Genomic DNA, 207,234 nt, shown 5'->3' with positions numbered 1-207,234 from the left:
CCAAGACTGCTTTCATCTGTGACAAAGTTTACAATCCTTCCCTCTCCCTCCCCCACACACATATTCAGGTATTCAGGTTGATTTCAGCCTGACAAAGTTAGGGGACAATGTGCTCACTGTTAAAATGCGTTCGTCAGGTCTTTAAAAGCCTTGGTTCAGGTGGCAATGTTTGCTTTCTCCTTGTCTAATTAGGCAAGGTTTCTTTTGTCCTCTGTGTGTGTGTGTGGGGGGGTTGTTTTGTTTTTTTGAGGGTTTTGCTGCCTTGTTTCTTTTGTGTGAGTGGTTTGGGGTTTTTTTTTTGGAGGGGGCTTTTGTTGTTTTTGGTTTTGGTTTTTCAAGACAGGGTGTCTCTGTGCATCCTTGGCTATCCTGGAACTCACTCTGTAAACCACAATGGCCTCTAATTCAGAGATCCACCTGCCTCTGACGCCTGAGTGCTGGGGTTAAAGGTCGTGCGCCACCACCGCTGGCATGTGCTCTGTGTTTTGAGAGCAATTATGTGTCCTTAATAAATTTTCAGCTCTAAGGTCCAAAAACATCTCAGAAAAAAAAAATTTTTCACTGCATCTTGGCTTTCTAGTTAGGAGTAACACAGCTAACACCCAGTGCTTAATAATTTAGTCTTTTGGGTGAAGTTCTCGTTAGAATAGGTCGAAAGCATGAATTATGCACAGGTTTGGGAATTGTGCTGCCCAGCTGTGCAAACACTGGTCAAAAAAGTACCTTCTGCACTGACAAACAGGTTCAAGGTGTCTAGATCAAGTGACTGGGTCACGGTGAAACCAAACCTGGTTGATGGGAGTCCCAAGTCGTGGGTGATGGTATCAAACAACAGCACTGCCTGTTACCTTTTACAGGTCTCCTCAGGCTGAACTAAGCCATCCCAAATTCCCTCGAATTTGGAGAAGTCAGAACGTAAGCGCTGGGGCTTTTCTCCCACAGGCTCACCAGGTGACCAAGTCATTCCTGCCCTATCCGTGTTCTAGCACTTTACTCTTGGTGAGATAAAGGCTATTTTAAAATTTGCTTCCTTTTATGAGTTTGTGTTGTGCATGTGTGTGAGTGTGTGCATGTGTGTGTGCATGTGTGTGTGCATGAGTGTGTGTGTGTGTGTGTGTGAGTGTGTCAGGAGTGTGCCTTGTGGCCTCGGAGGTCAGAAGAGGACATCAGACCACCTGCAACTGGGTTATGGATGGTTGTGAGCCACCATGTGGGTGCTGGGAACTGAACCCCAGGCCCTTTGCAAGAACAGTAAGTGTCCTTAAGTGCTGAGCTATCTCTCAACACTGGGGATAGTTTATCTTGGTTATGCCTGAGGGATTTTTCCAAAGACAATTAGATCATCTCAACCGTAAGAGCCCTGACCTAATAGATTTAATCCACAGGTGGATTCTAATTTTTCTTTTTTCTTAAAATTTATATATTTATTATTATGTATACGGTGCTCTGCCTCCATGTACACTTACAAGCCAGAAGAAGGCATCAGATCTCATTATAGATGGTTGTGAGCCACCATGTGGTTGCTGGGTATTGAACTCAGGACCTCTGGAAGAACAGTCAGTGCTCTTAACCTCTGAGCCAGCTTTCCAGCCCCAGGATTCTAATTTTTCAATGCTGGGAAGCAAACCGAGAGTCTCATGCCTACAAGTCAAGCGCTGCCCAACTAGCTGTGTCCCCTAGCCTTGGGTTCCAAGGCTGCTGGGAGGCAGTGGACCTGTCCTGTGTGGTTAGACGAAGTAAGCCCTGGAGGAGTTTCACTCGATGGACAGCTTGCTCTAGCTGCCTCCTGTTTCTCTCTGGATCTTGGCAGCCGTGATGAGAATATGATGGATTGACTCCTATGAAACTGTGAGCTAAAAGAAAACATTTCTTCTTCTTCTTCTTTTTTTTTTTGTTGTTTTTTGTTTTTTGTTTTTCCGAGACAGGGTTTCTCTGTGTAGCCTTGGCTGTCCTGGACTCGCTTTGTAGACCAGGCTAGCCTCGAACTCACAGCGATCCGCCTGCCTCTGCCTCCCGAGTGCTGAGATTAAAGGCATGCACCACCAAGGCCCGGCTCACATTTCTTCTTTTTAAATTGCTTATTGTCAGGCATGAGATAGCAATGAGAAAGTTAACTAAAATGAAGATCTTACTTCCTCATAGAATCAACTTTTTCTTTCTTTCTATTTTTTTGTTTTGTTTTGTTTTGGGTTTTGTATTGGTTTGTTTCGGGGTTTTTTGTTTGTTTGTTTGTTTTGTTGGTGGTAGTGGTAATGGTTTTGGTTTTTGGAGACAGGGTTCCTCTGTGTAGCCTTGGCTGTCCTGGACTTGCTTTGTAGACCAGGCTAGCCTCGAACTCACAGCGATCCACCTGCCTCTGCCTCCTGAGTGCTGGGATTAAAGGTGTATAACCACACCCAATAGAAACAACTTTTGTTGTTGGTTTTTTTTTTTTGCTTGTTTGTTTGTTTTTCAAGACAGGGTTTCTCTGTGTAGCCTTGGCTATCCTGGACTTGCTTTGTAGATCAGGCTGGCCTCGAACTCACAGCAATCCACCTGCCTCTGCCTCCCGAGTGCTGGGATTAAAGGTGTGTGCCACGACGCCCGGCTTGTGCGCCACCACACGCGGCTAAAGCAACCTTTTTTTATTTGGTTGGTTTGGTTTAGTTTTTTTGAGACAGGGTTTCTCTTGTAGCCTTGGCTCTCCTGGACTCACTTTGTAGACCAGGCTGGCCTTGAATTAACAGAGATCTGCCTGCCTCTGCCTCCCGAGTGCTGGGATTAAAGGTGTGCGCCACCACACCCAGCTCAGAAACAACTGTTTTTATTCTATCTAAAGCCAGCTCTTCCATGTCTACTGCTTTCTTGCTCACCCAAGAACAGTCTCTCCATTTTCTTTCCCCTCTTTTTCCTACATCATAATTTTATGCTGCCTAATAGATCATACTTTAGCCTCATACAAGTTAGGCAGGGGCTCTACCACGAGCCACACCCCAGCCCCTCACTGGGAGATTCTAGGCAGGTGCTCTACCACTGTGCCACACCCCAGCCCCTCACAGGGGGATTCTAGGCAGGTGCTCTACCACTGAGCCACACCCCAGCTCCTCACTGGGGGATTCTAGGCAGGGGCTCTCCCACTGAGCCACAGCCCAGCCCCTCACTGGGGGATTCTAGGCAGGTGCTCTACCACTGAGCCACACCCCAGCCCCTCACAGGGGGATTCTAGGCAGGTGCTCTACCACTGAGCCACACCCCAGCTCCTCACTGGGGGATTCTAGGCAGGGGCTCTACCCCTGAGCCACACCCCAGCCTCTCACTGGGGGGGATTCTAGGCAGGTGCTCTACCACTGAGCCCACACCCCAGCCCCTCACTGGGGGATTCTAGGCAGGGGCTCTACCACTGAGCCACACCCCAGCCCCTCACTAGGGGATTCTAGGCAGGGGCTCTACCACTGAGCCACACCCCAGCCCCTCACTGGGGGATTCTAGGCAGGGGCTCTACCACTGAGCCACACCCCAGCCCCTCACTGGGGGATTCTAGGCAGGGGCTCTACCCCTGAGACACACCCCAGCCCCTCACTGGGGGGGATTCTAGGCAGGAGCTCTACCACTGAGCCACACCCCAGCTCCTCACTGGGGGATTCTAGGCAGGGGCTCTACCCCTGAGACACACCCCAGCCCCTCACTGGGGGGGAATTCTAGGCAGGTGCTCTACCACTGAGCCACACCCCAGCCCCTCACTGGGGGATTCTAGGCAGGGGCTCTACCACTGAGCCATACCCTAGCCCATCACTTGGGGATTCTAGGCAGGTGCTCTACCACTGAGCCACACCCCAGCCCCTCACTGGGGGATTCTAGGCAGGGGTTCTACCACTGAGCCACACCCTAGTCCCTCACTGGGGGATTCTAGGCAGGTGCTCTACCACTGAGCCACACACCAGCCCCTCACTGGGGGATTCTAGGCAGGGGCTCTACCACTGAGACACACCCCAACCCCTCACTGGGGGATTCTAGGCAGGGGATCTACCACTGAGCCACACCCCCCAGCCTTTTCACTTTTGATTTTGAGGCAGGGTCTTGATGCCTTGAACTCGTGATCCTTCTGTCTCACCTCTCCAAGTGCTGGAGCTACAGGCCTGCACTACCCAGGTCCATCCTAGCACATTTTACTTCTCGAAATTAAATTTTTTTTTTTTTTTTTTTTTTGGTTTTTTGAGACAGGGTTTCTCTATGTAGCCTTGGCCATCCTGGACTCACTTTGTAGACCAGGCTGGCCTCGAACTCACAGCGATCCGCCTGCCTCTGCCTCCCGAGTGCTGGGATTAAAGGCATGCGCCACCACGCCCGGCGAAATTAAATTTTCTCTAGAAAACAAATTGGCAGTTTCTTGAAATGTTAAAGACACAACTGTCACATGATCCAGCTGTACCCTTCTGGTGTCTTCCTTAAGGGCTGAGATTCCCACAGCCTGCCTTCCTCCCAACCTGTTAAAGATCCTGTTGATGATAATATCCCGTTTGCTCTCGGTGATGACATTTGCCGGCTTCTTGCTAAGAATTCCTAAGCAGCTTCAACTAAAACTTTAGCCTTAGAGCTTGTTTGTCTCACCAAATCAGCTGTGGTGGGAGGTTGGGGGTGGGGGGTGAGGGTGGGGTCTTTATTCAGGGTTTCTGACCAAGGGCAAACATTTTCAGAAGAGCACGAAGCTGCTTAGATGAAGGAGCGGGAGATGCTATCAGACAAAAGAAACCAGATGCTGTGGAAGGCTGATTCTTTCATGAACAAGAAACGTGAGCATCCACATCTCAGTTTCCAGATGGGCAGGAGGCCGTATTTGACAGAGACTCATTCGAGCTAATTAGGGAGAAAGTACCACTAATGTCATAAGATAGGCTGCGTCTATGGCTCCCAGGTGCCCTTTTATTATCTGCTCTTCTCTTGACACAGGTGCCCAGGGGTCCCCTGGTAGAGGACAGGATCAGACCCCGGAGATATGACATTTTTCAAGCTAACAGGGTCGACATAAAAAAAATTCCAAAGAGGGGCCAGCAAGATGGCCGAATGGATAAAGGTCCTTGCTGTCAACTCTGCTGACGTGAGTTCAATTCCTGGATCCCCACATGGTAGAAAGAAGCACCCGGTGGTGGTGCACGCCTTTTGTCCTAGCACTCAGGAGACAGAGGCAGGTGGATCTCTGTGAGTTCAAGGCGAGCCTGGTCTACAATGCAAGTCCAGGACAGCCAAGGCTACACAGAGAAACCCTGTCTCAAAAAAACAAAACAAAAGGGGAAGCAAGAACCACTCCCAAGGAGTGTCTTCTGACCCCCACAGGAGCACCATGGCATATATACATCATAAAGTAAATATATTAACTTTTAAAAAAGTTTTTTGGGTTTTGGGGATCACAGGCACGAGCCACCACTCCCAGCCCTAAATTTAATTGTTTTAAATTCCAAAGATGGGAGTATGAAGCTAGCCCAGTGGGTAGGGGTGCTTGTGCTGCAAGCCCCAGAAGAAGCGGGCATGAGTTTGGGTCCCCACACCGACATAAATGTTGAGCATGGCTGAGTGTGCCTGTAATCTCAGCGTTGGGAGGCAAACACAGTGAATCTTGATTTCCAGGATTCCTACCTGAAATGGTGAGCTTCCGGATCAATGAGAGATGCTGTTTCAAAGCACTAAGATGGAGCATAATAGAGGAAAACACCTGAGAACTTGCTCTGGCTTCCCTGTGTAGGCACGTTTGTGTGTGCACATATATATACACGCACACATGCAGAGAGAGAGAGAGAAGAGAGAAGAGAGAAGAGAGAAGAGAGAAAGAAGGGCCTGGAGAGGTGGCTCAGAGGTTAAGAGCACTGACTGCTCCTCCAGAGGTCCTGAGTTCAATTCCCAACAACCACATGGTGGCTCACAGCCATCTATAATGTGATCTAGTGCCCTCTTCTGGCCTGCAGGTGTACATGCAGGCAGCACTGTATACATAATAATAAATAAAAACATCGGTAAAAAGAAAAAGAAAGAAAGAAAGAAACAGAGAGAGAGAGAGAGAGAGAGAGAGAGAGAGAGAGAGAGAGAGAGAGAGAGAGACCTGGGATAGACATCAGAGCCTAACTCAGGAGATGGTTGTAAAGGTTCAGTAACCCTTTACATTTCAATCTCAACATGGCCTTGAGGAGATAAAGGCAGCCTGGCATACTGTACTGTAGCTTTTCCAGCTGTCTGACCTTAGGATGTCATGGCCTTTTTGTCTTGTTGTTATTGTTTTGAGACACTGCCTTGTGAGTCCTCAAACTCTTTCTGCAGCCAAGGATGACCTTGAACTCCTAACCTTCCTGCATCCCCGGCATAAATGCTGGTTTACAGGTGTGAACCGCCACATCCAACTACTAACATGCATTTCTTTCAGCCTGGCCTGGGGTGGTTTCTGAAAACAAGGCCTTAAGTTTAGGGTGCAAGGGGGACACTGAGGTGGATTGTCCTTTTTTGTAAGTTTATTGGAACAGCTGTTGATGCCACGTGGATGAACAGATGGGGCTCTGAGGAAAATTCAGGTTTCAGTGTCACACATAGGCAAGCAGTATGGTGGGGTCTCTGAGGAGACTTTGGAGCTCTTTTTTTTCTAAGCCCCAGCGACGGGGAGAGGTTATGCAGCAGGGCTCAGCACCCATGGTCTGATTTCCAGGCAGCAGTGGGAGAGCGAGAGTATCAGGGGAAGCAAGCAATGTGTGATCCCCAAAGGTATGGCGCACTTAGGAGGGGCATCTTTATTTGGAGTGTACCCATTATGGGGGCAGGGGCATGCTATTCTAGGCCACCTTCTGATGTCTGAGGAGTCTGTCCCAGGCTCTCAGAGGCAGCAAGGATCCCAGAACCAGCCATGAGGATACACACCAGCCTTCCCACCTATACATTAACGAGAGGCAATAGGGACCCCGAGCAAGGCTCACAGCAGCTTCCTGCACATGTTGCTCTGGGACTCTGCCCTGCAAATTCTAGCTGCATGGACCTGCCCAGACTCATCGTGACTCAGGAGGACACGGGCTCTGCCTGGGCTCCCACAATCGAAAAGCAGGAAAGGTGAGCAAGCTGCACATCTGCTACAGATGTGGAGGGGGTCTAGGTCCAGCCCGCGCATGCTCTTTGGTTAGTGGTTCAGTCTCTGTGAGCCCCCATAGGCCTAGGTTAGTTTACTCTGTAGGTCTTCTTGTGGTGTCCTTGATCCCTCTAGATGCCTCAACCCTCCCCTCACCCCCTGCTCTTCCACAAACCTCACTGAGCTCCTCCTAATGTCTGGCTGTGGGTCTCTGCATCTGTTCCCATCAGCTACTGCGTGAAGCCTCTCAGAAGACAGTTGTGCCAGGTTCCTGACTGCAAGCACAGCAGAGTATCATTAACAGTGCCAGGGCTTGGCTCTCTCCCATAGGGATGGCTCTCAAGTTGGGCCAGTCATTGGTTTCTTCCCGGTCCTTCGATCTCTGCTCCATCTTTATCCTTACATTTCTTGTATGCTAGACAAATTTTGGTCATCATGTGGGTCCCCTAACGATGGGAGTAGGAGCTGTCTCTGACTCTGTTGCCTGCCTCGGGATCTCTTTCCTCTAGCTGGGCTGCCCTGTCTGGCCTCCGTGGCACAAGGTGCGTTTAGTCCTGCTGCCACTTGAGGTGCCTGGGGGTGGGGGTGGTACCTCTTGGTGGGGGTGTCTCCCCTTCTCTGAGAAGAAGAGAGGAAATGGGAGGAGAGAGAGCGTGGGGTTGGGACTGGGGGAGTCTGGGATCAGCTGGAAAGCAATTTAATTAAATAACACGGGGGGGGAAAAGTGGCTGGGCCGCAGCTCACTCGGTAGAGTGCTTGCCCAGCACGTCTGCGGCCCTAGGGTCCATCCCAGAATCACTTACACCTGTGGCAGTGCGGGGCTAGTCCTCACTAAGTAGAGGCAGAACAGAAATTCAAGAAATTCAAGGTTATCCTTGGCTCTCTAGGGCACCCGAAGCCATCCCGGTTTACACAAGACCCTATGTCTAAACACAAATCAAACCAAAACAAAGGATAATGTCAACTTTCCTTTTTGAAAATGGTGTGTGTGTGTGTGTGTGTGTGTGTGTGTGTGTGTGTGTGTGTGTGTGTGTGTGTGTGTGTGTGTGCAGACTATGGATTGCCTCAGGAATCCTGACCGCTCCAGTCTCCTCCCTCCTTGTTTGCGGGATAAATCTCACACCTGCCTGTAGAGGGCACCAGAGGAAGGCAAGTTAGAGAAGGACAGAGACCACAGCGAGCGCCCTGCAAGGCGCCCCAGCAGAGGAATCGGAGGAGAGCGGTGTGTGGAACGTAAGACGTTCCTTTCACAGAACCAAAATTAGAAATAAAGAGAGAGTGAAGCCGTTATCAGCACAAATGTCATCACAAGCATCCACATTAGAGATTGTCCGGCGACGAGCAAAGGTGAAAAGACTCGGTTACGTTCTGGTATCTGAAACAGTCTAGTTGAAGTCGGAATTATTAAATTCTCCTTTTCCACATTCCAAGTTATTGAATTCTTATTTTCCTTGAGCTCATGTTTCTCATAAGAAGTCTTTTGCACTATGGTGGGTGCAATTGTGTGATGTGTGTGTGCGCACACGTGCATGTTTGTTTGTGTGTGTGTTTTTTAATAGTGTTTTTATTTTTATTTTTAAGCAATTACAGGGATGCAGCTCAAAATCTCCCCGTTATAGCCTGGTACTCTACCACTGAGCCACACCCCAGCCCCTCACTGGGGGATTCTAGGCAGGGGCTCTACCACTGAGCCACACCCCAGCCCCTCACTGGGGGATTCTGGGCAGGGGCTCCACCACTGAGCCACACCCCAGCCCCTCACTGGGGGATTCTAGGCAGGGGCTCTACCACTGAGCCACACCCCAGCCCCTCACTGGGGGATTCTAGGCAGGGGCTCCACCACTGAGCCACACCCCAGCCCCTCACTGGGGGATTCTAGGCAGGGGCTCTACCACTGAGCCACACCCCAGCCCCTCACTGGGGGATTCTAGGCAGGTGCTCTACCACTGAGCCACACCCCAGCCCCTCACTGGGGGATCCTGGGCAGGTGCTCTACCACTGAGCCATACCCCAGCCCCTCACTGGGGGATCCTGGGCAGGTGCTCTACCACTGAGCCACACCCCAGCCCCTCACTGGGGGATTCTGGGCAGGGGCTCTACCACTGAGCCACACCCCAGCCCCTCACTGGGGGATTCTGGGCAGGGGCTCTACCACTGAGCCACACTCCAGACCCTCACTGGGGGATTCTGGGCAGGTGCTCTACCACTGAGCCTCACCCCAGCCCCTCACTGGGGGATTCTGGGCAGGTGCTCTACCACTGAGCCACACCCCAGCCCCTCACTGGGGGATTCTGGGCAGGGGCTCTACCACTGAGCCACACTCCAGCCCCTCACTGGGGGATTCTGGGCAGGTGCTCTACCACTGAGCCACACCCCAGCCCCTCACTGGGGGATTCTAGGCAGGGGCTCTACCACTGAGCCACACCCCAGCCCCTCACTGGGGGATTCTAGGCAGGGGCTCTACCACTGAGCCACACCCCAGCCCCTCACTGAGGGATTCTAGGCAGGTGCTCTACCACTGAGCCACACCCCAGCCCCTCACTGGGGGATTCTAGGCAGGGGCTCTACCACTGAGCCACACCCCAGCCCCTCACTGGGGGATTCTAGGCAGGTGCTCTACCACTGAGCCACACCCCAGCCCCTCACTGGGGGATTCTGGGCAGGGGCTCTACCACTGAGCCACACCCCAGCCCCTCACTGGGGGATTCTGGGCAGGGGCTCTACCACTGAGCCACACTCCAGCCCCTCACTGGGGGATTCTGGGCAGGTGCTCTACCACTGAGCCACACCCCAGCCCCTCACTGGGGGATTCTGGGCAGGGGCTCTACCACTGAGCCACACCCCAGCCCCTCACTGGGGGATTCTGGGCAGGGGCTCTACCACTGAGCCACACTCCAGCCCCTCACTGGGGGATTCTGGGCAGGTGCTCTACCACTGAGCCACACCCCAGCCCCTCACTGGGGGATTCTAGGCAGGGGCTCTACCACTGAGCCACACCCCAGCCCCTCACTGGGGGATTCTAGGCAGGGGCTCTACCACTGAGCCATACCCCAGCCCCTCACTGAGGGATTCTAGGCAGGTGCTCTACCACTGAGCCACACCCCAGCCCCTCACTGGGGGATTCTAGGCAGGGGCTCTACCACTGAGCCACACCCCAGCCCCTCACTGGGGGATTCTAGGCAGGTGCTCTACCACTGAGCCACACCCCAGCCCCTCACTGGGGGATTCTAGGCAGGGGCTCTACCACTGAGCCACACCCCAGCCCCTCACTGGGGGATTCTAGGCAGGTGCTCTACCACTGAGCCACACCCCAGCCCCTCACTGGGGGATTCTAGGCAGGTGCTCTACCACTGAGCCACACCCCAGCCCCTCACTGGGGGATTCTAGGCAGGTGCTCTACCACTGAGCCACACCCCAGCCCCTCACTGGGGGATTCTAGGCAGGGGCTCTACCACTGAGCCACACCCCAGCCCCTCACTGGGGGATTCTAGGCAGGGGCTCTACCACTGAGACATGTTCCCCACCTATTAAAACATTTTGAAGGCCACCCAGAGTGGTGGCACACACCTTTAATCATAACACTTGGGAGGCAGATCACTGTGAGTTCAAGACCAGTCTAGTCTACAAAGGGAGTTCAGGACAACCAAGGTAACACAGAAAACCCTATCTTAAAGAACAAAACAAACAAACAAACAAAACCAAAAGGAATCCCAAAACATTTTGATGGGGCTGGAGAGATGATGGCTCAGAGTTTAAGAGCACTGACTGCTCTTCTAGAGGTCTTGAGTTCAATTCCCAGCAAACACATGGTGGCTCACAACCATCACCTATAATGTGATATGATGCCCTCGTCTGGCCTGCAGATGTACATGCAAGCAGAATATTGTATACATAATAAATAAATAAATAAATAAATAAATCTTTTAAAAACATTTTGAGTTTATATGTAATAATTGTTCACATTGTGATATTTTGCTACTGTGCTAATTAAATTATATTAAGTAGCATAACTCTCATTTCAAACATTATTATTATTGAGGAATATCATTAATCTAATGATTTTTGTGTGTGTGTGTGTGGAAGAAATTGAGTGCACTCCGCTGATCTGAAAATATGATTCCCAGAGTGGTAAAGCTATCCCAGCAATGGAGAAGACTGTGACGTACACAGGAAGACACACACCGACGGAAGACAAGAACTAACTCGGCTGCAGTGGCACACAGCTGTAATCCCAGCACTCAGGAGGCAGAGGCAGGAGTATCAGGTGTTCAAGGCTACCCCAGCTACACAGCAACTTCAAGGCCAGCCTTTATTAAATGACCTCCTATTTCAAAATTAAAAATAGGAAAGACAGAGGGGCACTGTGGCTCACGCTTGTAATCCCAGCACTCAGGGAGGCAGAGGCAGGTGGATCGCTGTGAGTTCGAGGCCAGCCTGGTCTACAAAGTGAGTCCAGGACAGCCAAGGCTACACAGAGAAACCCTGTCTCGAAAAACTATTTAAAAAAAAAAAAAGAGCACGGGCTGGAGAGATGGCTCAGCGATTAAGAGCACTGTCTGCTCTTCTAGAGGCCCTGAGTTCAATTATTAGCAACCACATGCTTGCTCACACATATCTACACTGGTATCTAATGCTCTCTTCTGGCATGCAGGTGTACATGGAGATAGAGCACTCATATACATAAATAAAATAAAATAAAAAGTTTTTAAAAAAGAGCAGGGGCTGTTCTTCCAAAGGTCCTGAGTTCAATTCCCAGCAACAGCTGGGTGTAGTGGCACATGCCTTTAATCCTAGCACTTGGGAGGCAGAGGCAGGCAGATTGCTGTGAGTTCAAGGCCAGCCTGGTCTACAAAGTGAGTCTAGGACAGCCAAGGCTACACAGAGAAACCTTGCCTCAAAACAAAAACAAAAAAACAAAAGCAAAAACAAATCAATTCCCAGCAACTACGTGGTGGTTCACAGCCATCTGTCATGAGATTGGTGCCCTCTTCTGTCCTACTGACACACATGAAGGAAGAGTACTGTATAAATCATAAATAAATCTTAAAAGAAAAGAAAAGAAAGAAACCAGGAGGCTGGAGGGTGGCTTAGTCTAAGAGCACAAGCCGGGTGTGGTAGTGCACACCTTTAGTCCCAGTGCTTGGGACTCAGAGGCAAGTGGATCTCTGTGAGTTCAAGCCCAGCCAGGTCTAGGACAGCCAGACATGTTACACAGAGAAACCCTGCCTGGAAAAAGAAGAAGAAGAAGAGGAGGAGGAGGAGGAGGAGGAAGAGGAGGAGGAGGAAGAGGAAGAGGAAGAGGAAGAAGAAGAAGAAGAAAAAGAAGAAGAAGAAGAAGAAGAAGAAGAAGAAGAAGAAGAAGAAGAAGAAGAAGAAGAAGAAGAAGCACTACTTGTGGAGCAGCCAGGAAGACCAGAGTTTGGATCTGAGCACCTATGCAGTAAGCTGAGTTTCTAGGACATGCCTGTAGCCCAGCCCCAAAGAGGTGGAGATATTAACCCAGCTAAGAAAGCACAGTTGTGGCCCCCAGATTCAGGGAGAGGCCCTGCCTCAAAACAAATAGGTGGAGAACGGTAAGAGGACACATGATGTCCCACGCATATGTGTGTGCACTTTCTCACACACACAGCAAATAAATCACGCAAGGGGATGGCAAGTGGGGTTGGAGAAATGGTTCACTGGTTAAGAGCACTTGCTGTTCTTACAGAAGACCCCGCTTTGATTCCCAGCACCCACAGTGGGTATCTCACAACCGTCTGTAATTCCAGTTCCCAGAAAGGGTTGGGAAGAGAACCAATGACATAAAATGATATTTTAAAATTAATTAATTAATTAATTAATTTTTTGAGATAGTATCTCAGTCTGTATGTAGGCCTGGCTGGCCCAGAACTTGCTATGTACAACAGGCTCACCTCAAACTTAAGAGAACTTCCTGCCTTGCCATCCTGGTGCACTATCACTCCTGGCTCAACATATTTTTGTTTTGTTTTGTTTTTAATAAATCAAAGAAGAAACCAGATTTTATGGTTCACACGTGCAATCTCAGCACTTAAGAGGCAGAGGCAGGATGATTCCTTGAGGCTGAGTTCAGCCTCAGCAACTGGATTCGTAAAGCCAGTGTATAAAAAAATAAAATAAAATAAAAAGGCAAAAACACTGCCAGGCATGATTGCTTTCCCTACACCTTTGATTTTGCCTTCAAATCCCAAAGGAAAGAGCACCGCTCACCAGGTCCACCAGGGGACGCTATTGTCACGGCTCTAAGTCCTCACTAACTAATGGACCGCTCGCCTTTCCTTAGCAGTATCATTTGCCCCTTTTGTCAGGAGGCTCCAGCCCGCTCCTCTCACCCAATTTTTACTCAGTTTTCCTACCCCCTTCCTGCCACTCCTTTCACCCAGGGACAAGAAGCTCCTATCCGGGCCGGATAGCCTTGTGGAATTATTTGTACCTGACCCTCCAAGAGTTAATTAAGTTCCCTTTGCTGGTGTTTCGGCCCATCAGGTTGACATAATTGCGTGACCTAAATGATTTCCTGCTGTATCTAAAGACCGCGTCCTATTTCCCTCTGGAGAGATCTTATGAGGGGCAGGGCGGGTATTTGGGGGAGGGGTGGGGGTCGGTGGGGGGATGGGGGCTTGGGAGGTAGGGGGGTTGGGGGTGGGTGGGGGAAATCCTCTTAGGTAGAAGGTATCCTATCGCCAAGCTGGTACTGGAGCCATCAGTGGCTGCCCTTGCGGAGGACCGAGTTTGATTCCCCTATCTGGGGGCTCCAGTGGATCCAACATCCTTTAACACCCATATTAACGTGCACATACTCACACAGACGCACAAGAAAATATGCAAGCTCAAATTCGCTACTCTGAAGCCTTAAAGCGTCCTTCGGGACTGGGGAGATGGTTTAGCATGTCAGGTGCTTGGCACAAAAATGTGAGCACCAGCCGGGCTTGGTGGCACATGCCTTTAATCCCAGCACTCGGGAGGCAGAGACAGGTGGATCGCTGTGAGTTCGAGGCTAGCCTGGTCTACAAAGTGAGTCGAGGACAGCCAAGGCTACGTGGCGAAACTCTGTCTCGAACAACTAAAAAATAAAATAAAATAAAATAAAATAAAATAAAATAAAAGGTGTGAGCAGCAGAGCTCATATTAGCTTCCTGTAATTCCAGCACTCTGGAGGTGGAGACGGGCTCCCCAGAGCTGGCTGCAAAGCTAGACAAGGCAACTCAGCAAGCTCTGGGGTCTCATGTCTCCGTACATAATAAGATGGAGAGAGGCTGAGAGATGGCTCAGTAGTCAAGAGCACTGTCTGCTCTTCCAGAGGTCTTGAGTTCAATTCCCGGCAACCACATAGTGGCTCACAACCATCTATAATGTGATCTGATGCCCTCTTCTGATGTGCAGGCACATAGGCTCTGTACAGGCATACATTAAAAAAAAAAAAAAAAGATGAAGAGTAACCCAGAAAGACCCCTGATGTCAGCCTCTGGCCTCCATGCAGGGGCACAACTGCATACACACACACACGCATGCACACACGCACGCACGCACGCACACACGCAGCCATAAACACACCATACTCTCCGACGTGTGCCCTTTTTAGTCATATGCACACTTCGTGAATCACAGATTTCCAGCAGAAATAACGCACGTGAGAGCGTGTGGGGCCTGAGCTGATGAGCCTCCTGGGCAGAAGGGCCTGAAGGCACTGTGGCTGCTAGCAATTGAGGTAGGCACTCAAGAAAGTCAGTCTGCGGGTGCCCTCCCAGCCTGAGAGTGGGCCCTGCGCCACCCGCCATTCTAATTTCGCTAGAAAAATAAGGAAATGTGGAGTTGTTTTTTTTTTTTCATAGACATCTCTGACCGCTTCAGGATTGGTGGCTTGTTATAGATTTTTCTGGCTCTTTCACACTCCCAAACCAGTCTACACTCGACACACCGATGTCCCGCTGAGACTTGCCACCTCCAGCTTCCAGTGCAGTCCCAAAGACTAAATACCACAGGAAATCTGTCATGAGAACGACCTCTTTTGGTGTGTGTGTGTGTGCGCGCGCGTGTGCGTGTGCGTGTGCGTGTGTGTGTGTGTGCGCGTGTGCGTGTGCGTGTGCGTGTGCGTGTGTGTGTGTGTGTGTGCCGGTGCAGGGGTTGTCTTTTTCAATCACCCAATCGCTCAAAACTCTTGTGTTTTGCCACAGGATCTCTCACTGAACTGGAATCTCACTAATTCAGGTCAGGAGGACTGTTTAATTCACAATAAACAGAAAGAGAAAGGGGGGGTGGGTAAGGGGGTTGAGGGTTGGGCGGGGAAGGGGTAAAAAAGAAAAGAAGGAAGAGAGGAGAGGGAGGGAGGGAGGGAGGGAGGGAGGGAGGGAGGGAGGGAGGGAGGGAGGGAGGGGGCGAAGACATTTCCTCCAGCTAAGTCCTACCTTCTAGTCTTTTTTGGGTTTGGTTTTGTTTTGTTTTAGAGACAAGGTTTCTCTGTATATGATTGTCCTGGAACTGGATCTGTAGACCAGGCTGGCCTCGAACTCACAGCGATCTGCCTGCCTCTGATTCCCAAGTGCTGGGATTAAAGGCATGTGCCCCCACTGCCCAGTCCTACCTTCTAGTTTTAAGAACATGCCCAAGCTGGGCGGTGTTTAATCCCACGCCAGCCTGGTCTACAAAGTGAGTCCAGGACAGTCAAGGCTACACAGAGAAACCCTTGTCTCGAAAAACAAAAAACAAACAACAAACAACAACAACAACAAAAGAACATGCCCAAATAGTGCCATCAGCTGGGAACCTAGCATTCGGTACACGAGCTTATGGGAAACATTTTATTTTCAAATTATAACAATATCCTAATTCCCAGAATTGTCCAGATTCTGTTCTTCTGGAAGTCTGTGTGTGCATGTACATGTGTACATGTGTATATGTGTGCATGTAGAGGCCAGCGGTAAATGTTCAATGTATTCCTTTATCATATCCCATTTTATTTTGTGGATAGAGTGAGTCTCTTGCTGAATCTGGGGCTCCCCAATTAGGCTATACTGGCTGTCCTACGGAATCCACAGATGCCCAGGTCATCACCTCCCCAGCACTGTGTTTGCTGCCAGGCTCAGTCAGTTCTCTGCTACCACGTGGGTTCTGGGGCTTGAACTCAGATTGTCAAGCTTGGTGGCAAGCTCCTTTACCCACTTCGCCATATCATCTGCCCATAGCAGTCTTTGACCTAAGCAGCAGAGGCATCAGTAACTTCCATGAAAGCCTCCACAGCAGGCTCACACACAGGAGCATCATATTCCGCGCCCCACCACCACCCGGCCACCCCCCTCTCCATCCTGGTCCTCATAAAGCAGACAGACAGAGTCTTCAGGAGATGCCAACCCATTGCACCTCACCCATACAGACATGCTGAAAGGTTGACCCCACTGTCCCTTGGCTGGTTTCCTGGTCCTTTGGTATGGGGGGTGGGGGGGTGGGGGGGTGGGGGTGGGGCTCATCCTCACATTTCAGTCGACAACAAGAGCCCTGGATGCTGGCGCTAGCTAGGTGGGATTTGAAAGTCCTGGATGCTCTGAGCTCTTCACACCCACCCAGTGAGTGTGATCGCGGCTGCAGGATCTAAAATAGATGTGCTTGGCAGGGACCCGCCTGAGGTGGGACTTCACACGCCCAGCTGAGGTGTTATGTGGAAAAGGCAGCTAGACGTTACACGCCCCCCTCACGTGTATCCAGCAAGAAGGACTTGCCTTGTTATTATTTACATTTTATTGATTGCTTGTCGTGTGTGTCTAGGTCAAAGGACAACTTGCAGGAGCTGCTTTTCTCTTTCTGCCCTGTGGGTCCCTGAGATCAAACCGGGATTCTCAGGTTTGGCACCTCAGGTTCGGCTTTTACCGAATGAGACATCTTGACAGATCTGGTTTTGCGTCGTGTGGCTTGGTCTCAGAATGCAGAAGGAGCCAAGATGACAAATGGCCATCACTAGGGGAAGGAGAGAGCCACTTCCAAGTGTTAATGTGTCCCTGCTGTGTGCAGACAGCACTTGGGGAGGAGGCTTGTCTGGCCAGCTTTGTAGGAAATGAATCCTGGAATAGGGCCGCTTATGTGTCTCAGGGGATAAATGTACAAGAACAGTGAATTGTCAGTGTGTGTGTGTGTGTGTGTGTGTGTGTGTGTGTGCTGTGCATGTGTGTTTCAGGACGTCACAACTCCCATCCCAGGCCATCTCTCAGGCTGTCAGTCCTCCGGTTTGTGACTAATCCAAACCACAGTCCTCCCTGGTTATCCAGCTTCGGACAGCACACGTAACCGACCTTTCTCAGCCTCCGTCATCTTGAGTCAAGTTTCCTAAGAAATTTGGGGCCGGGGGAGATGGCTACGTTGGTAAAAGTGCTCACTGTACAGCAGGAGGGCCTGGGTTCAAAAATAATCCCCTGAGTGGGTCCCGTACCCAGCACCCACGTAAGAGGTGGGTGGGGCGGCGCTGAGGAGGTGGAACCAGAGAGAACCCTGGGGCTCACCAGTTAACCCGTGTAGACAGTATATGAGCTCGAGCTGGGTTCATGACTGGCTGAAAGGCAGTCTGAAGGCTTTGCAGATCACTGCTAGCATCCACCAGCCTGGTCTTCTGAGAGGGATGACAGGCACGCGCCATCATGGCAGGCTTCTTACATAGGAGCCGGGGATCTGAACTCAGGTCCTCATGCTCTCGTGGCAGAGGCACTTTCCTGACTGAGCCTTGTCTCCTGCGAACAATTTAAATGTATTCTATTTTATTTATTAGTGTTGTGTGTGTGTGTGCATGTGTGGGCACATGGGCTCTCTCACCCCATCCACGTATGGGTCCCAGGAATCAATCTCAGGTTGTCCGTCTGGGCAGCAGGTTGTCTGCCTGTCAGGCGCACTTACCCTCTGAACCATCTCACTGGGGCCCTACTTGAAGGTAATTTCAAAACAAAACAAAACAAAACAATACACAGAAAAACCCTGCTTCCTTAGGGACCACTACAGCTTTTTGGCTTTTTCTCCCACAATCCTTAGCTATGCAGGACATCTAATTCTTCTGCCAAATTGCTGCATTGGTTTATGCTGGGAGGTGGGTTTTTAGGAAAGTTAAGTCCAAATTCTCTATGAAAAGTAACAATCCAATAGCACCCTGCCTGGCAGTGCCCTCATGGATTCTGAAATCCTCTTCACCACTGGGTCTGAGTGTTCCCCAGGAATACTGGGGAAACGCCTCGTTTGGGCCTTTTTTCCCCCTCATTCTGGCACCATGTCAGTTTTTGGCTGTAGACGGAATCTATTTTGAGTTGCCACTGCGTGTGTGTGTGTGTGTGTGTGTGTGTGTGTGTGTGTGTGTGTGTGTGTGTGTTGCTTCCTATGAGTGGTCTCCTGTGGGCTTTGCATCTGAGGTGTTTCTCTCCCTCTCAGACTCACAGAAATGCAGACAGCCAAACAGGGAGAGCTTTTCTTAGGCACAGATGGCCGCTCTGGGGGAGGAGAGGCGGCTGTGGCTCTCTTCCACCTGTGCCTGCAGAAGGACGTCAACTTCTTGGTCAGCCTTTAATATCAGAACACACCAGTCACAGGGACGTGATGGCATATAACTCTAATCCCTGCACCCTAGAGGCTGATATAGGAGGATAGAAAATTTGAAGCTAACCTGGGCTACTTAGTGAGTTCCAGGACAGCCTGGGCTTTGTAGCAAGAGAGCCCTGTTTGTTAGGGTTTTCAAGACAGGGTTTCTCTGTGTATCAGCCCTGGCTGTCCTGGACTCACTTTGTAGACCAGGCTGGCCTTGAACTCACAGACATCTGCCTGACTCTGCCTCCCAAGTGCTGGGATTAAAAGCATGCACCACCACACCCAGCCGAGTGTCGAAGTTAAAAAAAAAAATCAAGGTCTAGCTGGCATGGTGGCGCACGCCTTTAATCCCAGCACTCAGGAGGCAGAGGCAGGTGGATCGCTGGGAGTTCGAGGCAAGCCTGGTCTAGAAAGTGAGTCCAGGACAGCCATGGCTACACAGAGAAACTCTGTCTCAAAAAAAACAAAAAAACAAAAAAACAAAAAACAAAATTCAAGGTCGTCCTTACATACAGAGCTAGTTGTAGGCCAGCCTAGGAGCTACATGAGACCCTGTCTCAAATAAGTAAATACTGCTGGTTTGTTTGTGCTGATCACAACTGTATGCAACAGCTCTTTCACTCATGCCCCAAAGAAGCTTATCTAATGTGTATTTTAATTTAATTTTTGGTAGTCTGGATACATGGTTTTCCCCTGAGCCTACTCAGTTGCAGTTTTACTTTCTTGGGTTTCAGCTACATGTGGTCAAGCACCATCCAAAGCTGTGAAATGAAAGTGTCTAGGGCCAGAGAGATAGCGTCCTGGGTAAAGGCACCAGCTGCCAAGCCCAAGGGTCAGAAGTCATTCCCCAGGATCCCTGTGATAGAAGGGAGAAATGCCGCCCCGCGGTATCTGCTGACCTCCACACGAGCACGGTAGCACATGCAACCCCACACACATACACATGCATATAAAAAGAGTAAAGAGCACTGGCTGCTCATCCAAAGGACCAGGGTTCAATTCTCAGCACCCACATGGCAGCTCACAGCGGTCTGCAACTCCAGTTCCACGTTCTCTGGCACCCTCGCACAGATACACATGAAGGCAAAACATCAATGCACATAAAAATAAATAAGTATTAAAAAATAAAAAAAGTAATACATTTTTAAAAGTTGACTTGGTAGTTTACAGAGTTTTGTTTGGGAAGCTGCTTTTTCTTTCTTTTTTTCTTTTCTTTTTTTTTCTTCTTTTTCTTGGAAGGGGGTGTTTGAGACAAGGTTTCTCTGTGTAAATTCACTCTGTAGACCAGACTGACCCTGAACTCAGAGATGTACCTTTTCCTGCTATATAAAAATACTTGCTTATTTTTATGTGCATTGATGTTTTGCCTCCATTTATATCTGTGTGAAGGTGCCAGATAATCTGCAACTGGAGTTACAGACCGCTGTGAGCTGCCATGTGGATGCTGAGAACTGAACCCTGGTCCTTTGGCAGAACAGCCAGTGCTCTTTACTCATGTCATGTGTATTAGTGTAGGATTGCATATAGGATAACTTGGGGATTAAAGGCGTCTGCCACTACTACTCGGCTGAACTGCTCAGTGGTAGGTAGAGCCCCTGCCTAGAATCCCCCAGTGAGGGGCTGGGGCGTGGCTCAGTGGTAGAGCACCTGCCTGGAGTCCCCCAGTGAGGGGCTGGGGTGTGGCTCAGTGGTAGAGCCCCTGCCTAGAATCCCCTAATGAGGGGCTGGGGCGTGGCTCAGTGGAAGAGCACCTGCCTAGAATCCCCCAGTGAGAGGCTGGGGTGTGGCTCAGTGGTAGAGCCCCTGCCTAGAATCCCCCAGTGAGGGGCTGGGGTGTAGCTCAATGGTAGAGCCCCTGCCTAGAATCCCCCAGTGAGGGGCTGGGGTGTGGCTCAGTGGTAGAGCCCCTGCCTAGAATCCCCCAGTGAGGGGCTGGGGTGTGGTTCAGTGGTAAAGCACCTGCCTAGAATCCCCCAGTGAGGGGCTGGGGTGTGGTTCAGTGGTAGAGCCCCTGCCTAGAATCCCCCAGTGAGGGGCTGGGGTGTGGCTCAGTGGTAGAGCCCCTGCCTAGAATCCCCCAATGAAGGATGTGGATGTAACTGAGTGGCAGAACATTTTTGTACAGGAAAGGAAGGAAGGAAGAAAAGAAAAGAGGCCACAAAGTAGGAGAGTGGCAAAATACCTCATGGTAGATAACCCAGCTGGAATGGTACCCAGCTCTTAAAAATAACAGCTACCAAGGCTGCAGTGGTATATATGTCCACGACATAATTGTAAGTAAAGCAAACTCAACCCACGTTGGTCTCTGCCTAGAACTGGGTAAAAATACACCTTCAGATAAACAGAGGCCGGAAGGGACACCGAAAAGCACAGATTGGCATGGATTTTTTTTTTCTTCTTCTTTGCTGTGATGGTGCTGTGAACACAAGTTGAGAGGGATCTGTGGTGAGGAAGAAGGGAGCCTCGTGCCTCTGGGTTGAAAGGCGGTCATTGGGAACACGTGTGCTTTAACCGCAGCTCTGGGCACAGAGTGTTGGGCTTTTGGGGTTAGTCAGTGCCAACATGCTCTCAAGGCCTCAACTTCTCAAGGACTTTACATTTCCCAGTGTGAAATGCGACCTCCCTGATTTCCAGAGAAATGGTGTGGGTGGGTGTCTGTGCGCTCGCCCGCGCTCGCAACCTCAGACACCTTCTACCTTTTTTTTTTCTTTTTCTTTTTCTTTTTTTTTTTTCCAGACAGGGTTTCTCTGGGTAGCCTTCGCTGTCCTGGACTCACTTTGTAGACCAGGCTAGCCTCGAGCTCACAGAGCTGCCTCTGCCTCCCCAAGTGCTGGGAGTGCACCACCATGCCCGGCTCCTTCTATCTTTTCTTACTTTACCTTTGTGTGGGGGGCCTGACTGTGTGTGGCAGGGGTGGGGCAGGGGGGGCACGCCATGTCCATGCAGGTGCCCACAGAGGACAGAAGAGGGCATCGGGTGCTCTGGAGCTGGGATTATGGTTACAGTCCCAAATGTGTGCTGGAAACTGAACCCAAGTCCTCTGTAAGAGCAGCAAGTACGAGCCGTTGCTGAGCCATCTCTTCAGCTCCTTCCTCCCCCTTTTTATTTTTTTATTTTTATTTTATTTTATTTTATTTTATTTTTTGGTTTTTCGAGACAGAGTCTCTCTGTGTAGCCTTGGCTGTCCTAGACTCACTTTGTAGACCAGGCTGGCCTCGAACTCACAGCGATCCACCTGCCTCTGCCTCCCGAGTGCTGGGATTAAAGGCGTGCGCCACCACGCCCGGCCTTCTCCCCCTTTTTAAACGCTATTGATTTAATTTGTTTTTTATTTATTTTTATTTTGTGTGCATTGGTGTTTTTGCCTATATGCCTGTGTCTGTGTGGAGGGGTGTTGGATCTTGGAGTTACAGACAGTTGTGAGCTGCCATGTGGGTGCTGGGAATTGGACCCGGTTCTCCGGAAGAGCAGTCAGTGCTCTTAACCACTGACTGAGCCATCTCTCAGCCCCTTCTCCCTTTTTCTTTCCTTTTCTTCTTCTTTTTTATTTTTTATTTGTTGTTGTTGTTGTTTTGTTTTGTTTTTCGAGACAGGGTTTCTCTGTGTAGCCTTGGCTGTCCTGGACTCGCTTTTTAGACCAGGCTGGCCTCAAACTCACAGCAATCCGCCTGCCTCTGCCTCCCAAGTGCTGAGATTAAAGGTGTGCGCCACCACCACCAGGCTCGCTCTTTCCTTCTTTTCTTCTTCTTTTCTTCTTCTTCTCTTCTTCTTCTCTTCTTCTTTTCTTCTTCTTCTTTTCTTCTTCTTCTTCTTTTCTCCTTCTTCTTCTCCTTCTTCTTCTTCTTTTTTTTTAAAGATTTATTTATTTATTATGTACACATTGTTCTGCCTGCTTGTATACCTGCAGGCCAGAAGAGGGCGTTAGATCATACTATAGATGGTTGTGAGCCACTATGTGGTTGCTGGGAATTGAACTCAGGACCTCTGGAAGAGCAGTCAGTGCTCTTAACCACTGAGCCATCTCTCCAGCCCCTTCTTCTTCTTCTTCTTCTTCTTCTTCTTCTTCTTCTTCTTCTTCTTCTTCTTCTTCTTCTTCTTCTTCTTCTTCTTCTTCTTCTTCTTCTTCTTCTTCTTCTTCTAATAGTTTTTCAAGACAGGGTAGCCATGGCTGCCCTGGACTCTGGATGGTCTTGAACTGACAACCAGAGACTGCCTGACCCTCTTCAGTGCTGGGATTAAAGGAGTATAGCACCATGCCTGGCTCCTCCCCTTATCTTTTCTTTTTCTTTTTCTTTTTCTTTTCTTATTATTTTTGTTTTGTTTTGTTTTTTGAGACAGGGTCTCTCTGTGTAGCCTTGTCTGTCCTGGACCCGCTTTGTAGACCAGGCTGGCCTCGAACTCACAGCGATCCACCTGCCTCTGCCTCCTGAGTGCTGGGATTAAAGGTGTGTGCCACCACGCCTGGCAACCTCCCCCTTTTTTTTTTTTTTTTTTTTTTTTTTTTTTTTGGTTTTTGAGACAGGGTTTTTCTGTGTAGCTCTGGCTGTCCTGGACTCCCTTTGTAGACCAGGCTGGCCTCAAACTCACAGCGATCCGCCTGCCTCTGCCTCCTGAGTGCTGGGATTAAAGGCGTGCGCCACCACGCCCGGCTCATCCTCCCCCTTTTTAAAGATGGTCTTCCAAAGGCGTGAGACTTGCTAAACAAGCCAGATCCTCCTGCCTGGCCCACTAGCATTCTACCTCACCCAGCTCTTTTTGTTTTTTCCAATGTGGATTCTAGCGATGGAATTCAGATCCATCCATGTCTGTTAAATAATTAATATAAAGTCTCAAGTATCCCAGGCTGGCCTTGAACTCACTCTGCAGCTAAGGATGATTTTGGATACCTGATCCCTATGTCTCTATCTCTGACGTCTCGGGGTTACAGGTGTGCACCACTACACATGGTTTACATGCAGCCAGGGATGGACCTTAGGGCCTCAGGCATGATAGGCAAGTGCTCTGTCAACTGGGCCACACCTCTGGTCCACATGTCTGTTATTTTAAGCCACTCTACCTGTATCGTGTGTATAGTGCTGTCATCCTATGGGCTACATGGTGCCTTCCCTATCCATGTTGAAGCTCTATCATCCAGAAGTTCAGAATTCGACTATATTTAGAGATAAGGCCTTTAAAAAGATAATGGAGGGCTGGAGAGATGGCTCAGAGGTTAGGAGCACTGCTGCTCTTCCAGAGGTCCTGAGTTCAATTCCCAGCAACCACATGGTGGCTCATAACTATCTGTAATGTGATCTGATGCCCTCTTCAGGCCTGCAGGTGTATGTGCAGCCAGAGCACTTATACATATACATAATAAATAAATAAATAAATTAATTAATTAATCTTAAAAAAATAATGTAGTTAAAATGAGGTTGTAGATTCAACGTGATGGCTTGGCAGGTAAAGGTGCTCGCCGCCAAGCCTGCTGGTCTGCACTCATCCTCAGAACCCACAGGGTGGATGAAGAGAAATGGACCCTTACAATTTGCCCTCTGAACCTCCACACGTACACCAAAGCACTTCTACCGCCGTGCACGCAACCCCAGCCCGCCTCCCCCCACCACAAAAGTAAATGCAAAAACCCATGAGATTGTTTTGACCAATTTGGTGGGTGACCTCATAGGAAGAGAGACTAGGGAGCTAAAGTGATGCTCAGTGGTTCAGAGCACTAGCTGCTCTTCCAGAGGGCCCAGCCACCCGTGATTCCCGACACCCGCGTGGCAGCTCACAACCTCTGCAACTCCAGTTCCAGGGGATCAGACTCTGTCTTCTGGATTTCCGTGCGTACCATGCACACACATGATGCGCACACATACGTGTGTGTGGCCAGAGGAAAGGCCCTGTGAACAGAGTGATAACAGATTTGTGCACAAGCCAAAGGAGAAACCAGCCCTCTCAATGCCTAGCCATGGCTTCCTAGTTGATGAATGTACTTAGCCTCAGCTGGGTGTGGTGGCGCACTTGGGAGTCAGAGGCAGGAGGATCGCTGTGAGTTCGAGGCCAGTGTGGCCTCCAAAGTGAGTGCAGGACATCCAAGGCTACACAGAGAAACCCTGTCTTGAAAAAAACAAACAAAGAACATACTTAGTGTGTGTGTGTGTGTGTGTGTGTGTGTGTGTGTGTCTGTGTCTGTGTTACTGAAGATTGAACCTAGGGTTTTGTGCATGCTAGGCGAATGCTCTACCCCTGCACTATGCTTTCAATCCTTTACAGATCCCCTTTGGATCCCCACCAAGCCCTCTAATATTGAGCTACACCCCCCAACTCCCAGGGAGATCCTAGGCAGGTGCTTTACCACTAAGCTATGCCCCCTGCCCTTTGGTTGACTTCTCATTCTGAAATGGGGGGGGGGGGTCTCCATAAATTACCCATACTGCCCTTGAGCTCACTCTGCCTCCCAGGCTGGCACTAGTCTTTCAGTCTCTCCCCTGGTGTTTTCCCCACCGTGTTCACGCTCCTGAATTATTTCTTTTTATGTATATGGGTGTTTTTTGCTTGCTTATATGTCTGTCGTGACCTCCCAACCCCGAGCCAGAGTTACAGATGTACACCAGGCGTTGTGGATGCCGGGGATCCGAACATAGGTCGTCGCGCTTACACGGCAGGCACTTTACCAGCTGAGCCACTACCTTGTTTCTGCAAATGGGGATTTCTTAAGAAATGGCAAGCATAGCCGGGCGTGGTGGCGCACGCCTTTAATCCCAGCACTCGGGAGGCAGAGGCAGGCGAATCACTGTGAGTTCGAGGTCAGCCTGGTCTACAAAGTGAGTCCAGGATGGCCAAGGCTACACAGAGAAACCCTGTCTCGAAAAACCAAAAAAAGAAAAAAAAAGAAATGGCAAGTATATAAAGCAAAAAAATATTCAAATATAGCCATTGCAGGGATATCTGAGTATTTACCATACTCTCTCTGGCTTTTTATGTTTGAGTCGTTTCATAATGATGATAATAATAATCAGTGCTGAAACACTATTTATAGTTTTCAACCCACTCCTTCTCAGTCATCACATTTTAAAGACAGGAAACCTGAAGCCTGTATGGGCGGGGGTGAGGAAGCAGGGTTAGAGCCAATTAGGCGAGGCTAAGACCAGGAAAGGTGGCAGGGAATTGAGACCAGCTCCTGACTTCCGGGATTCGCTTTGGCTCCGCCTCCGCCCAGTTGTAACCATGGAAACCAGGTCAGCTTGCTTGGCTGGACCAGCAGCCAAACCTAGCTTCTGCTGGAAGGCTCCCTTGGCTAGGGATGCCCAGGTGTGAAATCTAGAAGCCAGTTTCCTTGGAGATAATGAACATCGGTCCTTGTCGCACCAGGTCCCAGCTGCGTCATGCTTAGAATGTTAACAAGTTTGGTTTTATTAACATTCTGCTGCAGACCAGTCGTGGTGGCCCACGCCTGTTAATCCCAGCACTTGTGGAGGCGGAGGCAGGTGGAACTTTGTGAGTTCGAGGCCAGCCTGGTCTACAAAGTGAGTCCAGGACAGCCAGGGCTATTACATAGAGAAACCTTGTCTCGAAAAACAAAAAAAAGAAATTAAAAAAAAAAAAAAAAACTAAAAAGGAAAGGTTGTGTGTGTGCTGTGAACTGAACCCTGGTCTGCTGCAAGAGCTCCAAAAGTCCTTAAACACTGACTCATCTCTCTAGTATGCCCTCTGAGACATTTTGCTAATTAGCCCAGGCTGGCTTTGAACTTGTGATGCTTCTACCTCTTCCCCCCCCCCACCCCCACCCCTTGTGCTGTACCACCATGCCTGGATAGTGCCTGCTCTACTGTAAAATTTTACACATCCATGCCCAAGCAGAGCTAGCATTGAGGTCTTTCTCTCACCAGCAGTTCCCTCCAGCTTGCATGTTGGAGCTGGTTTCTTGCAAAATCAGAAATCGACAGCCTCAGAGTGACTTTCAGCCATAGCACTGGAGACCACTGGCCATTGTCACGACCCACCTCCTTCACTTAATGGACATTTTGTGTAGCTGGGCTTTTGTTGGTTTTGGGGTTGGGTTAATTTTTTTTTTTTTTTTGAGACAGGGTTTCTCTGTGTATTCTTGGCAGTTCTAGAACTCGCTCTGTAAACCAGCCTGGCCTTGAACTCACAGAGATCCACCTGCCTCTGTCTCCTGAGTGATGCTGGGATTAAAGATGTGCGCCACCATGCCCAGACTGACTTTTAACTTGCTATATAAATGAGGATGACCTTGAACTCCAACCTTCCTTCCTCTACTTCTCAAGGCCTAGGATTACAAGTTAATGCTAACACTCCTGATTTTTCTCAGTGCTGGGGCTCGAACCTAGGACTTTGTATACCCTAAACAAGCACTGTACCAACTGCTGGTCTCATGATGTGATTTGAGTGTTCTGTAATTCATGTTTTCCCACCTAATGTATTTTCCTTATATCTAGATATGTGTGTATCTTGTTTGTTTGTTTTTTGAGATAGGGTTTCTCTGTGTAGCCTTGGCTATCTTGGACTTGCTTTATAGACCAGGCTGGCCTCGAACTTACAGAAACCCACCTGCCTCTGCCTCCCTGAGCCCCGGGATTATAGGTGTGTGCCACAGCACCCAGCTGTATGTGTGTATCTTTAACAGCTACTGTGTTGTTGGCTTGGTTTTTTAATTCCAAACATGTGTTTACTGGGATGGTCCCTACTCATCCTGAATCGGGGCTTTCAGGGCTGCCTCCTTCTGCAGGAGCATCCTTCTGTCAGACTTGTTTTTCCTCCTGTAGACTGACGGGACAGGTGGAGCAGCCACACATAAGACAACCCTGTGTACCTGGCTCAGAGCACTTCACGTCCACACAGTAGCAATCAGGGCTCTGCACCAGGTGTTTTTTCTTGTGTTTCCTCTTCTCCTCTTTTGGAGAGGGATGAAGGAGATCCTCTTCGAAATGCATGTTCTAGTGGGGAGGACATCTCTTTGTTTGTTTGTTTGTTTGTTTGTTTTGAGACAGGGTTTCTCTGTGTAGCCCTGGATGTCTCTCTATAGACCAGGCTGGCCTCGAACTCACAGATTTGCCCCTCCCAAGTGTTAGGATTAAAAGTGTGCACCACCACACACCAGATAACCACTATTTTAAAACCTATACTTATTTGTTTATTGTGTGGACACACACACACACACACACACACACACACACACACACACGAATGTGTTCCAATGTGTGCACACGTGATGATGGACGTGTGGAGGCCATAGGACAATCTGCTGGAATTGCTTCTCTCTATCTACCGTTTGGGCCGTCGGGGCTGAACAAAAGTTGTCAGGTTTGGTGGCAAGCACTTTCTCACCTGCTGAGCCATCTCTCTAGCCCCATATATATTGTTAAAGCACAATTTTGGTGTTTTTTTTTTTTTGACACAAGGTTTCACTGTGTACCCTGGTTCTGACCTTGCCCTCTTATTCTCTTGACTTGGCCTCCAGAGTGCTGTGATTGCAGGTGTTCACAATTATTTCCAGCTCTCATTAAAAGTTTTTTTTATTACATTTGTTTATTTATATGTGTGTGTGTGTGTGTGTGTGAGAGAGAGAGAGAGAGAGAGAGAGAGAGAGAGAGAGAGAGGGAGGGAGAGAGAGAGAGAGAAAACCCTGTAGTATTATGTACCCTGGTGACTGAACTTAAGTAGTCAGACTTGGCAACAAGCACCTTGACCCACTGAGCCATTGGTCCCCAGCCATCATGGCCCCCATGTAACAGAATTTCTTCTTTTCCTTCTTTCTTCTTTTTTTCCTCTTCCTTTTTTTTGTTTTTGTTTTTTGTTTGTTTGTTTGTTTGTTTGTTTTTTGAGACAGGCTTTTTCTGTGTAGGCTTGGCTGTCCTGGACTCACTTTGTAGACCAGACTGGTCTCGAACTCACAGCAATTTGCCTGCTTCTGCCTTCCAAGTGCTGGGATTAAAGGCGTGTGCTACCACGCCCGGCCATAATTTCTTCTTTAATAACCATGTCTCATCGAGTGTGGTGGCACATGCCTTTAATCCTAGCACTGGGGCAGAGGAGGGTGGAGCCAGAGGCAGATGGATCTCTGTGAGTTCGAGGCCAGCCTGGTCTACAAAGCGAGTTCTAGGACAGCCAGGGCCTTTACAAGAGAAAACCTGTCTCAGAAAAATGAAAAAAGAAAGAAAGAAAAGAAAAGGAAGAAACAACCATGTCTCTAAATACAAACATGCCCTAAGGTGCAGATTAGCACTTCAGTACATGAATTTGGGATGGGACATGACCAGCCCATTACAACCTTCTTCTGTTATTTTGAGGCCCTGAGGTAAGAGGAAGTGTGGATCTGTCAGACCTATCCTGGCTTCAGGGATGCATCAGGACCCCTACAAGTCTCACCAGCTGATGACAGTGGCCTAGGTGCCAGAGTCTGCACAGCTTGTTGCCCACAAAACCATACCAGCTTCATGCCCATAGCCATCCTCACAGCACTGGAGATTAGACAGTAAGCAGGGCAGCGGAGCTTGTTCAGACCAGTCCCAGCCTGCAGCTCTCGCCTCCACATGAGGACCCAGGAGGCGCGGGTAAATATCTGTTGGCTAAATGGAAAGGAACAAACCTTCAGTTAATGAGTCCCCGAGGGTTGCGTGTGGGGGGGGGGGTGGTGGTGAGGATTGACAAGAGATGGCTAGACAGTAAAAACTTTCCATCTGCTATGGCTGTGAAAATCCACTGGGATATCCCAGCAAGGATGGGGGAAGAAACTGGGTGTGGTGGCGCACACCTTTAATCCCAGCGCTCGGGAGGCAGAGGCAGGCGGATCGCTGTGAGTTCGAGGCCAGCCTGGTCTACAAAGGGAGTCCAGGACAGTCAAGGCTACACAGAGAGACCGTGACTCGAAAAACCAAAAAAAAAAAAAAAAGGATGGGGGAAGAAATAGATGGTAACAAGTGAAGATAAATAAAGCAAGATGGTTTCGGCTGATGGGAGGGACCTGGAGAAAGTGAAATCACGTAAACTTGAGAATAAAAGGTCACTTTAGAAAGGAGGCTGGATGAACTACGTGGCTTAGAGGTTAAGAGTGTGAGCCATGAGCCAGGCGTGGTGGCGCGCGCCTTTAATCCCAGCACTCGGGAGGCAGAGGCAGGCGCTGTGAGTTCTAGGCCAGCCTGGTCTACAAAGTGAGTCCATCACAGCTAAGATAACATAGAGAAACCCTGTCTCAAAAAAAAAAAAAAAAACCAAACCCAAAAAACAAAAAACAAAAACAAACAAACCCAGCAATGGTCTACAAAGCAAGTCCAGGACAGCCAAGGCTACACAGAGAAACCCTGTCTCAAAACAAAACAAAACCCAACAACAACAATGAAGGAAGAACCTAGAACTTGGCCTTCCAACCTCAGTCACTCCTAGGAACACTTTGGACAAGGATTGTCCTTTATGGTACGGTGACCTTCCTGTCCATCACAGGACAGCGACCTGCAATCCTAGGTAGGCTGGAACCCTTCCATCTTTCTCCTGAAGATTGCCTCAACTTCTGAGTCTCCGGATATTGCCTTATGTCCCCGGGAGACAAAAATCATCTGCAGGTCCAGAAGAATTGACACCCAGTCTGAAGGGACAATGGCCGTAAGGGTGCCAGGGTAAGGATAAACTTTGTAGCTTTTCTTGGAACAGAGGTTTCCAGAAATAGAAGCTGGAAGATAGCGGCTGGTGGAGGAGACGCTGGTGGAGAAGGGAGGAGGGGGAGGAGGAGGAGGAGGAGGAGGAGGAGGAGGAGGAAGAGGAGGAGAGGAATTGGGAGAAAAGGGGGCCTCAACCGGTGGCTGTGGAAGGTGGTAGATTCTATTTCACAGGTAAGACCCCAGGAGGAAGGAAGTGGGACGTGAGCTGAGAGATCATTCTAGCTGTGAGGGGTGGAAGTTGGGGGCACAGATTACAGAGGACAAGAAACTGGGGTTCCTGGGTAGGGAAAGCGCTTGCCGTGAAAACATAATATCCTGAGTTCATATCTCCGGCGCCAGGTGTGACAGGGCACGCCAATACCTCCCGCCCTGGGCTTGGAGAGACAGAAGAATCCCTATGGCCTGTCGGCCAGACAGTCCAGCCCAATCAGTAGGTTCCAGGTCCAGTGAGAGAGCCAGTCTCAAACAATAAAGATGGACGGTGACCGAGGAAAACACGTGACGTTATCCTCTGGCCTCAAACAAACGAAAGCACACCACATATACACACAGAGGATAGAGTCTTCCTGTGGCCATGCTAGCAAAGGACATTAAAGGGAAAGTGTGTGCCTTAAAATGGAAATGTTCCCAGCTGGGCGTGGTGGTGCACATCTTTAATCCCAGCACTCGGGAGGCAGAGGCAGGGGGATCGCTGTGAGTTAGAGGCCAGCCAGGTCTACAAAGGGGGTCTAGGACAGCCAAAAAAAAAAAAAAAAAAGAAAAGAAAAGAAAAGGAAATGTTCCCCTAGGTAGTGTGTCAGTAGCGTGGCAGAAGCAGTGGCACAGGGACCTCAACACATTAAAAAAAAATCCTGGACTGGAGAGATGGCTCAGAGGTTAGGAGCACTGCCTGCTCTTCTGAAGGCCATGAGTTCAATTCCCAGCAACCACATGATGGCTCACAGCCATCTATAATGGGATCTTGTGCCCTCTTCTGGTCTGCAGGTGTACATGCAGGCAGAGTACTGTACACATAATGAATAAATAAGTAAAAAAAAAATCTTTATGGATTTGGTGGCATACACCTTTAATCTCAGCACTCAGGAAGTAGAGGCAGGCAGATTGATGTGAGTTTGAGGCTAGCCTGGTGTACATAGAGAGTTCCAGGACAGTCGGGGCTATTACACAAAGAAACTGTCTCGAAAACCAAAACCAAAACCAAAAATAAAACAAAATCCTTAGTTTTGGTATAGAAAATAATTTTAACATGAGCCAGTGTGAAACAGAGTTGAAGTTTTTGTTTGTTTGTTTATGTATTTATTTAGTTGTTTATTTTTAAAGAAAGAGGTCTGGGAGCCAGCTCAGCAGGAGTTAAGAACACTTGCTGCTCTTGCAGAGGACTTGGGTTCAGTTCCCAGCACTCATATGGTGGCTCACAGCTCTCTGTAACTTTACTTTCAAGAAATCTGATGCCCACTTCTGATCTCTACAGGGACCAACCACACACATAGTGCACATACATGCATGCAGACATTCACACATATAAAATAATAATAAACAAGCCATAAAATAATAGAGAAGAAAGAAAGAAAGGCACGTAGGAAAACTAATATAGGCACATCAGAGCTCATGGAGTGAGTCTCCCAAAGAAGAGATGAATACATGGTTTGGGGTTTTTTGTTTGTTTCATTTTGTTTTGTTTTTGATTTTTGTTTGTTTGTTTTGGTTTTAGTTTTTCGAGACAGGGTTTCTCTGTGTAGCCTTGGCTGTCCTAGATTCATTTTGTAGACCAGGCTGGCCTTGAACTCACAGTGATCCACCTGCCTCTGCCTCCCGAGTGCTGGGATTAAAGGCGTGCGCCACTACCACCCGGCTGATTTTGTTTTGTTTTGGTTTTTTAATAAAATTTTTTCTTTTCTTTTTTTTTATTTTTACTTTTTTTTTTTTTCGAGACAGGATTTCTCTGTGTAGCTTTGGCTGTCCTAGACTTGCTTTTGTAGTCCAGGCTGGCCTCGAACTCACAGAGATCCGCCTGCCTTTGCCTCCCGAGTGCTGGTTATTTTTACTTTTATTTATTTATTTATTTATTTATTTATTTATTTATTTATTTATTTTTGAGACAAGATTTTTCTATGTAGCCCTGGCTGTTCTGGACTTTCTTTGTAGACCAGGCTGACCTCAAGCTCACAGAAACCTGCCTGCCTCTGCCTCCCGAGTGCTGGGATTACAGCTGTGCACCACACACAGTTGATGGTATCGAAGCCTGGACTCGGGGCTTCGTGATGGTGGTAGCCAAATACATCCTCTAGTTTTTGCTAAGTGAGTTGACAGGGTGGCTGCGGAGGTACCGTGCATGGAGCTATGACCTGATAAGGTGAGACCGGGAAGCGCTGGGGTTGCTCAAGGCGTTCAGGGCATATCTTTTACTGTAGTGGGGTTTCTGATGAGATTCTTAGAAAATTGCAGGTTACAGCTGGGAAGGGAGGAAGGCCTTAAGGAAATGCAGCGAATTGTGCTGGAATTTCCACTTCTCAGCCAGAGAGAGGCTGCAAGCAGCTGCCTGGATGAGGGATTTTTCCATTCACGCGGCCCCCATAATATCCCCATCTTGCTATCGTGTCTCATGGAGACCAGACGTTAAAAATCCACGTGTGGGTCCGGCCTCATTCCCTTCAAAGGTTCCTGTCATTTCTAGAACTTAGTGACTCCAGATTCCTGGCACACAGCAGTTGAAATGTCTTTGCCCTCTTCTCTTGCCTCCCTAGGTCCCGCCTCCTAAAAGGACACCAGTCAGTGTTTGCATTCAGGGCTCACGCTTGGTATAGAGTGACACTGTCGTTTCCATGCACACAGGCCCAAGCCTCGGCCCTCCCAGGGCGCACTCTCCTGTAGCAGCAGGGATCCCGCTGCCCTGCGCCACTGCCATGGCTGGAGCCAAGCAAGATATTCTAAAGAGAGACACGTGCGTCCTCCCTTCGGCTACTACGTTATAGAAACAGTGGTCTCCAAGGAACTCTCCCCTACCCAGAAGTCTCAAAATGGGAGGAGGGAAAGACTAAAAACCCCAGGGGCCAGGCAGAGGGCAACATTATCTCCTAGGAAGAGATTTCACTTGAATCTGACCAGTAGTCAGAGCACCTTGCAGAAGAAACCGGAGCTGAGACAAATGATGGGTCAATGATGGGTAGGACCACGCCCGGACCACACGTAGCTATAACCTTTGCCTGTTATTTAAAGCTAAACCTCGAGGGCATGGTGGATATTCCTGGATTCCTTCATTCCTCCTCCCAATGGGTCCACACTGAATACGTCTCCGTTCTCTGTTCCCAGCTACCACCTTTTTAATGAGCTTGCTGAGAACAGGTGGCTGGATCTATTCTGAGTCTCGTTAGAATAGTGTTAGGGTTACCAGGCTCCAGGCTTTGACTCTATAAAACTCTGGCAGTTATTGTGCCTGGATTATGCCTTTCCCTGCAATCGACTTGTTTGCTGGGTGTGGGGCTTCCTGCCTCTCCCTTCCAATGTGATGTCAAGTTTCCTGGGCAATCACAACCTGGTTAGGTTTTTTTTGTTTTGTTGTTGTTGTTGTTACTTGGGTTTTTTGTTTTGTTTTTTGTTTTTGTTTTTTGGCTTTTCGAGACAGGCTTTCCTGGAGCTCACTCTGTAAACCAGAGATCCAGCCGGGCGTGGTAGCTCATGCCTTTAATCCCAGCATTCAGGAGGCAGAGGCAGGTAGATCGCTGTGAGTTCGTGGCTAGCCTGGTCTACAAGTGAGTCTAGGACAGCCAAGGCTACACAGAGAGACCCTGTCTCAACAAAACACAAACAAACAAACAAAACCCAGAGATCCGCCTGCCTCTGCCGCCTGAGTGTTGGGATTAAAGGTGTGCATCACTACGCCCAATTTGTATTTTTTTAAAAAATAATTTATTTTTATTTTATGTGCATTGGTGTTTTGCCTGCATGTACATCTGTGTGAGGGTGTCCCATCTTGGAGTTGCAGACAGTTTTGAGCTGTAATGTGGGTTCTGGGAACTGAACATGGGTCCTTTGAAGAGCAGTCAGTACTCTTTTTTCCAAGACAGGGTTTCTCTGTGTAGCCCCAGGTTTCCTAGGCTTACTTTGTAGACCGGGATGGCTTTTAACTCACAGAGATCCACCTGCCTCCGCCTCACAGGTGCTGGGATTAAAGGCGTGCGCCACCACGATGGGCACTTTTCTTTCTTTCCTTCCTTTAAATATTTGATATTTGGCCTGGAGAGATAGCTCAGAGATTAAGAGCACAAGTTGCTCTTCCAGAATACCGGGGTTCAATTTCCAGCACCCACATGGCTGCTTACAAGTGTTTGTAACTCCTGTTCCAGGGGATCTGACTCTCTCACACATGCAGGTAAAAACACTAGTGTACAAAGCTGGGTGTGGTGGTGCATGTGTGACTGAATTGTTTTCACACTTAGGTATAGTATGGTATGTGTGTATGTATGTGTGTGTGTACGTATGTATGTATGTATGTATATGTATGTATGTATGTATGTATGTATGTGGGTGTCTGTTAGGGTCTGAAAATCACTGAAGAAGACCCCAGACTGAAATAGTATGAAAAAACAAAGAGCATTTATTCTGCAGAAACAGCCTGCATGCAGGCGTCAAATCATCCACACAAAATGGTGGGGACCTCAAGGGGGAGCTCGAAGGCTCTTTTAAAGGCTCCTAGGGGAATCCTATCTGTGGCTACATGACTAAGTGGGATTGGGCAGTGCCTGAGGAGGCAGGCTCGTGCTCATGGAAGCTACATGAGTCTAGCCATGGACCTTTTAGCAATATCTGGTCCTTTCTTTCCCCTTGAGTAATGTTCCATCTCAAATCCTTGTCTGGGGCTTAAGAGCTGATATTGGGATTTAAACACAATGAGTTGTTTTTTTAAAAAGAAGAATCTAGCTAGGCACGGTGGTGAATGCCTATAATCCCTGAACTCACAAAGGCAGAGGCAGGTGGAGGTCTGTGAGTTTGAGCCCTTTGTGCTCTACAAAGCAAGACCAGGACAGCCAAGAATACACAGAGAAACCCTGTCTCCAAAATCATCATCCTCATCCTCATCCTCCTCATCATCATCATCATCATCTAGGTTGTGAGTTGGTGAGATGCCTCATCAGATATAGGTACTTGCTGCCAATCAGGAGTTTGATCTCTGGGACCCACGTGGTGACAAAAGAAAAATGAACTATCCTCTGGTCTTCACACATGTGTGAATGCACCCACACCCACACAGTCAAATGTAATGAAAAAATTTTTTTAAAGAATCCAGGGTCCAGGCTGGAGAGATGGCTCAGAGGTTAAGAGCACTGTCTGCTCTTCCAGAGGGCCTGAGTTCAATTCCCAGCAACCACATGGTGGCTCACAACCATCTGTAATGAGATCTGGTGCCCTCTTCTGGTGTACTTGCAGGCAGAACACTGTGTATATATGATAAATAAATAAATCTTAAAAAAAAAAAAATCCAGGGTCCATGCCAGAGGTAGCCCTTCTCTCAGTGTTGACACCCTCCTCCACCTTCCACATGAAGAGGAACAGGGAAGTCCTGCACAAAGCCTGGACCAGCTCCACCACTCAGCGTGGTCCAGCCCCTATACCAGCCCTCATGTGCTGACTCAGCCTCCTATCCCAGGGTTTTCTCGCTCTCTCTCTTGATCCTTCCTTCCAGCTGGAACACAGTAAAAGAAGGACTCATCTTAGTTTTGTTTTCCATTGCTATAATAAGATAAAATACCCTGACAAAAACAATTTAAGGGCCGGGCGTGGTTGCACATACCTTTAATCCCAGCACTCGGGAGGCAGAGGCAGATGGATCGCTGTGAGTTCAAGGCCAGCCTGGTCTACAAAGTGAATCTGGGACAGCCAGAGCTATTACACAGAGAAACTCTGTCTCAAAAACAAACAAACAAACAAACAAACAAACAAAACAAAACAAAAAAACCCAACAATTTAAGGGAATAGTTTAGTTCACTATTCTGGATTTAGTCACTATGAGAAAGTCAAGGTGGCAGGTCTTCCCACATCAACATAATTAAGATAATAAGTACACACACACACACACCAAAAACAAAACAAAAAAAAAGAAAACTTCAAGTCAACCTAATCTCTAGGTAGTCCATCATTTATAATCTCTTCTCAGGTGATTTTAGATTGTGACAAGTTACAATTAAAACTAATTATCATAAAGAGTTATTAGTGTAGCATCATAGCCATAGGCAGCCATGATGATGAGGCCCTGAAGAGGGAGTGCAAGCCTTCAGGTCCAAGGAGGAGCTTCATTACAAGAGACAACCAGGGCTGGAGAGATGGCTCAGCGGTTAAGAGCACTGACTGCTCTTCTAGAGGTCCTGAGTTCAATTCTCAGCAACCACACGGTGGCTCACAATCATCTATAAGGAGATCTGTTGCCCTCTTCTGGCCTGCAGGCACACATGCAGGCAGAGCACTGTATATGTAATAAATAAATCAAAGAAGAGGAGGAGGAGGAAGAGGAGGGGGAACCAAACCAGGCAGTGGTGGTGCATGCCTGTAATCCCAGCACTTGGGAGGCAGAGGCAGGCAGACCACTGTGAGTTCGAGGCCAGCCTGGTCTACAAAGCGACTCCAGGACAGCCAAGGCTATACAGAGAAACCCTGTCTCAAAAAAAAAAAAATCTGAGAAAGCAAACAGGCCTGGTTTCTTTGAGAAAGGGAGGCAGCTACGGCCTAATAGGACCAGCACCTGAATTCAATCCTCAGCACCGCCTAAACCAGGAGCAGTCAGTTCATATCTATTATCCCACACTTAGAGGCAGAGCCAGGAGCATCAAAAGTTCAAGGTTATCCTTGGCTATATAATACATTTGAGGCTATCCTGGCATATATGAGACCCAGTCTTAAGAAAAGAAAGACAGACAGATGGGAGGATCTTTCAAAGGCATTTTTATCCAATGATTTATTTCTTCCAATGAGTTTCCACCTTTGGTTGCCCATTCAGCTTTGAGCTCATGAATGAATTAATCTATCCATTCACAGCAGCATATAAGAAACTAAGCCAGGCATGGTGGCGCACGCCTTTAATCCCAGCACTCGGGAGGCAGAGGCAGGCAGATTGCTGGGAGTTCAAGGCCAGCCTGGTCTACAAAGCGAGTCGTCTAGGACAGCCAAGGCTACACGGAGAAACCGTGTAATTTTAATTTTTAAAAAGACAGCAGCCTTTAAGCTGTCCATTAGTAATGTTTTCAGCTTGGGTTTCATAAGTGTCTATGGTTGTATACTCCAGCCGTGGTCCAGGATATCAAATTATTAAACAATGTATTTATTGCTGTGATGAAATACCTGACAAGGGCAATTTAAGAAGTAAAGCATTTGGCTGGGTGTAGCAGCACACACTTTTAATCAGTCCCAGCACTGCAGAGGCAGAGGCAGGCAGATTTCTGAGTTCAAGGCCCGTCTGGTCTACAAAGCAAATTCCAGCACAGTGGGGTGGGGGTGGGGGGCTACACAGGGAAACCCTGTCTTAAAACAAAGAACAAAAGACAAGAAAGAAAGGATTTATTCTGGCTGAGAGTTTGAGGATACAGTTCGTCATGGTGGGTGTCTTAGTCATTGCTCTGTTGCTGTGACAGACCATGACCAAGTCAACTATTATAAGAAAAAGCATTTAATTGGGGGCTTGTTTCCAGTTTCAGAGGGTGAGTCCGTTATCATCACGGTGGGGAGCATGGTGGCAGGCGGCCAGGCACTGGGGTAATAACTGAGAGCTATATCCTGATCCATAGGCAGAGAGACCGGGAAAGGGAGAAAGACCCTCGGCTTGGCACGCGCTTTTGAAACCTCAAAGCCCACTCCCAGCGACACATTTCCTCAAACAAGGTCATGCCCCCCCCCCAAAATCCTTCTAATCCTTTCGAATATATAAACATAGGAGCACTATTTTTTATTTGAATCTCTCCAGTGGCAAGGCACGACATCTAGACCATGGGCCATTTGGTCACACCCCAAGCATCGCTGGTGCTCAGCTTATTTTTTTGCTTTGCATTCGGTCCGGAACCCCGGTCCGTGGGAGAGAGCTATGCACATTCAGCTGGACCGTCCTGTCTCAGTTAGCCTCCATCTAGAAACTTCTTCACAGGCATGCCCAGGGACTTGTTCTCATTGCCAGGCTAGATCCTGCCCATGTGACAGTTATTTACCAGCATAGAGGGGCATGATCATCAGACACTAGGAAGATGTCCCTTTGTGAAAATGAAGGTACCCATGCTGGGCTGTGGCTGCCCATGAAGGTACCCATGCTGGGCTGTGGCTGCCCCACAGTAGAGCTGACGGACAAGCTATTAAGCTGCAAGTATCTGAGCACATTCGGCCTTGCTTTGGCTTCATCCTCTTTGCCAGAGAAAGCTAGCTGTCCTCCATTGCTGCCATTACTTTATTCTCTAGTGGATAAAACTCCCAAAATTTAGCTAGCCACACAGCCAGCCTTCAGATAAAGACTACAGTTCCCAGCCTCCCTTGCAACTTGGTATGCTTATGCACACATACTCTTTGCAGTGAGATTTTTGTTTTGCTTTGATTGCTTGTGGGGTTTTATTTTTGTTTTTTGTTTTTTTGTTTTTTTTTTCCCTGAGATTGAGTCTGATGTAACTCAGGCTGTCCTTGAATTCTTTTTGTAGCCAAAGCTGGCTGGGAATTACTGATCTTCCTGCTTTTACCTTTCAAGTATCAGGCATGAACCACCATGCCCAGGACAATGTGGATTTAAATTTTGAGGTATAATGCACATATCACCAAAGTCATCCTTTCAAATTATTCAACTCAAAGGTTTCAAGACAATTCACAAAGTTATGAAACTGAATTTTAAGCATTCTAGGACTTTTCTTTTCTTTTCTTTTCTTTTTCTTGTTTTTTTGAGACAGGGTTTCTCTGTGTTACAGCTTTGGCTGTCCTGGAACTCGCTCTGTAGTCCAGGCTGGCCTCGAACTCATGGAGATCCATGTGCCTCTGCCTCCCAAGTGCTGGGATTAAAGGCGTGCGCCACCACTGCCCTCCTAAAACCTTTGTTAAAAGATGGCTGTCAGCTGGGCTCGGTGGCACACGCCTTTAATCCCAGAACTCTGGGAGGCAGAGTCAGGTGGATCTCTGTGAGTTTGAGACCAGCCTGGTCTTCATAGTGAATTCCAGGCCAGCTAGTCCTACGTAGTGAGACCCCATCTCAAAAGACCAAACCAACCAACCAAACAACAAGATGGACTGGAGAAATAATTCAGAAGAGCACTGGCTACTCATCCAAAGGTCCTGAGTTCAATTCCCAGCAACTACATGGTGGCTCACAACCATCAATAATGAGATCTGGTGCCCTCTTCCAGCAGGCAGTCACACATGAAGAATACTGTATAAATAACAAATAAATTGCCGGGCATGTTGGCGCACTCCTTTAATCCCAGCAGTCGGAGGCAGGGGCAGGTGAATCCCTGTGAGTTGGAGGCCAGCCTGGTCTACAAACTGAGTCCAGGACAGCCAAGGCTACACAGAGAAACCCTGTCTCGGAGGAAAAAACAAAAACAAAAACAAACAAACAAAAAAAGAAGTGCATATTGCTCTTGAAGAGGATCTAAGTTTAATGCCCAGAACCCACACTGAATGGCTCACAACTACCACTTACACTTACGCGCACATACCCACACATAGAAATACATATGTAATTAAAATAAAAATACAATAAGGCTTGCCTTTAAATTTTTAGTTTTAGGGGCTGGAGAGATGGCTCAGAGGTTAAGAGCACTGACTATTCTTCCAAAGGTCCTGAGTTCAATTCCCAGCAACCGCATGGTGGCTCACAACCATCTATAATGAGATCTGGTGCCCTCTTCTGGCCTGCAAGTGTACACTTAGGCAAATCACCATATACCTAAATAAATAAATCTTTTAAAAAAAATTTTTTTTTAAATTTTATTATTTTACGTGACTGGGTGTTTTGCCTGTGTACCACATGTGTGCGGTGCTCTTGGAGGCCACATCCCCTGGCCATGAGATCCCTTGGGCCTGGACTTATGGATGATTGTAAGCCACCACGGGGATCCTGGGGATCGAACCCGGGTCCTCTGGAAAAATCAGACGGTGCTCTTAGCTGAGTGCCGAGCCATCTCTTCAACCTTTTGAAATAAATCTCTAAAGTAAAAATAAGGTGGAAAGCAATTAAGGCAGACACCTGACGTTGACCTTTGGTTTCCACATGTTCAAGCATAGGCACGCTTAGGAACACACAGCCTAGGCACACACAGGAACATACATACAGAAAGAAGGCCATCAGCTGGCTATCAATGGCACATGTCTATAAATCCCAGTACTTGGGAAATTGAAGCCGAAGGGTCTTCAAGGCTTAGCCAGGCGTCTGCAATTCCAGCATTTAGGAGGCTGAGGCAGGAGGACTGCTACCAATTTTATGTCCATCCAGGCTAGAGTGAATCTTTGTCTCAAAAGAAAAAAAAAGTTGATAATTTTTACTGTCTGGCTATGTACAGGCTTGGCCTCCAGCTTTCAGTCCTTCTGCCTTAGCCTCCAAAGTGCTGGCACTGTCAGTGTGCACCACCAAAGCCTGATTCATTTATAGCAGAACAACCCTTGGCATGGAAACGTAATGGCTGGGGTTCTTCTTCTTCTTCTTCTTCTTTTTTTTTTTTTTGAGACAGGGTCTCTCTGTGTAGCCTTGCCTGTCCTGGACTTTGTAGACCAGGCTGGCCTCGAACTCACAGCGATCCGCCCACCTCTGCCTCCCGAGTGCTGGGATTAAAGGCGTGCGCCACCACGCCCGGCTGATGGCTGGGGTTCTAATGGTCATCCTGTACCAAGAGGACGGCAACTGAGGGATGGCAGAACAGGCATCCGGAAGATTCAGGACACCTGAGGTCTGGGTGCTGCCAGCCTAACTGCTCACACCAGGCTTTTAAGTGAGGAAAAGATAGGCTTTCTTATTTAAGGCAGTCTTTTTTGGCAGGGGTGGGGGTGGAGGGTGTTCCTAATCTTCACAGCTGAACTTAAAGCTAACCAACACCGAGCAGTCTGGTGAATCAGTCTAAATTCTTAGTTGTAACCACAGAACTAATTTTAACTGGTTTGAGAAGGAAGGGGATGTGTTAAAGGATACTGGGTAATTTTAATCTCTAAACGGGCTGGAGCCTCTGGCTTGGAAGTCTTCTCAGAAAGAAATAGATCTTGAAGCACGTAAAAAAAAAAAAAATTAGTTCAACAGAGCCACTGCTGCTGAAGCAAATGGCAGACTGGCTAATTCTTTCTCTCTAGGATGCAGTCATAGCCAACCTCTTCCACTATGGAAGTGCCTGGCACCCACTTTTCTTTCTCTCAGCCTCGGGTTGCCAAATGGCCAAGATTCAAGCCGCGAGGGAGATGGGAAAGATCATCCCTAGCTGCAAGGGAGGCAGAGAAATGATCGCTAGCTGCGAGGAAGGCAAGGGAAAATGGTTCTTAGCTGCAAGGGTGGGGGCAGGAGAAAATGATCATCGGGCTTCTGTGATGTTATTGGGTAGCCGGAAATAGTAAGCAGTGACCGCTGTATGGACTCCAGCCTTCCTAACAGTTTTCCAAGCCAGAATCCCAGCTGGCTGCTGGTCGGATGGAGCTTCTGCTTTCTCCCTGTATGGAGACTTTCCCTGACAGGTCGTGGCTGAATTGATGGCGTAATCGACTACACTCTGGATGCTTTGTATTGCCCGCCACTTGGGAGTTAATGTATCTGTATACCGCCTCTTACCATTCTCCAATCCATTCCAGTTCCTGACCCAGCAGAAAATGTCCCCTGGAACTCTCTCCCTTTGAATTTGTTTTCTTCCTTTCTTTTTCTTTTCTCTTCTTTTCTTTTCCTCCTCCTCCTTCTTCTCTTTCTTATTCTTTTTTTTCTTCTTCTCTTTCTTCTTTCTTCTTCTTCTTCTCTTTCTCCTTTTTCTTCTTCTTCTTCTTCTTCTTCTTCTTCTTCTTCTTCTTCTTCTTCTTCTTCTTCTTCTTTTTCTTCTTCTTTCTGAGACAGGGATTCTCTGTGTAGCCTTGGCTGTCCTGGACTCCCTTTTGTAGACCAGGCTGGCCTCAAACTCACAATGATCCACCTGCCTCTGCCTCCCGAGTGCTGGGATTAAAGGCATGCACCACCACACCTGGGTTTATTTTATTTTTTTAAAGATTTTTTTAAAATTTATGATTTATACAGTATTCTGTCCTCATGTGTGCCAGAAGAGGGCACCAGATCTATAGATGGTTGTGAGGCACCATATGGTTCCTGGGAATTGAACTCAGGACCTCTGGAAGAGCAGCCAGTGCTCTTAACCTCTGAGCCATCTCTCCAGCCCTCACTCTTTTTCTCTTTCATGATGTTGGCGGTCAAAGGAAAAGCTTCATGCATGCTAGGCTGGTGCTTTTTGGTGTATTTGTTTGTTTTGGTTCCATTTTTTGAGATGGGAGCTGACTGTATAGCCCAAGCTGGCTTGCTCTTCTTGAATGTGCAATCCTCCTGCCTCAGCCTCCAAACTTCTGGGCTATCAAGTGTGTTCCACCAGGCTCAACTAGACTCCTTATCTCCAAAGAAGCCATCTCTGTGGTAGCTACTGATTCCTTGTGCAGACAGACTCACATGTACCCACAGGGACTTGAATAAAATAGGACAAGTAGAACTTCTCCTCTGGGCTTCTATACCGTGTTCTGAAACAACATTGACATAATGAAATTGAGATGCTGTAAATGATCAGCTGGTGCTAAGAACCCTTCAAGTGAGACTGAGAGGTGCAGTGGTCTATAGCTAACCATCCCCACCAAAAATAAAACAGTCCTGCTTCCCTCAGCCGATTCAATTAGCTCTCTAAAAAAGGGACGGTTTCTTTTCTTTTCTTTTCTTCTTCTTCTTCTTCTTTTTTTTTTTTTTTAACACTTCTCAACAGGCAGCAGATCTAGCAAGTGAGTTCTTGTGAACAGCAGTGAATAATCAGGCGACTGGGGCCAAGATGTGAAAGAAAACATGGCCTGGCTTGGCCATGAATAGAGATGGTAAAAATGAATAATATTGTTTTGGTGCCATCTGGATTGGGTTTTGCGATTAAAAGCATACTTTTGCTTTTCTAGTCATGAGAGTATGCTGATGACAAAGCCTTTGTTGTTGGGGAGGAATTGAGATATTTTTTCTTTTTGCCCCTTCCCTGGTGGTCTGGAGAGATGGTTCAGTGGTTAAGAGCACTGTCTGCTCTTCTAAAGGACCCGGGTTCAATTCCAAGCAACCACATGGCAGCTTACAAGTGTCTGTAACTTCAGTTCCAGGTGATCTGACACTCTCACACTAATGCACATAAAAATAAATAAATTATTTAAAAAGTCAGGCGTGGTGGTGCATGCCTTTAGTCCCAGCACTCAAGAGGCAGAGGCAGGTGGAATGCTGTGAGTTCTAGGCCAGCCTGGTCTACAAAGTGAGACCAGGACAGCCAAGGCTACCCAGAGAAACCCTGCCTCGAAAAAACAAAAACAAAAACAAAAGCAGAAAGAAAGAAAGAAAGAAAGAAAAGTCCTCCTCCTCCCAGTAGCCATGGTGGTGCACGCCTTTAATCCCAGCACTCAAGAGGCAGAGGCAGGTAGATCTCTGTGAGTTCGAGGCCAGCCTGGTCTACAAAGTAAGTCCAGGACAGGCAGGGATACATACAGAAAAGCCCTGTCCCAAAAAAAAAACAAAAAGAAGTGGGGTGGTAGTGATGCACGCCTTTAATCCCAGCACTCAGGAGGCAGAAGCAGGTGGATCACTGTGAGTTCGAGGCCAGCCTGGTCTACAAGGCAAGTCCAGGACAGCCAAGGCTACACAGAGAAACCCTGTCTCAAACAAACAAAATTGGTTGTAAAACACACTTTCACGCATGTACACATACATGCACAGAAACCCTCCTTTAGGCCTATAAAATAATCCAGGTTCATTAATAGAAAGGAAAAATAAGAAAACTCAGCAAAGAAACACCATAGTCCTACTATTTAGAACAAAAATCCTTCACTGTTTTGATGACTTCTTTCCAGTCCTCATGAATACACATGACACGGACATGAATATGCATACGCGTATGGGCTCATGCTGTATTTTACTTAGCATGGTGAGGCATTTTCTCTTGTTGACGGAGTCATTCCTCGTCTGGTCGTATGTCATATTTGCATGATTCTTCTTTTCTGTGTTGTGAGGTTTTTCTTTTTATTTGAGACAGGCCCCTATGTAGACTATGCCAGCCTTGAATTTGCTATGTGTCTGAGGCTGTCCTTCAACTTAGAATCCTCTTGTTCCCACGTCCTGACTGACGGGATGACAGCTGTGGGAAAGAGAGGTGTATGCTGGGGTTTGGGAAGGGGGAGAAGGGCATGGGGGAACCAAAATGTCTCAGGGAGAGGGGAAGCCCCGCCCCTAGGTAGGGGGCAGGGCGTGCCAGCCGCACCTTGCAGCAGGACATAACTTTTTGGTATTTTTAAAAAAGATTTATTATTTATTATTATGTATACAGTGCTCTGCCTGCATGTACACCTGAAGGCCACAAGAGGGCATCAGATCACATTACAGATGGCTATGAACCACCATGTGGTTGCTGGGAATTGAACTAAGGACCGCTGGAGGAACAGTCAGTGCCCTTAACCTCTGAGCCATCTCCCCAGCTCAGGACCTAACATTTCTAAATTTAGAAATGTATTTTAAACATTTACAAAATAAAGGCCGGGAGTGGTGGTGCATGCTTGTAATCTCAGCACTTGGGAGGCAGAGGCAGAGGCAGAGGCAGAGGCAGAGGCAGAGGCAGAGGCAGAGGCAGAGGCAGAGGCCGACTGATCTCTGTGGGTTCCAGGCCAGCCTGGTCTACAAGGTAAGTCCAGGACAGCCAGGCCTACACAGAGAAACCCTGTCTCAAAGAGGCAAAAAAAAAAATTTTTTTTTAAAATGTGTATTTATGCTGGGTGGTGGTGCACACCTTTAATCCCAGCACTTGGGATGTAGAAGCAGGCAGATCACTGTGAGTTCCAGGACAGCAGCCAGGGCTACACAGAGAAACCGTGTCTTGAAACCTCCCCACGTGTATTTACATTTTAAACATATTTTTAAACGTTTAAAAACCCGCATGCATATACGTGTATCCCATGTATGCCTGATGCCCTTCGAACCCAGAAGAGTGTGTCAGATCCCCTGGGTGTGACTTTTTCTGTGGGTGTTGGGAGCCAAACTTTTGTGCTTAACAAAAGCACAAAAAGCTCTTAGCTGCTGAGACACCTCTCAAGCCCTCCCCCCCATCCTTAGGTTTTGTGACAGGGTCTCTCAGTGGGACCCGGGCTTACTGACTAGTTTAGACTGGCTGGCCAGCAAGCTCCAGGGATTTTCTTGTCTCTGCCTCCTAGTGCTGAGTTTATAGATGGCCATACCTGCTTTTAACATGGGTGCCGGGGATCTGAACTCAGGCCTGAATGCCTATACATCGAGCGCTTTTCCCACTGACCTATCCTCCCAACCCGTGCATGGTCATTCTTTTTGTTTGTTTGTTTGTTTGTTTGTTTTGTTTTGTTTTGAAGACAGGGTTTCTCTGTGTAGCGTTGACTGTCCTGGACTCTCTTTGAAGGCCAGGCTGGCCTTGAACTCCCAGCCATCCACCTGCCTCTGCCTCCCTAGTGCTGGGATTACAGGTGTGCACCGCCATGCTTGGCTTTACGTGGTCATTCTTTTTTTTTTTTTTTTTTGGTTTTTCGAGACATAGTCTTTCTGTGTAGCCTTGGCTGTCCTGGACTCACTTTGTAGACCAGGCTGGCCTCGAACTCACAGCGATCGGCCTGCCTCTGCCTCCCGAGTGCTGGGATTAAAGGCGGGCGCCACCACGCCCGGCTACGTGGTCATTCTTAAAGGAACGTAAGAATAGTGAGCAAGACCTGCAGGGAATAAATAAGATGGAAATCTGGGTAAGTTTGCCTTCTGGTGTTCAGGTCCCCTTTGCCCAGTTGATGGGGGGGGGGGGGGAATGTCTCAGCTGGCCTGCCTGCGCACAGCAGACTCTGTCCCTTCACCAGGAGGCGCAGACACAATCCTTGCCCCTTCGCCCGCTCCAGGTAGGAGCAGTGCGGGGAGATAGCCAGAGGGACATCACTGGTAGAAGGCCAGCTTCTCCAGAAGCCCTTCCTTCCTGTATGTTAGACCCTGACCTAAAATACGTCATTCTCTGGGACGATTCCCTAGTCCCTGCATCCGGAAAACCAAGCCCAGCTCCAACCTCAGAGGATTTCTCCCGCAGAGCGGTGACATAATGCCCGGGAGAGGCCTGCAAGGCTCCTGGGACACTCAAGGTAGTGGAGCATCCTGGGAAGAATACAGACTTGTGTGGGGGAACCCAAGACGACAGGCACACGTGCCCTCTTATGAAAAGCTACAACCCGCGCTGCTGGGCGTGGTGGCGCACACCTTTAATCCTCGCCCTTGGGAGGCGGAGGCGGAGGCGGATCGCACAGGCGGATCTCTGTGAGTTTGAAACCAGTTCCAGAGTAGCCAAGAAGGAGACAAGCAGCCGAGGTGCCTGTTTAGCATACCAAAGCAGACCTGGCTTCCAGGTTCTCCTGGCATCCTTCAGTCCCTACCTGTTCCGGGGCATGGCCGGCATACCTCACCCTCTACCCTGAACTTTCCAGCCCAGGGGCAGGGGCTGCCCTCCCTCCCGCCCACCCTCTTCCTCCTCCTCAGAGGTTCTTCCTTATAATAATCCAGCCATTTTGGTTACCTACTCTCTCCGCTCCTTCTTTTGGCCTCCTGGCTGCTGTGTTTGGTTTTCTTCTTTCTCCCCTCCCCTCCCCCCTCACACGGCTCAGGGGCGTGACTAGTCTGGACTCTCCCAGATGTGTCTGCCTCTGGCTGTGCTCTCCCCACATCTCTACAATAAACTTTCTCCTAGGAGCAGTCATGACCTTCTCTTTCGCTTTTTCTTTCTTTTCTTTTTCATTCACTAGAGCTACGTAGCGAGACCCAATCTCAAAAACAAACAAAATAAAGGCTACAACCCAGAGTGGACAAGGAGGAAGGCGCGGAAATCCATTTCTGGGTTGGGCTCAGGGATAGAATACTTGCCTAGAATCACCCAGAGAGAGGCTGGGGGCCTGGCTGAGCAGTAAAGCTAACATCTCGCAGATTACAACGCTCGGGGTTTTACCCAAACCTATTCCTAATAAGAAGAAATAGCCACACCCCCTGGCACTATTAAATAATAAGTCCATTGAGTATTACAGAAAGAACCACACATTCCGGCCCAGCCTGCTAGCAGGTGCAGGAAACACGTTAATAAATACCTTTGGACGCAAACAGGTGGGGCAGTGGGAGGTACAGGAAGTCACCTGGGACCTCCTCTCTCCCTAAAGTCACCTTTAGCCCCAGCCACAAGGGATGGGACTGTTGATGAGACAAAGCTTCCTGCTGGGCTCTTGTCGCGAGCAGAGAGTTTACACTCAGAATCCGGAACAAAAGAGTCAGGCCAAGAGCAAGTGGTACGATTTAGCAAGAGAGGTTTATTAGCAATACAAAGGCAACTACAACAAAAGGCAGCGGCTAAGGCTCCAAGGCCAAGCCACCAATACCATTCCATTAACTCTTAACACTATCCTAATTCTAATAGGAGTAACATTTAGCATCTTATAATATCAATGTTCTGGGAGCTTATGCCATTAGGGTATACGACCTGATATCGTGAAGTTCTGTCGAACAGGTTCGCTGCTGCGACTTGATTCAGTTCTCGGGTTGTTTTCTGACAGCATGTCTGTCTGCTCCATCCTGGGAGAGCGCCCATCGGCTGGTAGCATTTTAGGTAATCATGGTGACAGCGAGAGAGAGAGCTAGAGAGCTAGCGAGCGAAGAGAAGAGAGAGCGAAGAGAGCTGGCTGCTTCTTCTCAGGGTTTTTATACTTACTTTTGCCTTACCCTCTCTAATTCACACATCTAGCTTTCTGCGGCACTCTTATCAACAACTTGCAGTCCTGGCTGCTCCTAGGTCAGAACTTACTACTAAGGTTTTATCTATCACTCACACATCTGGTCAGACGTCAGCTTTTTGGGTTGTCAGCTATTTTCTACGCTGGGCTCTGAAACAAGCCCTGACATGTAGCTGCTTCCTACACTGGGCTTTGAAACAAGCCCTGACATGTTCATTACATTCCACCCCCTGACACCTGAAATGATGTCAACATGAAAGGTGTCATCCTGGTTAAGCCATCAATTGTTGGCTATTGATGGTTAAACAGTTGCCTCGCAGGGCTGGGGTTTACAAAGTCATAATGGCGCAAACTTCTAGTAATTAAAGTAAATGGTTTCCTTAACTTAGCTTCCATATGCAAACGTTTTAAAATTCTATATCTTCTATTCATTTCATAACATGTTTTAAAAGCTGCAAATTCTAATAACATTTAGAAGTGTGAGATGAAAATGCGGGGTCTGTTGCGCTGTAATGGGTCACACCGTCTTCCACTGGGTCCTTTTCCGAAGTTTAGCATGTTTTCCTCTATTTCTGCATAATAAAGCAAATTTTGCAAGAATAATGACAACAATAGCAATGCCTGCTACCATTACCATTTCTTTAAACCATTCCCACCATCCATATAGTGGGGAACATATCCTATTTTCCTGCTTTGTTTGTCTAGCCGCCAATAATGCTGCAATTACTTCTGCGTGTTGCGCTGACTTTTCAGTTCCTTGGTCAGTTATGACCTTACCATCTTCTGGCCTATAGGCTGCAGCTTTCCACTTCACTATATTATTAGTAGTTGTTGATGATCCATCCGTAAACCATGCATTAGGTATATTCTTGCTGAACTCCTTAGTGCCCCACAGACCAATGGTCTGATCTGGGCCAGGTTCAGCGCCCTTAGGTATAAGACTGGGTGGTATCAACCAGGTTGGGTTTTCTGTATTCCCTGATCTCAGAACTTCTTCTGAGGCTTGGGATATACGACCCTGGGTTGATACTTTATTGTGTCTGAAAAAGTCTGACAGGTACCACTTCCAGTGAAGTACTTTGCCTTCCATGGGTAGTCCTGCCCAGGCTTCTCCTGGTGCTTTAATCCAGTCTATAATGGGCATTTCTGTTCGGATCACAGTTGGGTTATTCTTTATTAGTGAGTGGGCAGTTCTGCATGCCTCATATGTAGCCCAGATGGTCCTCTCAAATAGAGAGTATTTATTTTCTGACCATGGGAACTTTTTGCAGTAAAAGCCAATTGGTGTTAATCTACTTCCTTTCGCAAAGATATTCCAATTGCCATATCCCTTTGTATACAATACTTCTATTATTACTGTATCTTCCTTATTAATATAGCCACCCTTGGTACTGTCTGATTAGGTCAATCATGGTTCTGACCGCCCGTTCCTGTGCTTCTGACCATTCAAAGTCTTGAGCTTTTTTGATAATTTTGTAAAGAGGCTGCAGTAGGAGTTGCTGATAAGGAATGTGTTGTCGCCAGTAGCCAAACAGTCCTATCAGATGCTGCACCTGCTGCTTATTTTTAGGCTGTTCCAGTGTATCTAGTTTACTAATAACTTCTTCTGGTATTTTAGGTCCTTCTGTGGACCAATGTACTCCTAGAAATTTTACTTGTTTGCTAGGTCCTTGAACCTTGGTTTGATTAATAGTCCATCCTTTATCTCTTAAATGTTGTATTAAATTTTTTACTGTATCTTGAATTTTGTCTTTGTCCTGTCCATAAATCATCAAATCATCAATATAAGATACTAACTCCACCCCCTGACTATCAAAGTCCTCCAGGGTTTTCATTAGGGTGGTGTGGGCTATAATTGGACTGTTTAAATAGCCTTGAGGCAGTCTTAAAAATTTATATTGCTTTGACTGCCAGGTAAAAGTTGTTATTTCTTGTGATGCTGGATGCAATGGTATTCCAAAGAACATATCTGAGAGATCTATAGTTGCCATCCACTTTGGTGCTGCTTGTCTTATTCTTAAAAATATATCCTCAATGTCAGGTAAGGTTCCTGGCATTTTTGGACTTAATTCATTAATTTTTCTATAATCTACTGTAAATCTCCATTTGCCATTTGGCTTTAATACTGGCCAAACGGGTGAATTATAATTAAAGCTTTGGGTAGGTGTCACTATGCCTTCTTTAAGCAGTTCCTTTAAGGTGTTTGTAATGTCCTCTATTCCCCCTTTTATAGGATATTGTGGGGTGAAGGAGGGCTTGATTTCTGGTAACCTTACGGGTTCTATTTTTACTTCTGCTAAATTAGTGAAGAATTTTTTAATATTTTTGATTTGCAAAAATTTTGGAAAAAGCATCTTAATATGATCTATTCCTAAAACACTTGAGGGTGCAGTAAAGCTTGCCATGTCTAACTCATATTTTTTACCAAATAAGTCTACTGTTACCTTAATAACTGGTACTGTTTTAGTTGAATTTACTCCTTGTACTTGTATATTTTTAAATCCTTTGTTTTGGTTTGGGTGACAGTTTATAATACTAATTTGACTTCCTGTATCCAGTAGCCACCTTACTGGTTGTAATTTTCCATTTATATCTATTGGGAAGTTAACAAATGGTCTGGAGTCTAGGTCCTGCCATTCTGGTTCCGTTGCCATTGTCTGACTTGTGCTTGTGGGTAAGGAGCCCTGCGGCCTCCGTAGCCTAAAAAAGGTCTTGTCCTCAGGAAAGGTCTTATCACTGCTCTCTAGGTTTGGCTCTCTAGGTTTGACTTTCGCTTGGAAAGATACCACTCGTTCTTGTTCTAATTCTCTGAAGCCTTTAAAGAAATTAATAGCTTCTGCCACTGTTTGGCAGCCCTGAATGCTTCCTGTCAAGCTCATTTTTAGATGTTGTGGAGCTCCTTTAACTATAATTCGCTTGAAGGATGGCAAAAATGGTGCTGCCTGGGGTGTGTTAGCCTCATTATATATGAACCATAGAATACCCAGTTTTCTGCAAATGTTAATTGCCTCTGCATAAGTTGTCCATCTACCTGCTGTTTCAAATTGTGTTAGATCTAGGGTGGGGAAAGCTAAGCGCCAGGCTGCAGTTATCCAATCCAGGAGTGGGTGTGTGTCACCTTTAGCGGTGTCCAACACATGTTCCAATGCTTCATAGATAGACGGGTTCTCTATGATTCCCCTAAATTGTCCCATCTCCTGTTCTGTTAGAATGATTGTGTCAGCCCCTTTTTCCCACAATCTGACCATGTATTGTGCATCTTTCTGACCATTTTGGGCATATTCCCGTCTTAAATCTGCCATCTCCTGTGGGGAGTATGGTCTGGACTCTTTGACCTCTGTTCCCGGGATATAGTGGGGCTGTCTGCCATCGCTGAGGGGATTCAGACGACTGGCAATGTTCCTGATTGGAGTCCTTTTACTTGTAGTTACTACCGGGAAAGAGTATGAGGGTTCAGATGAACTGGCCAGGTTCTTCTTTTTCCTCACTATATTCATGGCTAGCCTTTTGCCCATAATTCGGTCCTTGTCTATATCCTGTATAGTTTTCACCAAAATTGCTGGTACTTCATTCTTAGGCGCCTGTTCACCAGCAGTTGCACTACTGATGGGTCGATAAGACCTATTCTTACATCAGTAGGTTTCATGCCAATTCTATTTTTAACTGCCTGGGCTGTTCCCAACCATTTCTATTCCTCTGCAGTTTCTGGGGGGCTTCCTGTGGCTGGATTTAGATGTAAACCTCTCATTTTCTTAATTAAAGACTTCATTTCCACAGCTTATTTGCCATCCAGTATAGCAGTTTAATCTCTCTTTTCCTAAGGTACCACTGAAGGTTACTTGTTTGAGTGCTCTTGATTAATTTTTCAAATTTTAGATCGGCCAATCTTTCAATTCGTTTACTGAAAAATTTCAGCATTTGTTTGAATTTTAGTTGCCTTATATTGAGTTTCTTTCCTCTGTGCCATTTACCAGCTCTTAAGTTGGCATCGGGCACCGAGTTCGTCCTACTTCCGCACCCTTAGGGAGGGTGGTGTTTTCGGACCCAGGCTTTCCCCGCTCCTCTGGCATCGAGGAGTCCGGTAATCACCTGGTAACTCGATATAAGTTTTCAGCCAGATTACATGCAAGCCCTTTGTAAATTGGGGAAAGTTAGCATAAACTAATCCTTTCCCCAGCCTTGTTCCAGATCCTGCCAACTACGCCAGCTGTCGCGAGCAGAGAGTTTACACTCAGAATCCGGAACAAAAGAGTCAGGCCAAGAGCAAGTGGTACGATTTAGCAAGAGAGGTTTATTAGCAATACAAAGGCAACTACAACAAAAGGCAGCGGCTAAGGCTCCAAGGCCAAGCCACCAATACCATTCCATTAACTCTTAACACTATCCTAATTCTAATAGGAGTAACATTTAGCATCTTATAATATCAATGTTCTGGGAGCTTATGCCATTAGGGTATACGACCTGATATCGTGAAGTTCTGTCGAACAGGTTCGCTGCTGCGACTTGATTCAGTTCTCGGGTTGTTTTCTGACAGCATGTCTGTCTGCTCCATCCTGGGAGAGCGCCCATCGGCTGGTAGCATTTTAGGTAATCATGGTGACAGCGAGAGAGAGAGCTAGAGAGCTAGCGAGCGAAGAGAAGAGAGAGCGAAGAGAGCTGGCTGCTTCTTCTCAGGGTTTTTATACTTACTTTTGCCTTACCCTCTCTAATTCACACATCTAGCTTTCTGCGGCACTCTTATCAACAACTTGCAGTCCTGGCTGCTCCTAGGTCAGAACTTACTACTAAGGTTTTATCTATCACTCACACATCTGGTCAGACGTCAGCTTTTTGGGTTGTCAGCTATTTTCTACGCTGGGCTCTGAAACAAGCCCTGACATGTAGCTGCTTCCTACACTGGGCTTTGAAACAAGCCCTGACATGTTCATTACAGCTCTGAGCCCAAAAAGGGAACCCATAGGCTGAGTGGCTGCCACACTATTGTTAATTCGTTTGATTTGATTCCAGGGTAGATCCCAGGAGTGTCATTTCCTCTCTTTTTAAGGCAGGCCACTCACTCGGTGTGGTGGGGGAAGACAGACCGCGTTTGCTTTCCTGAGACACCCCACCCCTCCCCCACCGTGGGGGCTCTGGGATGAGGGAGGGTGCGCTGTAGGAGAAGCCAACGAGCTGCAGGCTGAGTGTGATGGTGAATGCCTGCAGTCTTACCACTTGGGAGAGTGTCCAGGTTGAAGCCAGCCTTGGCTACATAGCAAGACCCAGTAAATGTCTCAAAAGTGGGGGGGGGGGGGAAGCCGGGCGGTGGTGGCCCACACCTTTAATCCCAGCACTTGGGAGGCAGAGGCAGGAGGATCTCTGTGAGTTCGAGCCCAGCCTGGTCTACAAAGTGAGTCTGGGACAGCCAAGGATACACAGAGAAACCCTGTCAAAACAAACAAACAAACAAACAAAAACAAACAAACAAACAAACAAAAAAGAGGCCCAAATGGACCCTCAGTCCTCAGTCCCCTCACTGGAGGATTCTGGCCAAGGGTTCTACCACTGCACTACACTGTCCTCAGCTCCTCACTGGAGGACTCTGTGAAAGGGTTCTGCATCCTCACATCCCCTTACTGGGGATGCTGGACAACTCTTCTACCAGGAAGCCACGCCCTAATCCAGAAGGGTCCTCTTCCTCATACATCCCGGGATGTGTTTCTTTTGTTAGAAGGTCACTTGAGTCGGGCGTGGTGGCGCACGCCTTTAATCCCAGCACTCGGGAGGCAGAGGTAGGCAGATCAATGTGAGTTCGAGGCCAGTCTGGTCTACAAAGCGAGTCCAGGACAGCCAAGGCTACACAGAGAAACCCTGTCTCAAAAAAAAAAAAAAAAAAAAAAAAAAGGTCACTTGAATACCTTGCCCCAGATTTCCCAGGAGCGGACCACGTACAACTCCAGATCCTGTCTCTCCAGGTCTTGCTTTGCTTGTGGGTCCAGTCTCACGTTCCTGAAATGCCAACTTGTTGTCAGGGCTGGGCAAGGGCCAGAGGGTGACATGGCAGGCCCTGAGTGACAGGCGTGAGCCGTGCCCCACCTGCCTACATGCCAGCTTGCTCCTGCCCTTCCCAGTCTGGCCCAGTTGTCCAGTTGCCTTGGCGGGAAGCAAGCAAGCAAGCAAGCAAGCAACACAACAGGTAGTGACACCCAGTGTCAGCCTGGTTTTATGAGCTTGGGGCAAAGGGCCTGTGACTGGTGGGTGGGGTTTCCCTTGTGACCTGTGCTCTGCCTATCTTGGGAGTAATCTCACAGGAAGTCGGGAGCTATCTTGTTCACCTCAGCATCTGGAATGTGCCTAACAGGCTGGAGCCACATCAGGGGTTTGTTTATTGAATGATTTTGTAGAATGAATGGGAAAAAACAAACAGGAATAGGGACCTGTGCCCTGTGCAAGAAAAGCCCACAGCCCACAGAAACCAACAATTAGGACAGGGATGGCAACACTGTGACCCTTGTGTCTTCTGTGAGGATGTTAGAAAAGGCAGGACTCCCAGAGTGTACTTGTGCCCTGAACCCAAAAGTGGAAATAGAGAGCCTCCGTCTATTGTGTGGTGTCCTGTGGAGACTGTAGAGTGAGAGGAGCCAGGGCCTACCCTATATTGCCCCACGTCATCCCTTAAGCCTCATCTATACCTAACTCAGTGCTTGCCTCTGCCTGCCCTGTCCCCTGCCATACCCAGCACCGTACACCAGATCTTCCTTTTCCCCATCAAAACTTATGTGAGCCAGGTCTGTCTAGCGGAGAACCACAGACAAAAAAAGCAGCAAGACCTTCACACAGCCGGGCAGCAGTGGCAGCGCACACCTTTAATCCCAGCACTCGGGAGGCAAAGGCAGGCAGATTGTTGTGAGTTCCAAGCCAGCCTGGTTTATAGGGCTAGTTCCAGGACTGCCAGGGCTACACAGAAAGAAAAAAAAGCAGGGCGTGGCGGCTCACGCCTTTAATCCCAGCACTGGGGAGGCGGAGGCAGGCGGATGGCTGGAGCGATGGCTCAGAGGTTAAGAGCACTGGCTGTTCTTCTAAAGGTCCTGAGTTCAATTCCCAGCAACCATATGGTGGCTTATAACTATCTATAATGAGATCTGGCGTCCTCTTCTGGCATGTAGGCTCACACGCAGGCAGAATATTGTATAAACGTTAAATAAATAAATCTTAAAAAAAAAAAAAGAGGAAAGAAAGAAAAAAGGGACTTTTCACACATCTGCTACTCTCCATCTTTCCTGCCTTTGTGTCATCTGCCTCTTGTCTATCTTTGGGGTTACTGCTGAAATGTCATCCTTTTAGAGAAGCTTCCCCTAATCACTAGGGCAGGCTGTCTTCCACCCGTGTTCTTCAACACCTAGCACGTGACCATAGACCATTCACGGGGTTCTTTCATAAACAGCTACGGCGGGGTTTTGGTCCTCAGCCAAAGCATAAACACCAAGAGAACAGGGACTGAGTCTGTCTGGTCCACCATGGTTGTGTTGGTGCCCAGGATCTGGTGAGGGTGCACATGGATCCGATGACTCAGAAGGAGGATGCCAGGTGGGGTTGCTGCCAGCATCCTCTAGAGAGCCCAGTCCAGCACAGGCTGCTGGGAAGGCGAGGTCCAGAGTCTTTGCAGGAATTCAACGTAGCTGAGAGATGCTTATAAGACTTGCTGTAGCCGGGCGTGGTGGCGCACGCCTGTAATCCCAGCACTTGGGAGGCAGAGGCAGGTAGATTGCTGTGAGTTCGAGGCCAGTCTGGTCTACAAAGTGAGTCCAGGACAGCCAAGGCTACACAGAGAGACCTTGTCTCGAAAAACCAAAAAAAAAAAAAAAAAAAAAAAAAAAACTCTGCTGAGACTAGACATAAGCAACATCCAAGAGAGCTGGCCAACTAGAACGTGTGTGTGTGTGTGTGTGTGTGTGTGTGTGTGTGTGTGTGTGTGTCTAAGTGTGACGCCTTGGACCACGGGGCCTACCTGAGCCCAGGCTGGAGGTGCCAAGGGTATGTCTGGCCTTTAGCCTTTGTAAGACCAAAAGTATATTGTGGTGACTGAGGAGATGGTGCTGTGGGTGACAGGCTTGCTGTGCAATAGGGAGAGCCAGAGTTTGGATCTGCAACACTATGTAAAGGGAGATGCTTTAGCACTTGGCTGCAGTCCTAGCCTCATCACAGAGAGATAAGAGGCAGAGACAGGAGAATCCCCAGGCCAGTCTACCTAGAGTATTCAGAAGAAAAAAATAAAATAAAATAAAATAAAAGGGAGCTCTGTCTCAAACAAAGTGGAAAGTTGGGACTGACATCCAAAGTTGTCCTCTGACCTTCAAATGCGGGGTATGCCATGTGTGCATTCATACATGTCACTTACATACAAGAAGGCTCACATGCACACATAGATTAAGAAAAAAAAAAAAAAAAAGGTCAGGGCTGGAGAGATGGCTCAGTGGTTAAGAGTGCCCCCTGCTCTTCCAGAGGTCCTGAGTTCAATTCCCAGCAACCACATGGTGGTTCATAACTATCTATAATGTGATCTGATGCCCTCTTCTGCAGATAAAGCACTCTTATACCATAAATAAATCAATTTAAAAAAAAAGGTCATAGGGATTTCTCAATGTAGGAAGGAATTCATCTACTAGTCAGGTCAAAGAAATTGAAAATACAGAAAGAGAGTCCATATTTGGAATCAGACAGTTTATTGCGCAACTGTTTCATGGGGAAAACCACCATTATCTACATTCCCCCATGGCCCCATTTCTCCTGGCCCCACCCAAAGACAAATTTTAAGCTAATCTCTCCTCTTCTTCCTCATCCTTTCTTACCTTTTTAGGTAGGGTTTCACTATGCAGCTCTGGCTGCCCTGGAACCTCTATGTAGATTCGGCCGGTTTCAAACTCACAGGGATCCACCTGCTTCTGCCTCTGGAGTGCTGAGGTTAACAGTATGCACAATCATGGTGCACATTTACCTCATCTCTCATACCATCGGGCCAGGCGTGGTGGTGCATGCCTGTAATCCCAGCACTCAGAAGGCAGGGGCAGGTGGATCACTGTGAATTTGAGGCCAGGCCAGACTGGTCTACAAAGCGAGTCCAGCCCAGCCAAGGCAACACAGAGAAACCTTGTCTTGAAACTCCTCTCTTCCCACCCCCCCACCCCCCTCCACCGCAAGGAAAAAAAAAAAAAAACGAAGAAAAAAGAAAAACTAAATCGCCGGGCGTGGTGGCGCACGCATTTAATCCCAGCACTCGGGAGGCAGAGGCAGGCGGATCGCTGTGAGTTCGAGGCCAGCCTGGTCTACAAAGTGAGTCCAGGACAGCCAAGGCTACACAGAGAGACTCTGTCTCGAAAAACCAAAAAGGAAAAAAAAAAAAAAAGAAAGAAAGAAAGAAAAAGAAAAAGAAAAAGAAAAACTAAATCAAAGCAGAACAACAACAAAACCAAAACAACAAAAACCCCAAACAAAACAAACAACAACAAAAGCCACATAGTATATGGTTTTAATTATATGTAATATTCAGAATGGGCAAGTGTTACAATTATTAAGGCCACTGCAACATATTTGGAATAGAGGAGGTTTACTGTAGGAAAGGGGGAGGGGTGAGAGGGGGGGGGCAGGCTGGGGAGCTGGTGAGGAATGGGGGTGGTGGTGGTGGGGTGTGTCCTTTTATCAGGCACACACCTGGCACATCTGGTCACGGCAGCAGGCAATAACGTCAGAGGTTGCGAGGACCCTGATATGAGGCTAGTGGGCCCCACCTGTATGCTAACAGCAACTCCCACCGAAACAGGAAGTAATTTAAGGGGTGGTCTAGGGCTGGGGGGAATGGGGCAGGGCGAGAAATCGGTTCCTTCCTTCCTTTGTGTGTGAGTGTGCATGCACACCCAACGGTGTGATGGTGTGGCGCTCTGTTGGGGCTCACAGGACTACCTCTGGGAACTGGTTGTCTCCTTCTATCATGGGATCCTGGGGGTTGAACTCAGGTTGTCATTCCGAGCCGCAAGTGCCTTTACCAGGTGAGCCGCCCCTCCAGCTCCAGAATTTCTTTTGTGGGTGATGGAAATAGTCTAAAATTAGAGAAAGATTAAAGAGTGATTACGTACAAAGTGCTCAGAGCGGTCTGACACATCAAAAAAATGATTCGAAAGGCATCGTTAAATAAAGCTAACCTCCAGAGGAAGGCATACATGCTGATGAACTTGGGCGTTGGAATCTGCTGGGTGACAGGATTTTAAAGGGATTTTTTTTTCCATTCTTGAATCTTACTGTCTGTTGTGTACTTTTTATAAACCTTGTAAATGTCTTGTGGAGAGCATCGTTATATAGATCACATATATAAAAAGCGTTCAGTTATTAGACATGAATTATGTCATGCTGAACTTCTCCCCACCTCCCCCCCCCCCACTTTCCAAGTGGGAGGGTGGCTCAGAGCTCTGAAAGGCACATGATGATCTGCCCTTGAGTCACACGCCTTAGGCAGGATGCAGAAGGCAGCAGAAAGCAAGGGTTTCACAGGGATGCCTTTGGACGGACAGCCCACACAGTGTGGAGACAAAGCCAGTTAGGTACCAAGCAGGATGTAACTGGCAGAGAACTAATAAAGGCTGTGATGAGCTTTAACCTATTTGGTCTCCCAATATGCTTATAGCTAGATTAAAGTAGTTCAACGGCACGAAGGACTCAAGTTAGCCAAGCAAGGGGCAGTCATAAAAACCTTATAGAGCAGCCAGGGGTGGTGGCGATCGCCTTTAATCCCAGCACCCAGGGAGGCAGAGGCAGGCAGATTGCTATGAGTTCGAGGCCAGCCTGATCTACAAAGCGAGTGAGTCCAGGGCAGGCAAGGTTACACAGAGAAACCCTGTCTCTCAAAAACCAAACCAAATCAACCAACCAAACCTTACAGAGCGGAGCTGGAGTGACAGCTTAGTGGCTAAGAGCGCTGGCTGCTCTTCCGAGGACTGAGTTCCATTCCCAGCACCCACATAGCAGCTGGTAAACATCTCTTAAAGTCCAGTTTTAAGGGGATCCAACACTTTCTTTTGGCCTCCTTGGGCACTGCACACATATGGTCCACAGAGGTACTTACAGTCTTGCTTCTACTGTGAGTGCCCTGCCAATGTTTTACTTGTTTATATTTATTTTGTTGTTGTTTTTGGAGACAGAGTCTTGCTGTGTAGTCCAGGCTGGCCTCACTCCCTGAGTGCTGAGATTACAGGTGTGAACATCAGCATCAGTTGTATGCAGCAGAGGATGGACCCCAGGGCTTTGTACATGGTGGGTAATCATGTCGCCAACTGGGCTACATTCCCACCAGCATCATTTTCCTTCTTTTCTGTTTTTCGAGACAGGGTCTCTCTGTGTAGCCTTGGCTGTCCTGGACTCACTGTGTACACCAGGTTGGCCTCGAACTCACAGCGATCCGCCTGCCTCTGCCTCCCGAGTGCTGGGATTAAAGGCGTGCACCACCACGCCCAGCATAACCAGTGACTTTCAACAGGACCCTCCTGGATGGCCCATATGACCCAGCTGTGCTCTGAAAACCTTTACCCACGAGGCGCCAGATCTCCATAGCCGCAACTCATCTGCGCTAAGCTAAATAGACCTCATATCCATCAGCTTGCAAGCCTCCAGCAGAGCTAGTTGGCAGGACACACAGTGCCAGGAGGGTCTTCTGAGCGATGGCTTGGCATGGAGGGAAACTTGGAGGAGGCTGCAGACAAGTGCAAACAGTTACAGGAACGCTGAAGTATTATTGATTGGTTCCGACCCTAGGGAAATCTAAACCTGAACTATGCTGAAAGCTGCCTTCCTTCTTTTCCTGATTCTGGGGTGAAACTTTACTAATCTAACAGGTCTTTTTGTTTGTTTCGTAAAATCTCTAACTAGAAGTCTCCAAGGCAAGTCCTGGTCAAAGGTAGACACAGTGGGGTGGGAGCGAGGGTAAAGGTTTCCATTAGGCAGCCTCTGAGGAATGCGTACCTTAGCCTATGCGCCATTCGAGGGGGAAAACAGGTGTGTCTGTGTGTGTCTGTTTCAACTTTGGGGCTTACTCAAATAACAACAAAACCTGCTTTGTGATCATATAATGACACGTTGTTGGGGTGCATCTTAATTATGATTAATTACCAGGAGGATTATGAGGCAGGGCCAGCTCCGCTCCTCACAGAATCCCCGGCTTCCTTGAATGCAGCGGGCTGAGCTCCCTGATGGAAGTCAGGGCACAACAGGGCGATTGTGCCTCCTTCCTAGACCTTTGCCTTCCTTCCCTCTTCCACAGAAAGACCGGCAGACAGCGGCTGACTTGAGATCCCAAGTGTCACAATACCAGCTACTTGTTTCCTCAGGTGTTTAGTGCGGCTTGCCTCAATCATCAGCAGACGTTTCCTCAGACATCCTGTGCCTGGTGCTGAGTGAGCACCACGGACAGCTGGTATTTACAATGGAGATTTGGAGAGCGTTTGGAGAAGTGGGGGGTGGGGTCGGGGGGAGCTCTATGCTTGCAAGTTGCTAAAGTCCCTTCTGAGAAGATGCAAATCAGTTCCTCTGTTGCTTTCGTTCACAAGTTGGACCACCAGAGTCAGAAAAGGTGGTCTCCCCCTCCCCACCAAAGTAGCCTCTGAGCTACGTTACTGCAAGTACTTTGTGTTTCTTTTGTGTGTGCATGGATGTAGATGTTGTGTTTTGCATGTGAATTTGTATAAGTGTGTGTAGTGTGTGTGTGTGTGTGTGTGTGTGTGTACAGAGGCCAGAAGACAACGTTTGGTGTCATTGGGGGGGGTGTTATTTGTTTGTTTGTTTATATATTTATTTAGAGGCAGGGTCTCTTATTGGCCCAGAACTTGAAAAGCAAGTTTGTCTGGCTTGCCAGCAAACCCCAAGGATCCACTTTTTTTTTTTGTCTCCCCACCCAGCAAGTAGTGTTCTGGGCATCAAACCCAGGTCCTCATGCTTGTAAAGCAACCTACCGGCCTTCATTATGGTGTTGGAAGCTGCTCCACGCCTCACACACAGCACCAACACCTAACCCAGTTCCTTTAGAGGACACCTCCTTCAGGTTAAGGGCTGCAGGAGCTGCACTGCTGTCCTCAAGGGGTTTCCAGTCACAGGAACAATAAAACATGGCAGTGGTCCAGGGTTGGGCTGGGGCGGGGCTGTAGATGCTCAATTGTTTGAGGGATTGGTGTGGTGAGAAGTCATCGATGAAGTCATATTCCAGGTGTGTCTTGACGAATGAAAAGAAGAGTATCTGCCAGATAAACAAGAGGGGATGGGAAGGGCTGTTCTGGCAGAGAGGCCAGCTCGAGCTCACTAGCTACGTCAGTGGGTGAAGTCAGAAACATCGTATTCTTGATCAATTGGTATTTTAAAAAGTTCAAAGTTCCTCGGAAGCTGATATGATGTGAGGGCCAACCTAAGATGAAGAGGCTAAGAAAGTTCTCATAAGTAAAAATGAAGAAAGCAAATCCGGTTTATGTTTTGGGTGATAAAATACCGAGAACCATATTGATAAAAAAAAAAAAAAAAAGATAATAAAAAGAAAAGTAAGAATAAGAGAGGGAAAAGTCTCAGGCTGAATTATAAGTGGATTTTTATGGTTTTCTTTATATCTTCCTATAATTTAAAATTTAAAGTAATTGTTAGTGTTACCTGCTGCCCACGCCGCATTCCTCTTGTCTGCAGGGGGCGCACCGCTCGCCACTTCGCCTCCGACAGCTGAGGGGGCGGGGCCCCCCGGAGCCAGTATGATTTGACGATTGGCTGATCCAAATGTCGGTCACGCTGTTCCGCCTCCGCTCTACGTCACATGACGCAGCCCATCATGGCGGCGGGAGCGCGGCTGCTTGGGCCCGCGGCTCCGCAGGCTTGCTGCCGTTGCTGCTGTTGAGGGGCGGCGGCGGCGGCGGCGGCGGCGGCGCAGACGGGCGGGAAAGGAGGATGCTGGTTCTGCGGCTAGAGCGGCGGATGCAGACCAGGAACGAGGTCGCCGTTTGGCCGAAGAGACGCGTGTCCCGAAGCAGCCGGCGCCGGTGTCGCTGAGGCAGGGCGGCGGGCTGACTGACTGACCGACTGACGGCGGCGACCCGAGAGCCCGGCCCCGAGGGGACCGCGCGGTGGACGAGATGCCGGGACCCCCGGCATCACCGCCGCCGCCGCCGCCGGTGCTGCTGCTGCTGCTGCTGCTGCTGGCCGTCGGCAGTGCGCGGGCCGCGCCACTTCCGCAAACAGGTGCAGGTGAGCGGAGCCCGGGGGCTGCGGGGCCGCTGCGTCTTGCGGGGCGGCGGCGAGGACGGCGGGCCTGCGCGGTCTGGCTGCCTCTGCGACCGACCCGAGGCCTGCCGAGGGCAGGAGGCCGCCGGCGAGCCAGCGATCCTAGGGAGATTTCTTGCCGCAGGGGCGTGGGATGGGGGGGGGGGGGGCGGGGGCGCGGCGACGCGCTGGGGGGTTGGGGAAGACGGCGGGGCGAGGAGGCAGCGACGGGATGGATGCCCTGCATCCCTGAGGGACTCTTTTTCCAGGTCTCTAAACTTGTTGCCTAAAGGTTCCCTTAAGCTTCTGTCCGCGACACTTCTTCCCTTCCCCCCCCCCCCCCAGATGTCACCTGCCTCTTGCGGCTTTTCTCACGTCTTATAATAAGAACCGTTTCTTTCCTCTTGTCCTTCCTTAAAGGAAACCAATGACTCGGGAAAAGCTGTGCGGAGTTTCCTTGACTCCCTGAAACTTGTTCTGAAGTTGTAAATTGATTTTTAGATGTTGTAGTTGTCGGTCTGTCTGTCTTGTAATCAGATTATGACAGGTGATTTGTATCAATTTTTTCAGGTTTTTTCAAAATATGTTTTTGATCCCTGGAGCATAGCTGTATAATTTAAATGTATAGTCTATCTGTCTATCTATCTATCTTTCGCAATGAATCTCTGGGGATGAGAAAGGAGCAACAATATTTTCGTTTTAGGAAGCCAGTGATTGGAGTAGCAGCTTTTGAGTAACTATTGACAAATTGACCTGAGGATAACTGCAGTGTCTATTTTAGCGATATCAGTGAGTGATTCTCTTTCCTAGCCCTCAGTCCTCCTATATTTTCTGCATATAGCTTTGATTGGGAGTTTATAAATAAAACTTCAGCCAAAGAAAACATCTCGGAAATTCGAAGAAAAAAAAAAAAAAGATCTGGGCTAACTTTCCATTACTACAGCTTATTTATTTCAGTGGAGGGAGAGGTATTGAAATTTCAAAGAACTTTTAGAGGTTGAAAGAAACGGTAAATATAATTTAGTCCAATTTCTTCCTCTTTTGCTTTGAGGATACTGAAACCCTGGCGGTCAAAAGATAAATTCAAGGTAACACAGCCAAGTTGTTGGATTCAAACCCGGATCTTAGGTTCACTTTGTGGTGTGATTCCACCCCTACCTCCCAGTTCACTTGAAGTCAAACTGTCAGAGGAATGCACCTGAGGTCAAGGGTTAAGTGCAGAACTGCCTCTAGTCTATACAGGTGTTTTAAACAAATCTGCAGTGAAAGAGATGTAATGGCTTCCAGAACTACACCAAGTTATATGCCATTGAGTGCCCTTCAGATGAGCATCAGGTGATGTCACTATACTGTATAATGTAGCACTGTGTTTCGGCTATTGCCTTAGAATGGAATCTTTTTTGGTGTCTTCGATGTTCTTGTTCAAAGGATAAGATAATTGAATGTCAGGGGCTGGAGAGATGGCTCAGTGGTTAAGAGCGCCGCCTGCTCTTCCAGAGGTCCTGAGTTCAATTCCCAGCAACCACATGGTGGCTCACAACCATGTATAATGTGATCTGATGCTCTCTTCTGCAGATAAAGCACTCATATATAATTAAAAAAAAAAAAGATAACTGAATGTCATCAGGAGTAGATAGTCAACCAGGATGGACATTGCAGAAAATACCAGAGAGGCTGGAAAAAAATGATGTGGAAAGTTAGTGATGTTGCTATGTAAGGATATTGACACAAACAAAATTAATGCTAGAGTAGTACAGTGGATAGCGTGGGTGTGTGTGTCCAGAGTATCTTGTGCCTATTAATTTTTATGCATTTTTGACATATATGTATGTAAGTGAGCCAGGTTTGGTAGGGTATGCCTGTAATCCCAGCACTGGGAGGCAGAAACAGGTAGATCTCTGAGTTCGAGGCTGGCCTGGCCTACATCATTTTCTATAGGCTGAGGATTTTTTTTTTTTTTTGAGACAGAGTTTCTCTGTGTAGCCGTGGCTGTCCTGGACTCTCATTGCAGATCAGACTGGTCTTAAACGCAGAGATCCACCTGCCTCTGCCTCCCTGAGTGCTGGGATTACAGGTGTACACCACTGCCCCTAGCTTCAGAGTGCTGAATTTTGTTGAGGTCTTGTAAAACAAAGCAACCTAAAAAAATAAACTCAGGAATAGAAATAATCAGATTATGACAGGCGATTTGTATCAATTTTTTCAGGTTTTTCAGAATATGTTTTTGATCCCTGGAGCATAGCTGTATAATTTAAATGTATAGTTAAATGTGGTGAGGGATTAGCAGGTATCTGAAGCTCACTTGTGTGGAAATGATGCATCATAAATGTCTAACATAGCTGTATGGAATTGTTTCTCCATCCAGATAGCTTATTGATATTATAACTGAGATAGGTTTTCTCTTTCTCTCTCGCCCCTCTTCCTCTCTTCCTCCCTTTCTCTCTCTCCTGTACTAGGTATTGAACCCAGAGTCTCACACAGGCCAAACACTCCACCATGGAGATAGTTTTTTTTTTTTTTTTGATCAAGGGTAAAGAAACTTTCATATTAATCCCATCTAGTGAGCTCACTGGTTAAAAAAGAAGGCCATGTTTTGAACATGTATGGTAGATAAAAGAGCATCTGTGCATTGACAACATAACTGGGGTGCCTGGAGATCTGGAGACCTTACAAGGCAGGGCTAGCCTTCCCAAGTATGGGTAGGCTCACTACATAGAACCTTTTGCCTCTGTACTGGCTGGTTTTGTGTCATCTTGACCCAAGCTAGAGTCTTCAGAGAGGAAGGAGCTACTGTTGAGGAGCTGCCTCTCTGAGATCCAGCCTCTAGGGCATTTTCTCAGGTAGTGATCAACAGGGAAGGCGCAGCCCATTGTGGGCGGTGCCATTCCTGAGCTGGTGGTCCTGGGTTCTTTAAGAAAGCAGGCTGAGCAAAGCAAGGGAAGCAAGTCAGTAAGCAGCGGCACCTCCATGGCCTCAGTATCAGGCTCTTGTCTCGGGGATCCTACCCTATTTGAGTTCCTGTCCTGACTTCCTTCAGTGCTGTGGAAGTGTAAGCCTAATAAACCCTTTCCTCCCCAACTTGCTTTTTGGTCTTGGTGGTTAGTTGTAGCAATAGTAGCTAAGACAGCCTTCTTGCTCTTATTATTTGTAAAGACTGTTTAATGGTGCCTTTGAGAAAGCTAACTTCTCAGAACTAGGTTGTATGTATATGCATGCGTGCATGCCTGCGTGTTCATGCGCATGTCTGTAATTGGAGCACTCAGGAGGCAGAGGCAGTAGGCTCAATGCAAGGCCCCGGGCCAACCTACATTGTGATGCTACATAGTAAGTTCCAGACTAGCTTCATATTGAGACTCTGTCTCAAAAGATAAAACAGACAAAACAACTATAACAAACATGAGGTTTTCTCCTAGGCTTGCCTATTTGCATGGGACACAAGGGGGCCGTGGCTAAAGTTCAGCCTTTTTTTAAAATTTTTTATTTATTTATGTGTATGGCTGTTTGCCTGCATGTCTGTCCGTGCACCGTGTGGGTGCTTGGTGCCTGAGAGGGCCAGAAGAGGGTGCCTGATCCCCAGGAACTGGAGTCGTAGATGATTGTGAACAACTATGTGGGGGCTAGGAATCAAACCCAGGTTCTTTCATCCTGTGCTTATACTGCTGAGCTATCTCTGCATCTCCAGCCCTTTACTTCTTGAATGAAAATTTTAGGTTAGTATAAAAAGTAATGGACTTAGCTGGACGTGGTGGCACATGCCTTAATCCTAGCACTCAGGGAGGCGGAGGTAGGTGGATCGCTGAGTTCTGAGACCAGCCTTGTTTACATAGTGAGTCCAGGACAGCTAAGGCTACACAGAGAAACCCTGTCTCAAAAAACAAAAAAGTAATGGACTTCATTAGGGCATCATCCTTCGTATATAACTTTAAAAATGAAATTAATTGATGTTGGTGCCCTTTTTATTCAGTCATTCTCAGGGTTGGAAGTTGAAAGGTGTTTACTCTTTGATTCATAGCTAAACTATGTAAATATGTGGGTTGGCCTGTCTATGGAAAGTTGTCTCTCTCCCCCCACCCTCCTTTGTTTTATTTTTTGGAGGCAGAATCTTGCTGGGCAGTAAAGGCTGTCCACCAAATCTGGATCCTGCTGCCTCAGCCAGCCTCTGGAGTGCTGAGATGACAGAGTTGTACCACTATGCCCAGTGCAAGGTGGCTCAGAAAGCGTTTGATTGTTGTTGAATTATATTTTGGGCCACTTCATATCTGAAAGATACCCTTTTATCTGTCTCATGTCCCTTCTCCTGAAGATCCCTATTTCTACTCTGTGGACCCTTGTTATGGAAACTGATAATTTGCTGGGCCTCACTGGGAAGCTTAGGGAAAGGGAGAAGATCCTAGGTTGTTCTGTATGGTCATCAGATCAGTCATGGGAAATACGGCTATGCCTCTTGTAATAGCCTATGGATTCATAGCATGAGTCTGAGTGGGAATAAATGTAAGATCCTCTAGTGGCATCTGTGAACGCATTCCTCCGAGCCACATTGCCTTGTCATGGTAGGAGAGTGGTTAGGCAGGGAAACCCACTTCCATTGTTCTGCGGCATATTAGGTCACAGTACAGAGGAAGCTTTTAGCAGTTCCAGATAAAAGCCCTCACGGAAGCCGGTGATGAAACATAGCTTATGAGTCTGGTGCTCTAATGACGCTAATAGACTTGTATCTCAAACAGGAGTCCTATAGTTAAGGAATTGTTGTTCAAAGTCTGAATTTTTGTGATTAATTTTCAGTTTCTGAGAAGTAAATATTTTTTAGCAGGCTTCTCGTGGAGATTCTTAGGGCTTGCAAGTGGATTTAGGTTGAGATTGCTCTAATTACTTTCACTTGGGGACATTTTTGTGTCACTAAATATGCTTCTCTGCACCCTAATCAAAAGTCTGTTTAGTTTTGTAGCTGATGAGCAGTGAGGCTACCAAATCCTAGAGCTTGCTGTTATCAGTGTGCTGGCTCTTGATGCACTCTCTCTTCAAATTTGGAGAGTCCTTGTCCTTCTCTGTCCCCTGTGGGCTGTGTCACTTTGATAACGGCTGTACATATAATAAAAAAAAGGACATTGTCATGTTAAAAAAAAAAAAAGGGACTATCCAGGTTCTGAAATAGTTAAAATAAAAGAGTCCTCAAAAAAGTCTTTGTGGTCCCTTTAATCCCTGCACTGGGAGGCAGAGGTAGATTGATCTCTGGGTTCTCAGTCAGCCTGGTCTTGGTCTACAGAGCCCAGGACAGCCAGGACAGCGAAGCCCTGTTCCTCCTCCAGCACACCCCCCCCCCCCTCAAGTAATTGAACTTTTCAGACTAGTTGAGGGTAAAGTTCTTGAAACCACTGTGGAGAGAACCTGATGTCCTCGGAAGACCGTAGGCTTTGAGTTAGCCCTGGTGGTGAGGTCTTCCTTTTCTGTTTCATTGGCTTTCATGTCAGGTTAGGTGAGGTAAGTCAGGGAGATCCCAAGTTCAAAGCCAGCCTGAGCAACTTAAGAACCAGTCTCAAAGTTGGGAAAGTAAAACAAGGGTTGAGAGCCTGGTGTGATGTATGATCATTTAATCTTAGCACTCAGAGGCCACCCTGGTCTGCACAGTGAGTTCCCATCAGCCAGAGCTGCATAGTGAGGCCCTGTCTCAGAAAAGGAAGAGGTTGGGTAGGGTTGGGGCTATAGTTTAGTAGCATTTGTCTGAGTGTGCAGGAGGCCACCCTGGGTTCAATCTTCAGCACTGTAAAGACAAAAAGAAAGACATCTTGGGCCAGCTATCTGCCCTCTGGGCTTCTCAGAACTCAGCAAGCTAACAAAGAAACAGAAAAACAGTGCCTAGAGAGATGGCTCAGCTGTTTCAGAGCACTTGCAGGGGACCTGGATTTGATTCCCAGTACCCACTTGATGGCTCACAACCATCTGGAACTTCAATTTCATGGGAGGATCCAGTCCCCTCTTCTGGCTTTTGTGGGCACATAGTGAACATACATATAAAATAAATCTTTACAAACCATCAATAGCCGGGTGTGGTGGCGCACGCCTTTAATCCCAGCACTCAGGAGGCAGGGGCAGGCGGATCGCTGTGAGTTCGAGGCCAACCTGGTCTACAAAGTGAGTCCAGGACAGTCAAAGCTACACAGAGAAACCCTGTCTTGAAAAACCAAATGAAAAAACAAAACAAAAACATCAATAAGAGCTGGTTGTGGTGGTGCATGCCTGTAATCTCAGCACTGGGGAGACAGAGGTAGGTGGATCTCTGTGAGTTCAAGGCCAGCCTGGTCTACAAAGTGAATCCAGGACAGCCAAGGCTACACAGAAAAACCCTGTCTTGGAACAAAAAACAAAACCCAAACCTATATAAATGGTTTTTGGAGGGGTGGATGGGCTGTGCCATGTTGGTGCACCCATATCTGCTTTATGTCATACCTGGTAATGTAGAGTTCTTCATTGCTCCAGATTTCTTTGTATATTGGGTGGGGTTGGCTAATCTAATGATTTAGCTTGAAAGAAACAATATTAGTTTTGCTTTTTATTTATTTATTTATTTATTTTTGAGACAGGGTTTCTCTGTGTAGCTTTGGCTCTCCTGGACTCACTTTGTAGACCAGGCTGACCTCAAACTCACACCGATCAACCTGCTTCTGCCTCCCGAGTGCTGGGATTAAAGGCGTGTGCCAACATGCCCAGCTACTTTTGTTGTTGTTTTCGAGATAGGGTTTCTCTGTGTAGACCAGGCCAGCTTTGTACTCAGAGGTCTACCTGCCTCTGCCTCCCCCTTTTTGAGGCAGGATCTCATGTAGAGCCCATGCTGGCCTCAAACATGGTCTGTAGTGGAGGATGACTTTGAACTTCTGATCCTCCTGCCTCTACCTCCTGGGTCGGAGGTATATTCCACCTTGCTCAGTTTTATGTGATGCTGGAGACCGAACCCAAGGCTTGATGAGTGTCAAGCAAATACTCTACCAACTGAGCTACATTCCCAGGCACCATAGAATCTCTTAAATGGTGGTTGCTTAAAAAAAAAAAAAAAAAAACAAAAGACAGGCTCTCTCTGTGTTGCTTTGGCTGTTCTGGACTCCTTTTGTAGACCAGGCTGGCCTTGGACTCACAGAGATTGGTCTGCCTTTGCCTCCCGAGTTTTGGGAAAATGGTGGTTGCTTAATGTAGAATATCTAGTTTTATTGGATTTGAAAAATCTGTTCAAAATACCTTGCTATATGGAGGCTGGAGACCCTACAGGGAAACCAAGTCAGTGTGCGGCCTTACTCAGGCTGTCTGAGCTGACATAGTCACTCATCAGGCTCATTCTGTTGGAGAACTGTGCTAGAAATTTTTGGGATGATCTAAATTAGTCTGCTTTTATGTAATAAACCTGTTTTTAAGCTCCACGATGACTAAAGCTCTTGCAAGTGAACAATAGCTGGTTTTAATTTACTTAAAGGAACCATGAGCAATCTAAATTTCCTTAATCCTAAACACAGTTGCATATTTTCCTGAAGTACCCTCAGAGGCTGCATGGTTAAGCCAAGCTGAGGAGTAGCCAGCCCAGGGCCAGTGCTTCTCATCTTATATATCTTCTGGGAGATGAATTTTCACCCCCCTCTGCCCCCCCACCCCCCACCCCGCAAATCATATATCATTACAGTGTACTGGCTGGGGCTGGCTATGCTTTACTCTATACATTTTTTCTTCGTGGGCCAGCAAGATGGCTCAGTGGGTAAAAGTGCCTGCCACCAAGCCTAAGGACTCAGGGTCGATCCCCAGGACCCACATGATGGGAGAAATAAACAAACTCCCACAAGTTGGCCTTCACAACTTGCATCCCTTCCTCCCTGAAAAATAAATGCAATAAAATTTACTTACTTAATTTAAAGAATGGCATGGTATAGAAAAGAAAAGCTGGACTGATGGTTTTGGAATGTTGCCTGTTTAGGGTGTAGATTCAACTTTCAGCTTTTCTTTGAATCTTGAAATGACGATGCTATAGGGAACAGTTGCTGTAGTTCTAGAGGACCTGAGTTCAGCACCCATATCAAGTAGCTCACAACTACCTGTTAACCTCAGCTCCAGGGGAATTGGTACCTTTGGCCTCTTTTGGTACCTGCACTCATGTGCCTATACCCACATGCAGCACACTTTTTTTTCCTTTTTTTTTTTTTTTTTGCCTCACACTCTTATACATAATTAAAAATAACAAAATAAATATAAAAATATAAGGAGAAGAAAATTAGAGAGCCAGACTAGTTGTGTTACCACCCAGGAGGTTGAGGCAGAGGATCCTGAATTGGAATCCAGCCTGGGTTGCATCAATCAGCCTAAGCTATACAGTAAGACTAGAGTCTAAGGCCCGGGGTTCAGTCCCCAGAACTTCGGAGGGGTGGGGGGAAAGAAGCCAGAGAAATAAGGTAAAAATCAGTGTGTTGGCAGAACAAAAATATTGCAATGATGTATTTTAAAATTGTGGCAAGTGACTCACTTGGAACCGTGCCTTAGCATTACAGTCATTTGCCACAAAAAACAGGCATATCAGAAAAATAACCTCAGTATTTTTAAAACGTTTTTTCTTGGCAAAGGCTGGCACAGTGCAGCAGTCTGAAATCTCATTTGATTTTATTGTGACTCAAGTGGGAAATGAGAGTAGTGTAAAGGGGCCTGACACTTAACAGCACGGTGGTCCTCTCTGTGGCCCTTCATCCTCCTGTCTTCCTGGGCCTTGGCTGGAGTGGAGGAATGCATGGCATTTCACTTTGTACAGTCTGGCTACTTATGTCATTTTGCTATATAATGTGTATTTGTTTTAATATTTTAAAAAGCCCAAGTTACTCAATTCAAATAGACGTGCCAGGACAGTGCGATGTGGCTACATAGGCCCTGGCTCCTTGTACCTGCCCCATTTTGGTAGCTCCCCATCTGGTGTGCTACACGCTCTTCCTGTCTCCATTCAACACCTTCTTTGGCTGGTGACTCCCCCCACCCCCTAAAAATCTATCTCCACCAGGTGCATGCATGCGTGTTCAGGGGTCAGCGGGGTCAGGAGGAGCTGTCCACCTCGTTTGTTTTTTGTTTTTTGAGACTTGATCTTTCACTGTTCTGGAGCTTGCCAAGTAGGCTAGGCTGGCTGGCCAGTGAGCCCAGGGGCCTTCCTGGTACTGGCTGTTTTGCGTGAGTGCTGAGGATCAAGCTCAGGTCCTCACACTTGTGCAATAAGCATTTACCAACTGAGCCATCTACCCAGCGCTTTCTTAAGAGCTCAGCTGACTTGCTTGTAGTTTACGAAATACTCTGTGCAAATTCTCATCTTCCTTTGTAAAGCTCTTCGTAGACCCCACTTCCTCCTAATCCTTTGCTCTGATCCAGGTCTTAGAGATTCCTACTCTAGTAACAGGTCGCTGGTTGATGACATTGCAACTTAGATTTTGGTTATTTTTCTTAGCACTCAGCCAACTTTTATCAACACACACACACACACACACACACACACACACACACACACACACAGACACACACACAGAGGCACATACCCCCGGAGCACACAAAGAGACAGACACTCTTAGTAAGGAGGGGGTCTCCAAGGTTGCCTTCTCAGGTTTTTCCTTTGAAAATTTAAGTGCCACTTGAAGGTATATGTAGAGCATACTTGTACATCAAAACATTTTTTTTTTCCGAGACAGGGTTTCTCTGTGTAGCCTTGGCTGTTCTGGACTCACTTTGTAGACCAGGCTGGCCTCAAACTCAGAGAAATTGACCTGCCTCTGCCTCCTGAGTGCTGGGATTACAGGCATGCGCTACCATACCTGGCTCTCCACTTAAGAAAAAGTTTGTTACCACCTTAGTACATTTGTACCAGCCAGAACCAGTATTAATGTGCTAGTATAACTAGGGTTTGTACTTAGTATTCCCTCAGATCCTTTTTCAAGTCTTCCAGGGCAGCACCCCACCCCCCTCCACCCAGGACTTTTCTTGTACACACACTAGGCAAATTCTGTGCCATTGAGCTACTTATGTCTATTTCTTTCTTTCTTTTTTTTTTTTTTTTTTTTTTTTTTTGGTTTTTTGAGACAGGGTTTCTCTGTGTAGCCTTGGCTGTCCTGGACTTGCTTTGTAGACCAGGCTGGCCTCGAACTCACAGCGATCCACCTGCCTCTGCCTCCTGAGTGCTGGGATTAAAGGCGTGCGCCACCACACCCGGCTTATGTCTATTTCTTGTTTTCTCTTGGTTTCGACATGCATTAGGACAGGTATTTTGTAAAATGCTCTGCAACTTTTTATGAGAAAGGGCCTCAAGTTCACTATGTAGCGTAGAATGACCTTGAGCTTCTGGATCTCTGAACTTTTGTTCCTGCCTTCATTTCCCATGTGCTAGGATTACAGGCTCAGGACACCATCTTGGCTTGATTATGGACCAGGAGGAAGAGCACAGAGATTAAAGTGACATTCCTACCAGGCCAGAGGTGCCACATACTTTCAGCATGACCTCTATTGATTACTTGCCTGTAGTGATCTTCCTTCAAGTGCGCAGTCCACATTTACTGTGTACAGAGTTAACTTATGTTCCACTTCCTTGTGAGGGCAAGTATCTCTACAAGTGTTGGATTGTGTTTTGTTATTTTAAGATTTTATTTTTAGGTTTATGCATGCATATGTTCGTGTCTGTGTGTGTGTGTGTGTGTGTGTGTGTGTGTAGTGTGCACACACTCATGAGAATGGAGGCCACAAGAGGGCATCAGATTCTTTGGAGTTACTGGCAGCTGTGAGCTCCTCAGTGTGAGCCTGGGACCCTGAACCTCTGGCCCTCCTGTTTGCATCTTTTCAGTCCTAGGACTGCAGATATGGACTGCAGACTCACTCAGCTTCTGAGCGCTAGGATGGAACTCAGGACTTAGTGTACTAGGCAGGCACGTTACCAACTTAGCTATAGCCTAGGCCTTCAGTCTGTTTCCAGAGCTTTTATTTTTATTATGGAAAATGTCAAATGGATACAAAGGTAAACAGTATCTGAACCCACAGCAGCACACTGCGATTTACATCAGTCTTGTTTCACCTGTACCTTTCTTGATGCTAGAATCCTTTAATTTTTATGTGAATCTCAGTTCCAGATTATTTCAGTTGCAGCTGATTGGGGCCAGAGAGTGTTTTAATAAAAACAGGATCCTGAGCTGGGTGTCGTGGCGCATGCCTTTAATCCCAGCACTTGGGAGGCAGAGGCATGTGGATTGCTGTGAGTTCGAGGCCAGCCTGGTCTACAAAGTGAGTCCAGGACAGCCAGGGTGTCTTCTATGAGCTGGGATTATAGGCATGTGTTAACCATAGTGGGCAGCCTTCAACTTTTTATTACAAAACTGAGGTCTTGTGTATTGTTGAGTTACAAGCCTCTGAGATGAGCCAGGAAAGCCAGGCATTGTGGTATACTCCAGTAGCCTTAGCCCTAGGTGCTCAGAAGGGCGAAGCAGGAGAGTTGCTTAAGCCTAGTAGTTCCAGGCTAGCCTAAGACCCTGTCTTTAAAAAAAAAAAAAGAAAGAAAGTTGGAGCTGGAGAGATGGCTCGGGTTAAGAGCACTGGCTGTTCTTTTAAAGGTCCTGAGTTCAATTCCCAGAAACCACATGATGGCTCACAACCATCAATAATGAGATCTGGTGCCCTCTTCTGACATGCAGACAGAGCACTCTATACATAATAAATAAATAAATCTTACCAAAAAAAAAGGGGAAAAAAAAGTTAGCCAGGCATGATGACACATGCCTTTAATCCCAGCACTTAAGGAGGTAGAGGCAGGCAGATTGTTTTTGAGTTCCAGTCCAACCTGGTCTACAAAGTGAGTCCAGGACAGCCAAGGCTACACAGAGCAGCCCTGTCTTGAGAAACCAAAGCAAAGCAAAGCAAAGCAAAAAAAAAAAAAAAAAAAAAAAAAAAAAAAAAAGAAAAAGAAAAAGAAAAAAGTTGCCAAACTTAAAGTGTTGTGCAAATTGCAGATTTTCTTCAGGAAGCTCGATAAATCCAGCCTGTGCTGCTTTAGAAAGGGTGTTTTCTTCCTCTCTGTCTTCCGCCCAGCATTCCCCTCTGTAGCTTGGCTCTCTGTAGGCAGCAACTGTTCCTTCCAGAGATGCAGCCTGTCGGCTCCCCAGCAGAGCCTCACTTGACTTTTACCTCAGACTGTTATTAAAGCCAACACCCGGACGCTGATTGCTAGCTAGTAAGGCACTGAAAAAATAACAAAGCTACCAAAATAGCCCCCTAGAAACACTACCCAAGGACCATCGCAGCAGGACTGACTATCCAGAAATCTGTAATTCAACTCCGTTTTCTTTGCAGAAAATAAAACTTAGAGGGATGGGAGATGGCTCAGAGTGCTTGTTGTGCGAGCACAGGACCCAAGTTTTCTCTTCAGATGCCACATGAAAAAGTCAGCATCAAATGATAGGCACGGATTATCCCAGTGCTGAAATAGGAGGCATCCTGGAGCTTAGTGAGAGACTCAGTTTCTAAAAACAAGGTGGAAAAGTGATTGAGGGGGACACCTCACACCAGACTGTGAACTCCACATGCACACACATGAACATGCGCACACACAAAAGAAAATGTGACCAAAGGTCCCATAGCTGATACGAACCTTAAGTATTCAGTAGACTGAGGATGGTCTCAAGTTTTGAGTCCTTTGTCTATAGAACTTAAGAGCTGAAATTGGAGTTTACAGATGGAAGGTCCAAGGACAGAAGTTGCCAAATCAGTGCTAATTTTGCCTGGCTGGCTCTTGACACTCAGACCACCATGTTCACCTAGGCTGCTGTGGGCTTTGAGCAGCGTGCTGTATAGAGTGACATATGACCTACCACCAGCCACTGTCCTCCAGCGTTGACTTCTAGTCACCGCCCAAAAGCGCTGGAGTGAAAATTTATTCTCTTCCCTGCCCCCCCGCCCTGAAATTTCACTGTGCTTCTCTGGGTGGCCTGGAGCTCACTATGTAGACCATGCTGCCCTCAAATTTAGAAAGCCCTGTCTCCTGAGTGCTGGGATTAAAGGCATGAACCACCACTACTAGCGTATCAAAATTTCATAGGTTATTAGAGAAAAGCAATATTGAAAACCAGGAAACCAAAACATTAAAAGAATACTTAATTTTTGAAATTTTTAGTTTTTTCTTTTTATAAGTGTATGTGCGTCTATGCCACTTGTGTGTGTGCCCTCAGAGGCCAGAAACTGAAGCCGGAGCTACAGTTGGTGTGAGCTACCCAGCTTGTGTGCTTGGACCCACACTCAGGGCCCTCCAGAACATCCTGTTCTCTTAGCTGTTGAGCTGTCTTTCTAGCCCCAAAGAATGTGTGTGCGTGTGCGCGCCTGCGCGCTGGAGCCAATGCAGGCATGCACTTGTGCTTGTGGACTTGTGAAGCCAGGGGTGTTAGATTGCCTGGGGCTGGAGCTTCAGGCCTCTGTGAGTTGTCAAACATAGGTGCTGGGGACCAAAAGTCCTCCGAAAAGCAGCACAGTCTCTTAAACACTTTTTTTTTTTTTTTTTTGGTTTTGGTTTTTTGAGACAGAGTCTCTCTGTGTAGCCTTGGCTGTCCTGGACTCACTTTGTAGACCAGGCTGACCTCGAACTCACAGCGATCTGCCTGCCTCTGCCTCCCGAGTGCTGGGATTAAAGGCGTGCGCCACCACGCTCGGCCCTTAAGCCATCTCTCCACTCCTTCCCTCCAGAAGAATAGTGACCCATGCTGGCCTTGAACTCTTGTAAGTAGCTGAGGATGACTTGAACTTGTGATGGTCTGTCTCCACCTCCTGAGTATGTATCATAATACCTGGTTTATGCACTTCTGGGCACAGAACCCAGGGCTAAGTGCATGGTAGGCGAACACTATCAATTGAGCCACATCCACAGCCTCTAAAAGAACAACTGTTTTCTGCCTCTGAAATGAAGTTGCACCAGTTAATTAAAAGGAGTGTTTCTGCCTTTTAAGAAAGATAATAATAAACTTGTAAATATTCATTTGTAAACATGAAAATCTGTTAAACACCACAGACCTCTGGGCTTCTGTGGGGTCTGGGCCCTTTGAAAAATCTGCTGACTACTGTGGGTCCCAAGAATAATGCTCCTTGGCAAGTATTTGGTTTATTTTCCCCAGGTGCAAGGCAGATGTTAAAAATGCATATGGAGGGGCTGGGGATCAGAGTAGGGGAGTGGGCAAAGGGAACTAGGCTGACCTAGACCTGTCTAGCTGGTCAGTGAGCACCAGGTTCAGTGAGAGAACCACTCAAGAAATAAGGTGAAGAGCAATCAGGGAAGATAGCTCCATCTTGACCTCTGGCCTCCGTACACAGGTGTATGAGTGAGTGCACCTACACATTAGCGCGCTCTCTCTCTCTCTCTCTCTCTCTCTCTCTCTCTCTCTCTCTCTCTCTCTCTCTCACACACACACACACACACACACACACACACACTCACCCTCAGGTAGTCAGGCTTGGTGAGGACCTACTCACTGATCCACTCCCCTGGCCCCTTGGCATTTATACGGCAAATATTCACAGCTGACTTAGCATCCATCCATCCATCATCCATCCATCTATCTATCTATCTACCTATTTAGTTTTTTTTTTTTCCTTTTTCCAAGACAGGGTTTCTCTGTGTAGCCCTGGCTATCCTGGACTTGTTTTTTGTTGATCGGCCCACCTCTGCCTCCCAAGTGCTGGCATTAAAAGCGTGTGCAACCATGCCCAGCCTGATTGAGCATTTATTAAGTTTCTTTGAAATATTTTATTTTCTCTTTCTTGCCATGCTTTAGTTTTTATGTAATTATCATTTACCAATTCTTTATTCATCCCACAGTCCTGGATCACCCAGGATCCTCTGTTCTGTGCTTAAGAATAGTGGCACTGGCTCCTTCGTGATCCACTGAGAGCTTGGAGCTAGTCTGGCCTATTCCTTTCCTGTGTAGCCTCTTTGCTCTCGCTGTATTAGCTATTCGTGTCATCACTGTGACAAAATACCAGGTAGAAACAAACTAAGGGACGGAGGATTTATTCTCTCGCACAGCTTCAGTCTGTTCTGGTGGGGAAATGATGGTGGGATTCCTGCAGGCAGCATGTGGACCAGGAGCCTCACATCTTGGCAGATCAGGAAAGTAGACTGGAACTCTAAGTGGGGCCAGGCTGTTAGCCTCAGGGTCTCCCCCACTCTCTACCCTCACTGCCACCCCTCGTGGCTCCTGTCTGCTTGCTAGGCCTCCTGTCCCAAAGGTTCCACAGCTTCTCAGAACAGCATTAGGAGCTCAGAACAAGTGTTGACAAATATGAGCCTAAGGGGACATCCACCCTACCTGTTCCTTCGTTAACATGAATATGCATCTAGCCTTTTGACTTTTAAAAGTTCTTTGCTTTGGTTCTGGAAATTTTTCATATTTGCTTATCCAATACACTTTCAGTAGAATTATCTCTTTTTCTTGTTCTTTTTAAATTTTAATTTGCCTCATTGTGTGTGTAAACTAGGTTGGCCTCTACTCATAGAGATGCTCCTGCCTCTGCTTCCTGTGTACTGTCTTTGTTTCTTTAAGACTCTTGGGACAAGACCCTGTTTTGCTTTGGTTGATTTAAGAAAGGAAGAAAGAAAGAAAGAAAGAACGAACATTTTATTTACTTTTTTTTGGAATTTTAAAAACATTTATTTTGTTTTTATGTGTGTGTTTGCCTGAGTGTATGTATTGTAACACATGGGTGTCTGGTGCCTGCAGAGGTCAGAAGAGGGCATTGGATCCCTTAGAACTGCAGTTATGAATGGTTGTGAACCACCATGTGGGGCCTGGGAACTGAGCCTGGGTCTTCTGCCACAGTAACAAGCGCTTTTACATTTTGCACCATGCTCCAGTCTCATTTCTGTTGACATTTAAAAAAATACTTATTACTGTGTACACAGTGCTCTGCCTGCATTACACCTGCAGGCCAGAAGAGGGCATCAGATCACATTATAGATGGTTGTGAACCACCATGTGGTTGCTGGGAATTGAACTCAGGACCTCTGGAGGAGCAGTCAGTGCCTTTAACCTCTGATCCATCTCTCCATCCCGCCTTTTTTGTTTGTTTGTTTGTTTGTTTTATTTTGTTTTTCCAGACAGGGTTTCTCTGTGTTAGCCTTGGCTGTCCTGGGCTTGCTTTGTAGTTCAGGCTGACCTCAAACTCAGAGCGATCCGCCTGCCTCTGCCTCCTGAGTGCTGGGATTACAGGCATGCGCCACCACACCTGCCTGGCACACATACTTACTATCCCTGGCTCTTCTCCTTTTATTTCCTAAGACTTGGTCTCCTTCCCTATATGACTCAGGCTAGCTATTATTGGAAATCTCCTGCCTCAGCTTCTCCTGTGCTGGGATTACAGGTGTGCACCGGGTCCCCTACCTTTTAATAGCATCTTCTCATGAATATAGTGTCTCCTCTTAATTCTGAAAATACCGATTGTAGTTGTTTGCTTTCCACAGCTATGCCTTGCATTCGGTTTTTATCTGCTCTGTCTTTGCCTAAAGGGTTTTCTTAAATGTCAGGTGATATTTACTCCTGAGCAGAGATTGAAACACTACACTGAGATCTTCTCCCTGACCCCTTTATTCTCTGCCTCACATCTGCCAACAGGCTGGCACTGCTGCTGCTTCCCTGACCCATCCTGTCAGGCAGTGCTGAGGTAGTGTACTGAGCAGTGGCTATGCTCTGTCTCTCAGTTGCTCAGTTTTTCATTTTAAAATGATTATCCACCTCCGAGGTTGTTGTAGGGTTGCATGAACTTAAGAGTAGTGTCTGCTACGTAGTAAGTGCTGTTTAAGTATTACGTTTCATAACCCTTTGGGACCAAGTCATCATTTCCTGTATGGATTATTCTAATATCAAACATACGTTCCGTGAGGCTAGGGAGATCAGTCAGTATAGTACTTGCTGTGCAATCATGAGGACCTGAGGTTTTTTTATTTTTGGTTTTTTGAGACAGGGTTTCTCTGTGTAGCCTTGACTGTCCTGGACTTGCTTTGTAGACCAGGCTGGCCTCGAACTCACAGTGATCTACCTGCCTCTGCCTCCCGAGTGCTGGGATTAAAGGCGTGCGCCACCATCTCCTCATCTCCTGGCGAGGACCTGAGCTTTGATCTCCAGAACCCATGCTAAAATCCAGAACCCATGCTAAAAGCTGGCATGGTGGTGCATGCGTGTAACTCCAGCACTGGCAAAAGAGAGAGAGGCAGATGTATGGAACTAGCCTAATGTAATTAGCAAGCCCTGAGAGACTCTGTTGCAAGAGACAAGGTCCAGGGCTAAGAGATGGCTCAGTGGGTAAATGTGCCTGCTGATGGCCTGAGGATCTGAGTTCAATTCCTGGACCCACATGATGGAAGGAGACCTACCAAATGTCCTCTGACAGCATGATGGACGTACACACACACACACACACACACACACACACACACACACACACGTCTGTGTGTGATTATATGTTCCCCAGTCATTCCATATAAAATAAGTGTCTTGGTCCTTGCTTTACTGTTTCATGGTGTTGTCTCACCCTCTGTGCACTGTGAATTTACTTACTAGTCTGTCTACTCAGGATGGTAAACTGTGAGCTTCCATGGTGGTACACATGTAATCCCAACATTGAGAGTTCAGTTCTGCCCTGGGCTACATAGCAATATCCTATCCCAAAAAGAAAAATGAAATTATTATTTTTTTTTTGGTTTTTCGAGACAGGGTTTCTCTGTGTAGCCTTGGCTGTCCTGGACTTACTTTGTAGACCAGGCTGGCCTCGAACTCACAGCCATCTGCCTGCCTCTGCCTCCTGAGTGCTGGGATTAAAGGCATGCATGCCCGGCCATGAAATTCTTATTATCAGAATATCTATCCTGTCACTTCTGAGTTGAGAGGGGGTCAGGGGATAGTAGTCTGACAGAAGTCATCTGATCTGATACTCTTTTGACCAGACCAGGCCGTCATACAGTAGTAGTTTTTCTTTGTAGTCCATATTTCTCATTAGTGTTCTAGAAGTAGGAGTGAACTGATGTTTCAGTAACCGATTTTAATGGGATAGGCTGAGAGGATCCAACAGTTTCCTAAAAACGATCTCATTTGCAGTTATTCGTTCAGTCAGCCCTCAAATTATGTCATCCTTCTGTCAGTGTAAGAACAGTTGGCCGACCTTGATGTTCACCAAACAGTGATGTTGTGCTTAGCATGATTAATGCAAAGTGAATTGTGTTCCTAGGCCACTGTCGGATGCTCTGGGGTCCCTGTGGAATCTCATTCATCCACTGGCCCTCAGTGTGTGGCTAAGTGTATGTAGTGCTGTTTTCCATTTCCTCTTTCTAATGTTAGAACTCAACGGGGAAGGTCTAGATTGCTTAGTGCTGTTATAAATAGGTACTGTTACATTAGGCACACAGAAAACATTAGTGACTTACGTACAGAGAGCCTTCACGGTAGATAGATGGCTTTCCGTTTTGAGGTGTTAAATATGTGGGACCCATAGCGATTATCCACATATTCCCTTAAACACTGTGAGGGTGGCTCACAGAACTAAGTCTCTGGGTGTAGAGCTGAGTGTTAGGCTGCTGGAAGAGAAAGGTGGTTTTCTTGGCTCTAACCTGCTTAAAAAGAAAAGCAGGGCTGGAGAAATAGCTCAGCAGGTGATAATGCTTTCTGCTTCCCAGCACCCACAGTGGGTGGCTCACATCTACATAATTCCAGCTCAGGGGGATCCAATACCCTCTTTTGGCCTCCACAGGTACTTGCACCCCTCCTTGAAAAACATCAAAAGACAGTCGGGCATAGTGGTGCACACCTTTAATCCCAGCATTTGGGGGGCAGAGGCAGGAGGAACGCTGTGAGTTCGAGGCCAGCCTGGTCTACAAAGTGAGTCCAGGACAGCCAAGGCTACACAGAGAAACCCTGTCTTGCAAATATGAGGGGGGGCATATTTTAGAGGTGGGCTTTCAGGCAGGACCAGTTTGGAATATTGCTGGTGGTTGGATCCTTCACCAGGCCAGCCCTGTCTCCCTGAGTTTCAGTTTCAGCACATGTTTCTCTTGTGTCAACTTCCCAAGGTGAGAGGGCCTGGAAAAGCAGAAAGTGGAAGAATTATAGAGAGCAGTGCCTCCCAGGAGCTTTGCATGCCTTGTTTTGCACTTTGCTGGTCAGGCAGTAGGCCCCTGGGTCCTGGGGAGACAGAGCGGAAGGTAGCCTAGCCTTGCTCTACAGGACAGCCCCTCTACCAGTAACATGGTGCTCTGGTTTTTGTTTTTTGTTTTTGTTTTTTTTTTTATGATGGTCTTAAGTTAGTTTGTTTTGTTTTGTTTTGTTTTGGATCAGGGTTTCCCTGTGTAGCCTTGGCTGTCCTGGAACTCAAAATGTGTAAACTAGGCTGGTCTTGAACTCTGCCTCCCGAGTGTGGAGATTAAAGGCGTGTGGCACACTACCAGGTTTAGTTCGTTTTTAAGTTGGACATGTGATGGATTACATACCTGTAGTCCCAGTACTCAGTAGGTTGGGGCAGGAGAATTACTTGGACTTTAAAGCTAGCCAAAGCTACATGACAAGACTCTGTTTCAAAACAACCAAAACCAAAAGAGCAGCAACAATTGGGGCTGGGTGGTAAGTTAGTCAGTAAAGTGCTTGCCTTGCAACTGTGAGGATCTGAGTTTGGAAGTTGGACATGGTAGGGCCTGCTTGTAATCCCAGCACTAGAGAGCAGAAATACATTGATCTCTGGAACTCGCTGGTCAGCTAGCCCAATCTACTTGGCAAATTCCAGGCCAGTGAGGACCTTTTCTCAAAAAGCAAGGTGGATGGCACCTGAGGAGTGACAGCTAAGGTTGTCCATTGGCCTTCCCACATGCACACATGTGCAGTTGCATACACAGATGAGCCTGCTTGTGACCATGCACACACATGCACCCACCTACAATTGCAGTATTATGGGTCTGAATTGTTTACACCTCACCGGTACCTAAGACTGACTGTGTTTGGAGCTCGAGCCTTTGAAGAGGTGACTAAGTTCAGATGAGGTCATCACGGATGGCTCTTAGTGCAGCCTGACTGCCGTTCACAAGAAGGGGAAGTTAGGTTAAGGACACAGCAGGGATGCGCACATAGAAGACCATGGGAGGGTGTAGTGAGAAGACAGCATCTACACGGCGGAGGCTGCAGGAAAAGCCAACCTGCTGCTACCTTGAGCTTGAACTTCAAGCCCGCAGAACTAGATGGCAGTTGGTTTCTGTTGCTGAAGCCCCTCGGCCTGTGAGATTTTATTTTGGCAGTGTTAACAGTAAAATTTATGATCATACTGTAGAAGCATTAGCTGAGAAATCCCTCCCCTTGTGTGTGCACATGCGTGTGCATGCATCTTTGCAGGTGCACAAGTACGCTTCTGTGTGGAGGCCAGAGGTGAGTTTGTTGTTGTTGTTGTTGTTGTTTTTCAAGACAGGGTTTCTCTGTGTAGCCTTGGCTGTCCTGGACTCACTTGTAGACTAGGCTGGCCTTGAACTCACAAAGATCCACCTACCTCTGCCTTCCAAGTGCTGGGATTAAAGGCGTGCGCCACCACGCCTGGCTCAGAGGTGAGTCTTAAGTGTTGTTCCTCAAGAGCCATCCATGTACCTTACTTTTTGAGATAGTCTTTTTAGGAGGACCTAGGGAGTCAGGGGTAGATGATGTGTAAATCAGGTTTCTGATCCCACTTAGCTAGGGGCGTTTAAGATTGTGTGATCAATTCTATGATGAGGAAGCACAGGCGATTGGGTGTCCAAAGGCAGATGCTTAACTTGGGGCCTAAGGAATGATTCCCACTGATGGGCAAGGTATTGCAGGGTAGGGTGGCTCGTGGTAGTTTCCTGGTAGATAGAATGTAAGGCAGTAAAAGAAGATCGATCTGATCAGAGGAGAGCAAGGGAAGCTCAGCAAGAGCCTAGGCTGCTCCAGGCATGGTGGTGCACGACTGTAATCCCAGCACTCGGGAGGCAGAGGCAGGCAGATCTCTGAATTTAAGCCAGCTACAAAATGAGTTCTAGGACAGCCAGGGCTGTTATACAGAGAAACCCTGTCTTGAAAAAACCAAAACCAAAACCAAACAAAAGGAGTCTAAGTTGCGAAGGTGATGGGAGTCAGAGGAGGCAGGACAATGCCTCTGGACTGTCCTTGATCTTGAGCTTGGAACTTGGGAAGTAAGTAAGTTTTCTGGTTGTTTGAGCCACCAGGCTTGTGATTCTTTGTTGCTATAGCCCTTGCAGACTAAAACACTAGTTCGAGAATAGGTAAGGGCATGTGTTGCCAAGCCTGACAACCTGAGCTTAATGCCCAGGACCCACATGGAAGGAACACCCTGAAACCAACAATGGCGCAAAACAGTGGCGAATTGTTTTCTAAAGTAGTTGTAATGTCAGTAGTGAATAAGTAAATAAACAGTTCAGTTGCTCAAGGCTGATGTGGGAGAGGGACAAGGCTGTCTTTATTATTACTATAACTATCTCTACTACTGTGGCGGCCGCCGCCGCCGCCGCCACCACCACCACCGCCACCACCACCACCACCACCACCGCGATTGAATCCAGGGACTACTACTTGCTAAACCAGCACAGGCCAGCACATCACCATTTAGTTACATACCCAGCTGTTTGGCTACGGTCTTAGATAAACAAGCAATTGGCTCTTGGAGAACTGATTGGTCAGAGGTCTGAAGCAGCAACTGTTTAAAAGGTGAGCCTGGAACATAGCAGGAAACTGCAGCCCGAGGCTACTAGCAGGGATCTTGGCAGAAGTCTGGGGAGCAGCACCTGCTGGCCTGTGCGGACAGTGTAGTGCCTCCCCCCGCACCCCCCACTTCCCCTCCTTGTTTTTCGAGACAGGGTTTCTCTGTGTAGCCTTGGCTGTTCTGGACTCGCTTTGTAGACCAGGTTGAACTCACAGCAATCTACCTGCCTCTGCCTCCCGAGTGCTGGGATTAAAGATGTGCACCAAGACACCCGGTGCCACCCCCCACCCCCAGCCCTGCCTTTTTTTTGTTTTTTTTGAGACAGGGTTTCTCTGTAAATAGCTAACAGCCCTAGCTAGTCCTGGGTTCACTTTGTAGACCAAGCTGGCCCCGAACTCATAGCGATCCACCTGCCTCTGCCTCCTGAGTGCTGGGATTTAAGGCGTGTGTCATGACACCTGGTGACAGAATTGTATCAAGAATAACGCCCAGCCAGATATGGTGGCTCACTACTTTAATCTTAGCACTTGGTAGCTTGGTAGGCAGACACATGCAAATCTCGGTAAGTTCAAAGCCATCTGGTCTACATATCTAGTTCCAGGACAGCCAGGCCTATACAGAGAGACCCCAGTCTCAAAAAGAAAGGAAAGGAGGGGGGGGGCGGGAATAAGGAGAGGAGAAGAGAGAGGAGAGAGGATTGAACATACCAGACAGTTTAAGCCTACTAGTTCATAACGAGTCCTCTCAAAGACAATAACAGCCCTCGTAACCTGCTAACCACTAACTAATGCCAACCAACTCATTAAAAAACAAACAAATAAAAAAGAAAAGAAAAGAAAAAGAAACCAAACTAGTAAAGGACAACTGAGGTGTCTGGTGGAATACTGTCCTCTGGACATGACATATCCATTGCTGTCTCAAGTCAGAGCCTCTGTGATGAGCCACAGGAAACTCACACTATTAACACTCCATTCGAGAAGTTGGAGGAAGGCCTTTAGATCCTCACCTCCCAGTTCTTACTCTTGCCCTAGCTCACACGGTTTCTCTTAAAAGGCACTAGCCACAGATGTGCCCAATTCTTTGACAGTGCAACATGACATTGTCCTCTACAAAGTTTACACCTAAGAACTGTATAGTGGAGTTACCAGAAAAACAAAACATAAGAAACCTGTCAAAAAAAAAATCTTTCAATATAGGCTGGTGAGATGGCTCAGCAGGCATGGGCATTTGTCATACAACTCTAACAGTCTGAGTTTGATCCCTAGAACCCACAGTGGAAGAAGAGAACCAACTCTCCACATCCAGAGCTACACAGTAATAATACATTAAAAAAGTTAGGTCTCATAATATTTTAGTTAAGTTTGTGATTCTTATGTTGGACTGTGTTCATAGCATTACTGGGGTGCATGTGGCCCACAGGCTGTGGCTTTGGCTATGCCTGCCTGTTAGTTTTAGGGGTGGTGAAGCAGCTTCTATGAAGAGTACCCATGCCAGGGTGGGCTTTTTGGTGAAGCAGCTGTGAGTCACCCATACCTGTGGAAATAATCCCTAAGAAACTCAGTGGGGGCCTTCAGGATGACTTAGCAGTTAAATTGCTTGCTGCACAAGCCTGCTGACCTGACTTCCATCCCATGACCCATATAAAGGTGGCGAGAAATTACTTGATAAAGTTATTCTATGACTCCATAGGTGCACCCACAATTTAAAAAAATAATTTATTTAATTTTATTTTATGTGCATAGGTATGAAGGGGTTAGATCCTCTGGAACTGGAGTCTCAGACAACTGTGAGCTGCCATGTGGTTGCTGGGAATTGAATCTGGGTCTTCTGAAAGAGCAGCCAGTGCTCTTAACCACTGAGCCATCTCCTCAGCCCCTACAACTTTAAAAAACACATTTATTGACTCTTCAAGGTAGATCAACATGGGTGGAATAATTTCTTTGACTGTTGTTGATTCCCTTCCTGGGTGGTTAACAGACGTTTACACACCATCTAGTCTACCCTTCTCCTTTAACTTGAGCTACCAGTTAACCACCTGGCAAAATATGAGGAAATTCTCCTTATAAAAGTATATCAGCTGGGGGACAAAGAGGAGTGACAGAGAGAGAATCCATGCTGTGTGAGCCAGGGGATTTGGACATTGGCCATCAGTTTCTTTTTACCTGTGACCCTTTAAAAACGGACTCCCAGGCAAGACTCTAGTTAATTACACATGCACACAGGTTTCATTGGGGGTTCTGGGCATCGTGATCAGATAATTGGCTGGTTTTATAATGGCTAAATTAATAGGCAGGTAGCAGCTCCTGACCCACCATGAGTCATTACTGAGAAATCACCGCCCTTCCCAAATTACCTGTCTCTAAAGCAAATAGTAGGTACCTACCTACCTCAGAGAGTTCCCCAAAGTTTTCTGCCTAGTAAGTCAAGTACTAGATAGCTATTAGAGTGCTCTGAAAGCTGTGGAATCAAAATGCAGTGGAATGTGCTTTTGCGAGCCAGGTGTTTTTAAGTAGTGTCTTGGGGGAAGCCCATTAAGTGCCCCACGCCCTCATTATCGTCCTCCTCCTACTCTCTGGAGCCTGGGGCGCTAGCTGTCTGAGGCCATGGTGACAGGCTGTCACTGTCGGTGTTTTCTGTAGCAGATGATTACGATGTCTTGTGCATTTCTGAGTGCTGTAGGTAGAGCGTGTAAAGAGAAACTGGTTTCATAGTGTCCTGACAGTTGCAGCCAAGAGCCTTTCTGAGGCTGGGTTTCTGGTTTAACCACCAGGGCCTGGGGATTTCAGTTGTGGTTCCTGCTTCTAGAATTTACTTCCTCTCTGTGGTTTGAGCAAACCAGCTCACTGTCCAGTTTATGGCTTCATTTCCTTATTTTATGGGATTTTTCCTTCACCAGTGTGAGGAAGGAAGGCCTGAGTTTGACCCCCAGAATCTAATAAGAAGTGGAGTACAGCAGTGCACCACTGTAGTCCCTGCAATGGCAAGTTGGGTGCTGGAGAGGATTCCTGGAGCTCCCTGGCCGGCTAGGCTGGACTACTTGGTGACATTATAGGTCAGTGAGAGAGCTGAGGACCACCACCACCTGAGATTGTCCTTCAGCCTTCGCGCGCGCGCGTGCACACACACACACACCACAAAGTACATAAGAAGGTAGGGCTGAGCCAAATGTGGTGGTGCACGCCTTTAATCCCAGCACTAGGGAGGCAGAGACAGGTGAATCTCTGTAAATTCGAGACCAGCCTGATCTACAAAGCAACTCCAGGACAACTAAGGCTACACAGAGAAACCCTGTCTCGAAAAAAATAAAATAAAATAAAGAAGGTAGGGATGAGCAGGACTCATTGTTAACAGGAGTATGTCTTTTCATGCCTGCCTGACTCACAGAAGACCAATTTATGAATCAGATCATTGGGCCAGCCTTCAGGCAGCCCTGTGATCCAGTTTTATAAGAAATAGGTTAGTGTTTGAAAATTAAACAAACAACTAGAGTAAAAGGGAGGAGAAAGTAAAGATATTACCTTTGTAGAGTTTGGAGAGGGGCTTAGAAGCCCACACTGCCCTTCTAGGCAGTGGTAAGCATAGGTTAAAGAAAACTAGGGTTTTTAAAGTACAAATGGTAAACCAGGGGGCCAGGTGTGGTGGCACATGCTTTAGTCCCACACAGAGGCAGGTGGAGCACTGGGAGTTCCAGGCCAGCCTGGGATGTATGCGGAGACAAAAAACTGAAAAGGTTAACCACATGGGGGCTTTAGTGCCGAGGTGTCCAGGAAGGGTCGGGGCATGTTCTTAACGCTTGGCCTCTAGTGCTGCTTTCCCACCACAGGCCATGGGCATATCAGTTTTCTTTACCTATGATGTGGAACTGGTCTAGTTATGTCAGATGTTGTGCCAATCAGATGAAATAAATACTGCATTTAATCAGATCTCAGATGCAATCGATTATAAGCCACACCTTTCCTTTCTTATCATTACAAGGAAAGAATGCTGCCAGTTAAACTAACGTGATTTCAAATATCATGCACTTGACATTCACAGATGTTAAAATGTAGTGGGCAAGCTGGGCATAATGATACACATAATTCTGGCACTTAGGACGCTGAGGAAGGAGGATTGAAAGCTTGAGGTCCCCAGCACTTGGGAGACAGAGGCAGGTGGATTGCTATGAGTTTGAGGCCAGCCTGGTCTACAAAGTGAGTCTAGGACAGCCAAGGCTAACACATGCCTTTAGTCTCAGTACTTAGTAGGCAGAGGTATATTTCTGTGAGTTTGAAGTCATTCTGGTATATTTACAGTGAGTTCCAGGCCAGAAGTTACTGCATGCCTTTAGTCTCTGTACTCCGTAGGAAGACATATAGTTCTGTGAGGTCAAAGTCATTCTGGTCTATTTATAGTGAGTTCCAGGCCAAAAGGGAGATCCTGTTTGGGGGAAAAATACTTTATTTTATTTTTATGGATGCTTTGCCTGCATGTGTAAGTGTAGACTGTGTGGATGCAGTGCCCTCAAAGGATTTCCCTAGAACTGGAGTTACAGTAGTTGGACGTGAGCCTCCATTAAGTCCTAGGAGTCAAATCCAATTCCTCTGGAAGAGAAGTCAGTGTTTTTTTTTTTTTTTTTTTTTTTTTTTTTTGTTTTTTTGAGACAAGGTTTCTCTGTGTAGCCTTGGCTGTCCTAGACTCGCTTTGTAGACCAGGCTGGCCTCGAACTCACAGCGATCCGCCTGCCTCTGCCTCCCGAGTGCTGGGATTAAAGGCGTGCGCCACCACGCCCGGCCTGAGAAGTCAGTGTTTTTAACTGCTGAGCCATCCTCCAGTCTTTCTAGTAGATTCTTAACAAACCTTGGCTGATATACAGATTCCCTGAAGTCTTCAGCCAGCTCCTCAGCATCTCCTAGAAAGGATGAGGCTTCAGTATTGCTTTCACAAATAGACCTTGGTTATAGAAAAAGAACTCAGACCCCATTAGCAGTTCATTTTAGGCCTTCCAGATTTTCACCAGTGAATATGCACTGGGCTTTGGATATAAGGCATAGAGTCTCGAAGGGAACAAACACATGGTGACGTGATGGTGACAAGACCTCCTGGATCATATGGTCAGATTGTTTATTCCGCCAGGAGCCAGTCATGTGCCTCTGATGTGCTGCAAATGCAAGAGCCAAGGAGTTCCCTCCTGTGCTTTTTTAGATTCTCCCCAAATACCTCTCTGTTCTAGATTCTTCCCCAAATGTCTGTAATTGCCCCCTAGTCTTGGGAACATCAGGCCACCTGAGTTGAAGGACGTACCATGCGTAACTGATCAGTACTCTCTAAAAGTGTCTGAAGACTGAGAAACTGTCAGAAACTGCATGGCACCAGGACACAGTTCAAGGACAGTCTGAAGCTCAGCTCATCCTATGTACCAGACTTGTCCTCACACTGGGAAAGCACCAAAAACTGTGAGATCTTAGCATCACAGTGGGAGCTCAGTCATAGGGCTGGGAACTATTTTCTTCACAGTGGCTCTCGAAATCTACAGTTGTTTTAAAGTACAAAGTAGGTTTGGTGTGCACTTGGCATCTTCTAGAGTGGTTAAGCAATTTTTTTGTGTGTGAGCCCTCAGTCCCATTTATATCTAGAAGAAAAGGTGTTGATTCAGTTAATTAAAGTTGACTTGGGAATTACATGTTCTTAATATAATTTCTGTTTTTGCAGGGGAAGCACCTGTTGCAGAAGTTCCCTCCTTGTTTGTGATCCTGTCGGTGTTCAGTTTAATGATACTGATAGTGTTAATTGCAAACTGTGTTTCCTGCTGTAAGGATCCAGAAATAGACTTTAAGGTGAGCACAGATGGTATGGACATTTAAAATCATCTGCTGATTTAAAAAATGATTTTGTGTGTGTGTTTGTGCGCATGCGCATGCTCATACATGCACACATGAGTACTTATGGAAGCCAGACTACAACCATGGGTGCCATCCTCAGTAACACTCTTGAGACAGGGGTTCCTGCTGGCCTGGAGTTTACTGAGTAGGCTAGACTGGCTGGCCATCCAGCCCCAGGGATGCCTCCTGTCTCTACCTTGCAACCATATCCGTCATTTTTACATGGGATCTGGAGATTGGACTCAGATCCTCAGTATATGTAGAAGGCAAGCAATTTACTGGCTGAGCCATTTCCCTAACCCTAAAACATCTTCTGGTACATTTATCAATAGAATTGCTGTGGATCACAGTCTCTTGGGACCAAGGGTCAGCAGACTTTTCTTTTTCTTTCCTTGTATATAGCAAAACATTGTGGGCCACACAGTCTCTGCCATAGCCTTCCCACCCCCTACCCTGCTATTGTAGTGATGTATCAGTGACAGATGCTCTGTTAACAAATGGGCCTGGCTTTGTGCCTGGAGAATTTGATTGACAAAAGTAAGCAGCTTGGAATTGGCCCATCAGCTATAGTTTGCCAGTCTTCCTTAGGAAGTCATGTGTATGTATATACATGCACATGTATGTACAACTATTCTTCCATATGTGTGCATGTACATATAGAGGCCAGAGGTCAGTCATATAGGTTGTTCTCTGGGAGCCCTTGTTTTCTTGAGACAGAGTCTCTCACTGGAACTGGAGAGCTCATGGATAAGGGTAGGCTGACCGGCCAGTGGCTCCCAGGGATTCACCTGTCTCAGCCTCCCCTGCAATGGCAGTACAAGTGTGCAACACCATGTCTGGCTTTTTACATGGGTGCTGGGGATTGAACTCAGGTCCTCATGCTTGCTTAGCAAGCAGCTTACCAACTAAGCTATGTCCCCGGCCTTCTTGGAGTCTCTTCGACAGTAAGCAGTTACTGGTGGTGTGTCATAGGTTTTGCTTAGTTAAGGAACAATGTATGGTGATTGAATTCACTTGCTTATGGTTTGTCTGCACAGAAGATCAGTCAGGTTTTGGTTTCTTTCAGGCTTTGTGTAGGCTGACAAATTTGTGATCATTATTAGCTCACCAAAGCAAAGGGATTTCCTCAGTGTTTTGTGTATGAGGAAGGGTACCAGAAACCTTGTTTGTCTCTAAACTTTAATCTCCTAAAGAAAATAACACTTCCCATAGTACTTCCTGCCTACAGTCAGTACAGCAGAGGGTCTGGCATTGTAGCAACAGATGGATGTGATCTACCAGCAAACCAACTGGAAACTCTCTAGAAATTATTGCCCGTGTGTTGACACATTAGGGTCCCACACGTTTGTTTAAAAGTCGTATATGGATGTAGTGGCTGCAGGAATGCAATCACAGCACATGGGAGGCTGAGGGAGGAGGGTTGCTAGTTCAAAGAGAGCGTGCCCCAAAGTACTCTGACAGCAAGCACTTTGTGGACTGAGCTGTCTATCTCCCTGCAGTCCCTCATGCCATTTTTATTTGTGCTTTCTTCTCTTGGAATCTGTGATGTTTCTGAGGAGTTAGGGAAGGGCGTTGTCCTCCTGCCTCAACACTTTGCCCTGTACAGAAAGCTAAATGCGGGTGAATCTGTGGCAGTGGTGGCCTGTACGCACTTGTGGGCTCTTTCTGCATCAGCACCCTGCCCCCAAGGCTCACATCAACGCACACACTTCTGTGGGAACTTCCTGACTTCCCTGTTGGGAGCACAACAACAGATAGAGAATCTGTAACCCCTGGCCATCCATCAGCCTTGCCAAAGGACTTTGCACAGAAACCTGGCCACTTGGGGACAAAGATAAAAGTCTGATGGGGTTGCTGATACCAAAGTCTGGCTTCTTCTCACATTTCCAGATACCTTATCCTTGCCTTAGATTGATCTGGGTTTTTGAATGTGAGTTTTCACAAGGGAGCCAATTGTGATGCAGCTCAGAGTCTGGGGTTGTTCATCACTTAGCCGTTGCCTGTGACAGTGCTGGGGTTGCAGTGTGTTGAGCTCTCCAGCCTCAGAGTCTGTGACTGAATGAGTATTGATCAACGTTGATGATGTGTTGGTTTCTTTGGACTTACAGCTCTGCAGTTTCAGATGTTGAGTGGCCCCGCCCTGGGTAAGACAACTTACAGATGGGGAAGCCAGTTGACCTTATCTCAGTATCTGTGACTGTTGCTATAAACTCCTCTACTGGTATATCTACTGGTATGTTATAATTGCTACCACACTTTAAGTGAAAAGTTTAAGGTATGATGGATGAAGTCCTTTTAAAGAGAGAGGTTGATGACTATACAAAAGCATGTACAACTGGGAGCAGGGAAGATGGTTCAGTGCTATGTAAGCGTGGGGACTTAAGTTCAAACCCCCAAAGCCAGCTAGCTCTGCAACAGGTTTGGCGACTGCTGTAGCCCGAGCTTGCTGGTCATTCCTCTGTGGTGAATAAAGCTGCTTTTTGGTATGCCTAGACTTCAGTGGTTCTCTCCTTTTACTTGCATGTCCTTCAGACCCAACAGTAATCTCAGTGCCTCTATGGGGAGAAGGGAGGCAGAGACAGGAGACCTCCGAGAAGCTAGAGGCCCAGCTAGCCTGCATACGTAGTGCAGGACAACAAAGAGACCTGTGTCAAGTAATGGAAGGCAAGGGCCAGCACCCAGAGTTGTCCTCTGACCCACCTGCCTCAGACACAAAAATGGAGCGGTTTTTTCCTCTTCTTTTTCCTTTGTTCCTCCTCCCTCCCTCCTTCCTACCCTCCTTCTCTCCCTCCCTCCCTCTCTCCCTCCCTCCCTTCCTCCCTCCTTCCTCCTTCCTTTCCTTCCTTCCTTCTGTCCAACTCTTATGAAGCCCTGATGGTCTTGAGCATGTGATCCACTTCCAAGTGCTGTAAGCCTTCATACCCAGCTTCCTTCCCTGTTTGAGCCAGTGTCTCTGAGGCTGGCTTCAGCCCTGCCAGTGCTGCACCATCGCACCCAAAGCTGACCTTCACAAATTGAGCTTTCAGAACCTCGTTTTCCTGCATGCAAATTGCAGTAATGTTGCTTAGTACCTGAGAATTTCTGCTCGTGTGTGTGTGTGTGTGTGTGTGTGTGTGTGTGTGTGTATGCGAGCGCGCGCAGAACCCTAAATGTCAGAAATCTCCCATTACTATTTGTAGTTTTTCCCCCTTTGTAGTGGGTGGGACTCTAAGAGAATGTGGCAGAACAGGAAAATGAAAAGAAGGGTGATGTCAGAAAAATGAAAGGGTCTTATTCACAGATCTGCTCTCTGCTTCTATTCTGGTGCTCTGAGGGATGATACTTGATAAATATCTGAAGTGAGGAATTGCTTGTTAATCCCCTGTATCTCTGTTAAATTCACCTGCACCTCCAGAGGACACCCAGCTCACAGGACTGAAGACAGTTTCACCCATCTGTGCCATTGAAAATCCCTACAGCGTGATAGGTGCAGTCTCAGTGGGTTTTGTTCTGTGGTGCTGGGATGGAGCTCAAGTTCTGCCATATGCTAGGCTAGTGCAGTACCACTGAATCACTTCCCAGCCCTCTTTTTGCTGTATTTATTTATTTTTGAGGCATATTCTCACTAAATTGACTAGGATGGCCTTGAATTTTCTATTTTGCAGAGGCCTCCAGAGTAGCTAGAGGTATGTGCTACCACAGTCAGTTCCTGGCATCGGTTCTTTTTCTTTTTTTCCCCTTTTCTTTTTCTTTTTTTCTTTTCGAGACAAGGTCTGTCTGTGTTAGCCTTGGCTGTCCTGAACTCAATTTGTAGACCAGGCTGGCCTTGAATTTACAGTGATCCACCTGCCTCTGCCTCCTGAGTGCTGGGATTAAAAGCGTGCGCTACCACGCCTGGCTTTCTTTTCTTTTCTCCCCCAAACCGTCAGGGTTTCTTTGTGTAGCCTTGGCTGTCCTGGGGTCTCACTTTGTAGACCAGGCTGGCCTCGAACTCAAAGCAATGTGTCTGCCTCTGCCTCCCCTAGTACTGGCATTACAGGCCTGTGCCACTGTGCTCACCTGCATTTTTTCTTTTTTTAAAGGAGATTACTTTTTAAAAATTATCTTTATGTGTATATGGGTATGTGCACACGCACATATGAAAAGCACATGTGTAATGCTGGGGTGGCTGAGAACTGAACCCAGGTCCTCTGAGAGAGCAACAAGTGCCCTTAACCACTGAGCCATCTCCCCAGCACCTTAAATACCTGGTTTGTTTTTGTTTTTGATTTGTTTTTGATTTTTTTTATTTTTTGTTTTTTGAGACAGGGTTTCTTTCTTTGTGTAACAGAGCCCTGGGTATCCTAGACTCTGTGGACCAGGCTGGCCTCGAACTCAACAGCAATCTGCCTGCCTTTGCCTCCCAATTGATGAGATTAAAGGCATGTGCCACCACTCCTAACAAATACCTGAAGTTTTAAACTCTAATTCAATAGAAATTATATGGCAGTTAGAAGTGCAATTAGAAAAATTTGAAATAAAATTAACTTTGACCTAGTTTGCAAAGAGATTTGTGTAAGTAAATAATGATTTTTGAAAGAATTGTTTAATCTCTTAACAATTCTTGAGCCTTTTCAGTACTTGAAGCTTTTGAGCCTGGGCAGGTATTTCCATGTTAAGTTTGGTGGGCATTTTAGAAATTACTGTCTTTAACTTTAAGCTGTCAGTTTAAAAAATTACATAAAATATTTATTGCTTCCTTTAAAATTTTACTTATTCTGATTCCAGATATGGTGGTGCATGCCTGGTGTCCTAGCACTTGGGGAGTGGGAGTAGGAGGCTCACTGGGCTAGCCTGGGACATGGGAGACCAGACTCAACAACAAAGCAACACAAGGGAAGAAAACATCTTGCTTATTCTGTTTGGAGTTAGCACACTTGCTTGCGCTTTTTACTAGAAGTAAATGTGAATTGGAAAAAACTATGACAGCATGTTCTAAATGAGTGAGGGCACACTCCTCGCTTGAGCATGACCAGCCGGCTTTTCATATGCGCTTCTTTTGATTGCAGGAATTTGAAGATAATTTTGATGATGAGATAGATTTCACGCCACCAGCAGAAGACACCCCTTCTGTGCAGTCCCCAGCAGAGGTCTTCACACTCTCAGTGCCAAATATTTCACTTCCAGCTCCGTCCCAGTTCCAGCCTTCTGTGGGTAAGACCTCTGTCCTCATGCCAGATGTTCACAGACTGTTCCTGGGCTCTGAGTGTATAGCCGTGCTGCAGTCACAGTATGGTGGGTCGCCCATTTCTTCCTCTGCTTGTCTGTTTTTCTCCTGCTCCTGGTGATGCTGCATCCTGGTGATAGGCAAGGTCATCCTGCAAAAGCCGTCTGTCCCTCCTTAGTCTGGTATAAGAATACAACAGTTCTTTGTGAAACAGTGAAACGGAGGGCTCAGGCCGACCTCCTGGGGCTGTAGCTGAGTTGTTAGTGCTTGCCAAGCATGCAGAGTGCTGGCTTCGATCTCAGCACTGTAGAAGCTGGAGTTACAGCACACGCCTGTATTCCCTGCACTTGGGAAGTGGAGGCAGGGGGATAGTTGTTTAGGGTTATCTTGAGCTACCCAAAACTCTTAAAAAAAAAAAAAAAGGCTGATGTGTTGTCTCTGGTAGGCTGTTTCTCTACCTTAAAACACTGCTTATCTTGATGAGTAAGGTGTGCCCCCTGGCTGAGGAGGGCCATATTGAGATGTGTTAATTAGACTGGCTTTTCTTTCTTTCTTTTTTTTCTGTTTGTTTGTTTGTTTTGAGACAGGGTTCTCTATGTAGCTTTGGCTGCCCTGGACTCACTTTGTAGGCCTTGAACTCACAGTGATCTGCCTGCCTCTGCCTCCCGAGTACTGGGATTAAAGGCATGAGCTACCACCAGCGGGCTTTAGACTGGTTTTTTATTGTTGTTGCTGTTTTTTTAAAAAAGATTTCTTTATTTATTATGTATACAATGTCCTGACTGCAAGCCAGAAGAGGACACCAGATCTCATTATAGATGGTTGTGAGCCACCATGTGGTTGCTAGGAATTGAACTCATGACCTTTGGAAGAGCAGTCGGTGCTCTTAACCTCTGAGCCCTCTCTCCAGCCCTAGACTGGCTTTTATTAAGGCTTTTAAGATAGAGTGGTTTAATGAAATTTTATTTCCCTTTATAACTATGGGCCAAGAAGTACGATTTTCCCAGCACTCAGGGAGGCAGAGGCAGGTGGATCACTGTGAGTTCAAGGCCAGCCTGATCTACAAAGTGAGTCTAGAATAGCCAAGGCTACACAGAAAAACCCTATCTCGAAAAACAAAACAAACAACAACAAAAAAGAAGTAGAGTTTTCTAAGACTGAAAGAAGGCTGTGTAAGTCTTTGCAGGCACACCCTGCCTTTTGTGGTAACCGTTGTACTGTGGGGTATGTTGAGGGCAGTATAAGCCCAGGCTTATCCTCCTGCAGGCATGTGGCTTAGTTACTGTTGTGTTGCAGTGGAAAGACACAGGACCAAGGCGGTTTATAAAAGAAAGCATTTAATTGGGAGCTTGCTCACAGTTGAGAAGATGAGGAGCGTGGCAGCAGACAGGAGCAGTAGCTAAGAGGTTCATTGCTGACTGGAAAGAGCGTTGGAGGCAGAGGGAGGAGAGAGACTGGGCCCCCAGGAGCTTTGGAAACCTCAAAGCCCACCTTTAATGAGTGGTACACCACTTCAACAAGGCCACACCTCCTAATTTTTTCCAACACAGTTCCACCAACTGTAGATCAAGCTCTCAAACATATGAGACGGTGGCTGTTCTCATTCCAATCACCACAGCAATACCAGCTCTGTAGAGGCAGAGACAAGAGATTCTCTGTGAGTTCAAGGCCAGCTTGATTTGTATAGTGAGTTCCAGGACAGCCAGAGCTACATAGAAAGACCTTGTCTCAAAAAAAAAAAAGGAAGGAAGAAAAGGTAAGCACGATACACGATGGCTCAGTGAGTAAAGTGCTTACTATACAGAAATGAAGACCTAAGGTTAGAGTCCCCAGCACCCTCATAAAAGCCAGGCAAGGCAGTTGACATCTCTAACCCTGGCACTGGGGTTGCGTAGTGTGACAGGTGGATTCTTGGAGCTTGCTGGCCGTCCAGTCTAGCCAAATCAGTGAGCTTCAGGTTCAGTGAGAGCCTATTTCAAACACCAGAAGTGGAGAGTTGCAGAGGATCAAGTGCCCTCTTCAGACAGCTGGAGACATTAGATATTCTTGCAGTGCACAGCATACAGGCAGGCAAAACACTTAAGGCATAAAACAAATGCAAAACAACTTTTTTTTTTTTGAGACAGGGTTTCTCTGTGTAGCCTTGGCTGTCCTGGACTCACTTTGTAGACCAGGCTGGCCTCGAACTCACAGCGATTCACCTGCCTCTGCCTCCCGAGTGCTGGGATTAAAGGCGTGCGCCACCACGCCCGGTGCAAAACAACTTTTAAATGACATATAATATGTTTTACTTTTACTTTATCTAAATAATAATACTTAAGTATAGGCTTCAATCATAATGGTGTTTAAAAGAAGTCCAATGAATCTTTGTAATAGCTTAAGTATAAGCGGAAATGCTTTAGCCTGTTCAGAGTCGTCGTTTGCTGCCTTCTGCTTAAGGCAAGCCCTGAGCTCTTTGGTCCATCTTAACTTCAGGGTCTGGACTCCTAACTCAGATGAGTACTGGTGGGAGAGAGGCCAGGCTGTGGGAGGAAGAGAGGTGGGGGTGACCTTGAAAATAGGGCCCCCAAATTCAGTCATCTTTTTACAGTCTTTGCATGTTAGCCTCATCTCTCTGGTAATTTTCTACTTGAGAGAGAGAGTGACTGCTGGGAGTTCCAGATCCGTATCTTTGTAGCTTCACAAAGACGCATTCTGGGTAGCTCTACTTCAGCCATACGCAGAAGCATCACTTAGAATAAGAGACCAACAGCTTCCCTTCAAGGTCTGCGGGACGATTAGGAGCACAAACAGATCTAGGCATGAAAGAAATTCCAGTGAGCTGGGCAGCTGTACTTTTTCTGTCTCAAAGCCTCCTGAAGTCACTCTTGGAGCTGGGAGATGGCCTGGTAGGGAGAGGACTCATTGCTGTATGAGTGTGAGGACCTGAGGTTGGATCTCCCACGGACGTGTAAAAGGCTGGGCATGATGACAAAACAAACAAACAAATGAATAAACAAAAAACTATTAGCCCTGGGTTCACTGAGAGATTCTGTCTCAAAAAGTGAAGTAGTGAACAACAAAGGAAAATACCTACCAGTGGCCTATGACCTACACACAAACACATGAACATGTGTATACACATAAATATAGACATGTACTACACATAGCCTCCTCCCCAGTGTATCAATACATAAAATAATAATAATAATAATATTATTATTTTATTTTTAGTTTTGTTTCTTTTTGAGACAGGAGTTCTTTTGTGTAACAAGAACCCTGGCTGTTCTGGATTTGCTCTTTAGACCAGGCTGGCCTCGAACTTGCAGCGATCCTTCTGCCTCTGCCTCTCTGAGTGCTGAGATTAAAGATATATGCCACCATGCCTGACTTGAATAAAATTCTCCACAGGAAGACATCATTTTAAGTTTCTCTATTTAGAATAATCATGTATTTTTATCATCTGGGGATATAAAAGGGCTTGCCATGCTTGACTCTAAATCTAGATGACATGACAGAAAATACCAAATTTGATTCATAAAATACTCTGTGTTTAAAAATACACTAAATACCAGTTAGATATGATAGCAAAATAATATTTGTAAAGTACATTACAGAGGTTGCACAAATATTTAAGAAATTAAAGGGTAGCTGGGCAATGGTGGCATATGCCACTAATCCCAGCTCTCAGAAGAGTACCCAGGAGTCAGAGGTGGATGGATCACCAAGTTTGAGGCCTGCCTGGTCCAAAGAGTGAGTTCCAGGACAGCCAGGGCTGCAGAGAGAAACCCTGATTCAAAACATGCCCCCCCCCAAAAAAAAACAAAACAAAACAAAGGAAAGAATGAAATTAAAGAGTAACATGGTGCTGGGGAGATTACTCAGTTTGGAAAGTGTTTGAGACTGGACATGGTGGTGCATGCTTGTAATCCCAGCACTGGCAGATCCCTGGGGCTCACTGGCCCAGCAAGCTTCAGGTTGGTGAGAGAGACTCTTTCAAAAACCAATATACCTTAAGGTTTTTCTTCGGCTTCCACTTTCATACTCATGTGCTTGTTCCATGCGCTCACACACTAAAAAGAAGTGTTGTGTTACTAGAGCAAGTAAGCTAGCACGTGCGAGGAGATAGTGATAGGAGTGAAGTGTTGATGCATGCACACAGGAAGAATATCACTAATTGATTTCCACAAGATGCTAACATCAGGAGGAGGAAGAGAGAGTCCCTGGGTAGTTTGCTGAGTGTGGGAAGGGACCCAGGCTCTCCCAGCACCCCCACTGTCAGTGCAGCCAAACAGGGGAGCTTCCTGATAGTGCACCTGAGTGTGGAGGCTCTTTATCTCCATACAGCAGGCCCACTTCAGTAGCTTATCTTTAAGAACCAGTTAGGTAAGTGTTCAGTGTAAGATGTGCAAAATAGCAAATCACAGCACTGCTAGGCAGTGCAGATGGAGGTATTCTTGTGTTTGGATACGCTTAGCGTAGTTTAACCAGTCAGTCTCCAATTGGTAGATATTTTTGTCGTTTTTAATCTTTAACTATTAAAAAATTAAAGCTCGTGCGTGGCTAGAGAGATGGCTTAGTGGTTAAGAGCACCTGCTGCTCTTGCAGAGGACCTGGATTTGGTTCCTAGCACCTATGTTGGGTGGACATCTGATATTATGGCCTCTGAGGGCAACCCCGATACACACACGCTTACAAACTAAATAAAGTAGGTGGGCAAGCAAGAGGCTCAGTGTGTAAGGGCCTTGCCGAGAAGCTTGATGGACAGCCTCAGCGCAGCCCCTGGAACCCACCGGGTGGGAGGAAAGACCCACCCTACTCATGTCCTTGCTGGGGTATGCACAAACCTCTATTTACCCCCACAGTAAACAAGCAAACACATTAAAATGTAAATTACACGTTTGTAGAGTCCCTTCTTTGAAGTGAGCCAGTATGTGTGCTTACACTTTTGATGGGTATGGCCAGCTTACTCTTCTTCAAGAGCTGGACAGTTTATATTCTGGCTAGTCAGGCAAGGATTTCTATGCTAAGATATTTTTGTGAAGCTAAGGTAGTATCAGTTGGTATTAGATTGTTATAAATTGAGAATGTTAACCACAATCTCCATGGTAGCTGTTAAAATACTATAAAGGATGTCAAAGTGTTTAACTAAAAAACCGCACACACAAGAAAAGGACTTTGATGAACGTGGCTCCAGTTTTATTTTATTTACTTTACATTTAGTTTTTTGTTTTTGTTTTTGTTTTGAGAGAGAGGTGTGTGTGTGTGTGTGTGTGTGTGTGTGTGTGTGTGTACGTGTACACACGTACGTACGTACACACTTGCATGCCTGTTGGCAATGAGGCCAGAGGCTGATGTTGGGTGTTTTCCCCTATTGCTCTCCTACTACCCAACCCCCTCTTATTCCTGTCTCTGTATCCCAGCCTAGGGTTACAGGCACACATTGCTGCAGCTGACTTTTGTGGATGTTGGGGATCTGAACTCAGTTCTTCATGCTTGACCAGCATGCTGGCCTTGTATTTGTAGTTGAGGATGGCATTCCAGTACCTCTATGTACAGCTTCCTGATTTAATAAAAGGCTCTCTTGATTTTTTTTTTTTTTTTTTTGGTTTTTCGAGACAGGGTTTCTCTCTGAAGCCTTGGCTGTCCTAGACTTGCTTTGTAGGCCAGGCTGGCCTCGAACTCACATCAGTCCGCCTGCCTCTGCCTCCCTTGAATTTAATAAAGCATATTAACAGCCTTTTAAAAAAGAATTCAGGATATATCTGATGTTTAGAGATTTTATGTCTTAAGGGCTCTCTATCATCAAAATTGCACTTTTAAAATATTGTTGGGCTAGAGAGGCGGTTCAGCAGTTAAGAGCACTGGCAGCTCTTGCAGAGAACCGTAGTTGAGATCCCAGCACCCACAGGACAGCTCACAACTCTCTGTAACTCCAGTTCCAGGGGATCCACTGTCCTCTTCTGTCCTCTCTGGGCACCAGGCATGCATATGGTGTGCATACAGACATGTGGCAAAACCCTCCTACACATAAAATAAATCTTAAACAACAACAACCCTATTTCTTATGCCGATGACTTCTTTTGTGGTGCTGAGGATTGAACCCAGAAGCTCATGCATGGCAGCAAGCACTCTCATTGAACCACGTCCACAGCCTTACTACTCTTTATGTTTTAAGGGTTTTGCTTAGAAGTTAAAGCCATAGTGCTTCTAGAGTTGATTTCTGGGTGTGAGAATCCAGGTGTGGTCGTGGTAGATCTCTGGATCTTTTCTTCTTTATTCACTCACTGGTCCTCTGAGCTCTGTCTCTCATATGTGTGCATGTGGTATAGGCTTTCTGTCCTCCTTTGTCTGCTCTAAGTCCCTGTGTCACCAGCTTCACTAGAATAGCTTAATTGTAACATGTGATTTGCACAGATTGTTAGTATATTCAGTAGGCTTTTTTCACTCTCTAATGTTTCCTTTGACCCATAAATTTTTTTCATTTCCATGAAATCCAGTTTATTTTTTCCATTTTCTGACGCATATGTATTTATTTCTTGAAGACCATTGCCAAATCCAAGATCTAGAAGATTTAATGTTCCTGTATCTTCTATGAGTTTATAGGTTTAGCTTTTAAATGTAGCTCTCTGACTTGATCTCTGTTTTTAGGGATTTATTTCTTAAGTGTATGTGTGTGCACCACAGGCATGCCTGATGACCTCTGTGGTCAGAAGAGGATGTCAGTGCCCGGGAGCTGGAGTTACAGATGGGTGTGAGCTGCTGCGCTGGGGCTGGGAACTGAACCTGCGTCCTCTGCAAGCGCAGCAAGCCCTATGCGTGCATGTGTGTGGGTATATATGTCAGAGGACAACTTGTGGGAGTTGGTTCACTCATATAGGTTATGGGCATTGAACACAGGTAGTTAGTCTTGTTAGCAGGTACCTTTCCCCACTAAGTCATTATGTTGGCCTCTCTGATCTATCAGTTTTCAGTTCATTTTTTACATAATACAGGGTAAGGCTCCCCCCTCCCCCTTTTTGTTTTTTGTTTTATCAAGACAGAGTTTCTCTGTGTAGTCTTGGCTGTCCTGGACTCGCTTTGTAGACCAGGCTGGCCTCGAACTCCCAAAGATTCACCTGCCTCTGTCTTCCAGTGCTGGGATTAAAGGCGTGCGCCACCACGCCCAGCTTTTTTTTTTTATAGTTGTTTTAAGCTATGGTCTCTGGTAGCCCTTTAACAACTCTTGGTCCTCCTGTCTCCGTCTTTCTCTTAAGTACTAGGATTACAGGTGTGTGTCAACCATACCTGATTTTGTGAGGTTGGAACCTGAGACTTTGAGCATGCCAGACAAGCATTCTACTGACTGAGCTACCCCCCTGGCCCAAGGATAAGATTTTAGTTTACTTCTTTCTCAGGTGCTTATCTGGCCGTCCCAAGAGCAATGTCTGAAGACCTTGGTCGTTGTCCCCCTCCCCACCCCCACCAGTTGAAATATAAGGGCACCTTAAAAGATTGCTTTTCAACATTCTGTTATTTTTAATTATGTGTATTCGAATGAGTATGAGTGTTTTGCCTGTGTGTATGTATGTGCACTGCATGGGTGCCTGGTGCCCAGGGAAGCTAGAAGAACGTGCTAGATTCCCTGGAACTGGAGTTAAGGACCGTTGGGAGCAACTGTGCTGGGGGCCAAACCTGAGTCTTCTGTAAAACCAGTCAGTGCTCTTAACTGCTAAGCAATCTTGCTGGCTGTTTTAAAATTTATATTTATTTACTTATTATTTGTGTGTATGTGCACATTTGCTTGTCTGTATGTATAAGATGTGGGTGCAGGTGCCCCCAAAGGCCATCAGATGCTCTGGAATCACAGGCAGTTGAGAGCCTTCCAGTGTGAGTGCTGGGAACCAAACTTGAGTCCTTTGAAGAGGAGGAAGTGCGCTTAACCACTGAGCCATCTCTAGCCCCTTGACACGTGCTTTAAAGAAAATCACTTTTAAAATCTTACCATTTAGTATTTTTTCCTTTTGAAAAGGATTCATCTTTATTTTTTATTATATATTTTCACATGTTTGCATATGGGCATGTGCATGTAAGTGCAGGTGCCCATGGAGAGCAGAGGAATCAGATCCCCTAGAGCTACAGTTAGAGAAGTCGGCTATCAGGTGGGGCCTGGGAGTAGAACCCAGGCCCCCAGAAGCTGCAAACGCTTGTAACCACTGAGCCATCTCTCCAGCCCCTCTGCTTGTTGATTTTCTTATCCGAGTGTTGTGATTTCAGTGCAGAGTACAGTTAACACCCTACATTGGTAACAATTGGAGCTTAAATTGTACAACTTAAAGTTGTTACACGTTGGACTGGGAGGTACCTCAGTTGGCAGAGTGCTTGCCTAGCACGTGAGGGCCGAGGTTCAGTTCCCGTCACCTCATAAGATAATAAAACTGAGTGTGGTCATACATGCTCGCAGTCTCAGCACTCTGGAGGTAGAGGTAGAAGAAATGAAAGGGCATCCTTGGCTACAGAGTTAAAGGCTAGCCTAGGATACACGAGACCATGTCTTAAAGGCATATAAATATTACTACAGTTTACATCTTCATATATATATTTATGTCTGTTAACAGGCTTATAACTTTTTTGTTTTGTTTTTTGTTTTTTGTTTTTTTTTTTGAGACAGGGTTTCTCTGTGTTGCCTTGACTGTCCTAGACTCCCTTTGTAGACTAGGCTGGCCTCGAACTCACAGCGATCCGCCTGCCTCTGCCTCCTGATTGCTGGGATTAAAGGCGTGTGCCACCACGCCCAGCAGATCTCACATTTTAAATCATATAAGAAATAAAGAAGAGAAACCATGTTCTAGCAGTACAATTGGTTTTGTACTTAACTCTTGAGTTGCGCTTGTGAGACCTATGTTCTTCTTACAGTTCTGAGTTGTCTGTCCTTCCGTCTCAAACTGAAGGGCTCCTTTCGTATTTATTTCAGGGCAGATGTATTAGCAGCAAGCTTGAGCATTGCTTATCTGAGAGGTCTTCATTTTTGGAAAGTGGTTTTGCCAGATACGACATTCTTAGTTGGAAGATCTTTTTCTGACAGCACTTTATCTTCGGAGCCCACTGCCTTCTGGCCTCCATTTCTGATGACTAATTGACTCTTAGTTTTCTTTAGGATCCTGTGTACACAGTGAGTCATTTCTGTCCTCCCAGGATTCTCTGGCTCTACAGTTTGGTTGTTAGGGTCTTGGTGTGGTCTGATGTTACTTGGAGTTTGCTGAAATTTTGGATATGGAGACTCATGCCCTGTAGCAGTAGCAGACCATTTTCTACCTTTTTTTTTCTTTTTGCCTTTGGGACTCCCCTTATGTCTATTTTGGTCCACTTGGTAGTATTGCCATGACAAGAAAAACAAAACAAAACCAGCAGTAAAAGATATTTAGAAAATAAGATATCAAAAAATATATTGTAGGCATTTAAACTTGACAATCTATCTCACTGGTTTGAAAGAGGTGCTTTTGTATTTATTTTTACCTTTATTAGCACAAATACTAAATTTATGCCAGTATTTTTATTTATAGGTTATATATTTGGCATTTATTTTAAAGATTTATTCCGTGTGTGTGTGTGTGTGCGCGCGCGCGCGCGCGCGCGCGCGTGCACACACACACACACACACACACACACACACACACACACACACACACACACACGCCCACATGCACCACAGAGACCAGAAGAGAGAGCATCGTCATATCCTCCTGAGCCATCTCTCCAACCCTTATAACCCAGGCTGGCCTCAAACTCATGATCCTCCTGCCTCAGTCGTCCCAAAGTCTGAGATAAGAAACTTGAGCCACCATGACATTTCTTGTTCTCCCTAGATACTTATATTTTTAATGTTCTCTCTTTTTTTCCCCCAGAAGGTTTGAAGTCTCAAGTTGCCCGTCACAGTCTAAACTATATACAGGAAATTGGAAGTGGCTGGTTTGGAAAGGTAAAGCACTCTTTAATTCTTTCTTTTCTTTCTTCTTTCTTCTTCTTCCTCCTCCTTCCTCTTCCTCCTCCTTTTTTCAAGATAGGGTTTCTCTGTGTAGCCTTGGCTATGCTGGACTCACTTTGTGGACCAGGCTGGCCTCAGACTCACAGAGATCCACCTGCCTGTGCCTCTCCAGTGCTGGAATTACAGGCATTCACCACGCCTGGCTCACTTGCTCTCTGACTTTTTTTTTTTTTTTTTTCTCTAAGACAGCATTTCTTTGTGTAGCCCTATGGACTCACTTTGTAGACCAGACTGGCCTTGAACTCAGAGATCTGCCTATCCCTTCCTCTGCGTGTGCCACCATGCCCAGCTCTTTCCCTCTTCTTGATTAACCAGTTCATGTATTAAAGCTAATTAGGAGTTGGGTCATGTGACATATTTTCTGTAGACAGTGCAGTGTTAGTATAGTGTTCTCATCACCTCTTGTAATTGTGAGGTGGTGTGAGCTCAGCTGTGCTGGGCGCTGACTTCCTAGGAGATTGTCTAGTTTCTTCAGGCTGGTATAATAAATAACATAGGCTGTGTAGCCTGAAGCAGCAGACATTTATTTCTAGTAGTTGTAGAGACTGGGTACCAGTTGATTGGCTGTCTGATGAAGGTGTCTTATTGTGTAACCCTGGCTATTCTGAACTCAGAATGTAGATCAGGCTGGCCTCAAGCTCAGAGCGATCTGCCTCCCAAGTGCTAGGATTAAAGGCGTGTGCCATTGGTTCTTGTGTTTTGTTTTTGTTTTTTGTTTTTTAAAGAGATGGTGAGGGACTCTCACTATAGCGGCCAGATTGCCCTCAACTCCTAGGCTCAAGTGATCCTCCTGCTTCAGGCTCCCAAGGAGCTGGGGCTGCATGTGTATATTACTATACCTAGCTTGGAGCCCTTTTTATAAGGCCAGTGACCCTATTGTGTCCTAAAGACCCCGCCTCTTGATGTGGCACAGTGCTGGTTAGTTGTCAGCATATGAATGATGGGGGAATACAAACATTTACAGTTACACCTTAGCAGAAATCCTCTTTGAAACTTACAATTATTGGCTTAAAAACTAAAAAAAAAAAATAAAAAAAATATTGGCAAGACAAGGAAAGGCATAGTTTTTTAGAAGCTTTTTATCTTCTTTAACTTTGCACCCCCCCCCCTTCTTACCCTTATAGCACCTAAACTAGTTTAGATTGTAAATACTAACATTGAATACATCCAAAGGCTTTGACTTTGAACTCTTCTGGAAGTTAAGCCATGACATAATAGTTGCCTTGCAGAATGCCAAGATGAAGTAGGGAATTGGTTGGGGCTGTGTAAGCATCAGTCTGTATGCTACTTGCACGTGTGTTTTCAGGGCTGGCCACTTGGTGTGGATAACTGACTGGTGTGCTTGTCCCTGCAAAAGGCCCCTCCTCCCACTCCTTAGCTGCCCATAGTCCCTTGTCTAGGGCTGAGGCACCATGAGCTTTCCTCCTTTTATATAGTATTTTTTTGACAAGAGTCTTGCTGTGTGTCTGATCTCCCTGCCTGTCTGCCTTAGCTTCCCAAGTGCTGGCATGAGAAGGGGCCAGTTGCTAACCAAAGCCCTTGGTAAGCAAGAGGTCTGGGAGCTATAGCACATTTGACAATTTGGTCGTAGAAGCAAGGCAGTGTCTTTCTGTTTTTTTTGGAGACAGGGCTTCTCTGTGTAGACTTGGCTGTCCTGCACTCACTTTGTAGGCCTGGCTTACAGAGATCCGCCTGCCTCTGCCTGTGCTAGAACCACAGGCGTGCACTACCACGCCTGGCTGGCAATGTCTTCTTGCATTGGAGCAGAAGCAGATGCTCTAGGTCTGGGTGTGGTTGCATCCATAGGTGTTAAAATGAGAAGGTTCACTCTTGTTGTTGCCTCATGGAGAGGTCAGTTCTCTCTAGAGGGGAACAGGGGAAAGTCATGTGAAGTTTGAACAGCAGATGTGAGAATCATTGGGGAATGGGGCCAGCTTGTGAGGGTTGGTGCTCTTAGGTCTGGAATGTAAGGTATTTACTAGCAATGTCTAGATCAGCTGGAGTAGTTGCTGGGATCGTAGGAAAGATGTTTGCAAGTGAGAAAAGGATGGAAAGGTCTGAGATTGGAAGAATGAGAGAGCTTCGGCCGGTAAGAACACGCTCCTACGGCCTTTGCTCCTCATCCACAGGCACATGCAGCCAACACACTCCATGTATACATTGCACTCTTATACTCATAAACATACAAATTAAAAAATAATCCAATGCTTGGCTCAGCAGATAAGAATGCTTGCCACTGAGCCTGAGGATCTGTATGTAGTTCTTGGAGCCTACAGGGTAGGAGAGAGCTGATGACCACTGGCATTCCATGTGCTGTGGTATGCATGTCTGTATATGTGCACATGTGTGTGTGTGCTCTCGCTCCCCTCCCCCTCCACATTAAATACATTTTCAAAAGCATGGGGAGGTCAAGGTTTGTCTGGTCTCCGAGGCACTGAACATGAAGAATGCTAAGGGTAATGGTGGAAAAAAATCCAGCTGAGTCACGTAGGCGCATGTAGTGCAAAGTTCTTCCACTTTGTAGAAGTGATGCTTATTGTATACATTCAAGCTGATGCATTAGAGCAAAGGCTGTGATTTAGCTAATACTCAGAGTTTATTGTTCCCTTTGCAGTTCTGCCCTTAGCTTTCTGGTAAACCTAGTTAATTTTGCTGAGGTTTTTTGTTTTTGTTTTTGTTTTTCGAGACAGGGTTTCTCTGTGTCCTGGACTCACTTTGTAGACCATGCTGGCCTCGAACTCACAGCGATCTGCCTGCCTCTGCCTCCCCTAGTGCTGGGGTTATGGAGCTCTTCAGATAGACTAGGCTGACTGCCTGTAAGCTCCAGGATGCCTCCTGTCCTCTGCCTTCTCAGTCCTGTGGTTACAAGGGCGCACACACCTCACACCTGGCTTCTTTATGTGGTCTTAAGGATTGAACGCAGCTCCTTATGCTTCACTACCTGAGCCATCTCCTCAGTGTTTAAAAGCTATTTCAAGAGAAGTTAGTTAATTGTGGTCATTTACTAGTTAAATAATCCTTCACTTTGCCGTCAGTTGGATACAAACTGTGTTGTGCTTGGTCCTACATTTAGCAGGTTCTTAGGAGGCAGTTCATCTCACCTTTTAATCTTAGGGGAATGGTATTTGCTTGTATATTTTGGCTGAAGTTTTGGAGTAAGTCAAAGGCCTGATGTCATCAGCATACCATGGGTTTTTGAGTTTCTGTGTGGCCGTTCGTCAGCTGACTACCTCACATGTGCAGGCCAGTAACCATGCACTCGAGGTGCTCTTGAGCAGTGCTTGAGTTGTTTGAATGGGACTCAGAATCTCTCTGCTGTTGTGTCATGGCTCATTTCCATGAAAAAGACATTTCCAAGTAAATAGAAAAGATATAGAAATGAATGTTTAAATATCTGGTGAATATTTTTAAATGGCCTTTCTATTACAGTACTGCCTCCTTCCATTTCTTTTCTTCCCTCCCTTCCCTTGTCTTGACTTTTTCTTTCCTTCTTTTTCTCTTTCTACCTCCTTTCCAGTTCTTCCAACAGAATTTCTCTGTCTAGCCCAGGCTAGCCTTTTATGAACCTTGTATCTTCCTTTCTCAGCCTTCACAGCACGGGGTTACATGTATAATCTGTCTTCCTAATGTAAATGTTTGAGTTTCCAAGCTTTGTGAGTTGGTGTGCAAAGTAACAGGCATCTAATTCATTCTATTTCCTACTAAATGAGACATACATCGCTTTCATTTTGACAAGTGACCAGGAAGACTTTTGTTTGCTTTTAGGTCCTTCTGGGAGAGACTTACACAGGCACCAGCGTAGCAAGAGTCATAGTGAAGGAGTTAAAAGTGAGTGCAAGTCCGAAGGAACAAGACATCTTCCTGAAAAATGGAGAGCCTTACTAGTAAGTAAGCCTTTGTACTTAAGCTGCCAGAAAACCAGTCTTGTTAGTGGCCGCATGTCAGTGGAGTATGAAAAGACAACAGCACTAAGGTAACAGAGATGCTGGAGCTGTCTGTCATGGATTTCAAACCAGCCATCCAAAAGACACTTCACTGAATACTTGATACAACAGGAAAAACCCAGAGTTATGTCGAAAATCCCAAAGAATCTATTAAAAAAAAAAAATCTAGGACAAATAATCAAGTTCAGCAAGGTTGCAGAATGCAAGAGTCACTTTGGGCAAAGAGTGTAGTCCAGTGGAAGAGTACTCGCCTAGCATCAGGAGGCCTTGAGAAGGCACCTCACTCTCTATCCTTGCCGGCTCATAACTTGCTATGTAGTCCAGGCTGGCCTTGAACTCTGCCTCCTGTGTGCTGGGACCTAAAGGTGTGGCCACCGTCCTGGGCTGTGATGTGGCCTTTTGAGTCTGTCATGCTGTGATTGAAATCATTGTGGTGTTTCTTGGTGAGCAGCGCTGTGGCTTTTATTCCTCCCAGCATACTTCAGCATCCGAATGTTCTTCAGTGTGTCGGGCAGTGCGTGGAAGCCATTCCCTACCTTCTGGTGTTCGAGTTCTGCGACCTGGTAAGTTATAGTTTCAAACATATATTCAAATTCAAGTTGAAATGTTTGATGGGTATTTGCGGGTGTTTGGACAGAAGTGGTGGATTGGTGCTGGCTTTAATATCGACCTGTTGAAGAACTTTGTGATGTGTTAACTTGTTCATTCCCTTTGTTACTTTCTAGTGTTCACTGTACCCACACCCCAAGCTGAGCTGTATGCTATTATTGCCATGCTGAATCCTGCAGCCCTCTGATTTACCTTTTTTTGGGGGGGGGGGCGGGATCAAGTCAGGGCTTTGTGTAATCCTGGCTGTCCTGGAACTCACAGAAATCCACCTGCCTCTGCCTCCCACTGCCTGGCTCTGATCTCGCTTTTAGTACTTGTCGGTATTATATATGATACTGTATATATGACTGAAAGAAGGCTCCTGGAGTTTAAGCATATGCTAGGTAGCACATACATGGATGAGCTAGAGCATGGGTCCACCATGCCCTTCCTAAGAGCCCAAGGTCTTCACACCTACCAGCCATTTCCCCATCAAGGTAACCCATGAAAACTCTTACCAACAGATTGCCACTAATCATTCAGATGATGGTTTTTTTCTTTTTTGCCTCGTATGTGTGTGTTTGTGTATGCGTGTTTGCATGTGTGGGGCACACGTGTGCAGGTGCATGCGAAGACCTGAGGTTGAAGTCAGTTGTCTTCCTTGTTCATTGAAGCCAGGTCTTTTGCTGAACCTGGAGCCCTCACATTCAGCTAATGTAAGGGCCATTTTGCTCCAGATTCAGTGTCTCCACCTTCCACCCATAGGCTGCCATACCCATTCAGCATTTATGCAGGTACCGGGGACCCAGACTCCGGTCCTCATATTTGATTCTCCTGGCTGTCTCCCCAGCCCCTTTCAGATTTTAAAAATGATGAGTGTATGCATTTATATTGTTAAATTAGATAACCAGGAGGTCAAAGGTCATCCCAGTATATAGTGAGTTGAGGTTGATTGGGACCTTGTGAAACCCTGTCTCAGAAAAAAGTATTTTCTTATTTCTAAGTATATAACCTATGGCTATTAATAGTTGGAAAGATTGTTCTTCATGGAGGTATATGAATATTTTAATAACAATTTCTATGTGAAAATTTCAAGTAAACATCTTTTCTCCAGTGCAGAATATTTCATCTTTTAAGCCTATTTTTAGCACATAATAATTATTATTTTCCAAAATAGTGGTAAGAGCATAATTGGATGTACTAAATTTTAATTGATTTCTCTACATCCTCTCAGTTTTCAGAACATTAAAACTTCCTTGGCTGTGTACAGAGAAGTGGGAGTGCCCCAAAATAAATCCCCAGTTCACTTGGTAACATTCTGCTGCTAAAAAAGAAAGCAGGCTATGTTGTGCATTTAGCTTTAGCTCCTAAATATGTGTCAGGTATTTCTCTCTTTGGTAGAGTTGGTTACTTCCCAAGGAAAGTTGATCGGTAAGTTTGATAACAACTTTAGTTGGATTTCATCATAGTATAACCCCATAGATCCCTGTGCCTTGGTTTGTAGCAACAAAGACGTCTTCACCTGTTTCCTGTTAAATGTTGGGTCAGTGCCACAGTTATCTTTAGGATGAGAGCTTTTTTTTTTCTTTTTTTTCTTTCTTTCTGGTCCTTGTAATTGGTAGCACATGCATGTATGAAGTCGCATACACACGAACACCAGCCAGTATTCTGACACTATTTCATGTGTGTTTTATGGGCTCTGTTCAAATCTATATCCTTTTGAGCAGGTGTAGCCCACCCACTCTCTGCTTTTAAGTCTCTTGCAAATAGTTACTGTTGGATGCTTGTTAACATGCAGTCCTAATCTAGAACATGTGCTCCATTTTGGAAATTTCTTTCTATCTTCTTTTAGGTCCCCTCACTCAGCTGTGTTTTGTGAGTATGGCTGCTTTGCTTATGCAGATATATGTCTGTATCATGTATATGCCTGGTGCCCACGGAGGCCTGGAGAGGGCGTGGATTCTCTGGAACTGGGGTTATACATATGTATGAGCTGCAGTGGGTGCTGGGGAAGGAACCCAAGAGCTGCAAGAACAGGAAGTGCTCTTAGCTTCTGAGCCATCTCTCCAGCTCCCTTCTTCTGGGTGTTTTTTTTTTGTTTTGTTTTGTTTTGTTTTGTTTTTTGTTTTGTTTTGTTTTTTTCGAGACAAGGTCTCTCTGTGTAGCCTTGGCTGCCCTGGACTCACTTTGTAGACCAGGTTGGCCTCGAACTCACAGCGATCCGCCTGCCTCTGCCTCCCGAGTGCTGGGATTAAAGGCGTGCGCCACCACGCCCGGCTTTTTCTTCTGGGTTTTTTATTGCTCTTGCTTCAGTGTCCCTGGTCAGTTTAAATTCAGCTTCCATGTCCTCTAGCTGTGGCTAGCATGATTGGTGAATTCAGAGCCAGCAGACGAGCACCCACACTTCCACTCCAGGGGTCAGGCCTGCTCATGAGAAGCCTACTTCTCTGGGGCTGAGGCAATGGCTTAATGGGTAAAACAGTTTGCTGTAGGTATATGAAGAACTGAGTTCAGGTCCCAAGAACCAGTAACATGTAGTCTGTAACTCCATTGCCCCATCAGTGAGTGGGAGGTAGAAACAGGAAGGTCCCTGGAAGCTAGCCCGGCATATGCAGTGGTGAGCAAAGCTCCTGTCTGTCTCAAGGTGGAAGGCAGGGGCTGACCCCTAGGAAAGCTCTGTTGTTGCTTCATGTGGTTGGTCTTATACCTGACTGAGTTAAGGCTGTTAACTCAGGGCCCCTCCAGCTTGCCATTAGGGTAAAAATCACATTCTTCCTATGAGCCAGCTTGTGCTCACCCTTCTGAGCCTAAAAATCCTCACAGAGTGGTTCTTCGGCTGCAGAGACTGGGCCCTCACAGGGTTCTAAAATCTGGCTACCCTAAGCTCAGTTTGTACAGACTGCACTGTAGGAGGAGGCAGGTGGCCTCAAGCTAGGGAGCTGAAGATGGTGCCCACCTGCTCAGATGGACCTGGAGCCCCTTTCCCTACATCCTTATGCACTGCCTTCCCAGAAACAGGCCATTCTGAGTGGAGGAACGTCATCCAAAGGCAGCAGCCTCCCTCTGGTCCCAAACCTGCCCCTCAGCCACTGCAGCCACAAAGGGCTGGCTGTCTTCATCCGCTCTTAGGTCAAGCCACTGAACGGGCTCTGGCCTTTTTAGTAGTCAACAAACAGCACTCTCGGTCACTGACTACATCTCCTGCATAGACAAGAGAGAATATTTTTGAACTTAAGTAATGCATATACAGTTACTACCAGCCTGCCTTTAGAACACTTGGAACTCTTCTGAAAGCCTGTGACAACTCTGCTATGACCAGTTTCTAATGCTCGATGGTACCCATGCTTGGGATACAACGTGAAAGATGACTACAGGGTTTTGTGTAACCTGCCATAGTGGATACATGATGCTTTCTCAGGATACCACAGCAATGAGAGTATTTCAGTTGAGGATTGCTCATCTAACAAAAATGTACTGAGTGTTTGTGGAGCCCAGAGAGCTGTGTGTAGTACTCAGGAAATTCCAAGATGATAAGCCTGCCCTGCCCAGTGTGCCTGCAGATGACTCACCTGTTAGTTTCAGGTAGACACCTCAAAATTAATTTCCCCATAAAACAGTGATGCGGGCATAAAGGCATTATTTTACTTACAGAAAGTGCTCAGTAAACGTGTGTGTGTGTGTGTGTGTGTGTGTGTGTGTGTGTGTGTATGTATGTATGTATGTATGTATGTATGTATGTATGCGCATGTGCACGTGGACCAGAGGATGACATCATATGTATTCTTAAATCTTCTTAAATCACTTCACTTTCAGGCCAGAGAGCTCCAGGGACCCAGCTGTCTTTGTGTCTCCCTGCCCCGACCCCCTCCCTTCAGTACTGGAATTCTAGGCCCCTGCCATCACAGCGCACCTGGCTTTTCACTGAATGTTTGGGATCCAGCATCAGATCATCATACTTACACAGCAACATCACCTTTACCAGCTGAGCCATTTTCCTCAGCTCAGTAATTATTTTCACCGTCCCCCATAGAGTTTCTCTGTGTAGCCGTGGCTGTCCTGAACTCACTTTGTAGACCAAGCTGGCTTCAAACTCAAGAGATCTGCCTGCTTCTGCCTCCCCAGTGCTGGGCTTAAAGTCGTGTGCTACCATGCTGGGCTCTATTTTTACTTTTTTTTGTTTTTTTGTTTGTTTTGTTTTGTTTGTTTGTTTGTTTGGTTGGTTGGTTTTTTGAGACAGGGTTTCTCTGTGTATCCTTGGCTGTCCTAGACTTGCTTTGTAGGCCAGGCTGGCCTCGACAGTGAGCTGTCTCCCATAGTCTCAGGTGTTTGACTGTTGGTTCCCAGTTGGTGGTACTGTTGTGGAAAGGGTTGTGGTCTTTTTGAAGGAAGTAAGTCATCTGAGGTGGACTTTGAGAGCAGAAACCCTGTGCCATTCCCATTGTGCGCTCTGCTTGTGCTTGTGGTTCAAGACGTGAGCCCTCAGCTTCTGTTCTCATAAGCCAGGTCGAGGCTGCTCACCTCCCCACACGGTCTTTCTAGGCCAGACTGTGTTAAAAGTGAGACCCTGTGTGAAAAAAAAGGAAAATATTTGCCATTGTAGTTATCTTTGGCTATGTCTTATATACAAAGTAATAAGGTCATAAAATAAATGTATAAGTTTGATGAAAATCTGAAATTAGATTTACTCCTAAGTTCATCAATATGAGACTGTTAATGCAATGCTGGCAAGGCATGGCCTGGGAATATGACTGACCCAGCTTGAACTTGGGGCACATCATTTGGAGCTTCTCCAAAATCTTTCTGCCTTTTCTCGCTCAGCAAGCAGATATGTTACATATACTATATGTCCAGTATTGTGATCTTTAGGGACACAATAGGGGACAGTGAAAACCTAGCTGCGGTCACAGCTTTCTTTTTTTAAAAAATAATTTGTTTTTATTTTATGTGCATCAGTGTTGTGCCTACATGTTTGTCTGTGTGAGAATGTCAGCTCTTAGAGTTATAGTCAGTTGTGAGATGCATGTGGATGCTGAGAAGTGAACCCAGGCCTTCTGGAAGAGCAGTCAGTGCTCCTACCCGCTTGAGCCATCTCTCCAGCCCCCTCACAGCTTTCTTATAGTGGAATAGATAAAATCATTGTCTGCGAACAATAGTATGTTGGGAGGTGGGGTCACCACATGGCTTATGTTTTAAAAGACGGACTTAAAAGGTTAGAACTGGGGGTTGGAGAGATTGCTAAGCAGTTAAGAACACTTGCTGCTCTTTGAGAAGACTGGGCTTTGATTCCCAGGACCCACAGGGCAGCTCCCAGCCCTCTGTGACTCGGTTTCCATTTTCTGACCTTCACAAGCACTGCACACATGCAGTGTGCACAGATATACATGAAGGCAAAACATGTGTCACATCAAAATAATAATAATTTAAAGGCTAGGGCCAAGATCAGCAGTATAGCACTTGCCAAGAATCCCCCAGTGAGGGGCTTGAACTTAGACGTAGACACTCGCCTAGCATGATTCAACTCCCAGCCTTAACAACAACATGGTCAGCTTTGGCTGCTCAGACAGAAGTGGATGTGGGATGTGCTTCCGATAGCGTGATAGCAGTGGCCTTCCGGTCCCTTCAGCCCTGGGTTTACTTTGAAAACTGGCAAGACCTGGAGATTTATGGCTTGGAGATAGATTTAAAGACAGGATTTACAAATGATATCTTTGATTTTTATCTGATCTGCTGAGAAATGGTGATGCCACTTTGGTATTGGTGTTCTGGATGTGCATTAGCCTTGAGCTGCCTCCTAGATAGCCTAGGAGAAATGCACAAGGTACCAGGAGGGAATGGCCTGCACAGCACACATGGAACATAGCTATGGAATGGATACAGAACAGTGGGAGGAGGATGAACCAGGGAAGGGCCACTAGGAATTTAGTGAGGTAGATACACCAGGAGGCTAGAGGGATGGCTCAGAGGTTAAGAGCACTGGCTGTTCTTCCAAAGTTCCTGAGTTCAATTCCCAGCAACCATATGGTGGCTTATAACTATCTATAATGAGATCTGGTGCCCTCTTCTGGCCTACTGGCTCACATGCAGACAGAGCACTAGATAGATAGACAGACAGACAGACAGACAGACAGACAGACAAATAATAATTTTTTAAAAACTGATCTGGTGCCCTCTTCTGGCCTACTGGCTCACATGCAGACAGAGCACTAGATAGATAGACAGACAGACAGACAGACAGACAGACAGACAAATAATAATTTTTAAAAAACTGATCTGGTGCCCTCTTCTGGCCTACTGGCTCACATGCAGACAGAGCACTAGATAGATAGACAGACAGACAGACAGACAGACAGACAGACAAATAATAATTTTTAAAAAACTGATCTGGTGCCCTCTTCTGGCCTACTGGCTCACATGCAGACAGAGCACTAGATAGATAGACAGACAGACAGACAGACAGACAGACAGACAAATAATAATTTTTAAAAAACTGATCTGGTGCCCTCTTCTGGCCTGCTGGCTCACATGCAGACAGAGCACTGTATAAACAGACAAACAAATCTTTTTTGAAAAACCAGAAAGACATGGCAGAGATTATGGTGCCTGGAAGCCAGGTGGGGAAGGCTAAGGTATTTTGTTTAATAATGTTTTACATTTACTTTGTGTGGGGCAGGGTGGGTGGAAGCGTGTGTGCCATGGGAGGCCCTCTTGGAGTTGGTTCTTTTCACCACGTGGGGTATGGGGACAGAGCTCAGACTGTCAGGCTTGGTGTTGAACCATCATGCTGTCCCACGAAGAGGCTGAGCCTGAAGGAAGAATGAGACCCCTGGGTTGGTTTGTTTGTTTTTTCCTGGCACTTGGCAAAACTGCTAACTATGAGGATGGGGGTTCCGGGGCTCTAGCTAATAGTAGGTGCAAGTGTGCTGGGGGCACTGAGGCTCATGTGAGGGAAGAGCCAGAAGATGCAGCCTGGACAGACTAGGCATAGGAGGAGTCTGTTGAAGAAGAATGACAGAACAGGGGAATAGCAAGAGCAAACTAGGGCGAGGAGGTGGAGAGAGACGCTTTTGAGTTTTGTTGTTTTTCTTCTGAGGCTGCGAGAAGAGAAGGGCTGCTGCGGAGATGGGTGTCGCGGGCCGCAGCGCTTATGCTCCACAGCGAAGGCGCAGCCCTGCTAGCATCATCCAGACCCAGGCCTGAGGAGGCTTCAGCTGGGACGTGCCCTTTGCATGAGGGGACACACTGGGCATGCCTCATTCATGGCGGTGAGAGAGATTCAGATCATCCTTACCTGAGTGTGAGGCCAGCCTGGGCTGCATGGCATCCTGTCTCAAAACAAAACAAAGTTCTTTAAACACTTAGACATAGAAATGACCAGTGTTTGAGTTATGAAGGTATTTACAGTTTCCATTACATTAAGTGGTTATCATTAAACTAAATTAAAATAAAGTGTATTAAAAATGAATTCATGCTGGGCGTGGGGACGCACACCTTTAATCCCAGCACTCAAGAGACAGAGGCAGGTAGATTGCTATGAGTTCCAGGCCAGCCTGGTCTACAAAGTGAGTCCAGGACAGCCAGGGCTACACAGAGAAACCCTGTCTCGAAAAACAAACAAACAAACAAAAAAGAACTCATTGTGCTCAGTGGTCTGCCAGAAGGCTGCAGACAGCACCACTGACCTTTTGTGTAGGAATTTAGCAGGGCTGTAAGTGGCCCATGTACTTCCAAGCAAGAAGTCTGTTAGGTGCTTTTCTCCCTAATGCTGGGTGTAGCTCTCTGTTGCCATCTAGTGTCGATAAGTTGTCTTTCTTGGGTTTTCTTGAAAAATTAAAAACCTGGGTAAAGAGAATTCTTTCTTTCTTTGTCTTTCTTTCTTCCTTCCTTCCTTCCTTCCTTCCTTCCTTTCTTTCTTTCTTTCTCTCTTTCTCTCTTTCTCTCTTTCTTTCTTTCAAGAAGGGATTTCTCCGTGCAGCCTTGGCTGTCTTGGGCTTGCTTTGTAGACCATGCTGGCCTTGAACTCATGAAGATCCACTTGCCTCTACCTCCCAAGTGCAGGGATTAAAGGCGTGTTCCACTGTGACCGGCTTCTTTTTTACATAACAGACAGTAGTAATTGTCCACATCTACTCACTAAGCACCATTAGAATATAAGTAAGACAAGCTGAGCCCTGTGGGCATGCACCTGTCATCTCAGCTACTTAAGAGACTGAATCAATTGGATCACAACTTCAGGTCCAGCCTGGGCAACACAATGAGACATTGCCTCATAATAAAAAGCTAAAAGAGGGCTTGAAATGGAGCTCAGTGGTAGAGCACTTGCCCAGTGTGTGTGTGGCCTTGGGTTCAATTTCTTGTATATGTTTCTCTGTCTTACTCTTTTCTGTCTCTGCAGCCCTCCCACCCTAAATTTGGGTTGATTTGTTCTTGGATAAAATTAATCTTTTTAGAATTTTTCTAAAGGAGAAACATTCCTCTACTGCAATTGAAAGCTGTTCTTGATTTGTTTGTATATTTTGAGACAGAGTCTCTCTATAGCCCTAGCTAATCTGGAACTTGATACGTAGACCAGGCTAGCCTCAAACTCACAGAGATCTTGCTCTGCCTTGCAAGTCCTGGCACTAGAAAGATGTCAACCACATGCCACTGATTGATTGTTGTTTTAAACTGTGGTATCTGGAGAGTTTCAAAATACTTTCTAGACCATAGTCCTACGACAATAGATCCCACACACCCAAACCAAGTCTTCCTCCTTGAGGGCCATGTCTGGGCCCCTTGAGGATCTTGAGGGTCACTCAGGGTTGTATGTCACCGGAAGAAGGCAAATCAGGAACAGGGTGGCAGTTAACACACCTTAGATGACCTTGAAAAACAACTCCAGCTATCAGGACTACATTTTCACAGCCACAGTCATTTGTGAGCTGCTGTTGCTTTATAGTTGGCAAGATGTAGCATGATTATGTGAAAGTAGCGTTTTGTTTGTTTTTTGTTTTTTTGTTTGGGTATTGCTGCAGCAAAGGGCTTAAGCAAAAAAATCAAATAACTTTTAAAAACTGCTGTTTGATTGACAGCATCTGTGGATGTAAATGCTGTTTCCATGTTTTGTTTCTATAGGGGCTGCCTTAGGAGTAGCCTGCAAGCCAGTAGTCTTGGGTTTCCTGCTGGAACTTATCTGAGTTAACCTGTTATCCAAATCTTTAATCATCTCCTCAATTCAAGAAGCTGGAAAAACCTAGCTTTTATGAAGAGGTGTTTGTGTTGGGGAAGACATTCTAGTAGGAACAAGAGGAGAGGTTTCCATGTTTGGGAAGAAACTCAAAGACTCTAACCTAATGCCATGGCTGGGTGTGAGTGTGCATGGCTGTGCTGTTGTGTGACCAGTGGTCTGGGTGTACTTGCTGATACTGGTGATCATTGTGAGTGCTTGGTGTACACGGTGGTATTGGGTATGTGCGTGGTGTACATGTGTCCTGGCTGTCCTGTACTTGATTGTAGACCAGGCTAGCTTAGAACTCACAGTGATCCGCCTGCCTCTGTCTTCCTTTGTGGTGGGATTCAAGGCGTGCACTATCATGCCCGGCTTAGAATTTTCTTTACTACTTACTAAACTAAAAATATAAGTATGGTTTATTAGAACAGTTTTTTTTTTCTTTTCCTTTTTTTTTTGGACAGGGTTTCATATGTTCCAGACTGGCTTCAAAGTCATTTTATAGCCAAGGATGACCTTGAGTTCCTCATCCTCCAACCTCCTTTTCTCAGGTAGTAGAGACAGACATCTTCACAGCTAGCTCTTAAGCAAATTTCTTGACTCTTCTAAGTTCTTTATCTGCAAAATACCTGAGGTTGTAAAAAGTGTGCACCATGGGTAACAGATACAGAACCATTCTGTATTTTACACAGTGCTCAAAAGCACACATGGTACATCCCAGCCCTTGGGAGGATGAGATGATGATTTTTGACTAGCCTGCGCTACATAGCCAGACTCTGCCTCAAAACAACAAAATACGATTAATCCAAAGTAGCCACAGTTGTCAACATAAACTTTTTTTGATGCCAGGATCCTTGAAAATAGGAATAGAAACAAATGGAGGTCGTAGATGGGACCTAGCCACAGCATTGTCATGTACCAGGAATTAAATATGGATAGCTGTCAGTGGAGGAATATTATGTGCGAAGCCTTTATCCTGGGAGGAATCTGATAAATAATGCTCTCTTCAGAAGTTACAAGAAGTTGGTCAAGGAGATTACCCATCCTCTCAGGCTTTTCTTGATTTGGATTCAAGGAAGCTGAAAGATCTTGTGTTGCATTCTACCTTAGAGACATCATAAAAAATATTCAATCTTGGGCCTGGGGAGACGGCTCAGTTGATAAAATGCTTACCATACACACATGAGTACCTGAGTTAAATCACCAAAGCTCATGTAAGAAAAGCCAGGAAAAGTGGTCTCTCTCTCTCTCTCTCTCTCTCTCTCTCTCTCTCTCTCTCTCTCTTTCTCTCTTTCTCTCTTTCTCTCTTTCCCTGGAACTAGGTGACCAGCCAGTCAGGCTTAGTAAGCAAGCCCCAGGCCAATAGGAGATACTCTCAAAAACTAAGGTAGAGGGCTGGAGAGATGGCTCAGAGTTAAGAGCACTGCTCTTCCAGAGGTCCTGAGGTCAATTTCCAGCAACCATATGGTGACTCACAACCATCTATAATGAAATCTAATGCCTTTTTCTGGAGTGCAGGTGTACATGCAGACAGAACACTGTATATGTAATAAATAATCTTTAAAAAACAAACAAATAAACAAAACTAAGAATGGTTTAGGAAGATGCCAGGCCTCCAAATACAAACACATTCTTGAGCACATTCCTCTCCGCAGAAAGCTTTTATTTGGATTAGGCCACAGCAGTAAATACCTATTCTTGTGTAAGGAGAATATAACATAGTATTTACTCAAGTGACCTCCCCCGAGCAGATATGATGTCTGTGCATCATCCTAGACAGGAAGCCTAGAGCAGTCATGGGGAGTAGCTGGGAGCCGAATGCCTGTGAGTCTGACTGGGCTTTGTCGCTTCTCCTGCACAGACTGCCATCCTCTGCCTAGGCTTATTGGAATTGGTGTTTGCAAGTGGCCGGAACGTTCTTTCCCGTGTTGGTCTCTGGGGAAAGAAGCTGACTGAGACCTGAGCCACATCACTAGCACTCAGTGGCTTTCCTCACCTCTTCCACCTTCCTCTTGCTTGCTCCTTGGCTTGCTCATGCATAAATGGTGGTCATGGAACCTTGGGATAAAGTACTGACTTGGCAACGTGTGTCCTGGAAATGGAAGTTAGGTGGTGTAAATGGCACCATTTAAAAACAAAACAAAACAAAATTCTCCCTATCAGGTCTGTGATACTTGAAGGTTTCTACACTGCACTTAGTTTAAATGTGCATCGTGATAAAATTAGATTTCATTTACTGTTTTGTTCTTGTATGTATTTGTGACTCTCAAATGAAAATAATGTGTACTTCAGATGTTGGTTTGGTTGGCATTACCTGTAAGCAGTTCTAGTGAGTCATCTTAATAGTTCATATCAACCACGGTGCTTCCCAAGGTGCTGGGTTTCCTCTGGTGCTGCACTTGATACTCACGTCAGCTGGTGTTTGCAGGGCGACCTGAAGGCTTATCTGCGCAATGAGCAAGAGCATGTGCGGGGCGATTCACAGACCATGCTGCTGCAGAGGATGGCGTGCGAGATCGCCGCAGGCTTGGCAGCCATGCACAAGCTGCACTTCCTGCACAGGTAGGTTTGGCTGGGCACATGCACACCTCACATCGCCGCTGTTGCTGCTATCTGAAGAGGTTATGAGGTCTGGGAAGAGGAGCTGGGGGTGAAGTGTGGCTTAGTTGTATACTGCTAACATGCCTAAAACTCTGGGCTTGATGAACTGGGCATAGTGGTACAAATATATAATCCCAGCTCCCAGGAGGCAGGAGGATCAGAAAGAAGTTTAAGGGCATCCTCGACTACACAGTGAGTTTGAGGCCAGCCTGGGGTGCATGAGACCCTATCTCAGAAACACCAAAACAAAAAACAAAGGCCAGACAGAGGAATGGAAGATGGAAGGGAAGGAAGGAAGGAAGGAACCAAAGGGATCAGGTTATAGCATGAGCTCTCTGCGTGAAGACGTAAGTATAGAGCTGGGTTTCAGTTAAGCCAACGCCGAGGAATAGAATGAACATAGCCTGAAGTCTAGAAGATAATCAAGGAATTTGAAGCAGTATAAGAAGTGCACAGGCCTCAGTCGAGAGTGAGTGTTTCCGGCTTCTCCTGACCTCTGATTCAGTCTGCTTTAGGCTGGAATCTCCTTAAGAGTTCCCCATCATGATGCTGGCTCTCTGTAGGTGGCGGCTTTGGTTTCTCACCACCTAACAGGTTGGCTTAAGAGTGTCAGGATTAGGTCTCCTCCTGTTTGTACCCTGAGTGCAGGCAGTTCTGGGCTGTGTGGCTTTGTGAGCAGGGCCTCCCCTGGTGGCTGCACCTTGTACTTCGTTCAGGTGGTTAACACCCGAGGGCTTTCTTCTCTCCCAGCTCAGGTGGCCAGTCGGCTCCAGGAATTGGAGAAGCCTGCTTATTTTCTTTCTTTCTTTCTTTCTTTTTTTTCTTTTTCTTTCTTTTTTTTCTTTTTTTTCTTTTTTGAGACAGGGTTTCTCTGTGTAGCCTTGGCTGTCCTGGACTCGCTTTGTAGACCAGGCTGGCCTCGAACTCACAGCAATCCGCCTGCCTCTGCCTCTGCCTCTGCCTCTGCCTTGCCTCTGCCTCTGCCTCCCTAGTGCTGGGATTAAAGACGTGTGCCACCATACTTGGCTAGACTTCAGGATTTTTGAGTTCCACTTTTTCCTTTTTCTTTTTCTTTTTCTTTCTTTCTTATTTTTGCTTTTTCGAGACAGAGTTTCTCTATGTAGCTCTGGCTGTCCTGGGCTATCTTTGTAGACCAGGCTGGCCTCTAACTCAGAGATCTGCCTGCATCTGCCTCCTAAATGCTGGGATTAAAGGCAAGGGCCACCATACCCAGCTCTAATTTTTCAAAATAGATTTATTTCCTTATGTATATGTAGCGTCAAGAACACTGGCCAGTGGCTGAGCGGTGGTGGTGCACGCCTTTAATCCCAGCCCTTGGGAGGCAGAGGCAGGCGGATCTCCAGGAGTTCAAGGCCAGCCTAGACTACAGAGTGAGTTCCAGGACAGCCAAAGCTATTACAGAGAAACCCTGTCTCAAAAAACCAACCAAACAAACAAACAACAAAAAAACCAAGAACAACAGAAAGATCACTGGCCAGAAGAGGGAGTCAGATCTCTTTTTTTATTGCGCTCCATCTTTGAGTGAGAGTGTCTTTGAGGGAGGAGCTCTTCCTGGCTGCCATTTTTTTCAGCTAGGCTGGAAGCCAGCGATCCTGAGTGAGCCTCTATCTCTGCTTCACCTAAAAGGTGGGGTTACAGGCACAAGTGGGACACGTGAGGTCATAATTCCATTGCTCATGCTTGCGTAGCAAGTGCTCTTAACCACTTAGTCTTCTCTTTAGTTGATTTATTTAACTCTTAATTACCCAGAGATCTGAAAAGGCATATCTGTCTTGAGGAGATGTCTGTGAAGTTTGTATTTTCAAAAACAAGTCTTGGGCTGGAGAGGTGGCTCAGAGGTTCATTCTGTTCCTGCAAAGGACTCAGGTTCAGTTCCCAGCATCCGCCTAAGGCAGCTCACAATGGTGTGTGACTCCAGCACTAGGGAATCTCACTACTTCTGGCCTCTGTAGCGCTCCCCCTGTGGGCCACCCCTGCCCCCAATACATAGACACAGACACAAATACAATTAGAATATAAAAAATTTTAAGTCTCCAATCGAAATCAACAGCATGAAGATCCCAGAGTCAACTAGAAAGTGTGCATAAAGCCTGTTCACCACTGTGTTCTTAAAAGATGACAGAGCTGTCATAACCAGGAGTGTTTTCCCATGCTTCCTCAAGGCAAAGTATTAGAGACTTGAAAACAAATAAGGACAAGTCAAATGGCCTGGACAACACCCAAGCACAAAGCCCAAGGTACAGACAAGCCTTGGAACCATTGGCAGCTGTTACATTCTGCTTTTTAAAGCAACTGCTTCAGCCAGGGTGGGTGATAGCTTGGCTAGTAAAGAACTTACAGGACCAGAGTGTGGCCTGTGTTGTTATTTGTTTACTTTATTGTGGGAAAGGCATGTATCGTGGTTGTTATGTGTGTTAGCCTGTGTGTAAGTGTCCATATGCAGGCCGTGGCCTCGGAGTCCAGGGAGGGCATGGCCCGGAACTAGAATTGCACGCAGCTGTGAGCCCGGGTGTGCGCTGGGGAGGGACCTAGGCCCTCTGCAACAGTAGCAAGTGCCTTTAACCACTGAGCCGTCTTTCCAGTCCTAGTCAGGCTTTTCATTTTTATAAAAGCCAACGTGGCATTGCAGGCTTGTAATCTCAGTGCTGGGCAGACAGACAGACGGAAACCTAGGGAATGGCTAGTAGTGGGGGAGTGGCATTGTGTGACAGTGGAGGAACAATACCTGAGGTTATACTCAGGTGTCCACACACACATACACACAGAGATGCTGTTTGACTTAAAGTCTCATGTGGGGCAAACTTCTGTTCTTTAAATTCCTCTTGTGTGGGTAGCCTTCCATATGGCATTATTTTAAAGTTGAGATTTAGAATATTGGTTGACTCAGAGGGCTTGGTTGAAATAGATCAGTCCACCTGTCTAACCCAAAGTTGTCCTTATGTTGGGAACTGGTCTAGTAAACCACCCTAGTTAAAATTTGTTTTTATGTAATGTTTAGAAAGCTTTACCGAAGGGTTTCAAGTAGGCTGCGTTTCAGAGGTGGCACACAGAGCCTTCATCCCTGAAGGCCATGTGAGTGGCACGTGTTGCTGTCACCATTCCACAGATGACCCAGCTTAGGATGCTCTGTCCTCCTCTTCCAAGGCCTCCTGAGCAGCAAGGCAGGTCACTGTAGCGAACGGTGCGAACAGTGCATATGCTCAAGCTGGCTAAGTAGCTAACTTGACAACCAACAGGAGCACCCACCCAGATGACGGGCGTGCTGAGGAACCTCTCCTGTACCACCTGCCTTAGTGGCCAGCCAGCCTTCCTTTTCTTCCTTCCTTCCTTCTTTCCTTCCTTCCTTCCTTTTTTTTTTTTTTTAAGCCAGGGTCTTATGTCTTATTGTGTATCCTCTTTGAGTGTCCTGGAACTCAAAGAGATCATCCGCCTCTACCTCCTGAATGCTGGGATTTAAGGTGCACACCATCACACCCAGTTGACTCAGAGATCCAATTTCCTCTGCCTCCGGAATGCTGGGATTAAAGACATGTGCCACCATTACCAGGCTTGCTAAAAAGATTCTTTAAAAGAAACAAAACTTATACCCAGTGGTCAGGAGGCCAAGGCAATAGAATTGTAAATTCTGGGATAGCTTAGGCTACATAATGAGAGCCTACCTCAAACAGACAAAGTAATAACCCCAGTTATTACTTGAAAGGGTGGCATATGGCAGAGACATTCACAAGGGAGCTAATGTAAGCTTCAACTGTCTGTACTATTGAATGTTACACAGTGTGGCTTAGGATGACTAGGCTGGTTAACAGGAGGGAATTCTGTATTGTGATATCTTAAGCACGAAGGTGCAATTTAGTAGTCGTAACAGTGTGTACTCTTCTTTGTTTGTTTTGATGTGCACACTATGTAGAAAGATTGTTCCTACTAGTTTGTTAATTCGTACTACCTGCAAGGGTAGAGGGAAAGAAGGAAGAATTTTTAAAAACCAAACAAACAGCTTTGCACTTGACAGCACAGAAAGAGCCGTTGCTGCCCAATCAGTTAGTGTGGCATCTGTGTATAGCTTAGTTGAGAGAATCCTGGCCTGGCATCCTCCAAGCCTCAAGGAAAGCAAGTATGGATGTGCATGTCCTGGCATCTGAGATTTGGGAGATGGAGGCAAATTAGACCAGAAGTTCAAGGTCATCCTCAGCTACATAAAGTTTGGAGCTAGTCTGAGCCACATGGGATTCAGTAAATCAAGGTATACACCATCTACTGGTGTGTCTGTGCCCCACGAGTTAACACCCTCTGTAGAAAATAATAAAGCACCAAATGCTATATTTTCCTAAGTTAGCCCAGGGCAGGCTGCCTGAGAAAATTAGCATTCCAGGTGGAGAATGCTAGCTAACCTAGTAACTAGCACTTGGGCCACTGATTACAAAGGTGCACACAGAAAATATGTCAGCTTTCATTGATCCTGATCCAGCATGGCCTCTAGTCTAGACTTGGCTCTGTGGAGGTTGTCTCATGGGTAGTTAATGCTGGTGTTTTCACTCACAGGAAAGATATCTGGTTACCGTGTACATTATAGGTACAGGAACCTGAGAGGATAGGCCAGAACCCAGGGTCCCTCTCAGAAGCAGAGTCCTCGCTCACATGCCAGGGAGGCTCCTCAGCCCTGCACTGGCTCCTGGGATGTGCCCATTCTCCTCCCACTCCACCTCTGCTGCTGCTCTGTTTTGTTAGGGGCTAGGGAGCTGGAGTCCCCAAGTGATTCTTGGCCACCTTTGGTGGTGAAAACCATCAAGGCCTTGCCCTAGAGGTAGTTACTTGACAACTCAGGTAGGCCTCGGTAACAGTTTTGGTGTGGTTTTTGTTTTTTATTTTGATTAGACACTTTCTGTGTTTGTCGGTGCTGAGGATGGAACTCAAGGCCTTGCGTATACCCCTGAATTGTGTCTCTGGCCCCTCACTCAAGGATCCTAGGTAGGGACTCTAATCGAACCGAGCCATGCCCCAGCCCAGGCTTGGTTTTAGACGTTGTCAAAGCGTCCTTCTTCCTGTGTACTCAGCTTCGGCCTCCATGTCTTGGGGTCCACTACTAGGAAGTTCCATTCCCTAGGCCTAGACTCTGAGCTGGAATGGAGTGTGACCCTGACCTCTGCTGTCACACTCCTCTAGGGTCGAAACCTGGGCAGGTTGGTATTCAGTGCTCAGAAACTGCTTATTTGAGTATTTTATGTAGTTTTGTAGTTGTGTACAGTGGGACAGTAAGTTGGAGTCAGTGGAGAGCCACAGAGCACAGCCTTGTTGGTACCTGGCCAGCCCAAGGAAAAACCTACTCAGGAGGCCTTATCCCATCCCATCACCAGTCCCCCGAAGCCCAGCCAGCAGTCACGGACAGCTCATAGGCACTGTCCTCTATGTCTAGACCAGATTTCACAGTGGAAGAATTCTGCATTCCCAAAGCCCAGCCAGGTGGCTCCAAGAAACAGGAAAAAGGCCACCAATTCTTTAGGAAAGCTTGTGCCCCCGCCCACCCCAGCCAGCTTCTTGATGTAATCTGCTGCGTACACATCTAAGATCCACAGTGTGATGGACACAGCAAAGCCCTTCAGAGAGCCTCAGTGTTTGTTGCTGCAGACACACAGTGAGGGCCAGCGGGGGTTGGGGTGTTTATTTTCCTTTCATCAGCTTTGCAACTAGGAGTCTCCTTTGACCCCTCTGAGCTTATTTTTTCTGTAGAGTTGGGGATCTGTTTTACCAAGTAGCACTGTTAACAAGATCGGATAAGATGGCTTAAGCCAAGCTCCTGGAAGAGTATTCAGTGGCTCTTAGGCGTTTGGCTTCCTGTTGTCACCCTCTGTATCGGGAACTTGGTTTCACTGTTTCCTGTAGATAGAAACTTGGCATTGGTTAATTTGGAACTAGGATTGGTCACCTTGAACCATTTGCACTAGAGAACCCTTTCACACACACAGATGGGCAGGGGTGATGTATAGCTACCCAAGTTAAAAACAAATGGTGATGAGATGTGAACCCTTGGGCCTGCTGCCAAGTGGAGTGCCCAGCAGTGCCTTCTGAGAGCCAGGTAGGGCTGGAGCTTGGGCAACTTCGTCACCAGACCTGTTTTTCAACTTGAAGGAGAATGCTGGCTGCGTTTGTGTTTCCTGACCTGAGCAGCCTTGACGTCAAGTTGCACGCTAGCATCTTGTGTTTTTTCTGTTCCATAGCTTTGCACATTAATAGATGCAAAGAATACTTAGTGCTAGCATTTGGAGGCCAATCACAGCAGTACTTTGAATCTAGTCTGTAATCCTAACATATTCATATTCGTATTCATTTTCTCTGTCTCTCTGTCTCTGTCTCTGTGTTTCTCTCTCTCTGTCTCTCTGTCTCTGCCTCTGTCTCTGTCTCTCTCTCTCTCTGTCTCTCTCTCTCTCTCTCTCTCTCTGTCTCTCTCTCTCTCTCTCTCTCTCTCCCTTCCCCTCCCCTCCCCGAGACAGGGTTTCTCTGTGTAGCCTTGCCTGTCCTGGACTTGCTTTGCACACCAGGCTGGCCTCGAACTCACAGAGATCCACTTGCCTCTGCCTCCCGAGTGCTGGGATTAAAGACGTGACCACGCCTAGCTAACATTTTCAAAACATTGTGTGTACTTTTAAAAAATTGTGCTTCTGTAATCCCTGCTTCCATGCATATACACTAAATTAAGAGAGAGAGAAAAGGTTGGAAGATTCTATATTGTTAATGACAGCAAAGTCAAAAAGTATCCACGGTTTGCCCTAGATACTAACTACCATCACAAAGGCTTCATGATGAAGTGCTGTGCACATCACCACACAGAAACAGCATAGAGAGCCATTCAGTAAACCAAATCAGAATTACACTCAGCATGCCCACTGAGACCGACACACGCAAGAGGCAGTGTTGCAGCCACCCACTGTTGCCCCTTATAGCTGTTGATGGAAGAGTCTGAGCTCTTCACCCACTAGCAAAGGTACTTTCAGCCACTGCACTCGTTAGTGGGTGCTGTTTCTTTCTCTAGCTAGTAAATAAGAAAACGGAGTCACTTAGGGAAAGAGAAGGTCTTCCTTAGAGAAACACCTGGGTAGTGAGGGCTTCATAGCCACATCAGGCAACTCACAACCACCTATAACTCCAGGTGTAGGGGATCCAACACCCACTTCTGGCCTCTGAGCATTTAAACTCAGGTTCACAAACCCAAGCACAGATAGACACCCATACACATAATTTTAAAACAATTTTTTTTAAAAGGTGGATGTTTTGGTTTTTTTTTTATCTTGTTTTGTTTTATTTTTTACTTATTAAAGTACATTTTGTTTGTTTGTTTGTTTGATATGTGTATGTAGGCCACTAGACAATTTCTCACGTTGCTTTTTCTGTTCATTTTATTTTTGAGACAGTGTGTCTTGCCAGCCTTGGAACTCACCAGGTAGGCTAGGCTGGCCTCCTGTATCTGCCTCCCCAGCTCTGGGTTTGCAAGTATGCACCGTCACCTCCAGGGTTTTTTTTTTTTTTTTTTGGTTTTTCGAGACAGGGTCTCTCTGTGTAGCCTTGGCTGTCCTGGACTCACTTTGTAGACCAGGCTGGCCTCGAACTCACAGTGATCCACCTGCCTCTGCCTCCCGAGTGCTGGGACTAAAGGCGTGCGCCACCACGCCCGGCACCTCCAGGGTTTTTTATGTGGGCTCTGGGGATTAAACTCCCATCCTTATGATTGCAAGGCAAGCACATTAGGTATCAAGTTATTGTCCCACCCCTCAAAATACCAGATTTTGAAAATGACCTCATTCTTAAAGCAAATCCTGTCCACACACTGTACATGGTGACAATGTGCTCTCCTCTTCTCCCTCAGGACGGGTGAGTGGGAAGAGGTGAGAGCTTCTCGGAGAGGGCCTGCTGCCAGTGCTTGCATGTCTCGAAAACTGAGGGCAAGTGGTGGCACACAGTGGCTTTTGGATCTTTGGATTGCACCTTTATTAATACATTGAGGAGATTGTTTCTAATTGTAAAGAAAATCCAGGTGATTTCTATATTTTTAAAAAAAGATTTATTTATTTTTATGTGCCTTGATATTTTTGCCTGCATGATGGTAGCAGATCCTCTGGAACTGGGGTTAGAGACAGCCATTTGGGAGCTGGGAATTGAATCAGGTCCTCTGAAAGAGCTGCCAGTGCTCTTCACCCCTGAGCCAGCTCTCCAGCCCCCAATTTCAGTGTTTTCAAGTTCTTTGTGAGTTACTCTTTAAACACTGATCCAAGCCACGGATGTAGGTATGTTCGGTACTTAATCAGTGATTGTAGTTATGTGCCTAAAATGTGGTTAGGAATATGGAATATAACTCCTTTTTTGGTTTTTCGAGACAGGGTTTCTCTGTGTAGCTCTGGCTGTCCTAGACTTGCTGTGTAGACCAGGCTGACCTCAAACTCATGAAGATCCTCCTGCCATTGCCTCCCAAGTGCTGGGAATAAAAGTATGTAGCACCACGCCTGGCCAGAATATAACTCTTAAACTATGAAAAAAAATGGGACAGTAATTAGTAAGCAGAGAGCTGAGGGCAGGGTTGGTTTCTAAAGGAAGCCTCTGACTGCAGCAGTTCTGTGCGTCGAGATCCTGCCTGTGGATCTTATTTGTTCTTACACCGACCTTACTCTTTCATTTGCAGTGATCTGGCCCTACGGAATTGTTTTCTTACCTCCGACTTAAATGTCAAAGTGGGTGACTATGGAATAGGATTCAGCAGATACAAGGTAAGGAAAGTTCTGCCTGCTATCTCCTTAACCTGCTTAATGTCAGTCATGGAGTTTGGGTTGAAAAACACTGCTTATGCTTGAAGAGTGGGTTAAAGACATCTGTAATTCATGTAATTGGCTCCGTTTGACTGAAAACTATATAAAGAACAATATTAAAAATACTTTAATTGTATGCTTACTTATTTCATGAGGATGTGTATGTTTGTGGGCACATACATGGAAGGGCATGCATGAGGAAGTCAGAAGACAGCTTGCAGAAGTCAGTTCTCTCTACTGGGTGGGTCCCCAGGACAGAACTCAAGTTAGAAAGCTTGACAACAAGTGCCTTTACCTGTTGAGCCATTTCACCAGCCCTGTATAACAAAACTTATAATTAGCATGTGGGCAAAATGGCTAATTAATATCTGTAGAGCTAAGCACATACGTCTATAGATGTTTCTCATTACAGTCAGTAAAACTGCATTGCAGGTGTAATAAAGCTAATATTTAAAAAAAAAAGCTAATATTCACGGTTTTGTCTTTTTTAAACAGTTACAAATACACTACTACAGAAAACAAATCAGTAGGTTTTCATCTGTATATGTTTGCTGAGCTCGGCTGAAGCAGGTGTTGGGACATGGGCAGGGGTTGCTGGGGCTGGAGAGATGGCTTAGTGGTGGAAGCACTTACTGTTCTTACTGTAGGCGACATAGGTTCAGTCCCCAGGACCCACATGGAGGCTCACAACAGTCTGCAATCCAGTTCCAAAGGATTTGACAGCCTCTTATTATCTCCTCCTTAGGTTTCTGTGGCATACATGGTATACATACATACAGTCAGACAAAATATTCATGCACATAAAGTTAAATGAGCTGTTACGTTTTTCTTTATCATTCTTTAAAAAAGAATGCTATTGCTGTAATACCCATTGTTTTCTAAGCAGCAACCTAAATATACCATTTATCTGTCATTCAGTGGGTTCCTGTGAGGACCCGAGTGCTAATGCTTTCAAAATATGCAAATTGAGATTGGCTTTCTGCCCAAGTGCTAGCTGTAGTGTCTGAAGCACTTACTGTGTACTGTGAGGTTGTTGCCAGCACTACCTTTCTAACCCCTCACAAAGGGGCTTGGCTTTGTTCAGCCTTACTTACAGCTATAAGGAAGAGGGTTCCTCATGTCTGTAGCTCACCGTCACTCTGCTGCTGGTAAGTGGTAGAGGACAACCTTTAATGTCACCTGTGGTAACCAGCATCAGTGTAGAAGGCCAGCCTATGCTAAAGGTGACTGAGCAAGCACCGTGGCTTAGAGACCTGTTCAAAAAACCTCCAGACTTGAGAGGAATACCTCATGCACGTCCGTCTTCCTTCCATCCAGAAGTCTCTGCATGCCTGCTTCCCCTCTCCCCACACTGTGTTTTGGGGTTGGATGTGTGTTTTCTGAGAATGTTTTGTTCTTAAGCTGTCAAGCTTCCCTTATGTGGAATGCCCTTGAACACTGTGCTTGTGACTGTGCAGGAGGATTATATTGAGACAGACGACAAAAAAATTTTCCCCCTGAGATGGACAGCTCCAGAATTAGTGACCAGCTTTCAAGATAGACTCCTGACTGCAGACCAGACTAAATACAGTAATATCTGGTAGGTATCTGACATGCCATTTTATTTGGTTTCCTTAGCAAAGGCTTGACTCCCTTCTCTTTGAGTATAAAGTAATTAATTATGTTAGGATGCAAGAGGCAGAAAGACACATCTTGAGCCTTTTGAATGCCACTTGCTTCTGCCCATTTTCCTCAACTAAAAACGAACCAGCATCTGTTGTACACTTTGTGCCTTTACAGGGCCTACAACACAGTAGGTACTTAGTATTTGCTGAAGTGAATGGAAAAGATGAAAGACCGATTTTTTAGGGGTCATTTCAAAATATGCTTAAAATGTTGTATCTAAATCTTTGACTTGATAGTGTCATGGTTTTCTTAATGATAGCTACATTTTAGGGAATCTTCTTTCTGTTTATTTTGGTTCCCTTTTCTTGTCTTCCTTTGGATCAATTTTCTTTTTTAACAATATTTCACTCTTTATTTGGGAGCTATGCATTCCTTGCCTGTACTTTTTTTTTTCTTTAATTAAAAAAAAATGTGGAACACATCACGAATTTGCATGTTATCCTTGCACAGGGGCCATGCTAATCTTCTCCGTAGTGTTCCAATTTTAGTATATATGTGCTGCCAAAGCAAGCACTATGCCTATACTTTTATCAGTTACCCTAGAAATTAGAATGCGTGTGAATCTGCACATCTTAATCTTATTTTATTTCCTAACCCTCTTTCTTGATGAGTAAAAGGGCTTAGAACATTTATTTTTAGCTGTGTAACACATGTGCACACACATGTACACATGCACAGAAGTCTTGTCATTGGGTTTTCTATTTTTTTCTTTTACCCTCCAACAACATGTTTCTCCATGTAGTCCTGACTCTTGGACTTGCCCTGTAGACCAGGCTGGCCTCGAACTCAGAGATCTGCCTGCTCCTGCCTAGGATTAAAGATGTGCACCACCGCTGCCTAGCTAACATGTTACTTTCCTTTTCTTTCTTTGTTTGGTTTGGGTTTTTTTGGTTTTTTTGTTTTTTGTTTTGTTTGTTTGTTTGTTTGTTTTCATTTTTCGAGACAAGGTTTCTCTGTGTAGCTTTGGCTGTCCTAGACTAACTTTGTAGACCAGGCTGGCCTCGAACTCACAGCGATCCACCTGCCTCTGCCACCCAAGTGCTGGGATTAAAGGTGTGTGCCACCACGCCCGGCTCATTTGTTTGGTTTTTTGAAACGGAGGTTTCTCTGTGTAGCCTTGGCTGGCCTGGACTCAACTTTGTAGACCAGGCTAGCCTCGAATTTACTGAGATTCACCTGCCTGAGCCTCTCGAATGCTGGGATTAAAGGTGTGCTCTACCACCCCTGGCTAACTTTTTGACATCAATGTTCATTTAGATTTATCCACATAACAAACTGCTTTTGTCCTGTTTGTTTTGTTGGGCTTTGTGGTTTGCCCTCAGACCTTCCCCTTGGGTTAAGCTCCTTCTGCTTAGAGTGTGTTCTTCCTCGTTTGCTTTAGTGAGGCCTGCTGGTAACAGACTGTATTTTCTGTGGGTCTGCACACACTTACCTGCTTTGTTCTCATCTCTTAAATGCACTTTGACTTGGTGACAGTTATTTCCTCTGAGCATGTTGAAGATGTCATTCTACTGTCCCCTGGCTTCCATGTTTGCTTTGTGTAGTCAGCTGTAAATTTGCCTAAGCTCTTTGAAGGCAATGTGACGTGTTCTCTCTGGCTGCCTAAAAATACTTTTCTGACTTCTTTCTCTTTTCCTATTTTTCTATGATATATTGAAATGATTGTTAATATTTAATACTGATTCCCCCCCCCCCCCAGACAGGGTTTCTCTGTGTAGCCTTGGCTGTCCTGGACTTGCTTTGTACACCAGGCTGGCCTCGAACTCACAGAGATACACGTACCTCTGCCTCCTGAGTGGTAGGATTAAAGGCATGATTTATTCTTTTAATAAATCAGCGGTTACTCCTTAACTGGATCTATACCCAAACAACCATACAGAGAGACTAGGATCTATTTAATTAGCCAAAAGCACAATGCTGCACAATAATTATAATTACTCCAGACTAAGCCTCCAAGCTAGCATAATTTCCTCCCGTTCCGATTTCCCATATTATACTTGTTTTCTACCCATATCCCAGGTGGGCTCATTTATCCTGGTGTTTCTGGTCCTCTCCACGGCCATCCCTCCCTTCCTTCCTGCCTTTGTTCTCCCCTCACTCACCAGGATGTCCCATCCTAGTCTCTGTTATTGCTCACCATTGGGTAGGTGGTTTTTATTGGCAATACAGAGAACAAATGGTGGGATGTTTACACAAACTAGAGGCAGGAGATACTTAGAGTAAACATCACAGTGCAGTGTGTAGATTGAAACCAGGTAATGGGGTAGAGAATTCAGCATTTGAATGAACAAGGGTGAATTGTTCACAGTCCACAAGAGCATGCTGACAGTGATGTCTGCTGGTGTGAATTGTATTGGTGTGGATTGGTGCACCCACGCCCTGCATGATTTTCTAAATCTATAGGTTGATAGGACATTGGTTCTAGAAAGTTCTTAGCCCCTTTCCTTTAAATATTGCCTCTGTTCATTTTCTATCCTTTTGGCAGGCTAATTTTTTCTTTTTAAAAGATTTTTGTTATATATACAGTGCTCTGTCTGCATGTATGTTTGCATCCCAGAAGAGGGCAGCAGATCTCATTATAGATGGTAGTGAGCCACCATGTGGTTGCTGGGAATTGAACTCAGGACCTCTGGAAGAGCAGTCGGTGCTCTTAACTTCTGAGCCATCTCTCCAGCCCTTGGAAGGCTAATTTAACATGTGTTGTTGCTTCCTACTCTGCCTTGTATCTCTTAATTGGTCCTATGCATTCCACTCTGTCAGTTCTAGACCATGAGCTCCCTCTACTAATTCTGTTTTTCAAATTCTCTCTTCAGCTATCTATTATGTTAAATCTCTCTGTTGGGTTTTATAGGTTTTGATTTTAAAAAATTACTTTTTTCAAACAACTGAATTGTGATCTGTGTCAGATTACTGCATTAAGTAACACCTTAGCACTTGTGCTTCTGGATGGTGCACTGTTTCCTCTGGCCTGTCGTATGGTTAGAATCCATGGCAGTCTAGACTGAGACGCACTCCTCCATAGAAGACCTGCATTTGCCGCTGTTGGATACCTGGGTGTCTTGCCACATGTAGGACACTGCTCTAGCGGGACATTGCAGAGTCAGCTTGAAATGTTTTTCACTCAGGAGTGAGGACTCTGGTTACAGATTTGTAGCTCAGCCCCATTGGTCACTGTAGCTGCAGTTGTTCACTCCCTGTCTGGCAGCTTGCCTTTCAGGAGCTGGCTTATGCCTGCCGGAAGCAGAGTCCTTCTGTGAGATACCGTACCTGGGTGGACCCAGGGCTGTGGCCTGTTCTGCAGCGGTCTCCTCCCATGGAGCCTTACAGACAGTGCAGAGAAGCCCGGGTGCCTGCACAGATGCCCCAGGGCTCTAAGGTGGCTTTTGTATTCTCAGTTCTCAGAACTCCAGCTTCAACCTGGAAGTTCCTGCCTTCATACCCACCTTAGCTTCTTCAAGAAGTTTTGTTTTGTTTTGTTTTGTTTTTTATGCTTCATTGGCATTTTTATTGCACTTAGCAGCATGATTGACATGCAAACGGAGCCTGAGGCAGAATTGGCCCTGTTCCAGGCTATCCTGACTGGTCCAGCCTGTCCCTGTCCCTGTCCCTGGCAGCTGCGCCAAGTCCCACCGTGTACTGCTCTTGCCAAGGCGGACGAGGGAGCCTGATGTACAATTGAGAGTGGAGGTGGGGAGAGCAGGACACATTTCTTTCCAGAAGAGCAGGACTTGGGGTCTAAGAAGCAGGGAAGCCTGTGCTTCCTTTCCTATCCCCTGGAGCCGGTGACAGTGACGTTGGGGCTTGGCTCTGAGAATGTCTTGCTGGAAGGAGGGGGGAAGGAGGCTAGGTGAGTGGAGACTGCAAGCCTGAGGCAGAGAGAGAGGCCTGCCCAGGTGAGGCCGCGCTGTTCATTCCGTCACCTGCCAAACAAACCTTTTAGTGTTTAGCATTTCACATGGATTCTTTATTTTCTTCAATGAAACTGGCAGCTCTCTAAAGTCACTGGACATTGTCTGAAACATTTTTGTACTTACATTGGTCATCCATGCCTGATGCAAGTCTGGGCTGGCATGAGACTTTCCATCCTCGTCCTCCCTGTAGGAGAAGTGACCATGTGGACATGGAATACGCTGACTCTGTGCAGTCACTTGTAAAAGCAGCATCAAGAAACTGCACACCAGGTTGCACAACAGCCACTAAAGCCACCGGTGCTGCTGTTGGTTTCTTGGAGGACATTGGACAGTCTCATAACCACACACCTGAACCTGGAAGAAAACAGACTTGCAAATCACAGGGAGCTCTTGAAAAACTCCACTTTCCCAAGCCAAACTGACTCTGTCACCGACTGCTAGATATAGGCCATGTGTGGTGGCGCACACCCTTCATTTCAGCACTGGGAAACAGAGGCAGGCAAATCTTGGTGAGTTTGTGGTCAGCCTGGTTTACATAGTAATTTCCTGACCAGCCTGGCCTACATAGTGAGAGCCTGACTTAAAAAACAAAACAAATGGTCTTTGCTAAGGGTCACATTGAATTAATGCTGCTCGGGGCAGTCTTCAGGAAGCAGCACCGTGGCTGAAGACATCAAGACTAAAATCAAGAACTACAAAACTGCCCTCTTTGACAGTCGCATCCCAAACCAGAACCAGACCAAGAACTGCGGCAGAACTATCTGGACTTCCACCACTGCAAGAAGACAATGACCGTGAAGAGGGGTGACATCTCCGTGTGTGAGTGGTACCTCTGCCCTGTGTCATGGGTCTCAGCCTGGGATGACCGCAGAGCAGAAGGCATGTTTCCTAGGAAGATCTGACCTGAATCCACCGTCCTCTCCTGTTTTCCCTCTTTCTCCCCAGATAGTAAAGGGGACCTGGGCATATGATGGTCCCTACCACAGAACCCTGAGTCATGACGCAACTGCTAACAAAAATTCACTGGAAATGTTTAAAAAACAAACAAGCAAACAAGCAAGCAAGCAAAAACAAGGTTATATGGCTCCTAAGTGCTAATTTACTTGTTTAAAATGACTCTAGAAGAGTCTAAAGAGATGGCTCAGTGGTTAAGAGGACCGGCTGCTCGTACAGAAGACTCAGATTGTACTCCCAGCACCAGGATGGCAGTTCACATTCCATCTGTAACTCCAGTTCCAAGGGATCTGATACCCTCTTCTGGCTGCTATGGCACCAGGCATGCATTCATACAAAATACCTATACACCTAACAATTTTTTAAACTTTTTAATTAATTTTTTAAAAATTTAAACGTCCCCCAGATGGCATGCATGACTCCCTGTGAACACCCAGTAGATAAGAGACATTCCCATACAACAGTGACTAGTGGAAAGAAATGAGAGGCTGTGAAGGAAAGGAAAAGTATTTCCTTGAGCGAGGCAACTAAGGCCTTTTCAGGGGAGACAGAACTTGGGGGTGCAAGGACAAGTTGGGGAAGAAAAGATGGGCATTGTGTCATGAATTTGTAATCCCAGCACTTGGCTGGATGAGGCAGGAGGACCACGGTGATTATAAACAAGTCTGGGATACATGGTGAATTCCGTTTCAGCTTAGTCTACACAATGAGACAACAGCGATAACATAAGAGCTAGTTAGGTAGACCCTGAGGTAGTGTGTCCCACTTTGGTGACACCAACCTGAGGCCTCTTCTGGCACTAGACATCTGCCTCAAGCTTGGAGTGCTTAGGGGTAGCCAGAGCAACAGGTGACAGGTCTAATTGGGAAGTGAAATTTGTTCACATAAAGTCAAGAGTATTTATATTATTGATCTGTTTTGTCAGGCTTTAACCCATTCCGTCAATCTTTCAGTTGGTTCTTTGAGGTTTTTAAGGTTGCAAGTGACCATATTGCTTAATTCCTGTGATTATATTATTATACTCTGTCATAGTGATGAAGTAAATACAAGAAGGCCTCTGTTGCTGGCCAGTATGATGCATGTCTCTAATCCCAGCAGTTGGGAGGCAGAGGCAGGCAGATCTCTGTGAGTTCGAGGCCAGCCTGGTCTACAAAGTGAGTCCAGGACAGCCAAGGCCATACAGAGAAACCCTGTCTCAATAAACAAGCAAGCAAACAAAAAAGGCGTTCTGCTCACCCTGATTTAAAAGAAATTGATCTTTTTTTTCTTATTGGAATATTGATTATATAAGAGCCATTTTATCTTCCACACACATCTTGTCCATTCAGTTGCTGTTACTCTAAATAAAAATGAGGCTGTTAAAGACTTCAGCATGACCCTTTTGCTGTCCACAGGTCCTTGGGTGTGACGCTTTGGGAACTCTTCAATAATGCTGCTCAGCCTTATGCAACCCTTTCGGACCTGGATGTCCTCAATCACGTCATCAGAGAGAGGGACACGAAGCTCCCGACGCCCCAGCTGGAGCAGCCTTACTCTGATAGATGGTTGGTAGTTTGCGTGCTGCTTTGCAATCTTCACAAATGAGGGGGAGGAGGACTGGGGAGATGGCTCAGTGGGGAGTGCCTGCCACTCAGGCAGGAGGGCCTGAATTCACACCCTCAGCACTTGTGTAAAGCGCTGAGTGTGGTAGTGTGCACCTGCCATCTCAGAACTGGAGAGAGGTGGAGGCAGGAACATTCCTGGGGCTTGGTGACGTAGCTGACTCAGTAAACTCCTGGTTCAGTAAGGGACCCTGTCTCAAAAATAAGATGGTAAACAATGGAGGAAGACACCCAGTGTAAACCTATACCCAGTGTAGACACATACACATGGCGCTCATTCATCTGGCCCTTATTTTTAGACAATAGATGTTCTAAAATGCTGTCATTTTTTACTTTTTCCTGGATGATTTTAGAAGTATCATCTGTGTGTTTCCCTGTCTCGTTGTCACATACACTTACATGTACACACACAGTTAAAAATAAAATAAAATCTTTAAAGTAATAATAATAGATAAGAACTAAGGGTAGGGTGTGGCGGTAGCATTGGGAAGAGTTTTGGCCTAGCACACTCAAGGTCCTGCCTTCGCTCTCTAGTTCTTGATGGAAAGTGTTAAAATAAACACATCCCCTGCTAAACAGTTGTCAAGAGGAGAAAGTGGGGCTACCAAGATGGCTCAGTGGGTAAAGATGCGTACTGCCAAGCCCAGTGACATGCACCTGATCCCTGGGACTACATGGTGAAGGACAGAGCCATCTCCTCCAAAGGGCCCTCTGACCACACAAGTGCCATGTTGTATCCCACTCCTGACTAAATAAATAAACTTAGAAAAAAGAGAAGGGACGAATGTGGCGGAACCATTTTAGAATTCAGTGGTCTATAATATTGGGCTTGTTTGCACCTGTCATGGAAGGGGTGCTCATGGGACCCCACCCCTCTTTGAATATGTATGCCCACAGAAGGATGGGTGACAGTGACAGACATTTTTTTCAGTGGTATAACCACTGTTTAGGCACACACTTTTCCACAAACACACAAATGAAAATAGAAGGGAGAAGCCGAGCGTGGTGGCACACGTCTTTAATCCCAGCACTCGGGAGGCAGAGGCAGGCGGATCACTGTGAGTTCAAGGCCAGCCTGGTCTACAAAGTGAGTCCAGGACAGCCAGGGCTAACACAGCGAGACCCTGTCTCGAAAAACCAAAAAAAAAAAAAAAAGGAAAATAGAAGGGAGGCTAGTTGGGAAGATGGGAAAGGAACAAAAGAAGGGAAGGGATAGACATGTGACTGTGATTCTTATATAGCATGTGCCTGTATAAAAATGTCCTAGTAGTAGTCCGGCATGGTGGCGCACGCCTTTAATCCCAGCACTCAGGAGGCAGAGGCGGGTGGATTGCTGTGAGTTCGAGGCCAGCCTGGTCTACAAAGTGAGTCCAGGACAGCCAAGGCTACACAGAGAAACCCAGCCTCAAAATAAATAAATAAATTAATTAATTAAATAAACCATTAACAATAAAAATTTAGAGCAGCAACCAAAAAAAAAACAAAAAACAAAAAACTCTTTTTAATGGGAAACCAGAAGAACACATGATCTAGCAGAAATGCAGCTGAATACTATGAAATGTCTTGGAAAAAAACCCAAGAAATAACAACAAAGCAGAGTGCATCACATGTTTTCTCCTTTCCTCTTGTACCACTGTCACACTCTTGAGGTAAGCCTTAGCATGGCTGCCAGTGGCTGAGGTGTAGAAATGTGTTGGAGAAAAGCATGTTGAGTCGGCGCTGAAGTAAGGTTATTTCTTACCTTAAATCCTAACTGTCCTTTATGTGCCTCCCAGGTATGAAGTGTTACAGTTCTGCTGGCTGTCTCCTGACAAGAGGCCAGCCGCAGAAGATGTGCACCGCCTGCTTACTTATCTGCGGATGCAGAGTCAGCGGGACTCAGAGGTGGACTTTGAACAGCAGTGGACCGCTCTCAAGCCAAACACCAACAGCAGGGACACATCAAGTAGCGCTGCCTTCCCCATCCTTGACCACTTTGCCCGGGACCGGCTAGGTCGGGAGATGGAGGAGGTCCTCACAGTGACTGAGACCAGCCAGGGGCTGAGCTTCGAGTATGTGTGGGAGGCCGCCAAGCATGACCATTTTGATGAGCAAGGCCGGGGCCACCCAGACGAAGCCCTGTCTTACTCCAGTATGTTCTTCCCCGTTGAAGTGTTTGAGAGTTCGCTTTCAGATCCTGGCCCTGGCAAACAAGATGACAGTGGCCAGGAGGTGCCCCTGAGGGCCCCTGGCGTGGTTCCTGTGTTTGATGCACACAACCTCTCTGTTGGCAGTGACTATTACATCCAGTTGGAAGAGAAGAGCAGTAGTAACATAGGGTTGGATTATCCACCTGCACTGCTCACGACTGAAGTGGACAATCCAGAAAGGATTGGCACTGAAGCACCCCATCTTACGGCCCTTAAGACCCTCGTGTCTGAGGAGCCCAGTACAGGTGAGGATTTCTTCCAGAGCAGCGCTCACGCCAAAGAACCCAGCTCTGCTGAGGACTCGCGTGCTGCCAGCATCCCCGGGAGCCCTTTCAACATATTCAGTGACCTCGACAAAACAGATGATCTGGCCGGTCACCAAAAAATGTTTGATCTAATGGAACTAAATGGAGTTCAGGCTGACCTTAAGCCAGCCGCCTTGAGTTCAAGCCTGGATGACCCCAAAGATACCTGCCAGTCAGACAGAGAAAAGCCCAATAAGCTTTTGGACCAGGACCCACCGTGCTTATCAGAAAGCCTTTTGCACCAAGATCGCTTTGATCCACTGAGTGTTCAGGAATTGTCAGAAAATTTCTTATTCCTTCAGGAGAAAAACCTACTGAAAAGCTCACTACCTAGCAAGGAGCAGGTGAACAATCTTCAGACAGAACTTAAGAATGCAGGTTTTACCTCAGCGCTGTTAGATTCACCCCAGAGAGACTCTGTAAGTTCTGAACTTGAGTTTTCTGAAAACACACAAGGCTTTCCTTTGTCACAGGAAACTATGAGCAAAGAGAATGAAGGTACAGATGTCATGCTTCAGGGTGGTGTGTCACCACAGGCCTCCCCGGAAATACAGGTACCAGTAGCCTCAGTCACAGAAGCAGCATCTCCTAATGGCCCCTCAGACTCAATTCTGAGGCCAGGAGAAACCAAATCCTTTATAGATGTCAGAGTCCCTGAGGACTCCATCTGCCTAGATCTAAGCCCCGACTCTGTAACTGGCCCGGTTGAAATTCCTGCTGCCGATGCCAAAACCCTTGATAAAGGTGACGGACCCCCAGACATCATTTGCCAAAGCAAGGAGGCCTTGAGTCTAACCAAAAGAGACCCCGCCCTTGTGAATGATACTCTTGCTGGTCAGGGTAGCGTGGGGAGTAGTGTTTCAGAATCGAGACAGGAGTTACAAAGTCAGCCACTTTCAGAAGACCTTAGTGGCAGCTTACTGGAGAAAACCTCAGAAACTGTGGAGACCTTAAATCAGCTTAATTATAAGGCTGCCCCAAAAGATTCGGCCTTGGCGTCTGCCCTCTCCTCAGACTCCACCAGCCAAGATAGCCTCTTAGAGGACAGTTTGTCAACACCCATCCCCACCTCAGAGCAGTCTGTGGAGACGCCAGACTCCCTGGATTCAGTGGATGTCCATGAGGCGTTACTAGAGTCCCTGGGCCCCCACACCCCTCAGAAACTCTTGCCCCCTGATAAGCCTGCAGACAGCGGCTATGAAACAGAGAACCTGGAGTCTCCCGAGTGGACCCTGCACCCTACACCTGAGGGGACTGCTGACTCGGACGCAGCTGCAGCAGGTGACAGTGGCCAGAGTAGTTTGCCTCCCAACCCGGTCATTGTCATCTCAGATGCAGGCGATGGCCACAGGGGTGCCGAAGGTCCCCCTCAGAGCTTTACACTTGGCACCCAGAGTTCATACCGAGACTCTGCGTACTTTTCAGACAATGACTCAGAGCCAGATAAGAAGCCTGAGGAGGTGGCAGGAGCGTCTGCCTCTGCCCTGGTGTTGGTAAAGGGCCAGTCCCCACCTGAGCCAGTTGTCCCAGAGGAGAGCTCTGATGTCAGAGACAGCTGTCTGGAAGCCCCACAGAGCGAGCCAGATCAAAGCCAGGTGTCTGCTTTGCAGAATTCTTGTCACTCAGAACCACAAGAAACATTGCAGCCCACACCAGCTGATGCTTCCAGAGAGATATACCCTGTGGATGATGAGACCAGCAGCCCCTTGAGTTTGTTGAATTCAGAACTTAGTAGCTGTGATGACCTGGAGACACAGGAAGATCGCCCATGCACCCTGGCCTCCACAGGCACCAACACCAATGAACTCCTTGCATACACAAGTTCCACTCTGGATAAATCCTTGTCTAGCCACTTTGAAGGCCCCAAGCTGAAGGAGCCAGACATTGAAGGGAAATACCTGGGCAAACTTTGTGTGTCTGGGATGCTGGATCTCTCGGAGGATGGGATGGATGCAGATGAGGAAGATGAGAACAGTGATGACTCGGACGACGATCTGCGGGCCTTCAACTTACACAGCCTTAGCTCTGAGTCGGAAGACGACACGGAGCACCCTGTGCCCATTATCGTCAGTAACGATGATGGGAGGCACTTGCGGAGTTTACTGAAACCCTCAGCTCCCGAGGCCATTGAGCAGCTGCCAGATGACTGGAAGAAGGAAAAGAAGGCAGTGACGTTTTTTGATGATGTCACCGTTTATCTGTTTGACCAGGTATCTCTGACCACATCTCTTTATATTGTAGAGAACTTCAAGAAGATATGAAGCTAACTTGGCCTGATTTGGTTTTGTTTATAAACATTCAGAATTGTATTCCCTTTTGTGTATGTGGTGTGTGTGTAGTGTGTGGGTGCGTGTATACTTCTATGTGGGGGACAGAGCTTGGTGCCAGGTGTCTTCCTTGTCCACTTTCCATATTATATAGAGGCAGGTTCTCATGCCCGGACCTCGCTGATTCAGCTTGTCTTAGCCAGTTTGCTCTAGGGGTTTCGGCTCTATCTTAGGTGCCTTGGGATGACAGGTGGGTGCTAGGGACGCGAACTCCAGTCCTCACGCTTGCTTGGCAAGTGCTTTACCCGCTGAGCCATCTTTTCAGCCTCTCACATTGTATTTCTGACTCCCATTGTTCTTGTTGCTGATGTCCCGTCAGCAATCCAGAGCACCTGTGTCACCTTTCCCCAGGGAGCAGTATCTGAGCCCTTGATGGTTCTCCTGTCACAGTACTTAGATACTAAGCCTTAGAAGTAACCTTTTCATAATGACTGCCCCCTTCAAGGCAGGCAGTGGTAGCAAAACAGTCTGTGGCTGCCTCACAGCCCTCAGCATACAAGCAATGGCTAAGCTCTCCTGGAGGGTGTCAGCCATGTCATGATAGCTTGTGGTCTTGTTATTTTATTTTATTTTGTTATTTTTCTGAGACGTGGTTTCTCTGTGTAGCCTGGCTGTCCTGGAACTCACTCTGTAGACCAGGCTGGCCTTGAACTTGGAGATCTGCCTTCCTCTACCTACTGAGTGCTAAATCTTAAGTGTATGCCATGGCTGGTTTTGGTTTGTTTGTTTGTTTTTGTATTTTAAAAATATTTATTTATTATTATGTATACAGTGCTCTGCCTATATATACATCCGCAGACCAGAAGAGGGCATGAGATCACATTATAGATGGTAGTGAGCCACCATGTGGTTGCTGGGAATTGAACTCAGGACCTCTGGAAGAGCAGTCAGTGCTCTTAACCACTGAGCCATCTCACCAGCCCTCATGGCTGGTTTTGTGATATCTTCTTTTAATAGCTATTGAGGCAGCAGACTGTGACAATTGGGAAGTCATTTGAGCCTGGTGATGTTCTAAGCATCCACAGAAATTAATTTTGCCCAGAGTATTTGCAGTTAGGTAAGGGAGGGAGCCCTGGGCATTCTTCTTGGCTCTCCTAACTGAGTTCCGCTGAAATTAATTGGCCATATTTTAGTCTGACAATTGGCAGTAACACCCCACACTTGGGTGCAGGCCTAGAACAGTGCTGGCAGGGGCTCTGCAGACAGTGAGCAGCAGCAGCCCTGCGGGGGCGTGTGGAGAGTGGCAGGACAGCCTTCTGCCCTGGCCCTTGGTGGCTCAGTGTGTGCTCTCCTTCTTGAGAATCGAATTTTTTAAAAAATTGGATCTCTCTGTCACTCTCACAACTTCTCCCCTCCCCCTTTCCCCCTAGTACACTCTCACACACATTTGTGTCTGCTTATATGGTGAAGTCAGAGGTCAGTGTAACATGTCTTCCTTGATTGCTATCCATTTTATTTTTGAGACAGAACCTGGATTTTCCTGCTATTCCCAGCTTTAAGTTAAAAAACAAAAGAAAACCAGCACTCGGGAGGCAGAGGCAGGTGAATCGCTGTGAGTTTGAGGCCAGCCTGGTCTACAAAGCGAGTCCAGGACAGCCAAGGCTACACAGAGAAACCCTGTCTCCAAAAAAAAAAAAAGAAAAAAGAAAACTTTGTACACCGCTTGCATGCCTGGCTCCCAAAGAGGTCAGAAGAGGCCTCCCCTAGACCTGGAGCTACAGATGATTGTGAGCTCCCTTGTGTATACTGGGCATCAAACCCAGGTCTTCTGAAAGAGCAGCCAGTGCTGAGCCGTGTTGCCAGCCCGAGATATCCAGCTTCTTTATGGGTGTTGGGGGTTAAATTTGGGTCGTTAGGCTTTCATGGCAAGCACTTTACCAATGGAGCCGTCACCCCAGCCCCTTCCTCCTTCACTTCCTCACTGGTCTTTGTAAACTTGGAGTTACTACTTTATGTGGATGTTAATGGAACCTAGGGCCTTGGCTGGTAGTGCACTGTCAATGCCGCACAGCCCTAGTCTTCGTGTTTTTGAGACAGGTACGTAGCTCACGTTAGCTTTGAACTCTCTCTGTAGCCCAGGCTGTCGTTGAACTGCTGCTTGGGTCTCCTGAGAGCTGTGACCCTCAATTGGCTTCTTGAGTCAGTTAGATTATGATTGAGCTCTCAAGTCATGTGGCCTGAGAATGGTTCCCACCATACGTCAGGAGGTACAGGACCCTTCCTGTCTCTGATCTGCTTGCCCGTCTCCTCATCTCCCCTTAGTTCTCAGAGCCAAGCTCTTGGCTTCATCTTGGCCTCTGGGAAGCTCCTCCTTAGGGTCCTGCAGTGGAGACTTCCAGCACGTACTCTAGTCACTTTCCTTCTTAACCTAGTGTCTCGGGGCTCAGCCATAGAGTACGTGTGGCCAGCAGCACCACATCAGAAGTAAGCAACAAAACCCCTTTATTTACTGCTGCATGTGGGACTGGGTACAGAAAAAAGTAGCTCCCTGGGCTGAGCCTGACTTGCGGGATGCCTCTCCACCTCCTGCTGCTTCCAGGGGTCTTCCCAAGCCTGACCTCCAGAGCCAGCCAGGGTGGTTCCTCGGAGCAAAAGAGAGCCTGCCTCTTTGGTCTGTAGAGTTGCTTTGGGTTCTGCTTCTCTTGTGGCTTTGTTTTGCTTTGCTGTTTGGTGTGAAGGTCAGAGAATAAGCTGAGGAGTCATTTCTCTACCTGGAGAATCTAGCTCATGTCATCATGCTCGGCACCAAGCACCTTTACCTAATTTGGAGTGTAGTTCCCAATTTTCCCACTTCTTTGTCTATATGTTCACTGTGTGTGTGTGTGTGTGTGTGTGTGTGTGTGTGTGTGTGTGTGTGTGTGGTGTGTAGGTGTAGAAATGCCTTGGGCGCATGTAGAGTCAGATTATAACTTTGGAGAATGAGTTCTCTCTTTCCACTGTGTGGGTCCCAGAGATAGCATGAGCTGGGGTGAAGCTCAGCTGGTAGAGTGCTTGCCTAGCATGCACGGATAGTCAGCACCCCCTCAAATGGGGGGGGGTATACATCTGTAATCCCAGTACTTAAGTAGAGCCAGGAGGATTGGAAGCTCAGGGTCAACCTGCGCTACATGAGGCCTGCGCTGCCACCCTTCCCCAGCACACACAGACGGGCTGGGGAAAGGAACTAGCGCTAGCAAAATACCTAATTGGTTAAAAGGTGCTTGCTAGTCACAGTAGTGCACGCATGTATTTCCAGCATTCGGGGAGGCAGAGGCAGGCGGATCGCTGTAAGTTTGAGGCCAGCCTGGTCTGCAAAGTGAGTCCAGGACAGCCAAGACCACACAGAGAAACCCTGTCTCGGTTAGAAAAAAAAAGTGCTTGCTTTCAAGCCTGGTGACCCAAGTTTAGTTCCTGGGACCTACACAGAGAGAAGAGAGAACCGATTCCCACAAGGTGTCCTCTGACCTCCATGCGTATTCCATGGCATGGACAGCTCCACACACCCCACAAAGTGAGTAAGTATACAAAAGCAATATGATAATTTTTTTTGTGTAAAAAGTAAGAAAAAAAAGCCTCAAGGCAAATGGTTTTCTGTTCACCCCTACAGTTGTGTCTGCTTTTGTTGTCGTCTTCAGCATGGTTGCTGTCTGGTGTCCTGTCCTAACTGGAGGCGTTCACTTGGTTAGCTTTTCTCAGCTTCTTTTGCCCCTCTATCCTTGAAAGTCAGTTCTTCATCTCACATTTACTCATGAAGGATCCTGAATAGACAGCCCTTTCCGGTCAGCATTTGACCTCACTGGTTAAACTCTTTAAATAATCCCAGTGCTTGTGACCTTTTGCACCTGTGTGGCTTGTTTCTTCTGTGTGGTGAAGTTGTCCTGGGTCCTTGAAGGCTGGGTCATTTTCAATTTTGTGTCCTCCCATCATGCTCTGCAGAGTCTGTCTTTTCAAGTTGGTGGAGAATGTTGATATATTAGTCTTAGGCCTCCACAGCTGGCCGGGAGGCGCGAGCTCCCGCCAGCCTCCTGTGAGCTTCGGTATCAGTACTAGTTCCTCTTTTCAGTCTGTGGCCTGCGGACGTTTCCACTGGCCAGGCTGGGCCTTGGAGGCATCCCCTCATCCCCCACAGTCCAGCTTTCAGCTTTGGTCAGCTCAAGGGTAGGCCCAGAAACGCCACAGCACCTGTCTAGTTGCTTTCCTGAGCTCCTGCCCTTGGAGTAACCCTGTACTCCTAGCCCTGGATACCTGCTTGGTCCTCCATGAGAAAGGATGGTGCCCAGATCTGCCACACAAGAGGAAAGCACATAAAACATTGGGGGCCTCTTCAGAACCAGTGGTTTGATTGCATGAAGGTGGAGTGACAAGGAGCAGAATGGGGACAAGGAGAGAAGGGAGTGTTTTGTCCTGATTCTAGGGTCAGAAGGGCCCCTGGCTGCCCAGGCCGAGAACCAAGTGCTTCTCAAGCAACCCCTGGCCACACCAGGCCAGGTACCAGGCTCTCATGCCATTTTGGAGTCTGGGACTCTTCCCTCCTGCGTTGTCTTGTTTGTCTCCTTCTCAGAGGTCTTGGGACAGTCTCACATGCCTTTTACAGGAGCGAATTTAAGGGACCATATATGGAGGCCCTTGTCACACATGGCGGCACGGGCCTGTGATCCCGTCATTTGGAGGCTGAAAGGATTAAGAGAGTGGCTCCAGCCTGAGATAGACAGCGAGTCTGGGCCTCGTTAGGTTACATAGTGAGACCCTGTCTTTAGAAAGAAAGGAAGGAAGGTAGGAAAGTAGGAGCTGGGGAGAGCTGGTGTTGGTGATGCATGCCTTCAATCCTAGCAGTCTGGAGGCTGAGAGGCAGGCAGATACCTAGAATTTGAGGCCAGCCTGGTCTACATAGTGAGATCCTGTCTTCAAAGGGTGGTGGAGATGGGGCTGGAGAGATGGTTCATGGGTTAAGAAGAGTGGCTGCCTTTGCAGAGGACCTGGGTTCCTAGCACCCGCTTGGCCGCTCATAATCATCTTAACTCCAAATCCAGGGGGTCTGATGCCTTCTTCTACACATAAAGGAAATAACTCTTTTTAGCACAGGTCACTAGATAAGCCTGTCCCCCTGGGGTGTGGTTGGACACGTGGGCTGCAAGAAGCAGGCTGACTGGAATATTTGTTTGCCTTTGCAGGAAACCCCCACCAAGGAGCTGGGGCATTGCGGAGAAGAAGCACATGGCCCTGGGCCCAGCAGCCCAGCAGCATCCTCAGGCTCACCCTACCTGGGCAGGGGCATGAATTCTGAAAGTTCCACGGACGAAGAAGGTATTTGTGCTGTGTTAGCCTTGCAAAGTCATTCTATGGTTTTTTGCTTGTTTGCTTGCTTGTCTTTGACATAGTCTCACTATGTAGACCAGGCTGGCTTGAAACTTAAGAGAGATCTCCGTGTCTGTGCTTCCCAGGTGCTAGGATTAAAGCTGTGCGCCGCCATGGCTAGCTAGTGGTAACGTGTTGGAAAGGAGCGTTGCTTGTTTTTAAATGACCCCTGAAGAATCAGGCGTGCCGCGTTTCTGCTCTGCCATCTGTTGGCGGATTGTGTCGGCATGCCCTGGGCTCCCTCTCCTTATCGTGAGGTGGTATGGAAAGAGATAACAGGGTGCTGTTCTTTCTGCAGGTGGAGGCTTTGAATGGGATGATGACTTCTCCCCAGACCCTTTCATGTCAAAAACAACAAGCCTTCTGGGTTCCAAACCTTCTCTTCAAACCTCCAAATACTTTTCTCCTCCCCCACCAGCCAGAGGTTCAGAGCAGAGCTGGCCACACGTGTCCCCCTGCTCCAGGTTCTCCATCTCTCCTGCTAACATTGCCAGCTTCTCTCTCACACACCTCACGGACTCGGACATTGAACAAGGAGGTGAGAGGAGCCCTGTGTGTGCTGGGGGTGGGGCCATGACAGAGGCATGATGGCTTTCAGCCAGGAGTGCTCCTCTACCCTAGAGCCAAAGGAATGATGAGCTGATGCTAGTGTAGTCTTTCCTGAATGGATTATAAATTTGTTTGAAGAGTCCCAGTTTGTGGTGGGGTTCCTCAGATATGCTAAGTATGACGTTCTATCAATGAGGCACGTTTCCTAACTGGTTTCTAGGCAGGTGCTCTACCACTGAGCCACACCCCAGCCCCTCACTGGGGGATTCTAGGCAGGTGCTCTACCACTGAGCCACACCCCAGCCCCTCACTGGGGGATTCTAGGCAGGGGCTCTACCACTGAGCCACACCCCAGCCCCTCACTGGGGGATTCTAGGCAGGTGCTCTACCACTGAGCCACACCCCAGCCCCTCACTGGGGGATTCTAGGCAGGTGCTCTACCACTGAGCAATACCCCAGCCCCTCACTGGGGGATTCTAGGCAGGGGCTCTACCACTGAGCCACACCCCATCCCCTCACTGGGGGATTCTAGGCAGGGGCTCTACCACTGAGCCACACCCCATCCCCTCACTGGGGGATTCTAGGCAGGGGCTCTACCACTGAGCCACACCCCAGCCCCTCACTGGGGGATTTTAGGCAGGAGCTCTACCACAGAGCCACACCCCAGCTCCTCATTGCTTTACCTCTAAGCTTCAACCCCAGGTCTCTTCTTAACATTTTGTTTGTTTTGTTTTTGAGACAAAGTCTCACCTGGTTGCCCCATCTGTCTTTGAACTCACTCTTGTAGTCTAGCTTGGCCTCAGACTTGGAATCCTTCGGCCTCAAATTTTCAAGTAGCTGAATAACAGGCCCGGTGCATCTCTCACAAGCTCAGCAGTGCATATGCAGCCCCACTCTCCACTTTAGGTCACTCCCAGTACTCACGTGTGTCTAGCCAGGCTGCACTGGCCATGGACATCTTGGAGGCCCTGAGAGGGCTCTGCCATGTCTTTTTCTTTCCCCTTTGCTGCCAGACCCGCTTCCTCAGGTTATGCTTCTGTCCCACAGGAGCACCCTGCACAGGCTCCAGGCACACTTGGCCTGGGGTTTGGACTTGAGCCCAGGCTCTCTGACTCTTCCCCAGCAGTGTTGATTTTGCCATTAAGTCTGGGTCTCCGTGTGATACTGCAGGGCAGCTGGGAACTCACAGCAGGGGCCAATTTGGAGGAGCAATACCTGAACATATGGGCCCTTTTCCCTATACCAAGATCAGGAGATAAAGGTTAATAGGTACATTTTTTATTTGAAGTTTACAGATCAAATAATAATGTAGGCTATGAAAGCGCTTTTATTTGTTTACTTAGTTTTCACCTGTGCCGATGAGATAATACCTGTACCTAAGGATCTCTACTGGGCAGGTGTGCCCGGCAGGCTGGTGTACTTCAGTGCCCCTGAGTGTGGCCATGGAGCCACTGTGGGAGCCAAGCAGCTGTGTGTGCAGAGCCCTTCAGGCTGTGGGCAGCAGGGACAGAGGGCGGCACAGGAGGGTGTGAAGCAGCCAGGCACCAGCTGCAGCTCCTATGTTCTGGTCTGTTCTCCATCATACTCTTCTTAGTATCTGAGTAGTCAGTTCTTAAAACTGATCCGCTTTGTCATGTTGCTTCTGTCTGGGAAATAGGCAGCAGTGAAGACGGAGAAAAGGATTAAGTGGCTGTGGACACACTCTCCCAGCCCAAGCAGCGTTCCTGCATGTTCGCCTGAGCAACGGCACCGACTCCATGGTGACTGGCACCAGACACTGAAAGGCTCAGGAGTGATGTGGAGCCGGGCCACCACGCCAGGAAGCCAGCTCCCTCTGCAACACTGGCCTGCTCTGCTCATGCACTAGAAGTGCTCTTGTGCTGGGCATCCTGTTGAGGTGGCCACACTGCTCTGGCACATGAAGTGTTGGAGGACCTGAGCACCTCAGGTCATGGGTCTGTTTTCTGTGTGGGTGTCTTCCCCACCACATCCGTGCCTCCAGTCTAGGCATGGGTGCCACAGAGGGGTGCACCAAGGGAATGGTCACAAGTGAGCCATATTGTTTTTAAGGAAATCACTAATTGCTCTCTGACTGCACTGTAGGTGAGTGTTCTGAGCTCCCAATATTGTACAGCATCGTAAATTATCCAAGGAAAACATGGCAGGTCAAGCTGGTGCTGTCCACTGGTTTGATTTTTTTCCCCCCGTCTTCTTGTGTGTTTGCTCTGCATGGTACTGTAAAGCTTTGGTATTTTGAGTGTTCTTCTGTCTTCAGACTATGGGAACTGTACACAGGTACCCTTTCCCAGGCCATGCTGATTCTTGGTGTTAGTATTTTATGTTCTTAGGTATAATTTTGATGAGTCCAAAACTGCTGCTCTGTTTGATTGATCGCATCGAGCATGTTTCTGTATAAGGCGGCTCTCTGAGCAGCCTTCCCTGCCTCTCGTGCTTTTAAATCATTTTGGTAGAAATCCAGTGAGAGATGCACCCAGAACTCAGTGCTGCTTCTCAGTGCCCAGCTGGTGTGGCAGGTGAGACCATGCGCCACTTCCTCTGCACAGAAGCCAGCCTGCAGGAGCTCCTGTGTCTTTCAGGCAGGTGGGACCTCTGAGACCCTGAGTCCCCACAGAGAAGCATGAGTGAAAAAAGCAGTTTGTCCACTTTGGGTCCCCCAGCAACCCTCACGGCCTGCTGGCTGGCCTGGGGCCCTGCACCTGCCTCCCTTCTCTCCTCTTGTTCTGAAAGGGATCTGGAGTGTTCGGCATAGCCTCAGTGCATCACCGAAGGAATGTGGTGTCCTCGACACAAAGCTGGCCTTGCTCTGCTGCCCAGGAGTCCTGCTTTGACAAAGAAGTGTTTGGTGGCCAGTGCAGCATGGCAGTGCCATGTTGAGCAGGGAACCACACCTGCTGGGTGGGCCTTCTTACATGGGCTCCTTACCCCAAATACCTCCTGGTGCTGACCCCACAATCCAGACTCCAGTGTGACGTTGGGGTGAGTTTCCAGGCTCTGGCCAGGACATCGTGATGTCAATCAGAGGGACTTGGACTTGCCTACAGAGTGCAAGAGTGGGTGTCAGCTTGAGTTTACGTAGCAAATTATGACCTTTATTATCAACTTGGATTCAATCCATGAATTTTTATACTAAGCAATAACTTTACGATCAACAGAAGAAATTTGAGAACGGAGTCTCCTTTCCTGTACGTGGTGCAGACCTAGCATGCCTGGGCTCCGGAGAAGCACTGGACCTTGGCTTGTGACATGCATATTACAAACAGGGCATTTGAAGGTAATTTTGCCAAAACTGTCATAACTGAATTTTTGCTGTGTGAACTTTCTGATTTTTCTTTAAAGCCTCTATCTGCCCGTCTTAGTTGAGAAAAAGAGGAGAAGCAATTATATTAAGATATTTTCAAATTGTAGGTTTGAGTTCCGATTCACTGATGACAGTGATGTGGGTCCGTGGACTCTATCTAGCCTTCTTATCCAGCCTGGGGTAGATTGAGTGACATCTGAGGGCTGGCCGGCTTCCACCATGTTGAGGGGATTTTAACAATGCAGTTCCCATTTATATGTACATCTATACCGCTCTCGGGGTCAGTTGCCAAAACAAAAGCATTTTATCTATTGAGTTGGTGGGGTGGGGTGGTTCTCTCTGTGGTGTCTCATGGAAGGGACAGAAGGCTTACTGTAACACTCGTCAACACGTCCCCAGATCTCAAGCAATATACAGAAATCTCAGTCTTGAAATGTGAACATGCCCTTTGCCATGTGATGTGGGTTTGGTTTTGTCTTTGGCTTTTTTAAGACAGGGTTTCTCTGAGTAGTCCTGGCAGTCCTGGAACTTGATGTATATAGTTCAGGCTGGCCTTAAACTCAGTGACCTGCCTGCCTCTGTCTCCTGTGTGCTGCCACCACACCTGCCTGGGTTTTTTGTTTTGTTTTGTTTTGTTTTTGTTTTTGTTTTTTATGATGATTTGGTTGCCCTTGGTGGGCTTTCCAAACTTGTTCATTTAAATAAGCACTGAAATCAGTCTGTGGTGTCTGTAGCTGGGATGGGGTGGCTCAGTGATTTTTTTTTTCCCCCCACCCTCCTCTGAGTGCCCGTTCTCTCCAGACTGAAGACTTGGCTTTTAACTCCCTTAATAAAAGTAACGACCTCCTCCATGTCCTCCTTTCATAGCTTCCACTTACTATAAGATGACCCAAGTAGTTCTTCCCACTCCCAGCGAGGCTCAGACCATCTGGGCTAGAAGCCGTTCACCAGAAGGCTGGACTTGCAAACAGCCTCCCTTCTGTTTGCAAATGTACAGGCCTGACTGTTTTCAGAGAGATTGGTTTATCTAAGGAAGTCTGTCTCCCTGCTGTAAAATGCCTTTTAAATACCCCCTCCCTTTTCATGTTTCCCATGGGATATTTGTAGGATTAGTGACCCGTTGCATGTCTGTCCCCAGGGCTGGGGAAGAAGACAGGCAGCTCCTCAACCTCCCGCCCCTCAGCCATCACCTGAAAACTCAGGTGCAGCCACGTGTCACACTCCGTGTGCCTCGCTTCAGAGCACCCACCTTAAGAGAAGTCACCTTCCAGTAAGAATGGGCAGGCAAGGCTACTTCACACAGACATCTCAATATTCCTTAAGTAGCGAGCAGGGTGGCACGAGGCTTGGCTGTTGAGAAACGCCATTGAATTTATAAGTAAGGTCGTAAGGTGCGCTGGCAGTATTGCATCACCCACAGCCATCCCAGTGGTTGAATACATGGTGTTTGGTGACTGAAGCCTGCACAGGCAAAGCTGGATCTTGATGACCAGACTTGTGCATGTACCCACTGTTTCATCCTGCCCACAGCCAGGGACCCGGGTGGGGCAGTCACACCCACCAGGCCTGCCACCTACTGGGTTGTACTTAACACAATCAGAAAGGGTTCACGGCAATATAACAGTTAATGAACTTGGAGTTTAAATTGTGTACATTTTTAAATTGTAAGATTTTTACTGTATATTGAAGCTTAGTGTGATTCAATAAATTGCTTGTAATTTAAAAATATTTAATATTCAAAATAAATACAGTTATATATTTATAAACTCGGTTGCTAAGTTTATTCCTCTTTTCCATGTGTGGGGTTGGCTTGGTGCTATGGGTCTCAGAGCTCCGCACAGGCCTCAGGACGTGAGGATGGTTCTCAGCAGACTAGAGTCTGGTGTGTGTGTGCCTGTGTTTTCTGTGATCTAAGCCTTCCTGCTTAATGAGTTCAGTAGTGATTTGGCATATAAGGCCTTGGCCCAGCCCTCAAGTGCTACTCCAGAGGCTCACGCTAGCCCTTCAGGCTGGGGAAACGACTGATTTGCTGAGAAAAGCCCATGTTCATTTCTAAAACCCATCATGTTTAAAGATGAAAAGGCCAGGTAGGAAAGAGCCTGCATGCTTGTCATCCAGTTCTGGGGAGGCAGAGGCAGCAAGCAGGCCCTGAGGCTCACTGGCCAGCCTAGTATACTACAGTTCCGGGCCAGTGAGAGAAACTGTCCTAAAAACAAAACAAACCAAAAATGGTGGAACACTGGTTGTTGTTGAGCTCTGAACGTCACACTCTGTGCGTGTGCTCATGCACCGGCATCACACACCCCGACACAACAGCCTTTCCCTGGTCTTGCATGGTGTGTGCCTTTAACCCCAGCACGTGAGATGGGAAGGCAGCCTGGCCTGTGGTATGAATGAGCTCCTATCTCAAAAACAGTAGCTGTTCTGGGCAGTATTGAGGTGTCTCCATGGCCTCCCACCCCTCTCTCCTCTTCCATCAAAGTCTTCAGTGGCACAAGGCACGTGGCAGCTTTCCTACCAGAGCCGCAGGCCGGCTGTGTAGCAGTGAGACCAAGCCTGCCAAACATGAGAGCCCACCCAGAGGTTCCTGGGTGCATTTGACAGAAGCTATTAGCCCATGGAGGAAAAAACTACTATTAGCTGAGCCACACCAAGAGGCTGAGGCAGGAGGGTTGCCGTAAGTCTGAGGACAGCCTTGCCTATGAAGTCTCTGTCTCTAAAAGAACAAAATAGCCAGGGGTGTAGTTCAGCATGCATGAAGCACTGGGTTTGGTCCCCTTCGCCACACTGCCACCACGCACACTGTAACCACAGCACTCACTGGATTAAAGAAGAGATGCTTTAGCCGGCTGTGGTGGCACACGCCTCGAATCCCAGCACTTGGAGGCAGGCAGGCGGATCTCTGAGTTCTAGGCCAGCTTGGCCTATAAACAAAATGCAGCACAGCCAAGGCTACACAGAGAAACCTCGTCTTGAAAAACCAAAGGAAAAAGAAAAAAGAAAAGAATATATATATTTCAGCACATTTTTGTCAACAGTTGAGTCCAAAACATAGATGCTGAGCTGAGAGTGTCACCCCCGGTTGTAATTCTGTCACTTGGGCTGCAGGGGCTGGAGGGTGGGGCGCTCAAGGGTCGCCTATGCTAAACTCAGCAAGATAGTTCAGCCGGTAAAGTCACTTGCCGCCAAGCTTAATGATCTGAGTTTAATACGGGACTCACGTGGTGGAAGTAGAGAATAGTTATCCTCTGACCTATGAGCGTACACGCGTGCCTGCACACACACACACCAAAAATAAGTAAACAAAAAAGGAGCTAAATAAATAAGTGGCTATCACAGAAAACAGGTTTTCTGTGAGCACCATGACGACAGTCATGTGGTGGTCAGAGGCCAACGTGGGGCAGTTGATCTTCCGCCGTGCGGGTCCCAGACTCAAGTTGTCAGACTTGGTGTCCGGTGCCTCTACCACAGCCATCCTCACTGCCTCATAACCTTTTCTTTTTTTTTTTCTTTCTTTCTTTCTTTCTTTCTTTCTTTCTTTCTTTCTTTCTTTCTTTCTTTTTTTTTTTCGTTTTCGAGACAGGGTTTCTCTGTGTAGCCCTGGCTGTCCTGGACTCACTTTGTAGACCAGGCTGGCCTCGAACTCATAGCGATCCGCCTGCCTCTGCCCCCCGAGTGCTGAGATTAAAGGTGTGCGCCATCATGCCAGGCTCTCATAACCTTTTCTATCCTAATTCCCTTTTTAATCTGGGGAAACCGAGGTAGGAGGTATCAATTACAGCAGGCAGGCAGCCACGTGGTTGGTTTTTTGTTTGTTTTGCCAATTTCCTCGCTCTTGGAGACTGACCTCTGCCACTAGGAGCTCTGGTGACCTGGGTGGCATACCTGATGTGCCCACCTCACTTCAGTAAGGGGAAACAAAGAAGGGAGGAGCCATGTCCTCGAGCCCTTAGGACCTGCAGAGTCCGCTGGAAAAACTGGGGTGCTCTGGGGGGCTAGGAGGAGAGGTCTTGCCAGCATTGTTCAGGGATTTTGTGGCTGCGGTTCCTGTAAGATTATGCAGGGTGGCTTATCCTAGACTCTGTTCAGAGCCTTAACCCCAAGGCCAAGTGTCCTGGCCAGGTGCCATTCGGAGTTTCTCTACCCGCCTCCCCCCACCCCCTCCCTCCAGAAGTCCCCAGAGAGGCCACAGCCTCTCAGACCCAGTGGGAGAGGAGAAGGGGAGGCGTGTCTGCACCGGTCCTCAGAGCGGGGGGCGTGGCTGCAGGTGCCGCCCTAGCCCCGCCCGGCGAGCTTATTTACATGCTTCCCGCAGCCCCGCCTGTGGTGGCTAAAGCGACGTGTCCTTGTCCCCCCGTGGGCAGCCTGTGCGCGTGCGGCTTCGGATCCCCAGGTAAACCAAGGGGGTTTGGAAAAAAACTGGATGGGACTGCTGGGAGGGGACCCAGAGTCAGGACCAGAAAGAAGGCTGGCCTCTATGGGAGAAAATAGTGGTGGCTCCCACTCAGACTGGCTGGTGCCATCCACGTGGTGGAACTGGGGGCTGCTGCAGGGCCCTGGCAACTGTCAGCATGACCTGTGAGCTGTCCTGTGCGCACTCACTGCGGATCTGCTTCTGATAATGTCTGGACCCGTGTCATGTCCAGGAGAGCTGTAAGGGTGATGTCTAAGGGAACAAATGATCGTGGGGGAGGGGGGACGACCCATAAGCCAGGCTTAGGACCCGTTCTTGGGTGGTTTAAACAAATTAGGCTCAGGTGGTGCTTGCAACGGCAAGGGGCATGGGATCGGGAAAAAGAGTTCCCAGATCAGTGGGGACGGGTGTGTGTATGTGAGGAGAGGGGAGTGTCACGGACAGTAGGTGAGAGAAAAGTAGGTCGGTGTGAGTTCCTCCAGGGCTTTGGGAGCACAGGTGAGTCAGCTCAGGGCTCAGCGTGAATGTGAAGTACGCAGGTGTCCACTGTCTACCAGTGGGCAGCGTTGCGCTGGAAAGAAGCAACGGGGCAGCCATGCTGCACGCCCAGCGGCGGGCCGCGCAGAATGACTGCAGTGGGGCTGTGTTCTGAATTTCAGTGTGACGGGACTGTCCCAGCCTCTACCTCCTGGGAAAAACAAGCCTGGAGCTATGAAGACCAAGAACCGGCCCCCTCGACGCCGGACATCTATGCAGGACCCAGAAGCCACCTCAGGAGAGCAGACCCCTGACAGACCCCAGCCAGCCTCAGGGGGCGCAGAGCTGACCAAGGGTCTCCGGAGTAGGACAGCCCGTGCAAGTGGGGCTCGGGCAGAGGCCAGCCGCCGGCGACAGGGGTCCGGTGGGCGCAGGGAGAACAGCGTTCAGCGGCGACTGGAGAGCAACGAGCGGGAAAGACAGCGCATGCACAAACTCAACAATGCCTTCCAGGCGCTGCGGGAGGTCATCCCTCATGTGCGGGCGGACAAGAAGCTCTCCAAGATCGAGACCCTCACACTGGCCAAGAACTATATCAAGTCGCTGACTGCCACTATCCTCACTATGTCCAGCAGCCGCCTCCCAGGGTTGGAGGGGCCAGGCCCTGCACCAGGCCCTAAACTCTACCAGCATTACCATCACCAGCAGCAGCAACAGCAGCAGCAGGTGGTTGGGGTCACGCTTGGGGTCACCGAAGACCAGCCCCAAGGCCACCTACAACGATACTCTACCCAGATTCACAGCTTCAGAGAGGGGAGCTAGCACCTGCCCTGGGCTCCAGGGTGGGGTTGGCAGTGCTGCTTACCTCAGCTCTGGTCCCTCCAATGCCACAGGCCCCAGACTGGCGATGGCGTTCGTTATGGAGGTTGTTTCAGGGATTTTGTTGTTGATGGAGGGCTCTCTTGCGGCCCACGCTGGCCTCGGACTTCCGATCCTCCTGTCTCTACTTTCTCTAGGGCTGGGATAACCAGCACACATCACCACATGGTGCCATGCTGGGGACTGAATGGAAGGCTCTGCATGCTAAGCAAGCACTCTACCAACTGAGCTACAACCCCCAGGCCAAGGTTGACTCTGGTGACTCCATTTTCCTTAAGGTCAGACACCAACATGTGGCAGTTTTTCCTAGCCACCCAGGGGGACATGTTGAGGCCCACATCATCTGGGGAAAACCTGCCCCAACAAAATGGAAAAGTTTTTGTCTTCCTCACAATTAATTCTTTTTATGTGTGACGGCCAAGGGGTGATTCTGGGGAAAACTTTACTTACGTATGTCTTTGCTACCGCTGAGCCCGAGGCGCACCCCATATTGTGGGGGCTACATGAGAGCTGGGCCCCTAATGTCACTCGAGGCCCATCAGGGAATATGGCAAAAGCCAAGATGGCAGCTTGTTTTATAGGTGTCATCTTAGCAGCCCAGATGCCCTGGGCCCAACTCAACAGCTGGAGTTAGAAAGGCCTAGCCAGGCCCAAACTCATGGGACAGATTTTCCCAAATGGAGACTTCTGGAGAAGCTGCAGTGTGGCTGTGGCTGTGGCTGTGGCTGTGGCTGTGGCTGTGGCTGTGGCTGTGACTGACCACAGTGGGGCCTGGGATCTGAGGTCCTATGTGAGACCATGCAAGGTCATTGTGGAGAGGACCTTTGAGCATTTCTGTACAAGCATAGACTTCTCCTGGGTCTCTTACAAACTTCCCACACCCGCACCCCACCCCTTCCATTTCAGGGGTGTTCCCACCATGCTTCCTGTCTCATTCTTCTTGTCTTGGCCCCTGATGTGTGGTTGCCATGTGCTTTTTTCACAGGCTGATGGGACTTGGCTCTTCTTACCTTTGGTGTTTTCTCTGAGGTGGAAGCCGGAGTGACAGGCATGTCCCACCCCCAACCTGATCATTAATAATAACGAGGACTGAGTGGTTGGCAACCTAGCTGCCTCAAGCCCAGCTTCCGTCTTTGGGGCGTTCCTGCCCCACTGGCTCTGCCAGGCTTCAGTACTTTGCTGTCGATGGCTTTTGGCTTCCCTCTTCCTCCCTTGTCTCTCTGCCCAGAACTGTCCTGGAGTTCCTTGGGGCCCATGCCTCCCTCCCCCTTCCCCCCTTACAGAGTAATAGAAGTCTCACTATGTAGCTCAGGCTGGCCCTAAACTATGCAGCCCAGGGTGGTTTTGAACCCCCGCCCCACCAAGTGCTGTGAACATAGGTTCAGGGGGAGAGCCCTGATACCCTCAAGAAATAGATGACAGCTACCTTGAGCCTGGGGATATTGGACTCCCCATTCCAGTGAGACTTGATTCCAATAGCTTTCCAGGCCTGGAGAGCTGGTCTGGTCCCTTCACAGATCAGGAAGGTCAGATCGAGCCTGAAGGCCTTTGTGTCTGTGATTCAGGGATGGCTACAGGGAAAGGTCACTAGTTAGGGAATTTGCCAGCGTGAGCAGAGGCCAGTTGGAAAAGCCACAGCTCAGATAGCTACCTTGCTATGGAGGACCTCCCCGGTAGAACACAAAAGGCCTCTGCGGGCAGACAGTATTACAGACCCAATGGCTGATTTCCACATGAGCCGAGGCCAGAGCTGGGCTCGTTCTACCCAACCTTGCCTGGAAGCGCAGGGAGAAATGGAAGATGTCCAGCCAGACTTCTGCCCTGGCTACAGTCTCTCTGGCTGCAGCCCAGGGCTGCCCAAGGTAACTGCCTGGCAGGACCACAGCCTCGTGGCTCTTTGTGCCCCCACAAGCTGGCACATGGCACCACCACCCCCTGCTTCCCAGAGGATGACATGGGCCTACCTGTCCAGTCCTTCACTGGTGACAGACAGGACCTACATATCCTTTGGCCACATCACAAAGGATCTTCAGGGACAGTCCCATTAGGGAGGTAGGGGACAAATCTGTAACGCCAGCAGGGCCTGTCTCCCTGTCCCAAGCTCAGGCTGGGTTTTGTTTTGTTTTTGTTTTTGTTTCTTTTTTGAGGCAGGTCTCATGTAGCCTAGGTTGATCTTCAACTTGCTATGGTGTGAAGGATGATGGGAATTTTGCCTGTCTTCTTGTGCTGGGTTTGACTAGAGCCGTGTACTCCCACACCTAGTTTAGGCAATGCTGGGGACTGAACCTGGGGCTTGGAGCATCTTCGGCAAGCGCTCTACCAACTGCTCTACAGCCCTATCCTGGTCTCCTCTATCCTGCTGGGTAATGGAGCTGAGTCGAGCCCCTGGGCAAGAAGGATGGAGCTGCCTCATTCCCAACCTGGTCACCTGGACTGTGGAGCCACCAGGTCTAATCTTCGTCCCATCCTGCAGACAGAGAAACCCAAAATGTGACCTGTCTAGAAAAAGCCACACCAAACAGCATGGCCTGTGCCTTGCCTGTCAACTTCAGTGAGAAATATTCCTTAGGTGACCCGGACTGGCTATTTTTTCCCTAATAGTTTCCTCAAAACGCTAAGGAAATTGCCAGCTTTATCTTAAAATGGTAAGACTTCATTCATAGCCACCATGCTTTGGTCCTAGGCAGAGATGCCTGGAGACGTGTGCCCTTTTTTTTTTTTTTTTTTTTTTTTCCTTTTGGTTTTTTGAGACAGGGTTTCTCTGTGTATCCTTGGCCGTCCTGGACTCGCTTTGTAGACCAGGCTGGCCTCGAACTCACAGTGATCCGCCTGCCTCTGCCTCCCAAGTGCTGGGACTAAAGGCGTGCGCCACCACCACCTGGCTGAGAACTGTGCCTTTTAATTCAAATGCCTAATAAAAAATACATCAGTCACACTCTTGGTATAAAGTTTTATTAAATAGAACATTCAAGGAGCCTAGACAGTCCGGTGCTGCTGAGGGGGGGAACAGTTGGTGCTCGGCAGCTAGAAGATACGTCACCCTGGTGACGCAGTGTTGACACCCTCATGGTGCTCTACTGAAAACCATCAGTAGAACACATGGGTCACAGTTGCTGGGGCACAAACCCAGATGCCCACTTGGAATCCTGACACTGACGTGAAGGCGACCCCTGGACACGTCTCCACACATGGGTGTGTCTGGTCCTACCTCTGGAAATGCTGAGGACACGGGGCTTCTCAGACGTCTTTGGGATGGGGCCTCAGAATAGTTTCCTCTTGGCTTCTGGGGATACCTCTCATGCAGGCCACTGCATCACTCACACAAGGATGATTCCAGGGCAAATACCAGTTAGGGGTGAGTCTATCCTGTCTCGAAATGAGCGGATGGGCTCGGCTCTGGCAGTCCTGGGCAGTGTCTGAAACACGGGCATCACCCACTGGGCACACTTTTGCCAGGGGCCAGGAGTTGTCTTCTGCTTAGACCTGGGGCACAGGACAGCCTGGGGCTTTGCCCATAACCTCTCCACAGGGCACAGATTTCTTCATTCAAATCCAGGGTGCAAGCTGCCTCTGTATCTGCAAGAGGGGCTCAACTGGGGTCTGTGGTGGCAATTCTCTACATGGAAACTACTTTCCAGTACACCCTAGGAGGGGACCCCCAAGCTGCCAAGACAAGACCCTTACCCATCTCATTTTTTTTTCCCCTAAGACGGGTTTCTCTTTGTGTAGCGCTGGCTGTCTTGGAACTTGCTTGGTAGGGCAGCCTCGAACTCACAGAGATCCACTTGCCACCCCCCTCTCTCGGCAGGGTCTTATGTAGCCCAGGCTGGCCTCAAACATACTATGGAGCCCGCGGATGGCCTTGAACTCCTGATCTTGCCTTCACTTTCTGAGTATTGGCATTACAGACATGCACTGTCATGCCTGGTTTATTTATCTATGTATTTATTTATTTTTTTGTGACAGTCTTGCTATGTAGTCCTGGGTGGTCTTAAACTCAAAATCCTCCTGCCTCTGTCTCCTGAGTGCTGGGCCTACAGGCATCAGCCACCAAGCCTTGGCTCCTTTGCTTAACTTGTGGAGCAAAACCCCATTTGGGAAACCCGCTGGGGAATGACCACAGACTGAGGCCTGTAGACCTCAGCCCCACAGCTATTTCTCCTGGAGGTGATTTGTGATCTCCAGGGGAGGAAGGGTCTGCCTCTCTGGTCCCAGAATTCCTGAGTTCCTGGCCTGGAAAGGTGGGAGGTATAACAGGAAGGGACCAGGGCTGAGGGCTCCAGACAGTCATCATCTCTTCTGCTCCTCCCCTCAGCATCCCTCAGACTTGGAACGAGTGTGGGAGTGCCCTGACAGTTTCACATCTCCGAGCATTTTGCCAGTGTTTCAGAAATGGCTGACTTTGGCCTGACTCCCTGTGTACGTGGGGGCCTGGGTGATGCTCTGCCATACTGCACAAAAAAGGCTTCACTTCTGGTCCTTCGGGCTCAAACCATCCTTGCCTGCGGGTGAGGAGGGGCCTCAGCAGCAAACGGGACCTGGGCCATGGGCCTCCTGTTCCCTGGACCCATTCCTAGGTCCCATGGTGGCATTGGCCCGGACAGAGATGTGGTCCCAGCCTCCCTACAATCAGAAAACAAAGTCACTTAGTACCCGAGTATTCTCCCACCACCCTCCATGCTCAGTCTGGTGCACAGTAAAACAGACCCAGAATGCCACTGTACTCACTCCAATGCCATAGTCCCAGCCCTGGCCCTTGGGCTCCCGTGGCTGGACGCCTACGCGACGACACACCGTCCCCCGGCTCAGGCCATGGCTCCCCTGGACTTTGTTGGCAATAACCCAGACCTGCAAGAGAGCTTTGTTGGAGCTCCTGGCCCAGCTGCAGAGGGGCAGCAGAGGGGACCCCTCTTCCCCACTACCAGGCAACCTGTTCTCCCCCTCACCTGGTCCAGCGGCCCCACAGACACTTTGCGCACATTGTTGGACACGTGTTCCCAGCTGGAGCCCTGTGGGTAACTGGGGGTGATTCCTGCTCGGTACCACAGGTTCCCTGGGCAGAGAGGCAACCAAGGTCATCGGCAAGGTCCTTTTGGCTCATCTTGGCATGCTGTGGGGTCAATCCCCAGGTCCCCCCTCCAACCCTTCACACCCAAGGGCTCTTGACGATCCACAGGCAGGAGCCTGGGCCACAGCCAGCCCTCTCTTTCTCTCTGTTGTAGGCTTCATAATCATCTCATTGTGTTTCTTGGGGCTGACAGCCTTAGCCTTTCTGCTGAGGACAAAGAATGTCTTAAGCAAATAAAAAAGAGAACCGGATCTGGATGTAAAACCCTGGACTCTGAGACTGTTTTCTTGTTCGGTCTTAATGTTGCGCAGGCTGGCTTTGAACCCTTGATCCTGCTGCTTCCATCACCCAGGACTGAGATCACGGGTGTACACACCACACAGCCAGGGCATGAACTTGGGGCTATATGTGTGCGAGGCAGGGGCTCTACTAACTGAACTGGGGTCTCACTGTGTAGGCTCAGGACAGCCTCAAACTTGATCCTTTTGACTCAGCTTTTCCAGTACGGAATTAGAAGACACAGCCCACCATACCTGCCTTCAGGTTTGGAGACAGGGTCTCATGGGTTCCAGGCTGGCCTTGAACTCACTGTGCAACAAGGATGGCCTGAACTTCTGATCCTCCTGCCTCTGCCTCCCAAGTGTTAGGACTGCAGGCATGTGCTGCCACGGCTCCAAGTCCTGATTCTGCCTTTCCTACCCATCTCACCAATACCGTGAGGAAAATCTTAAGAGGAACAGGCCCTGTCTGAGGTGATGCAGGGGTCAGAGATGGCCAGTAGCCAGCCCTGTGCTGCCTATGGGGCTGGTGTGTCCCACACCCAGGTGGAAATCCTATGCGATTATTCTAGGACATCGTGATATGTTGTGACCCTTTACTACAGTTCCTCATGTTGTGGTGACCCCCCCACCTTAGACTTATTTTTGTTGTTACTTCATAACTGTAATTTATACTGTTATGAATCATAATGTAAGTAACTGTTTTCCAATGGTCTTTGGCAATCCTGGAGGGGCTGCGACCCACTGCTCTGGGCGCACCGGGGCTGGTGTCACAAACTGAGTACACTGGAAAGAGACCAAGGCTGGCTCTGGGCTGACGTCTCTGGTTTCATGTAGGGGTCCTAGGGGCCTTGCTGGTCTGTCTTGGTGCAGCGTCCTGTCTCCATGGTGACCATGATGCAGGAGGGTGACCTTAACAGCTAAATGTTCCTTGTCCCCAGGGAAACAACACAGATAGGTCTAGACATTTCCAAAGGATGTTTTGAGAGGGCGTGGCATCTCCCGGTTGACTTGTGGCCTGGTTGTGATCCAACTGAGGTATCCATGGGACCCTATCCTCCCTGCTGGCTGAGCGGACAACACTCAGGTAACTTGCCGTTCTCGTCCAAGGCATATACTGAAGTCTGACCCACGGACACTTGCGTCAGCTTCTGCTTGGGGGGGGATGGGATGTGGTACCAGCAGTCACCTGTGACGGGAGAACGAAGTCAGGAGGCCGTTGGGAGACTCCCCACACCCATGAGCCCAGGCCTAGGTCTGTCTAGTGCTCCAAAACCACACAGTAGGCCGAGTCCTTGCAGCCAGCCTTCAACCCCAGCTGAACAACTGTGTGGCTGGGGCTCAGTGTGTGAGCTAAGAGTCACGTAAGACCCCCCTCAAGCTCTGCCATCTACCCAGGGGCCCAGGTCTGCCCGGGGGTCCTTCGGGATCCATCCGGGGTTCTGATTTTAAGCCCACCTCAACCATGCGACATGAACGAAGGCACCCAGCCTGGCACATACATGGTTGGGAGGCAGACTCAAACGCTGACCCCCCTGCCCCGGCCCCCTGTAAAACCCAGCGGAGAACAGGCCAGCGTGCCTCGCTTCCTGAGGTAACTGGAGTGGCCCCTATAGATCAGGAGCCCTCACCAGGGTGCTGTCCCAGGCTGTCTCTGTGTGGATGAGATGTGGCCTCTGAGGGAGAAGCCCAGCCCCTGACGCCAAACCTGCTCCAAACTGAGTTAAGAGACCTGCCCGCTGTCTTAACAGGAAGCTTCCTTCCCATACTCCACCATAGTGGAGGGCTCTGGTGGGGGTGGGGGTGGGGGTGGGGCGGGAGGTGCCACTCACCAGCCGGCTGGGAGGGAGACACAGAGCCCCGGTAGAATGCAGAGCCATCCCTGGCCACAGCCCACACCTGGTAACAGGCGCCGATGGAGACAGAGGTGAAGGGCTGGTCGGTGCCCACATGCAGCCAGGAGGAGCCCTGGAGATGGACAGGCGAAGGAGACTGCTGAGGGGCCAATGGGAGCACTTGGCCTGCTCTCCCCTGATGCTTACACTCAAACCTGCCTGGGAGGCAAAGGGCGTCCAGGGCCCTGCTGGGTCTGATGTAGCCCTAACTTTAGTCTGACCTTGGCCTACTGCTGAGCCCCTGGACTCCGGCCTCTCAGAGGAAAGATAAGAACATGGGCACTTCATCAAGGGTGCTAAGGAGCGATCATGCCACCTGCTCCCACCCCCACCGCCCCATTACTCCCAGGCCTGGAGAGACTCTCCATGCCAACCTCATCCTTGGCACTACCCGCCTCACTTGGATTACACGTGATGTCCTCCCACCCCATTCCAAGCAGGTCTGGGGAAACCTGAGGCCAGGCACTTTTCACGGAAGAACCCTCATATCTAGAAAACTGCAAAAACAGGGACAGCCCCCGAAAGGCCAGAAGGCAGGTGCTCACTGCGGGGTTGAGTTCAGATACACCCAGGCGGCACAGGACATCGCCCTTGTCGCTGACAGCCCACAGTGCAACATTGTGTCCTCGGCCAGCATCGTCTGCACTCTCTGGGATGATGGACACATCGCTGAGGGCAATGGGGGTCACCTCCAGCCAGGGCCCGCTGGTCACCAGCTTGCATTTTCTGTTTGGGGGAAATGTGAGCCCGAGTCCAGGGATCTGGTGTGACAGCAAGCCCCAGGCAGGACATGACCCTCCCTGCTCATCACTACCTACTGTTGACAGAGCCCAGCCTAGCATGCAGAAGCTGAGCTGGATGGCTCTGACAGGGCTGGGGGGGGGGGAGGGGCAGGCCTCCCGTCTGTCCCAGGCCCTGTGCCCCCCTCCCCCCAGCTCACCCTCCAACCCAGGAGCAGAGCCCAGTCAGTGACATTTCTCTTATTTGTTCTGCAGAACAAACTTCAGAAAGCAGAGCGCAGGGAGCCCGCAGGCACTTCCTGGGTTGACATTTACTTTTACCCTGGTTTCTCATTTCCCTCCCTGCTTCTTTCCTGGGGACTTAACTCAGAGGCCAGCCGTTCTGGCTCGAGAGAAACCAGTGTCCCCTTCCTTCCCTGGACGTAGAGAAGGAATTGGGGTGACCCCACCACCCTGAAGCTCTGTCTCTCACCTGGCCCAGCACCTTCTCCTGACAAAATCCTTCATGGTTTTGTACCCATGGTAAGAGCTGCAAAGAGGAAGCAGTGGGTCAATTAAGATCATTTCATGGAACTTTCTAGAAAGTGACACTGCACATGTTCTTTTCCCAACTCTAAGTCACGTGAGCAGAGGAGTAGCTGTGGCCGGGTACAGTTCTCCTGGCTGCCCCAGTGTGGTCAGGGCTGAAATGTAACCCTGAGGCCTGGGCATGGCAGCTGCCACTCAGAGTGTCTGGCTCAGCAGCCCTGGGCCTGGCCCCTCTCCAGTCAGTACTGGCATGTGCTTGGGGGTTGGGAAACTTCATTCTAGTTGACAGCTGTCTGAGGGGCCTCACTGTCACCTGAGGGCATAGCCTGGTCTCTCACCCTGAGTCTGCTCAGAAGCCATCCAGCGAGGGGCCTGACCCAGCCTCACAGGCTCTCAATACATTATGACAGCTGCCAGTCCCGACTTTGTGGCATATGTGTGTGTACACGGAGGACAGAGGACAACCTTGGCTGCCATTCCTAGCAAGCCCCATGGATCCTCCCGTCTCCCTGGAGCTGGGAATACAGATGTAAGTGGGTTGTAGGGATCAGACCCAGGCCCCATGTTTGCAAGGCAAGCCCTTTGAAAGCTAAGCCCCCTTTTAAGCCTAACAACCCATCTATTTTACCTTTTATTCACTTGCCTCAGCATGCCTGACTTCCCAGGATGCCTCACTCCAACTATCTCCTATTGGCCCTTCAACAGTTAACACTTTCCCTCATGACACCCCTCCCATCGCCTGTCTTTCTGGGCTTGGCCTATAGCCCGCCCCCACCCCATCCCAGACACTCCAGTGGGTTGCAAGGTTCCTCTTGCCCTCCATGAGTCTCTTAGGCCAAGGTCACATTGTTGGGCCTTGTTGGCATCTTCAGACCTGGCACAGCAGGGGCAAAACTTTCTACCTCAACCATGGTATAGGCAGAGCTCCCGAGAGTCCCTCCCACCCCAACCCTGAAGCAGCTAAGGTAACAACACTGGGAGTGGGTTCTGCTACTCAGTCAGGCTGGGGTGGAGCACTACTGGCAGAGGGACCCAGCCCCAGAGGCTCAGGGCAGAGAGATGCTCACGCGGGGAAGTCGCTGGCGTACTGCCATCCTTCTTGATCGGTGCCTCCAGGGACACTGAAGTCCACATACCAGTCAGAGACCTGGGGAAGAGGGAGTCAGTGTGAATGGGAGAGCCACCCGCCCTCCCTCCCCTCCCCCTGCCCCTCCCCCCCAAAAATGTAAACCCACAGACCAGTAGAAACCTCGGGGATGGGAGGGCCAAAGCCTTCAGACCCTACACACAAGCATCCACGCAAGCATGCATGCATGCAGCCACGCGTGTGCGCACGCACACACACCAGGGAGACGGGACTCACCCAAGTCCACTGCAGGGACGGAGGCTTGGTGCCGGCCTTGGTGCATTCTTGCAGTCCTGTGGCATCACTCCACATGTACCGGTCAGTGGGCAGACCCCTGTAGCAGGACAACAGATAGATGTAAGGTGATGACAGAGGACTCAGAAGAAGCCACTCTGCTCTGACACTCTTGGTTAATAGGCTCCTACCTCATCCCTGCTGGGGACGTGGGGACATGGCAAGCAACCACCTCACTCACTCACCAGGAATGATGGACAAAACCAATTACCCTAGGGTACGGGGACCACCTGGACCATACCGACCAACCCATCTGTGGAGGCCATGGCTCGCTGTGTGGTCCAGGAGTCGGCTCTCTTTCCCTTAGGTTATGGCCGTAATAGTTGTTGCCCCAACCCCCAAGATGCTGCAGCCCCTCCTTCAGCAACCACAGAGGAGGCCTTAGTTGGAATGTTTTGTTGTCTAAGACAGGGTTTCCCTGTGTGGCCCTGGCCAATGATGCTTAATGTTGCTAACTTGTTCAGAAACGGAGGTACCTGAGAGATTAACAGAGCGTCCTTCTGAGTGTTTCCACGGTTTATGTAGCCATGAAGGCCCTAACTTACTCCACTGATGGATTCGAGATCTGACCAGATCAGGGCTGGAGAGATGGCTCAGTGGTCAGGAGCACTGTGCCGGCTTTGGTGTGACAACCACCAGGCTGAGTGATCTGGGTAGCCAATAAGATTTCTCAAGACGATTTTTTTTGTTTTGTTTTTGTTGTTTCATGAGAGACTGTCACTTGATAGTCTGAAGCATGCCAGGTGGTCCGAGTGGGCTTGAACTTACAAAGATCCTTCTGCCTCAGCTTCCTAGAAGCACAGGAGCCACACACTGTACCCGGCTCACAGGGTTTGGGGACAAGGGACTAACAGCTCTATGGCCTTTATTTATATTTAAGTTTTTAAAAATGTATTCCCAAAAATAAATAAGTAAATAATGTGTTCCCAAATGCCGGGTGTGGTGGCGCACAGCCTTAATCCCAGCACTCGGGAGGCAGAGGCAGGTGGATCACTGTGCCTTCGAGGCCAGCCTGGTCTACAAAGTGAGTCCAGGACAGCCAAGGCTACACAGAGAAACCCTGTCTTGAAACAAAACAAAACAAACAAACAAACAAAAAAAAGGTTTTCCCAGCTGGGTGTGGTGGCGCACACCTTTAATCCCAGCACTTGGGAGGCAGAGGCAAGTGGATCTCTGAGTTTGAGGCCAGCCTTGTCTACAGAGTGAGTTCCAATACAGCCAAGGCTACACAGAGAAACCCTGCCTCCAAAACCAAAACCAAACAAACAAAAAAACACAAACAAACAAAAAACAACAATTCCCATTTTTACTTTTGTGTGTGGATGTTGGTGTATGTGTGTGCGTGCGTGCGTGCGTGCGTGTGTGTGTGTGTGTGTGTGTGTGTGTGTGTGGTGTGTGTGTACCTGTGCATGCACATGTGTGAATGAGATGCCCGTGGAGTCCAGAGGAGGGTGCTGGGTCCCCTCAAGGTAGAGTTACAGGTAGTTGTGAACTGTCCATAGGTGTTGGGAACCAAACTCAGGGCCCTACGCACTTTTAACTGCTGTGCTTCTCTTTAATCCTTAGATTTATATATTATGTGTGTGTGCATGTGTATATATATATGTATGTATATATGTATAGATATAGATAGATGTTAATATATATATAACCCTAACAGCCTAACCCTAACCCATATAACATATATATCATATATGTGTAGGTGTGTATGTCTGTGTGTGCACTTGCCATGTGTACGGGTGCCTGCAAGGGCCAGAAGAGGACATCAGATCCCCTGGAGCTGGCGTTATAGGAAGTCAAGTTAGTAGCTAATGTGGCAAACAAACTCGGGTCTTTGGCAAGAGCAGTATGCATTCTTAGCCACTGAGCGATCTCTTTATGGAGACAGGGTATATCAAGAAAGTTTAAAAAGGAAGGGAAGAGCCTGGGGAGACAGTGCAGTTGGTAAAAATACCTGCCTTGCACCCATGAGTACTCAATTTCAACGCACAGAATTCATGTGAAAAAGTTGGGCCCGGGGCTGAGAGCTGGCTCGGCAATTGAGAGCTTGTATTGCTCTCACCGAGGACCTGAGTTAATTCCCAGCACCCGTTAGGAGCTTCACGGCTGCCTGCAACTCCTGCTCCGGGGATCTAACACACTTCTGGTCACTATAGACACCAGCACTCGTGTGTACAAGCACGTGTGCACACGTGTGCGCACTTAAAAACAAAGTAAGTTTTAGAGAGAAAAAAAGCTGGATACGATGGTATGTACTTGAAATCCCAGCACTGGGGAGGAAGCCTGATCTCCGGCCTCTGTGTGCACACGCACACACACAAACATGTGCACACTCCACATACATACCACATGCACACACACACCCTCCTAAAAAAAAAAAAACAAACCCCAACAAATGAGCCTGTTACTCTAGGCTGGAGGCCTGACACCAGCTCTGGGCAGTACTGAATACTGTGGCCCAGCTTTTGTCAGCTCTGTGGCCTGAGCCGAACAGCACCCTCACCAAACCTCCGTGCCACTCACCTGCTGGTATAGCCTGTGACAGGGTTCCAACGCTGGTTCTCGTAGATATAGACACTTTTCACGTCTGATTGTGTGTAAATGTTGCTGGTGCTACTGGCCAGGCCTGGGGGCGGGGGGCGGGGACACATTAGCCCGAGGCCACCAGGGACCTGAGCATCTTGGCCCAAGACGAAACAGGTCAGGAGGGGAGATCAGAGCCAGGGCGGCTGAGATGGGTTACTGGCATCAAAGGCACCAGCCTCGCTTGGGTTTCTCTCTCTTCTGTGTTTGGAATTCCTCCGGGAGAGATCCGCAACAGGGTCTCACTGGGAGTCCCAGGCTGGCCTCGAACTCACAGCGGTCCACCTGCCTCTGCCTCCCGAGTGCTGGGATTAAAGGCGTGCGCCACCATGCCCGGCCTCCATCTTCCATTCTTACTGAGGCCTCCCTCACTGCCCTGCCGTCTTCCTATCTCATACTCGGGGCACCTCTTTAGCGAAGCTCCCTTGGTTCGCACATATGACCTCTGTGAGTCTGAATGTCCTCAAAGGCAGAGCAGACACCAGAGTGATTCCTGCTTGCAGGTCAGGGAAGTTCTTTGGTCCCGCGAGGCTGTACATTCCTGTGGTCGTAGCGGACCACAGTTCTACGGGAGCCAGCTGCATCCCCACCGTGGGGTATCGGGGCTGTGGCATAGACTATTCTAGATCATAGTTTGCATTTGTCTCACTTGCCACCCTAAACTTGGGGATGCCTATGGTAGAGGGGAGACTCACTTTCCCTAAAGACTTTGGAATTTGGCACACTGGGTTCTAGGGCTACCCCAGTGACCTCCCTGGGGTTTCATCTATGAAATGAGGTGCTGAGTGGACTAGGGGACCCCAGCAGCTGCTGTTCTAGACCCTTCAAGTTCCTCTGCTCTGCTGATGGGATCCCAGAGGGCCTCTCGGAGGATGTTCTCAAGGCCCATGGATTGGCCTGGGACTGCCCTCTGTGGAGGCTGGCAGTGGTGAAGGTCACCTGTCAGCCAGCTGTTAAGTGTCAATACTGGGATAGCAGCCCTGGGCACTGGGAAGGGTAGCCAGATGGGGATTAGGGGAGGTTATGCCAAGAAGGGTTTGGGAGCTAATCTGGCCAGTCTCAGGTGCTCAGGGCCACCCTCACCTTGGAAGCAGCCTCCGCCATAGCCACCTGTGTATACCCATGCTGTGTGGTCATAGCCAATGCCCCACACCACGCCTCGGCTGTTGGCCTCTATGATCTGCAAGTGGCCTCCCATCTGTCGCCAGAACCTGCAGGGGGAATAAAAGCCCCGTTATCTAACCTGCCACCCACCCTGCAGTTAGACCTCACTTGGCCAACTACTGCAAGGCTGAGACCTCTACACCAGTAGGAAAGACAGTCCACTCGGCTCCCGTTTGAGTGAACTAACCCTAGAGAGGACATGAAGTGGCATACAAGAGGCAGAGTGCCCCTAAGGGCTTGTCCCCCTCACCCCTGGGCCACACTGACCATGGGGCAGGGATCAGCAGACTAATTCACGGTGACCCCTGCCCCCCTTCAGAGCTGGGACATGGAGTCGGGACTGGTCACAGTGTGCTGGGTGCAGCCAGGCTTAAATGTCATGGCAGAGAGAGAGAGAGAGAGCAGGGAACATGCCATCTAATCCTCTGCGTAAAGAACAGCGTGGCCAGCTGGCTCCCGAGCCATCCCAGGGAGGCTACCTGGGGACAGCCACCTCCTAAGCGGGAGGCTGGGTTGGCTTTCCATAGGCTCTGCTTCTGCCCCCAGGAGGTGCTGAGTGTACATGGCTACCCATTTCAGTCTACGATTCCTGGGCTGGACTGTGACCACCCATAATGGGTTCCCTGGGAGACCTCACCCATCCTCTTCCTCCTCAGAGCCCTGCTCTACCTGTTCCTTCAGAACCCCTTGTATCATGTCTCACAGGTCCTAGGCTGTCCTCGAACTCACTACCTAGCCAAGGATAACCTTGAACTTTAGATCCTCCTACATCCACCTTCCAAGTACAGGCACTAAAGGCACGTGCCACCACACTCAGTTTAGGGGGTGCGGGGGAATGAACCCAAGGTTCCTATATTCTAGGCAAACACCATCAACAGCAACACGCGTCTCGCCCATGGCCTCTGTGGTTTTAAATGCCTCCACAGAGAAACTCCTGCTCCAGGATCCCCCACATTAAAGGCAATGGGAACCCAACTCCACTCTCCCATGAGCTTCGCTCTGCTCCACCCTGAAGACACACTCCAAGCTCCTCCCGCTCCTTTCTGCCTCCAGCTCCCCCTCAGCCGCCCCCACCCCAGTGCAGGGTCTCAGCAGAACCGGAAGGGACTGAGTTCCTAGGTTCAGGTCTGGTGAGGGAGATGTGGTTTCTCTGATCTAGCCCTGGAAGCCCTTTAGGGTGGGACTAGATGCCATGCACCACACTCCAAGTACTCCAAGCTACTCCAAGTACTCCAAGCTACTCCAGGTACTCCAAGCTACTCCAAGTACTCCAAGCTACTCCAGGTACTCCAAGCTACTCCAGGTACTCCAAGCTACTCCAAGCTACTCCAGGTACTCCAAGCTACTCCAAGTACTCCAAGCTACTCCAAAGCTACTTGGTAGGCATCACTGACCTTTGAGCGCAGCCTTGAACAGGCCCAGAGGGTCTCAGGGTCCAGAAAAGCGGCTAACCACCTTTCTGGCTAATCAATGAGAAGCTGAGGTGTGTTGGTTCAGGGCCTGCTAGGGGAGCCCTTTTTAGAAACACAGCGCTGAGGGGCCTTGGGGGTGGGGGGAGGCGGAAGGGAGAGGCCAGGCACCAGGTCCATTTAGGGCACAGCCCACTCACATCTGTTCGCAGGGCAACAGGTGCTCCCGGGCTTCCAGGTCTGGGCTGGGCTCGCTCACAAAGATGTCCCCCTTGCAGGTGACGGACCAGATGGCCTGTGGGGACGGGCGTCCATGGACCTTCCGACTCTCACAGCAGGACAGGCTGAGCAGGGCGAGCTGGTATGGGTACGCAGCTGGTCACTGACAGGCAGACAGAGGCCTGGGCGGGGGTGGGGTGGGGGTGGGGGTGCGGGTGGGGGGTGGTCTCTTCTTACTAAGCCCTCACGGACCCCATCACTCACCCAGTCATTCATGTCTTGCTCTGTGGCGGCAGCCAGGCGCACGGGCCACCTCTGTCGCGTCCTCTCGGGGGTGTAGAGGGCAAAGGAGTGCTTGGCTTCATTAAGTACGGGGACCAGCACGGTGACCTCATTTAGGAACACGTGTAGGTACTGTTTGGATAGGGGTACACAGTGGGGCTGTCGTCCTAGGCGAGGTGCCCTCAGCTAAATCTCCCTGGGCCTCATGAACCAAGGATGTGGCTCAGTTTGTAGAGCGCTTGTCTAGCATGCACAAGGCCCTGAGTGCAATCCCCAGCACCGTACTGACCAGACACAGGGTGCACTGAGAGCCTGTCTCCTACCTGCCCTTCTTTAAAATTAAAAAAAAAAAAAAAAAAAAAAAAAGCTGTTGGGAGTCGACTGCCTGGCCTATATCAACAAGTGAGACTGGGGTTTATCTCCCCAAGCGCTAGCTTCATCTCAAAGGCTAAAATCTGGCCACACATGATGATTCAAGCATGCAACCCCATCAAGGCCAGCCTGGTCTACAGAGTGAGTTCCAGGACAGCTAGAGCTACCCAGAGAAAGAAGCCCTATTTCAGGGCAGGGGGCGGGGAGGGACGACAAACAAACAAACACTCAAAAACCAAACCAAATAAGCAAAACAAAACAAAAACAAACAATAAACCATGTGACCCCAGCACCTGCGAAGGCTGATGTTAGAGGGTGTAAATTTAAGGCTAGCCTGGGCTACAAGGTTAGTCCCAAGCCAGGCAAGTTAACTTAGTGAGGCTCTGTCTCAAAATAAAAGGGCTAGGAAATTATACAGTGGTATTTAAAAAAAAAAAAAAAAGCAGCCATTGTCAGAGTGGCATGGCTCAGCATGTGCCCACACTGGGCTTTGCCAACGAGGGCGCCTCAGGTGCCTACTCTGTGTGCCCTCTCTGAGAAACCATGCCTTGGTGGCCCTCCTCCCCGACAAGCACTTCCTGCCCTGTACCTTCTTTTCCTCATGGACCACGTAATAGATGAAGAGGATGCTGTCGCGAGCCCCGTCATGCCCTGTGAACTGCTCCAGGGCCACACGGACGTCCACCCACTTGTGGGGCTTCCAGTTGCACCACCACTGCAGGGCCCCGGTCTTCACCCACACCGACTGTGGCACAGACAACCGAGAACAGCGGGAAAAGGTCACAGACAGCTCCTTCCCGGAGCCCTAGAGCTAGCTATGCTAGCTCTTGTTCTCTCCTGTGACCCCTGCTCCATCCTCTCTTCCATTAATGACCTCAGTGCCACAGTTGGACACTAGGTGGCGCCAGAGACATAACCATAGTAGCAGTGGACACACGTCATTAGCCCACATTCTGGAGAGGGAAATTGAGGCTCAAGGAAGAGGTGACACCTAGTCCAAAGTCAGAGAGTGAGCCAAAGCTGGCACTCAAAGTCTCAGGCTGCCTGAGCGCACAGGCCCACTTAGGACACAGGATAGAAGCTTGTGGGGACAGCCTTAGCCAAGACTTCGAAAGGAAACAAATTTTGTGGTCTATTTCATTTTCGATCTCTGGCCTGCTGTGGCAACCGAGGGTGGGTCTCTGCTTCTGAGGGTATGGGGCATGCCAAGCAGGGCGACCCTTGAAGAGGGCAGTGACAACTCCATCCCGTCCACCTCCTTTGCGGATGCTGGGTTCCCAGAGCCCATATGACGTCCTGTAGGTGGTGAGGTCCTGAGAAGAGTCCTTCAGGACAGATGAATAAGCCTCGGGGCCCGGAAGTGCTGCTGAGCATGTGGGGTGGACTGTCTACCCTTCCTCCCTACCTCAGGGCTGCCATACAGCGAAGCACTCTAACTGAGCAGGAACTGGGTGTGGGGGTGTGTGCCTGTGGCCTCAGCGCTCGGGAGGCGGAGCCAGTTGGATGACCAGTGTGAGGTTAGCCTGGGCTACAGAATAAATTCAAGACCAGCATGGAGGCACAGTGAGACCCTATCTCAAAAACAAATCACCAAGAGCCAGGCGTGGTGGCGCACGCCTTTAATCCCAGCACTCGGGAGGCAGAGGCAGGTGGGTCACTGCGAGTTCGAGGCCAGCCTGGTCTACAAAGCGAGTCCAGGACAGCCAAGGCTACACAGAGAAACCTTGTCTCGAAAAACAAAACAAAACAAACAAACAAAAAAAACAAACCACCAAACCAACCATGCAGAAAGAGTGCTGCTGGGCCTACCTGCTCCACGGCCTGTTCGTAGTGCCTGAAGCTCTCCAGCTCCCGCTTTGTCCTCTCGGTGAGCTGCTGGAAGATCTGTTTCCTCCAGGCAGCGGTCTGGGCGGGGGTGATGGACAGGGACAGTGTCTGCACTGAGGGGGACAGGCCTGCAAGAGGCCAGAGTCTCAGGCCAGGTGCCATCCTGCCAGCATCTGGACAAGAGGCTAGAATGCCTCCCCATTCCGCCCTCCCTGTCAAGGCCCATCTTGACAGTCAACTTGGCCCGACTAGACTCAATGGAGGAGTTTCTAAATTCGGTTAACTGGGGTGGGCGGGCCCCTGGGCCCCAGCATTCCTCCCTGATTCCTGGCTGGGGATGCAGCATGACCATTTTCCACCGTGGTGGACCAGAATCCTTGAACTACAAGCCAATATGCGCCTTCTCCACTTAAACACTTTTCCACAGGTGTTTTGTCCCAGAAGGGAACTATAATAATCCCTGAATCAGCCTGCTTCTTAATTTTTTTCCCCTTTCCTTCCTTCTCTTTTTGTATGTACTACACCCCACTTTTATGTGGGTTCTGGGGGTCTGAACTCCGGTCCTCATGCTTACAGAGCAAATACTTTACCCATAGAGACATTCCCCTACCCCGACCCCTTCCTCCTGGGCCAAAGACTAGCCCAAGGTCTTAGCTAAGCTCTGTGAGCACCACAGACCCTTCAGGCCCAGGCGCTGTTCCCAGGCACCCACAGACAGCCACGGGGACACTCTGGATACACCAACCCCATCAGCTCCCTTACCTGACTGGACAGTGAACCACTTGAGCGCAGAGCCTGCCTCCACTGCACAGCCACCACCAGCCACCCAGGCCCACAGTGGATGATCGTCTGCCCCATACGGCTCCTCCATGCCCACTGGGAAGAGGCCCAGGGAGGAGAGGCCCGCAGCCTCAGGGAAGCCGGCAGCTGGCTGGTTAGACGCCCTCTTGGGCTCCTTGAGGTCAATGTTGGTCCAGGGCAGCTCGGCTGGTGTGGAGGCTGGGCCGTGGCATTCATCAGAGCTAGAGGCCTCGGGAGCCTTTCCTTTGCCCTCAGCCAGGCAGGCGTCGTTCTCCATGGTCACGCTGGTCTCGGGGCCCTTGGACAAGCTCCCTTTGAGGTTCCTGGGGTTGTCCAAGGATTCTTTGGGGAGAGGCTGTTCGGGGCCCTGTCTCTCGATTTCCGAGGAGACGTCAGTATCACTGGGTGCCGACTCCGTACCGCTGCCCCTCACCTCATCACCGAAGAAGCAGCCAGCGCTGGGGACCAAACAAGACAAACTCTCACTTCATTGTGGGAGATGTGTTTTGCCACTTGTGACTGACTGTGTGAGCTCAGGCAGGTTACAGGCTCACTGAGCTCTTGTCTACTGCTGCTGTACCGCATGCCCACGGATTCTGCTTCCTAGGGGGCCTGAAAGACCCCATCACACCCCAGACCAAAGGGCAGAGGTGTCTGCCTCTATTGTTTTTAGATGGGCTGTGGCTATAGCTCAGCAGGTAAAGTGGTTGCCTGGAAGGGGGGCAGCCCTGAGTCTGATCCTCAGCACCCCCTAAAACAGGATGTGATGGTGCCCCCTAAAACGGGATGTGATGGTGCCCCCTAAAACGGGATGTGATGGTGCCCCCTAAAACGGGATGTGATGGTGCCCCCTAAAACGGGATGTGATGGCGCACGCCTGTCATCGCAGTTTGGAGGAGGTAGAGACAGGAGTTCAAGGCCATCCTTTGATACAAAGACAGGCTATATTCTCTGTTGCCTGGAACTCGCTCTGTAGCCCCAGTGCTTGTAGCCCTCCGGGCCCTGTGTCTTGTCTTCTGCTCCTCCTGCCTTGGTGGGCTGGTGGCCAACAGTCCCGCAGGGGGAGGGAGAACCACGTGAGGACTACAGGTGTATACCACCACACTCACCTGGAGCGCTTCTTTGTTTTGTTTTGTTTTGTTTTGTTTTTGAGACAGGGCCTCGTGCATCCCAGGGTTGGTCTCAAACTCATTATATAACCATAGGTGCCCTTAAACTCTGGATCCTCCTGCCTCCATCTTCTAAATGCTGGGGTGACAGGTGTGTGCCCCCAGGATCCAGCTCATGTAGTGTTGAGGATGGAACCCAGAATTTCGCGCATCTAGCTAAGCAAGCACCGCTCCAACTGAGTACCATCACCAGCGGGGGGATTAAATCCAGGGCTGGGGAAGAGGTCTGCCAAAGAACTATACCTAAGAACTATACCTCCAGTGCCCCCTTTTTTCTCCCCAGCCCCATTTCTTTGTATTTTAAGATGACCTCATTAAATGACCGGGTTTTGTTTTTGTTTGGTTTCTCTGTGTAGCCTTGACTGTCCTGGACTCGCTTTGTAGACCAGACTGGCCTTGAACTCCCAGAGATCTGTGCCTCTCCCTCCCAAGTGCTGGGATCTAAAGGCATGCGCCACCTCCGCCTGGCCACTAAGTGACCTTTGTAGGTAACCTTGAACTTCTTCCGTGGTGAGTGCTGGGATTCAAGGCCTGTGCTACCACAACCAGCTAGAGCTGACCCTTTTTTTTGTTTTTTGTTTTTTTTGTTGTTGCTGTTTTGGAACAGGGTGCTAGCATCAGACTCGCCGTGTAGCTAAGGACGACTTTGAATTTGTTCCTCCTGCCTCTACACCCTCCCCCCCCCCCCAGCTCTGGGATTAAGGATACCCCACCACTTCTAGGCTCCACATGACTACTTTAAGGCATACAGTTCAGTAGCATGTAGCACACTTGAAATTCTGGGCAACTAGCAGGGTGGTGCACGCCTTTAATCGGAACACTTGGGAGGAAGGTGGACCTCTGAGTTCAAGGACAGCCTAGTGAGTTCAGGATAGTCAGGGCTACACAGAGAAACCTTGTCTTAAAAAAAAAGAAAAAAAGAAAGAAAGGAAGGAAGGAAGGAAGGAAGAAAAGTAAAGCTAGACAGGCATGAGTCCGTGGGCGAGCCAGCAAGCAGCATTCCTACATAGCTCAGGCTGTGACTCCTCACTCAGCTGTGAGGTGGTGCTCAATACATGGACCAGCAAGCAAGCCTGCCTTCAATTTCCTGTCTTAACTTCCCTAAATGATGGACTAAAGCTTCCAAGATAAAATAAACCCTTCCCTTCCCTAAAGTGCTCCTTGGTAAGAGTGTTTTCTCACAGCAACAGAGATCTGACTGGGATGCCTAGCCACAGAATCTTTTCTTTCCTCTTTTTGCTTTTGTTGGGGCAAAGTCTCAGTGTGCAGTCCAGGCTGGTCTTGAACCCGCAACCCTCTGAGAGAGACTGATCTTCTACAGGTCCTTGGCCTTGCATCCCACCCAGCTCTTCTATGCCCTGATGCCCTGGGTCACCTGAGGAGACTGGAGGAGCTGCCGGAGTGTGACCGGTCACTTTCCCTGCCCACGACGATGGCCTTCCATGTCTTCCCGCTGAGCTCACTGGGAGTGACGCCTTGCCGGAAGTACACAGCTCGGTCCTCACAGCCGATACCCCAGACCTGGAACAAACAGGGGTGCTGCTCAGAGGGATGCACTTGGAGCTCCTATCCCTTCCACCAGGTGCCGGGGAAAGAGCAGAGGGCCCAAGAGTGCTCAAGAGCAAATGTACGCATGAGTCCCCTTATCGTAGGGTATGCATGAGTGTGTGTGTGTTAGGACCAAGATGTCTGGGGTGGGGGATGGTAGGTGACTGTAGAAATCCAATGTTACCATCCTGTATCCAGAATGCCCCACCCGTCCTCACTGGCAGACTGCCCTGGAGGGTCCTTCGTGAAGTGACCCTGAGCCAAGTAGAGGCTCTAAGACTTCCTCAGACTAGCCCCCAGTGCACCCTCAGGCTCCTCACTGTGCCAGCATCCGAACCCCCCCACCCCCCGGAGAAGCAGCAACCGTAGGCTGGCAGGTGGATAAGCCATTTTAGAAGTCCCGTGGACCACGCGCACATCTACCTGGTCATTCAGCCCCACGTTCACCACTGACATCTCTCCAACCATCTCGATCCAGCTGGTGCCGCAGGGGTTGTGAGAGTTGACCCCCCTCCGGAACCACACCTGGAAGATCAGAAGGAAAAGCATGCATCCCTGGAGATCTTGGGCTGGGGGGGATGGCTTAGAGGGTAAGAGCACTGGCTGCTCTTCCTAGAGGTCCTGAGATCAGTTCCCAGCAACTGCATGGTGGCTCACAACCATCTATGATGAGATCTGGTGCCCTCTTCTGGCGGGAAGGCATACATGCAGACAGAGCACTGAAAATATACATAATAATACATAACAAATAGTTCTAAAGACAGATCTTTTAAGACAGGGGTATGTGTATGTGCCCCCCCTGCCCCGCCTTGGCTTTTTTGAGACAGGGTCTCTCTCTAACCTCGAACCTGCCAAGTAGGCTTGGATGGATAGCCTACAAGCTCTAGCAAGCAGCCAGTTTCCAGCTCCCCAGCATACACGCCAGCATGCCCGTTGTTTACTTGGTCCTAGGGCCGGCCAGCAGTCAAGTCCTCATGACCACAAGGCAAAGTGTTTTACCAACTGAGCCACCTCCCAACCTGAGGAAGAACTTCTCATTGTGTTTTTACTGGTTTGTTATTTTTGGGGTGGGGTGGGGGGGACGCGTGGCATGGCTTGTGTGTGGAGGTCAGAAGACAACTTGTCGGGGTGGATTCTCTCCTCTCGCCATGTGCGTCCCAGCTGCTGAACTCAGATTGTCAGGCTTAGTTAATGGCAGGCAACTTTACCCACTGAATGAGTCATCTCACTGGCTGGCTCACTCTAGAAAATCCTTTTAAGGTACTGGGTTGAGAGGAACGGCCTCTACATAGAGTTAGAAGGAACTCATGAGGAGCCAAGGCCGGGAGTGGTGGTGCACACCTGTAATCCCAGCACTCAGGAGGCAGAGGCAGGTGGATTGCTGTGAGTTCAAGGCTAGCCTGGTTTATAGAGCGAGTCCAGGACAGCCAGGGCTACACAGAGAAACCCTGTCATAGAAAAAAAAAAAAAAAAAAAAAAGAAAAAGAAAGAAAGAAAAAAGAATGACCTTATGACGTACAAGGCCCTAGCTCTTCCCCCAGCACCACACAGTCAGGGAGCCAATAGACAGACAGACAGACAGACAGACAGACAGGCTTCACAAAAGCACATAAAATCAGCTAATTTAGCCATGTGTGGTGGTGCACGCCTTTGATCCCAGCACTCAGGAGACAGAGGCAGGTGGAGCACTGAGAGTTCGAGGCCAGCCTGGTCTACAAAGTGAGTCCAGGACAGCCACATATACACAGAGAATCCTATCTTGAAAAAAAAAAATCGGCTAACTTGACTGAACCTGCCTCTGTTGAGATACAAATGACAAAGAAGAAAAGAGAAGCATTTACGTGGCCGAGGTTGCGGGCATATTGGCTTCTGATTATCTGAAATGTGTGGCCTATGGAGTAATAAACATGGCTGTGCAGCGTTTTAGCCCAGGGGGTATGAGTGAGGGTATGTATATAAACCAGCATCAAACATCCTGCAGATGGGCGATGATTTCAATGGCAGAGAAGCTCGCAGCAGGGGCTACGGATGGGACTCAGTTGGTAGAGGAGCTACCTGGCACGCAGGAAGCCCAGGGTTTGGTCCCCTGAACTTCGTCAACCGGGCATGATGGCACATGTCTGTAATCTGAGCAGGAGGGTGTATCACCACCACCCAGCGAGGGTCGGAAGTTTAAGGCCAGCCTCTACACATACTAAGTTTAGGATACCATCTCCAAAAGAAAAAGAAAAACTCACAGGATTTATGCGAAGGGGTCTACATGACCCTCACAAGGACAGAACCCTTGGTGTTGAGCACTACCCAGTACCCGTGCCAGCTCCAGCCCCCGACTCTTACTTTTCGGTCCTTTGTGATGGCCCAGACCACACTGACTCCCGCAGAGACGTGCATGATGCCATTTTCAGACCCAGGAGGCTCCACTATGGACCAGGAACTTCCTGCCAGTCCCCAGAGAAACCCAGGCAGCCTCCATCAGCCCAGGTTCTGGAGAGCAAGCACCCCCACGTCCTCTTCTGGGGCTGGCTACCTTTTGGGTTGTTCCGACAGATTCCTTCCCTGACCAGAGCCTGCCCCTCCCAGAGGGTGGCCCATATAAGGTCGTGGGGCCCGCAGCTGATCTGGACCACCTCCCCTGGGGTTTCCACAAGAGACCAGGAGGAGCCTTCTGGGTTGGGGTGGCTGACATCCTCTCGATACCACACCTAGGAGGGGAGAAGAAAGCCCAGTGATTTGCACCAGCAAATCTATCTTTCACACGTGGGCGTCTTTGACACACTCACACACCTTCACTCTGTAGACCTCCCTTCACTCACACACCTTGGTGAGAAAATGCAAGCTTGGATTTTGATGGGCCTAGGGAGACAGACCCAAGTAGATTCCAGTGTCAGCATGGGGTGCTCATCAGCTCCCAAGCAGTCCAAGAAACCTGTGCCCCCTAGTGGCAATGTGCTCCCAGGACACCTGTCACAAGAGAAGGCAGGGTCTTGGTGGTTTAAGGGAGGGGGGAACCCAATGTCTAAAATATCCACTTCTTTTGCTCTTCAACCTGATAATTTCCATTGAACAACAGAATTCCTCTTTCCTCACATCTTTGCCAACGATCCTGTCTGCTCTTTTCTTGATGAAAGCCATTCTGACCCCAGGGGAATGGAATCGCTAAGTAGTCTTGTGTGTGTGTGTGTGTGTGTGTGTGTGTGTGTGTGTGTGTGTGTGTGTGTGTTGTATGTGGCATATATGTGCATGCTCACATTTGTGCACAATCATGCATGCATACAGCGTACAGAACGGGTTTTGTAGCTGGGACTGACAGCACACACCTATGCAACTGATCCATTTCAGGTAGAGGGAGGGAAGAATACTTCCAGAGAGCCATCTTCAGACTGGGGACCTGGACTTCTCTGGTCTTGCCAACCTACCCTTATGATGGGCCCTGCAGGACTGGGCCTGGGTGGCCTCCCTTTTGCTACCAAGTAGGGCACTTCAGGGAATAAGTCTTTACTTTCTGGAGCACAGGGTCCTGGAGCTACCTCTTATGGGTCACAGGAGTGGTGCCGGGTGACACTGGCTCACTGCTGATAGTCAAGAAACATGAACACAGCTCTGTGGCCCCTATGCTCTCTTTGCATCCAGGTGGGCTGCCTTGGGCTCCTCTTCATCATGATGTTGGTTAACCTAAACCCGAGAGAGCATGAACCCAGCCAGAGATGAGCCTGCTAAAAATCATCCACTTTGGCTGTTCCAAAGTCAGTGGAGGCTTCTGGTTAAGGCGGGAGCAACTGAATGATCGTAATATAAGAGCTAAAACCACGAGGAAGGCACCAGACCCCTATGCTTGCGATCACCTTTGTTCCTGTTACCATCTAGGCTTGGTTCCCCCCCCCATAAACTCTCTAGAAAAGATTTCTCTCTAAATATACATCCATCCATCCATTCATCCATCCATCCATCCATGCATCCACCCACCTACTCATCCATCCATTCACCCACTCATCCATCCATCCATCATCCATCTACCCACTCATCCATCCACCCATCCATCCACTCACTCCTCCATCCACCCATCGTCCATCCATCTAGCTACACACCATCAATCCAGCCACACGTCAGCCATCCACCCACCCACCCATCCACAGTGCTCCTAGAAAATGGAAGGAGCTGGCAGGGAGCCCAGAATCTGTCCAGGGAGACAAAATGGATAGCATCTGAGCCAGAACCGGGCTAGGGGGAGAGACAGGTCCCAAGGCTTCCAGGGCAGGTATTGTGGGGAGTCTGCTAACATTCTGCCTGCCTAGGAAGTCCCATTTCCAGGGACAGGAAGCAATGAGTTCTCTTTCTCCACCTTGGGGATCCCCTGCACCACTCCAGCCAGAGCCTGGCCTCCTTCACCATGTCAAATCTTGGCCACGGTGACGGTGGCGGTGGCGGTGGCGGTGGTGGCGGTGGCGGTGGCTGTGACGCTGGCTGTGATGATATGGACTTACCTTTCCCTGCAGGGATACGGCCCACACCGACAGGCGGCCCACAGGTTCATCTGTGATCTCCCATCCTCCCACAGACAGGTCGTTGAAAGGGTCAGGGAGTTCCTTGGGGTCATCCTTTGAGGGGATCTGAAACAAAGGGGTGCGAAGCAAATGGCTGTCATTTCCTGGTGACCCACGCTGTGTCAACTCTTCCATCTCTGCTTGCCTCTCCTCCAGTCCCCTCGGCTTGGTCCCTGCTGCCTGACTTCAGGAAGGAGGCAGCCACAGGCCTGCAGGGCTGTGTATCCGCCCATGGACACTCAGTTCTGTCCCTTTCACCAGACACCAGACCCGAGCCACTGCTTTTTGAGTTGGGTCATGGGGACAACACCAGGTACAGGAGGGAGAGCCTAACAAAGGACAAGTTCTGTGCGAACTCTGACCTCCGTGTGGCCATCTCCCAAATGAGGGGACTTGTAGGGCTGGCTACCAGGATCTGTGGCAGCAAACAAATCAAAGGCCAGGTCCCGGGGTGGGTATAGTGTCCCCTTCTGCCCGGGGGGGGGATGAGAATGCCAATCCTTGTGGCCCTCATATCAGGGACCCCAACGCCCCCCCCCCCATGCCACATTTAGGCACAAAGACCTTGGCCCAGGTGTCCCGGGATTTGTATCTCCTATACCGGATCCACTTCCGCCTTCGCACGCACGAGTTCCACTTCTTGTCTCTGGTGTAGGTGGCTGGGAAGTCCATAGCGTATGTCCACCCCTGAAATGCCAAGGTGGGACCCTCATATATATCTAGGTTGGGGAGGAGGCAGGAGGAGGCAGAATCTGAAGAGATGGGAAAGAAAGGTAGGGAACAAAGGGAGGGAGGCAGGGAACGAGGAAGTAGGGTGCTTAATCCTAGAGCAAGCAGAGGTTGGACACCAATGGGGACGGTAGCACTTGGGGACAAGCTGAACCCAGGGGGCAGCCATGGAGGGTACTGAGTTCACCTACCCCTTTCTCGGTGGGCTCCCCTCCAAAATTCTCATCCACGTACCAGTCTGACTCCCACTCCCAGTGTGGCGAGGGCAGCGCTACCCCGTCCAGCGGCCGATGCTGGAGCCCACTCACGTCACTCCACGACCAGCGGTCACTCGGCAGAAGCTTCTCACAGAAGCCTCCCATGGGGTTCCAACGCTGAGGCCAGGGGACACAGAGAGATGGCCTTAGGGATGAGCCAGATGGGAGCGGACCCAGGAGAGGACGTGGGCCCCAGACCTCAGGGTACCACTAGCTCCTCTCCCCAGGATGGCAGACAAGTGAAGGCCTATGCGGGATGCCGGACCCAGGATACTTTTCAGGAAAGCCACAAGGCCCCACAGGGTGGAGCATCCACCCAGCACCATGGTGCTTGGAAGACACAGGAAGGGTACTGCCCATCCTGGGCTTCTGAGTACCTAATAAGCCCACCCTCACGTGTACCCAGATGGCCTTCCAGGTCCAAGACACAACCAGGACTCCAGCTCCAAAGACCCTGAATACTGTAAAACTAAATATTACGTATATACACACATACATACATACATATATACATACATATGTATGGAGAGAGAGAGAGAGAGAGAGTGTGTGTGTGTGTGTGTGTGTGTGTGTGTGTGTGTGTGTGTTTATACAGGTGCCTGTGTGGGAGTCAGAGGACAATTCTTGGGAGTCAGGTCTCTCCTACCAGTGTGGGATTAGGGAATGAAATGACTAGTCAGATTTGTATGCAAGCGCCTCTATCCACTGAGCCATCTCATTGGTCCCAAAACTTGGAATGGATCTATCTATCTATCTATCTATCTATCTATCTATCCATCCATCCATCCATCCATCCATCTCTCTCAGTGTTGACGGCTGAATCTAGAGCTTCATGCATGCTAGGCAGGTACTCCACCACTGAACCCTGCTCGCAGGCCCAAAACTTAGATTTTTGTTGTTTGGGGTTTGTTGTTTTGTTTTACTTTTTTTTTTTTTTTTAAGATAGGGAGTTAATATAGCTCAGGCTAGCCTTGAGTCCACCATGTGGATGACCTTGAACTTCGGATGCTCTAGCCTCTGTCTTCCTCCCGTGCTGGGATCATAAGTAAGCCCCACTATGCTCACTCCGTCAATGTAGTTCCGGGGACTGTAGAGGCACCATGCATGCTAGGTGAACACTCTACCAACTGAGCTAAATCCCTAGCCATCCCCCCACCCTTCCCCCCAATTCCTTTCTGAGACACAGTCTAGCTACGTAGTCTAACTCGGCCTTGAACTCACGATTCTCTCGTCTTGCCACGGCCTCCCGAATGCTGGGGGTTACGGGAGTGTGTTACAGCTCCCTGGGCAGCTTAGATCTTAAGCAATGAAGGGGGTCCCATCCCAGTCCTCGGCTCATTGTAACTAGGAATGAACAATTCCACACACGCTACCTGATTCTCATAGGCCTCCTCCCGGTGGCGGATGGGCACGTCACCGGAACACACGTACAAGTAGACCTGGTTGTCGCAGGCGATGCCCCAGCAGCACTGAGTGGCCGCACTGACCCGCTTGAACTCCATCTGGACATCCTTGCAAAGCTCCCAGTGCTGGCCGGCCGTGGACAGGGTATACACCCTCCCAAAGAGGTCCACGGCCCACAGCACAGAGGTGGGCATGGCCGCAGTGCTGTGGGAAAGTCAAGAGGAAAGGTATCAGTGTCGTGGCCCCCTGGACCAAGGACATTAGGAGAACCGTGTGTGTGTGTGTGTGTGTGTGTGTGTGTGTGTGTGTGTTGACTGTATCACGCCACACATGGTGAAATGAGATCCCAAGAGACAAGTCGGCTGTCACCATAACAACCAGAAGCAAAGCGTGTCTTCCGGTATAAACTTCTTTCTTCGCCTCTTTTTCATTCTCGTTATGGGAATGCTTTGACCGTTTTACTTTGAGACAGGGTCTCATGTGCCCCAGGCTGGTCTTCTGATCCTCCTGCCTCTACTCCCCAAGAGCGAGGGCTACAGGTGTGCACTACCACCTCCAGTTTATGTGGTGCTACCTAGCATACAAGAAATGCTGGGTTCGATCCCCAGCATCTTACAGACCAGCTGTAGTGGCTCATGCCTGCAGTCCCAGCACTTAGAAGGCAGAGTTGAAGGCCCCGCCCGGGCTACATGAGAAGCTGTCTAGAGAGTCTATCTTGAGAACTGGAGCTACTGGGAAGATAGGTGAGTTTATTTAGGGACCTGCAGGCTGCGCCAGGCTGCTCTACTCTTGCAGCCGGCCGTGGGCACGGGGGCGCTCCAGAAGGCACTGCCAGTGTGATGAGGACTGGAGACAGAACAAAGCTGAAAATAGGACCATCTGCCTCAGGCAGAATCTTGGAACCTAGGGAGTCCGGCAGACACGAAGCTCGGGCTGCACGGAAAGCTGGAGGCAGGCAGGGCCTAGGTTCGAGAAACTTCAACTACCTGAAGTAGAGAGAGATTCCAGGAGGGAGACCGGCCACCAGAATGAAGTGGTGCTCTCTCTTTTTTTTTCCTCTCTCTTTCACACACGCACACACGCGCGCGCACACACACACTCACATGCCCACACATAGGGGCGAGGTAGGAATCAGTAGACTAGCTTTCTGGGATCATTGGAAAAGTGTCTCTGTCTAGAAACCTTAGTTATGGCCCAGTGGTACTTCCTTCCTCAGGGCCAAACCTGACGGTCTCCCTACCCCCTTCATAGTGACTAAGAGTGTTTATTTGTTTGTTTGTTTGTTTTCGAGACAGGGTTTCTCTGTGTAGCCCTGGCTGTCCTGGACTCACTTTGTAGACCAGGCTGGCCTCGAACGCACAGTGATCCACCTGCCTCTGCCTCCCAAGTGCTGGGATTAAAGTCGTGCACCATTACGCCTGGCTCATGACTAAGAGTATTAAGGGTTGTCAGACTCCAGAGCACCAGAGTTTGGGGCCTGGCTGCATTACATCTTTTCCTCATCATTTTTGTTTTTGTTTTTTGTTTGAGACAGGGTCTCACCCAGCTCAAGGAGGCCTCGAACTCACTGTGTAGCACAGGATGATCTTGAACTCCTAGCTCCAGCACCCAAGTGATGGGTTTACAGCTATGCATCCCCACAAGTGACTTCTAACGTCACCAAAGCGAACCACCCTTCTCTGCCTGGATGGTGTGTGACAATGTGTGAGAATCAGAAAGGAATAGTGACTTACTTCCTAAGAGCTAAATGAGGTGACACAGACCCAGAACTAATGACAAACCGGCATCCAGCATGATCTCTGTGACTGCCACATCCATCGTTTTATCACGTGATACAAAGCCATTAATTCCTCGTTTCTGCTTTTGTTTATATGTTTGAGTAGAGATCTTGTGTATAGTCCAGGCTGGCCTAGACCCCAGAGTCTTTCTGCCTCAACCTCCCTGTAATCCTAATTCTAGGATTACAGGCTGTCTGCTGTCTCACCAGGCTCCTATCTCTTGAGGGGAAAAAAAAAAAAAAAACAAGCCAGAGGTGAGCAACATAGCTCAGTAGGTAAAGGCCATTTACCAGCCAAGGCTGGCGACATGACTTCAACCTACAGACCCCACAAAGCAGAAGCAGAGAACCAACTATAAAAGCTGTCCTCGGACTACTAGTATGTGCACACACAGACACAAAATATTAATAAATAAAATTTAAAAGTAATTGTCTAAAAGCAAAATATGCCCACAGTGGTGGCACACGCCTTTGATCCCAGCGCTCGGGAGGCAGAGGCAGGTGGATCTCTGAGTTTAAGGCCAGCCTGGTCAACAGAGTGAGTTCCAGGACAGCCAGGGCTACACGGAGAAAACCCCTGTCAAAAAACAGAACAAAACAAAAACCAAAAACAAAACCACCACACACACACAAATAAATAAGTAAATAAATAGAAAGAAAACAAATTTCAAGGCAGCCACTATATGGTGTACATTAGGTTTCAAACCTGGGACACACAGCTGAGGTGTCTATTTAACAGTTCAAAGTGGCATTGGCTGCCAGGTTCCTCCTGCATCCCTCAGTCCATACCGGTTACAGGGCCTTCCTGGCTGGCATATCCCATCATAAACTTCTCCAGCCCAGGGGCCTGGGCTGCCCTTCCCTGTATAATCCAACCATTTTGGTTACCCATCCTCTTTGTATCTTTGGTCCTCCTGGCTGCGTAACCTGCTTCCCCTGTCTCTCTCCCTTCCCCCCACCTCTCCCCACATGGCTCAGGGTCCACTCCAGACTCTCCCAGATATCTCTGCCTCTGTTCTCATCCTACATCTCTATAATAAACCTCTTCCTCCACCACACCTAGGACCAGTCATATTTTTTCCTTTTATCTCTTTCTTCCTTTCTTTCTTTCTTTTTTTTAATTCATCACATGCTGGTAGGTCCAGCATGTGAGAGGCAAAAACAGGATGAGGAATTCGAGGCTACATAGTAAGATTCTCTCTCAATGTCTCCCCTACCCACAACCCACAATTCAGCATATAAACAGTTAAGTCAAGCTGAGCCTGAAGGTTGAGCTCAAAAGGTGAAGATATATTTTAGCCACGCTCCTTCAGATAAATGGCTAGGCAGCAATTTTCTTTCAGACATAATTGACCCTTCCAGGCAGTTAAGGGAAGAACACTTGGCTTCAGAGACAGGATGGGGTGGGGGCTGTGTTTACAAACCCCCTTTCACGTGGGGACCCAGGCACCAGTCACTCCTGAGCTAAAGGCCATACAGGGTAAACATACTTGGCCAACCACAACTCCTTTGTGCCTCCAGAGGATGCTCCCCCAACTTGTCACATGCCACTTCCTGTGAGATCACCGCGCAACCTGGCTCGGGTCACTGGGTCACAGGACTCTTGAACTGGGTGTGTGGAGGCCTTGTGTGATGCTGGGATCCTAAGATATCTTTGGTTTGCAGAAGCGAAGGGGTAGAGGATACAGATGCCATGGAAGCCACCTCCACTTGACCATGAACCTCCAAAAATAAATGTGGCGAGGCCTGTCAGTAGTTCGGTTGAAACGTCTCACCACCACAAAAGCCACCTGCTTTTCTGGGTCAGTTTATTCACAGGTCCCTACAGAGACCGAAAACTAGCCTGCTGTGGTGGCATGTGTCTGTCATCTTAGCACCTGAAAGGGTAAGGTAGGATTACTGAGTCCAGGGCTAGCCTGGCCTACATAGTGAGCCCCTGTCTCAAAACAGCAGCAGCAGCAGCAGTAAAGAGGGGGCTGGTAAATGGCTTAGCTGGTGATGTGCTCACCCTGTAAAGAGAAGGACCTGAGTTTAACCCATGTTTTAAAAAAAAAAAGTGTATGGGCATGGGAGGGCCGTGGTCAGCCACATGGCTGATCGGGTAAAGTTACTTGCTGCTAGGCAGACAATCTAAGTTTGATCCCTGGGATCCACAGGACAGAAGGAGAGAACCTACCCCTGCAGGGCGTCTTCTGACCTCCACATGTGAGCCATGGCAGGCACAAGCGCGCGCGCACGCACACACACACACACACACACACACACACACTACAAATAATAAATAAAGGTAAGAATATTTTAAGGTGAGGCATAATAGCTAAATAGCCAGAGGGTTCGATCCCTGGGGTTCCCTGGTTGGTTAAGCTAGTCTAATTGGTGAGCCTAGGCTAGTGAGAAATCCTGTCTTTAAAAAAAAAAAAAAAGTAGATGGTGCAGGTTGACCTCTGGCCTCCATACCTATGTATGCATCTGCGCGCACACACACACACACACACACACACACACACACACACACACACAGAGAGAGATAAAAAAAGAAAAAACGCCTAGGGCAAGCAGTGGGTAGCAGACAGAACCCAAGGAAGCATCGAAACCTTGATGTCGCTGGGATCTGCCTTGTGGCTCCCCCTTGCAAGGCTTCGGGGCTTTCTTTTACACCTTCATCCCTCTCTGGTGGTGCACTGGCTATTAAAAGTTGTTTCCTGACTGCCAAGTGCAGGGACTATTCATAAGCGATATTAGGGTTAAAAGAGAAGAGAGGAAACAGCAGAGCTTGTATGGAAGTGGGGGGTGGGGGTGGGGGCTTCCTGGAGAGTAAACAGAGCTCGCCCAGCTCCAGCCAGCGGGCAGGATGCATCCTGGCTTCCACCCAGTTCCTACACTTGGGCGACAGGTGGGTCCCCTGCACCGCCATCAGGAGCATATGTCCGAGCTGTAGGGCCCTGACCATCTGCCTACACTAATCCCAGGGCAAGCAGCTTTGCTCCCAACAACGTCAAGGGGGAAGGCTACGGACAGGCCCCTGGGGACGGACGCTCCGTTTCTCTAAATCACGTAGGCTCCAGCGACCGGCTTCTTCAAATCTCTGCGGTCCTAAGGTTGCGCGGGGGTGGGGGGTTGGGGTGCTGAGAAGCGGGTCCCTGGGCCGGCGTTTAGGGGTTCCAAGGCAGAGGTGGGGGCGGTGCCTTGCAGGTGTGCAGCAGAGAACACAAGTACAGTCCCCGTCCCTTCCTCGGTTGCCCTAGCAGACGCAGCCAATGGAGGAGGGGGAGCGGGAAGCTGACGGGAGGGGGGGCATCTTTGCTCTGCGCCACCCCAATCTCCCCGACTGAAGCCCCCACACACTGTCACCGATGCTACCGGGACACCGCGTTACACTTACCTGGGCCCACGCCCGGCGGGGCGGGTTTCAGGTGGATGTTCTTGAACTCCTAGGATATAGCTATGCCCGGCCCTCCCCCAGCCTCAGGCGAGAGGGCGGGCCGGAAGCAATAGTCAACTCAGCGACGATTGGCCAGATTCAGAGTGACGCACCTGCTTGGGAGCTCAAGATTGACTGCTTCCCGGCACTGGGATGGCGCGCGTGCGCACTCTCGAGGCTGTGCCGGGTCCGACGGCCGACGGTTCGCTGCTTGTGCGGAGATAAGGTGCGGATTGCTGCGTCCCCTTCCCCCTCAGGACTCGGCTTCTGGAGTGGTGCAGGCCGGTGTAGACGCGAGTTCTTCAGGCGAGGAGGAGGGGCGGGCCGGGAGCATGTTGGAGCGTAGGAAGGGGTGACTTGAGGAATGACGGCAGGTGGGGACGCCTGTGGCCTGGGACCGGCAGAGGACGGGTGACTCGATGGATTCCTCGGGCATAGAAAGTAGCCCTGAAGTACTGGCTTTAATCTTTTGGGGGAGGAGTCCTGGACACGCGACTTTTGTGACTGCACCGTGGCGTCAGGGTATTTATTGCTCAGCTTCTTGGGGTTGCAACCTAGATAGGTGGAACATAAAAGGAATGCCGGTGTGTACGTGTTTCCCGGATATACTGATGTCTCCCCACTTTGTTGCAAGAATTCCTTCCTTGGAGACTAAAAAATAGTCTTCCTCCTCCTCATGAGATCCCAGTGACAAACCAAACTTACTGTACCAAAGTCCATCCTGTGGAACCAGTGAATTTATTGGGCTTCCTTATAGAGCACGGATGAGGGGTTGCCCGCAAGACTGAGTGACCCTAAAATCAGGCGCCTGGAATTCCATACCCGTTATACCCGATGGTTTTTCTATAGCCGGTGTAGACGGAGTTTTTTTCATTGAACCTTCCCGCAGCCTCTGTACTTAGCGTCTCCTAAGACCCCCCTGCAGTTGGGGCAGAGTGGCATACAAATGGCTGGGGGAGGTGGGAGCAGCTGAAAGCTCAGGTGAGCGTCCAATGACCCTTCCCATCTACTCTGAGGGAACGTCAGCCGTCTTGCCACTTACTAGCACAACAGAGCTGATCTGATGACCATGACAGCGGCTTTGCTCCTCGGGCCTCATTCTTCAAGACACTTTGGCCTTCTCGATCATCCAAAAGAGCTGAGAGCGGCTGGCCTCAGTGAGAGTGCTCGTTTCCTGGTTTATGGATGCTGGGAGTTGAACCCAGGTTCTCTGGAAGAGCAGCCAGAGCTCTTAACCGCTGAGCCATCTCTCCAGCCTTAGTTCTGTAGTTTTTAATTAGTGCTTTTTGGATTTTTTTCTTCTTTTTTTCTTTTTTGTTTTTTGAGACAGGGTTTCTCTGTGTAGCCTTGACTGTCCTGGCTGGCCTTGAACTCACAGCGATCCACCTGCCTCTGCCTCCCTAGTGCTGGGACTAAAGGCTTGCGCCATCACTGCCCGGCTGGATTTTTTTTTTTTTTCCTTTTCAAGATAGGGTTTCTCTGTGTAACAGTCCTGGCTATCCTGGACTCGCTTTTGTAAACCAGGCTGGCCTCGAACTCACAGAGATCCACCTGCCTCTACCTCCCAAGTGCTGGAATTAAAGGCATGCCACGAACTCGCCTGGCTAGTTCGTATTTTTTAATTAGTGCTTTTTGGATTTTTTTGTTTGTTTCTTTGTTCAAGACAGGGTTTCCTCTGTGTAGCCTTGGCTGTCCTGGACTCACTTTGTAGACCATGCTGGCCTCAAACTCAGAGAGGCCTATGCTACCACGACTAGCTTTCATTTTTAAATCATATTTATTTATGTGTGAGAGTGTATGAAGTGGGAGAGGGTGGGGCGGAGTTAAAGGCATTTGTGGGCATGCTTGGCCTGTTGAGTGAGCGCCAGATCTGAGTTTTGGTCCTCGTAATTGCTGGGCAAGTGCTCCATTTCTCCAGCCCCTACATAGCTTTAGGGTCTTCCCCCCCACCCTTATAACATTTATCCATTTTGTGTATCTGTGTACACTTGCACCTGTGCCACAGCACAGGTGTGGAGGTCCGAGGACAACTTAGTGGATTGGTCCTCTCCTTCCAGCATGTGGGTCCCACATGGGATTGAATTCGGGGTGTCAGGCGCCTTTACCCTCTGAGCCATCTCGCAGGCTTGCCTAGTTTTGGTTGTTTTGGTTTTGACACAGGATCTCACTGTGTTGCCCAAGCTGGGATAGAGCTTACTATGGAGCTCAGGCTGGCCTTGAACTTGCAACCTTCCTGTTTCAGCCTCACGAGGGCTGAGATTCCAGGCTATACCAGGACACATGACGTCTTGCTCTATGTTGACGTTTTTGTTTCATTCGTTATCATTGCGTCCGAGCATGCTAATCCACGGTGCTTGTGTGGAGGTCGGAGAAGTCACTGGTATGGTTGGCTTTCTCCCTCCGTCCCTACTTGCATCGCCACGGATCAAGCTCAGGCCTTCAAGCTCGCCCAGCCCGTGTCTTTAGCCACTCACCAATCCTCTGTATTCTTTTCGCTTCCTTCATGTCTTGTTTCTCCTCTTTTTGGGCCTTGCCCCTTCTCTCCCTGGCCAGATGTGGTATGTTCAAGTCGCATCTCTGTCACTTCCACTGTGAGTTACTCGGTAATTTGTAGAGGCAAATTACCACTTGCCTGTTGGGGTTGTGCGTGGGGGTGGGGGTGGGGGGGTGGGGGGGGCAGGGTGGTGAAGGAAGAAGGTCCCATATTTTGGGGACTATAAGACACACCTGATCATAAGACCCAGTTTTTAGAACAGTAAAACAAGAAAAACAGTAAAAACAGCAATTGGACCATAAGGTGCACCCTAATTTCTACACCACCACCCCCACCAACTATTTTGGGGGAGAAGTGCGTCTTATGGTCCGAAAAATAAGGCATATGGCACCAGCACATGCTGTTCTGTCTTCTGAATCCATTGTTTTCTTTTGCTTTTTTTTTTTTAATTTTATGTTTGTTGGTATTTTGCCTGCATATATGTTTGTGTGAAGTGCTGGATCCCTTGGAACTAGAGTTACAGACAGTGGGCTACCTTGTCGGGTCCTGGGACTTGCAGCCAGGTCCTCTGAAAGAACAGCCAGTGCTCTTAACCACTGAGCCTTCTCACCAGCTACTATGGTTTTCTTACAGTGCTGGGGACTGAACCAGGGCTTTGTACATGCCTGGCAAGTGTTTTACCACCAAACTCCCTTCTGAGCTTTTCTGTATAATCAGGTTTGGGCCAGCCTGCCATCGTGGCTCATTGCCTAGCGAAGAGTTCCACAAACACTTTTGGAAAAATGCTGGGCTCGCCTCTCTCTGTCTCCCCCAGAATTCTCAGCCGCTGCCTGCTGCCTTCTCCATCAGGATGAACCGTACTTGTGAACTATGAGTCAAATGACACACTTTCCGCTGTGGCCTCTAAATGGTCACACATGCCCACATACATGTGATAATGTTGTGCCGGGCTTAAATGGAACCCCAATCAACACTAGGAGCCAATACGATGCAAACACACAAGGGTCTCGTTTATTGATTGTTCAGCATAAGCTGGACCCACGCTATCACTGACACAGCAGATCAGGTGTGAGTCCCGAGCACAAGTGGGAAAGAACTTTTTATAGATTGTAGTGAGCAAGTAAGTGGGTTTCTAGTTTGGCAAGCATCCTGTTGATTATCTCTTGAGCTACTTGATATTCATCTGGTACCAGTCCGGTATCAACCCACGAATGATCAACTTCTAAGGAATAACTCTTGAGAAATCCAGGGGAGCATCTGATCTTTTAGTACATTTTTTTTATTTTCCAGCTAATTGGCAGTTCTATATTTTTGTGGATTTCCTAGATCCGGAGCTCAATTGTAGGTCACCCAAGTACAGAAATGAGAATCTTAAGCAAAATGGAGTTACTTTGGTCCATAGTAACACACAAACACACGTGAAATAAATAGAAATGAAATATGTGTGTCCTTCTATCCTTCCGCAAAGGAAAGCTCACGGAAACTGCCTGCAAATGCCCTTCACGTCAACATATATAAATGTGAGCAAGATGCCCAGAAGTGAAGAAATGATTTTGGTTTTGTTGTTGTTTTGAGACAGGGTCTCAGTATGTAGTCCAGGCTGTCCTGGAACTCACTATGTAGACCAGGCTGGCCTCAAACTCACAGAGATCCACCCACCTCTGCCTCAGGGACTAAAGGCATGTACCACTAGGCCTAGCTAAACAGTGGTATTTTTGCCTGGTGATGTGACCTAGCATGCACAGGGCCCTGGGCTAAATTCCTGGCTCCACCCTGGAGGAGAAAAAAGGGAAAAGAAGATAAAAGGGAAGTAAATTTTATTTTTTTAAATTTTATTATTTTTTTAAAGATTTATTTATTATGTGTACAGTGTGCAGCAGATCACATTATAGATGGTTGTGAGCCACCATGTGGTTGCTGGGAGTTAAACTCAGGACCTCTGGAAGAGCAGTCAGTGCTCTTAACCCCTGAGCCATCTCTCCAGCCCCAAATTTTATTTTATTTTTTTTTTAGTTTCTAATAATAGCAAAACCATAAAAACCTCTAAACTGCAAACAGCAGAGGGCCAAACCTCAGGTCATTCATGGTGCCTGAGGAGGTGCAGGGCCCTCCCTGCCTCACAACAAAGTCCCTCAAATATGGCGAGGGGAGCACGCACTTCACAGGCATTTGCAGATTCTGGTCTGTATTAGCACAGTGGCTTATGGGAATTGGCCAAGAAGTCTTTTCACCAACAGCTGCAAAGGTGCCGTGGGAAGGAAAAGAAGTGTGTGAGAGAAAGCAGGAAAAACCACATGCAACCCTAAGGGTTTAGCTGCGTCACTAATTATGGTCATAAACAAATAAGGTCTGTGGTAAGTACAAGGGTCAGGAGAAGAAAGATGAAAACCCGGATTAATTTATCTAACAAACTATAGGAGGTGAGTAAAGCTTGCACTCATATCTGTCATTGTACTAAAGTCACTCTGTGGTGACAGCACTTTGATTCTTTGTTTTGTTTGTTTTGTTTTGTTTTTGTTTTTGTTTGTTTGAGACAGGGTCTCTCTATGTTAGCCTTGGCTGTCCTAGACTCACTTTGTAGACCAGGCTGGCCTCAAACTCACAGCGATCCGCCTGCCTCTGCCTCCCGAGTGCTGGGATTAAAGGCGTGCGCCACCAGGCCTGGCTGATTCTTTGTTTTTGTTTGTTTGTCTTTATTTATTTTTGTTTTCTGTGAGACAGGGTTTCTCTGTGTAGCCTTGGGTGTCCTGGACTCACTTTGTAGGCCAGTCTGGCCTCTGCCTCCCTGGGATGCTGTTGGGATTAAAGGTGTGTGCCACCATGCCCAGTTTAGCACTCTTTGGTTTTTCGAGACAGGGTTTCTCTATGTTATCTTGGCTGTCCTGGGCTTGCCTTGTAGGCCAGGCTGGCCTCGAACTCTAGAGATGCGCCTGTCTCTACTCACACTTTGATTTTCTTTTTTTTTTTTTAATTTTGTATTCATTTATTCAGATTACATCTCAATTGTTATCACTTCACTTGTATGCTCCGGTTCCTCCCTCCCTCCCTCTACACTTTGATTCTTAAGACAATAAGATTTCAGAGCCGGTGTGGTGGTACACGCCTTTAATCCCAGCACTTGGGAGTCAAACGCAGGTGGATTGCTGTGAGTTCGAGGCCAGCCTGGTCTACGAAATGAGTCCAGCACAGCCAGGGCTACACAGAGAAACCCTGTCTTGGAGGCGGAGGGGGAAACAGTAAGATTTCTGTGTGTTCAAAACCAAGCTATAGTTAATGCAACAGTTTTTGTTGCTTTTGTTTTTCTGGCAATGCTGGGGATTCAGTCAAGGTCCTTGCACACATAGGAGGCCAGTGACGTGCCCGTGAGCCGAATCAACAACTGTCATACTTACCTAGATAATCCATCTGGGGCTGGACGTGGAACTCAGTGGTAGAACACATGTATGTCAGGTGTGGGGACCCTGGCTTTGATCCCGAGTAGTTCACCAGGAAAAAACAAAAAACAACCAAAAATGCAAACATCTATATTTTTTTTTTAACTCGGAAAATGTAATTTGTCAAATAAACCAGTTATTGGAACTAAATATCTTTCCTGGTTTTCTATAATCATATTGCACAAGCCGTTTGTGTGTGTGTGTGTGTGTGTGTGTGTGGTGTATGTGTGCATACATGCACAAGTATGAGGACACATTTGTCGACATCAGATGTTTTCATCTAATTAAAAATGTTCAATTTGGGCCGGGTATGGTGGCACATGCCTTTAGTCTCAGCATTAGGGAGGCAGAAGCAGGTGGATCGCTGTGAGTTCGAGGCCAACCTGGTCTACAAAGCAAGTCTGGGACAGCCAGGGCTACAGAAAAAAACCCTGTCTCAAAAAAAACAAAAACAAAAACAACCCCCCCAAAAAACAAAACAAAACTTTTTATTTTACTCCTTTCCAATTATTTTTATATCTTAAGTGTGTATGTTTTGCTTGCATGTATGCATGTGCACCTGTGTGGTGTGCGGTACCTGGTGCCTCTGACGTCAGAAAGGGATCCCAGCTCTGAAAAGGGAAGTGGGTATCAAGTCCCACTCCTAGCCAAGAAGCTGCTTATAATTGATAGGAAGAGAAAACCCGTTTTCTCCAGTGGAGTATCGTAGGGTGTATCAACCACACCCCAGGACAGGCCCCACGCACTCTGGGTCATTTTTTTTTTTTTTTGGTGGGGTTTCGGTTCAGTTTGTCCTATTTTATGTTTGTTTTGGTTTCTGCTTTCTGTTTTGTCTTGAGAAAGAACATGAAGTTCCATAGGGGTAGGAAGGGTCTTGGAGGAGTTGAGGGAGGCGAAGAATATGATCAAAATATATGAAAATGCATTTTGATAAATTTTCATTCTTTTTTTTTTTTGGTTTTTCAAGACAGGGTTACTCTGTATAGCCCTGGGCTGGCCTCAGACTCAGATCCACCTGTCTCTGCCTCCCGAGTGCTGGGATTAAAGGTGAGCACCACCACTACCCAGCTTGATAAAATGTTCAGAAAAGAACTTGGGAATAAGAAGGAAAAGAAAAAGGACGGATCCCCCTGGACCTAAAGTTACAGTTGGTTGTGAGGCACTGTGGTATTAGAGTGAGAACGCCCCCCCCCCCAAAGGTGATTTTATTTGAGTGCTTGGTCCCCAGTTGGTGGAACTGTTTGGTAAGGATTAAGAGGTGTGGCCTTGTTGGAGGAGGTGTTTCACCAGAGGAGGACTTTATGGTTTCAAAACCCGTACTGCTTCAGTTAGCTTCCCTCCCCCTCCTTCTCTCTCTCTCTCTCTCTCTCTCTCTCTCTCTCTCTCTCTCTCTCTCCCTCTCCCTCTCCCTCTCCCTCTCCCTCTCCCTCTCCCTCTCCTTCTCCCTTTAATGTACCTGGATGTAATCTTTTTTGTTTACTTGTTTGTTTGTTTGCTTGGTTTTCAAGACAGGGTTTCTCTGTGTAGCCTTGGCCATCCTGGACTCGCTTTGTAGACCAGGCTGGCCTCGAACTCACAGCGATCTGCCTGGCTCTGCCTCCCGAGTGCTGGGATTAAAGGCGTGCGCCACCACCGCCCGACTGCTGGATGAAGTCTTTTCTGCTGGATGAAGTCTTTTCGCTCCAGCTGCAGTGCCATGTCTGCCTGCCTGTGGCTGTGCCTCCTACCATCAAAGCCCTGGACTCACCTTCTGCAATTGTAAACAAGCCCCAAATTAAATGTCTTCTCAGTTGCCTTGGGTCATGGTGTCTCGCCACAGTAACAGTAAAGGAACTAAGAAAGCCATCAGGTGGGTGCTAGATCTAGGTCTGTGTCATCTGCGAGAGCAACAGAAGTTCTTCATCGTTGAGCCAACTCTCCAGCAACTTTATTTTATTTCATTTTATTTTATTTTATGTCTGAGGCAGGGTGTCACTGACTACTCCTGCTGGCCTGGAACTCGCTTTGCAGACCAGCCTGTTACCCACTCGTGGACATCGGCCTGCCTTTGTCTCCCGAGTGCTGGAAGCAAGGATGTATGCCGCTGTGCCTGGCTCCCTGCCTCATTTAAAATCATCGTGTGTGTTGTGGGAACACGGGACATGCTGTATCTCATGTGTGGAGGTCAGGGAACATCCTTAGATGTCCATAGCATTCCAGTCTGTTTGAGACAGAGTCTCTTGTCCTGTGCTTGGGACATCAGGCTAGCTGGCTTTGAGGATTCTACTCTGTCCACCTCCCACCTCTGTTAAGATCACTGAGATTACGGGCACATGCTGCCATTTCTGGGTTTTTGTTTTGTTTTGGTATTACCTCTAGAGATTCAAACTCAGGTCCTCATGACTAGAGGGCAAACGCTTTACCCACTGAGCCATCTCCCTAACCTTAGAGAGAGCAAGGGTCTCTCACTAACCTTGGAACTCACCGACCCAGCTAGACTAGCTGGCTGCCCAGCAAGCTCCAGGGAGCCTTCTGTCTGCCCCCCTATACTAAGGTTATAGGGTCTGTGCACCACACCTGAGGTTTCTGGTTTTGGTTTCGTTTAGGTTTTTTGGGACAGGGTTGTTCTGTGTAGCCTTGGCTGTCCTGGCCTTGCTTTGTAGACCAGGCTGGCCTCGAACTCACGGAGATCTGCCTGCCTCGGCCTCCTGAGTGCTGGGATTAAAGGCGTGCGCCCCCACACCCGAGCTTTTACATGGGTGCTGGGGATCCAAACTCAGGTCCTCACAGTTACATGCCGAGCTTTACCATCTCCCCAGCTTCCTGAAGGAGTTTTACCGAGTCTCACTGACCTAAATGATAATTTTTTTCTAAAGATGTATTTATTTATTATGTCTACAGTGCTCTGCCTGCATGTACACCCGCAGGACAGAAGAGGGCATCAGATCCAATTGTAGATGGTTGTGAGCCACCAGGTAGTTGCTGGGAATTGAACTCAGGACCTCTGGAAGGGCAGCCAGTGCTCTTAACCTCTGAGCCATCTCTCCAGCCTGATGATTTTTTTTTTTCACCCCAAACTCCAGCACAGAAATGGAGTCCCATTGACTGCTGGCTGCAGGCAGGATGCACGCTCCAGAGAGACCGATGAAGCCCTTGGTTTCTGCCCTGCTGAGCCTCACACAGCAGTTCTAGGCGGGCAGGCCCCCGAGGATCCGTGTCGCTCAGCCAGCAGGTCAGTTTCCACAGAACCCGTTATGATCCTCCACACCAGTCACGTACAGCGGCCAGACTTGAGAGTAGCAGGGTTTTTTGTGTGTGTGTGTGTGAAGAAGAAAAGTTTAAGGAAATTTTACAGACACATTGGAGAGAGAAGAGCGCTAACTGGAGGAGATGTCAGAAAGATGCACTAAGGTCTGGAGAGATGGCTCAGAGGCTAAGAGCACTGGCTGCTCTTCCAGAGGTCCTGAGTTCAATTCCCAGCAACCACATGGTGGCTCACAACCATCTACGACATGATCTAAATGCCCTCTTCTGGTGTGCAGGCATACGTGCAGGCAGAGCACTGTACACATAATAAATAAATAAATACATCTTTTAAAAGAAAGAGATAGGCATGAGTCTAAACATGGCCACCGTGTTGGTTTGAAAGAAAATTGCAGTCCCATAGTCTCACAGGGAGGGGCACTATTGGGAGGTGTGGCTGTGTTGGAGAAAGTGTGCCCCTGGGGGTGGGCTTTGAAGTCATAGATGCTCAAGCTATACCCAGTGTGGCAGTCTTTTTATCTGCCTGAGGATCAGGATGTAGAACTCTCAGCTCCTTCTCCAGCACCATGTCTGCCTGCATGCTGCCATGCTTCCCACCATGATGATAATAGACCAAACCTCTGAACTGTAAGCCAGTCCCAATGAAGTGTTTTCCCTTGTGAGAGTTGCCGTGGTGGTCACAGTGTCTCTTCACAGCAGTAGAGACCCTAATTAAGACAGCCCCGCCCACAGGCTCATGTATTTGGCCCCTGCAGCTGCCACAGGTGCAGTGAATCTGAACACCGCTGTCCTTGTCACACACTGGAGATCTGAAGGCAAAGGCTCTGCCTGCGTGTACACCCTCAGGACAGAAGAGGGCATCAGATCCAATTGTAGATGGTTGTAAGCCACCATGTGGTTGCTGGGAACTGAACTCAGGACCTCTGGAAGAACAGCCAATGCTCTTAACCTCTGAGCCATCTTTAGTGTAAGGTTTCATGTAGCTCAACACTGGCCCCGAACTCACTCCATTCCTGAAGATGACTGTCAACTTCTTATCCTCCTGCCTCCATCTCTTGGGTGCTGGGATTGCAGGTGATTATGCAGTGCCGGGGATGGAGGCCTGGACTTGCGCATGCCCAAAAAAATGCTCTACCAATTACCAGTGGAGCTAAGTCTTCAGCCTTAGTTATGATGTAAAGAAACTCTGTGTGTGTGTGTGTGTGTGTGTGTGTGTGTGTGTGTGTCTGTGTGTGTGATTGTAGTTTTTATTTTCTCAGAAGAAGGGACGAGATAAGAGCCGTACCCAAGCTTTATGAATACATGGCTTAGGCTGAGCCCTCACGTTTCTATCTCACTATCCCTAGACCTAGGCCTGGAAGCTTCTAGCCTCCGTACAATCCAATCTTCAAGCCTGGACCTTGAAGGCGTCAGCTTCCAGCCTCCGTCTGCTAACCTAGGCCTAGCATGTTTCTAGCCTTTGAGACTTACTGCTGAATAAGCTCATCCTTTCTAGTTCTTTCTGAGCTCTGGCTCAGAATTCCTCTCCAGGCTGACGGATTCAATCTGGCTTCTCCCTGCTTCTCACTGAATTGTTCTGCTTGGAAAAACTGCCTCTTCACTCCACAAACTGAACTGTATGAGTTCAACTGCATTTAACTGAACTGCACTGAACTCTACTGTACTGTCTCTACTTTCTCTTGCTCTCTCTTTGCACTGCTCTTCCCCCCCCCCCCCCCAATACAGGGTTTCTCTGTGTAACCCTGGCTGTCCTGGAATTCTCTTTGTAGAAGGCTATGCTTGGTAGGCCACGCCTTTTATCCTGGCATTTGGAGAAGCTGAGGGAGGAGGATAGTGAATTAAGACCAATCTGAGTTATATAGTAACACAATCTCTCTTTCTTTGGTTTTTCGAGACAGGGTTTCTCTGTGTAGCCTTGGCTGTCCTAGACTCACTTTATAGACCAGGCTGGTCTCAAACTCACAGAGATCCTCCTGCATCTGCCTCCTGAGTGCTGGGATTAAAGGTGTGTGCCACCATGCCCAGCTTTTTTTTTTTAACGTGGTGTGTGTGTGTGTGTGTGTGTGTGTGTGTGTGTGTGTTGTATACTTATGCTTGTGCTAGAAGACATCAGAGGTTGACTTTGGATAGCTTTCTGGATTGTTCTCCACCTTATTTTTTGAGGCATTGAACCTGGAGTTGCCATTCTTCTAGGCTGGTTGGTCATCAGGCCCCCAGAATCCTCTTGTTTCTGCCTCGCCCACGCTGGGGTTACAGGCACACACTGCCACATTCAGATTTTATGTGGGTATTGGGGACCTGAATTCAGGTCCTCCTGCTTCTGTGTCTTAGAGCCGAGGTCAATGTTCTTTGAGACATAAATCCATATATCTCTTTAGTTTTAGGAGCACAGGGATAGTTAAGAATTCCTAATGTCAGCTGGGTGTGGTGGCGCATGCCTTTAATCCCAGCACTGGGGAGGCAGAGACAGGTGGATCTCTGAGTTCCCAGCCGGCCTGGTCTACAAAGTTAGTCCAGGATAGCCAAGGCTACACAGTGTAACCCTGTCTGGAAAAACCAAAAACCAAAAACCAACCAAACAAAGAATTCCTAATGTCAATGAGGATGAAAGGGCTTTTGGGAAGATGTCTCCAGGACACATAATCAATCACAGAGTAGAAGATCATCTCCAAGCTGTGTGCTAGAAAAGGATTGCTCTGTAAGCTGTGGAGCTCTTGTTAACGAAGAGTGAGCACAGGGAACTAATATAGGTGTGCAATTAGTGTGAACTGTCAATTTGACAGAAACAGAATCCCTTGGGAGATGGGCCTTCTGGGCATGCCTGGAGGGCGGTTGTCTTGGTTGTGTTGCGCTGGGAAGACACGCCCACTGTGGGTGGTGCCATTCCCTGGCTGGGATCCTGGACTGTAAGTGGAGACAGAGAACAGAGGAGCCACATTCACCTCTCTGCTCCCCGGTGGTGGATGGGATGTGACCCGCGGCTTAAGGCGCCCACGTCCTTGACTTCCACAATGGACTGTACTTAAAACAGTGAGCTGGGGTAAGCCATTTCTCCTTTAAGTTGCCCTTGTCGGGCTTTTAAAATCACAGCAACAAGGAAGAGACTAAGACAGTGGTCCTTTATCTAGCCACCGGTGGTTTAAACAGGGACAGCGTTTCGCTGGAGGAGTCGGTCTGCGATTATGCAGCACCACGGTAGAAAGCCAAGGAAAGCGAACGGTTTCCATTAGTTTAGTCCTTTGGATTAGCGCGTCCCATCAGTCCCCAGGACCAGGAACAGTGTACAAGACGGACATGGTGGAATGTAGGCCAGGTTTTGCCAACAGACTGAACAAGGTGCCTAGTATAACAGACCCCCTGTCACTGCCGCGAGGTCACTCCCTTTCCGGTTCTGAGTAACTGTTCTGTTGCTGGGAAGAGACACCATGACCGGGGGGCAACTGTTGTAAGAGAAAAAACGTTTACCTGGGGGCTTGCCTGCAGTCCTGGAGGGTTAGTCTCTCCCTGGGGGGATGCAGGGCCCACACTGGAGCTGTACCACAGGCAGCACCCCGATAAGTAGGTGAGAAAGACTGGGCTTGCCATGGGCGAGGGACACACCTCCTCTATCAGGGCCATCTGTACTTGCTAATCCTTCGATAGAGTGCCACTTCCTGGTGACTGAGCAGTCAAATATGTTAGCCTATGGGAGCTATTCCTATTTAAGCCACCACACCCCCTAGGAAAGGGCAATCTTTGTGGGTTGTGAAGTAATACATGATTTTTCCCTCCTAACCGTCCATCCTAGCTCCCAAATACTGACACAGCGACAGATTACATTTATTAGTCAGCTTTAAAGCACTAAGCCAGGCAGATGCTCATCTATTGTAACCTGTCTACGCTGGCCTGGCCTACTGCCCAGCCATGTGCTCTGTCCACTGTGCTCTAGTCTCACCCTGGCCACTCCTCCTCTATTGTAGAGGCCTGTTAATTCAGAACATGGCTGCTCTGGCGAGAGAGCACATGCAAAGATCTTCTAGGTCTGTTATGTGATCCGGCTGGAAGACAAGCACGCCTTTAATCCAGGAGACAGAGGCAAACAGATCTGAGTTCAAAGGCCAGCCTGGTATAGAGCAAGTATCAGGTAAAGAAAAGCTTAGGTCCAGGTGTGGTGATACATGTCTTTAATCCCAAACAAAGGTAAAGTTAGTTTGTAGAAGGAAGCAGCATTTTTTTTTTAATATTTATTTATGGCGAGTGTGGTGGCGCACGCCTTTAATCCCAGCACTCGGGAGGCAGAGGCAGGCGGATCTTCATGAGTTTGTGGCCAGACTGGTCTACAAAGTGAGTCCAGGACAGCCAGAGCTCCATAGAGAAACCTTGTTTGAAAAAACCAAAACAAACAATATATATATATATTGTATTCTGCTTGCAATTGAGCTAGCATGCCACAAGAGGGCACCAGATCTCATTAGAAATGGTTGTGAGCCACCATGTGGTTTCTGGAGATGAACTCAGGGCCTCTGGAAGAGTAGCCAGTGCTCTTAACCCCTGAGCCACCTCTCCAGTCCCCGTGTCCACTTCTGAACTGCAACCAGGTCTTGGGGCACAGAAGTCAGTATCTGAACACACAGTGCACAAGACCATCCCCCAAGAGTGGGTAGTATTTTACCCGTTACCATGGCTATAACCCTGGGACGTAGGAGGGTCTTCCTTCCAACCGAGGAGGAGTCATACAAACTGACACTGATAAATATAGCAGATTTGCACATGTAGTACTCAAGGATAAACACTGAATTCACTGTCTCCAGGGATGACCTCTCATCCTCCTGCCTCTGTGTTGGGATTCCAGGCATGTAATCCTGGGGCTTCGTGCCTGCTAGACAAGCCCTCGAAAACGGAGCCACGTCTCTAGCTTTCTTTACACTTTATTCTTTTGAGGTCTCACTCTGTAGCCCATGCTGTCGTGAAATTAAGTGCGTTTGTTATTTAGGCCGGCCTCAAACTGGTGGTGGTCTTCCTTTCTGAGCCTCCAAACTGCTGAGGTTACAGGTGTGCACCATCGCATCTGGCCAAGAATCGTTTCCATGTGTGGGGGTGGGTGCACCTGTGTGTGTGCTGGGGCCGCGGATCAACACCAGATGTTTCAGGCTCTCTTTCTTCTCTTTATGGTTTAAGGCACTGTCTCTCGAGCACCGCTGTCTCTGCCTCGCCTGGACTAGGGTAACAAAAGTGCACCTCCATGCTTCTCTTTTTCTTGTGGCTCCCGGGGATTGAAGTCAAGTCCTTATGCTTGCAGGAGCATTGATAACTGAGTCTCCGGCCTGTCTTTTTCTTTTTCCGCAGTGCTAGGGATCAAACCCAGCACCTGGCACACACTGCGCATGTGCAGCTCAGAGCGCCGCCGCTGTGTTGTTTCCCCCAGGCTGTCTTTGCAGTGCCGGTTGCTCTGAAAAAAACGCTCTATGGGAGCTTACGTCTTTCGCGCTGAGAAGGTCGGGATGAAGGCTTTTTGGGCGGATTGGAGCCTTGGGGTGCGTCCCCGGGGCGTAGTGTCATTGACTGGTTCTTCTAGTTGGCCTCTCTGTTACTGTGATAAACAACACAGTGACCAAAGCAACTTGAGAGGGGAAAAAGCTTATTTGACTTAAAGGTAACAGCCTATCACTGAAGGATGCTCAAGGCAAGAGCTTGAAGCTCCATGCTGTCTCACACATTTTGGCTTGCTTAGCTACTTATACTACCCAGGCCCGCCCCCTCACCCCCACCAGTTAGGGAACACCCACAGTGGGCTGCCCCCCCCACCTCAATTAGCAATTAAGAAAATGCCCCACAGATAAGGCCACAAGGCCGGCTGATTGAGGCAGTCCTTCAGCTGAAGTTCTCTCTTCCAGGCAACTCTAGGTGTGTGTCAGGTTGACAGCAGAAGCTAGTTAGCTATGACACTGGGTCTTCTTTTTGTTCCAGCTGCCTGGTGTCAAAGGAGAAAGGTCATGAGGATCCGACACCCTCTCACAGACATACATTCAGGGAAAACACCAAAGCAAAAAAATATATAAAGTGTGTGTGTGTGTGTGTGTGTGTGTGTGTGTGTGTGTGTGTGTGTGTGTTGTGAAGGTACGGCATTGGCCTTCCTTCCATACCTTGTCTGAGAACATAAATCCATATATTCATTTACTCTGACAGCTCTTCAGATGTCACTGGAAGCCCCGCCCCCTTCCCCTAATGTGTGTGCCCACCAGGTGCACTCCGCCATACACACAGAAGCCAGAAGGCAGCATTGGATCCCCTAGAGCTGGATTTACTGATGGCTGTGAG

At 48.2% G+C, this 207,234-nt stretch overlaps 4 protein-coding genes and 1 pseudogene across 8 annotated transcripts; 3 read left to right on the top strand and 2 right to left on the bottom strand.

Annotated features, from left to right (window-relative positions):
- Positions 1–57,733: 57,733 nt before the first annotated feature.
- LOC311586477 (uncharacterized protein) lies at positions 57,734–62,018 on the bottom strand. The gene is made up of 3 exons (XM_084762529.1): positions 61,900–62,018; positions 61,218–61,498; positions 57,734–58,319 (listed from the first exon to the last, which is right to left on the bottom strand). Exons 1-3 carry the CDS (start codon positions 61,915–61,917, stop codon positions 58,262–58,264), a joined length of 357 nt encoding a protein of 118 aa, XP_084618655.1. The 5' UTR covers positions 61,918–62,018; the 3' UTR covers positions 57,734–58,261.
- A 30-nt stretch (positions 62,019–62,048) lies between these two features.
- LMTK2 (lemur tyrosine kinase 2) lies at positions 62,049–154,330 on the top strand. Of its 3 annotated transcripts, none has more exons than XM_084762506.1 (14): positions 62,049–62,484; positions 89,905–90,029; positions 95,102–95,246; positions 105,126–105,196; positions 109,028–109,146; positions 109,682–109,769; positions 121,428–121,561; positions 130,287–130,371; positions 131,868–131,989; positions 138,335–138,484; positions 140,317–143,245; positions 148,513–148,645; positions 148,995–149,234; positions 150,903–154,330. In XM_084762506.1, exons 1-14 carry the CDS (start codon positions 62,373–62,375, stop codon positions 150,929–150,931), a joined length of 4,482 nt encoding a protein of 1,493 aa, XP_084618632.1. In that variant the 5' UTR covers positions 62,049–62,372; the 3' UTR covers positions 150,932–154,330. The 3 variants fall into 3 exon arrangements, with proteins under 3 accessions (XP_084618632.1, XP_084618633.1, XP_084618631.1); XM_084762507.1 differs by having other exon boundaries at positions 62,050–62,478; positions 105,123–105,196; XM_084762505.1 differs by having other exon boundaries at positions 62,051–62,484; positions 105,123–105,196.
- On the top strand, positions 136,623–138,325 carry LOC311586323 (cytochrome c oxidase subunit 6B1-like; annotated as a pseudogene). The gene has a single exon. The product of its transcript is annotated as a cytochrome c oxidase subunit 6B1-like (transcript).
- Positions 154,331–156,255: 1,925 nt separating the features above from the next.
- BHLHA15 (basic helix-loop-helix family member a15) lies at positions 156,256–161,270 on the top strand. 2 transcript variants are annotated; one of them, XM_084763585.1, is made up of 2 exons: positions 156,256–156,957; positions 157,638–161,270. In XM_084763585.1, exon 2 carries the CDS (start codon positions 157,690–157,692, stop codon positions 158,275–158,277), a length of 588 nt encoding a protein of 195 aa, XP_084619711.1. In that variant the 5' UTR covers positions 156,256–156,957; positions 157,638–157,689; the 3' UTR covers positions 158,278–161,270. The 2 variants fall into 2 exon arrangements, with proteins under 2 accessions (XP_084619711.1, XP_084619712.1); XM_084763586.1 differs by having other exon boundaries at positions 156,413–156,471.
- TECPR1 (tectonin beta-propeller repeat containing 1) lies at positions 161,271–191,878 on the bottom strand. The gene is made up of 25 exons (XM_084763584.1): positions 191,728–191,878; positions 186,538–186,772; positions 185,099–185,281; positions 184,743–184,865; positions 184,119–184,244; positions 182,165–182,339; positions 181,975–182,075; positions 180,061–180,162; positions 179,465–179,610; positions 176,882–177,378; positions 176,102–176,247; positions 174,882–175,037; positions 173,903–174,052; positions 173,620–173,777; positions 171,930–172,057; positions 170,787–170,889; positions 168,207–168,303; positions 167,911–167,990; positions 166,788–166,844; positions 166,121–166,301; positions 165,513–165,648; positions 164,777–164,869; positions 163,281–163,387; positions 163,063–163,182; positions 161,271–162,957 (listed from the first exon to the last, which is right to left on the bottom strand). The coding sequence occupies exons 2-25, from the start codon at positions 186,760–186,762 to the stop codon at positions 162,856–162,858; spliced, it is 3,492 nt and encodes a 1,163-aa protein (XP_084619710.1). The 5' UTR covers positions 186,763–186,772; positions 191,728–191,878; the 3' UTR covers positions 161,271–162,855.
- Between the last annotated feature and the right edge of the window lie 15,356 nt (positions 191,879–207,234).

Source organism: Acomys minous (genome assembly GCF_964271855.1).
Source record: "Acomys minous genome assembly, chromosome: 16".
Lineage (NCBI taxonomy): Eukaryota > Metazoa > Chordata > Mammalia > Rodentia > Muridae > Acomys > Acomys minous.
This window is presented reverse-complemented; position numbering and strand designations above follow the sequence as displayed.

Coding starts and splice junctions, on each gene's coding strand:
- LOC311586477 (XM_084762529.1), bottom strand. Junction 58,320..61,217: donor CAACACCATAATGAAGGCCG/GTAGGTTGCTTT, acceptor CTCTAATTTTAG/ACTATTTCCATCACCCACAA.
- LMTK2 (XM_084762505.1), top strand. CDS start 62,373: ATGCCGGGACCCCCGGCATCACCGCCGCCGCCGCCGCCGGTGCTGCTG. Junction 95,247..105,122: donor CCAGTTCCAGCCTTCTGTGG/GTAAGACCTCTG, acceptor TTTTTCCCCCAG/AAGGTTTGAAGTCTCAAGTT. Junction 143,246..148,512: donor CCGTTTATCTGTTTGACCAG/GTATCTCTGACC, acceptor TTGCCTTTGCAG/GAAACCCCCACCAAGGAGCT.
- BHLHA15 (XM_084763585.1), top strand. CDS start 157,690: ATGAAGACCAAGAACCGGCCCCCTCGACGCCGGACATCTATGCAGGAC.
- TECPR1 (XM_084763584.1), bottom strand. CDS start 186,762: ATGCCCACCTCTGTGCTGTGGGCCGTGGACCTCTTTGGGAGGGTGTAT. Junction 184,866..185,098: donor GGGAGCCCACCGAGAAAGGG/GTAGGTGAACTC, acceptor TTGGCATTTCAG/GGGTGGACATACGCTATGGA. Junction 163,183..163,280: donor CTGTGGGGCCGCTGGACCAG/GTGAGGGGGAGA, acceptor GCTCTCTTGCAG/GTCTGGGTTATTGCCAACAA.